The following is a 280106-nucleotide window of genomic DNA, read 5'->3' as shown; positions in this document are numbered from 1 at the left end:
AGAGATGGGGTTTTACCATGTTGGCCAGGCTGGTCTTGAACTCCTGACCTCAGGCAATCCATCTGCCTCGGCCTCCCAAAGTGCTGGGATTACAGGCGTAAGCCACCATGCCTGGCATGTTTTTGTATTTTTAGTAGAGATGGAGTTTCACCATGTTGGCCAGGCTGGTCTCAAACTCCTGGCCTCAAGTAACCCACCCACCTGGGCCTCCCAAAGTGCTAGGATTGATTACAGGTGTGAACCACCACATCCAGCTGTTTTGAGACAGGGTCTCCCCCTGTTGCCCAGGCTGGAGTGTAGTGGCACAATCACAGCTCACTGCAGCCTTGACCTCCCAGGCTTAAGTGATCCTCCCACCTCAACCTTCAAACAACATTTTAGAAGTATTTTCTCCTCTTACAGATGAGGCTAAAGGCTCAGAGGCCAAGTCATGGAATTTAGGAAGCTGGGAATCTTTCTTTGCTGTGACACTTCTTCCATTCAGAAATAGTGATGGTGAGGCCAGGTGCGGTGGCTCACACCTGTAATCCCAGCACTTTCAGAGGCTGAGCCAAGCGGATCACCTGAGGTCAGGAGTTTGACACCATCCTGGCCAACACGGCAAAACCCTGTCTCTACTAAAAATATAAAAATTAGCCAGGCATGGTGGTGGGCACCTGTAATCCCAGCTATTCAGGAGGCTGAGGCAGGAGAATCGCTTGAACCCAGGAGGCAGAGGTTATAGTGAGCCAAAATTGCGCCAGTGCACTCCAGCCTAGGTGACAGTGTGAGACTCTGTTTAAAAAAAAAAAAAAAAAACTTAAGGTAGCGGTGGTGGTATAGAAACCTTCCAAAGCTAAACACATTTTCTGTAGCTTCTTGTGAAGTAAAAGGCTAGGCATTTGAGGAAACAGGTTATTACCTAGTGAGCTCTGTGTTTAGCAGGAGTTTATAAAAACTGGAAACACATGCCTACAGCCAAAAAAAAAGTGAATTTTCTGCACACATAATGGTATGAGGAAGAACAAAATATAGAATGAGCTACAGTGGGCATTCCTCCCTACCCCACCCCCGAACAGAAAAAAATACTAGGAACAACAAAAGTTGTGGTTATTGGAGACACAAGCATTTACCTTTGCTGAGGGCTCACTGGTTGGACAACAAGCGGCTGCGAATGAGCAAAGCTGAGTGGCTCCCGTTGAGAAGCAGCTCTAGTTCAAGTACAGAGCTGATAACCCCCACCTTAAAATATGCTTCATTCTGCTTCTAAGACACTGGTTTTTCCTGGTTATCCTCCACCTATTGGCCGTGCCTTTTTCAATTTCCTTTGTTGACTCTTCCTCATCTCCAAAGCTTCGGAACATAGAATGCCCTAGAGTTCACCCAATCCTTCAGTCCTCAAATCCTTGATGTCATCCACTGTCACAGCGTTAAATACCATCCATTCCACTGACTTTATGCCCAACTCCCAAATGTCCACGTCCAGCCCAAGCCCTCCTCAACTCCAGACTCAGATGCACTTGCCTCAGTATCTTCACCTGCATGACTCACAGGTCTCTCAAATATAACAAATTTAAAAGGAAAAATTCAGCCAGGCGCAGGGGCTCACGCCTGCAATTCCAGCACTTTGGGAGGCTAAGGTGGGTGGATCACATCTGAGGTCAAGAGTTTGAGACCAGCCTGGCCAACATGGTGAAACCTCATCTCCAGTGAAAATACAAAATTAGCCAGGCATGGTGGCGGGAGCTGGTAATTTCAGCTATTCGGGAGACTGAGGTAGAGGTAGAGGTAGCAGTGAGCCGAGATTACACTGCAGCACTCCAGCCTGGACAACAGAGCGAGACTCTGTATCAAAAAAAAAAAAAAAAAAAAATAGGCCAAGCACAGTGGCTCACACCTGTAATCCCAGCACTTTGGGAGGCTGAGGAAGGTGAATCACGAGATCAGAAGTTCAAGACCAGCCTGGCCAACATGGTGAAAAACCCTGTCTCTACTAAAAATACAAAAATTAACCGGGCATGGTGGTGGGCACCTGTAATCCCACTACCCGGGAGCCTAAGATAGGAGAATCACTTGAAATCAAAAGGTGGGCAGGGCGTGGTGGCTCACGCCTGTAATCCCAGCACTTTGGGAGGCTGAGACACGTGGATCACGAGGTGAGGAGATCAAGACTAGCCTGGCTAACACGGTCAAACACCATCTCTACTAAAAATACAAAACAAAACAAAATAGCTGGGTGTGGTGGCACGCACCTGTAGTCCCAGCTACTCAGGAGGATGAGGCAGAAAAATCTCTTGAACCCAGGAGGTGGAGGTTGCGGTGAGCCAAGATCACGCCACTGTGTTGGGAGCAGGTTGGGGAGCAGGCCCTAAGCCTGGCATAAACAGGCCTCAAAGATACTGGCCATAAACAGGGTATCTACAGCACTGTGACATCCTCGTTATGGCAGTGATGCACACTGCTAGAGGTTGTTGGTTTACTGAAGTGAGGGAAAGACATACCTGACCTGCCCTTAGGCAGAAGACAGCTCAGGGCGCTTCTGAACCATAAACAATAGTATGAACGGTATGTGCCTTAACAACATGTTCCAGCTGCAGTAGATAAGCGGGCCAGAGCCTGTATCTTGCCACTAGTAAAGAATGCTTTGTTCCCTTCAAAGAATGTTTTTAGTTAAATGATGATCATCGCTTGCTGTCAATAAATGTGTAGGTCAAACTGTGTTCGAGGCTCTCAGCTGGGAATGCTGAGGGCCCTGTTGTCCCACATCTCTTGGCACTCTATCTGTGTGTCTGTTTCTTAATTCCTTCAGCACTGCCTGGGTTGGGGTCTCCACGACCAAGCTGGTCTCAGCACCACTGGGCAACAGAGCAAGACTCCGTCTCAAAAAAATAAAAAGAAACCAGAAGGCAGAGGTTGCAGTGAGCTGAGATCTCATCACCGCACTCCAGCCTGGGCAACAAGAGTGAAACTCTGTCTCAAAAAATAATAATAAAAATAAAATAAGTAAATAGAAAAATTCTTGATTACCCCTACAAATCCGCTCCTCTCTCAGTGTGCCCCACATCACTAAAGGACAATTCCATTCTTTTTTGTGCAAACAAATCCCTTTTCTCACATCCTACATCTAATCCTCAGCAAGTCTTGTTGCTTCTATCTTTAAATCTATCTAGATTTGTGACTACTTCCCACCACCCTCATCATCCACTAGCACCCAAGCCTCAGCCGCTGTCTATTGGACTACTGGTCTCCTTCCTTCCTCCTAGCTCCTTGCTTTCCATAGTCTTTACACAGCAGCCAAATAGATCCTTTTTTGTTTGTTTGAGACAGTCTTGCTCTACTGCCCAGGCTGGAGTACAGCGGTGCAATTTCGGCTCACTGCAATCTTTACCTGCTGGGCTCACGCATTTCTGACCCCAGACTCCTGAGTGGCTGGGAACACAGATGCATGCCACCACGCCCAGCTAATCTTTGCATTTTTTGTAGAGAAGGGGTTTCATCATGTTACCCAGGCTGGTCTTGAACTCATGGGCTCAAGCGATCCGCCTGCCTCGGCCTCCCAAAGTGCTGGAATTACAGGGATGAGCCACTGCACCCAGCCCAAATGGATCCTTTTAAGACACATCAGCCCAGAGAAATACATAATTTATATAAGAAAATAAATTTTATAAATAAAAAAATAAAAAAGACACATCATACCCCAGCCTGGGCAACAAAGCAAGACCCTATCTCTAAATAAATAATTAATAATCTTTAAAAATTAAAAAATTAGGCGAGGTGCGGTGGCTCACCACACCTGTAATCCCAGCAATTTGGGAGGCTGAGATGGGTGGATCACTTGAGGTCAGTAGTTCAAGACCAGCCTGGCCAACATGGTGAAACCCCGTCTCTACTAAAATCCAAAAACTTAGCTGGGCGTGGTAGTACCCACCTGTAATCCCAGCTACTTTGGAGGCTGAGGCCGGAGAATCCCTTGAACCCGGGAGGTGGAGGTTTCAGTGAGCCGAGATCACCCCACTGCACTTCAGCCTGGGTGACAGAGTGAGACTCCCTCTCAAAATAAATAAATAAAAATAAAAATAATTAGGCTGGGCGTGGTGGCTCACACCTGTAATCCCAACACTTTGGGAGGCCAATGTGGGCAGATCACTTGAGCCCAGGAGTTTGAGACCAGCCTTGGCAACATGGTGAAACCCGCCTGGGCAACATGGTGAAACCCGTCTCTACCAAAAAAAATGCAAAAATTAGCTGGGCATAGTGGTAGGTATCTGTAGTCCTAGCTACTCAGGAGGCTAAGGTGGGAGGATCGTTTGAACCCAGGAGTTTGAGGCTGCAGTGAGCTATGATCATGCCACTACATACCAGCCTGAGCAACAGTGAGAGCCTCTCTCAAAAAAAAAAAAAAAAAAAAAAAAAGATACATCACACAATTTTCTCTCCACTGCTTAAACCTCTCTAATGGCTTTCCATCTTGTTCAGAACAAAACCCGAAGTTATTACTTTATTCCACCTACTAACCTTCTTGCTGTTCCTCAAATATGCCAAAAACTTGTATCAGAGCTTGGCCCTACTGCTGCCTCCACCTGGAGTGCTCTTCCTCCAGATATTCCCCATGACTCACTCCCTCACTTTTTTAAGTCATCGTTTAATTGTTACCTCATTAGAGAGTCCTGCTTTGACTGATATCTAGAAAATGCTCCTTGTCACTCTCTATCCCTTTACCTACTTAATTTTTCTCTGTAGCACTTCTTACCAACTGATACATATCTGAGTTTTGTCTGCAAGCAGGGGTGTCGTTTAACAGAATAGGCTCTCATCATTTATTGATAAATGAATGGAATTAGTTTGTGGTGCATCTGCTGTGGGCTAAGCATCATGCTAGGGCTGGGTGCAGAAACAGATGATCATTAGGATGAAAATTAGTAGAACATGCAATGAAGAGGTTTCTTTTTTTCTTCTTCTTCTTTTTTTTTTTTTTTTGAGATGAGTCTCACTCTCTTTTCCAGGCTGGAGTGCAGTGGCATGATCTCGGCTCATTGCTACCTCCGCCTCCCAGATTCAAGCGATTCTCCTGCCCTAGCCTCCCTAGTAGCTGGGACAGGTGCCCACCACCTCATCAAGCTAATTTTTGTACTTGCAGTAGAGACAGGTTTCACCATGTTGGCCAGGCTGGTCTCTAACTCCTGACCTCAAGTGATCCACCCACCCTGACCTCCCAAAGTGCTGGGATTACAGGTGTGAGCCACCATGCCCAGCCTAATGAAGAGGTTTCTTAAGCCCAGATAGATGAGGCTCTACCAAATGACCAACTTTTTTTTTTTTCTAATATGGAATCTCACTCTGTCAGCCCAGGCTGGAATGCAGTGGCATGATCTCAGCTCACTACAATCTCTACCTCCTAGGTTCAGGGGATTCTCCTGCCTCAGCCTCCTGAGTAGCTGGGATTACAGATGCCTGCCATCACGCCCAGCTAATTTTTGTATTTTTAGTAGAGACAGGGTTTCACCAAGGTGACCAGGATGGTCTTAATCTCTTGACCCCATGATCCACCCACCTCAGCCTCCCAAAGTGCTGGGATTACAGGCATGAGCTACCATGCCTGGCCACAAATGACAAACTATTTTGAGCTAGTTTAAATCTCCAGGCTAACATGCATTAGGAATTGTTGAATCTGACAAAGGGGGACATGGGGGTTCATTATACTATTCTCTCCACTCTTCTTTGAGACAGCGTCTGTCACCCAGGTTGGATGGAGTGCAGTGGCATGAGCATGGCTCACAGCAGCCTCAACTTCCTGGGCTCAAGCAGTCCTCCCACCTTAGCCTCCTGAGTAGCTGGGACTACAGGCATTCACCATCACATCTGGCTAACTTTTTTGATTTTTAGTAGAGACAAGGTCTCCCCTACGTTGCCCAGGCTGGTCTCAAACTCCTAAGCTCAAATGATCTGCCTGCCTCCCTCTCCCAAAGTGAAAATCTTTATATGTTTGAAATGTTCTCTAATAAAGGTCTTCTTTTTTTAATCTTTAGGTAAATCACAGCCCAGTGTCTTGTAACTAAAATAGCTCAACCCTTAGGGGTGCTTTTAGAGATGTTTTGGAGATATGAAGAATCCATGCTGATTTTGGTGGCAATTTGTGAGCACTTGGAAAGGACAGATGTGATCAATGGTAACCAGCACAAGTTCACTAAGCTAGAGTATACCAAGCTGAATTTAATCCATTTTAAATTTTATTTTTAAACTTCTATTTATTTATTTAGAGACCTAGTTTTGAGACTGGCTAATTTTTGTATTTTTTGAGATGGGGTTTCACCATGTTGCCAAGGCTGGCCTTGAACTCCTGGGCTCAAGCGATCCACCAGCCTTGACTTCCCAAAGTGCTGGGATTACAGGTGTGAGCCACCATGCCCAGCCTTATTCCATTTTAATTTAGTCCTGAGAACAAATCCTGATGTGTGTGATGAATTATACTGTTTGCTGAGAGCAACGGCAAGGAAAACCCAGCTGGCCCCCAAAGCAGAAAATTGCTCAGGGCATTCTAAAACAGTAAACAATATGACTATGTCTCACACCAGATGAACTAGTTCTTTGAACTCAAGATATATGACTCTGCCTCCATTGTTCCCTCATAAAGAATGCTTTATAGTGTATCTTTAACCTATAGTGAACATACACTAGCTGCTTGGTTAGTATACCTTTAATCTATGAAAGAACACAGAGTATCCGCTTGTTAAACTTATCACTGGAATCCAAAGAACAAATACGTGGGTCAGAGTCCACTCTGGGCTCTCAGCTGGGAATGCTGTCAGCCCTCTGAGCCCACCTTTGCACTCTATCTCTGTGTCTGTTTCTTAATTCCTTCAGCACTGCCTGGGTTGGGGTCTCCATGACTGAGCTGGTCTCAGCAAGTGGCTCCCCAAACATGGGGCTCGAACCTGGGATGAAGGGTCACCTGAGTGACAGAGAAAGGAGAAGCTAATCTATGCTGAAGGACACCCAAGAACTCTTTGAATAAAAACTCCCAGGTAAATTAGGGGGAGCTCGGAAGCATCAGGGTAACGATGGGACAAGGTTCAAGTAAAGGAGAAGCTTATCTCAGTTTGCTTCAGCATTTACTTAGAAGAGTGGGAGTTAAAGTTAGTATCAGCCAATTCATACAGCTTTTCAATGCCATAGAGAAATATTGTCCTTGGTTCCCTAAGCAGGGAACTATGGACATAGAAGAATGGGAAAAAGTGGGTTCTACTCTAAAAAAGCATACAAAGAAAGAGCTCAGGATATTCCCATTCCAATATGGTCAGTTTGGGCAATGGTGCATTTGCCCTAGAACTTTTTCAAATGGATCATGAGGAGGAAGATTCAGAGGGAGAAGGAGAATGTAAGAATTTGAAGGAGGAAATAGAAGACAGTTCGGATCAGAAAAGTGAAAAATTGGGTGAGGAAAAGGAAAGAGTATATCCGTCTGCTCCTCCCCAGTATTTTACCGAAGAATGACCAGACCTGCCTGATATTCCCCTGTTAGAAGACTTAGAAGTTGTTTCAAAAACAAAACTTGCCACTCGGTGGCTGTATAAGCCTTCCACAGCAGTAATTGGGTCTATTCAGGCTGGGATTCAACAAGCTCGTAAAGACAGATTTAGAGGCATGGCAGTTTCCTGTTATACTGCATCCTCAAAACCAGCAAGGACAGTTTCAGGTAACATTTGAGCCTTTTCCATTTAAACTCCTAAAGGAATGTAAACAAGCAATTAGCCAATATGGCCAGTGGATCTCCGTTTCTTATGGGACTGTTTAGAAATGTGGCCACCTCTCATAAATTAATTCCTGTTGATCGGGACACCTTAACTCAAGCTTGCTCGTCTCCTCAAGTTTTACAATTTAAAACCTGGTGGGCTGACGAGGCTAATATTCAAGCTAATATAAATGCTAATGCTTAACCTCCAATTAATATTTCTATAGAGCAGCTCACAGAAATTAGTGCCTGGGCTCAATTACACCATCAAGCAACCACGGATGATGAGGCCATAGAGCAGATTTTAAAAGTGTGTTTAAGAGCTTGGAAAAAGATTACATCAGGAGGCAAAAAGTTTCCATCCTTTAGTACAGTGAGACAAGGACCAAAGGAGCTGTATGGACATTTTATAGCTAGATTACAAGAAGCAGTAAGAAAGGCAATCGCCCTGTAATCCCAGCACTTTGGGAGGCCGAGGCGGGTGGATCACGAGGTCAAGAGATTGAGACCATCCTGGTCAACATGGTGAAACCCCGTCTCTACTAAAAATACAAAAAATTAGCTGGGCATGGTGGCGCGTGCCTGTAATCCCAGATATACAGGAGGCTGAGGCAGGAGAATTGCCTGAACCCAGGAGGCTGAGGTTGCGGTGAGCCGAGATCGCACCATTGCACTCCAGCCCGGGTAACAAGAGCGAAACTCCGTCTCAAAAAAAAAAAAAAAAAAGGCAATCGCAGATACAGAAGCTCAGGACATAGTGTTGTGCCTACTAGCATTCAATAATGCTAACACAGAATGTCAGGCTGCTATATGGCGGCTTAAAGGAAAGGCTCATTTGATGGAGTATATTAAAGCTTGTGATGGCATTGGAGGAAACTTACATAAAGGCTACTTTATTAGCGCAAGCTCTAGCAGGATTACAGGTAAACAAGGGGGCTGCTGCATTTCCTGGAGCTTGTTTTAATTGTTGCAAAAGGGGACATACAAAAAAGGATTGCAGACAAAAATCTAAGAACAGGACCTCAGCTAAGGGTAAAAACAAAAAATGCTGAACCAGGCATTTGCCCTAAATGTAAAAAGGGAAAACATCGGGCTAATCAATGTCATTCACAATTTGACAAGGAAGGGAATCCGATTTTAGGAAATGGGATGAGGGCCCTTCCTGGGCCCTGATTCCAACCGGGGTCTATCCTGCTCAAGTTACTCCGTCATCCCTGTACAATGCTTGTCCCCCACCATCACCAGAAGTGCAACAGTAGACTTTTGCAGCACTCAAAAAATAAGTATTTTATCTGGGGAGCCTCCACAAAAAATACCAACTGGAGTTTGTGGACCTTTGCCTTCAGGGACAGTAGGTTTGCTTTTAGGGCGATCTAGCCTTAATACTCAAGGAATAAAAGTTCATACTGGAGTTATTCATAGTGATTTTACAGGGGTTCCATTCCTTGGAGTGCTGAGCCTGGAGAACAGATAGCACAACTCTTAATTTTACCTTACATAAAATTAGGTCAAAATGGCCAGGTGTAGTGGCTCACGCCTGTAATCCAAGCACTTTGGAGGCCAAGGCAGGCGGATCACCTGAGGTCGGGAGTTCAAGACCAGCCTGACCAACATGGTGAAACCCTGTCTTAAAAAAAAAAAAAAATATATATATATATATATATATATATTAGGTTAAAGTAAAGACAAAAGAATCAGACGATTTAGAAGCACAAATAAACAGGGCAAAGCAGTGTATTGGGTAAATCAAATTACGAATAAACACCCACCATGTTAAGTCACTATTCAAGGTAAGAAATTTAAAGGTTTAGTTGATACTGGTGCAGATGTTTCAATGATTTCTCTCCAGCACTGACCCTCTTCATGGCCTGTGCAAAATGCTCAGTTTAATGTAGTTGGAGTGAGGCAGCCCTCAGAGGTATATCGAAGCAGTCTTACCTTGCCATGTGAAGAGCCTGAAGGAAAGCCTGGAACTATTCAGCCTATTCCAACTCAGATTCCTATTAACTTGTGAGGAAGAGACTTATTACAGCAGTGGGGAGCCAAAGTCTTAAAACCTGAACAATCTTACAGTTCCCAAAGTCAACAAATGATGCAGGACATGGGCTATGTGCCTAGGATGGGACTAGGAAAAAATTTACAGGGTTTAAAGGAAACTTTAGAAGTAAAAGGACAAAATTCTCAACATGGTTTAGGATATCATTTTTAATGGCAGCCATTGTTAAGCCTCCAGAATCAATAGCTTTAAAATGGTTAAATAATAAACCAATTTCGATAGAACAATGGCCGCTTACAAAGGAAAAACTGCAGGCTTTAGAAAACTTAGTTGCTGAACAATTAGAAAAGGGACATATAGCTCCCACATTTTCACCATGGAACGTTCCTGTTTTTGTAATAAAAAGAAATCTGGAAAATGGAGAATATTAACAGATCTTAGAGCAATTAATGCAGCTCTACAACCAATGGGAGCTCTGCAACCTGGACTACCTTAACCCACTATGATTCCAAAAAATTAGCCATTAATTGTTATTGATTTGAAGGACTGTTTCTTTACAATTCCTTTGGCAGAAAAGGACTGTGAGAGATTTACATTCACTATGAGAGGGGAGACCCCCCTCCCTATCTCCCTTCTCGCAGGCCTCCAACTCCTCCCTCCTGGATGGGAAGGAGGGCAAAAAGAGATAAAATACCAAGGAGCTTGAATCCGTGGTCAGGCAACTTGCTGACACTACTGACCAGGCCACAATGAGGCCCAAGGACTGGGAAGATAACTCCCTTTTTGGTTCCCAGCATCTCTGCTATCTATAAGCCTTGAAAGTGTTACAAAGAATGTTATCACTACTGGCCAGACCCCAGCATTGGGTCACGTCCTCCACGTTTACATGACACAGACCTCCTCCTGGAAATACCTCTGCCAACTAATGATTTACTGCCTTTGTCTTGTCTCTGTAAGCCCCCTCCCTGCCTATTCCTTCACGTGCCACATATGAACTAGCAAATCAATGACACCAAAGACTATGAGGTCAATTGTCCAGCCAATGGACAATGACACAGTTTCACCTCAGTGCGCCTTTAGAGTTATAAGCCTATAAAAATGGAAAGAAGCTGCTTTTCAGGGAGCTCAGTCATTAAGGCATTAGCCTGACACAGCTCCCAGCCAAATAAAAAGCCACTTTCTTTCTCAGTTCAGTGTTCGAGAGGTTTTGTCCGCTGCCGGTCCTGCTACAACTATTCCTTCTATAAATAATCAAAAACCTGCTAAAAAATATAATTGACAAGGGCTTCCCCAAGAGATGTTAAACAGTCCCACAATTTGTCAAACTTACGTGGGCCAAGCTATTGGGCCGACCAGAAAGGAATTTCCTCAGTGTTTTATTATTCATTATATGGATGATATTCTTTGTACTGCACCAAATAGAGAACTACTTATAAAATGCTGTGACCATTTGAGAGGATCCACTCAATGTGCTGGGTTAATTATAGCTCCAGATAAAATTCAAACTACAACTCCTTATTTGTATTTGGGCACATTGGTAGAAGATACTCTATAATACCTCAAAAGGTATCCATCAGGAGGGATAATTTAAAAACTCTAAATGATTTCCAAAAGTTACTTGGAGATATCAGTTGGATATGACCTACTTTAGGCATCCCAACTTATGCTGTGAGTAATTTGTTTCCTATTCTTCGAGGAGAGTCCAGTCTAAATAGCCCTCGAGAGTTAACTAAGGAAACTGAAATGGAATTGCAGGAACTCAAGAAAAAATTCATAAGGTTCAAGTAAATAGAACTGATCCTGATGAGCCTTTAGAATTGTTAATTTTCCCTACTCACACTCTCCTACAGAGGTTATCATTCAAAACCAGGACTTAGTGGAGTGGCTGTTTTTACCTCAGAACAGCACTCACAGTCTTACTCAATATTTGGATCAAATTGCAACTTTGATTAGAATTGGGAGGTCTCAAGTTGTAAAATTACATGCATTTGATCCCAAAAGAATAATAGTACCTCTTACAAAAATTCAAATTCAGCAAGCCTATATTAATAGTGTAACTTGGCAAATCTATTTGGCAAATTTTGTGGGCACTTTAGATAATCATTATCCAAAAAACAAAAATTTTCAATTTTTTTTTTTAAATTGGCCAATTGGATTTTACCCAAAATCACTATATCGAATCCCACTGAAAACACAGAAAATGTTTTTACAGATGGATCGAGTAATGGTAAAGCTTCTTATTCAGGATCTGAAAGCAAAGTTATTCAAACTCCTTATACATCAGCTCAAAAGGCAGAGTTGGCAGCTGTCATTCAGGTATTATCAAATTTCAAAAAACCTATTAACGTAATTTCTAATTCTGCATAAGTTGTACACTCTACTCGGCTGATTATGCTCAACTATGTTTTAATACAGATGATCAACTTACGAAACTATTTACTCAATTACAAACAGAAGAAATAGAATGCATCCCTTTTACATTACTGACATTAGAGGTCACAATATTCTTCCAGGGGCTCTAACAGCAAGCAATCAGTCTGCACATCAGCTAGTGGCTGCAGTCTTATCTGATGCTCAACATTTTCACACACTGACTCATGTAAATGCAGCAGGACTGAGAAGCCGATATAATTTAACCTGGAAAGAAGCTAAAAGGATTATTTAAACCTGTTCAACTTGTCAGTCAATTCTCCCTCCAGTTCAGGAGGTGTAAACCCTCAGGGGTTAGAACCAAACACTTTGTGGCAGATAGATGTTACCCATGTTTGATCTTTTGGAAAGTTAGCATATGTACATGTTTGTATAGATACCTTTTCTCATTTTGTTTGGGCAACGTGTCAAACTGGTGAATCATCAGCTTGTGTCAAACGACATCTAATACAGTGTTTTGCTAATACAGTGTTTTGCGGTTATGGATATTCTGTCTTCCATAAAAACTGATAACACCCCAGGATATGTTAATCATTCCTTAGCAGCATTTTTTTTTTTTTTGAGATGGAGTTTCACTCTTGTTGCCCAGGCTGGAGTGCAATGGCGCGATCTCAGCTCACCACAACCTCCGCCTCCTCGGTTCAAGCTATTCTCCTGCCTCAGCCTCCCAAGTAGCTGGGATTATAGGCATGCGCCACCATGCCCAGCTAATTTTTGTATTTTTAGTAGAGATGGGGTTTCACCATGTTGACCAGGATGGTCTCGATCTCTTGACCTCGTGATTCACCCGCCTCGGCCTCCCAAAGTGCTGGGATTATAGACGTGAGTCACCGTGCCCAGCCCCCTTAGCAGCATTTTTTAAAAAATGAAACATTACTCATATCACAGGTATCCCATATAACTCTCAGGAACAGGTTATTGTCTAATGGATGAACCTTTCCCTTAAACAGCAACTGCAGAAACAGAAAGGGGGAAACTGAATACGGAACCCCACAAATGCAACATAACTTAGCATTACTAACTTTAAATTTTTTTAAGTTTGCCAAGGAGACGACAAATAACACAGCTGAACAATACCTGAATAAACAATCCAAAGAAGAGAACTTAGGGCAATTGATCTGGTAGCGAGACCCATTAACAAACAGTTGGGGAAAAGGCAATGTAGTAACATGGGGTGGAGAATTTGCCTGTGTTTCTCCAAGTCCACATCAACAGCTGGGGTGGGTACCATCCAGATACTTAAAGCCTTATCATGAGCCAGATACAAAAGAACAGGTTTGCATTCTGGGAGGAATCAGAGGACCCCCCCCCCAACAGTCATGGAAACGGCAAGACTAACACTGAGACAAAGTACAGCTCCCACAAGGGGAACATGCCAAATATCACCACCGACTTGGGGTCAGATTAAGAAGCTTTCACAGATGGCTGAGGAAAACCTGAAAAATGCAGGACAGCCTGTTACTATGAGTAACTTGATGGTGGTGATGATGGCAATTATCACCATTGCAGTGAGTATTCCTAGAGTAGGGGCAGAAGTGGGAGGAAATTTCACATACTGGGCATACATTCCTTTCCCTCCTTTATTGCGACATATGACTTGACTAGATCCTGCAAGTTAGTAGATGTATATACTAATAATAGCTCATGGATGCCAGAACCTATAGATAATTGGGGCCTGTCTCACCTTCAAGAGGAGAGAAGAGTTATGAATATCTCCTTGGGATTTGAGCATCTACTTATTTGCTTGGGAAAAGCCAACAGTTGCCTACTTCCCAGCTATCAGTCTAGGCTGGTGATAGTACCTGAATGTAATGACTCTGTGGCACAATTACATATGCTTTCTGGTCTTAGTATTTATTACAATGATTATGCTCCTGTAATCAAAATTTACCACCTCAAAAATCTATCTGTAAAGTGGATTGGACATGGTCAGAAAAAATGAAGGTATTTTCTTGGGAAGACTGTATCTCAGGGCAGGCAGAGGTGTTGCATAATGATTTATATGGAGTCATTATTGACTGGTCCCCTAAAGAGGCATTTATGAGGCCCACCTCTCAGTCTGTAGGTAATGGTCACCCTGCATCTAAACAAAATGATCAGAGGGTGGAAACCATAAGAAGTACAGCAAAAGTTCCTATTATTTGGGTATAATGGTGGTATAGTGGAACCTCAACTTCAAATGATATGGACAGTTGTAGAAGCCAAACATAAGGAGTTATGGAAAATATTAATGGCACTGAAAAAGGTAAAGATTTGGGAAGGAAAATACACTAGGCCAACCCAATATAATTTTGATTACATGTTAGAATTGGTTCACAATTATACAGTCTGGATATAGAGTTGCATCCGCCCCCTCTTTCCTGCTTGTGATGGGTGATTTAAAACTTGATCTCCCTAATAATCATGTGACTTGTCAAGAATGTAGATTGTTTTCTTGTGTGAATTCTTTCTTGTATAATAGTGATTATTCCATTTTAGTGGTAAGAGCCCAAGGAGTATGGATACCTATGAATCTTTCTCATCCTTGGGAGGCCTCTCCTTCTGTGCCTATTATTACTGAAATTCTTCAAAAGATCTTGAGGTACTCTTGGTGCTTCATTGCTACTTTAATCTTAATCATTATGGGACTGATTGCTGTCACAGCTACTGCTGCGGTAGCTGAAGTTGCTTTACATTCAACAGTACAAACAGCAGACCAGCAGACTATGTAAATATATGGCAGAAAATTCTACTCTGCTGTGGAATTCTCAAACTAAAATAGATCAGAACATAGCTAATCAGATTAATGACCTCCGACAAACTGTCGTATGGTTGGGAGATTGAGTAATAAGTTTAGAATATAGAGTACAACTGAAATGTGATTAGAATACTTCTGATTTCTGTGTTACTCCTCACCTTTATAATGAGTCAGAACATGAATGGGAAAGAGTTAAGAGACAGTTAAAGGATGATACTAGAAATTTATCTTTGGATATTGTGAAACTGAAAGAACAAGTTTTTCAAGCCTCTCAAGCACATTTGACTTTAATTCCAGAAGCTGAAGTACTTGAAAGAGCTGCTGATGGAATAGCAGCCTTGAACCCTGCAACTTGAGTAAAAACACTTGGAGGATCTATGGTTGCTGTTGTGATTGCATTATTAATTTGTCTTCTCTCTCTTTGTGTGGTCTGCAGATGCAGATCCCAAATCCTCCGAGAAATAGCCCACCAAGATAAAGCTGTGCTTGCTTACCTAGCTTTGCAGAAAAACAGAGGGGGACATGCTGAGAACAAATCCTGATGTGTGAGATAAATTATACTGTTTGCTGAGAGCAGCGACAAGGAAAATCCAGCTGGCTCCCAAAGCAGAAGACTGCTCAGGGCATTCTAAAACAGTAAACAATATGAATATGTCTCACACCAGATGAACTAGTTTTTTGAACTCAGGATATGTGACTCTGCCTCCATTGTTCCCTCATAAAGAATGCTTTATAGTGTATCTTTAATCTATAGTGAACATACATTAGCTGCCTTTAATCTACGAAAGAACACAGAGCATCTGCTTGTTAAACTTATCACTGGAATGCAAAGAATAAATACATGGGTCAGAGTCTGCTCTGGGCTCTCAGCTGGGAATGCTGTTAGCCCTCTAAGCCCACCTTTGCACTCTATCTCTGTGTCTGTTTCTTAATTCCTTCAGCGCCACCTGGGTTGGGTCACCATGACCAAGCTGGTCTTAGCAATTTAGGGTTAGAAATCTGACTTATCAGTAAAGGTAATATTTACCTCCTAGGGTTACTGGGAGGGAGAATGAGAACTTCCACTAAGTACCCAAACCTAGTGCCTGGGACACTATATTTGCAGGCAAGATAAAGGAGGGCAGGGAAATAATAGGAAACAGCCCAAATCAAGAAACATAATAGTCTCTCTTTACTTAGTGCCAGTGCAGGCCTGTGATTCTGTTGTCTGGGCAAGTTGCAGGAAAGACCCTAGATAGCCTATGTTCTACCATAAGCCTAAGGGAGAAGGACTCCAGGCATGGAGATTACTTATGGTACTTCCTAAGAAGAAACACTACTGACCAGAGAGAGGTCCATCTACGTACTCAGTGTTTGGTGAATTCCTGTCCTGACCTTGCTGCCTCTAGAAGTGTTCAGGTGGAAACTGGGAGGTATATAAGAGGCAAATTGGCAGGACACAGGGGCTCACGTCTGTGAGCCAAAATAGGACCACTTCACTCCAGGAGTTTAAGACCAGCCTGGGCAACATAGTGAGATCCGTCTCTACTAAAAATTTAAAAATTCACCAGGTGTGATGGTGTGCACCTGTAGTCCCAGCTACTCAGGAGGGTGAGAAGATTGCTGGACCCTGGACTTCAAGGTTGCAGTGAGCCATGATCAGGCCACTGTACTCCAGCCTGGGTGATAGAGCAAGACCCTGTCTCAAAAACATAAATAAATAAATAAAATAAAATAAATAGGCCGTGCGTGGTGGCTCACGACTGTAATCCCAGCGTTTTGGAAGGTGGAGGCCAGCGGATCACCTGAGGTCAGAGTTCGAGACCAGCCTGGCCAACATGGTGAAACCCCCAACTCTACTAAAAATATATAAATTAGCCAGGCATGGTGGCGGGGGCCCACTCGGGAGGCTGCGGCAGGAGAATGATTTGAACCCGGGAGGCGGAGGTTGCAGTGAGCCGAGATCGCCTCACTGCACTCCAGCCTGACACTAAAACAAGAGGCAACTTCCCACAGCAGTGGAAGTTTGAGCTGTGTAAACTCTGGATGCCTTTTCAGTTCTAATAATCCAGATCTCCGTGTTGAATAAACACTTCATTTCCCTTCTCCTGCGCAGAGCTCCTGAGTTGTGGCCCTTTTGGAACCTGCCACTTTTTAAAATGTCCAAGGTCGGGACTGTCTCTCCGGGAGCCCTGAGGCTAATGAAACCGAGCGAGAGAGGGGCCCGGGCCATTCGGAGTCTCCTCAAGGCCCCAGGGAGGCCACCAGAGGGCACCCAGGACCGACCGCAAGAGCAACTTCCTTCCTCTTCCGCTAACTTCCCGGCAGCAAGCCGCTCCGGGCAGGGGCCGCCGGCTTCCCCCTGGAGTTCCCCAGCTTCAGAGAAAGCCAAGCTTCAGGCGCAGCGAACGCTGAGCAGGAGCGGAAGCTCCGGCCCGGGGTGGCGCTGGGTCAGCGGGTGCCTTCTCGGGGGTCCCCGGCCGAGCTTGCGCCTGGTGGCCAGTCACCCAGCTCCTCGCCCTGAGTGAGCCCGTCCCCTCCGGGCACGCCCGAGTCGCTCCGGATTGGCTGCGCCAGCTCAGAATTAAACTTTCAGCCAATGAAAAAGGGCATGGGGCGTGACGCACGGAAACGTCATGGGAATTCCCCCTGGGGGTTCGAGTAGGGGCTTTCCCGGCCCCGAGCCCTGCTGGCTGGCGAGGTGTCGTGGCCGGTCCCAGGTGGGTCGGGCGCGGAGAGAAGCCGGAACCGGAGCTGCCGCCGCCACGGTGAGTGGCTGGGTTCAGACCCCTGGGTGGCCGGGACAAGAGAAGAGCGGGAGGAGGGCCTTTAGTGGACAGCGCCGGGGCTGGAGAGCAGCAGCTGCACACATTCACAGAGGGCACGCAGGCGACGACACTCGGATCCACGTCGACATTCTCGTACAAAGACACGCGGACCCGTACGTACACCTGCACCTGTGCCGGCGCACACACATGCACTCAGGCACCTGCACCGGTGCCTGCACCCACACCCTCCACGCACAAACTCAAGATACGCTCACCCGTGCCTGTACATCAAGACGGGCGCTGACCTGCACCCACACTGAGAAGCTCGGGACTCACCTGTGTACACACATGCTCACTTGCACACTCATGTTGACGCCATGCACACACAACATGCACCCAAGCACTACAGCTGAAACTTGCGGAGCTGTGATGGAGACACACGCTCGTATTGGGTGGGGAGCGTGCAGAGGTTTCCCTGTCGCCTGCGCGCCCAGAGCCAGTGCGGTGTGGGACCAGCGGCTGTTGTGAGGTTTGGGAGGGAAAAGAGGAGCCTATCGCAAGGAGACACTTTTCCCGCGGCCCCAGAATCGCGTTTTCGGGGCAGAACCCCACGGCCTCCCACGGGAGAGCCCCCGCCTACAGGCAGTTTGAAGAGGCGGCCGTGCGACCTCAGGAATGTCCCCCCAAAAGCCCCCGGGGTTTATCAACCGTGGCCTCCCTATTGACAGAAATTCCCAAGGTTGCTCCAGACCAGGGGAGGGGAGCGGGAAGCGGACTTGGCCCCAGACTGCCAGCCTCCCCAGGCTGTGAAGGACCTTCCTGTTCCCTGCCCTGGAGGGAGTAGGGGGCTTAACCCCCACCGGAGCTTCCCTGATTCTCCTCGCCCTCTGCCCGCAGCTCTTCAGCGGGCACCCACTGACTGGCGAGGACCTCCAGCCCCTCCCGTCGTGAGGGCGGGGCCAGTGGCGTCATTTCCAGGCCCGCCCCCTCCGGCCCCGCCTCCCCCTGGTATTTTCGGGACTTTCCTAAGCTGCTCTAACTTTCCTGCCCCTTCCCCTGCCAAGCCCAACTCCGGATCTCGCTCTCCACCGGATCTCACCCGCCACACCCGGACAGGCGGCTAGAGGAGATCGGACCGTCCCCCAAATCTGGGCCCCCATCTTCCACCCACCCCCACTGTAGATCTGACCCCCTCCCCTCCACCACTCCTCCCAACTTTAGGCTGGCGCCTAAAATTCTGGGAAGCAGAACCTGGCCGGAGCCACTAGACAGAGCCGGGCCTAGCCCAGAGACATGGAGAGTTGCTACAACCCAGTGAGTCACGCTGCCTGGCCCCGACCCGGCCGGCTGCCCCCCCCCCCCCCGCGTCTGTCCACCTGTCTACTGGAGCCCCCTCTGCTGCCTCACACCTGCATGCTCACAGGTGCTCTTAACCTGCCTGCCTGTCCATCTGTCTGCAACTCTGCTTCCAAAAGGAGCTTTCTCTTATGCCTGAGGAGGAGGGGGAGTGACCACTGAGGACTTGGAGATGGGAGGTGGGGGGTGGGGCACTGAGAGTCAGATGCCACCCCCAGTCTCTCTCCAAACCAGGGTCTGGATGGTATTATTGAATATGATGATTTCAAATTGAACTCCTCCATTGTGGAACCCAAGGAGCCAGCCCCAGAGACAGGTCAGTAAGTTCACTAACCTCCTCTAGTCCTAAAGGGAGGGGGAGGGAGAGCATGTGCCCTCTGCCTGGGGGAGGGGCTTGGAGATCGTGGCTCAGCAAGGTCTCTCTGTCCCCAGCTGATGGCCCCTACCTGGTGATCGTGGAACAGCCTAAGCAGGTGAGTGAGCAAAAGGGAGGGTGTGGAATGCTTTCAGCTTTGTGGACAAATAGGGTAGTTGTAGCTGGCTGTAAGCAGTGACCATCTAATCCCCTGTGGCCTCCTTGGACAAGGACCCCTCCATGTCCTTGTCCAAGGAGGCCACAGGGGATTAGATGGTCACTGCTGCTGATCACAGGGCTGTGGTTGTGGGTCAGGGCAGATATTACCAGGCACTGTGGTCACTGCTGGCCAGGGTATGGCTGGCTGGTGGGGGGGGGGGTCTTCCCTGATCACAATGTCACTCTGCCCTTGGACCTTCAGAGAGGCTTCCGATTTCGATATGGTTGTGAAGGCCCCTCCCATGGAGGGTTGCCTGGTGCCTCCAGTGAGAAGGGCCGGAAGACCTATCCCACTGTCAAGGTGAGCCAGGATGGTGCTGGAGGGTGGGCTAAGTGGACAGCACACCCAAGACCATGACTGACAGTCCCCGCCCCTCCTAGATCTGTAACTACGAGGGGCCAGCCAAGATCGAGGTGGACCTGGTAACACACAGTGACCCACCTCGTGCTCATGCGCACAGTCTGGTGGGCAAGCAGTGCTCAGAGCTGGGGGTCTGCGCCGTTTCTGTAGGGCCCAAGGACATGACTGCCCAGTAAGTGCCCTCTACCCCTGACCCCCATGGGTATGCCCCATCATTGCCTGCCAGTCCTAGGCCCCAGCCCACCTCTGGGAGCTTAGAATCTTACCAAGGGGAGAGCCTTAGGTTGGTCTCCAAACCCAAGGGCCCAAGTAAAATCTACAATGGCTTCCTTGAGGAAGGAGGCTGAGCTGAGCCCTGGCAATGGGGAAGATGCCTCAGGAAGGAGGAGCTGCATGGGCCAAGGCCTCTGATTCCCCCTTCTCAGATTTAACAACTTGGGTGTCCTGCATGTGACCAAGAAGAACATGATGGAGATTATGATACAAAAACTTCAGAGGCAGCGGCTCCGCTCCAGGCCCCAGGGCCTTACAGGTATGGGTGCAGGCGGGTCATGGGAGGTGCTCATGGAAGGAGCAGGGAGAGAGAAGCCCAGGTGTCACACATGTGCCCACTGCCCAGAGGCTGAGCGGCGGGAGCTGGAGCAGGAGGCCAAAGAACTGAAGAAGGTGATGGATCTGAGTATCGTCCGGCTGCGCTTCTCTGCCTTCCTTCGAGCTAGTGATGGCTCCTTCTCTCTGCCTCTGAAGCCAGTCATCTCCCAGCCCATCCATGACAGCAGTGAGTATCCTGACTGCCTAGGGTGCCAGGCCTGGTGGCAGAGGTAGCATGAGGGGTGACCTCAAGCTGTGGAGTCAAATAGGCCTGGGTTTCAGAACCTGGCCCTATCATGTATGAGCCGAGTGATCTTGAGCAAGTCATTTTTCCCCCTGAAGCTTCTGTCTTTAGTAAATGCGTACATTGGGTGGTTCCTGCAGCTCCTGGGGTTGCTGAGATAAGGAATACAAAGCACTCAGCTCCTTAAATGTGGCCATGGCTTTGGCATCATCTCAGCTAATCCATATCCCACCCCATAGAGTCTCCGGGGGCATCAAACCTGAAGATTTCTCGAATGGACAAAACAGCAGGCTCTGTGCGGGGTGGAGATGAAGTTTACCTGCTTTGTGACAAGGTGCAGAAAGGTGAGACTGGAGCCCAGGCTGGGCACCAAGGACATCCAGTGTACAACTGAGGCCAGGGAAGCTCTTGGGTAAATGGCCCCAGAGATTTGCACCAGGAGCTGCGGCCAAGCCTCCATTTTCCTTATAGATGACATTGAGGTTCGGTTCTATGAGGATGATGAGAATGGATGGCAGGCCTTTGGGGACTTCTCTCCCACAGATGTGCACAAACAGGTACTCAGGGCTAGGGACCCGGCTGGGGGCTGAATTAGGCTAAGGACTCACTGATACCCTGTGTCTCCCTGCACCTCCCAGTATGCCATTGTGTTCCGGACACCCCCCTATCACAAGATGAAGATTGAGCGGCCTGTAACTGTGTTCCTGCAACTGAAGCGCAAGCGAGGCGGGGACGTGTCTGATTCCAAACAGTTCACCTATTACCCGCTGGTGGAAGGTGGAGCTGGGCTGAGGACCCCAGGGGGATGGCGGGGGGCCAGGCTGGGCTAGAAGAGGGTCTAGATGTGGGAATGCATGAGCCAAGTCAGGAGTGTGGAGGCTCCCAGGGGGTGCTTCCTAGGAACCAGCCTGAGGGTTTATCTGGGAAGGGCCCCTGAGGCATGACACAATAATTGGGCTCAATCTCATTTTCCTCTGTGCCCAGACAAGGAAGAGGTGCAGCGGAAGCGGAGGAAGGCTTTGCCCACCTTCTCCCAGCCCTTTGGGGGCGGCTCCCACATGGGTGGAGGCTCTGGGGGCTCGGCCGGGGGCTATGGAGGAGCTGGAGGAGGAGGTAAGGGAGTGCTGATGGAGGGAGGGGTAAAGGTAAGAGAAGCTGTGGAGGAAAAAAATCTGGGAGAGACTGGGCTCAGTGGCTCACGCCTGTAATCCCAGCACTTTGGGAGGCCGAGGCAGGTGGATTACCTGAGGTCAGGAGTTTGAGACCAGCCTGGCCAACATGGTGAAACCCCGTCTCTACTAAAAATACAAAAATTAGCCAGACATGGTGGCAGACACCTGTAATCCCAGCTACTCAGGAGGTTGAGGTAGGAGAATCGCTTGAACCCAGGACGCAGAGGTTGCAGAGAGCCGAGACTGCAGCACTGCACTCCAGCCTGGGCAACAAGAGCGAAACTTGGTCTCAAAAAAAAAAAAAAAAAAAAAAAAGGCCAGGCTCGGTGGCTCATGCCTGTAATCTCAGCACTTTGGGAGGCCTAGGAGGGCGGATTATCTGAGGTCGAGAGTTCAAAACCAGCCTGACCAACGTGAAGAAACCCCGTCTCTACTAAAAATACAAAATTAGCAACGTGTGGTAGCGCATGCCTGTAATCCAAGCTGCTCAAGAGGCTGAGGCAGGAGAATCGCCTGAACCTGGGAGGTGAAGGTTGCAGTGAGCTGAGATGGCTCCATTGCACTCCAGCTTGGGCAACAAGAGCAAAACTCTGTCTCAAAAAAAAAAAAAAAAAAAAAAAAAAATCTCCTGGCTGGTGCCCCATTCCCACAGTCCTGCCTGTACCCACAGGTGGCAGCCTTGGCTTCTTCCCCTCCTCCCTGGCCTACAACCCTTACCAGTCCGGCGCAGCCCCCATGGGCTGCTACCCTGGCGGCGGGGGTGGGGCACAGATGGCCGCTTCGGTACCCGGCAAAAACTCTAGGGAGGAAGCCGCAGAGCCAAGGGCCCCCTCCGGGACCTCCCAGTTCGAGCCGCAGGCCCCAGAGATGCTGCAGCGAGGTATGGCCTCCGGGGTCCAGGCGGTTGGGATGCCTGGGACTGAGAACCCAGCCCTGACCCGTGCCCTATGTCGCCCCCAGCCCGAGAGTACAACGCGCGCTTGTTCAGCCTGGCGCAGCGCAGTGCCCAGGCCCTACTTGACTATGGCATCACCGCGGATGCGCGCGCGCTGCTGGCGGGACAGCGCCACCTGCTGACGGCGCAGGACGAGAACGGAGACACGTAGGCAACCGAAAGGGCCAGGCAACTCAGCGCTGGGTGGGGGCAGGAAAGGGACATGCACGGAGCCGGGCCCTGCAGTTTCAAGTCCGGCCTCGCTGTTCACCAGCTCTGTTCAAGGTGCTTGGTCTCTCCAAACTTCAGTTTTTTCGACCGTGCAAGGGGTACAATAATAGCCCTACCTACCTCAAAAGGTGCAGAGAAACGTCAAGTGCAGGCACAGGGATGCCCTGGGCCACATGCTGGGTTCCGCGGGCCCCAGCGAGGGAGACTGTGGGGGCGATGGGGTTTTGAGAGAGAAGGATGCTCTGAGTGGCTAGGCCAGACTCTCTCGCTCCCCAACCCCCAGGCCGCTGCACCTGGCCATCATCCATGAGCAGACCAGTGTCATTGAGCAGATAGCACATGTCATCTACCACGCCCAGCACCTCGGCGTCGTCAACCTCACCAACCACCTGCACCAGGTGCAGGGGCGCCCACTGAGGAGGTGGGAGGGGTTGGAAGGCAGGTGGGTCTCGGGCCTGGCTCAACCTCTCACCTTCTTTCATCCCAGACGCCCCTACACCTGGCGGTGATCACCGGGCAGACGAGGGTGGTGAGCTTTCTGCTGCAGGTGGGTGCAGACCCAGCACTGCTGGATCGGCATGGAGACTCGGCCATGCACCTGGCGCTGCGGGCGGGCGCTGGTGCCTCCGAGCTGCTGCGTGCACTGCTTCGGAGTGGAGCTCCCGCTTTGCCCCAGCTGTTGCACATGCCTGACTTTGAGGGTGAGCTCCCCATCTCACCTGACTAGGGGGCAGGTGGGGACCAGGGAAGGTATCTGGCGAGTGCCCAGAGTGGACTATGAGGTGTCAAGGTTGAATGGTCAGGACTGGTCCGGGGGCTGCCTTAGTGGTCACAGCTGCAGGCTGAGCGTCCCACCTCCCTAGGACTCTATCCAGTGCACCTGGCAGTCCGAGCCCGAAGCCCCGAGTGCCTGGATCTGCTGGTGGACAGTGGGGCTGAAGTGGAGGCCACAGAGCGGCAGGGGGGCCGAACAGCCTTGCATCTAGCCACAGAGATGGAGGAGCTGGGGTTGGTCACCCATCTGGTCACCAAGGTGGGACTGAGAATTGTGGAAGGAGTGGGGTCAAGGGTGGTGGAGGGATCAAAGATGGTGATGAGGCATGTTGGGGGGTGGCCAGAGGACCGCGCTGTGGTGTCAACCCTCACTGCTCACACCCCCAGCTCCGGGCCAATGTGAACGCTCGCACCTTTGCGGGAAACACACCCCTGCACCTGGCAGCTGGACTGGGGTCCCCGACCCTCACCCGCCTCCTTCTGAAGGCTGGTCAGTCTCACCCTCAGGGGCACTTGAACAGGGTGGGGGGAAGGGAAAGAGGTGCCTCCCAGTCCCCCCACTTTGCAGTCCTTAGTGTGGGCTCCCGCCATACCTCCTGACAACGGCCTCCGTCTCCCAGGTGCTGACATTCATGCTGAGAACGAGGAGCCCCTGTGCCCACTGCCCTCACCCCCTACCTCTGATAGCGACTCGGACTCTGAGGTGCCTGAGAAGGACACCCGAAGCAGCTTCCGGGGCCACACGCCTCTTGACCTCACTCGCAGCACCAAGGTGAGGCCAGCCTGGGACTAGACGTGCTCTGACAGGGTCCAGAGGATCTGGACTTAAAGACACAGGCTTAAGGATGGGGCGGGAGGTAGTCAGAGGTGCGGCTGTCTCCCCAGGTGAAGACCTTGCTGCTCAATGCCGCTCAGAACACCCTGGAGCCGCCTCTGACCCCACCCAGCCCCACAGGTGAGGAGCATCAAGCATCCCCAGCCCGACTCCTCACAGAGGTCTCTTCTTCAGGACCTCTGAAGGCGGCCTCGCTTTCTCTACCCCGGCTGAATCCATCACCCCTCGTGGCCCTGTCTGTCTGCTTACCTTGGGAGAAAGGCAGTGTTCAGGTGTCCATGTCCCCACCCAACTCTGGAGGTAACCAACATTTCTCTGTGTGTGTCCCTCTCAGGGCCAGGGCTGTCACTTAGTGACACAGCCCTGCAGAACCTGGAGCAGCTGCTAGATGGGCCAGAAGCCCAAGGCAGCTGGGCAGAACTGGCAGAGCGGCTGGGACTGCGCAGCCTGGTGGACACGTACCGACAGACGGCCTCGCCCAGCGGCAGCCTCCTGCGCAGCTACGAGGTGGGTGCCCTGCGCCCTGCCCCCTCCCCAGCTTCCTTTCGGATCTCAGAAGTCAGATGCCTCCTTGGCCCCAGGGCTCCCAAGCACACACCCTAACCATGACTCAGACCTCATCCCTCTGCCTTCTCAGCTTGCTGGTGGGGATCTGGCAGGCCTGCAGGATGCCCTGTCTGACATGGGCCTAGAAGAGGGAGTGAGGCTCCTGAGAGATCCAGAGACCCGAGACAAGCTGCCCAGCACAGGTAAAGAGGCCTCCCTGGAAGGTGGATCTGGGCCTGGAGGCCTGAAGCCCTGAAGCCCTGACCGTCCCATTCCTGTCCCCATTTTCTCCCAGCAGAGATGAAGGAAGACAGTGCGTACGGGAGCCAGTCAGTGGAGCAGGAGGCAGAGAAGCTGGGCCCACCTCCTGAGCCACCAGGAGGGCTCTGCCACGGGCACCCCCAGCCTCAGGTGCACTGACCTGCTGCCCGCCCCCAGCCACCTTCCCAGACCCCCTGTACAGCGCCCCACCTATGTCAAATCTTATTTAACACCCCACACCCACCCTCAGTTGGGACAAATAAAGGATTCTCATGGGAAGGGGAGGACCCCTCCTTCCCAACTTAATGGCAGCCCCTGATGTGATTCTTGTCCCTGGAACCAGCTACCCACCCTGCCCACACACCAGGCATGGTGAGAAGAGAAGGAGGAGGCCCAGCCAGCAAGTCCAGAGCAGTTTTAATGGGGGTGGAGGCTGTACAAAGGGCAGGGCCCACTGAAGCGGGGAAAGCCAGGCCGTGCTGCTCCCGGCCCAGGTATGGGGCCTTGGCATGGACGCCCTTCCTCCACCTCAGCAAGAGAGAGGGTGAGCCCTTGGGGAGGAAGGAGGGGAAACCAGCTCAGCCCCAAATCCTGGCCTCTGTCCAAGCCAGGCCCCAGAACGGAGGGGACTGCTGGTGTCAGGGTGGGGGTGGTCTCAGCAGAAAGCAGAAATGGCGTCAGGCCTCTCCCACACGAAAAAAAAGCATCAAAAGTTCAGGGGCGCTAGCCCCTCCCATCCCCGCCCACCCTGTACGAAAAAGTGCAAAACATTATCACAAAAAGGGGCTCTCGGAGGTGCCCCTAGCCTAGGCTCCTGAGGCCCAGGCCCCAGCCCTGCCCTGCCCCGGACACCGCGTCCGGCGCGGTTGGGCCCTAGGCCGGGAGGCCCTCGTGGGTGGCCCGAGGCCGGCCCGGGCTCAGGCAGGGCCATGTCATCCTGCAGGTGCCCAGCAGGCACCCCCCACCCGGACCCTCATCTCAGGGCTTCCGTCGCCCACTGCCTGCCCCTGGCCGAGGCTCTGAGCTGTGACGCTGAGCCCGGGGCTGGCTGGAGGGTTTGGGCTGCAGGGAGGGACTGGAGTGAGAAGGAGGGATTCCGTCCTCCGTGCTCCCGGCTTGGGCCAGTGCTGCCTCCACTGCATCCAGCTCCTCGCTGCCTGCCTTCAGCTTGACCCGAAGCAGTGCTGCGTAGGTGCCGTAGCGGGATTTCTAGGCAGAGGGGCAGGGGCCATGAGAGCCTGTTCTCTGCCCTCTGCCCACCCCACCATCTGGAACTGGGAGGGCCGCCAGCAGGGTAGGAGATGGCAGGGTCCCACCCAGGGCTGTGAGATGGTCCCCTGCAGGCTGGTGCCCTCTCTGGCCTCTCTTGGGACCATCGTCTGTAACCGAATGTGTCTGGAGCCTTTACTAGAGCTGGGGAAATGGAGCGCTTGGCACACACACCTCACTTCAGACCCCAGTGGGTGTGGGGTATTATCCTTTTTACACAGAGGAGGAAACTGAGGCTCAGATTAAGCAACCTGACCAAGGACCTCCGCCCGTTCCACTCTTAGAGTCCATGCCCGTCACCCTAGTATGGCCTGTGTGTGTGGACAGAGGTGCAGGCTGGGAGGCTCACCTCAAACTCCAGGTAGGCCTCCTTCTGCCGCTGCTCTTCAGCCTCCTTGCCCCGGCCCTTCTTGCCCAGCTGGGTGGCCCGGTGCTCCCGAAGCTCGTTTGCCATGGCCTTCAGCTTGGCCTCGTGGGTCCGCACCTGCTCCTCCTAGTGGCCAAGGGGAGGCATGGTCAGGGTCACTGCCCTAGACGGTGCCTCTGTGCAGATTTTTAAAAAGATGCCCCTTCCATCTTTGGACGAACAAAACACTCTGTCTGGGTTCCCAGCTGGCAAATGGGACCCAGTGGGGGCTGGATCTCACTCCTGTGGCCAGCATCCTGGTGCAAGGAACATCTCCATGATCATATACAGCAGCCTTGGGTGCAGTGGGCCTGAGCCTAACCCCCAATCCCACTGGCACCAGGTGGATCGAGCTGGGGCTACCTGGGAGAGGCGGGTGGCAGCGCTGGGTAGGAGAGGGCGGCTGAACTTCTTTTGGGAGCTCACAGCAGCTGGGAAGGGGGGTGCAGAGAACATAGCGGCCACCACATTGATGCGGGTGATCCAGGACTGCATCTGCTCCAGGCTCCTGGGGAGACAGCACAGCCCCTTGGGACCTGGGCCCAGGGTTTCTGTCCCAGGATGCCAGTCCTGGCTCAGGTGTAGCCTGAGAAGGAATGAAGAAATCCAGGGACAGGAAGGGGAGTAGGATGGGAGCTGGGGAAGGGGTCCGGGATGAGCAGGAGAAGGGCACTCACGGGGCCTGGAAGAGGAAGACCCGCCAGTCGGCCGTGCGCAGGTAGAAGACGTGGGGCCTCTTGCTGTAGTCACTGGCACGAGTGGCCAGGGCATGGTGGATGCTGATGGCATTCTTGAGCTCCACCTCTGAAAGGGCCTTCCCAGGCTTGTACTCCTCCTGCAGGGGTGCCCATCTTGTCCTGGCTCCAAATGCAGCCTGGCCTAGCCCCTCCTATTCCTACCCACCACCACCTCGACCCACTAGCCAACTCAGTCCCAGCCCCGGCCCCTTGGCCTGGCCCCACACCTTCTGCAGGTAGAGGATCATGCCTTTGAGGATCCCGTGGAAGCTCTTCCAGCCCCGCTTGCCCCGAGGTGCTGCAGGGAAAGACAGGTCAGGGGGCCCTGGAACAGGCCCACTCCCATCCATCCCCCAGACCCCCCCACTGGGCCACATACTCTTCCTGCAGTCAGGGTCTGCGTGCACCTTTCGCACCAGGGCCCCGTGCTTGTAGACGGCAGCCCCGGGCTCGGGAGTCAGATCCAGGAAAGGGCTGGAGCCGCTGCCACTGCCCGCGCTGATCCGCTTGATGACCTTGGGGTTGGGGTCGGCCAACTCAGACAGAGAGCGTCTCAGCTCCTCCTCGTCTCTGCAGGTGTGATCACCTCAGAGGGGGCTGGCCGTGGAGCCACGACCCCCCTTCAGTTCAGGCCTCTGCCCATCCTGGAAAGCTTCCCCAAAGGTTTAGGGGGCTCAACCTGAGGGTCCTGCCACATCTCCCACTTCAGATCAGGCCTCCTCGACATGTAGCTGTGCCCCCTCAGAACAGGGCACTTCGAGACAGCATGTATCTTCCCTCAGAGCGCCCCGGCCTAGAGCCACCACTGTCCCCACCTCCCAGGAATAGGCCAGCACTATACTCTTCATGCTGCACACTGCAGCCCTCACACTCCTCTCTGCCAGGACAACACCGGGGCCGCCTCTGCTGGTTCAACCACATCCAGCCCCGGGCTTTGCTCATGGCTTGTGGCTAAATGGTCACAGATGGAAGAAGTAGCTTCCTAGTGCCCCCTCCCAATCCCATATATCCTGGGGTCTACAGGCTCGGTCAGATACAAAATTGGATTCTATCTTGTCACTCCCTTGCTCAAGAATCTGCAATAGTTCCCTGTTGCCTCCCATATGGAGCTTTCACTGCATCTCCTGCAACACTGTTTTTCTCCGTCTCGGCCAGGCCTGCTTCCATTGGTCCTCCACCCCACACTCATTTCAGCCACCACACCTTTGCCTCACCCCAAATTCCAACTTTGCCTTTTCTCTTCCCAAATGCTGCCCCAAATTCATGACCTGCCTCAGTCTCAACCCTCCAAAAGCTTTCCCTGATCCCCCCGGCACCCTAATCCTGAGCTGCACCTCCCTGATCTCCAATGACTGGGAACTCCCAGCTAACTGGGCAGTGAGGAAGTCTCGGTGGATACCAGCAAATATGAGTGATCTATGAACCATGAAGATAAGGGCTCTAACCTCAGACTGGGGGCCCCAAGGCCCAAACTGGATTTTTTCCCTTAGACTAGGCTCTTCCAAGACTTACTATGAGTCTCTCTGTTTCTATTGGGGGCTGCCAAGAACAGACAGCATGGTTACTTGTTTTGTTCTATGACATCTGGGCTCCCTAGGGCCTGAGAGGGCCTCTTGTGCTGCTGGTCAGGGCCTTGCTTCCAGAGGCTTCTGCTTCCTCACCATAGTTGCCAGGGTAGCCCCCCCTTTGATGTTTCAGCACCTCTCCTCCCACCCCAACCCACTTGTCATAACAACCCAGCTAGAGACAAGATACAGAACCCCAAATCCAGGCAGACATCTCCAAAGAAGGAAGCGAGACAGCCTCACTGCCTCTCATGGCCTCTCACTTCCCTCCTCTGCCCCCGCCAGGGCTCCCTGCAGCTCTCTTGGCCTCCCCAGGCAGTCCCTTCCCCATGCCCCGTCCTAGCCCCACCACGCAGCCCCGGGACTCACATGGCCCACTGCAGTTTCTCATTCTTGATGGAGCTGTACAAGGCCTGGGGGGTGGGGGAACAAATCAGGGGATATGGGTCAGTACCCCAGTGTCAGAGCTTAGAGACGTTCCTTCTAACTTGGGAGATGAGCCAGAATGAAGGGGAAGGGGCAGCAAGATATAGTGACCAAGAACACAGGCTCCGGAATGGAGACCCAGGCCCAGCTGCACCACCTGAGCTGCATGACTTTGGGCAAGTATCCATGGAGAGGAACAAACGTAGTAACACGTGGGCACAGGCAGTTAGCACAGGGCATCCCGGCATAAGGCTGACGCACAGTAAATGGTTGTTGCTATTATTATCTTTATTGTTGTTAAGGGGCTGTCCTGCTCAGATCCTGGGCGGGAGAAGCACAGCCCTGGAGGGAATGGGGAAAAGCAGCCCAAGAATTTCCCCTTCCCCAAACCATGCACTCTGGCCTGTTTCCACAGGATGAGCCCACACATAGTATATGGGGAAACTGAGGCCCCAGAATAGGGGACTTGCCCTCTTAGCACCTTCCTTCACAAATAGAGAACACACTGTCATAGCTCCCACCACCAGACAAGCTGAGGCCTCCCCCTAACCCTGACAGCCCCATCAAGCCAAATGTCAGGGTGGTCCAGCATCCTGCCCACATGCACACTTTGTCACCGGGGAGTGAACACTCATCTAAATGCAGTAGTTTTAGCTTCCAATCCCTGCACAGCCCAAACTCTGTGCAATGTGAACCAGCTACTTCCCCTCTGTGCAGTTGGCCTGAGGACATTTGGGGGTCCTGGAGTGGTCAGAAAAGAGAATAGGCTTCAGGAGTGGCATAGGAAATCCCTCTACCCCAGAATTGCCTGGAACATGGGTCCACGCCAGTACCTCCAGCTGTGGGGGTACTTCCGTCAGCACGTCCGTGAGTGGGTGTGTCCCCAGCATGTGCATATTGGGCTAAGTGTGTGGCGTGTGATGCTGCCTGCATGTGAGCTGGGTGCAGTGGTGACGTCGGCACCTTCCCTGTGATGGGACACAGCCTTCCCTTCACTCCTCCCAACAAACCACAGTCTGACTCTCTCACTGCCCACAGCCATGCTCAGCCACAAGGCAAACCAGGCATCCCACCTGGGCACCCCGTTCACACCCTGTCTGGGGATGGGTGTACCCCACAGCCTCCAACCCTACCCCCACCGCCCCCAGCACAACAAAAGCAAATCAACACATAGACCTTACAGCATACACCCAGCCGAAACCCAGCATGGCTCAGACCCTTAACCCTCACTCCCCAACTGTCTGGCCAGAAGGCTGAAGTGGTCACCAAGATCCAACCTGCAATCCTTGCCTCCAGACTTCCAGTTCATCCCCTGCCCTGTCTCAGGACCCCCTTCAGCCACCACCACACCTCCTTCGAAGGCCCTGAACCCCATCGGTGGGCCCCAAGTCATATTCAATCTAGAAAACGCTCTTCGGTTTGTAAGGCCCACCTTGGTCCCAGGGTCGTGCCCTCCCTGTCCCCCAGCCCTTGCCCACCTCTGGCTACCCATGATCTCTCTCCCTACCAGGCTTCGCCCTCGATTCGCGCCGCCCTCAGTGCCTCCCTCAAGCCGCCCCCTCCGTCGGTCCCCAGCCTGGCGTGGGCCGCGGCCCCAACGCCCTCACCGCCTTTTTCTTCTTGCGGCTCTGCAGGCGGCTGACCACCAGGTCGGTGTAGAGCACGGGCTTGAGGCTGCGCGAGCGCTGCGGCCAGCCGTAGCACAGGGTCTCCGCGCCGCGGTGGGTGCGCCCGTAGCGCACGGAGCACAGCGAGCGCGAGCGCAGCCGCCCGGCGCTGCTGTGGATGCTGTTGACGCCGATCATGCTGGCCCGGCCGGCGCGCCGAGGCCCCCGGCCATGCCCCCGCCCGCCCTCGGCCCCCGGGCCGCCCGGACGGCCCGCGGACAGCTCCCCCGACAGCCAGCGCGAGCGGCGCGGCCCGGCCCTAGCCGGCCCGGCTCTCACGGACGCACGGAGTGCGCGGCGGCGGCGGCGCTGTCTGCTCTGCGGCTCGGCGAGAGCGGGAGCGGGGCGCCGACGGGAAGGGGAGGGCGAGGGCTGGGGGCGGGGACCGCATGAAATGGAGGCTCCCGACCGCGAAGGGGGCCCTCCCCACGCGGCCACGGGGAGGAGCCTGGGGAGGCCAGCGTGGGTGGCAGCTCCAGGGAGGCTGGGAGCGCCAGGAGCCGCTAGGCCCGGGGCTGTGACGTTGGGCGGACCCGGCAGGGTCTGGAACTCCCTTCTGGCTTGTCTGGGTTGGGGTGGTAGAAGGGGAGAGGTCGGACTGCCTCCCTGCGGCCCTTTTCCACTGAGCCAGGAGCCTCGAGAGAGGATGGAGGCAGCCAAGGAACAGCCCCGGCCTCATCCAGCTCACCCGCAGATACCCCCATATATAGATCCTAACTCACATAACACACCCTGGTTCAGACATACACCCCAACCAACCAGAGGTACCAGTTCATAGTCACCCCAACTCAGAGACACTACCCATTCAGATGGCCACTTCAAAACTTACAATCTTTAGCTCACAAACATACACCCCCTACTCACAGGCATATGGCATACCTCAGACACGGCCAATTCGAAGATGTACACCCCACCACACATAAACACCCAGCCTACACCCCAACTCAGACACACGCTCTAAATCGTAAGCCCTAAAGCACAAACACAAAGCCATACAAACCCTTGATTCACAATGCCGGGGCACACAGACACAACTGAACTCAAACACACACCCCGCTCACCATGGATGTTCCCGCTCAGATACACCTCAATTCAGTAGCCCAGCACCCCAGGCTCACAGACACGCCCTGGGACACTCCTGTGCTGTTACATGTATGTAGTGGCACAGAGACACCTTCGTCCAAGCCTGGGGGTTTCTTCTAGTGAGTCCAAGCCTCTCTGGATAAACTACCACCAGATCAGGGAGAGGACTGAACCCACTGGACAAGCCACCCCTTGTCCTCCCACCGGCCCCAGCCCCTGTGGTATCTGGGCCCTCAGATGTGAGCCATGGAGCTGGCTCCTGGGAGCATGGCCTGCTCACAAGGAAGCCACAAAGCAGTTTTCCAGCCCCAGCTTTGCGCTAACTCAAGTCAGACCTTAGAAAAGTTTAGTCCCTCTCAGGCCCCTCTCCCTGTGGGTCCCTCCAGTTCAGCAACACCAGGAGGGTCTTTTTGGCTGTCCATACTGCGGGGCAGCAGTGTGGCGTGTTCCCCACCCAATCCCGGGCCCGTGCAGGGACTCCCGCACCTCCCGCTTTCCACCTCAGCTCACACTGGAGGAGGGGAACTGACGAAGGCAAATACAGGGGGCCGTGCCGCCTGCTTGCGTGTTTTCCCGAGCCGGGTCCCCTCCCCCGCCACGCCAGCCGCGACCGCACGCGTGTGCGCATGTTCCGGGAGAGCCTGAGCGTGGGGCCAGGGAAGGGGGCGGTCCCCAGGCTGAATCACTAGAGCCCAGGCTCCCGCGGCAGGAGCCTGGGCCGACAAGCCACAGCCCTGCCCTCCCTCCGACTCCGGACTCTGTCGCCAACTGGGTACTCCATCCTTCCCCTCCAGCAACTTCTACCCTGCCCCGCCCCCCACCTTGAGCAGCTCCCTGGGGAAGTCGCCGCCATCGTTGAGGCCCTCCAAGTTCCCGATGAAGTCCCCGCAGGTCATGCGCTTCCCGATGTTCTAAGGGAGGGAACAGACGCCTGTGAGTTTGAAGGGCCCTCTGCCTCCCAGGTCCTGCATGTCTAGCCAGGGGTTTTTCGGGCTCCTGCCCGCCCACCTCCCACTCACGTGGCCGTGGAGATCGGTGTTGAGCAGCATGAGCGCACAGGTCAGCGTATGGGCGCCGTCTAAAGGAGAGCTGACTTTCAGCCTTGGCTGCCTCCCCGGGACCCTTCCCACAGTCATCTCTCCCAACCTCCTAGTTCATCCCCACTCACTTTGGCTGGCAACCACACCCTCCTACCTTCTGAATCCCGTTAGTGAACCCTCCCCACAAAGAGCTCCTCTTCCAGCAGATCCCTTGGCAAGGACCTCTTCCTCTTCTCAGGACCTGTCCCTGGCTCCCTCAGGAACTGAGGGCTGCCCCACTACTGCTCCCTTGCCTCTAAGCCTGGACCACAAGGAAGTGAACTGCAGCACAGTCCTGTAGACCATCGCAGCCAAACAGAATCCCCACTCCAGCCAAGCACTAGCCTGCACAGGTATACACACTCCTGCCTCTTCACAACACATTCAACCCTAGCAATACGCCTGCCCACATGTATAGTTCCACATCCATGTAGCCATGCCAGTACTGTCTGTGCACATGCAAGTTCACATGCCTGCACACATGTACATCCATTCCCTGTGCCTATGCACACACAGTGCCCAGACCATTTTGCCATGGCCAGCTAAGGACACCCCTGTTCTCGGAATTCCTCACCCTCTGAGGACAGGGCTTCAGGATTGCACTGGAAGTATCGCTGGGAGAAGTGGGCTAGCACACGTTCTCGTTCCTGGGTCTCACCCATTAGGGCCAGCTCCTTCAGAAACACCCTGGGGAAGGGGCAAGAGAAGGTTGCCTAGTACCAGGAGTTTCTGGCCTGTCTCTGGGGTGACAGGTGGCTTTGTGAGTAGAGCAGCTGGGGTAGGAAGGGGAGGAGAGAAGGGGGATGAGGGTATGCCCCTTGACCCTTCACCTACCACCCCTACCCAAGGTCGCTTTACCAGGCAGCTCTGGCCCTTGGCCATCCCCAGCCAGCTTGGGAAGGGTGATGTCAGAGCAGCTTGGGGGAAACAGAGGGGCTCAGAGGAGGCATCCTGAGGCCCTAACACAAAGCCTGGAGAGTGGGGGCTGTCCTTCAAGGGGTCAATACCCACCTGAGAGCTTGGTCCAGAGTCATGCCCGTGAAGACAAAGAACTTGAGGTACTCCCCAGCCACCAGTTTGCTGAAATCATTGCTGTGGGCAGGACAGAGAGACAGGTAGGGTCTCAGGGGGAAGTGCAGGGGGTCAGGTGGGGATTACCTAGTGACCTGGGGAATTAGATGGAGAGCTGCCTTCAGGATACATTCCCTCTGCCCCTCTCCCCAGTCCCAGCCTGGCTTTACTTCTTGCCCAGGTGCCGGGCTACATCGGCCTTCCTGAAGCCATCTAGTCGATACAGCCTCTTGGCCAGGCGCTGTGCAGCCTCCAGGTCCGCTTTCTGCCCATTGGACAAGGTGTCTGTGCTTCCCAGGGCCAGCCGCTCTGTGCTGTCCAGCTCTGAGTCTGAGTCAGACACCAGCTGGTTCAGGGGTGGTTCACTGCCAGGGTAGAACACCAGCTCAGGCTGGGGCAGGGTCCTTAAGGGCCATCCAGACCCTCCTTCTGCCTCCAGGCCCAGAAGATGGAGAAGGGGCAGGAGTGGAGGGACATGGGGGAAACAGTCCTCTTTTTTCCAGGGAAGATTAGATTCTCTCCATCAGCCTACTCCATCATTACCGACTCTCTATGGAAGTCCTGCCTCAAATCTAACCCATATGCATCTTGCTACTGTGGGAGTTCTGGCTGCTTCCCCAAGCTCCCAGGGGCCTACATTTGCTATAAGATAGATTCTCTGTCCCCACCCTGGCCATACACAGAATATAGTCCTTTGTCTCTGAGACTATGGACAAAGATGGAATAGATAGGCTGCCATGGAGGAACTGTGGAGGGCCAGGGAAAGATTTGAGGGCAGCAGCAGTGACACTGCTCCCAAGGCTTTCCCCCACCTGCCTTTTAGGGAAAGGAGCCTCTCCTTGGTGATCCCCCTCTACCTACACAGAAGCAGGCTCTGGACTTAGGGGGCAAAGGGTCAGGGTGCATACCCCCATCCCTTTCTCTCCTCCCCTTTCCTACCCCAGCTGCTTTACTCGCAAAGCCACCTGTCACCCCAGAGACAGAGGCCGGAAACTCCTGGTTGCTAGGCAACCCTGTCTCCCTGGCCACCCCCTCCTGTTGCCATGGCTTCCATGACTGAGAGGGTAGCTGGCAGAGGGGAGAGCAGAAAGGTTAGACTGTGAAAGGACTTCCTGGAGCTGGGCGAGAGATGCCTGATTGGGCAGGGGCGACATGGGAGGGAGGCAGTGGGAGAGCCTAGTAGCTACATCTTTGGTGAAGCCTCCAGGCTGGGTGGAGGTAAGGTTATAAGAATTCTGAGCAGGCTAAAGACTCTGTCAAGGGAAGAAAGGGTCCTCCAGGAGAGGAAGAAGGGTGTTCTCCAGGGATCCTTCAGTGCTGAATCCTGCTTTCTCAAGCCACCAGACTTGAGACCAAGAGGGGTGCTTTGAGGGACTCCCCCTCACAGCTAATGGCAGTCATCCTCCAAATGGGAAAATAAGATCTTCATCCCCTAACCATCCTACTCCAGGGTCAAGATTATAAACTAATCCTCACACTCAGGATCTGTCCCTTACAGCAACTGTTTCTGGAGCCCTGGGGGCCTCAAGTCTGAGGGACAAAAGAAATTACTTACCTGCCAAGGGGTGCTGCCCCCAGCCCAAGGCTGTCCTCTGAGTGGCAGGGACTAGGGGGCTCCCTCCCTGGGGCCAGCTTGGCTCTGGCCTCTGCCTCCTCCTCCTCCCCTCTCTGTGTCCAAGGACCATCAGCAGCAGAGCTGGTACCAGAATCTGGTTCAACAGGGGCAAGTGGAGCGGGAGCTGGTGGGTCGGGCCGGGGGGCAGGGGGTTGGGGAGGCAGCTCAAAGGTAAAGAAGGGGCTCTGGGTTGGGCCAGGTGAGGCTAGGGCCTCCAGCGAGGCGAGGCTGGTATAGGAGGTGCCTTTGGCCCGGTGTGACTCCAGGATGGCTTCAAACACACAACTGAAAGAGTCAGGCCCATCAGCCGAGGGGCTGGTCCCAGGTAGAAAGGGCACAGGCGACTTGAGAGGCATCCGGCTCCCTGGCCTGCAGGGGCAGGGAGAATCTCTGATTAGGGGCCCAGATCACAGGACTTGGGCAGGATTTCACTGAACTCTCACACTGTCTCTGCTAAGGGATTATCATGCCCTTTCCACTGGCTCCAGCCCACTAACAAAAAAGAGCCTTTAGGGTAGGGGGCCTAAGCTATTCAGTGCCCCCTGGGGCCCACCAGCCCTACCAGTCCTCAGCACCCAGTCCCCTCCCCTCTGCCTCCCTCCCTGCTAATCTCCCTTTCTCCTCCTTTTCCCTGATCCGCTTCCCTCCTGCCATCCCATTTCTATTTCTGGCAACATCTTAGGAGAAGATGAGGCTCCAAGCGACACTGGGGTGTGAGACGGAAAGGAATGTCCCCACACTCCCCACTCTCCCACCAGGATCCGGGATCCAGACTGATGTACTTGTGTTCCTGGGCTTGACTGTGGCCTCTGGCCTCTCACTCCACTCTGCCCCCGCTCTGCTAGAACCCCTGGCCTCTTTGCTCCCCACATTCCCAGTGTTCTGCCAGGTCTCAGGCCTCTGTCTAGAATCTCCTGCTACACACACTGCCCCGTCAGCCCCATCCCCATCTCTATCCCAGGCCCTTTGACCCCAGCTCTGCCTGTGGGCCAGTGGGAAGGAGCAAGTCGCTTTCCTCTCCCACTCCCCCACTCACCGGGCCCCTTCAGAGACCTCAAACACCTCGTCGTCCACATCTTCTTCCCCGCCTGCCTCATCCTCGTCCTCATCCTCATTGCCACTGCCGAGGCTGGGATGAGGGCCAGGGCATGGGCTGGGCCGGGGGGCAGGTGGGTGGGCAGTGCCTGGTGGGCCCTCAGAGCTGGGCTGACTTTCGATGGCCGAGTCGGCCTCCTCCCGCTCAGCCAGCACCTCATCGATGTCAGTCTCGCGGTAGCACCTCAGGGGCACCGTGTCCAGGTCTGTCTCAGAGTACTTGGCCGCTCGCCCCACAGCCACCCCAGAGCCCTGCCTTGAGCCCACCCCAGGTGGAGATGGGGGGGCCTGCTCTGGGGGCTTAGCACCTGTAGTATGTACATAGGCATCCAGGTCAGGAGGTTAGCCATGTCAGCTCCCTGTCCTAATCCCGTTCTAGGAGCTCTGCCCACTGCCTCATATTGGCAGGAAGTTCTCTCACTGTCTCATCACCATTCCTCCTGCTACAAACTTAGCTTGTTCCTGGTGCCAGTGGAGCTCATTTTAAATCAAGTTCTTGTCAAATGGCTTTGAGGAACCAGGGGAGCCAGGCTTTTTCTTTTCTTTTTTTATTATTATTATTATTTTTTGAGACAGGGTCTCACTGTGTCACCCACGCTGAAGTGCAGTGGCGCACTCATAACTTACTGCAGCCTTGACCTCCTGGACTCAAGGGATTGTCCCATCCAACCTCCCCAGTAGCTGGGACTATAGATGTATACCACTACCACCAGCTAATTAAAATTTTTGTAGAGTCTTGCTCTGTTTCCCAGGCTTGTCTTGGACTCCTGGCTTCAAGCAATCCTCCTGCTTTGGCCTCCCAAAATGCTGGGATCACTGAGACTGATGAGCCTCTTTTCTACTCCCTGGAATGCCCCCCAATATCCTGCCATCCCACCCTCCATTTTTCAGCTTCCTCCAGATGCCCCGCCCATTCCCTATCCTCCAACCTCCCGTGATAGCACAAATGGAAAGAATGAGGCCTGGGGAGGCACTGGCTGGCTCAAGAGCCAATTCCAAGGATTGGCGGAATTTTGAAGGAGGGCTCCCTACCAAGCCTCAGCCGCTGTGTGGAAGGCCCTGCCCTGTTCTCTTTGCCTCAGTCCCAGGCCTTACCTGAGCTGGGGGGGTCCAAGGAGCCATAGAAGAATTCCCATTTGGCTCGAGCGATTCTCTGGGCATGAGAGGAAACTTCCCGGGGGGAGGACCAGGTATCCCCCTGAGCCAAGGAGGGAAACATAGGCACCCAGAGATAAAGCCAGACATACAAGGATGCAAGAATATGGGACAGAAACAGAAATTAAAGCATGCAGGGACAGAGATGGAGGTGCAGAAACACAGAGACAAACAGGGCAAGAAAGAGGCAGATTTAGGACAGATTAAAGGATTCAGAGTGACCAGCAGACAAGTCTGTGTCTGACAGGGGGCCAAACCTTGACCCTTCACTGGGGGCTGGGGGAGCCCAGGGGAAGTTGCATACCTGGTTGAGGAATCCAGTGTCAGCAGGTCCTCTGAAGAGTGTGGCCAGGCTCTCAGGGGGGCCCCCCAGCCCATTGGGGAGAGAGGAGTAAAGGCCATCTGCTCCAACCTGGGGTGGGGCTGGCGGCCCATGTATAAGGTTCCGGCTGCCAGCTAGGGTCGAGCCTCCTCTGGCTGGGAGTGGGTCTGATGTGGATGCTTCCAGCCGTAACTTCCGGTTGGAGCCAGGCCCAAGGGCTGGGGTGGGCCTGGGAGGAGAAACCCCACCCAGATCCCAGCTCCGACTCAAGCCCCCGGGAGCAGGTAGCCCATTCAGTGGCCTCACGCTGGCCTTCTCCACAAAGCGGAAGATGACCACAGAGCTCTGGGCCCCGGGTGGGGGCTGCCCAGTGGGTGAAGAGGGTGCCCAGGGTGAGGGAGCAACATGGGGTGAGGGAGGGCCACGCAGAGGTGTACAGGGTGCTGTCACACGTCCCAGGTCCCGGCCTCGAGGACCTGGACCTGCCACTCGCCGTAGCAAGGAGCCTGTGCTGCCATACATGCTGGCTGGGGGACTCTGGGGCACCGGGCCTTCGGGGAGCCAGCGGCGTGGGCATCGTGGTGGGGAGATGGCACAGTCGCCTTCCGAGCAGAAGCGCATGGCACCCTGGGCCATGCTGGGGCCGGGGGTCAGGCTGGGGGGGCAGGGATGGCGAGGCCAGGCGGGGAGTAAGGGGGCTGCATGCTCTTCAGACAGGCCTGTAAGAGAGGAAGGGAAGCATGGGGTGAACTGCCAAGGAGTTAGATGGACAGGACAGCAGAGATAGGGAAGAGAAAGTTGGCTGCAGCCTCTGAGTACCAGGGACCTAGCTCACCCTGGGAATATGGGATCAATGATCCCACGCCTGGGGGCTACTTCCATAGAGGCCTGAGGAGAAAACAGTTATACACCCGGTGGGCCCCTGGCTCCTTTCCTTCTGCCTGGGGCCCTGAGCATCACCCTGGGAGGAGAGAGGAAGCAACTTCAGAAGTTGAATGGGCCTGGAGTTCTTATGGTACTTTGGAGCTACTGCTGGTATGGGGGAAGTTGGTACCCCACCCTCTGGAGCAAGGGTGTCAGCCAGCTGTCACCATCATACAGCCCTGTGACCCCTATAGTCTTTCTTATGGAGGCCCCTCACTCAGGGAAGGGAAACTCAGGCCTTCTGGAAGGAGAGGGAAGAAGACTAGGGGTTATATAGGAATGCTAAAGGGCTGAGAGGCACAGCATGGAGGTAGGGAGAAAGGCCTGAGCAGAGGCTCCTACCCCTGATATATGTATACAGAATGGGAAAGGGACATTCTTTTTTTTTTTTGAGGTAGAGTTTCGCCCCTGCTGCCCAGGCTGGAGTGCAATGGCGCTATCTTAGCTTACTGTAATCTCCACCTCCCGGGTTGAAGTGATTCTCCTGCCTCGGCCTCCTGAATAGCTGGGATTACAGGTATCCGCCACCACACCTGGCTAATTTTTGTATTTTTGGTGGAGATGGAGTTTCACCATGTTGTCCAGGCTGGTTTCAAACTCTTGAACTCAGGGGATCCCCTCGCCTCGGCCTCCCAAAGTGTTGGGATTACAGGCGTGAATCACCACACCCAGTCAGGGACATTCTTTTCTTCATACAGGTACAGACAGGCACACACATACACACACACATGCACACACACATACATAAGGACAACTATATCAGTACACAGTTAAACACATTCATAGGTAACACCCTCTGGCACACACAGACACAGACACACACACACTGCTCAAAGACACACCCTCATGCACTCTCATAGTCATAACAAATTTGTGTGTAATGGAAAGGCACATGCTTGTTTTACACACACACCATCATCAAACAGGAACACACAAAGAGGTACCCAAATATATATCTATAGGCTGTTATTCTCCAGTGCACACAGAGGTCCAGGTGTATCAGACACTCAGAGACCTACTGCTCACAGTCACATACACATACAGAGGTACACTTACACACTCAAGCAGGGACACACACCCTCCCCTCCCCCCACTAGTCACTGGGGTCTCTTGAGGGGAACCTGTACCATATTCCTCATCTCCCTCTCCCCCCAGGGGTATGACAGATCCTGTCCGGGCCAGGAGAGACCATAACCGGGTAAGGGGGCCTCTGGTGGCAGTGCATGGGAGGGACAGAGGTCAGGAGCAGCAACCCTGCCAGGCAGGTTCCGGAAGCTCAATGGGGTCCCAGCGCATACCCGATGCAGCCCCAACTCAACGCCACCTCAGTACTCACCGCTGCTCGCCCAGAGCTGAGACCGAGGAGAGACAGAGGAGAGGCTGGGCCCAGCTCAGCTGTGAAGGAAGCGCGGCTCCCGCTTGCTCCAGGCCCGCCCGCCTCTCAGTCCCTCCCCCTACCCCCTACGCACCGCACAGGCAACGCTAATCCCCCCCAGCCCCCGCCCTCTCCCAGGGCCCGGAGCCCCGGAGGCTGCCAGCCCCCCTTGTCGCTAGGTCCCTGATGGGCTCTCCCGCCAACCTAAGACCCGCCCCAGACCAGGAGGAGGACGCATGAAACCCTTGGTTCTATTCCCCAGACCCTCACGTGCCCCACCCCACTTGTGTCCACGTCTCTCTCGCCCACCGCCCCTCGAGCCACACGTAAGGCCCAGCTGCACACGCGTGTCCCGCCCCGGACCCCACGCGTGTCCCTAGGAGGCTGCCACATGACCTGTTACATGCCACACGCGCTCCCGCCCCCACGAGCACGCGGCCGCGCCAAGCACACGGTATGGGTGTAGACTGGACCCGCCCCCTAAATCCAGGAGACCATCAACTATGGAAAGGAGATCTAGGGAACACCGTCTTGAACCCGCCAGAGGTTTTGAGTCTCGGACCCAGGAGACCCAACCCTAATCACCCTTCCAGGATGCAGCAGAGGAATGTTAAATCAGACTTCAGGAAGAACTTCCTTGCTGCCTGAGTTAGGTGTCGTCACGCCTGCCCAGGTGTAAGAGGTTAGACAGGATGACCTCGGGACTGGAATACGTGAGGGACAGGCAACCCTTGTGCCCTTGGCCAGGGTAGAAGGGGGCCCTGCTATTTTAAGAAAGCGCCGCTGGAGTTACTATGGCAACTACTCTCCTTGGGAGGGCCAGGGCGGGCAGATGGTGACCTCGGAAGGAAGAAGGGGTCTGTTAGGGCAGTCAGGGGGCGCGAGGACGTGAGAGGCGGGGGCGCGCGGGGCTCACCGCGGGGAGGGGCGGCGCGGACTCCGCGTGGTGCTGAAGGGGACAGCGCCAGATTTGTCGAACTGCGCAGGCGCAGAGGTGCGAACAAAGAGGGGAGGGGGACGAGGCGCGCGGCCGGAGGTGATGCGTGCTCTCACGTGGCTCTGTCTTTGCAGGAGTCTGTCCTCCCAGCTATCCCCTCCCCAAGCAGGCTGAGGAAGAGGTAGCAAGCCCTCACCTAACTTGACCCCTTTCTGGTCCTTCCCCCCTGCTAGCTTCTTCCTTCTCGCTGCCTTGCGGGGTGGGGGAACGTGGAATTCTGGGAAAACCAGATGTCTGGATTCTATTCCCGTCTGGCTGGATTCTGGACAAGGCGTTTCCTTTCCAGGGCCTCTGTTTCCCCATCTTTAAAATGGAGTGATAACATAGACCTGTCCACCTTTCAGAGGTGCCCGAAGCCCTGACGAAATAACAGATGAGAAGCAGTTTTCGTTGTGATGAACCACTGAATCGGTTGCACCGAAGGAGCGCCAGACCGTCAGCGGTGCAGTGGCCCTCGCATCCTTCACATTCCCCCACACCCATCCCGTGGATGATGGGGGAAGGCACTACTCTTGGGGTTCCCGTAGCGGATCCTGGGACAGACGTGGGGACGCGGTGAGAGGCAGCCCAGAAGCTGAGTCCAGAGGTCTGGGGCGTCACTGCCCCAGGGTCCGCCCTACAACTAAACCAGACCCTACAACTAAACCCAAGTCCAGCCAAGAAGCACAACCCCTGGCGAGCTGAGCTGAGCTCTCATTCTTCTCAGGACTCTGGACCTTTGGAGGAAATGAAAAGGACCCAGTTGGAAATAATAGTCCTTCTTCGCGCCCCCTACGTCTCTCTCCCGCGGCGGAAACGCAGCCCAAACTGTTCCGAAGTGGAAGAGACTGGATAGCTCTTCACAATTAACCAGGAATGGGAAGTTTGAGCAGGTTTACTTGATGAAGGAAAAATTATAGCCTCGCCCATTCATTCATTATTTCAACAATTACTTATTGAACACCTGCTACGTGGCAGACAGTAAGAGCCTGGATAGTTTCTCCCCATTTTTCAAAGTCGCTAAACGCGACTAGAGGGCAGAGGCGAGGCCGGTAACCTAGGAGTCCTGGCTCCGCCCCCTCCGCCTTTGGCCTTGCCTGCTCCTCCTCCCGTCACCACTTCGCTCAGAGGCGGCTACTGGCCCAAGAGGACGACAGAAGCCAGTCAGTCTCTGATGCCCACCGCATTCTCCAGCTTCGGGCCTGAAGCCCTGTAGCCGAGAAGGCGAGGTCTAATGTTACACCACCGGTCTGTTCCGCCTCCGTTTCGGGGTCCATCCGAAAAGCTTTCAGATCGGATCCTCGGTGAGACGGCACTCGATTGAATCGGTCTGTCTCTACAGGCCAAGGAGGCGGGTTTGGCGCGGCCACTGCAAGGCCAAAGCGAGGAAAGCTTACTGCGCACGCGCAATAGACAGCCGAAGGAGCCACCGATGGAGCCGTCCGGAGGGGAGCAAGAGCCCGGAGCCGTCAGGTACCGAGCACCGGAGGGACCGAAAGAGGGAAGAGGAATCTGAGGGAGGGGAGCCGAGCCGGGGCTGGGGCTGGGGGCCGCTCTTGGGAGCTTGGGCGTAGGGGCATAACGAAGGCGGACTCGCAGGTAATAGTGACCCCGGGACGCCAGTGCCAACGCCCCTTTACTCGCAGGCTCCTGGACCTGCCCTGGGAAGACGTGCTGCTTCCTCACGTCCTGAACCGTGTACCGCTGCGCCAGCTGCTCCGGCTGCAGCGCGTTAGCCGGGCCTTCCGGGCACTGGTACAGCTTCACCTGGCTGGGCTGCGTCGCTTCGACGCCGCGCAGGTGAGCCGGGAGTTGAAGCTCCGCCCCTGCCTGGGTTCCGCCCCGCCTCTAGGCCAGCCCCCAGCCCCACTGTATGCCCTTCCTGACCCCCTTAGGCCGCCGGAGCTGCCCGGGAAGGGATCCACGCAGCAGGGAGTACTCCCAAAGGGCAAATATTGGGTAGCGACTCAGGGAATGTGGGGGTCTCTCCTGGGAGAACAGGCAGCTGCCAGGAAAGAACTCTGGGGCGCATAGGCGGCTGAGGAGTGCGGGACGGGCTGAGAGTTAGGGTGCCTCCCCGCCCGCAGGTGGGTCCGCAGATCCCACGGGCCGCATTGGCCCGGCTGCTGCGGGAAGCCGAGGGGCTGCAGGAGCTGGCGCTGGCGCCATGTCACGAATGGCTGTCAGACGAGGATCTGGTGCCGGTGCTGGCGCGGAACCCGCAGCTGCGGAGTGTGGCGCTGGCCGGCTGCGGGCAACTGAGTCGCCGGGCGCTTGGGGCGCTGGCCGAGGGCTGCCCACGCCTGCAGCGCCTGTCGCTGGCGCACTGTGACTGGGTGGACGGGCTGGCGCTGCGCGGCCTCGCCGACCGCTGCCCGGCCCTGGAGGAGCTGGACCTCACCGCCTGCCGCCAGCTCAAGGACGAGGCCATCGTGTACCTAGCGCAGAGACGCGGCGCTGGCCTTCGCAGCCTCTCGCTGGCCGTCAACGCCAACGTGGGGGACGCCGCGGTTCAAGAGTTGGCTCGGAACTGCCCAGAACTCCAGCACCTTGACCTCACCGGCTGCCTCCGCGTCGGAAGCGACGGTGTCAGGTGCCTGGGCCTGGTGGGGCGGTAGGGTGGGAGGAAGGCAGTCACTTACTTAGCCTCTGAAGGTATGGAGCGGGCTGTAGTTGTTAAAAGGACGGACTGAGGGTTCTGAATCTTCCTGCAAACCACAGAACCCCCATTCTGAACAGAAAAAGCCTCTAGGATTGCCTTCCAGACCCCGTTAGGCCAGAGAGTCCATAGTTTAAAAACTTTTTTGAACCAGTATTTACACATTGGGAGATTTCACACAGAAAGTCGACTTCTGGCTTTTCTTCAACGAGGGGGAAACCTTGCAATCCTAGGCGGAGCTGAGGGGCAGGTTCCCCCTTTAAATGAGACAGGAAGTCTCTGCCTCCCTTGAAGCCAATCCACGCGCCTCCCTTGTGTAGGGACGAAAAAAGTATGCCCCTGCCTCGAGCTGGACGGAGACCGGGATTTTGCCGGAGCTAGTCCGAGGCTGAGTGAGCCCGGGCCCCTACCCTACCCCACCAAGGGTGTGGTGGCCTCGCTAGCCTCACCCTGCTCCTCCTTCAGGACATTGGCCGAGTATTGCCCGGCGCTGCGCTCGCTGCGAGTGCGGCACTGCCACCATGTGGCCGAGTCCAGCCTGAGCCGCTTGCGGAAACGCGGCGTGGACATCGACGTGGAGCCGCCGCTGCACCAGGCCCTGGTGCTGCTGCAGGATATGGCGGGCTTCGCACCTTTTGTCAACCTGCAGGTCTGACCCTGTCAATCGGAGCACAGCTGGACTGTGTGGCTGGGGCCTGACACTGAGCGGTAGGGAAACTGAACTGTGGGGACCTCTGGTGAGAGGCCAGTGACCTGCCCCACCCTGGAGCTTCAAATAAAGAGCTTTTTACCCCCTTTTGCCTGGTGCTGCCCTGTTGAAGATAGAGGATTCAAGGTTTGGGAGGGAAGGTCAGACAGGCCTAGTGTCCCAGTCCTGAGGCAGAAATGACCAGAATGCACTCACACCTTCCTTGGGCCACCTTTACTGAGCCCATGGAGGCAGCTCTGAGAGTAGGTTAACACTATGGAGCAAAGAAGTAGAGAATGGGGACAGGAGTTAGGGGGCCCCTGTGTAGGGCTGTAGGGCTCCTGCATCCCTCTGGGATCTGAGCCTAGAAGGCTCAGGCAGAGTCCGGCGAGTGCCTCAATGGAAACGGTACTTTCTGGCTGGCTTGAGGTTGATGTACGTGGCCTTCATCTCCTCGGCCTCAGGGTTCCGCACATCTTTGAATCGCTCCCCTTTGGTGCTGACTATCTGGTTGTCGATGTATCGGATCAGCTTCTTGGGGGCCTGTCAGGCAATCAGGCAGTGAGTGGCAGAAGCCAGGAGCCAGTCCCACCCATTCCACATCCCAGCAACCCCAACTCTCACCTCCTTGGGAGCCATGGGCCGGTGAATCTTCTGATCCTCTGCACTATCCACCATCATGTACCTGCCAAAAACTGGCTGGATGAAGCTCCTGTCACCCTGGGAAGACCCTCTAGGGCCCAGCCCAGCCCAGCCCAGACTCACTTCTGCAGGATGAAGGACTTTAGCTCATCCTTTTGGGGGCCTCTGAGGCGTCTAGGCAGGTCCTGCAGAGAGGGGAGGCCTGGTCTAGGCCCAAGGGCACCAGCAGGGGAAACAGACGGGGATAGGTAGGGGTCGGGGCTTAACACCGAGGTGGAATGTAGCCGAGGCTACATGGTGGGGGGTGCTGGGAGAAGATACCTGGTTGGAGCCATCCCAGGCTGCAGGCCCCTCTTCCTTCCCCTCTACCAGCATCTGCACAGCTTCCTCCAAGTCCCCCCGAGCTTTGGCCAGCACCCACTGGGCCTGCTCCACTGAACAGGTAGGGAACACCTCCAGGAGTACATCCACCCCTGGCAGAAGCTCCTCCTCAGCACCAGTTGCCTAAGGATACAAACATTAACAAAAGGCAATACTCCCCCTTTCCAGCTCCCTGGGTCCCTCACTGCTACCCTCCTCTACTAGTACCTCGTCTTGGGTGTCCTCAGCAGCAGCAGCAGTAGAAGACCTGGTCTCTTCTTTGAGCATTTCCGGCCGCTGCAGAGGCTCTGGGGAGATGGGCACTTGACCTTGGACACCAGAGCTCTGCGGTTGCAGGTTCTCTTTAAGAGGCAGAGAGAGCATCAGGTTTGCCAGCGCTCTGGGGAGTAGGGAATTGGGAGGGGTTATGAATCACCCAGGTGCCTACAGCCCCAGACTCACCTTTGTTCCTGGCATCGCTCAGCTGCCCTGAGAGCTTCTGCATCATGTCCCCTATTGTGCCCCTGAAAACATAAGGGTGGTGAGAGAAGACAACTCTGCCCACCCCATAATCAGCCAGCCCCTTCCTCCTCTGGCCCCAGCCGGAACCTACCTGGGGATATGGGCAAAGCCAGGCACATAGGCCTCCATCATCTCAGTGAAGGCCTCCATATCGAAGTTCTCCTCTGATGGGCCTGAGGGGCCCAGGTCCTCCAGGACCCCGAGCACATAGGAGAAGATGACCTCATCCAAACCACTGCAGGAAGGGGACAGGACAAGCCCTGGGTAGGACACTGGATACCTCCAGCATCTCCACCTGTCCTGAAACTCCAGCCTTCAGCTTTATGGGGTTCATGAGCTAGACCTTAATCCTTGAGGCCAAAAAGTATAACCCCCTCCCTCAGAGTTATGGTTTCCCATCTGCCCAACAAAGGTAACAGGGACAGGATGAGTGGAAAGGCCTCTCAGCAAATCGTAATCAGCCCTCCCGCCATCTTTTCATCAGCCAGGACTCATAGTACTGCCCGGCAGCTCCAGCTCTGGCACTAACGTGAACCTTCTGGGGGAGCTGTCTACCTGAGGTCGGCCTCCGGGAGGTGCGTCTGGACAAAGGCAAAGAGGGCTGCACTGACGATCCTCTCCAGCTCCATGCTCTCTCCTCTTCTGAAGGGACACAGACAGACAGGATGGCCAGGCCCTCTTCCATCTGCACTCACCCACTGGACCTGGGGGCAGCAGCTCCTCCCTCCTGGCCTGCTGTGGAACCATCTGTTGATGCTGCCCTCTCTGTTCTCCCAAGCAGAACCATGCCCCCTCCCCCGCCCATCTCTTACCTCCTCCAGCCTGAGACAGGACAGGGTACTGTCTCTCGAGACAGCCTCTAGAGGAGTGCCCCCCACCTCTCCCCATCCCCCTACCCCATTCCCTAGCAGCAGCCCCAGCTGGCAAGGTCTTGAGGTCACATGCCTCCTGGCTCAGGAATCCCGTAATTGAGGGGGCCCCTTAGCCTCCAACCACAAGGGACCCCATTGTCCAGCCCCTCAAGGAGCAGCCTCTTGACCAAGCACAGCCCTTCCGCCACCCAGAACAGCCCACCCACCCTCTGCACAAAGGGGCTTTTCTGGCTCTGGGGCCCAGATAGAAGGGGAAGCCTTTTATGGATTCTCCCCTCTCCCCAGTCCCTGCCCTTCCTGCAGCCTGGGGCTATCTGCAGAGCACTTTCCATCCTCCTCCCCAAGGCCTGCGGAGCAGCTCCGGCTCTTTCCTAGCTCACCAGCCTCCCCAGTCCTTCCTGGCTGGCTCGCTCCTGCACCACCTTGCTGTCCCTCAGACTTGCTGAGCTTCCTCCTGTCTCTACCCACATGCTCCTGACTCCCAAACAGACTTTTGGGAGTCAAAATAATGTAGATGGGGATGGAACGTCAACAAGTATGTATTGTGCACCTACCCAGGTCAGGCATTTTGTGTCCTGCAGACATCCATGGCTTGTCCAGTCACTCCTCAGGGCTCCACTCAAATGTTACCTTGTCAGAGAGCCCTTCCCTGACTAACCTACAGCAAAGAAGTCTTCTCTATGCCCCTAACCCTACATAGCACTTACTACCATTAGCATTATTTTGTGCTTATTTGCCTATTGTCTGTCTGCCCCCATAAAATGGAAGCTCCAAAGCAAGGGGGGAGGAGGGGGACACTCTGTCTTGTTCATGCCCTTGCACCTAGAAAAGTGCCCACACTAGGTAGGTGCTCAATACATACTTGTTGACGTTCCATCCCCATCTACATACTTTTGACTCCCAAAGGTCTGTTTGGGAGCATACTCTTGATTTTGCCCTCTTTCACCCCTACCTGCTGCACCCAGTCAACCACCAGGTCCATCAGTTCTACTCCCTTCTTACCGGAATTCTATCCACTTCTCCCTATCTCAAGTCTGGCTTCTGCTCCAATTATCTCCACCAAAAGTTTTTTTTTTTTTTTTTGAGACAGGGTCTGGCTCTGCCACCCAGGCTGGAATGCAGTGGCATGATATGAGCTCACTGCAACCTCCATCTCCCCAGCTCAAGCCATCCTTCTACCTTAGCTTCTGGAGTAGTTGGGAATACAGACCCGCACCACCATGCCCTGCTAGTTTTTTTTGTTGTTGTTGTATTTTTAGTAGAGACGTGGTTTTGTCATGTTTCGAGCTCCAGGTTCGAGACCCAGGCTGGTCTCAAACTCCTGGGTTCAAAGCGATCTACCCACGTTGGCCTCCCAAAGTCCTGGGATTACAGGCATGAGTCACTGTGCCCGGCCCCAAAATTTCTTAGACCACAATTTCCAGGTTTTGGTCTAATTAAGTTGAACCATATGAGCTTGCCAATTTTGTCTTTTTTTTTTTTTTTTTTGAGACGGAGTCTCACTGTGTTGCCCACGCTGCAGTGCAGTGGCGCAATCTCAGCTCACTGCAACCTCTGCCTCAGCCTCCAAAGTAGCTGGGATTACAAGTGCCTGCTGCCACGCCCGGCTAGTTTTTGTATTTTTAGTAGAGACGGGGTTTCACCATCTTGGCCAGGCTCATCTTGAACTCCTAACCTCGTGATCCATCCACCTCAGCCTCACCAAAGTGCTGGGATTACAGGTGTGAACCACCACACCCAGCCCTTTTGTCTAGTTTTGATCTACAAAAAAAGAGGGGGCAATTTCTCATGGTTTCACCTTTATTTGCCCTTTCAGCAGCACCAACTTTGGTTTCTGAGACATCATTCTCTCCTAGCATCCTTCTACCTCTCTGGCCATTTCTTCGAAGGCCCTTTCTCTGTCCTCTTCTCTGTCGCCCTCTAAATGTGGGAGTTCCTCACGTACAAGGCTCCCGCTCCTCCTCACTGCAGCGCTTGTTTTCTCTCAATCTCATCTGGGCCCACCCACGTCTTTATGTATCAACACCATGTCATCAAGTCCCAAATGTCCAGTCCTCTAGTCCAGTCTCCTCTGAGCTATAAACTTGGACATCTACCTCCCTAACACCGCCACATGGATGTTTTACAGGCATCTCATGCTTAGCATGTCCCAAACTGACATTCTCTCAAGTGTTTTACTCCTCCAAGGTCATCCTCAGAAAAATCCATGTCCAGGCAACTGGCTGTTCCTGCCACAAATCTGTGAATTATCCTTGACACCATCCTACCCCTTTCTTTCCTTCATCCAGTCAGTTGCCAAGCCCTAATCATTATCTCTTGCCACATCTACTTCTCTCCATCTCTACTCTCACTCTTCTCCATCTCTTTCCTGCAAGATCTTCTTAACCCTTCTCCACACTCCATCTTTCCCCCAACAACCTATTCTCCACACCACAGCTGTGTGATCGTTACAAAAGTCACATCATCTTCTGCTTAAAATCTATCAGTGGCTCACGCCTGTAATCCTAGCACCTTGGGAAGCTGAGGCACACGGATCACCTGAGGCCTGGAGTTCGAGACAAGCCTGGCCAATATGGAGAAAGCCTGTCTCTACTAAGAATACAAAAAGTAGCCGGGCATGGTGGCACATGCCTGTAATCCCAGCTGAGGCAGGAGAATCACTTAAACCTGGGAGGCAGAGGTTGCAGTGAACTGAGATCGCGCCATATACACTCTAGCCTGGGCAACAAGAGCGAAATTCCATCTCAAAAAAAAAAACAAAAAAAACTATCAGTGCCTTCCCACCACCCTTCAGGGAAGTCCAGAATCTTTTCATGGCTTTCCATTGCAGGCTTTACCCTATCTATATCTCTCTCCAGCTTCACCATGCACTACACCTTGCTGGATCACTTCCCTCCCTCTACCTTGGCTTCCTTTTTTTTTGAGACAGACTCACCCTGTCACCCCGGCTGGAGTGCAGTGGAGCAATCTCAGCTCACTGCAATCTGTGCCTCCTGGGTTCAAGTGATTCTCCTGCCTCAGCCTCCTGAGTAGCTGGGATTACAGGCATGTGCCACCATGCCCAGCTAATTTTCATATTTCTAGTAGAGACCATGTTGGCCAGGCGGGTCTCCTGACCTCAGAAGATCCGCCCCACCTAGGGCTCCTAAAGTGCTGGGATTATAGGCGTGACACCACACCCTGCCCTACCCTGGCTTTCTTTCAGTTTGCCAATACTCAAGCTCTTTCATGGCAAGGTAGTGTGCCCTGTGAGCCTTCTACCCTATCATCTGAGTGAAACAATGAGCTGGCATTTGGACCTACAGGTCTGGAGCCATTCATTAACACCCACATGCTCCTGACACCCAAACAGACTTTTGGAAGTGAAAAGCATGTAGATGGGAATGTAACATGTCAACAAATATGTATTGAGTACCTACCCAGTGTGAGCATTTTTCTAAGTGCTAGGGCCTCACAAACTGTTTCCTCTGCCGGGGCACCCTTCTGCGTCCACCCCTTCACTTACTGTCACTCTCTCTGATCCTTTGGGTCTCATTTTAAAATTCCCTTCCTGGCCAGGCATAGTGGCTGGCTATAATCCCAGGACTTTGGGAGGCTGAGGCAGGTGGATCACGAGGTCAGGTGATCAAGACTATCCTGGCCAACATGGTGAAACCCCATCTCTACTAAAATACAAAAAATTAGCTGGGCGTGGTGGCACGTGCCTGTAGTTGCAGCTGTTGAGGCAGGAGAATCGCTGGAACCTGGGAGGTGGAGGTTGCAGTAAGCTGAGATCACGCCATTGCACTCCGGCCTGGGTGACAGAGTGAAACTGTCCAAAATAAAATAAAATTCCCTTCCTTGGCTGGGCACGGTGCCTCACGCCTATAATTCCAGCAATTTGGAAGGCTGAGGCAGGTAGGTTGTGCTCAGGAGTTTAAGACCAGCCTGGGCAACATAGCAAGACCCCATCTTTCTTTTTGTAGAGAAAAAAATATATATATATATATTATTTTTTTTGAGACAGAGTTTCGCTCTCAAAAAAAAAAAAAAAAAACCAACAACAACAGAGAGTCCATTTCGCACATGGCAAAACCCTGTCTCTACTAAAAATACAAAAATTAGCCAGGCATGGTGGCATGTGCCTGTAATCCCAGTTACTGGGGGGCTGAGGCAGAAGAATCGCTTGAATTTGGGAGGCGAAGGTTGCAATGAGCCGAGATCATCCCACTGCACTCCTGCCTGGGCAATACAGCAAGACTATGTCTCAAAAAATAATTCCCTTCCTCAAGGGACACCACCCCTGACTTTCTAGAACTGGTATGGTCCCTGCCATATTACGCTCTCTAAACAGGCTACATGTTTTCTGACTAGCAGCACCTTTCACAGCCATAATTATTATTTGGACAATGTTTAATGTTTCTTCCAGTTGTCTCATGAGGCAGGGACTACACACCGGGCTGACATTCACCAATGTATACTCAGCATGTCTCATGAAGTGGGCACTCAATAAACAGTTACGCCCCCAATTTACAGATGAAGAAATGGAAGTTGAGTGTGTTTAATGACTTGCCTAGAGTCACCTGGCTTGACTGCGGTAGTCAGCTTTAAATCTAGGTTACCTAGGTCAGTATCTATTCTAGGGGCTACTCTGAGGAAGGGAGGATATCAAGACTTAGAAGTGGGTTGGGATGGAGCTACCATCTATGCTCACGGTTGCCTGGTCCCTTGAGTGGTAACAGAGTTGCTCATAGCACAGGGGTCACTTTGGAAAGCAGGACTGAGAAGCCCCAGCCTACCAGGGGGATGCATACCCCCTGCTCCAGAGCCCTCACCATGGACCCTGGGGAAGAGCAGAATGGCTCAGCTCAGGCATACTAGATCCCATTATGCAGCTCCCTCAAGGGGAGAACCTCCTCCAGGGACCTACCTCGACCCTGGGTTACATCACCCTTGAATCCTGGGGCTCAGTTGCCTGGCAGCCTCTGCTGGGACAAAGGCCCATGGCTGCTGCATGAAAGCCCAGTTTCTTTTTCTTTTTTTTTTTTTTGAGATGGAATTGCCCTCTTGTCGCCCAGGCTGGAGTGCAATGGTGTGAACCTGAGAGGTTCAAGCAATTCTCCTGCCTCAGCCTCCCAAATACCTGGGATTATAGGCACCAGCCACCACACCCGGCTAATTTTTGTATTTTTAGTAGAGACAGGGTTTCACCATTTGGCCAGGCTGGTCTCAAACTCCTGACCTCAGGTGATCTGCCTGCCTCAGCCTCCCAAAGTGCTGGGATTACACTTGTGAGCCACTGTGCCAGGAAAGCCCAGTTTGTTTGTTTGTTTTGAGATGGAGTTTCACTTTTGTTGCCCAGACTGGAGTGCAATGGCATGATCTCAGCTCACCGCAACCTCTGCCTCCTGAGTTCAAGCAATTCTCCTGCCTCAGCCTCCTGAGTAGCTGGGATTACAGGCACGCGCTCTCTTGACCTCGTGATCCACCCGCCTCGGCCTCCCAAAGTGCTGGGATTACAGGCGTGAGCCACCGCGCCCGACCCAAGAATCCTCACTGTTAACCACCACACTACATCACCTCTCGTGATGCAAACTGTGTGGCCCCATCCTATATTCTGAATCTCCTCTCCTGCCTGGCTGGCCATATTGCCTACTTCAAAATCTTTGCTCACACCATTCTCCCAGCTCAGAGTAACTTTCCCTCTGTCTCTCCAAATCTCATTCTGCAAGACTCACTTCCTTTCTGCAGCCAACCCTAACTGCCCTATCCTCACTGCTCCCAGCTGGCCTGGGAGCTTCCCAAGAGCAGCACAGGCCTGGACCCTCCAGATGCTAGATAGAGACCCTGTGGACAAATTTAAGTGAGACTGGGGTAAGAAGTACTATGTTGCTCCCTTGGGGTGGGGAGGTGCTTAAAGTGGAGGGAAAGCAGGCCATATGGGAGGAGGAATCCTGGGAGCCAGCGTAAAAGGAGTCCTAGCGAACTTCTGAGGCAGGCAGCAAGGGGTCTACCATGGAGGTCTTCACTGCTTCTCCCAGCCCCTGTGAAGCCCGGTTCCTGAGGCTCTGCACCCATAACACAGGCTCCAGAGGATATCACTGTCCCCTGATTCCCAAGTCAGACCTTAGAGGCACCAAGGGCATTGAGGGGAACAAGGGATCCCTGCATCCAAAGTCAGGCGGGAGCACAAACAGAGAGGGCGAGCACAGGAAGTGGGACCACGATGATGGCCGACCCCTGAAGCCGCAGCTCCCTAAACCCGCTAGCGGAACACCCGTAAGCGTCCAGAAGAGTGGGCCCGAGAGCATGGGGATGCGGCTGTGGCCTTGGAGGACACATGACGAGGGAGGCCTGAGGAAACTGGAAGTGCCTTGATACAGGCCACGGCGAGAATCAGAGATGGGGGTCCGGCGGGCCCCTAGGGGGTACCGTGGGGGAACACACAGGACGGGTACCCTGGGTCAGAGCTCTCCGCGACTCTCCTAGCCCTGGGCCGGGGGCAGGAGGGGAAATCACCTGCTCCGTCGGGCGCCGCCGGCGACTTGTCCCGCGCGGTGCAGCTCTCATCCCCCAGCCCCACCAACGAGATCAAAAGCGGGGCCCAGAGCGGTTCCCATCCAGAGGCGCAGCGGCGGCCATTTTTGAGAAGGGCAAATTGCCCACAACAGGGCGGGGATTCCGCTCTAATTCTCAAACGTCCCAGGGCTATGGACGGGATCCCGCGGCGGCCAGTTTTGCAGCGTGTAGGGAGGAGTAAGGCGTGAAAGTCTCGCGAGTGGGTGGAGTCGAAGTGGGTAGGACTGCATCCCCGCCTTGTTCCTTCTTATCCACTAGAGACCTGAAATCTTTGTCTTTCTCTCTCTCTCTTTCTCTTTCTTTCTTTTCCTCTCTTTTTCCTTCTTTTCTCTTCTTTCTTTTCTTTCTTTTTCTTTCTTTCCTCCTTTCTTCTTTCCGTCTTTCTTTTCCTTTCCTTCCTTTCTTCTCTTTCTTTCTTTTCTTTTCTGTCTTTTCTTTTTTTTCTTACTGTTACAGCCCCAGGCTGGAGTGCAGATTCACAAGCGAATATGGCTCATTGCAGCCTCGACCTCCTGGGTTCAAGTGATTCTCCCACCTCAGTCTCCGGAGTAACTGGGACCACAAGTGTGCGCCAGCACGCCTAATTTTTATTTTTTATTTTTATTTTTTTTAAGAAACGGGGTTTTTACCACGTGGCCCAGGCTGATCTCTTAGGTGCTGACTTCCCCACCTTGTCTGTTCCTTTTGCATTCCCTTAACAACAATGTCTCCCCCCAGATTGGGGTGGGCTACAGGTCAGGGTCTTCGGAGGTTGGAGCCTGGGATTTTGGACATAGTCTGGGGGAAGTGGGTGGTAGCAGGTGCCAGGGTGAGGATCCACCTGAGCCCTGGTCATGGACAGCCTACAGACCATGCCTGACCCCCGGGGCCTTCTTGCCCATGTTGGCAGGGCTGCTTGCCTAGGACAGGACAGCTGAACTCTAGGGCCCAACAAGACCTCAGCTTCCTCTTTCTGTTCCTGCTGCCACAGATTCCCGGTGCTGCCCTGTGGGGAAGCCCCAAGCCCTCCCCTCTTGGGAACCCTGAAATGGGTCACAAGGGGAAGAGTCCCCTTCAAGGATAAACTTTCCAATCCTCATCAGCAGGCACGAGCCCTTTTCAGTGCTAGTTCCATTATAGGGTGCTGGGAACCCAGAAGCTGTCCCTGCCCTCAGGGAGCTCACAGTCCAAAAAAGAAGTTCCATCTTTCCTCTCCCCTAGGGACTGAGGCAGTGCCAAGATACTGTGCTGCAGTGGCTCACACCTGTAATTCCAGCACTTTGCAAGGCTGAGGTGGGAGGATCACTTGAGCCCAGGAACTTGAGACCAGCTTGGGCAACATGGCGAAACCTCCTCTCTACAAAAAATAAAAAATAAAAATAATTGGGCCAAGCACAGTGGATCACACCTGTAATCCCAGCACTTAGGGAGGCCGAGGTTGGCGGATCACAAGGTCAAGAGATCGAGACCCTCCTGGCCAACATGGTGAAACCCCATCTCTACTAAAAATACAAAAATTATCTGGGTGTGGTGGTGCACACCTATAGTCCCAGCTACTTTGGAGGCTAAGGCAGGAGAATTGCTTGAACTTGGGAGGCAGAGGTTGCAGTGAGCCGAGATCGCACCACTGCACTCCAAGCTGTCGACAGGACAAGACTCTGTCTCAAAAAAATAAAAAAAAATTATCTGGGCATGGTGAGGCATGCCAGTAGTCCCAGCTACTCCAGAGGTGGAGGTGGGAAGATCATTTGAGCCCCAGAGGTCAAGGCTGCAGCAAACCGTGATTGTGCTACTGCACTCCAGCCTGAGTGACAAAGCAAGACCCCGTCTCAAAAAAAAGAAGAAGATACTATGGAGAAAATGGGATGACTGCTTATTGCTTTCTCTTCCACCTCTGCTCCTCACAACAGGCTTCTTCCTCCTCTGGCCTCAGAGACAGCAAGATGTTGGCTCCTTGGGGGAGGTAGCAGGCAAGGGAGGGGCACGTTTAGCGTTGCTTTGCCCATAAAAACACTGCCACTCCAGCCTGGTGATACTAGGGTTAATGATGGGTGGGGTGACAGCCACTTTGAACTCTGGCCGGGCAGGTCCCTGGGAAGGGGGTGAGGGGCAGCCCATCAGCCCCACGCCTGTGTGAGTCCTCTAGAGACCAGCCATCCCTTTCCTCCCTCATCTCCTTTCCTGCTTCCCGCTGTCCGTTGCACAATACTGATGACTCTTCTACCACCCTCCATTCCCGGAACTTTCAAGTTTCCTCAGTAGAGCTGCCCGAGTTCTGGCCCAAGACCCCTGCAGCCATTTCTGACTGTGTGCCTTCCCCTCTCCCCTATCCCCCCATTTGTTGTTTGGCAGTTGCCTGTGACTAGGTATCAGAACTTCCTGGGTTTTCACGGGAGGATGATGGAAAAGACCTCTTAGGGGGAGTCCCTCCTTTCCCACCTCAGACTCTGGGGAGTCCCAGCTCTGTGCAGCAGGAGTCAAGTTCTGGAGGGTGCGAGGACAGAAGGTGGGCTGAGGAGAGGGACCCCCACGGACACAAGCACATACACACTGTAAGGTAGGGGCTCCCGGGATCCCTGCCCTGCTCGGGATTCTGAAGCTGGTGGGACCTTCAACCCCTGATTTTCTTTCCCCTCAGGTCTCAGTCTCTCCCTCCCCAAAATGGGAACAGACTCCCCCCTGCCCTTTGGGTGCTGCTTGAAGCCACACAGAGCCAAAGGAGACAGAGGGATGCCTCTTCCCCGTCATTCCTTCCAGTGAATTTTGCAGCTGGTGTTTGGGTGCCTGGATCGCCTTAGCTGGTGGGAAGAGCTAAACCTACGCTGAAGCTTCCCCTAGCACCTCCATTCCCCATCATCCTGCTTCAAAATGAGAAACTGGGCTTGAATTTGGCATAAAGGGCAGATTTTTCAGGCAGAGTAGAGAGAGAACCCAGCGGGCTGGTCTCAAGGTGTGGGAGGAACCCAGTTAGAGACCAAGGTGAGGAAGGGGAGTCTTCAAAGAATGGCGGGGGCGGGGTCCCGCTCTGGCTTGAGGTCAGAAAGGGCTCTCTGGGCAGGGTTCCTGGCCCTCCCACACCTTCCTCCTTTCTCAGAAGAGCCAGCATGGGGCGGGGGCGGGAGGCGGCTGGGGCGGGGGGTGGGGGCCCTATTTAAGGAGCACCAGCTGAGAACATCGTTGCAGATCCAGCCCCAGGAGCGCGAGAGAGGAGGTTTCGTGGGTAAGTGGTGACCCCTTTCTCTGGATTCAACCAGGGGTGGGGGTGGGGTGCCCCTGAGGCGCGGGCTTGGCTTTCCCTCTGCGGGATAGGCGGCAGCTCTGCCAAGTGAGTGAGGGGAGCACCCAGCCCTCAACTGAACTCTCCAGAAAATGAAAGTGTGCTTCAGGGAACTCTTTCTCCTCCACTCCTCTATCCCAGTTACTCAAACCTTTGTTCAAGGTTTTGGGGAGATTTCTGGGGAGCTAGGACTCCTAGGCTGGGCTCCTATCTTTGGGATCCGTATCTTGGGGATTCCCTTTAGCTCAGAAGGCCCCTCGGTTTGCAGAGAGATGCCCTTCTCTGTATACGTGTTCTGGCTCTCTCTCCAGCCCCTCACCCTTTCAGCCCCACATCAGGCCCCTCCAGGAACACATCTGGGCAGGAAGGACAGGACTGTGTATGCAGTACCCAGGCCTGGGGACGGATCCCTGCCATGGCCCTGAGCCCCCTCCCCTCATAACCTACTCCAATTCTTGTTGGAATGTATGGAGCTCTTGTCCCTTTCCTTAGCTGTGAGCCCCCATTTTCAGCTCCAAACTCAGATTCCCTGGAATAGATATCTTGGTATCGCAGGTTCCTTATGTGACTCATCCTGGGCCTCAACTTACTCATCCTGGGAAAGGGAGAAAATTCACAGAAGAGAGCATGTGAGGGCAGTGTCCAGGCTGAAAGAACTTTGGCCACCTGGCACTGAGAACTGAATTCCATAGGCTGTGAGCTCTAGCGAATGCCCTATGGACTCAGTTCTGGTGCCCGGTGGTGCCGCACCATCCATGCCAAGGCTGTGGTTCAGGCTCCCAACTTCCCAGCCAGGCACTCCTGCAGGCCCACTTTCTATCCACTGGAAGAACCTTTAAATAACTTTCACCCGGCCTACTCTTCTGCTCACAGATGTCAGGGGCTCTCCCAAATCTCTTTACCCTGCTGTAAAGTCTTCCACAGTATGGCCTCCGCTTAGCTCTGAAGTCTGATCTTCCATCACCTCCTGCTCATAACCTGCCACCAGTGAACCCCTGCTGCTTCAGCTCTATGCTTCCCTCCTCGGTGCTTCTGGGGACACCTCTTGCCCGTCACTGTCTGTTGGAATCCTAGACATTCTTCAAAGCCTCCCTCAGATGTCCGGATGCCTCTTCTTTTTTCTTTTCCTTTTTCTTTTCTTTTCTTTTTTTTTTTTTTTGAGATAGAGTCTTGCTCTGTTGCCCAGGCTGGAGTGCAATCGCACAATCTCAGCTCACTGCGACCTCTGCCTCCGAGGTTTAAGTGATTCTCCCGCCTCAGCCTCTGAGAGTAGCTGAGACTACAGGCGAGCACCACTATGCCCCACTAATTTTTGTTTTTTGAGAGGGAGTCTTGCTTTGTTGCCCAGGCTGGAGTGCAGTGGCACCATCTTGGTTCACTGCAACCTCTGCCTCCTGGGTTCAAGCCATTCTCCTGTCTCAGCCTCTTGAGTAGCTGGGATTATAGGCACAGACCACCATGCCCAGCTAATTTTTTTATTTTTAGTAGAGATGAAGTTTTACCATGTTGGCCAGGCTGGTCTTGAATTCCTGACCTCAGGTGATCCACCTGCCTTGGCCTCCCAAAGTGCTGAGATTACAGGCATGAGCCACTGTGCCTGGCCTAGTTTTTGTATTTTAGTAGATATGGGGTTTCACCATGTTGGCCAGGCTGGTCTCAAATCCACCTGCCTCGGCCTGCCAAAATACTGGGATTACAGGTGTGAGCCACCACGCCCAGCCAGATGCCTTTTCCAAGAAGCCTCTCTCAACTCTCCAACAGTGTATGTGATCTCTTACAAATCCTCCACACCCCTCTTCATGAACCCTGTAGGGTCTAGTCCAGTGTCCAGCATGTAGTAGCTGTTCAATAAATACTCCTTGCATTTTTGTTGAGTGTGTCTCATGTATGAAGAGGCAGTTTGACCTATGGGTTAAGACTGCAATCAGTTAGCCAGGCATGATGGCTGTGTCCTGAAATGGGAGGATGGCTTGAGCCTGGGAGGCAGAAGTGACAGTGAGCCAAGATCATACCAGATCATACCACTCCACTCCAGTCTGGGCCATAGAACGAGACCTTGTCTTTCTCTAAAAAAATAAAAAAAATTACCATCAAACTTCCCAGGGACATTCTTGGGGTATAGCCTTGGGTAAGTTATTAACCTCGATGGCCCTCAGTTTTCTCATCTGCAAATAGGAACAATAATTACATCCATGGGATATAATTATATCCACATCAAGGTTTTGTGAAGATTAAATTAAATGTGTTGAGAGTTTCTGTTCAGGGCTTTAGCCCAGTGCCTGGCATAGATCAAGTTCTCATAAGTGTGTGAGGTTCTTATGATTCTTATTTTATTCCCTTGAGTAGAATGTGAGCCAGACAAAGGTAAGATCATTTTGGGGTGGAGGAGGGCTTGAAATTGGTCAGTCAGGGCTTATTCAGTGGGGGGCTCCTGACAAAATGGATTGGGTGACAGGTGAGGCTGGGGCTTAAACCCAGGAAGTGAAGGTTGCAGTGAGCCAAGATGACACCACTGTACTCCAGCCTGGGCAACAAGCAAGACTCCCTCTCAAAAAAAACAAAAACAAAAATTAGCCATGCGTGTTGGCACACGCCTGTAGTCCCAACTGCTAGGGGAGGCTGAGGCAGGAGGAGGAGGCCATCAGGTCAGGGCTTGGTGTCCCAGCTTCTGTTGGGAGCTGAGAGTCCTGGATTCCTGCCTACAGTGTGAGCTCAGCTGACACTCCTTCTCGATGTCTCTGGTTTCCCAGCACAATGTAAACTGAAGAGATCAAACCAAATGAACAGCAAGGTCCCAGGAAGCCCAGATGTTTTATGAGTTCTGAGCTTCTGAGTTAACTTCAAAGGAAAGATCAAACAAGGAAGCATCTGTGCTCCCTCCAGGGCTCATGTCAACGGGCCTGGAGTGAAATGGGATGCTGGACTCAGTGAGTGGCAGCACCTCCTTCAAAAAGCCTGCAGTCAGGGGCCCTTCTCCATCACTGGGGCTGGGGTTAGGGGTAAACTGTGTGCAGTCCAGGGGAACTTCCAGGGAATGCCCCAGGAAGGAATGGCTAAGAGAATGCAGACCCCCAGAGATGGGGGACATTGAGAGACTTCAAGACCCAAGAGGACAAGACTCAAGAGACTTCAAGACCCATGACTTCTGGACCCAAGAGAACAGAGAGGGAAGTGAATACACAGCATACCTTACGCTGGAGTGGGACTCATCATTTATTTGAAACCTGCATTGTTTCAAAAAAGGATTTGAGAATGCTTACCAGCATGCACACAATTCTCCAACATTAAAAAGTAAAATCTGGCCGGGCGCGGTGGCTCAAGCCTGTAATCCCAGCACTTTGGGAGGCCGAGGCGGGTGGATCACGAGGTCAAGAGATCAAGACCATCCTGGTCAACATGGTGAAACCCCATCTCTACTAATACAAAAAAAAATTAGCTGGGCATGGTGGCGCGTGCCTGTAATCCCAGCTACTCAGGAGGCTGAGGCAGGAGAATTGCCTGAACCCAGGAGGCAGAGGTTGCGGTGAGCCGAGATCGCGCCATTGCACTCCAGCCTGGGTAACAAGCGAAACTCCGTCTCAAAAAAAAAAAAAAAAAAAGTAAAATCTGGCTGGGTAAGCCCAGCACCTTGGGAGGCTGAGGTGGGTGGTCACCTGAGGTCAGGAGTTCGAGACCAGCCTGGCCAACATGGTGAAACCCCATCTCTACTAAAAATACAAATACAAAAATTCACAGCTGTGGTGGCAGGTGCCTGTAATCCCAGCTACTTGGGAGGCTGAGGCAAGAGAGTTGCTTGAACCTGGGAGGCGGAGGTTGTAGTGAGCCAAGATCATGCCACTGCACTCCAGTTTGGGCAACAGAATGAGGCTCTGTCTCAAAAAAAAAAAAAAAAAAAGGGAAAACCAAAGCCAGGTACAGGGCTTGTATTCCAGCTACTCAGGAGCCTGAGGCAGAAGGACTGCTTGAGCCCAAGAGTGTGAGGCTGCAGGGAGCAGTAATTGCACCACTGCACTTGAGTCTGGGCGACAGAGCAAGTCCCTGTCTCAAAATAAATAAATAATAATAAATAAATTATTTTGAAAAGGTAAATAGATACTGCCTAATGCTAGCACTATGTAAAAAAGAGATTTAAAAAATAAGCTCACTGGCCAGGTGCAGTGGCTCACGATTGTAATCCCAGCACTTTGGGGGACCAAAGTGAGTGGATCACTTGAGTCCAGGAGTTCCTTTGAGACCCGCCTGGGCAACATGGCGAAACCCTGTCTCTACTAAAAATATAAAAACTTAGCTGGGTGTAATGGCACATGCCTGTAGTCCCAGCTGCTAGGGAAGCTGAGGTGGAGGATTGATTAAGCCCAAAAGATCAAGACTGCAGTGAGCCATGAGTCTGTCACTGCACTCCAGCCCTGGGCAACAGAGCAAGACCCTGTCTCAAGGGGATTAAAAAAAAAAAAGCTCATTGGCTGAGTACGGGTACCGTGACTCATACCTGTTATCCCAGTGCTTTAAGAGGCTGAAGTGGGAGGATCTTTTAAGACCAGACTGGGTAACATCTCCCAGATCCTGTTTCTACAAAAAAATTAAAAACAAGGCTGGGTACAGTGGCTCATACCTGTAATCCCAGCACTTTGGGAGGCCAAGGCGGGCAGATCACTTGAGGTCAAGAACTCAAGACTAGCCTCCCCAACGTGGTGAAACCCCATCTCTACTAAAAATACAAAGACTAGCTGGGCGTGGTGACATGCACGTGTAATCCCTGCTACTAGGGAGGCTGAGGCAGGAGAATCACTTGAACCCAGGAGGCAGAGGTTGCAGGGAGCCGAGTTCGTGCCATTGCACTCCAGCTTGGGTGACAGAGCTACACCCCATCTCCAACAACAAAAATATGTATATAAATTAGCCAGTTATGGTGGTGCACACCTATAATCCCAGCTACTCAGGAGTTTGCGGCATGAGAATTGTTTCAACCTGGGAGGTGGAGGTTGCCGTGAGCCAAGATTGTACCACTGCACTCCTGCCTGGGCAACAAAGACTCTGTCTCAAAAAAAATAGGCCAGACTCAGTGGCTCACACCTGTAATCCAGCACCTTGGGAGGCCAAGATAAGTGGATCACTGGAGATCAGGTGTTCAAAACCAGCCTGGCCAACATGGTGAAGCCCCGTCTACTGAAAATATAAAAATTAGCCCAGCGTGGTGGCGGGCACCTGTAATCCCAGCTACTTGGGAGGCTGACGTGGGAGAATTGCTTGAAGACAGGAGGCAGAGGTTGCAGTGAACCAAGATGGTACCACTGAACTCCAGCCTGGGCAAGAGAGTAAGACTCCGTGTCAATAAAATATGTAAGTAAATACATAAATTAGCTGGGCATGGTGGTACACACCTGTGATCCCAGCTACTCAGGAGTCTGAGGTGGGAGGATCACTTGAGCCCAAGAAGTTGAGGCTGAAGAGCTATATTACATCACTGCATTCTAGCCTGGGCAGCAGAGCAAGACCCAGTCTTTTTTTTTTTTTTTTCAAGACCCAGTCTCTTTAAAAAAAAAAGGCCGGGCACAGTGGCTCATGCCTGTAATCCCAGCACTTTGGGAGGCCGAGGCGGGTGGATCATGAGGTCAGGAGTTTGAGACCAGCCTGAGCAACGTGGTGAAATCCCATCTCTACTAAAAATACAAAAATTAGCCAGGTGTAGTGGTGCACACCTGTAATCCTAGCTACTAGCAGGCTGAGGCAGGAGAATCACTTGAACCTGGGAGGTGGAGGTTGCAGTGAGCCAAGATGGCACCACTGCACTCCAGCCTGGGTGACAGGGTGAGACCCTGTCTCAAAAACAAACAAACAAAAATGTACTACATATCTATATCACTATGTCACTGATGTTATTTATTTATTTAGAGAGATGATAGAGTTTTGCTATGTTGTCCAGGCTTGGCCTCCTGGCTAAAGGGGTCCTCCCACCTCAGCCTCACAGTAGCTGGGGTACATGCGAGCACCACCGTGCTTGGTATCTATTTATTTTTACAGTGAAAGATAAGAAAGGGCTGGGGCAAGATCTTATCCCCATGGCTGAGCATAATCTATAGTTCTTATTTAAATCTTGTTCTAGTAATGTCCTTTGTAACAGGTTTTATTTTGGTCCAGGATCCAATCCAGGATTATGCATTGCATTTAGTTTTCATGTCTTTTTAGCATCCTTTGAATCATCCTTTGAATCTGAAACATTTTCTCAAGTTCCCATAGTTGTTTTTTTGAGACAGGGTCTCACTTTGTCACTCAGGCTGGAGTGCAGTGGCATGATCACAGCTCACTGCGGCTTGTACTTGCCAGGCTCAAGCAATCCTCTCACCTCAGCCTCCTGAGTAGCCAGGACCACAGGTGCGCACCACTGTGCCTGGCTAATTTTTCCATCTTTTGTAGAGATGAGGTTTTTCTGTGCTGCCTAGGCTCTCCTTGAACTCTGGGGTTCAGGTGATCCACCCACCTAGGCCTCCCAAAGTGATGGGATTACAGGTTTAAGCCACCTCACTGGGCCTGTGTCCACTTTTTAACAATACAGACAGATGGGATCATCTCTCCATTGAAGTTTATCTGAGGTTTCCTCATTACTATGCATTACTGCTGAACTGATATTGTGTTTTTTCATTTTAACATATCAGAAAGTTTATGATGTTGATTTGTCCCCTTTAATGATAATGTTAACTTGTTTCATCCTGCTGAACCCACAGCTGGAATCATCCCAAAAACCATAGCAGGGGAGTTCCCACAAGGGTGTGCCCCAAATATCTTCCAGATGGGGCCTGTTGGGATTCCAAAGAAAGTAGCACTTAGCACTAAATAAACACCAGGGTGATCACTCCAAAGCATTTATTTATCTATTTAGACAGGGTTTTGCTCGCTTTGTTGCCAAGGTTGGAGTGCAGTGACACAATCATAGCTCACTGCAGCCTCAATCTCTTGGGCTCAAGCAGTCCTTCCACCTCAGTCTCCCAAGTAGCTGAGACTACAGGCATACACCCCCATGCCCAACCAATTTTTTTTTTTTTTTTTTTTTTTTGAGACGGAGTTTCACTCTTGTTACCCAGGCTGGAGTGCAATGGCGCGACCTCGGCTCACCGCAACCTCCGCCTCCTGGATTCAGGCAATTCTCCTGCCTCAGCCTCCTGAGTAGCTGGGATTACAGGCACGCGTCACCATGCCCAGCTAATTTTTTGTATTTTTAAGTAGAGACGGGGTTTCACCAGGTTGACCAGGATGGTCTCGATCTCTTGACCTCATGATCCACCCGCCTCGGCCTCCCAAAGTGCTGGGATTACAGGCGTGAGCCACCGTGCCCTGCCCTTTTTTTTTTTTTTTTTTAAGTAGAGATAGGTCTTGATATGTTGCCCAGGCTGGTCTCGAACTACTGAACTCATGCCATCCTCCTGCCTCAGCCTCCCAAAGTACTAGGATCACAAATGTGAGCTGCCGTGCTTGGGCAGTCCAAAGTATTTATTAGGGGAACCTTACGTACAGAATGCTGCAGCAATCCTCACGACAGACAGAGAAAAGGGGTGATCCCCCTAGGTATAGCCAAGCAAAGTGGTCAGGGGTAGAGTTTACCTGAGAGTTTAAGGCATTTGGCTCAGGGCTGGGGCCCATTTCTTTCAGTGTTTTGGGCAACAACCTAGATACCTTTATCAGTGCCAGGGAATGTTCAAGACCCCAGTGTGGGTTCAAGCCTTCAGGGTAAAACATGTTGGGTCACAGAGTAGTCAAAGCACTCTGTGATTTTTGAGTCAAGGCACAGAAATAGGGGACAGACACTGGGGGACCCTACAGCTTTGATAACTTAATTAAGGTGGTTTACATCAGTTTTCCCTATTACACTACTAGCTTACTCGTTTTCACTTTGTAATTAATAAATATCGTATCGGAACATATTTTGAAACTAAATATTCTGTTTTTATTCAAATTTGTAGCCATTAGTTTTATTATCCATGAGTGACCTGAATCAATTTAGTATCACCTGAATCAGTTATTACTATGATGGCTAGGAATGGCAATTTTCTAATTTTATTATTCCTTCTACTGTTAGGATTAGTTTTTCCTTCATATTTATTTATTTAGTGATTATTAGTATGGACTTGTGGATTCTTATTTTTTTCAATGAGTTATGATGAATTACTATCATTATTTGTTTTGATGCTTAAATGGTCCCTGATTTGGCCAGTGGAAGTCCCTTGAAGCTGGCTTCTTTGTCCTTTTGACATTTTTGAGCAGTCCTTTATTTTTTGGAATAAGTTATTCTAGGCTCATCATGTACCTTCACTGCCCCAGACCTAGAATCAGCCATTTTCCCAAGGACTCTGGTTCCTTTTAGTTGAGAATGGAATTTAGAACTAAAGACCTGAATTTTGGTTGTTCTTGCTGCTACTAGCCGTCATTGTTCAGCGATTCAATTTCCATCTTGAAGACCTTACATTCTACAATTTAACACTTGTATATGTGAACAAAGATACATATTCAAGGACATTTATTTTCTCATCATGATGGGGATACATTCTGAGAAATGCATCATTAGGCCATTCTGTCATTGTCTGAACATTCTAGAGTGTACTTACACAAACCTAGATGGTATAGCCACCTACACACCTAGGCCATATGGTAGAGCCTATTGCTCCTAAGCCACAAACCTGTACAGCATGAGGCTGTACTGAATACTGAAGACAACTGTAACACAATGGTAAGTATTTGTGTATCTAAACATAGAAAAGGTACAGTAAAAATACAGCATTACAGTCTTAGGGGACCACCATCATATATGTGCTCTGTTGTCAACTGAACCATCATTACAGGGTGCCTGACTATACTTCAAAGCCTTCTAACTGCTAACTGCCTCCCATTTCCATGACCCCTTATAGTCTCTTTTCCACACAGCAGCCAGAATAATAATAATTTTTAAATCTGATAACATTACTCCTATGCTCATAACTCCCCACCCATTAAGAATAAAATGCAAAATTCTTGGGGCCAGGAGTGGTAGCTCACGCCTGTAATCCCAGCACTTTGGGAGGCCGAGGTGGGTGGATCAGGAGGTCAGGAGTTCAAGACCAGCCTGAAACAAAATCCCCGTCTTTACTAAAAATACAACAATTGGCCGGGCATGGTAGTGCGTGCCTATAATCCCAGTTACTTGGGAGGCTGAGGCAGAAGAATCGCTTGAACCCAGGAGGCGGAGGTTGCTGTGAGCTGAGATTGCACCATTGCACTCCAGCCTGGGTGACAAAGTGAGACTCTGTCTCAAAAAAATTAAAAAAAAAAAAATCCAAAATTCTCAATACAGCTTCATGGCACCACAGGATCTGGTTCACCTCTTACCACACGTGCTTGGTAACAGGAAAAAGACACTTAGCCACATGGTGGTCATACCTGGCTTTCTCAAATGACTTGCAAAGGTCTTTATCATGGCTACACTCAAGTCACCTCTGTGGAGAAGGCTTCTCAATCCCATTTAAAACAGTACCCATCAAGTATCACTATTTGATACTATATCATAGACCTATTTGCTTGTCAGTCTCTCCTCCTCTGTTACACCTCTAATGTAAGCTCCAAGAGGGCAGAAACTTACTTGGTTTTGTGCTGTAGCCCCAGTACCTAGAATTATGACTGGCATATTGTGGGCCCTCAATGCTTGTTGAGTGAATGAAGATAACTTTCACTCCGTAGTGCTTTTGCACCCACCATGACCTCTGCCTGGCTTTCCCCTCACCCTTCTCTGCATGGTTAGCTTTGCATTCTTTTTTTTTGAGACAGAGTCTCACTCCGTCACCAGGTGCCAGGCTGGAGTGCAGTGGTGTGACCTCAGCTCACTGCAACCTCCGCCTCCCGGGTTCAAGCAATTCTCCTGCCTCAGCCTCTCTGGTAGCTGGGACTACAGTCGCGCGCCACCACACCCAGCTAATTTTTTTGTATTTTTAGTAAAGACGGGGTTTCACCATGTTGGCCAGGATGGTCTCAATCTCTTGACCTCGTGATCTGCCCGCCTCGGCCTCCCAAAGTGCTGGGATTACAGGCGTGAGCCACCGCGCCCGGCCCTAGCTTTGCATTCTTAAGATCTCAAATTAAATATCACCTCCTCAGATAAGCCATCCATAATTACCTTATTCTAAAGTAAGTTCTGACACTTATTTTTTAAATCAAAAATAAAGGCCGGCACAGTGGCTCACACCTGTAATCCCAGCACTTTGGGAGGCCAAGGCGGTGGATGATGAGGACAGGAATTTGAGACCAGCTTGGCCAACATGGTGAAACCCCATCTCTACTAAAAATACAAAGATTAGCCTGGCGTGGTGGTGGGTGCCTGTAATCCTAGCTACTTGGGAGGCTGAGGCAGGAGAATTGCTTGAACCTGAGAGGCAGAGGTTGCAGTCAGCCAAGATCACACCATTGCACTCCAGAAGCCTGGGTGACGAGAGTCAAACTCAGTCTAAAAAAGTCGGCCGGGCGCGGTGGCTCAAGCCTGTAATCCCAGCACTTTGGGAGGCCGAGGTGGGTGGATCACGAGGTCAAGAGATCGAGACCATCCTGGTCAACATGGTGAAACCCCGTCTCTACTAATACAAAAAATTAGCTGGGCACGGTGGCGCGTGCCTGTAATCCCAGCTACTCAGGAGGCTGAGGCAGGAGAATTGCCTGAACCCAGGAGGCGGAGGTTGCGGTGAGCCGAGATCGCGCCATTGCACTCCAGCCTGGGTATCAAGAGCGAAACTCCGCCTCAAAAAAAAAAAAAAAAAAAAAAAGTATACACACACACACACACACACACACACACATATACATATATGTATAAATACTATGTGCATAGAAAAATGGATTGGACCCCAATGATCATTAAGGGGTGAGGAAAATCAGAAAAGACTTTAACTTCCTGTATCACATATTTCTGTATTGCAAACTTTTTTTTTTTTTTTAGACTGAGTCTTGCTCTGTCGCCCAGGCTGGAGTGCAGTGGTGCGATCTTGGCTCACTACAACCTCCCCCTCTCATGTTCAAGCAATTCTTCTGCCTCCGCCTCCCAAGTAGCTGGGGCTACAGGTGCATGCCACCATGCCAGGCTAATTTTTGTATTTTTTTTTTTTTAGTAGAGACGGGGTTTCACCATATTGGTCAGGCTCGTCTAACTCCTGACCTCATGATCCACCTGCCTTCGCCTGCCTCAGCCTCCCAAAGCGCTGGGATTACACGTGTGAGCCACTGCGCCCTGCCAGTGTTTGTTTTATACATAGTTTGCTGGCTGGGTGCAAATGCCATGTAATCCCAGCACTTAAGGAAGCCAAGGTGGGCAGATTACTTGAGGCCAGGAGTTCAACACTACCCTGGCCATCATGGCGAAACCCCTTCTCTACTAAAGATACAAAAATTAGATGGGCGTGGTGGCACACACCTGTAATCCCAGCTGCTTAGGAGGTTGAGGCAGGAGAATCGCTTGAACCAGGAGGCAGAGGTTGCAGTGAGCTGAGATCATGCCACTGCACTGCAGCCTGGGCAACAGACCGAGACTCTGTTTCCCAAAAAAAAAAAGACACTAAGCAAATTTGGCTCAGCTCCCTGGAAACCAGGGCCAAAAGAAAAATATGATCAGTAATGAGATCCTTATTGCTTAAAAGATAAAAGTAAACCACTGATTAGGAGAAACACCTTTTCCAAGGGCTGAGATTTGAGAGAACTTATCCAAGAAGCTCATAAATACAGTAGTGCCCAATCAGCAGGCCTACAATAACTCACCTGCGTATACCCAGGTAACTCTTGGTCAGCTACAAATGGAAGTTCGGTAAAAGCAATTCCACAAGGGGCCAAATTTCTACAGCTGGGCCTCAGATCTGGCTAGATCCTACTTAAAACTGGCTACGTGGCCTAACACTTCAGCAAACTCCTAGAATATTGCAAACCTCAGCCTATTAAGAATTAACGATTAAGGCCAGGTGCGATGGCTCAAGCCTGTAATCCCAGCACTTTGGGAGGCTGAGGCGGGCAGATCACGAGGTCAAGAGATTGAGCCCATCCTGGCCAATATGGTTAAACCCCCGTCTCTACTAAAAATACAAAAAAATTAACTGGGCGTGGTGGCATACGCCTGTAGTCCCAGCTACCTGGCAGGCTGAGGCAGGAGAATTGCTTGAACCCGGGAGGCGGAGGTTGCAGTTAGCCGAGATCGCGCCACTGCACTCCAGCCTGGCGCCTGGCGACAGAGCGAGACTGTCTTAAAAAAAAGGAATTAACGATTATTAGCAAGAATTAGGAGACAAGAAGACACATCCATCTTAATGTCCAGGTAGGCTGGGTTACTTTATGCCTCTTTTACTGATGAAGAAACTGAGTCAGAGAGCCTTAAGTTACATAGGTAGAAAATGTCAGAGCCAGCCCTAACACCAGGTCTCAGCCATCCCTTACCTAATCATGCCTACCACACTTCAAAAGTCACCTCTGTGGAGAAGCCTTCTCAATCCCATTTAAAACAGTACCCATCAAGTATCACTATTTGATACTATATCACATACTCACCTATTTGCTTGTCAGTCTCTCCTCCTCTGCATCTCTGCGGGTGGTGGGCCACAGGACCAAGGAGGCTTAGAAGGTGCTGGCCTGCACACTTGGAGGGAGATGGTGAAGACGTGAGCTGGGCCCAGCGAGCAGGCACGTGCTTTCTCCAGAGGACCAGTTTAACGTCACGCCCCTCCACCCTACCTTCTTGTACCCAGGGTGGGAGGTAAGACTCCCGTTAAACAGATAAACAGATGGGGAAACACCACCCCAAAACATAACAATGATCTCGCAGTGTATACTTGACTTTGCTCATTTATTTACTGTTTTTTTTGTGGGGGGGGGGACACCCAGTTTCGGTCACCCAGTCTGAAGTGCAGTGGCGCATTCATGACTCCTTGCAGCCTCGATTTCCCGGCCTCAGGTGATCCTCCCACCTCAGCCTCGCGAGTAGCTAGGACTACAGGCGCATGCAATCACATCCGGCTAATTTTTGTATTTTTATTTTTATTTTTTTGTAGAGTCGAGGTTTCGCCACATTGCCCAAGCTGGTCTCCAACTCCTGGGCTCAAGCGATACGCCTCCCACAGTGCTGGGATTCCAAGCGCGAGCCACCGGGCCTAGCCTATTTACTTTTCTCACTAAGCCGAGGATCACGGTGGCCCCTCGGCTTGGCAGGAAGGCTGGGGTAGGGGAACGGTGAGAACAGGGGGTGGGCGATGACTCTGATGGAGGGAAAAGAAGAGAAAGTTGGGGCTTACTGCAGGGCAGGCTCCTTAGGCGAAGATGGGGAAGAGGAAGGAGGGAGGCCCAGGCTCTTCTTCCATCCCAAGTCCTCCACTTCCTAAGCTGCAAGAGGGGAAGAGGTACAGAACACCCAGAGGTGTCCTTGATTCCATCTTGCCCTCGCCCTTTCCCTACCGTCCAGCAATAAGGCAAGAGAAACCAGTGCAGGAAGGGGGCGGGCAGTCTTGGGAAAAGCCAAAAAGGCAGGTGAGCGGCGCGCCCAGCTCCCGCGCGCAGGTGAGGGCTCCCTTGGAGGGAAGGAGCAGCGCGCATATGCACGCGGGCCGGTCGCTAGGCTTTGCGGTGCCTTCACCTCAGGCCCTTGCTCTTCCTGGGGCGGCCGCGCTCCGCGGCTTCCTGACCTGGGCCGCTGTCGTCGCTATCGCCGCTGTCGCCGCTGTCGTGCCGGCGCCGCACGCGGCACTCCACGCGACGTTCGGGCTCGCGCACGCGCGGAGTCGCCTGAAGCAGGAACTGGCCGCGGCGCTGGGTGACGCGCACGTTGGCGCGCGGGTAGGTGCCATACGCGCGCCGCAGCTCCCGGCGCACGAAGTCTGGCAGCTGCAGAGGCGGGCCCCGCGCGCGCTCCACGCGTCCCCAGCGTAACTCGGTTTGCAGGCTGCTGCCCTCGGGCCACGGCGTCCAGCTTTCCGCCGCCGCCGCTGGCGCCTGTAGCGACAGTCCCGAGATTCCGGCTGCGGGGCAGCGGGGGCGCAGGGCCGCGGCGTAGGCCGGAGGGCAGGCCCACCAGGGCTGTGCGGCCTCGGGCGGCGCGGTGGGGCCGTAGAAGCGGTGGTATTCTCGCGGGGCCGCCCACTCGCCCGTGTGCAGGCTCCCGGGCCGGCTGCGGAAGCTATGGGCCTGGATGGGGGGCAGGAGCAGAGGGGAGGCCAGGTAGGCGCAGGTGAGCGACTGCGGCGACGGCCAGACGCCCTCCCTCGGCGACAGCCAGCTGTACGCGTACATGGTGGGTACCCCGGGCCGCTGCCGTTCTTACTGGGGGCTCCTCCGGATCCAGACCTGCGGTGGAGGGAGGGGGTGTGCAGACGGCGTTTCTACTTAACCACCTCCCGTCCCCGCGACCCGGTTCCCCAGGACGCCGGTTCATGGCTTTGGGGGAACTCATCCCAAATCCGACATTCAGCTCCCCACCTCGCCTTTTGTCCCAAGGTCGGGCAGAGCCCCAAGCTCCAGGCAGACAGTAAGGATCTAGAGCCTTTTCAAGCCCTCGGCCCGGCCTATTCTTCCCAGTAACTGCCCATTCACTTGCCTCCTTCAGTCTAGGGGAGCCGGCGGAATCCAGAGCGGACACTTTTTAGCTGTGTTGCTCCGCTCCATGCCCTTCCTCAGCCACTCCTCCTGGTTACCAAGCAAAAGGAAACACTTTGAACTGGCCAGGAGCCACCAGCCTCTATCTACACCTGGATGAGCTTGCCGGTCGGTCGTAGTGGCCCCAACCTAGAGGCAGAGGCCTGAGGTCAAGGATGTCCTCCCTACAGTATCACTGATGGCTTTCCAATCCAGTTAGCTCCCAGTCCCTACACACCAACCTCCCAGCGCCTGTAGGTGGATTAGGTTACTCTAACATTTAAGTGAAACTCCTGCACACCAGACACTAAATCGAGTTGCCTGAGAGCATCTAACTGCAAGTTGTATCAACCCGAGGAAAGGGGGTACTGATATTATCCTCGCTTTCCATAGCAAGAAGCTGCTTGCCTCAGAGTTGGTGTCCAGTGTATTCAGTGACTGGGGCTTATGTGGGTTAAATAACTCACCCCAACTCACACAGCTGGCTATAGTAAGGGCAAAATTCAGCCCCGTGTCTATTTCAAGACTCATGCTCACAATGCTGGTCTTACTGCCCACCCATGCTGGGGCTTCTCACAGACTGTCTCAAAGTCCTCCCACTCTAGAATGTTACATAAGCACTTTAGATTTTTTTTTTTTGAGACGGAGTCTCACTCTGTTGCCTCGGCTGGAGTGCAGTGGTGCGACCTCGGCTCACTGCAACCTCCCAGGTTCAAACAATTCTCCCACTTTAGCCTCCTGAGTAGCTGGGATTACAGGCGCACTAAAAAAGTAGCACACCCGGCTAATTTTTGTATTTTTAGCAGAGATGGAGTTTCACCATGTTGGCCAGGCTGGTCCCAAACTCGTGACCTCCTTGGCCTCACAAAAGGCTGAGATGAGAGGCGCGATTCACGGCGCCTGGCCACTTTTAATTTTTTTCTTTTTCTTTTCTTTTTTCTTTCTTTCTTTTTTTTTTTTTGAGGTGGAGTCTCACTCTGTTGCCCAGGCTGGAGTGCAGTGGTGCGATCTCGGCTTACTGCAACCTCCACGTCCCGGGTTCAAGCGATTCTTCTGCCTCAGCCTCCCAAGTAGCTGAGACTACAGGTGTGCACCATCACACCCAGCTAGTTTTTGTATTTAGTAGAGACGAGGTTCTACCATATTGGCCAGGCTGGTCTTGAACCCCCAAACCGGGCTAATTTTCCACCATAATCCACTTGTCTTGGCCTCCCAAAGTGCTGGGATTACAGGCATGAGCCACTGCTTTAAATTCTTAATAGCTTACAGGCGTGAGCCACTGCTTTAAATTCTTAATAGCTTACAGGCATGAGCCACTGCTTTAAATTCTTAATAGCTTACAGGCATGAACCACTGCTTTAAATTCTTAATAGCTATGTGAAGTGCATAGTGATGCCATTCTCTTAAGGAACTAAAATCTCAGAGAAGTTAGACCACTGTCCGGGGTTCACACAGCCTGTAAGTACCACAGTGGGATTTGAACCCAGCCCAACTGATGTCAAAGCCCAGAAGCTATTTGAATGAAGCCAAGAAGATTGCTTCATCCAGATGGGGTGAGCCCTGTATGAAGCCAAGAAGATTGCTTCATCCAGATGAGGTGAGCCCTGTCTGAGTTCCAGTCCCTTCTGGTGTGGGTTACAACCCCTGCACCTCTTCCTTCTCCAGTGTGGAGAGTGGTAGTTATGGATGATTAAAAGTGAAACCCTCTCCCAGTTACAGACCGCCACATTGCCACACTTTCCTTCTCCGTCTCCTGTTGACTCAAGCAGCATCACCAGCAGCCCTGACAGAAAGGTTCTCCTGGGTTCTCAGTATCCCTCAAAACCCAGCCACCCTCTGGTGGTGGCCACCATTTGGTGACTCACCCTGGTGATGTCATGCTGTTTGTGACTGAGCCACTGCTCCAAGTCTAATTTGGGCCAGTCTTTTTGAGAGCAGGTGCTGGAGCTGGGCTGTGGATGGAGAAAAGTGGCCTGGTTAGGGTTTCATTTGGAATCTAACACTGTCATAGAACCCCAAGTTCAGGCTGGTGTACCTGATGTACAGGTAAGGCCAAACAGTAGGACACCAGTGCTTGGAGGTAGAGAAAGGTTTATTTGATTTGGCCAAAGTGAGAAGGCAGGGGAACAAATCTCTCAAATCCCTCTTAACAGAAAGAAGCAGCAGGGTGGCTTACATCTGTAATCCCAGCACTTTTGGAGCCTGAGGCATGTGGATCACTTGAGCTCAGGAGTTCAAGATCAGCCTGGGCAACATGGTGAAACCTTGTCTCTACAAAAAAAATAAATAACCAGGCATGGTGGCATGTGCCCGTAGTTGCAGCTACTTGGGGCACTGAGACAGAAGGATTGCTTGAGCCCAGGAGGTCAAGCCTTCAGTGAGCTGTGTTCACACCACTGCACTCCGGCCTGGGTTACAGAGTAAGAGCCTGTCTCAAAAAGCAGCAGGGAGTTTTATGCAACTAAGGAGTGAGGGAGGGGGCCTTTCAGGGAACACAGACTATGTTTCCTCGGTCTCAGATAACCCCTTGAGCCACCAGACTTCTGGGCATCAGCAGCTAGTCACAACGTCCTTCAAGGTGTTCATTCCTTCTGCAACTTTTTTTCCGTGACCCTGAAGTTATCTCTTCCTGCTTGCAAAGAAACAGCACATCAGCAGTTTATATTGTGGGAACAATGAATACTGGGCAAAAAATGAGTGGTTAGCATGTGCAAGCAAGCATGGGCCTGGTCAGAATTTTTTTTCTTTTTGACAAGATCTCATTCTGTTACCAGGCTGGAGTGTGGTGGCATGACCAGGGCTCACTGCAACCTCAACCTCCTGGGCTCAAGTGATCTTCCTACCTTGGCTTCCTGAGTAGCTGAGACCACAGGTGTGCACCACCACACCTGACTAATTTTTGCAATTTCTGTAGTGATGAGATCCCACTATGTTGCCAGGCTGGTCTTGAACTCCTGGGGTCAAGTGGTCATCCTGCCTTGGCATCCTGAAGTACTGGGATTATAGGCTTGAGCCACCACGCCTGGTCTGTGATCAGAATTTTCTTTTTTTTTGAGTCAGAGTTTTGCTCTTGTTGCCCAGGCTGGAGTGCAATGGCACAATCTCAGCTCATGGCAACCTCCACTTCCTGGTTCAAGCGATTCTCCTGCCTCAGCCTCTCAAGTAGCTGGGATTACAGGCATGCACCACCATGCCCGGCTAATTTTGTATTTTTAGTAGAGATGGGGTTTCACTAGGTTGGCCAGGCCGGCCTTGAACTCTTGACCTCGTGATCCACCCACCTCAGCCTCCCAAAGTTCTGGGATTACAGGCATGATCCACCATGCCTGGTCAGAATTTTCATTTTTTAGTCACTAAAAATGTTGGGGAGTACCCCATTCTCCATTATGTGATTAGTTCACATTGCATGCCTAAATGAAAACATCACATGTACCTTACAAATATATACAAAAAACTTTAAAAATCTAAGTATTGATTGCTGAGGAAAAAAATTAAAATGCTGGGGTGCTGAAATCTCAAGGGGCCCATTTCAACACTCCTTAGTGTGGGTAACCCCCTACATGGGCACCGAGGCAGGAGAACTGTGCAAACCGCAGGCTATTTCCTTTATATAATCCTTTATATATAATCATATGTTAGTTTATAGAATTAGTGCCTGAAGTATAACTTACTGCTTACATATATCTAGCTTATATAATCATACTTAGTACTTATATCTGGCATACTTAGTTCCATATACTCTTTCTATATAATCATATAGATGTTGTAGTTGGAGCTGTACTGACATGTTTAGTGCTGATTTATATAATCCTTCTATATAACCATATAGTAGTTTGTAGTAGGAGGAATGCCTAGAGCAGTCACAAAGCGGAAGTAGTACATGGGAAAACAGCCAGACCAGGACAAGAACCAAAGACCAGGCAGTGGCGTCCCTGCCTGAAAGGGCGTACACTGTATGGCAGGCTTGGAGCAAGATCCTTGTAGTACCTTGCATCTAGTTCCGGTGGAAGGTAGGCCTCAGGCCTGAGATTCCGCAAATAATTGAGGGAGAACCCCTCTGATGTGACTGGGTCACAGCGGCTGTAAACCTTGTCAGCCTTTTCTCGCGTCTGTGCTATCTCAGATCATCCTCCCATAAATGTGTTAGACAAGAGCACAAGTCTGTCAGCTCCCACTGCATTGACTTACAGTATCTTTCTATTAGAAATCCTTTGAAGTCTCCAGATAAGAAGTGTTGCGCACCACACCTGTTGCATACAGCCCACCTCCTTGCCTTGGTGACCTAATGGAGATGGACCCCTTTTCTGTACACTACCCTCTACTACTGCACGTGGCACAGCCCCCTACTGCGCATGGCCCACCTCTTTCCCCAGGTGACATAATGGGGTGGCCCCCTCGCTTGTTACTCACGTGATTGTGTATGCCCTATCACTAAGTTTATAGATGATGACCTCACTTACGACCCTTCCCCCTGCTTGTACCTAATAAATACAGACGCTTCTGGACGTGTGGGCGGGCCAGTCTCTGCTCATAGGTGGCATGGCCACCCCCAAGTCCAGCTGCTCTTCTTCAGTTCTTCAGTGTCCTGTCTCTTCTCAGATCCTGCTTCTCAGCACAGCGTAAGGGATACCCCACGACCCTTTGGGACCAACAGCCCCTTAGGAGCCTTGCCCTCTGTCTGCTCTAAGGACTGGTCCCAGAGTGAGAAAATTTTAGACAGTCCCCCAAAACATGTTCATAATGTCACCCCGGAAAACCTGCGAATATGTTATATTACATGACAAGGGAGAATTAAGTTTGCACGTGGCAGTAAGGTTGCTAATGAGCTGACCTTAGGATAAGGAGATGATCCTAGATTATCCGGTGGACCCAATGTAATCAGAAGGGTCTTTAAATGTGGAAGAGTCAGGTGGTGTGTGAAAGACTTGACCAGCTATTGCTGGCTTTGAATACAGAAGTGGGTCATGAGCCAGGGACTGCAGGAAGCCTCTGGGTGCTGCAAAAAGCAAGGAAATGGATTCTCCTCTGGAGCCTCCAAAAGGAGTTCAGTCCTGCCGACCCCAGACTTCTGTCCTCCAGGACTGTAAGAAAATAAATTTGTCTTGTTTTCAGCCCCAAGTGATTAGTTACAGCACCAGTAGGAAACTAATAAATCTCCCTGCTCCTGTTTATAACTTTGTCTCTATCCTAAAATCCCAGCACCTGGGAGTATTCACAGCTATCCATGGACTGACCTCACCCCAGCCGGGAGTTCAGTAGTGGACCCATGGCAGTGGCCAGGCTTTCCATCTCTTCTGGGTGGAGGCCAGGCTGTGAGTTTCTCAACATTTGTTCACTCTGATTCCAGTACCAGCCCCCAGTATTTTGGAGTCCCACACCTTATCTATTCTCAGTAAAGTGGTTCTGGTGGAGTGGAATCTATTCTATCCTTAGGTTTGGGTGATTTAGGGCTAAGCCTTTCAGCACAGTCATCCATCTGGCGATAGTGATTGACTTGGGCTAGCCCTGTGACGTGATATGGGCCAACGCAAGGCAAGCCTAGGACTTTATTTTCTTGTTGGGTGGAGGGAATTTTTTGCTTTTCGCAGGACAGAAATCGGAAAGGGTCCTGGACTTATGTTACACAGGCCATAAATTCCTTCTTTATTTAAGCTAGTTTGAATAGTCTTCTATTACGTGTATCATATTCCCCACCCTCCAGCACTTTGTTATGAAAATTTTTTTTTTTTTCTTTTCCTGAGACAGAGAGTCTCAGTCTGTCACCCAGGCTGGAGAGCAGTGGTGTGATCGTGGCTTACTGCAGCCTCAACCTCCTGGGCTCGAGCAATCCTCCCACCTCAGCCTTCTGAGTAGTTGGAACTACAGGTGTGCCTCACCACATCCCACAGATTTTTAATTTAATTAATTATTTTTTTTTTTTTTTTTTTTTTTTTTGAGATGGAGTTTCGCTTTTGTTACCCAGGCTGGAGTGTAATGGCGCGATCTCGGCTCACCGCAACCTCCGCCTCCTGGGTTCAGGCAATTCTCCTGCCTCAGCCTCCTGAGTAGCTGGGATTACAGGCACGCGCCACCATGCCCAGCTAATTTTTTGTATTTTTAGTAGAGACGGGGTTTCACCATGTTGACCAGGATGGTCTCGATCTCTTGACCTCGTGATCCACCCGCCTCGGCCTCCCAAAGTGCTGGGATTACAGGCGTGAGCCACCGCGCCCGGCCCTAATTAATTAATTTTTTTGAGACTGAGTCTTGCACTGTCACCCAGGCTGTAGTGCAGTGGCGCTATCTCAGCTCACTGCAATCTCCACCTCCTGGGTTCAAGCAATTCTCCTGCCTCAGCCTCCTGAGTATCTGGTACTATAGGCATGTGCTACCACATCCAGAAATTTTTTTTGTATTTTTAGTAGAGACATGGTTTCACCATGTTGGCCAGGATGATCTCGATCTCGTGACCTCGTGATCTGCCCACCTTGGCCTTCTATTTATTTTTTTTGAGATGGAGTCTCGCTCTGTTGCCCAGGCTGGAGTGCAATAGTGCAATCTTGGCTCACTGCAACCTCCGCCTCCTGGGTTCAAGTGATTCTCCTGCCTCAGCCTCCAGAGTAGCTGGGATTACAGGCACCTGCCACCACATCCAGCTAGTTTTTTTTGTATTTTTAGTAGAGACAGGGTTTCACCATGTTGGCCAGGCTGGCCTCGAACTCCTGACCTCAGGTGATCCACCTGCCTTGGCCTCCCAAAGTGTTGGGATTACAGGTGTGAGCCACCACACCCAGCCAATTTTTTTATTTTTAAAAATGTTTTGTAGTGATGGAGTCTCACTATTGTTTCCCAGGCTGGTGTCCAACTCCTGGGCTCAAGCGGTCCTCCTGCCTCAGCCTCCTAAAGTGCTGAGATTACAGGTGTGAGCCACTGCATCAGCCATGAAAAATTTCAATATATAGCAACCTGAGAAACCGTGGCTCAGGGACCTTGTGATCAGAAGCTCACTTGAGGGCAAAATGGAAGACAGATTAGAGAGCGAGGGGATGGAAGCCAGTCATGGAGGAGGTTCTCGTGTTAGTTCAGGAAAGCTGACAACCAAACAGCAGCAAGGGATGGAATAGAGAGATGGGAGTGGGATTCACCTGGACTTGATCCAAGACGGTGGTTTTGATGAAGTGAAGCAGGTAGGATGGAGGGTGGATGCTGGATGCACATGTTTCTGGCTTGGCCACCTGGATGGGCAGTTGAGGCAGTCCTGGAGGTAGAAAACGCTGGAGGGAGATTGGAAGTTTAAGGAATGTTGAGTTCAGGTGGGCCATTCTGGACATTCTGTTCAGGCTGGACATGGGAGGTGTGGAAGTAGTCATGAAGGAAAAGGTAGAAGGCGAAATTACTGTAACAGCTGATGGAGACGACCTGAGCTTGTCTCTACCTGGTTCCTATCACACTCTTGACATCATGGCTGCTGGCTTTTTGGGACCCCACTCACGCCTCTTGTGGGTACCAATCTTGTTTTTGAAATCCCCTTTACTCTATAGCCTGTGGCCTGGAATGGACTAAAAGTTTGAGTGAATATATGAGTATTAAAGATGGAAATGTGGAGCACCCTCCCTTTACTTTTAGAGGCTCTGGGAGAAAGTGCCAAAGTGAAGGGGACTGAGGAGAAATTAGTAGATCAGAAGAGAACATGACGGAACCTAGATCAGAGAGGCGGGAAGTGAAGGGAGGAGAGAATTTAAAAGACAGAGTGCGCATAATCTATCTGTCCCATGGTCCGGGGACTCCAGTATGGCTCAAGGAGTTAGGCAGGTGATACGGCCCTGTCCTGGTGCTGACATAAAAGGTAACTGGCTACATTGTCTCTATAATCAGAGGGCTGAGGGGCCTCAGTGTAACTGTGGGGCATTAAGTGCAACGTGAGGGACCAAAGGTCTTTTCTACTAGGTCACATCCAGCTCTGGCCCCTGTCAGCTTTCCCTATTTCCATTTCCCCGCTGAACACCCAGTGAGGGCTAAGTAAAGACTTGGAGTTTGCTTTGAAATACAGGCACATGCGGCCAGGCGTGGTGGCTCATGCCTGTAATCCCACACTTTGGGAGGCCGAGGCAAGTGGATCACGAGGTCAGGAGTTTGAGACCAGCCTGGCCAAGATGGTGAAACCACGTCTCTACTGAAAATACAAAAATTAGCTGGGTGTAGTGGCACGCGCCTGTAATCCCAGCTACTTGGGAAGCTGAGGCAGGAGAATTGCTTGAACCCGGGAGGCGGTGGTTGCAGTGAGCTGAGATTGCACCATTGCACTCCAGCCTGGGTGGCAGAGTGAGACTTCATCTCAAAAAAAAATAAAAAAGAAGGAAGAAAGGAAGGAAGGAAAGAAGGAGGGGAGGGAGGGAAGGAAAGAACGACTAAAGAAAGGAAGGAAAGAAAGAAAGAAAGGCAGGCACATGCTGGCCAGAGATAGAAAGGCAGGGAAACTCTTTTAGCAAATGTATGGAGGTCCCAGTGTGCCTACCGGACTCCAGGCTGAATACTGAGTTTTCTGTTCTCACAGCCAGGTAAGCACAGATGGAGGTAACAGGTGAGGAGAGGGGCAAAATGACCACCTGTCTTCTAGTCACAAGGCTTTCTGGATCAGGAGGGATTTCAGAAATTGTCTAAATCTAGAAGAGATGGGTGTGGGGTGGGGTGGGGGGTGGCTTGGGTGACATGGGAAGTGTGAAGAGTGTCTGAAGGAGAGAGATTGGGAAGGAGGGACAGGTGAGTGGGAGATGGATTCTTGGGGCAAGGTTTATGGCATCCCTAGGGGCTCCCCAGGAACTGGTTGAATAGGCTCTAGCCCCTGGGCATCAGGCCTTTACATTGGACCATTTGCTGTGGTTGTTAGGAGGAGGAGGACAATATTCCTGTTGCAGGCAGTTAGCTTACAACCATCAATGAAGTTCATAAAGATGAGCAGAGCAGTTCACAAAGCTCCTATACCCTTGTTTCTCATTTAATGCCTGCAAAATCCCTGTAAAACATACAACAGGCTCACAAAAGGAGGGTCCCAGCTAAGAGCAGTGGCTCACACTTATCATTCCAGCACTTTGGGAGGCTGAAACAGGAGGGTCCCTTGAGCCCTGGTTCAAGACCAGTCTGGATAACATAGTGAGACTCCATCTCTACAAATAATTTTAAAAATTAGCCAGGCATGGTGGCATGAACCAGTGATCCCAGCAACTTGGGAGGCTGAGCCAGGGAGGTGGAGGTTGCAGTGAGCTGAGATCATGCCACACCACTACACTCTGACCTGAGCAACAGAGCAAGACCGTGTTTCAAATAATGATAAAGGAGTCCCTTAGCAAGGAAGTGGTGGAGCTAGGAGATGAGTTCCAGGTCCTACAGAAGCCAAAGGCCACAGGCTCTTTGCCCTGTGTCCCAAGGTAGGGGAATCAGGCAAAGCTGGAATGTGTGCTGTCTGGTTGCCCAAAAACGTATCCAGGCTTACAGCCCAGTTGGGAGAAATCATAAAACATCCTCCACAGCCTACATTGACCAAAACAAAACTTGATTTTGAGGGATTGTGCAAGAGTGGGAAGAGGAAAGACTGTTGTGGGAGTCAGGATAGCCAGGTTCCACCTCAACTGGGTCCTTATGTGGGGATCGCTCTAGCATAGAGACCCCTAAGTGTCCCCACCATAATGGAGTTTGAGCCCAGACACATTTCTCCCCCCCTGGAGGCAGTTGAGCTAAGGGGAAGAAAGAATTGAAAGAAGCTTGAGTTTGCAGAAGTTTATCTCTGGTCCACTGACCTAAGGACTGGGTGAAGGCTGTGTGGTTTTACTAGGATTGAAGTACCTGCTCTGGGCTAGTTTTATAACTTTGTTTACCCTCTATTGATGGGTCCCATGCTTGTTCCTGTGACTGCTATTTGCAAAGTTAATAGGTCTATTGCCTCTCTGGTGCCTTGCATAGATCATTAACATTTTAACTATAGGTTTCCCCACCCTGATAATGAGACCCATCTGCATGACTTGATTGTACCCAATTGTGCGTTTTCCACTGCCTAAGCTTGTAGCCCAATGGCTTTCTCTTCCCTTTCATAAGATAATGGCATCTGTTCCGGTAAATGAGATGGGACAAAGAATGCTCATGTAAATGAGGTGGGGCAAAGAATGTTCCTGTAAATGAGGTAGGACAAAGATATATACTAACTATGTGCACAATAAAGTTGCTGTTTTAGGCATTGCTAAATTGGGCAATTGCCTAGCCAGCCCTCCAGACTCCAGCTTTCTGTCTCTCTTTTCTTCCGGGCACTCTCTCTTCCAGGTATTGGGACCCTCTTGCAGGTCAAGAGACCCCGGCAGACGTGCCGTTCTCACAGACCCCAACACTCTTGCCTCTTGTGTGTTATTGAATCTCTCTGAACCACAGTTTTCTCACGTATAAAATGGGGATAGAAGCGCCTAACTCCTAGGAATGATGTGTGGACTCAACAAGAGAATGCACTGTTGTTCTGAATGCAGTACAGGGCACATAGCAAGCGCTCAGTATTCCTTGTGTGTTGTACTGGCCCCAGCATAGAAAGTCAACACCAAGACAAAAGTATGCCAAATTGCAGGGTCTTTATTGCCGGTGGCCACGGAGGACTCGCGTCTCTCCAACCTGTGGCCCCGAAAGGAGGGTGTCAAGACCTTTTATACCCGTAAAACCACCTCGGGAGTGAGAGTGAGGGGCAGGGGTGGGGGTGAGGGGCATCAGAGGTTCTGAGGGCTAGTGGATTTTGTAAATCACCTGCCTGGCGGAGATGAGGATGAGGGACTCCAGACATTCCAGTGGATTCCTGGGCGAAGATGAGGGTGAGGGGCTCCGGACATTCCAAGGGCCAGGGGACTTGACATTCTGATTGTTACTTAAGTGGTTCACAAAAGTCAAGATAAGCATTTGTTTACACGTTGTCTGGGTAGGGTGGAAATCACAGACCTTAATTACTTATTACAAGTCGCAGGGGCCAAGATGACATGGGTTTGGACTGCTTGCCTGTCACAGGGTTACAGAGAGCAGTTTCAAGAGAAAGCCGAGGTATGGTTGAGGTATGCAGTTTTATGAGGCTTTTACCATATCACATGTGTTTTATTATTACCGTTGTTAATAAAATGAGGTTGGGCTGCATAGTTGCTCATTCAGGCCCTGGTTGCTGTGGCTAGAGCCCTGCTGCCCACAGCTTAAGCTGGGCCTGTCCACCCTTGAAGGGCTCATGATGCAGCATCAGGGAGTCCCGGGTCGTGCCTCTGCCACCTCCAAGTCGGCAGCAGCAGTGCATCCGCTCAGACCACAAGGCTGGAGTGTGCTGACTTCTGCTCTCCCAACGAGTACTAGGCTAGGAGACGAAGGAAGGTGAGCGCTTAAAAAGAAAAAACGTGTTAGTTTGAACAGAAATGACATTAAGCTATCGTGGAGGTAAAGGAGAGGGGTTGAGCCGATCAGGAATCCAGGCAACCTGGCCCTATTTGCCAGTGTCCACTTTCTCCTTTTGGTCGCTAAGGGCAAGCACCCGTGACAAACATGGCGGCGGCAGCCTCAGGCGCGGTCACCTGCCAGAGCTGCGGTCCCAGGGCCCTCGCGGGGCCAATCGCTGGGCCCCGGCGAAGGGAGAAGCTGGGGAAGCCCTAGAAGCACGCGCAGGCGCACCGGCTCGCACCTGGCTCCCGCCAGACGCGGGATTAGGATTCGCCTACTACAATTGCGGTGAGAGGCTGGCTAGGGGCCGGGGCGCGCGGGCTGGAGAGGGCTGGGCTGGGGCAGATCTGGCACAAACGACAGGCCGAAGCGAGAGGGGAATGCTTTGCGCTCTGGAAGTCATGGGGTTTGTCTGCGGGGGTTTTTGGGGTGATCATATTGTGGATTGGGAGAGTTCTGTGGTCGGGGCGGAAGAAGCGGGGTTCAAGCGGGCAAGGGTGGAATCCTCCCAGAAGGGCTCTCCGGGGGCGTGAAGAAAGGGATGCAATGGATCAGATAGCTCCCTGGCGGTCTGGGATCGAGGAATGCACTGGTCAGGCCGGGATCCGTTCCATTAGCATAAAGGCATTTAACCCTGGCGGCACTTAAGGAGCTTTAAAAAAAAAACACCGATGCTGGGCCCGCCCCGAGAGATTCTGACTTAACTGTTCTAGGTGAGGCCTGGGCCTCGGTATTATTGCACAGCTCCGCAGGTGATTTTAACGTGCAGGCGGTGGGGAGTATGTGTTTCAGCACCAGCTATTGAGTGAAAGCTCCTGGGTTGATCCCAAACTCCTCAGTGGCTTGGGAGGGGCAGGTGGTCCTGAGGTGAAGCTGTCGCTGCTCTAGGGACCTGAGGGGAAGCGGGAGGGAGAAGTCTCCATCTCAACAAGTTGAAAGCTCATTTCCAGCCGAAGAGGAGGATGGACCCCCATCCCCCAACCCTGCGGCTAGACCCTACTGTTCGGAGACTGGGCAGGGAGACAAGACCCTGAGAGTAAAGCAGGAAGCACAGCAGACAATTCAGAGGTCAGCTACTTGTTAAGAAAAGGGCACATTGGGTAGTATACCTTTAATGTTCGTTTGGTATTCCTGAGGACAGGCAGAGAATGGAATTGTTTTCTCTGCTTCACAGATGTGGGAACAGACTCAGAGAGTAAGTTAAGGAAAATATTCACACCTGACCCAGGGCTCCAGACTCCAAATTATGCCTATTCGTAGCTTTTCCCTCTGCACTAATGCCTCTTGTACAGTCTGATGTCCCTCGCTCCAGGGGCCCAGTCTGGTATTCTTGGTTTCCTCCACTAAATTCGTCAGCCTCCCCAACCCACCATAGGTTGGTTCAGAAATCAAGGAGATGCTGCTGTTTCCATCCCTTTCTAGTCTTACCTCCCAGGGGCCTGATAGGGTGGAGGGGAAGAGTTTTGACATCTGCCAGAGGGCTCCTTCCAAACAGATCTGATTCTGTCACTTTCCCACCCCCAGTGCCCCACTTGTCCTCAGCATAGAATCTTGTGCAAGGTTTACAAAACCCTTCCTGATGGGCCCCTTTCTCCCGCGCTGCTCTGAGCTCTCTTCCCAGATTGTTTCTGTGTCTCTTGGCACAGTGCTGTGCACCCGGCGAAAGCTTAATAAATGTTCCTCTGTTATGATCACTATTCTTCTTTGTATCTGTTGTCTTGCTTTCGTGTCTTACTCGGAGAGGCACATCAAGCCTCCCAGGCTGCCCCTTCTCTCTGACTCCCATAGTCAAGCAGAACACAGAGCTAGGGGCACAGTGGGGTCTGGGGATGACAGTTTTCCTGTGACTGCTGCTACTGTTCCCTAGGGCTGAGGATGCTCATATTGACCTTTTAGGGGCAAATCGACCCAGCAGGGATTGACTGAATACCTACTGCATGGTGAGGGAGCCTGGTGGAGGCAAAGGGCAGGGATCAAGGGTGGGACTAACCCAGCCCTGCTTTTAAGAAGCCTGTGGGCTGGAGGAGGAACAGGGAGGCATATGGATGGCTGATAAGAAGGACTCAGGGCCTGAAAACGGGAGAGAACATCTGATTGGGTGTTCTTGGGAAAACCGTGACACTGGACAAGCAGGATTTGATAAGATGGGGAGGAATGTGGGGGCATAATGAAGTGAGAATGCTGTGGTTTTAGTCAAAACCTGTTTTGAATCTTCACTCCAGCACCTTCTAACTCTGTGACTTGGGCCAGTGATTTAATCTTCAGAGCCTTGGTTTCTTCATGTATAAAATGTGAATGGAGATAGTAACAGAGCTGTAAGGGGTCATAATATGGATGCAAAAGCTAAGCATACCTTGTATGGCTACAATTGTGGTGAGAGGCTGGTCAGAGGCCGAGGGTGCTTGCAGCCAGGAGAGGGCTGGGCTAGGCTGATCTGGCACAAATGACAGGCCCACAGGGGAGGAATAGTAGATAGTTATCCTAGGGTATCTTAGATGGCAGGAACAGCATGAACAAAAGTGTAGAGGTGGCATTTAAAAAGGAATTTGAGGCCGAGTGCAGTGTCTCACGCCTGTAATCCCAGCACTTTGGGAGGTTGAGGCGGGTGAATCACAAGGTCAGGTGTTCGAGACCAGTCTGCTCAACATGGTGAAACCCCCGTCTCTACTAAAAATATAAAAAATTAGCTGGGCATAGTGGTAAGCGCCTGTAGTCCCAGCTACTCAGAAGGCTGAGTCAGGAGAATCACTTGAACCTGGGAGGCGGAGGTTGCAGTGAGCCGAGATATTGCCACTGCACTCCAGCCCTGGCAATAGAATGAGACTCAGTCTCAAAAAAAAAAAAAAGGGAATTTGAGGGATGGCAGACAAGAGGGACTAGGGTATTTCAGGTGGCAAAAGGCATAAATATTGGTTGCTGGAAAGACAATTTCAGTCATGGATGTGGCAGAGAGGTCAATGATTTTTACTTTTGATTGATGTTGCCCCAGCTGGTCTCTAACTCCTGGCCTCAAGTGATCCTTCTGCCTTGGCCTTCCAAAGTGCTAAAATTATAGGCATAAGCCACCGCACCCTGCCTAATGATTGATCTTTAAAGATCCTGAAACTGCATGCTGGCTCATACGTGTAATTCCAACATTTCAGAAGGTCAAGGTAGGCAGATCGCTTGAGGTCAGGAGTTGCCAGCCTGGCCAACATGGCAAAACCCGACAAAAAATACAAAAATTAGCCAGGTATGGTGGCACATGCCTGTGATCCAAGCTACTCAGGAAGCTGAGGGAGAAAAATTTCTTGAACCTGGCAGGTGGAGGTTGCAGTGAACCAAGATCCTACCACTGCACTGTAGCCTGGGTGACAGAGTGAGACTCCATCTAAAAATAAAAATAAAAACAAACAAACAAACAAACATTATGAAACCAAACTTCAGAGACATGGAAGTAAAATAGCTACTGTGGGCCAGGCGTGGTGGCTCACGCCTGTAATCTCAGCACATTTGGAGGCTGATGCAGGCAGATCACTTAAGGTCAGTAATTCGAGACCAGCCTGGCCAATATGGTGAAACCCTGTCTCTACTAAAAATACGAAAATTGGCTGGACATGGTGACTCACACCTGTAATCCCAGCACTTTGGGAGGCCGAGGCAGGCAGATCACGAGGTCAAGAGATTGAAATCATCCTGGCTAACACAGTGAAACCCCATCTCTACTAAAAATACAAAAAATTAGCCGAGTGTGGTGGCACATTCCTGTAGTCCCAGGTACTCTGGAGGCTGAGGCAGGAGAATCACTTGAACCCGGGAAACGGAGGTTGTGGTGAGTTGAGATTGCACCACTGCACTTCAGCCTGGGTGACAGAGCAAGACTCTGTTTAAAAAAAAAACAAAAAACAAACAACAAAATTAGCCAGATGTGGTGGCAGGCACCTGTAATTTCAGTTACTCGGGAGACTGAGGAAGGAGAATCACTTGAACCAGGGAAGCAGAGGTTGCAGTGAGCCGAGATTGAGCCACTGCACTCCAGCATGGGCAACAGAGCGAGACTCCATCTTAAAAAAAATAGCTTCTCTATATTGAGGGTCTTCTATGTAGCAGGCCCTTGGTGCTTTATATTCCTTTTGCATTTCAGCCCACAGCCACCTTAGAGGTTGACATTAACATCCCCACTTTGTGGGCGGGGAGACTGAGGATCAGGGAGAGGGAGTGGCTGGCTCAAGGCCACCAGCTGATACCATGAGGGTAGGTCTTGGAAGGTGCCAAGGAGGTGGGTGGAGCTGGTTGCAGGTTACAGGATTTCTCACCAGCTTATGCAAGGAGGCTGGTACAGGCTCCAAGCTGTTCTTCCCTGGGAGCGGTGGGGCTGCTGTTCTCTGCTGAGGCGGATTGAGGGTGGGGAGGGCAAGTGGGGGAAGGCTCTTTCTTGATGGAGGAGTGGAATCTGGAAGAGAAACCACGAAAAGAGTAACCCTGCACACTCCTCCCTCAGCTTCCTTTCCAGGGTGGCTGTTCACCTGGACAAGTTGTTTTGCCTCCAGCACAGGTTGAGATGGAGACTCGCTCTGTCGCCAGGACTGGAGTGCAGTGGCGTGATCTGGGCTCGCTGTAACCTCCGCCTCCCGGATTCAAGCAATTCTCTTGCCTCAGCCTCCCAAGTAGCTGGGATTACAGGCATGTGCCACCACGCTGGCTAATTTTTGCATTTTTAGTAGAGATGGGGCTTTGCCATATTGGCCAGGCTGGTCTCAAATTCCTGGCTTCAAGTGATCTGCCCACCTTGGCCTCCCCAAGTGCTGGGATTACAGGTGTGAGCCTCCTCACCCAGCCCCACTTATGTCTTTTTTCCATGTTACTCAGAAAAGCAGTGCCGAGGGAATGTAGGATGTTGGATGTGTTCATTATCTTGTTTGTGGTGATGATGTCACAGGTACATGCATATGGTGAAACTTATCAGACTGCATGCTTTGAAAACATGAAGTTTAGTGTTTGTCAATTAGATCTGAATAAAGCTTTGAGGAAAAACAGAAATGCATTTTCTTCAGGGGCCTCAAGGGCTCCAGGGAAAGGCCATCCTCCTGTCTTGGGGCAAAGTAGGATTACTATGGCCCATGGGTGTGGTGGGTGTGGTGGTAGGGGACTCATGGGCTTAGAGAGCTTCTTTTTGCTCTTCTTGCCCAGGCTGGAGTGCAATAGAGTGATCTCAGCTCACCTCAACCTCTGCCTCCTGGGTTCAAGCAATTCTCCTGCCTCAGCTTCCCCAGTAGTTGGGATTACAGGCATGTGCCACCCCACTGTGCCCTGCCAAGTCTCAGGGTTTTTTTTTTTTTTGAGACGGAGTTTCGCTCTTGTTACCCAGGCTGGAGTGCAATGGCGCGATCTTGGCTCACCGCAACCTCCGCCTTCTGGGTTCAGGCAATTCTCCTGCCTCAGCCTCCGTCTCAGGGTTTTTATAAGCACAGGATGGGGGCTTGGTGGGCCAGGGTGGTCTTGGGAAATACAACATTTGGGCAGGAAAACAAAAATACCTGTCCTCACCTAGGTCCATGGGCAGAGGCCTAGGGGTGGAGCCCTAGCCAGGGACCTTGCCCACCTCTACTCAGCACTTCCCTTCCCCCTTTCCATATCATTTAAAGGGACCACAACCGTCTCTTTCCGGCACTTCCCTTCCCATCTTCCATGTCAATACCAACAGTGTGTGCTTTCTGTGAGTCACATGGTTTAATCCTTATGATCCTTTGCAAAATAGGCATAGTGGTCTCCTTTTACATTTTACAGAAGAGGAAGCTAAGGCCTGGGTTAGGTAGCTGCCTGACATTTTACTGTAAGTGCACTGTGTGCTCAAGCCCAGGGTTATCTCATCTAGACCATTAAAGTCACATAGTGCTATGTAAGAAGACACTGAGCATCCAGCCCCAGCTCGCGACCTGGCTCAGCACTTGCCGGGTGTCTGCCTTCTCTTCCCACAGGCTCTGAGTTTCCTCGAGTCAATCCCTGATTAGTGGTATCAAGCTCAGCACTGTTTCCATTGTACTTCATTCTTAATTCCCGGCGCTGTTGTAAGTACAAACTCTCTACTGTGGGAAATGATTAAATGATTCAGAGGTCTGAGGTTAAAGCAGAGCTGGCTCTGATCCCTGTTGCTCACTGGTTCCTTTTTCCCCAGGGAGGAGGATGGCAAGACAGCTTGTGGCCATGAGCTCTCCCCGGTGCTCCTGGGGCTAAGGCTGGGGCTGCAGCCATGGGACTAGGTTGGCCCCAGGCCTGGCTGCTGGGTCTGCCCACGGCTGTGGTCTATGGCTCCCTGGCCCTCTTCACCACCATCCTGCACAATGTCTTCCTGCTCTACTATGTGGACACCTTTGTCTCAGTGTACAAGATCAACAAAGCGGCCTTCTGGGTTGGAGAGGTAGGGCCAGGGTTGGTGGCCAACACGGGGGAGGGGGTGGGGTGGAGACTAGAGGGTACCCAGGCTGCCAGGCAGATTGCAGGTACCAGGTACCATCCAGTCGGGTATGGGCAGTCCAGGTTGTTCACCAAGACTCAGCAAGAAAAGCTGTGGAGGTCTTTTTTTTGATATGGAGTTTTGCTCTTGTTGCCCAGGCTGGAGTGCAGTGGCACGATCTCGGCTCAATGCAACCTCCGTCTCCTGGCTTCAAGCCATTCTCCTGCCTCAGCCTCCTGAGTAGCTGGGATTACAGGCATGTGCCATTACGCCTGGCTAAATTTGTATTTTTAGTAGAAACAGGGTTTCTCCATGTTGGTCAGGCTGGTCTCAAACTCATGACCTCAGGTGATCTGCCCGCCTCCGCCTTCCAAATTGCTGAGATTACAGGCCTGAGCCACCACACCCCGAAAAACTGTGGAGGTCTCAATGACTCCTCCTTGGTGAGGACTAGCTCAGCTTTCCTGGCCACTGTCTTACATAGTCTAGGTTCTATATACTCATATATATAATATGTTCACATATATAAATTTATCAGCTGCACACATTTACCAGCTGGACTCTGGATGGGTGGGAGTTTGAGGGGGGCAGTGGCTTGACTGGCAGAATAGGTTTTTTTGTCATTTTTTGAGACAGAGTTTCGTTCTTGTCGCTCAGGCTGGAGTGCAGTGGCACAATCTCAGCTCACTGCAACCTCTGCCTTCCTGGTTCAAGCAATTCTCCTGCCTCAGCCTCCTGAGTAGCTGGGATTACAGGCATGTGCCACCATGCCCAGCTAATTTTTGTATTTTAGTTTCGCCAGGTTGGCCAGGCTGGTCTTGAACTCCTGACCTCAGGTGATCCACCCACCTTGGCCTCCCAAAGTGTTGGGATTACATGTGTGAGCCACCATGCCTGGCCAGAGTGGGTTTTAGCAGAGGAACTGACAAGAGCAAAGGTTTGCAGGTAGAAAAGCTGGTGCCATCTTTGACGGGTGGTGAGCAGGCTGGGGTGGGGGATCCCTGGAGAAGAGGCTGCCTAGAGCCCACCTGCCCATCTCCCCTCTGCCTGCAGACGGTGTTTCTCCTCTGGAATAGCCTCAATGACCCCCTCTTCGGCTGGCTCAGCGACCGGCAGTTCCTCAGCTCCCAGCCCCGGTTGGTGTATTGGGAATAGCTCGTAATTGGTTCAGTCCCACGCTACTGCTACCGTGTTTTGGGTGGGGAAGGAAGGGGAGACTATTTCAGTATTGCCCATGCCCCTTCCCTTCCTGGGGTCCAGGTTCGGGTTGGAGAGGTGGCCTTGGATACACCCTTGCCTGGCTCGGCAGGGGAAGAGACCTACCCTGGCTTGGCTTGGCTGGCCCCTCTGGACTCTAGATTGCAAACACCCTCTGCTGCTTCTGGAAGATTCCTTTGCCCCATCCTTGCTGGAGTCTATCATCACCCCCAACCTTGATAAGTGGGCATCCCATACACTTTGGCCATCAGCCTGACAGGCTGAAATTGGGGCAGAGGAGGGAGTATACCCAGTGATGGTTGTGCTTCCTAAATTGTAGGCTGGGGGCTGGGGGGATAGTGGAACCACCCTGTTGTGAGTCCCACCCTGGGCCTCCATCCCTCCCCTGGGGCCTGGGCAAGGGGAACTGCGGCCTGCCAAGGCTGACGGAGCATGTCTCAACAGCCCTCCTTTCCTTGGCAGGTCAGGCGCCGGGCTCTCCTCAAGGGCCGTGGTGCTGGCCCGGGTGCGGGCCCTGGGCTGGCATGGGCCGCTGCTGGCGCTGGCGTTCCTGGCGTTCTGGGTGCCCTGGGCCCCAGCTGGCCTGCAGTTCTTGCTGTGCCTGTGCCTCTATGACGGCTTCCTGACGCTCGTGGACCTGCACCACCACGCCTTGCTGGCCGACCTGGCCCTCTCAGCCCACGACCGCACCCACCTCAACTTCTACTGCTCCCTCTTCAGCGCGGCTGGCTCCCTCTCTGTCTTTGCCTCCTATGCCTTTTGGAACAAGGAGGATTTCTCCTCCTTCCGTGCTTTCTGCGTGACACTGGCTGTCAGCTCTGGGCTGGGCTTTCTGGGGGCCACACAGCTGCTGAGGTGGCGGGTTGAGGCGGCCCGAAGGGACCCAGGGTGCTCAGGCCTGACTGTGGATAGCGGGTGAGTGGCCAGCCTCGGCTCTTCAGGTCCTGACCAGCAACCTTCTAAGTCTGATTTTGGTGCTGGGTCCCTGGCCGATGGGGGCTGCCCTTGGCTGTGTTGGGGGATAACTGGCCAGCCCCAGGCAGTTCTCCACTCCTTTCTGCCCCACAGCCTGTGTGGAGAGGAGCTGCTTGTGGGCAGTGAGGAGGTGGACGGCATCACCTTGGGCCAATATCTCCGGCAGCTGGCACGCCATCGGAACTTCCTATGGTTCGTGAGCATGGACCTAGTGCAGGTATGGGGAGCAGCTCCTGGCCCCTCCTCAGCTGGCTATGCTTCACTCAAGGGGACAGACTCCTCAAGAGCTGGGAACTCTGCCAGGCGTGGTGGCTTATGCCTGTGGTCCCAGTACTTTGGGAGGCTAAGGTGGGTGGATCACAAGGTCAGGAGTTCAAGACCAGCCTGGCCAACATAGTGAAACCCTGTCTCTACTAAATATACAAAAATGAGCCAGGCGTGGTGATACACATCTGTAATCCCAGCTACTTGGGAGGCTGAGGCAGGAAAATCACTTGAATCCCTAAGGCGGAGGTTGCCATGAGCTGAGATGGCACCACTGCACTCCAGCCTGGGCAACAGAGTCAGACTCCTCAAAAAAAGAAAAAAAAGCTGGGAACTGAGTTCCAGGCCACCCAGGAGGTCTGCCGGGCTAGTCAATGGCAGGAACGCAGGTTGGGTAGTCAGGAGGCCTGGATTCTAGCTCCCTCTGAGCTATTCCCTCCTTGTGTGATCTTAGGCAGGTCCCGCGCCGTCCTCTCCTGTAAAGTGAGGATATGAGACAGAGATGCCCCTTTGGGGACTCTGTAACAATCTTTTTAAGACACCAAGGGCTGTCAGTTGCAGTGGCTCATATCTGTAATCCCAGCACTTTGGGACACCAAGGTGGGAAGATTGCTTGAGCCCAGGAGTTCGAGGCTGCAGTGAGCTATGATTGTACCACTGCACTCCAGCCTGGGTGGCACAGCAAGATTCTATCTCTAAAAAAAGAAAAGCCAAGTGCTGTACCTGAAGCATGTAGTATATAAACTAGCTGAATTTAGAAATAAATTGTTCTCATGTTATAAAATTTGTTTCACTAATGGTTTTCTTTTTCTTTTTCTTTCTTTCTTTTTTTTTTTTTTTGAGACAGGGTCTCACTCTGTTGCCCAGGCTGGAGTGCAGTGGCAGCGATCCTGGCTCACTGCAACCTCTGCCTCCTGCATTCAAGTGATTCTCCCACCTCAGCCTCCCGAGTAGCTGGGATTACAGGCACACACCACCACGTCTGACTAATTTTTTGTATTTTTAGTAGAGACGGGTTTCACCACGTTGGCCAGGCTGGTCTCAAACTCCTGGCCTTAAGTGATCTGCCTGCCTTGGCCTCCCAAAGTGTTAGGTGCTAGGATTACATACGCGATTCACCGTGCCCAGCTTCACTAATGTGTTTTCAACTAAAAAGAAAAAACTTTTAATTGCTCCAATACTAATTTGTCTTGCCTTCTAACTTTTTAGCAAAGTCAGATAGCACCAGGAATGTGGTTTTAGATTGTGTTCTGGCATGTTCTGTGTTAGGGAGATGGGGAAAAAGGCCTGCTCTCACTCTTGCTGCTCTGATGATAGGGGCTGGGGGTAGGGGGAATGTGTGCTCCCCTGTTGACTTCCAGCCTTGTCAGCTCCCCCTCGCCCCCCAAAGCCTCCTCACTGTCTCTGTCGGGTTGCAGGTCTTCCACTGCCACTTCAACAGCAACTTCTTCCCCCTCTTCCTGGAGCATCTGTTGTCTGACCATATCTCCCTTTCCACGGGCTCCATCCTGTTGGGTGAGTGGGAGCCTCAGGTGCTTCATGCAGGCTGGAAGGACAGAGGCTTGCACCCCAGAAACCCTAGCCCAGCTGTGGGCATGGCCACCTCACCTGCTGGGACCCTGGTGGCAGAGGGTGGGGAGGAATCTGTTGTGGGAGTTGCACCTCCTAGCCCCCAGCTGTTCTCCGCAGGAAGGGGTGGACAATCTTTTTAAGACACCAAGTGCAGGCCGGTGCAGTGGCTTAAGCCTGTAATCCCAGCACTTTGGGAGGCTGAGGCAGGTGGATCATGTCAGGAGATGGAGACCATCCTGGCCAACATGGTGAAACCCTGTCTCTACTAAAAATACAAAAATTAGCTGGGTGTGGTGGTGAGAGCCTATAATAATCCCAGGTACTCGGGAGGCTGAGGCAGGAGAATCACTCCAGGAGGTGGAGGTTGCAGTGAGACAAGATCGCGCCACTCCAGCCTGGCGACAGAGCAAGACTCCGTCTCAAAAAAAAAATAAAAGACACCAAGTGCTGCTGGGTGCAGTGGGCATGGGGGGGCAGGGTGTAGTGGCGGTTGGTGGGGGGTGAGGTGGGGAGGCTGCATTGGTGTTGGTCCTCTTGGAGATGGTATTGCCCGAGGGGATGTGGTGCAGTGGCTGGTTAACAGCAAGGAGTATCGTCTGATGGGCATGGGTGTGAGTCTTGACTCTGCTTATCTGGTGGGTGGCCTCGGGTGGGTTAGTTCATCTTTTTGGGCCTCTCTCATCTGTAAAGTGGGGATGATATTAGTACTCACCTTAAGGGGCTGTGAGGATGAACTAAGACCGTGAAGCCCTTAGCACAAAGCCCAGTGTATTGCTAGTATACAGGAATGCAGTTGGCTGTGAAGCTGATGGCTCTCATTGGCACTGTGGCAGTGCCCTTGACAAGGCCGGGCCCCGTCTCCCTCCCCAGGTCTCTCCTATGTCGCTCCTCATCTCAACAACCTCTACTTCCTGTCCCTGTGCCGGCGCTGGGGCGTCTACGCGGTGGTGCGGGGGCTCTTCCTGCTCAAGCTGGGCCTTAGCCTGCTCATGTTGTTGGCTGGCCCGGACCACCTCAGCCTGCTGTGCCTCTTCATTGCCAGGTACACCCCTGCCCACCCTCCCCTCAACACCTCCCTCCCACACCTTCATTCCTGCCTCTCTCTGCCTCCACTGCAGCAACCGTGTCTTCACTGAGGGCACCTGTAAGCTGCTGACCTTGGTGGTCACCGACCTGGTGGACGAGGACCTGGTGCTGAACCACCGCAAGCAGGCAGCCTCGGCACTCCTCTTTGGCATGGTTGCCCTGGTGACCAAGCCAGGCCAGACCTTTGCCCCACTGCTGGGCACCTGGCTGCTCTGTTTCTATACAGGTGAGGGCAGGCAAAGGGCTCTTAAGGCTCCAGGGGGCACAGCTGACCTGGCACACTGACTGGCAAGCCTGGGCTCTGGGTGCAGTGAGGGAGGGCGGCAACCAGTGCCCCCCCACATGGCTAGAGTCACTGGGTCACAGATTCCTCCATGCTTTCTTAGTTTATTCATTTATTCATTCATTCAACAAATATGTACGGAATCCCTTCTCTGTAGGCCCTGGTCTAGGTGCCAGGGAGCTAACCATGAATAAGACAGACAAGGTCTTTGCCACCGTGGAGCTTGCATTCTAGTCAGGGGTGGGGTGGGGTTGGGAATAAACAGCCAAACAAGACATTATCAGGCAATGATAGTGTTATGCTGAAATTGGGGTGATGTAAGGTGGCATGAATGAGAAGCTATGTCATGTCATCAGGGAAGGCCTCACCGAGAAGGTGACCCTCGAATGTGAGCTGAATGGCAAGGATTTGTCTAGAAGAGGTCTCAGTGAGAGGCAGAGGGAACAGCAGGTGCAAAGGCCCAGGGTATCAGGGGTGATCGATTAGCAGATGCAGCAGGAAAAGTAAAGAGGGCTTTGTTGATCAAGGCAGTGCTAGAAGCAAGCTGTTGGGAGGGTTTTATTTTAATTTATTTTTTGAGATAGCGTCTCCCTGTCACCCAGGTTGGAGTGCAGCGGTACGATCTTGGCTCACTGCAGCCTCGACCTCCCAGGTTCAAGTGAGCCTGACACCTCAGCCTCCCAAGTAGTTGGGACCACAAGCACATGTCACCATACCCAGCTAACTTTTTGTATTTTATGTAGAGACGGGGTTTTGCCAGGTTGCCCAGGCTGGTCTCGAACTCCTGAGCTCAGGTGATCTGCCCACCTCAGCCTCCCAAAGTGCTGGGATTACAGGTGTGAGCCACCATGCCTGGCTAGGGAGGGTTTTAAACAGGGAAGTGACATGGTATGATTGACTTTTTAACAAAATTCTCTCTGGGCTCGGTGAGGTGGCCCATGCCTGTAATTCCAGCACTTTAGGAGGGTGAGGCGGGCAGATCACTTGAGGTCAGGTATTCGAGACCAGCCTGGCCAACATACCGTGGAACCCCCATCTCTACTAAAAAATTGCAAAAATTTTTTAGCTGGGCGTGGTGGTGCATACTTGGGAAGCTGAGGCAGGAGAATCTATTGAACTCAGGAGGTGGAAGTTGCAGTGAGCTGAGATTGTGCCACTGCACTCCAGCCTGGGCAATAGAGTGAGACTCTGCCTCAAAAAAAAAAATTCACTCTGGCTGCCATATGGACAGCAGATCATAGGGAGGCCAGAATGGAGACAGCAGGGAGATCTTTGGGAGACTGTGGCAGAGGCCATGGAGACTTGGACCAGGGTGGTGGCAGGTGGGATATGTTTTGGAGTTGGAGGGGAGATGAAGGATTGGGTGTTGGAGAGAGATGGTGTGAACTGAATCAGGGAACTGAGGAGGACTTTGAGGTTTTGGGCCTGAGTTATTGGGTGGATGGTGGTGCCTGTCACTGAGACAGGAAGAGTAGGAGAGGAGCAGGTTTGGGGGAATCAGGAGTTGTGATCTGGACACATCCATGTGGCGTCTGAGATGTCACACCATGGACTTGGAGGGCACCAAGGCTTGGAGGGCAGTGGGCTGATCATGGCTTTCTGTACTCTTTTGTCCTAGGTCATGACCTCTTCCAGCAGTCCCTGATAACCCCTGTGGGGAGTGCCCATCCCTGGCCAGAGCCCCCAGCTTCAGCCCCTGCACGGGCCCCAACGCTCCGCCAGGGCTGCTTCTACCTGCTGGTGCTGGTGCCCATCACCTGTGCTCTGCTTCAGCTCTTCACCTGGTCCCAGTTCACACTGCATGGGAGACGCCTGCACATGGTCAAGGCCCAGCGCCAGAACCTGTCACAGGCCCAAACCCAGGATGTTAAGATGGTGTGAGAGGTGTGGCAAGGCCAAGGCCACCCCACTGAGGATGGTGCTGGCAGCCGGGGGCAGGAGCCATTTTTTTTTTTTTTAAGGATTTCATTGTTTTGTTTTGTTTTGAGATGAAGTCTCAATCTATTGCCCAGGCTGGAGTGCAGTGGTGCAATCTGGGCTCACTGCAACCTCTGCCTCCCAGGTTCAAGCGATTCTCCTGCCTCAGCCTCCTGAGCAGCTGGGATTATAGGGCGTGCCACCACACCCAATTAGTTTTTGTATTTTCAGTAGAGACAGGGTTTCATCACGTTGGCCAGGCTAGTCTTGAACCCCTGACCTCAAGTGATCCGCCCAATTCCAAACTGCTGGGATTACAGGCATAAGCCACTGCGCCTGGCCTAATTTTTGTATTTTTTAGTAGAGATGGGGTTTCACCATGTTGGTCAGGCTGGTCTTGAACTCCTGACCTCAAGTGATCTGCCTGCCTCTGTCTCCCAAAATGCTGGGAATACAGGTGTGAGCCACTGCGCCTGGCCAGGAGCCAGTTTTACCAGCATCCTGCTCCACCACTTTCCTCCAGTGCAGCCTGGAAGACACGGCAGCGGGGAGCTCCTGGATCTGAGTCAGGAGCATCACTGCAGTCTAAGTCCCTGCTTAGCTGTCTGGCTCAGCTTGGGCAAGGGCTGGGCTGTACGTGCTCAGGGATGTGATTCTCTAGCGGGGCAGGAGGAAAGAAGAGGACCAAGAAGGGATGGGGCTGCCCTGTGGTACACACGGGTCTGCCATGGGGCATGGAAGGCCACCCCGCTGCCTGGCTGGAGCTGGCCGCTGTGGTGGGCTCACTTTTGATACTGCAACTGCTCCCTTTTTCCGAGTCAGGGAAAGCTGACTGTAAGTCTCACCTCCCCCTTGGTCCAACCTTCTAGTGGTTTCTCTCAGAAGGTTCTCTGCTTCAACTGTGCTTGAAGTGGCATTGCTCCTCTGTTGTAAGCCTCCCCACCCCCACATGGCCTCTAAAGATGTTTATTTCCTTACAGACTGATTAAAGTCAGCCATTCTTTTTCCTCATGTCTGTACTGTGTGAGTGAGTGGTGGACTGCTGGGATTGAGAACCAGGATTCCTTACTGACTAGAAAAAGCCTCCGAGAGCATTTTTTTCTGAATAAGAGTGGTAGGTAGGCTGGGCACGGTGGCTCAAGCCTGTAATCCCAGCTTGAGCCACCTTTCACTTTGGGAGGCTGAGGTGGGTGAATCACCTGAGGTCTGGAGTTTGAGACCAGCCTGGCCAACATGGCAAAACCCCATCTCTACTAAAAATACAAAAAGTAACTGGGCATGGCGGCATGCGCCTGTAATCCCAACTACTTGGGAGGCTGAGGCAGGAGAATCGCTTGAACTCAGAAGGAGGAGGTTGCATTGAGCTGACATTGTGCCACTTCGTCCACTCTAACCTGGGTGACAGAGCAAGACTCTGTCACACACACACACACACAAAGAATGGTGGGTTACCAAGGTACCAGGGAGAAAAAGATTGGTTAACTGCATAGGCACTGGGCCCAAAATGACCATCGGGCCTGGAGCCAGCAGCCTCAGTGCCTTTCCCACGTACCACTGCTGGGCATGGTAGTCAAAGAGGAGCCTCTTTCAGGCCCAAGGTTCTCAGCCTTAGGGTAACCTTTGGAGCTTAAAACATACTGACATCTGAATTCTGTTCCTTGGGATTCTGATTTAATGGGTGTGGGGTATGGCCTGGGCAGTGGGATTTTGAACATCTCTGTAGGTGATTTTGTCATGCAGCTGGGGCTGAAAACCATGGCTCTCAGAAACCATTTCTCAAACTTGGCACTAGAGATTATTTGGGGCCAGGTATTTCTCTGTTGTAGACATTTAGCCCCCCTCCCCACCACTAGTTGGAACAACCAAATATATCTCCAGGCATTGCCAGATGTGTCCTGGGAGGCAAAATTGGTCCCAGTGGGGAACCACTGCTCTAGGCCAATGTTTTTTTACAGTCTGCATAGTGATTAAAAATGTAGGCTTAGGCTGTATGGCTTGGGCTTACATACTAGATTAATAAAAGCTAGTGCTAGGTACAGTGGCTCACACATGTAATCCCAGCACTTTAGGAGGCCAAAGAGGGCAGATCACCTGAGGTCAGAAGTTCAAGACCAGCCTGGCCAACATGGTGAAACCCTGTCTCTATTAAAAATACAAAAATTAGCTGGGCCTGGTGGCAGGCACCTGTAATCCCAGCTACTTGGGAGGCTGAGGCAGGAGAATCGCTTGAACTCGGGGCGCAGAGGTTGCAGTGAGCGGAAATCAAGATCGCACCACTGCATTCCAGCCTGGGCAACAAAGCGAGACTTCTCAAAAAAAAAAAAAAAAAAACAGGGAGGGGACATAGAGCTTTGGGAAATTGTTTAATCTTTCTGTGGCTCCAAATCCTTATCTGTAAAATGGACAATAAAAGCACATATACTTTGTAAGGCTATCGGGAAGACTAAAATAGGTTACCATTTGTCAAGCACCTGGCAATTTTCCTCCCAAGTGAAGGTTTTAAGTGGAGAAGTGATTAATCAGGATATCTCAGCGTGGGCCCTGGAAACTGCACTGTAATAAGCTCCCAGACTTCTGGTTTTTTTGTTTGTTTGTTTTGAGATGGAGTCTCACTCTGTCGCCCAGGCTGGAGTGCAATGGCATGATCTTGGCTCACCACAACCTCCGCCTCCCGGATTCAAACGATTTTCCTGCCTCAGCCTCCTGAGTAGCTGGGATTACAGGCATATGGCACCATACCTGGCTAATTTTTTTGTATTTTTAGTAGGTACGGGGTTTTACCATGTTGGTCAGGCCAGTCTTGAACCTCTGACCTCATAATCCACCCGCCTCAGCCTCCCAAAGTGCTGGGATTACAGGTGTGAGCCACTGCATACATCCAAGCTCCTGGCCTTCTTATACACGACAGTTTTGAGAATCTCTGATTTCAGGGATGTTGAGAGCTGCTCCTATCATCTGGAGTTGAGTCTCACCCATGGGCTTGAGTGTACACAGGAGTGGGACCCTCTGTTCTTGAACTTGGGCTGCATCCACTGGATAGGCTGGGACTTGGGCTATGCCCTGAACAAGGCTGGCTGGTGCAACGATGCCCTCTAGAGGATGGATCAGGCCCAGTCACCACCTCAGATTCAGGGCCGATCACTCTTCTCTCTTCCCACTTGGCCTTGGTGACTGACAGACAGATAGAGGCCCAGCTGATGTGTCTATCGGAACGACTTTATTTCAGTACACTGGGCCCCACCAGGCAATGTGGTTTGTGCGAGGCTGTGCGAGGGACAGGCTTGGGCTAAGAGAAGGGAGGTGAGTTGGTTAAGCGCACTGCAGTCCGCGGGGCGCTATATCACTTTCACACACACCTGCTGCTGCGGCCCACACCTGGCAGGGGCCTTTGGTCATAGGATGGCGTGGGGGAGAACACTGCATGGAGTCTGGGATTGGGGTGGGTCTTGGTGTCAGAGGTGAAGGTGCCGGTGAAGACAGGCTGGCCCCAGCTTTGCACCATCTGGGCTGAAGGCCTTTGGACCACTCCTAGGAGTCAGGCCTGGCTCCATTAGCTCCTGGCACTCTGGTCTGGCCCTCTCCCTCCTTAACCAACCAGGTCCAAGGTCAAGAATGGCACAAGATCAGCCCAGAGGAGGCCTTCCAACCTCTACAACCTAATCCCCTGGTCAGCTACAGTGGCAAAAGGCAACTCGGTTAATTGCAGCTTTCTCCAGTCCTAAGGGCATGGGCTCTCCAACACCCCTCCCTTGCTTAGGGGCCTCTGCCAAAGAAAAATTCTACCTCCTGTTTCAGAAAATCTAACCAGCAACCAGCCTGTTGATTCCAGGGCAGTGAGCAAAAGGAAGAGGGAGAAAGGCTGGTGGGCATGTCTTTGAGTGTAGCTTCCAATCTCAAATGGTCCTGCAGCCTGTGGACACTGTCATCTCACCATCAGCAGGGAGAGGCGGGGCCCTGGAGGCTAGGCTAAGCTTAGGTGCTGTAAACATTAGTGAGGCAAGGCAGGAGGCAGCAAGTTCCCTCTCTCCAGCCCCTTACTGAACAAACACTTCAATAAATAAAACTGTCTGAAGATGGCATTGCAATAAGAACAGATGGAAAGCGAGGACCTGGAACCAGCAGGCACCTTAAACTCTCCCAAGGCCCCCAGAAAGGGACTGGACTGGGAACATTAACTCTGCAGCCACTCAGAGGGAGGACTGTTCCTGCTCTCCTCCAGTGGCTGGTGTGGTCTTGTTCTCTGGTGAACATGAAGGCCTCCTGCTCTCTCCTAACTCCAGTCTCTGTAATAGCTCTTGGGGTCCTTTTCTAGCCTTCCAAACGAAAATGGCAACAAAATCAGACAGAACTCAACCCCAGCCCCAGTCTTCAATGTGCGGTCAGGAGGCATCGATAGCAGAGTGACCAGCAAGCGGAGGCAGTAGCTGCCTGGGGCCTCAGGGCATCCTGGGGGGTGGGGGTGGGGGTGAGGGTAGGGCCAGCCCAGCCTAGGATAAGCAGCAGCAAGGTCTCCCAGGGGGTGGCTTACCTCCCTCTCTCTCCCTGTGGTAGTAAACGGAGTCCCCCATAGCCAACCAGAGGCCCACCTGAGGAGGGAGTGCAGCCTCTGCCAGCGCTCTTCCCTGTCAGGAGCCAGTTAGTGGTCAACCCCAGGCCTCAGGCTGTCACCATCGCAGGTAGTTCATCGTCCTTTCTGGGCCCGGGGTCCCTGGGCCACACGGCACTCACATGCGCGCACACACTCGTACCCACACACGTACTCACACACACAGGCAGTTCCTCGCAAACACTCCGACTCAAGAAAGCGAGTTTTAAAGTGGAGTTAACTTCAGAGAGAGGTGAAGATGATGTCCCAACATTAGAAGGTTTTCCTGTGGATGGATCGGGCACCGTCTTCCTCATATTCCTTCTTGGAGACCCACATCTTCTTAAAGGTGTCCAGGGAGGCAAGGATGGAGCCCCTGGAGGAAGGAAACCCAGAGGAACAGTGTGAGAGAGAAGTGGGTGTGTGTGTGGAGCCTGCCCGTCCCCTAGGGCCAAATCAAATCAGGGTTTTCTTTAGAGGGACAGGGTGCTGAGGAGTTATCAGTGCCATCACTTCCTGTTCTGTTCTCACTCCCAGAAGAACTACTCACCCAATCCACGTGGAATACAGTCTCTCCTGAGGTGCAGATATCTGCAAAGGTGGGGGGAAAGAGGAATCTAAGACTTCCAGCCCTTCTGCTCCCTTTCCCTACAATGCTCCTCTCTCTGCCCAAGGCAGAGGATGCATTTCACATGACAAGCCTGAAGCTCTGGCCTCTCTGGAGGGCACTGTGGCCAGCCTGCCACTCATCTGGGAAAGCAGGTTTCCAGTGCCCACAGGTCCCAGGGAAGCTGAGACTATCTGGGGCCAGGGAGAGGCAGACTCCGTGGCAGGAACTGCACTCCTTCCTTTAGGATCCCCCCTCTCCTCAGATAGCCAACCCCCTTCGCCCGTCACTAAGGCATCAGACTGTGATAGGGAGCCACCTGGGTAGGGGCACAGCAGCAGTAAAAGTCAGTCTCCTCTCAAGATCATAGTTTCCCTGAAAGATCACATGAGGGGCCCTCTATCTAGTACCCTGCCTCATCTGGGTATTAGAACTGCTTTCCTTTGGAGTGAAGAGGGAGAATAAGAACTCAGCCTCCCTGTGGCTGACCTAGACCTCAGGGTCAGTGTACAGGCTGGGAACCTGGTGCTGCTCATAGAGCCATGGCTGCTTGAAGAGCTTGGGCAAAGCCAGAGTGAAGCTACACCAGATGGCGCTCTGTCCATGGAGGCCCAGTTCCACCCAGGCCAGGCCCCACCGAGCTCCTACCCTGATCTTCACGTCTTTTGGAGCTAGTTTCTTCACTTCACTCAGTAGTCTGTCACCAAAACCTGAATAGGCAGAAGAGGAGAACTTCAAGTCAATTCACTGGGTGTCTGGAACCACGAGGAGCTGAAAGTTTCCAGGGGGAGGGTTCCAAGAGCCAAGACCAACCTTTGAACAGGGTAGAGCCTCCCGACAAGACGATGTTGGAGAAAAGCGTGCGTCGCAGGTCCATGTCTGACTTCTGGATGGCGAACACCAGGACCTCGTGGATGCCTTCACTCTCCTCCCCAATCAAGTCTGGCCTGAAGAGCAGCTCAGGGGCCCGGAATCGGGAAGGACCAATCTGCAGGTAGGAGGGCTAGCTGAAGAGGTTGGAGCTGGGACCAAGGTCCCTTTGGGAGTGGGAATGGAAGAGGCCCCTCTGCACATCACTTAGTAACTAGGTGGCTATGAAGGCCAGGTTCAAGACAGACTCTACATGTCAAAGGCTTAAAGGAACAAAGATAGGGCTCCTAGAAACTAGAGAGGGGAGGCTCCTATGTTTCATTCTTGCTCTGGCATTTTCCAGCCAAGAGATCTTTGGCATCAGTACCTGGATTTATTTGCTCATGGAAACGTCCTATCAATGGAGGTTCAAGCGAGTGGCAACTCGCCCTACACTGTGCCCAGGTATGCAAGTGTGGTGAAGGATGGCACTAACCATTACACTTCCAAATCGCATACTGATGTGGGAAAATCCCTTAGGAGCTTCCTCCCCTCTAGTGGGAGGGAGCAAAGTCCCTGCTGCCTCCTCTGCAGGAGACAGGGCCACTCATTCTCAGGAGCTCTGCTGCTCCAGACAGAGGTATAAAGCAGGGGTATCCAGTTCCAGTGTGGCCCCGGCTTCTCCAGGCCACACTGGAAGAATTGTCTTGGGCCACACATAAAATACACTAACACTAATGATAGCTGCTAAGCTAAAAAAAAAAAAATCATGAAAAAAATCTCATAATGTTTTAAGAAAGTTTATGAATTTGTGTTGGGCCTCACTGAAAGTCATCCTGGGCCATGGGCAGCTGGTGGGACAAGCTTGGTGTAAAGGGACTGGCTTGCTGGACTCCAGCCCCTCATGGGGAATGCTGGTTGGGCCCAGAGCTTTTGTGGACCTGAGGGAACCAAAGGAAGAAGGCCGGCCACCTACCTCAATGGTGCTGCCATCAGGCAGGTAGTACTGAGCCTTCTCTGTCTCTAGCGTCTCATCCTTCTGGGGGTTTATGGATAGGTAGCAGGCTCTCTGCAGAACCAAGCATGACAGTCAGGCTGGCAGGAAGCTTGGTGCATACCCAGTCAAAAGCCCAGGGGAGGAATGTGCTGCTGCAGAAGCATATCTAAACGCTGTGATTGCTCCAGTGGTCACTACAGCTGCTGCCCAGAAGCAGGGGCCGGCAGGTCTCTGTTGGCCTTCACTGGGTGGCATTTGGCATATGAGTTCTTACCTGCTCCACCTTCCTGGAAGCAAGCTTGGAAACCTGGCCTCTGGATCCTAGGTCTGAGACCACAACCTAAGTTCAGCCCAGGTCCAGGCATCTTTCTCCTACCCCTCATATGGTTCTGGTCCTACCCAGCTCAGTGGTTTCCCTATAGCCACAGGTGGCAGGAGGGTTCAGTTTACTTACATTACAAAGACAAATGTATTAAATGTATTATGACTTCTTCAAGGATGTTAAAAAATAAAAAAACCAGGACCGGATGTGGTAGCTCATGCCTGTAATCCCAGCACTTTGGGAGGCTGAGGCGGGCAGATCACTTATGGTCAGGAGTTTGAGATCAGCCTGATCAACATGGTGAAACCTCCTCTCTGTGAAAAATACAAAAATTAGTGGGGTGTGGTGGTGGGCGCCTGTAATCCCAGCTACTTGGGAGGCTGAGACAGAAGAACCTGGGAGGCTTGAACCCAGGAGGCGGAGATTACAGCTGAGATCGCACCACTGCACTACAGCCTGGGCGAAAGAGACTCCATCTCAAAAACAAACAAAACGAAACCCTATTTAATTTGCATATAAGGTATAAGAAACATAGAGAGCCCCTATGTAGCCATCACCCAATTGAAGAAATGGAAGCAGTTCCCTTTCCCCCAACAAGATGGCAGCACATCAGGAAGGCAAATCTGTCAGTGTGAAGTCGGGGAGACCTGGCTGGGAAGAACAGGGCATCGACAGGGACCCCAGGCAGGTCACCAGGGTTCTGGCTGCTCTGCTCCAAACCCCCACTCCATCCCTAGGCCCAGGGGCAGCACTTACTTCCTTTATGGCCTTGACAATCTCAAACTCAGAGGATGAGTGGAAATCGTAGCCCTCCTTACGCAGGTAGAGGCGCAGGAAGCGAGAGACATCCCGGCCCGCGATGTCGATGCGCATGATGGAGTGGGGCATGGCAAAGCCCTCATAGATGGGCACAGCATGGGTTACGCCATCCCCAGAATCCAGCACCACCCCCGTGGTCCTGCCTGTGGCATAACTGAAGCAAAAGGGCAAACTGTCACTAAGCACTGCCTCCTCAAGTTTGAAAGAAATATACTTCTTTTGAGTGTTCAATGTTGGCTAAACTAAAGCTTAGGACTGCCTATCTCCAGGGGCCTTAGAAGGGACTGGGTATTGGAGTGTTGGAGCAAGCCATGAAACACCTGAACAGAAGGTGCTGAGCTTCTTCAAGTTCCCTCCCCATGCCCAGAAGAGCAGGCCTTCCTGTCTGAGATGGCCTGGCCTTCAGCTACTTCAGACACCCAGCCTAGGGGCCAGTTTTAAGTCTCTAGACAAAAGGCAAAATCCCTCAAATGCCTACAGGGGCCAGGCAGGAAAAGAGTAAAGGAAAATAAGAATATTTTTCACTTTCATAAAAAATGAAGGCAGGAGGCCAGGCGTGGTGGCTCACGCCTGTAATCCCAGCACTTTGGGAGGCTGAGGTGGGCAGATCATGAGGTCAGGTGTTTGAGACCGCCTGACCAACATGGTAAAACCCATCTTAACTAAAAATATAAAAAACTTAGCCAGGTAAGTAATGGTGCATGCCTGTAATCCCGCTATTCAGGAAGCTGAGGCAAGAGAATTGCTTGAACCCGGGAGGCAGAGGTTGCAGTGAGCCGAGATCATGCCACTGTACTCTAGCCTGGGTGACAGAGCAAGACTCCATCTCAAAAAAAAAAAAAAAAAAAAGGCAGGCTCTCCTGCCTTGCTGGTTTGAAAGCCCGGAGACCTTTGTCAGCCTCCCTCCAAAAAAAGGCAAGTAAAGCAACTGACACCCTGCTGAGTTGGGGGAGGCCAACAGAGCATGGGCAGGTCAGAGGGCGTGCTTTCCAGCTCCATCTCAAGTGGCAGCCACTCTTCAGCTCCAGCTGATTTCTGCCCTGTGGGAATATGTGCCAGCAGTCCCATTTTTTCAGAGAAGCCAACAATTTGGATTTTGATGGGATAGCTCTTGATTTTTAAACGCTAGCTCACAATTAGTTAATGGGGCCAAATAAATCCCATTGTAGGTCACCGTGGATGATCTCTGCAGTAGGCCTCACCCTGGTGTGAGGTGGGGAAGGCGTGTGAGAGGAACCACGGGGCATAAGAACAAGGAATGTGATGGCATTTGGATCATGGTTGTCTCAGGGGCCTGGCAGAGCAGCCAGCCACAGTTAGCGCTAAATAATAAGTGGACACATTACAGGGGTCTCCAAGAAGAGCTGCTGCAGCATGTGGCTGCCTCAGCAGGTGGAGCCAAGGCCTTGGGGACCAAACCTGCTAGGAGTCCTGACACTGGGATATGGTCAATAGCAGCCACATATCCTCCTCTGCTTTCAACTACAAAGCCTCAGTGCTCAGTTTCAGCAAAAGCCTCTCTCTCTTTCCCACTGTCTTTAACCCTTCCCTAGCAGAGGGGGCTCAAGTTACTCTGAACCAGCCCAGAGGAGAGCCAGCCTCAGCTGTGCCAAAGGACTGCTTTCCCCACAGGGGCCAGGCTAGCCAGCTGCTACTCACAGGCTTAGCACAGCTTGCATGGAGATGAAAAGAGCGGGCACGTTGAAGGTCTCAAAGAAAACTTCAGCAGCTCGTTCCCGGTTTTTTCGTGGGTTTAAAGGTGCCTCAGTCAGGAGCACAGGATGCTGGTGAAAGAAGCCGGGGAGACAATAAGGGCAAGGCCAGATTTCCACCCTCATTAGTCTTGGGGGAGAAGACCCTGACTTGCTGGTTTGAGACCCTGGGAACTTTTCTCAGCCTCCCTCCAAAAAAAGGCAACCCGTGCCTGTCACCTATCCCTGCCCAAGTAGGTTTCTTAACTTTTCAAGTTAATGCCCTCTTTAAAATCTCATTCTGGGCCGGGCGCGGTGGCTCACACCTATAATCCCAGCACTTTGGGAGGCCGAGGCAGGTGGATCACGAGGTCAAGAGATCGAGACCATCCTGGTCAACATGGTGAAACCCCGTCTCTACTAAAAATACAAAAATTAGCTGGGCGTGGTGGCACGTGCCTGTAGTCCCAGCTACTCGGGAGGCTGAGGCAGTAGAATTGCTTGAACCCAGGAGGCGGAGGTTGCGGTGATCCGAGATCGCGCCATTGCACTCCAGCCTGGGTAACAAGAGCGAAACTCCATCTCAAAAAAAAAGAAAAAATAAAATCTCATTCTGTTCTCAGCTGTGCCCCCAACTCCCCTCCCTGTCCTCCAAGATTGTTATACAGGCCCCTGTGTCTACTATGTATCTCCAATGGTTAAGCTGTGAAACTCTAAATTCTTCCCCCACTCTACTGCCTGCCACAGACCAGTACCAGTCTGTGGCCTGTTAGGAACCAGGCCGCACAGCAGGAGGTGAGTGGCAGGTAAGTAAGCATTACCGTCTGAGCTCCACCTCCTGTCAGATCATCCAAGGCACTAGATTCTCATAGGAGTGTGAACTCTACTGTGAACTGTGCATATGAGGGATCTAGGTTGTGTACTCATGAGAATCAAATACCTGATGATCAGAGGTGGAACAGTTTCATCCCGACACTATCCCCACACCCCAAGCCCCAAACCCCGTAGAAAAATTGTCTTCCAAGAAACTAGTCCCTGGAGCCAAAAAGTTTGGGGGCCACTGCTTTAAAAATAAATGAAAACATCCCATCTGCACCTGGAAATTGATACACCTGGTTTGCACCTCTCTTTTTTTTTTGAGACAGGGTCTCGCTCTGTCACCCAGGCTGGGAGTTGAGTGGTGCGATCTTGGCTCACTGCAACCTCAGCCTCCCAGGCTCAAGCAATCCTCCCACCTCAGCCTCTCAAGTAGCTGGGACTAAAGCTCGCACCACCAGACCTGAGCTACTTTTTCTTTTGCATATTGTTAGTAGAGATGGTGTTTCACCATGCCGCCCAGGTTGATCTCAAACTCCTGAGCTCAAAGAGCCACCCAAATTTCTGGGATTACAGGTGTGAGCCACAGCACCCAGCCTCCCTCTGCATTTTTGAATGGAGGGTTACTTCCTCAGAAGTTAATAAGCACAGGCTGCATACAGTGGCTCATGCTTGTAATCCCAGCACTTTGAGAGGTGGAGGTGGACGGACTGCTTGAACGCAGGAGTTTGAGACCAGCCTGGGAAACATGGCAAATCCTTATCTCTACAAAAAATACAAAAATTGGCCAGGCACCATAGCCCATGCTATAATCCCAGCTACTTGGGAGGCTGAGGCAGGAGAATCATTTGAATCCAGGAGGTGGAGGTTGCAGTTAGCCTAGAACATGCCATTGCACTCCAGCCTGGGCAACAAGAGTAAAACTCCACTGCCGAAAAAAAAAAAAAAAAAAAATTTAGCTGGGCATGGTGGGGGATGGTGCTGAGATGGGAGGATTACTTGAGCCCAAGAGGTTGAGGCTGCAGTGAGCTATTGCACTCCAGTCTGGGCGAGAAGTTAATGAGCATAGGCTCTGAATTCTTAAAGACGTAGGTTTGAGTCCCATCTCTACCCTTTATGCACTAAGTGACCTTGGAAATATGAGCTGGCTTTTCTGAAGTTGTTCTCTTGTTTGTAAAATGAGATAATACTACCTATATCTCATAGAAATGGTGTTAAGATTAAATTTGAATATGCCTGAAAAGCAAATGGCTCCAACACTCTTGGCAGTTATCATCATCCTCCTCATCATCTCTAGGGTAGGAGTTTGACCCAGCTTTGCATAACCCACAGGTGTGCCCTACACATGGGACCCTCACCTCCTCTGAGAAAGTCTGCAGCTGGTCCTTAGAATAGACATATTGCCAGATGCGTTCCATATCATTCCAGTCCTTGACGATGCCATGCTCCATGGGATAGCGGATCGAGAGCAGCCCTCGGTGCTCCTGGGAAAAGAGAATGGGGCTTGTAGCAGCAGTCAGGCTCTGCCCAGGACCCTGCTCTCCCAAGACTGAGCAGTGCAAGCTGAATCACTTGCAAAAAAGCCTCAGCTTCCTGAGCTCCCACCCTGCTATCCTTACCCAGGGCTAAGGGTGAGCACTTATTCTCCAAGTCTATATACTGTTTGCTGCAAACTGCTCTCATTCCTGAGGAGCTGGCAAAGCAGGGGGCTTCTGCATTTCCATGGGCCCTCAGGTGCCTCCAGGGCAAGTGACAGGAGGCACCTTCCTCAGTGCCTGGTTTCAGGACACAATCTCCTGGCTTCCACTTCTGGGCCTCAGCACTTGAGGCCAAGGATGGCAACAGTGATTCTGCTGTTCCGCTTACAAGAGGCTGCATGAGGGCTCTGCCAAAGCTGTGCTAATTAACTCATCCCTAGGGTACACCAGCCAGGATCTCCCCACTGAATTTTTTTTTGCCAAAAAAATAACAAACACAGTTAATTTGATCACTGTTAAGGCAGTGACAGAATACAGAAGGTTAAAGCCATGTTTTCTAAACTGGTCTCAGTGTTTCCCAAAGTGGGGTTCCAGATATTTCTTCTCCAAGACCCCAGGCTGTTTCTGGGAAAAATAAACCAAAAAGGGAGATTTTCAGAGAAAGTTGTTCCTTTTACTTATGGGTGTGTCCAAATGTTGGGACGTGTCCCATGTGTGAATAATGAAGGTCCTCTGCTGGCTTGAGGCTTGTTCTGAAGGCCTGGGAATTACCTCGGCTTTGGGGCCAATGAAGATGTCACCTTCGAGGGCTCCTGCCATGACACGAACATGCTTGGGTCGGCCCACACTAGAAAAAGAGAGTGAGGAGGACCATCATTTTTCATTTCATGACAGAACACGGGAAGGATGTATAGATGCACATACACACTCAAATTCTACTGAGATTATCTTCAAGGAGTGAGGTGATTGTTGATTTTGATTTTCTTTCTACTTTTCTGTATTTTCCACAATTTATAAAATGAACATGTATTATTTATATATTATTTCATATTTTATTATATTTATTATAAATTATGAAAACAAATTTTTATTCAATACCTTTAGTTCTCCTCTTTCCCCAGTGTATGTACAGACCAAGAAAGATAAGAAAATGAGAATTTCTAAATGAGTGATTAACTCAAAAAATGTTAGTGTCCTTAGTCCCCTTCCCAAGACCTCTAAGTAAAACTGATGCTGGGCTAGGCTCAGTAGCTCATGCCTATAATCCCAGCACTTTGGGAGGCCAAGGCAGGTGGATCATTTGAGGTCAGGAGTTTGAGGCCAGCCTGGGCAACATGGTGAAACCCTGTCTCTACTAAAAATACAAAAATTAGCTGGGCATGGTGGCACATGCCTGTAATCTCAGCTACTTGGGAGGCTGAGGCATGAGAATCGCTTGAACCCAGAAGGCAGAGGTTGCAGTAAGCCGAGACTGCACCACTGCACTCCAGCCTGGGCTACAGAATAAAACTCTGTCTTAAAAAAACAAAACCAAAATAAACTGTGATGCTATAGATCAGACAGATAGCCTCTTCCTTTCCCTCCTCCTTTAAGCCCTTCCTCTAACCGCTATGCTCTTTTCCTGCTTGCCATCTCTGAGCCTTAGGAAAGCTCTGAGAAACTCCTTCTCATTAAGATGGTACGTGGGTTAGGCCAGGCGCGGTGGCTCATGCCTGTAATCCCAGCACTTTGGGAAGCTGAGGCAGGTGGATCATGAGGTCAGGAGATTGAGATCATCCTGGCCAACATGGTGAAACCCAGTCTCTACCCTAAAATACAAAAAAATCAGCAGTGCGTGGTGACACGTGCCTGTAGTCCCAGCTATTCAGGAGGCTGAGGTAGGGGAATCGCTTGCACCCAGGCAGCAGAGGATGCCATGAGCCGAGATCGTGCCACTGTACTACAGCCTGGGTGATAGAGCAAGACTCTGTCTCAAAAAAAAGAAAAAAAGAAAAAAAAAAGATGGTAGGTGGCTGGGTGTGGTGGCTCACGCCTGTAATCCAAGCACTTTGGAGGCCAAGGTGGGTGGATCACCTGAGGTTGGGAGTTCAAGACCAGCCTGACCAATGTGGTGAAACCCCGTCTTTAAAAAAAAAAAAAGATGGTAGGTGGATTAAGTGTTAATCCCTAGCCTGGGTGATAGGAGAATTTTTAAAAAAGGGCTCCACAAAGAAGCAATCATCCAAAGCAATAAGTTACCAATCATACAATTTTTAGCATCAGATAAAATCAGATTTTTAAAAAGAGGCTTCTTGTCTGTGCCTCTCAAATTGTACCATGTAGACAACTGTTTTCCTTTGTTGACGCCAACCCAGCTTCTGTCCCTTATAGGGCTGGCCCTATAACAAAGCTGACAAACCTCCCAAACGTCTAAGCTACAGAATGACTTACTAGTTTGGAAAGCAGTATTTGGGGATCTGATCACCAGCAAAACCAGCTTTAATCACACCGGATCCCTGAGGAAAGAAGAGAGAGAATGAGGAGTCAGAACTATTAAAAAAGCAAGAGAAATACATTATTACATGGTACTATTTGTATTTAAGAAAAAGAAAGTGGCCGGGTGCAGTGGCTCACACCTGTAATCCCAGCACTTTGGGAGGCAGAGGTGGGCAGATCACTTGAGGTCAGGAGTTCGAGACCAGCCTGACCATCATGGCGAAACCTTGTCTCTACTAAAAATACAAAAATTAGCCGGGTGTGTTGGCATGCGCCTGTAGTTCCAGTTAGTCAGGAGGCTGAGGTGAGAGAATTACTTAACCCGGGAGGCAGAGATTGAAGTGAGCCAAGATTGTGCCAGTACACTCAGCCTGGGTGACAGAGGGAGACTCTGTCTCACAGAAATTTTTTTTAAAAAGGCCTAATATTTGTATATAATATATACATTTATTTGAACCTAGAAAAAGGTGAATGCACACCAAAGGGAGGGAAGTGGAAATGGGATGGTGATGAGGATTTTCACTGTATACTCAACGTTGTGTGATTTTTCTGGAGTCTTTGACTTTTCTACATTGAACATGTTTTGCTTTGGGAATTCAAAATACTAGTAATAAAGGAAAGAAAAAGACAGAAAACCTGAGGAAAGAAGAAAGTACCTAGAAGCATCAAAGCAGCCAAGTTCAGGAACATAAGGTGGGAAAAGCACATGATTCCTTGTTATACCACCCTGGGTGCTTTTAACCTACTTTCCCGGCTTAGGCTGAACTCTCCCGGCCTCTGTGACAGACACCGCCTTGAGCACTATCGTGCTTGAAATGGACTTCCATGGAACACGTGATGTCTGGTTCTTATTGCAGGGGCAAGAGCACTATGCTTTGGAAGATTTTTGTTGTTTTGTTTTTTACTATGCTTTCCTTTTACTCCTTGGTCTCCTGATGGTAAAGAGCAGCGAAGCCCCAAAGCTTCATCTGAGAATAGGAGAAGAGAACCATAGTCCTGCTGCTCCAATACTTGGTATGTTGAGTAAGAACTCCAGAAAAGAATCTGAGTTCTCCCTGCATCTTACGTGCCACCCAGGGCCCAATCAATGTAAATATTGACTCTAGACACAGAGACCAACCCTGTGCAGGACAGATGTCCAGGCTTAATATTGCTTGTAGATATATCCTGTCCTCTTTCTTCTTAGCTCTTCTACCACCACATCTGATATCCTCACCTTTCTAACCCACCATGGTTTGCAGCTGCACCCATAGCTGGGGTAAGCCTTTTCCTGCTGCCTGTTGACCACTCTCCTGGGGTGGAGTGTGGTATTTCCAGACCCCACTCTGCAAGCAGTAAACACACCAGTAGACACTAAGTAGCCAAGGTTATCTGCACCAAAGGCTTCCCTGCAACATGCCTGCTTCCCTCCTTGTCTCTCTTATTCCTGCTCTTCTGCAGGAGAGCGGGAGTGAGACTGGCCATCCTGGTGTCTGCCTCTGGCAAGACAGAGGTTAGTGGAGGAAGCAAGTGATTGAAGGAGTCAGGCACGGCGGCTCATGCCTGTAATCCCAGCACTTTGGGAGGCCAAGGCAGGCAGATCACATGAGGCCAGGGAGTTCAAGACCAGCCTGGCCAACATGGCGAAACCCTGTCTCTACTAAAAATACAAAAATTACCCGGGTGTGGTGCTATACATCTATAATTCCAGCTACTCAGGGAGGCTGAGGCAAGAGAATCACTTGAACCTGGCAGGCGGAGGTTGCAGTGAGCCGAGATCACACCACTGCATTCCAGCCTGGGAGATACAGTGAGACTCCATCTCAGAAAAAAAAAAAAAAAAAAGAAGTGGTTGAAGGGCAAAGAAAGTGGTATGAGAGGAGAGCAGGGCAGCCAGTTCTTTAAGAGAACAGGAACCTTTGCCAACAGAAGACAATGTGCAAACTCATTGGTCTGGGCAGTACAACATGGAGCCTGAAAGAGGTGCAGCTGTCGAGTGAGCTGAACGACTGGAAAGGAGGAGGAACCTGCCTACAAACCCAAGGGCTCTGAGAGCAAGGCACCGACAGGCAAGAAGGGAGCTCCTAGAACCTGTTTGCTCAGGCTTCCAATGATTGCTCATTGCCTTCATCTGGGTGTGGTGAGGCCAACAGACTAATTGGGTCTCCCGGCAGAGGTTAAAAACAAGAGAGGATGAGATCTGTCCTTCAGACCCTGGATATTTTTAAGAGATGATTTTCCTGGGTATTTGATTTTTAGTTTACTAGCAAAAGGACTAGAGTCTGGGTAAACAGGCAGATTATGATGTCAGATTCATTTTTTCTTCTCTGTCGTTCCCAGCAAGAGTTCAAATATCACTGTCTTCCTCCTGAAGAAAAATCCCCAGTTGGAATTAATGATCCTCTTCCTATTATTTCACAGCAAATCACCATTACCTGCACCACGAGGTGGCATGCACTTCCTTCTGCTTTCTATTACAATGTAAAGTTTCCACTTTTGTCTCTTTTCAGTCGAAGTTCCTTAAGGCCAGAGAGTACACTTCAGCAGTATCTGGCATTTGCTGGGTACTCAACAGATTCTGGCTGAGTAAAATTACAATCATGTGCAAGTGACTGGCAGATAGAACCTAAAGTATGGAACCTGAATGACCAGCTGAAATGCCAGAAGCCCCAGGCAGAGGCAGTTCAGAAAAGGGGAAAGCGGCACTGGGAGTGATGCACAAGGTGGAACCAGACCCAGCATGTCCCTGCATCCCCCAGGCAGGCCTGCCAGGCTAGTCATAGTGTGAAGAATCAGTGGAGAATGAGGAGCAGCTGAGCTGCCTTAATTTCACTCAAGCCATACAAATTCTGCTCAAGAGCATACAAAAGGGTTATATCCATTGCTTTAACAGTATTTACAACTACGAACTGTACACTTGGCAAATGAGCTGCCACAGTCTTTGTTATTTACCCTGGCAAAGCCAAATGAAAAAATGCCTGGTGGAGGCTTCTTGAGTACTCTCGGCCAGGTGCAGTGACTCATGCCTGTAATCCAAGCACTTAGGGAGGCCAAGGCAGGCAGATCACTTTGAGGCCAGGAGTTTGAGACCAGCCTGGCCAAAATAGAGAAACCCCATTTCTACAAAAAATACCACAAAGTTAACCAGGCATAGTGGTGCATCCCTGTACTCCTAGCTACTTGGGAGGCTGAGCTGGGAAGATTGCTTGAGCCCGGAAGATTGAGACCAGGCTGCACAAAATGGTGAAACCCCATCTCTACAAAAAAATACAAAAATTAGCTGGGCATGGTGGTACGTGCCTGTGATCCCAGCTAATCAGGAGGCTGAGGTCAGAGGATCACTTGAGTCTGGGAGGTCAAGGCTGCAGCAACCTGTAATTGCACTCCTGTACTACAGCCTGGATGCCAGAGTAGGATCTTGTCTCAAAACAAACAAACCAAACAAAAATTATGGCCGGGTGCGGGGGCCCACGCCTGTCATCCCAAAACTTTGAAAGGCAGATACAGGTCGCTTGAGCCCAGAAGTTCGAGAGACCAGCCTGGACAACATTGATGGATTGATTGATTGACTGAGATGGAGTCTGGCTCTGTCACAAAGGCTAAAGTGCAGTGCCGCCATCTTGGCTCCCTCCGCTTCCTGGATTCAAGCGATTCTCCTGTATCGGCCTCACGAGTAGCTGGGATTACAGGTGTGCACCACCATGCCAGGCTAATTTTTGTATTTTTAGTGTAGACGGGGTTACCATGTTGGCTAGGCTAGTCTCAAACTCCTGATCTCAAGTGATCCACCCGCCTTGGCCTCCCAAAGTGCTAGGATTACCTGGCCACCACACCCGGCCTACAAAACATTTAAAAATTACCCAGGCATGGTGGCGGGGTTCTGTAGTTCCTGCTACTTGATAGAGTGAGCCTCTGCCTCAAAAAATATATATAAAAAATTCACCAGATCTCATGAGACTTAGAAAATTATTTAAAAAGAAAAAAAAGAAAAAGAAAAAAATTCAAAATATATAATCAATTTTTAAAAAATCAGAGTATCTGGCAACACTAGGCCCATATTCCTGCATGGGGACAATTGGATAGAAATGAGAAGCAGTTAGCACTTTGGTCAGGCATGCTCAATTCAATGCACCTTTCAGATTTCCCACCCTGGAAAAGGTGCCTTTCAGCCTATTCTCTCTCATCTCTTTTCCTATATTTCCATTCCTGCCTGGCTTCTGCAGGCATTCAGTTTAAGATCCCTATTCTAGGAATTTCTAGCCACTAATTAGTGATGTTTCTTCTTCCACATGGTATTTGATTTCTTTTTTACCCTCAGAGGACGTAGCTCAGTGTGAAGCACATCCTTGGCTTGCAAAATATACATAATTAAACAGTGAAAATATCTTTTTTTTTTTATTTTTTGACACAGAGTCTCACTCTGTTGCCCAGGCTGGAGTACAATGGTGAGATCTTGGCTCACTGCAACCTCTGCCTCCCAGGTTCAAGCGATTCTCCTGCCTCAGCCTCCTGAGTAGCTGGGACTACAGGTGCCCGCCACCACACCTGGCTAATTTTTGTATTTTTAGTAGAGACGGGGTTTCACCATGTTGGCCAGGATGGTCTCCATCTCTTGACCTCGTGATCTAGCCACCTCGGCTTCCCAAAGTGCTAGAATTACAGGCATGAGCCACCACGCTCGGCTGAAAATATCTTTGTAAGGCACCTCTTCTTCACCTTTTCTGTCAAGCTAGGGATGGATTCTTGCAGAAGCTGTACAACAGCCTGAATGTCACACTGCAAGTGACAGTGTTACATAAACACATTGACTTCATTTCCTCAGCTAATTCTAGTGTTCCTAAAACTTAAGTGAATCAGCATTAGTAGAATCAGAAGAGCTGGTGACAAATTGTAAAAAAAAATTTCAGACAATTAGTGAAATCTGAACATTGACTAGATAACTGATAAGATTAAGAGATTCTTGTTAATTTGATTAGGTGTGATAATAGTATATTATGTTTTTAAATGAGTATGGGGCTGGGCACAGTGACTCACACTTATAATGCCAGCACTTTGGGAGGCCGAGGCAGGCAGATCCCTTGAGGCCAGGAGTTCGAGACCAGACTGGCCAACATGGCAAAACCCTGTCTCTACTAAAAATACAAAAATTAGCTGGGCACGGTGGCATGTGCCTGTAGTCCCAGCTACCTGGGAGGCTGAGGCAGGAGAATCGGTTGAGCCCAGAAAGCATCACTGCACTCCAGCCTGGGTGACAGATCGAGATTCTATCTCAGGAAAAAAAAAAATGTGGGAGAGGGAAGTGGGCAGGAATGTAGTTCAGACAATTGGACAAGAGTTTATAACTGTTACAGCTAGGTGACAGGATATATGGATATTCCTTACACTATTCTTTCTCCTTTTATGTTTGAAATTGCTATAATAAAAAGAGATAGCAGTAGATGATAGCACTTAAGTAAACTTTCAAAACACAAACAGCACACTCCCTCCCCCACACAAACTTAAAATACACATGTACATAAAATCATGGGTGAATCCAGGCATGGTGGTTTGCTCTGGTACTCCCAGCAACTTGGGAGGCTGAGACAGGAGGATTGCTTGAGCTCAGGAGTTTGAGGCTGCAGTGAGCTATGACTGCAGCACTGCAATCTAATCTGGGTGGCAGAGTGAGACCTCATCTCTAAAAAAAAAAAAATTAAAAACAAATAATCAAAAATTAAAAAAAAATCATGGGTGGAAAGGAGCATACTTTTTTTTTGTTTTTTTTTTAAAGAGAAGGGGTCTTGCTGTATTGCCCTGGCTGGTCTTGAACTCCTGAGCTCAAACAATTCTCCTGACTTATCTTCCTGAGTAGAAAAGGAGCACAATTTTATGATGATGGTTGTTTTGGGGGTTATTTGTGAAACTGAAAGGATAGGGTTGCCAGTTGCAGTGGCTCATGCCTGTAATCCCAGCACTTTGGGAAGCTGAAGTGGGAGGATTGCTTCAGCCCAGGAGTTCTAGACCTGCCTGGGCAACACAGGGAGACCCCATTTCTACAAATTAAGAAAAAAAAAAAAACGCTGAGCAGAGTGGTACATGTCTGTAGTCCCAGCTACTTGGGAGGCTGAGGTGGGAGGACTGCTTAAGCCTGGCAGGTTGAGGCTGCAGGGAGCTGTGATTATGCCACTGAACTCCAACCTGGGCAACAGAGTGAGACTCTGTCTCAAAAAAAAAAAAAAAAAAAAAAAAAAGAGGGTTGTGGAGGAGTACAAAGAGTCTTCAATTATTTCTGTAATGTTTTATTTCCTTAAAACATGAAGGTGGATGAGTATACTGAAGCAAAAAAATACCGAAGCAAATATGGCAACATGTCAATATTTATTAAATCTGGGTAGTAGACAAATGCTACCTGGGTGCTTGTTATATTCCACACTGAATTTTTCTGTATGTTTAAAGCATCTGTCTATTTTTGTTTGTTTGTTTGTTTTTAAAAAGGGGGCTGAAGCAGCACAACATCCAAAGCAAAATAAACAAATATTTAGCTTATTGTTAAATTTCCGAAGATCAACATGTTCCTGCATTTAGGTCCAAACAGTCACAAAGACAGTTTTAAGTTTGACAAGAATGTTGATCCATTTTAGGTTTAGGGCAAAACTGTAATCTTAGAGTTTTTTGTTTGTTTGTTTGTTTGTTTTTTTAAACAGTCTGGAGTGAAGTGCACCATCTCACTTCAGCCTCAAACTCCTGGACTCAAGTGGCCCTCTCGCCTCAGCCTCCTACAGGTCATCCCTCCAAGCCTGGCTAATTTTTTTTTTTTTTTTAAGTATAGATGAAGTCTCACTATGTTGCTCAGGCTGGTCTCCAATTCCTGGGCTCAAATGATCTTCCAGTCTTGGCTTTCCAAAATGCTGGAATTACAGTAGTGAGCCTCCATGTATAGCCTGGATGTTAGCAGATTTGAGTTTCAGAATAAACATGGAATTATGATCAAAGTGTAGTCCTCAAAATGTGGTCTAGGAGCTGCTCTTATCTTACACTATTATCTATGATATGCCTTTGGAAAGAAATGACTTATATTTGTTTTTAAAAAATACCTATCATTATAAAGCTTCTTAGGTGATTTTTTAAAATACCTATCATTTTTTTATTGTCATTAAAACACACACCTAGGCCGGGCACGGTGGCTCAAGCCTGTAATCCCAGCACTTTGGGAGGCCGAGGCGGGTGGATCACGAGGTCAAGAGATCGAGACCATCCTGGTCAACATGGTGAAACCCCGTCTCTACTAAAATACAAAAAATTAGCTGGGCATGGTGGCGCGTGCCTGTAATCCCAGCTACTCGGGAGGCTGAGGCAGGAGAATTCCTGAACCCAGGAGGCGGAGGTTGCGGTGAGCCGAGATCGCACCATTGCACTCCAGCCTGGGTAACAAGAGCGAAACTCCGTCTCAAAAACAAAAAACAAACAAAAAAAAACCACACACCTACCCACCCCTCCATTTTCCTCATTAAATTCTGATGAACTGACTTGATATTAGAGTAGGATGAAAGGAATGGTCACAATTGTCTTATGATTGGGAAAGGCTGTGAACCTAATGGGACTCTCCCTGCTTTCTCTCTCCTGCATTCTTTTAATCACACTCTCCTTAGTCCGTAAATAAAGTTAGCAACGTGTTAAGCTATAGAGTTAATAAAGCTAGCGACACATTTGAAATAATGTTTCCTATACATCTACCATCTTGAAAATAATAAAAACAAAAAGGCCCCCACCCCAAATGTTAAACAGCAAGAACTACCTGAGACCCAGATCTAAAAATGCGGCTGATATTCAGCAAATACTATTAGGAAAATGACTTAAGTTTCTCCTACGTCACCTTTTGGCAGGATTATTGCCATAATAAAGGACATGTTTTCCCAGAGGAAAAAAAAAAAAGGCAAGTCAATTCTTTAAATCTTGAAACTAAAAATGCATCACTCCTGTAATGCATTTCCAAACATACTACCAGGAAAGAGAAAGAAAAAAACTAAGAAGCATTAGTGTAAGTGATATGAAAGAAAATGGCAAGAGATGGAACTCCTGCCCAGCAATTCAAGAAGCAAAGGAGCTGGTGGGATGGGCAGATTGTTCCTTCTGCATTGCTGATGAAAACAGGAAATTGAATTTCTATATATGTTTCTTTTTTACAACTAAAAATGAGGCAGAAGCAGCACAAAGAGACTGGCTAAAGACAGAAATCACAGTGCTCTCCGGAAATCAGCATCAAGAACAAAGGGTCCTACTCAATCCTCTGCAGTAATGTACTAATTAACTAGAGGAAACTCCCCATCTTTTCTTTATTTAGGAATATCTTTGTTACTGTGATAGAGATACTGAGTCATTCATCCAATCACCCATCAATCCAACGAAAAAACATTTATTGAGCACACAGAAGTGCCAGACCCTAGGTACTGTGTGTGTGTGGAGAGAAATGGGTGAAGTGAGAAGAATTTCAACTTTTTAAAAATTTTTCTTTTCCAACACCACTAAACCTGTGGGGGAATACCCACAAGGATTTAATAGTCTAGTGAGGGAGATGAGAAAATCCTCTCAAAAATGAGATATCTGGGCTGGGTGCGGTGGCTCATGCCTGTAATCTCAGCACTTCGGGAGGCTGAGAGGGGTGGATCATTTGAGGTTAGGAGTTAGAGACCAGCCTGGCCAACATGGTGAAACCCCCTCTCTACTAAAAATACAAAAATGAGCTGGTGTGGTGGAGCACATTTGTAATCCCAGTTACTTGGGAGGCTGTGGCAGGAGGATCGCTTGAACTGGGAAGTGGAGGCTGCAATGAGCTGAGATTGCGCCACTGCACTCCACCCTGGGCAACAAAGTGAGACCCTGTCCCCTCCACCCCCCGACCAAAAAAAAAAAAAAAGGTGTCGCTAGGCACGGTGGCTCAGGCCTGTAATCCCAGCACTTTGGGAGGCCAAGGTGGGAGAATCGCAACAGCCTGGCCAACATGGTGATACGCCGTCTACAAAAAATTACAAAAATTAGCTGAGCATGGTGGTGCATGCCTGTAGTCCCAGCTACTTGGGAGGCTGAAGGGGGAGGATCACTTGAACCCAGGAAGTTGAGGCTGCAGTGAGCTGTGATTGCACCACTGCATTTCAGACTCAGCAACAGAGTGAGACCCTGTCTCCTAAAAAAACAAAGAAAAGAAAAAAACTAAGTGTCGCATTGAGCTCAATTCTGCGCCTTTGGAGGAGGAAGCCATACCCCTGGAGAGAAGGAGAAGGTAACAAAAACAACAACAAAAACATCTTACTTGGAAAAAGCGAGCAACTTGGAACTGGATGTCAGTCTGATGACTGGCTCCTCAATTCCTAAGCTGGGTGGGTGGCTTGAATACTGTTATTTAACATTCCTGCATACACGGGATAGTAATTCCTATCTACCTAACAGAGCTGAAGCTTAAACGGGAAAGAATATTGTAATATGCCTAAGGTCCGAAGAGCTGAATCAACAAAGAGAATCTGACAGAGTCAGCTTACGACAGAGGGAACTGTTGGTTTTGCCTCAATGGAGGGACCTACAAGGGACACAGAAAAGGATCAGTCAGTCAGAGTGGGACCAAAGCTTTGAATCAAAGGCAGAAATGCAGTCGTTTTACAATTTTCTCCTTTCCCCTCAACATAAGAGCAGTATTTAGATTCTTTCTATTGGTCATTATTGATGCTTCTGCGTGGGGGTGCTGGCAAAAGGAATGACGAATAAAACACTGTATTTAGGGCACCTCTGCTGTGTGACCTTGGGCTCACGTTACGTCTTCGCGCTTCAGTTTTCTCATTGGTAACACGAGGATCAAAATTCCTTTTAAACTATGCGTCCAGTTTTTGTGAAAATCCAACTCGAATGTATGTGAAAACGCCCTGGAAGCGCTAGAGCGCCAGGCAAGTATTAAGTTTGGTAATTTTTTTCTCCCTAAGAACTAGGCGTTCCGAAGAGGAAGACAACCTCTCTGCTTGCTTTGTCACCCTCCTTTCTTCTCGACCTTTATCAACTTTGTAATTTACAATCACAGTAATAGCTGACATCCTACAGCAGTTTCTGGCACCAGATTCTCGGGCCCCACCCAGATCCACACCACCAAGTCGCCGTGCCGGCTGAGACAGAAGGAAAACTTAGCCGTTCTCCACCCGCGGGCGGGACCTCGCCTTTAGGCCCCACCACCCGGAGTCCCAGAAGCCAATCCCCAAAACCCGGGAGCACTACCCCGCCCCTTCGAGAGGGAAAACAATATGGCGGCCAGAAAGAACGACAGGGGCGCAAGCCAATCACCGCAGAGGCCTAGCCTCATCCGGCTAGGCCCAGAGGCGGGATCATCGGTCAAGATGGACAGCCAGAGCAGCCAATAGAGCGATCGGGAGAGGGCGGGCGACAGGCTCTCACACAGCGGTTAAGGCCCCTACAGCCAAGGGCCCAAGGACCGGCTTCGACTATAACCCTTTCCTTTATTCACTCCAGAGTTCTCCATCCCACTTTTGCTGGCTGGTCGCCTTGCTTGCAGACTATGATGAGGGGAGGAAGGAGGCGGCCGTGGCTGAACCCGCCTGACAGGCCGGGGCCAGTGACAAAGAGCCGGAGGCTCAGGGTGAACCCCGGGAAGCGATCCTTTCGAGGAGAGCCCAAGTCCCCCTATAGATAGGAAAGACGCAACTCACGTTGTCGATCACGACAGGCTGGTTGGCGATCACATCGTAGGACTCCATGGCAGAGGAATCTCTCCTTCTGGGGAAGGAACTGCCAGCCGGGTCCGCCGCTAGCGCCACTGACACGCATGCGCAGTCTAGCCGCCGGTTCAGGGCGGCGAGGGAGTGGCCGGACCTCGCCTCTGAAGAACTACAATCCCCGGCACGCTTTGCGCCTGCGTTAGCGGTCTCGCTTGCTTTGGTGACCGCCTAGTTTAAGACTGGGAGTCGCATTTCCGATGCACAGTACCCTGGGGTTTGTGGTCTCCCTAGATTAAATAGACAGAGACACAGGTTGATGGTCACGTTGCTTCCCCTGATCTGTAGTTACTTTGAAGAAGTTCGCAGTGCATGCTGAGGTATGTAGTCTTCTCGAGTACTTGTCTGTAGTTCGGTTTGGATTGGTCATAATAAATGGATGTTTCGATTTTGCAGATCAGTCCTGCCACTCCCCCCAGTTTTCCCTTAGACAATATGAGGTTCTTATGTTTTTATTTGGGTCTATAAGACTCGAATAAACATCTCCTAGCACCTCACACTCAAACAACAAGGAGATGTTACACACGCGAGAGGACATATTCCTACAACAAAGGAAAACAATTTGAGTTGCATAAAATTAGCTTTAATGAAAAAACCTGTACATTGTCGTTGCTTTTTTGCATTTTCTTTTTTTCTGCATAGGTGTAAACTTTGTAACAGGCTACATTGATCCGAAGATTGGCAATTGGAACTACTAGAATAGGTACTCTTTTGGTCATTAAAACATTATCTAAGGGTTTCAGGAACTGTTCTCGTATCTCTTTGATTTTCTTGAGGAGCCAGAATTGACATTGATGGCTGAGAAAATGGAGGTGAAGAGAGGTTATGTGTCACTGCTCTCAAATGAGCGCAGTGCATTTTTTTCTCCAGATTTTTTTCTCCCCCTGCCTCCTTCAAATTGCAGGGACCTTTTTGTCAATAGCCCTAGAAAACATTAGATTTATTATAATCTGTTAAAACTAACGCCCTATGGATGAATGAATGAATCCATTGTCAGATTTATGTTTAAATCCTGGTTAGCAGAGCGTCAGCAAAACAGTAACAAACCCTTTGTTGGCGCACTTCTCGGTGCTTTCGTGGGACCCTAGCACCTCAGAGGGATGCCTCAACATCTCTAAACTTGGGTTCCTCCTAACACTAGGGGGAGACCAAGAGCCTTGGAATGATCTCAACACAGGGAGGGAAGGCGGGGCCTATTGTCAACTCACGCCTTCCCCGCCTGTGACTGGCACAGACATTAGCCAATGGGTGCTTGGATAGGGCGCGCCGGCGCCCCGCCTCCCTGAGCACCCCACCGCCCCGAGGCACCCTCTGGCAGACTAAGCGGCGGCGACAGCCTGGGCGGACAGTGCGCCGTGCGCAGGCGCGGAGCTAGACCTCGCTGCAGCCCCCATCGCCTCGGGGAGTCTCACCCACCGAGTCCACCCGCTGGCCCGTCAGTGCTCTCCCCCTTATCTGCCCTCCCTAGTTCCTCCAGTGCCTGCCCTACTTGCCCGGATGGCGGAGCTGCGGCCTAGCGGCGCCCCCGGCCCCACCGCGCCCCCGGCCCCTGGCCCGACTGCACCCCCGGCCTTCGCCTCGCTCTTCCCCCCGGGACTGCACGCCATCTACGGAGAGTGCCGCCGCCTTTACCCTGACCAGCCGAACCCGCTTCAGGTTACCGCTATCGTGAAGTACTGGTACGTCCTGGGCCGCTGGGAGACGGACAGGCGCGGGCTGGGAAGGGTTAAAGCGCCGAGGGCGAAGTAATTTGTGGGAGGCAGGGAGGAGGGGAGGAGAACGGTTAAAGCGCCTGGAAGGAGGGCTTCCTGCTGCGAGGGAAGGAGTTAAAGCTGAAGTTGGGAATGGGGACAAAGGGGTTAACGGAGCCGTGAGTAGTGAAGGGTTAACCGGGATTAGGAGAATAGAGGACTGGGGGTGTTTGTAGGAGCAGAGGGGGGAATGGCTTGAGCGAGGGAACTGTAAACGTGGTGAAAAGAGGGGGCGCCTGTAGGGGGTCATTAGTGGGCGAGGGGAAGCCAAGGAGGGGGTAGCTGAAGTGGGATGGAGGAGGCGAGGCGGGGCCTGGGGAGCATTTGAGAGGGCTTTGGAGGAGCGAGGCCGGAGAAGCCCAGAGGGCACGAGACTGCTTAGGATAGGGGCGGCTGGGAGCCCGGGGCTCTCCTGTGGGGTTAGGAGGGCCAAAGATGAGGGCCTGGTGCTTGTGGAGAGATGAGGAAGAGGTCTCCTTTTGATACCTTCCCGATGAGCTCAAGACGTCGCATCAGGGCAAAGCTTTTGCTTTTGAAGTTTGACGGAGCAGCTTTTCCTGATAAACTTTTTGCTTATTCTACACTGTTCTTCTCCTTGCAGAGCTTCCTCCTAGCTCTGCAGCTGCTTTGCTTTAGGGCATTAGGCAGAGAGAAGTATGGTTTGGCTTAGGATTGAAGGGGACCACAGCTTCCCACCTCCAGTGGGAAATAAATGATGGAGACCCTGGGATCCCAGCAGGGAGGAATTGTGCTGTGGGACATTAAGAGGAGCTTCCTGGCCATGGCCTGCAGTTCTTCTAGGGAGTTGAGAATAACCCTCAAGTAGCTTTAGGGTAGGAATGGTCTTTTCTGGTTTCCCATTCCTGTTTGCAACCTGTTTCTTCCTGAAGCCTTTGGGGAAAACAGATGTTATGGGGACTCTAGAAAAGAACCTGTCCTCATGGTCTTGCTGGACCAAAAACTGAGATATTGGTTGAAACTGTTCAGGACCACGTTCATGCAGGCATTCATTGTATTAGATGATCTCCTTCAATGAGTCCTGAAACATGGTTCGGCAGCTGCTTGGGGTGTAGCCAAAGGGTAGACCGAAGGGGCAAGTGGATGTCTTTGCTGGTTCCCTCTCCCTTTAGGACCAAGTCTCCCTCCTCATGAAAATCTCTTACTTCCCCTGGACATGGTTGTCAGTAGGCTGTGCAGGGCTGAGGCCAGCTGCCTGCGTCAAACGTAGGATGCCAAAAGGCCAACAGCGTGGAGGGCCTGGGGACCAGCCACATGCTGTCTAGGGAGGGTCGTAGGGAGCAGGCTTCTCTGTCCAAGTAGCCAGGAGGAGGTGGGACTGGTGTCATAGTCCTCTCTGGCCCTCGAACTGTTCTTTGGTTGAGAGGAGTTGTTGAAGAGCACTTCTGAGTGGAAAGCAGCTCTTGCTAGCTTAATGACCCATTCTCATTGTGCCTCTATGTTTAACTATGTGTTGTGATGACCTTGTTGTCATGTGTCATGAGAAAAGTGGGCCTGGGCTGGGTGAGGTGGCTCATGCCGTATTCCCACCATTTTGGAAGACCTTGAGGATCCCTTGACATTCAAGACCAGCGTGGGTAACATAGCTAGACTCTGTCTCTGTTATTTGAAAAAAAAGAGAAGTGGGCCTGGCTCTGCTATGCTGTTTGTTCAGGCCTCATTTGAGTGTAAGGAGAAATCCCTACACTGATTCAGGCAACTTTTTATGTCACCCAAATTGCCATAAAGGATAGAATTGTATGTAAAAGGTGTGAAAGCATGTACAAAGGATTAAGGGCAATTTTTTTTTCTTCTTGCTGCAAGCTTGTTAATCAGGCCATATCTTCAGAGATGGGCCAAGACATGATAATGAAGAAAAGGGATTGTACAGCACTTTGTGAAAGCCCTGCCTAGATGCAGAGAAATATAAAGAGAAACAGCACAGTGACTGGTACTTTCTTTTTTTTCTTTTTTTTGAGATGGGATTTTGCTCTGTCGCCCAGGCTGGAGTGCAGTGGCATAATCTTGGCTCACTGCAACCTCTGTCTCCTGGTTTCAAGCAATTCTTGTGCCTCAGCCTCCCAAGTAGCTGTTATTACAGGCACACACCACCATGCTTAGTTAATTTTTGTATTTTTAGTAGAGGCAGGGTTTCAACATGTTGGCCAGGATGGTCTCAAACTCCTGACCTCAAGTGATCCACCCACCTCGGCCTATCAGAGTGTTGGGATTACAGGCGTGAACCACTGCACCCAGCCATCAGTGACTGGTACTTCTTTTTTTTTTTTTTTTTGAGATGGCATCTCACTCTATCACCAGGCTGGAGTGCAGTGGCATGATTTCAGCTGGCTGCAACCTCCGCCTCCTGGGTTCAAGTGATTCTTGTGCCTCAGCCTCCCAAGTAGCTGGGATTACAGGCATGTGTCACCACACCCAGCTAATTTTTGTATTTTTTAGTAGAGACGGGTTTCTCCATGTTGGCCAGGATTGTCTTGATCTCCTGACCTTGTAATCTGCCTGCCTTGGCCTCCTAAAGTGCTGGGATTACAGGTGTGGCCACTGTGCCTGGCCTCAGCATAATAGTGACTGGTACTTTCTAAGATCCAGAGGAGTTTGCAAAAGTGAGATCCTGAAATTCATTTATATTCCTCACATTTGGGATCCCACGAGTTTTCTAGCAGGATGACTGGCCTAGGCTGTCTGAGTCTGTCTGTGGCCCAAGGTAGCTTGGGATTCATTTTGCAATAGTAGGGTAGCTCTTTGGCTAGTGATCCCTGAGTAGTGGGACATTCTGACAGAAAGGTGAGACTTTGGTGAGCAAGAATCAAAGCAGAGAGGCAGAACCTGTAGTCAAGGCCCACTTCAGTCCTGCAACTGCCCTGCAGAGGGAAGTTGGGTGTTCAAGGAATTAAGTTGAGGGATGCCCTGGGACTTTGGATAACATTGTTTGCTAAGTGTAAAATATGATTTTTTTCCACATACTCATCTGGCCTCTGAGTAGTAGAACAGAATACTCTGCTTGGGGACAAGGTTAATTTTGTCTGACTCTTGGTAGTTCCTTGCAGTTGAAGTTTTAATGCAAAGCTTCTCTCCTTGATCTGACACCTCGTGGGAGACGTGGTGAGAAGGAGGGCTGCAGGGATGCGGCCGATGGAGCAGGGAATGGTCAACACAGTTTTGCAGCTCGGTGGGAGTTGGACCTAGGCTATAGGGGGACAGGTTTGGAAATTTGCAGCAGGAAATTGGAGCAGGTATGGGACCTGTAGTGGCTCCCATCTGCTCTGGAGTTCCGTAGCTCTAATGGGGTCTTTCCAGGGATCTCTAGTCTTTCCTTTCTTCCTTTGCCCCACAAACTTTTCTAAACCCAACTGGTTGTAGAATTAGTCAAATGATTTGGTGAAATCAGAGTTAAGGCAGACACGGAGATTTGTCCCTTTTCCTCTGTTGAGATTCTAAGCTATTTGTAGCAACTTTCTTACAAGTTCTATAAATAACTTAACATTTCCTAGCAGAGAGCAGGGATTTCTACAAAGGCAAATAATATTCTGGTAAAAGAGGCTGAAACAAGACCTACTGGTTTTAAGTAGTGTTTAAATTGCCTGGTGCTGGCACCATTTGCTGGGATCACTTGTAACATGTCTTTTACTTGGTTGCATACTATCCCAGTTGCAAAGTGTACTCCATTGATGTCTCAGGGGCTGATGAAGATCTTGCAGTCTGTGGAATTGTCAGATGTTTGAGGCATCTGAGCTCAAATGCCATGTTGTGGGCTAAATGCAGACTTCCTTCCACTGATGGTTTCTATTTAGTCTATTTCTCTAGCTACCAAATTTTCCTATCCATTCTAAAGGAAAACAGAATTTTTTTTTTCTTCTTTTTTTGAGACAGAGTCTTGCTCTGTCACCTAGGCTGGAGTGCAGTGGTGTGATCTCGGCTCCCTGCAACCTCTGCCTCCCGGGTTCAAGTGATTTTCCTGTCTCAACCTCTGGAGTAGCTGGGATTACAGGCACCTGTCACCACACCCGGCTAATTTTTTGTATCTTTAGCAGAGATGGGGTTTCACCATTTTGGCCAGGCTGGTCTCGAACTCCTGATCTCAAGTGATCCACCTGCTTCAGCCTCCCAAAGTGCAGAGATTACAGGTGTGAGCCACTGTGGCTGGCCAAAACAGGATTTTTTTTTAAAAGCACTAATTACTAAAGGGAACTCTTATTGTGTTAAATCCTCAGAGTGATATAATAACTGAATTTCTTCTGCAACTCCTTCTCACTTGAATGGTGGGAGAAATTTAATGTGGTCCTCAGAGGCCCCAAATCATTTGCTGTCCTAGCTCTACCTTTGAGGTGGCAGTCTCTCCTGGGATCATTTTCTGGGTGCAGATGCTCACAGGGCTCAGTTTGGCTCCTGCTGCAGTTCTCTGTCTAGAACTGAGCTAAGCCTAAGAACTGGCCTTTGTCACTTGCAATGATAAAAGACCAGCTTTGGTCTATGGGGTGCAGGCTGGTGTCTGCATGGACTAGAGGTTTGGGTTTGTTTAGAACAAACTGTAATTAACATAGGGCACAATATAGTCTTTCAGGAATTAGCTGTCTAAGAGGCTGGAGTGGAGCAGAGCCTCTACTTCCAGGAACAATGCCCATTGGGGATGCTCGGGATGGTCTTTCAACAGAGGCCAATTGATTGACTGATGCATCTCTTGCCTTGAAGCTTGGCATGTACAGGCACCACAGAATAGAGATAATCCCTGCCGATCTCATTTGGGATCGGTAATTTGAAACAGGAAAAAGCAAAATGGACAACCACCCAGTCTGTTTCATTTCTAAAAGAGGCCCAGTCTTCTACGGGTAGGAGAAGGGAGCCTCTTTTGCTTGTAAAGTTGAGCAGCCTCAGCTGTGCAGCCCTTGGTCTCATCCTGGAGAGGTGTGGCCTGTTTTTAAGTTACCTTTCACCCTCCGGGATGGGACCTTTAGGTTTACGAAGTAGAGTGCCTTAGCTTGACATTTTCTGATTTCCAGGCTCACACTGACACCCCTGTGTTTTGTTTTTTGCAGGTTGGGCGGCCCAGACCCCTTGGACTATGTTAGCATGTACAGGAATGTGGGGAGCCCTTCTGCCAACATCCCCGAGCACTGGCACTACATCAGCTTTGGCCTGAGTGATCTCTATGGTGACAACAGAGTCCATGAGTGAGTGTATGCCACCTGTTCTTTATCCAGAGCCTTATTTCTGAGGATTTCCTGAGCAGGGGTGACAATGTCATAGTGCTGTGAACTTGGTACTTCTCAGTGGACCCTCTACATTTTTGCCCTCTGAGTATAGCTACTCATGCCAAGGTGGTCCTCATTAGCACCTGATTCCTATTTGTCTGGTGCAGGAAAGTGTTGATGAACAGGAGTTCCCAAATCAGGTTTTTCTAAGCTTGCCCTGAAGTTTGGGCTCAAAGGACAGGTAACATGGTTGTGATTCAGAACTTGGGCTGATGCCTCTATGTCTACTTCCTTGTACTCCACCCCCCACCCCCAAGCTTCCTATGAAACATTTTAAACATACAGCAAAGTTGGAAGGATTTTACAGTGAACACTCATATACCCACAACCCAGATTCTACTATTAACTTTATACTTTATCACAAATCTGTCATCTCTCATCCCTTTATCCATCTTACTTACTTCCTTTTAACCTTATTTATTTTTTTTATCCTATTCTGCTTTCATCTGTTGCCCTGTATGCTTTTTTTTTCTTTTTTTTGAGATAGGGTCTCACTCTGTCATTGAGGCTGGAGTACAGTGGTGTGTCATGGCTCACTGTAGCCTCGACCTCCCTAGGCTCAAGTGATCCTCCAACTTCAGCCTCCCAAGTACCTGGGATAACAGGCAAGCACCACCATGCCCAGCTAATTTTTGTATTTTTTTGGTAGAGACAGGGTTTTACTATGTTACCCAGGCTGATCTCAAACTCCTAGGCTCAAGCAATTCTCCCACCTCAGCCTCCCAAAGTGTCAGGATTATGGGTGTGAACCACCATGCCCAACTCAGAGTTCATACTCTTAATGACTGTATTCTCTTGCTTCTTGAGCAATTATGTCATGTACTCCAATAAGCTACCATTTATGCTTTAAAAAGGTTTTTTTGGCTGGGCGCAGTGCCTCACGCCTGTAATCCTAGCAGGAGGCTGAGCAGGTGGATCACTTGAGGTCAGATGTTCAAGACCAGCCTGACCAACGTGGTGAAACTCTCTCTATATACTAAAAATACAAAAAATTAGTCAGGCATGGTGGCATGCACCTGTAATCCCAATTACTCTGGAGGCTGAGGCATAAGAATCACTTGAACCCAGGAGGCGGAGATTGTAGTGAGCTGAGATCGTGCCATTGCGCTCCAGCTTGGGCAACAGAGTGAAACTGTGTCTCAAATAACAATAATAATAATAAATAAATAATAAAAATAATTTTTTCTATTTATATCTTTTGATGGAGAGTTTCTTTTCTTCAATTTAAATGTTATCTATGTTCTTATTCTTCTGTCAATTAAAAATAAAATAAATGTAGTCTTCCCTCCCCCTCATTAGCATGGTAATTAAGAGCCTATTTTGTCATATCCTCTTCTGGTTTTTGCTTTTTATACTTTTTTTGCCTCTTATACCATGTCTTTTCTATCTTGGTGGTAGCTGTTTAACCTGGGCAGGTTGAAAGAGTAGCAGGACTCCTCCTGTCCTGCCTTAGCATAGAGACCGATTCTGGAGATGATGATGGTATCATGAAGAAGATGATGATAACCTTTATTCCCTTTGTTTAGTACTTAGTCTCTTTGTGTCATTGTGTTAAATGCTTTACAATCTTATCAGGTTCTCATTGTTTCTATTTTATAGATAAGAAAAGCGAGTCTTTTGAGGGGTTAAATGAATTGCTAAAAGATGCTTTTTTACATCTAGGCGTAAAAGAGCTGGGATTGGATTGGGCTGTTTGAGTCCAAAGTTTGAGCTTTTTTTTTGAGATGGAGTCTTGCTCTATCGCCAGGCTGGAGAGCAGTGGCTCGATCTCAGCTCACTGTCACCTCCACCTCTTGGGTTCAAGTGATTCTCCTGCCTCAGCCTCCTGAGTAGCTGGGACTACAGACATACCACTATGCCCAGCTAATTTTTTTGTATTTTTAGTAGAGACGAGGTTTCACCATGTTGGCCAGGATGGTCTCGATCTCTTGACCTTGTGATCTGCCCCCCTCGGCCTCCCAAAGTGCTGAGATTACAGGAACAAGCCACCACGCCCAGCCTTTTGTTTTGTGTTTTGAGACAGGGTCATGCTGTGCCACCCAGGCAGGAGTGTAGTGGCACAGTCATGGCTCACTGCAGTCTCAACCTCTGGACTCAAGCAGTTCTCCCACTTCAACCTCCCAAGTAGCCAGGACTACAGGCATGCACCACCACACCTGGCTAATTTTTCAAATTTTCTGTAGAGATGAGGTCTCACTATGTTGCTCAGGCTGGTCTCAGATGCCTGGACTGAAGTGATCCTCCTGCCTTGGGCCTCCCAGAGTGTTGGGATTACAGCTGTGAACCACTGCATTCAGCCTCAGAGTTTGAGCTTTTAATCACTGGGCTATTCTACCTCTCTGAACACAGGCCTAACCCAACTTCCTCTTCTCTCTTTTTAAGCTCTGAGGCCCAGGTTTCATCTCCTCACTGGTCACGTGTTGGGAGCAATGTCTATGGCTGCCTTTACAACCTTCCAAATGGATTCATTGCAGTGTCAGCAGAAGGCTTTGGGATCAGGGAATTAATCTTGCCTGAATGGGGACCCTGCATTACAATATTAATAATGGAGATAGAATAGCAAACAGATGTAGGCAGTAAAGGGACTATGCTGGAATTTAATTTATATTTTAATAAGAACCTGCAGAGAGTATTTAGTGCAGCTAGTCTGTACCTTTTTGTTGACAGATTTATTCTGGTTAAAAGAATATCATTTCCTTTGTGGCTTAAGGATTCTTCTAGTCTACCTGCTTATCAGGTATAGGCCCAAGGCTCAAAATAACATGAAGACTGTAATTGAGCAAGCCTCCTATTTCAGAAGGGGCAACCTCTTAATTTGAAATAGGAACTTTCTTACTGTTTTTTTCTGGCTTAATACTACCCTCTTACATGTGTTTCATTTCTACATGATACAGTACTTTGTATTTATATGTCATTTATAACAAGAGTGAAACGTCTGTTTGGGTTTTCATGTCACCAATCAAGCCTAGTATTTTCCAATATTACATCCTGCTACCAGAAGGATATGGAAGGAATGTTCTTAGATATTTACCCAGTTCTGATCTATGTTGCAGAAGTCAAAAAGAGTCACGGTGCCTCATGCCTATACTCCCAGCACTTTGGGAGGTTGAGGCAGAAGGATTGCTTGAGCCCAGGAGTTTGACACTAGTCTGGGCAACATACTGAGACCCCCCGCATCTCTACAAAAAATACAGAAATTAGCCAGACACAGTGCTGTGCATCTGTAGCTCTAGCTACTTGGGGGGGCGGAGGTGGGAGGATCACTGGAGCCTGGGAGTTCGAGGCTGCAGTGAGCTGTGATTGTGCTACTGCACTCCAGTTTGGGTGACAGAGCGAGACCCTATCTCAAAAAATAAAAAAAAATAATAAAATTCAAATAGATACCTGTATATGTAGTCTTATACTGGCATGACTGGTTTCTTTTTGATCCTGTTAAGTTTCTTGAAGAAAAATGTGATTTTTCCCAATATTTCATATGGTGAAGCCTCTTTAAAATGACTTAATGAATCCTCATTTAACTAGTATTCAAAGGTGAGGTCAGAAAGGTGAGTGTCCTGCCATCCAGCTCAAGTGCTAAGAGGTGCTGGGTGTTGGAATGATGGCCATTGGATCTCTGGCAACAATTCTTCTTCCACTGTCTTGTGTCTTCTCTTCAGCAAGAAAGGAGCAGAAATATTGGTTCATTTTTTCAGCACACATTCATCAAGCACCTACTTTGTATCACACACAGAACATAATAGTCAATGTCTTGGGGATAGAATAGCAAGACATAATTGCTGTCTGAAGGTACTCATGTTCTAGAAGGGAGATAAACATAAAAGATTGTTATAGTATTGAGTAATAAATGCTACAGTCCATGGGTGGAGAACATGATCTGGGAGCAGAGCAGAGGGAGTAACTTCTAGTCAGGCTGCTGGATTGCTAGAAGCTACAGGGAGGAGGTAAAGTTTGAGAGGAACCCTAAAGGAAAGGGCCTGGAATGCCATCTGCAGCCTCACGCTCCATGGTACCAACATTGCTTTTAGGAGTGAGAGGGACTTGAAAAACCTTCTAGCTCACAGTTTCCAAAACTTCTAGTGCCACTTTCATAATTGTTGCCTCTTGTGGTATTATTTACTTCATGTTATTTTTAAGTGATCCTCTCCTTTTTTAAACTGATAGGAATTTATTTTTATTTTTGAGACAGTCTCGCTCTGTTTCCCAGGCTGGAGGGCAGTGGCACGGTTATGGCTCACTGCAGTCTCAACTGCCCTGGCTCAAGCGATCCTCCCACCTCAGCCTCCCAAGTAGCTGGGACCACAGGCATGCACCACCACACCCTGCTAATTTTTTTTTTTTTTTTTTTTTTTTTTTAACACGAGGTCTCACTATTTTGTCCATGTTGGTCTCAAACTACTGGACTCAAACAATCCTCCTGCCTTGTCCTCCCAAAGTGCTGGGATTACGGGTGATAGCCATTGCTTCTGGCAACAACATTTATTAAACGCCTGCTGTGAACCTCTTCCTATGAGGATCTTTCCTTCTCCTCATAGCCTGTTGAAGGTAGGGAGAGGCAGAAGCGAGGGGTCCTTTGCATTTCTTCTTGCTCCTGGCAGGTATGCTTCAGGGGCAGAAGGGACACCCACCCTGGTAACCCTAAAAGGGGTGAAGAGTATGCTGCTTAGATAAGCCCTGGGATGGCCATTTTCACTCAGGTTCTTTCCTTATTCACATTCACTAAAGGAAACTGGGCAAGAGAGCACTTGTTTCGGTCAAAAGGTTCTTAAGAGGTCATTTCTGAAGTTGGAGAGGTGGAACAAGTTCCAGGTCTGGGCAGCCACAGGAGAGAATGGAGTGCTTTTCTAGGAACCCCAAGGCTGCTTTTAACTGACTTCAGTGGAGAGGCTGTCTTGTGGGGCTCTTCCTGGGACTTGGGAGGTGTCAGACAGCTGAGCCTCAGCTGCCAAGTGCTGTTGGAACTTGCAGCTCTGGCCTTTCCCTTTATGGCCAGGCAGCTGTGGACTGGAATGTGGGGATCCGTGGGGCTGTGGAGATCTATGGGGCTGTGGAAGAGGTGGTTTCAGCATTGTTCTCTGTGAGGATTTTCTGGCTGCCCCTGGTACCACCAACAGCTGTGGCTGGACAGAGCCTGCGGGGCCCTAACTGAGGCTGGAGAGGCTGGCTAGTTGGAGGGTGCGTTTGAGAACTCAAACAGACTTCCCTGTTGGGGTTTTTCCAGGGCAGGTCATTTGCTATATATGTCGGGCTGGTTCTAGAGATAGCCTTTGTGTGGAGTTGGCCCAAAAGCTGGCGGTCCCATGGGTCATACCCACGCCTCACCACCATGGGAGATATAGGCTCTGTCCCACAAATGTGACTTCTTTGCGGGCATGTCCAGTGGAGTTTGGAGCTGTTCTGTACCCACTGTGGGGGTTGGAACTGCCGCTGACTGGCTTTCTGGGGCTGCCTCCACCTGATTGGTAGAGAGCCTCCCTTTCCCTCATTTTTTTAGCTGGTCTCTGCACCCGCATGAGTTATTTATTAAGACGCTGGATACAGATTAACTTTTTTACTTGTTGTTTAGTGTGGCCTTAGTCTCCTGCAGTTGAGAAATGCTAGTTTTTCCTCCTCAAAGCTTAGTTTATAGGAACTTTTTTTTTTTTTTGAGATGGAGTCTCATTGTGTTGCCCAACTGTAGTACAATGGCATGATCTTGGCTCCCTGCAACCTCCACCTCCCAGGTTCAAGCAATTCTCCTGCCTCAGCCTCCCAAGTAGCTGGGACTATAGATGCCCTGGCTAACTTTTGTATTTTTAGTAGAAGCAGGGTTTCACCATGTTGGCTGGGCTGGTCTCAAACTCCTGACCTCAGGTGATCCACCCACTTAGGCCTCCCAAAGTGCTGGGATGTACAGGTGTGAGACACTGCACTGGCCTAAACTCACTTTTAAAATGTCTGTAGCTGGGCACAGTGGCTCACACCTATAATCCCAGCATTTTGGGAGCTGAGGTGGGCAGATCACCTGAGGTCAGGAGTTTGAGACCAGCCTGGCCAACATGGCAAAACCCATTTCTACTAAAAATACAAAAATTAGCTGGGCATGGTGGCAGGCACCTGTAATCCCAGCTACTCAGGAGGCTGAAACAGGAGAATCGCTTGAACCTGGGAGGCACAGGTTGCAGTGAGCCAAGACCATGCCATTGCACTCCAGCCTGGGCAACAAGAGTGAAACTGCATCTCAAAAAAAAAAAAAAAAATAGCTGGGCATGGTGGCGTGCACCTGTAATCCCAGCTACTTGGGAGGCTGAGGCAGGAGAATCGCTTGGATCCTGGAGGCAGAGATTGCAGTGAGCCGAGATTGCGCCACTGCACTCCAGCCTAGGTTGCAGAATGAGACTCTGTTCCCCCCTGCCCACAAAAAAAACAAACTGAGTGGTGTGGTATTGTAAGTGACTACCAGACAAGAGTAGTGCCAGGTAGGTCAGCACTGGGAGAGTTCCTTCTCTTCTTCAAGAGACTTGGAAGCCTTTATGGGTTTGATGCAATCTGGTCTCTCAGTCCCAGGATTTATCCCTGTTCAGCCCACCCTTTTGGGCTCTCCTCTTCCAGGCTGTGCCATTTTCTATTTCAAATGCTATTCCCCATATCTCTCATGTCCTGGGTCTGGGTTTGCTAGCCTCTCCCTTATCCAGCTTTCTGATTCAGGAATCCCAACTCTGGTCTTTGGGCTTTGACTCTTAAATTCATTCATGTATCTTCCCTCTGAGGTATTCAACTCAGCTACATTTTTTGTTTCAGTAGCTCAGTTCTGATGTTTGATCCTGAGATGTGTCTGGTGGGATCTTATCCTCTATGACCTTAGCCCTGAGAAATGGTCTCCTCACCCCTCCAACTAACTTTGCAGCTTGCTATCCTGCCTACCAACCTCTCAACACAGAGGCCCAGGCTGTGCAGCACACCTACCAGCTGAGCTATGTAGAGTCCCCTGTACAGGCAGAACCTTGGACAAGATGATGTGTTTGAGTGTGGAGACAGTGAAGAATATGATCAAGCCCCTGCCCTTAAAAACACATCTTATGTTTGATAAGAGATGGTGAGGTCCCTGAGAAAGAAGACGACAGTGAGGATTGGGACTGGGAGCAGCTTTTGTCATTACCTGTCTGCCTGTGACTTTGAGGTTCTCTCCCCTCAACCTGTGATCTTGTGTTCCAAGAAACTTTAAACATGTAATAATAATTACAAACAGTTAGGGCCGGGCATGGTGGTTCATGCCTGTAATCCAAGCACTTTGGAGGCCAAGGTGGGCGGGTCGCCTGAGGTTGGGAGTTCAAGACCAGCCTGACCAACATGGTGAAACCCCGTCTTTAAAATAATAATAATAATAATAATAATAATAATTACAAACAGTTATAGCCCTTACTCTGTGTAAGGCACTATTCTAAGTGCTTTATATAAACTCATTTAATTCTCAGAACAACTCTATGGTGTAGGACTTATTATCCTTATTTTATACATAAGGAAACTGAGATGCAGAAATGTTAAGGAACTCATCCACCTAGCCAGTGAATGCTGGAGCTGGGATATAAACCTAGGCGGTCTGGATCCAGTAGTCACCACCCCCTTTTTCTACCTCCTGTAGAGAGAGAGCTGGAGAATTCTGTTAAAATTATGCTGTTGAATTCAAAGTTATCTTGGATTAGTGGAATGATCGTGACTGAATAGAGTTAACCAGGAAGTGTTTTGTAGGGGAAATGTTGAGCTGGATGTAGAAGCAATTTTTTTTTTTTTTTTTTTTTTTTGAGACGGAGTTTCACTCTTGTTGCCCAGACTGGAGTGCAATGGCACGATCCAGCTCACCACAACCTCTTGCCTCCAGGGTTCAAGTGATCGGCCTGGTTCTGTCGCCCAGTCTGGAGTGCAGGGGCACTGTCTTGGCTCACTATAACCTCTGCTTTCCTGGGCTCAAGTTATTCTCCCACCTCAGCCTCCTGAGTAGCTGGGACTACAGGCATGCACCACCATGCCTGACTAGTTTTTATATTTTTTGTAGAGATTGGGTTTCGCCATGTTGCCCAGGCTGGTCTCAAACTCATGAGTTCAAGCTGTCTACCCGCCTCCACCTCCCAAAGTGCTGAGATTATAGGTTTGAGTCACCGTGCCTGGCCTGGAGGCAACTTTTAAAGAAAAGATCTTTCTAGGTAATGGCAGGAGGGTAAAACTGGACAGTAGGTGACAGGTGTCCTCTCGCAAGTCAAGACTTTTGCAACCAGGCAGGGCATGGTGGCTCACTCCTGTAATTCCAGCACTTTGGGAGGCTGGGGTGAGTGGATCACCTGAGGTCAGGAGTTCAAGACCGGCCTGACCAACATGGTGAAACCCTGTACTACTAAAAAACACAAAAAGTAGCTGGATGTGGTGGCAGGCATCTGTAATTCCAGCTACTCAGGAGGCTGAGGCTGGAGAATCACTTGAACCCAGGAAGCAGAGGTTGTAGTGAGGCGATATCATGCCATTGCACTCCAGCCTGGGCAACAAGAAAGAATCTGTGTCTCCAAAAAAAAAAAAAAGCCTTCTGCAGTCTGCAACTCTTAAAAAGACAAAAGTTCCTGGCTTAGATGACAAGTTCCCATGGTCATGCTGTTGCTTCTGTGGTCAGGGATGTGCCCAGAATCTCAATAGTCCTTGTATTAATGCAGATAGTTATTTAAAAATTTTTAAATTCCTTTAATGCTTTATTTTTTTAACAATAGAGGTTGTTCTTTTTGTTTGTTTTTTGTTTTTTGTTGTTTTTTGAGACAGAGTCTTGCTCTGTCGCTCAGGCTGGAATGCAGTGGCACGATCTCAGCTCACTGCAACCTCTGTCTCCTGGATTTAAGCGATTCTCCTGCCTCAGCTTCCCGGGTAGCTGGGATTACAGATGCCCACCACCATGCCCAGCTAGTTTTTGTATTTGTAATAGAGAGGGGGTTTCCCCATGTTGGCCAGACTGGTCTTGAACTCCTGACCTCAGGTGATCTGCCCACCTCAGCCTCCCAGAGTGTTTGGATTACAAGTGTGAGCCATTGCACCCGGCCGACTTTATGTTTTAGAGTAGTTTTTGGCCCAGAAAATTGAGCCGATAGTACAAAGAGTTCCTCTATGTCCCCCTCTCTCTTTGTTTATGGTTTCCCCTATTATTAACACTTTGCGTTAGTGTGGTATATTTGTTAAAGTTGAGGAACCAGTATTGATACTTAATACTACCTTAAGTCCATAGTTTACCTTAGAGTTCACTCTTTGTGTTGTACAGTTCTTTGTTTTTTTTTGTTTTTGTTTTTGTTTTTGTTTTTTGAGACAGCGTTTCACTCTCATTGTCCAGGCTGGAGTGCAATGATGCAATCTCAGCTCACTGCACCCTCCACCTTCCGGGTTCATGTGATTCTCCTGCCTCAGCCTCCCAAATAGCTGAGACTACGCCCAGCTAATTTCTTTGTATTTTTGGTAGAGATGGGGTTCTACGATGTTGGCCAGGCTGGTCTCAAACTCCTGACCTCAGATAATCTGTCTGCCTCGGCCTCCCAAAGTGCTGGGTTACAGGTGTAAGCCACCGCACCTGGCCTTTGGATAATAGTATGTAACCTTTGCAGACTAACTTCTTTCACTGAGCAATATGCACTTAAGTTTTCTCCATGCCCTTTGGTGGCTTGATAGCTCATTTCCTTTTATCACTTGATAATATTCCATTGTTTGTTATGTAACACAGTTTATCCTTTCATCTACTGAAGAATGTCTTGATTGATTCCAGTAGTTTTTGGTGATTTTTAATTAAGCTGCTATAAACATTTCTATGCAGGTTTTTGTGTGGACATACATTTTCACTGATTTGGGTAAATACCTGGGAGCATAATTCCTAGATCATGTGGTAAGACTATGTTAGCTTTGTAAGAAGCTGCCAAACCATTTTCCAAAGTGGCTGTACCATTTTTCACTCCCACTGGCAATGAATGAGAGTTCCTGTTGTCCTCACCAGAATTTGGTATTGTCTATTTTTTGGATTTTAACCATTCTAAAAGATGTGGAAAGGTATCTAATTGTTTTAATTTGCAGTTCCCTCATGACATATGCCATTGAGCATCTTTTCATATGCTTGTGTGCCATCTGTGTATCTTCTTTGGTGACAAATCTTTTTTTTTCTTCCTATCCTCCAGCCACTCCCCATTCTACCCCTGCGCATACATACCTTTTTCTCAAATAATGTGTTCAGACCGTGGGGCTAATTATGTTTTATGGCATATTTTCCTTTTGGTCACTTCTCAAACCATTAAATGAGTTAGATCCCCTGAGTAGGTGCTGGGCCTATCTCTGAATTCCTCAGTCACTGTTGGTTTTAACGGGGCTGGCTCATGAGTTCTCTACCTTATATTCTTCAATGATGGTGTCTTCTATAAAGTGTAGCTGGTATTGAGATCTGCAACCTCAATCCCAAGGTTTGAGATTGATTCTGCCCTTCAGTACAGACTATAGAAAGACTGGTGTGCAAACATGTCCATTCCATACCCTACTGGGCTTAATCTTGCCTTTGATGCGTACACCATACTCCTTTGAAGGCCCAGCCAGATCTCAAACTCCCATAGTTGAACCAGCATCAAGAAGACAAAATCTAAAACTTTCCTGCCTGGCCTTTAGCTGTTAAATTCATTATTGTTATCCAACTTCTTAGTTATAAATTTGCTTTTTTCACTTATAAAGACAGTTGAATCATTTTACTAAAAATGTTGGGAATTAGAAATAGGAGACAACAATTATAATCCTATCACCTTTTGTTTGCAATTCTATATCTGTTCTTATGATTATTTCTATAAACAGTTCTGAGTGATGCTGTCCTAGTTGTGTGCAGGGCTTTTGCGTTGCATGCATCTGGTCTTCTTAGTGTGACTTAACATCTTCTGAGGCTTCCCTGCTACTGGGTTAACACTGTGGTCTGAATTCAGCTTGCCCACTGCTGCTAGGGTTTCTAGATTCTGAAAACAGCACATTTGCTTGGGAAGATGGCTCTTACCCACTGCCATGCTACATTAACGATATTCCCGTTTTTCCTCCTTGATGTCTCACAGCAGTCAAGAGGGCTTTAGGTAGTATATGTACTAACTGTGCTGTTTGCCTACTTCTCAGATCACAACTTAACCATCACACATGGTGGTAGTTGTCCTGAGGGGTTGTGTTGTTCCTGATGTTGCTTTTATTGTTATTTTCCCCTTAGAACAGTCAAGATTTGGTGATCAGTGTCACCTGGAAATAAATACCATGAGCCTCCTCCTTGCTCCCTTTCTTGGGTACATGGGTACAGAAGACTGAGACTGGCTTACAGAGTACCCCAGGATCCTCATACTTGAGGGACACAGAAGGTTCACAGGCATAAGCACAAATTCCCAGAGTTCCTTTTCAGGTAATTGCTGAAACAAATGGGCTACCATTTAGGGCTTATGAGAGACCTTCTGTCACACAGGAAGTCAAATAACTTAATAATACTGTATGTTTGCAGCAGAACTAGATCACTGGGTCATGGGTAGGCAGACACACTTAGTTCCCATCCATCGTTAATCACTGGCCTCTCTTCTTTGGAAGGCCATATCTTCATCTGCTACCTAGATTGTCATTGTTGGGACACAGTTCTGGGCATGAGGTTTGTAGTAACGAGCAACATAAACTTGTCCTGGTCCTCATGGGGCTGAAGGGTCTTTGAGCTGGAAGACATTGTAGGGAGGTGGGCCTGATAGCTTTAGAGCTTTACCTTATCACCTGGAACCTCCTTGTCTCCTTTCTGCAGTTCATGGCTTGAGGCTTAGTGGAGGGCTCTTGGCAAGTAGGAGTCCTGAGGCTCAGAATTGTGGCCAGGTCTGAGTTTGAGACTGGGACAGTTGCCCATTTGTCAGTGAGATCATGGCTTCACAGCAGCTTCTCAGAGAGGAATGGTTCATTGGACTCTAGGCCCTGTACCAGCATGTTAGTAAAAGATAGTGACCCTCAAAGATCCCTTTCCTTTCTACTCCCTCCTGTGTTACTCAGGGTCCTGGAGACCCTGGTCATAGAATCTGCTTAGCCCCAGTAAGGCCAATCAAAGAGATGTTTTTGTTTTTCTAGTACTAACCCTCATATGATACCTGGGGCCTCCTGGAGCCCCGCCTCTGACCATGGTTTCCCTTACTCTATCCTCAGGCCTTTCAATATGATGTCAGGCCGCTTGGGGCCATGGCTGTGGGGAGGAGTAACTGCTGGAGAATGGGGCCTGGTCCCCGCTCCCAGTCCCAGGGGGTTGAACTAGCTGGCTGTCCTTTCGGCCTGTGATGGATTTGACTCTCAAAGGCTTCTGAAAAAACTTGGTTGGTTAGAGAAAAAACGTAATGAAAACCGACAGGCAACACCATGGCTTGCCCTAACTCTCTCATCTTTTTGCTGTAGCTTTTCCTATATATCAGGTTGCAGACATGTGGGATTCCCACCCTCCTTGAGCCAAGCTGATAATTTCTTATTCCTGTAACCAGGGTTTTTACATAGATAGAAGGCCCAGAAGAAAGGCGGTAGCTGAGCAGGGAGCCTTCGGAGTTAGAACTTCTTCAGCTGGGGGCAGTGGACACTCATCTCATGAGTCACTGTTCAGAACCATCCAATGGCTTCCTGTCTCACTTGAGTAAAGGCCAGAGGCCATCACCTTTAAGGTCCTTTGCACTCTACTTCAATTGGCCTTATCTCCTGCTGCTCTGCTCTTCCTACTCTGCCCCCCTTGCTTTTCCTTTGAAGTGCCAAGCATTCTTCCACCTCAGGGCCTTTGCACTTACCCTCCCTATGCCTGCAAAGTTCTGCCTGCAGATAGCTTCATACTTTACGGCCTCACTTCCTTAGACCCTTCCTTAAATATCTCCTCTCAATCAGGCCTTCTCTGACCTCCTTATTTAAAAAGGAAATCCTGTACCCCTCCACCCCATCACAAAGCAGTATCCCACTCTCCTGCCTAATTCTTCTTTTTAAAAATTTATATATATTTGTATTATAGTCAGGGTCTCACTATGTTACCCAGGCTGGTCTTGAACTCCTGTACTCAAGCGATCCTCTTGTCTTGCCTCCTAAAGTGGCGAGATTATAGACATAAGTTACCACACCCAGTCTAATTCTTCTTTTTCTTTTTCTTTTCTTTTTTTTTTTTTTAGAGACCAAGTCTCGTTCTGTTGCCCAGGCTGGAGTGCAGTGGCGCAATCTTGGCTCTTCGTAATCGCTGCCTCCTAGATTCAAGCGATTCTCCTGCCTCAGCTTCCCAATTAGCTGGGATTACAGGCATGTGCCACCATGCCTGGCTAATTTTTGTACTTTTTGTAGAGACGGGGGGGTTCACCATATTGGCCAGGCTGGTCTCAAACTCCTGACCTCAAGTGATCTGCCTGCCTCAGCCTCCCAAAGTACTAGAATTACAGCATGAGCTACTGCACTTGGCTCCTCCTCCTTCTCCTCCCTCCTTCCTCCTTTCTTCTTCTCCTCCTTCCTCCTCCTTCCTCTTCTTCCTCTTTTTTTTTTTTTGTGAGGGAGTCCGACTGTCACCCAGGCTGGAGTGCAGTGGCACAATCTCGGCTTACTGCAGCTTCCACCTCACGGGTTCAACTAATTTTCCTATTTTAGCATCCTGAGTAGCTGAACTACAGGTGCACACCACCACAACCGACTAATTTTTGTATTTTTAGTAGATACAGGGTTTCACCATATTGGTCAGACTGGTCTCAAACTCTTGACCTCAGGTGATCCACCTGCCTTGGCCTCCCAAAGTGCTGGGATTACAGGCATGAGCCAGCGCGCCTAGCCTATTTTTTTTTTTAAACACTTATCATCTCTATGATGTCTATTATGCTTCAAGAAAATTAAAAGAAATCACTGGCCAGGCGCGGTGGCTGTAATCTCAGCATTTTGGGAGGCTGAGGTGGGCAGATCATGAGGTCAGGAGTTTGAGACTAGCCACCCCCATCTCTACTGAAAATACAAAAAATAGCCAGGTATGGTGGCGTGCGCCTGTAGTTCCAACTACTCAGGAGGCTGAGGCAGAGGAATTGGTTGAACCTGGGAGGCAGAGGTTGCAATGAGCTGAGATTGCTCCACTGCACTCCAGCCTGGGCAAAGAGTGAGACTCCGTCTCAAAAAAAAAGAAAAAAATCACCATCTTACTTACTTATTTGGCTTGTTTATTGTCTGTCTCCCTTCTCTCCCACTAGAACATAAGCTCCCTGAAGATAGGGATGGAAATCTGCTTTATCCATTGATGTTTCTCTAGTACATCAGCAAATATTTGTTGAATAGATGAATAAAATATAGGAAGCTCTTGTTTTGGGGTTTTTCCGACTGTTGGGAAAATATTCTCACTACTAGAGACATAGAGACAGAGAATTCTGGAAAAAAAAAAAAAAAAAAAAAAGAATTCTCCTGGCTCAGTACCAAGCCCAAGTTTTTAGCTCATTCAAGAGCACTTCTTCAGTTTGGACCCTTATTCCCATGAGAGGGGAGACATTCCAAGGGCATTTTCATAGGAGTCAGAGCCTTTCTGTGGGAGGAGGTATGTGATTTTGGAAAAATTGTCTGAACCTTGCTTTATTTTATTTTATTTCATTTTTGAGACAGGTCTCACTCTCTCACCCAGGCTGGAATGCAGTTGCACAATCTTGGCTCACTGCAACCTCCACCTCCTGGGTTCAAGTGATCCTCCTGCCTCAGTCTCCCAAGTAGCTAGGATTACAGGGCATACCACCACACCTGGCTTATTCTTGTATTTTTAGTAGAGATGGAGTTTTGCCATGTTGGTCAGCCTGGTCTCAAACTCCTGTCCTTAAGTGATCTGCCCACCTTGACCTCCCAAAGTGCTGGGATTACAAGTATGAGCCACTGTGACCAGCCTGAACCTTGCTTTATGAGGTGAGGGAGTACCTCCATCCCAGCAACTGACACAGTGCTTGGTATGTGGCAAGCACGTAACTTCTTTTCTTTTTTTTTGGTTTTGAGATGGAGTCTCACTCTGTTGCCCACGCTGGAGTGTAGTGGCACAATCTCAGTTCACTGAAACCTCTGCCTCCTAGGTTCCAGCGATTCTCCTGCCTCAGTCTCCTGAGTAGCTGGGATTACAAGTGTGCACCACCATACCTGACTAACTTTTTGTATTTTTAGTAGAAATAGGGTTTTCGCCATGTTGGCCAGGCTAGTCTTGAACTCCTGACCTCAGGTGATCCACCTGCCTCAGCCTCCCAAAGTGCTGGGATTATAGGCATGAGCCACCGCACCTGGCCTATTTTCGTAAGTTTTTAGAGCACATTACCTAAATATCTGGTGCTCTCTTAGTGCTGGGGGTACCATGCAGAGCAAAGCAGGCAAGGTTTCTGCTCTCATTAATCTTACATTCTTACTGGAGAATCATGTAAAAAAATTTTTTTTTGAGATGAAGTCTCACTCTGTCACCCAGGCTGCAGTGAATGGCACGATGTTGGCTCACTGCAACCTCTGCTTCTTGGGTTCAAGCAATTCTGCCTCAGCCTCCCAAGTAGCTGAGACTACAGGTGTGTGCCACCACGCCTGGCTAAGGTTTTGTAATTTTAGTAGAGACGGGGTTTCACCATGTTAGCCAGGATGGTCTCGATCTCCTGATCTCATGATCTGCCTGCCTTGGCCTCCCAAAGTGCTGGGATTACGGGCGTGAGCCACTGCGCCTGGCCACATATAAAAAATTTATATAATTTTAGATAGTACAAGTGTTGTATTAAAATATAGCTACTCAGAAGGTCCTAGCTACTTGGCAGGCTGAGGTGGGAGGATCACTTGAGCTCAGGAGTTCTGGGCTATCATGCACTATGCCAGTCAGGTGTCTGTACTAAGTTCAGCATCAATATGGTGACCTTCCAGGAGCAGGGGACTACCAGGTTGCCTAAGGAGGGGTGAACTGGCTTAGTAGGTCAAAACTCCCATGCTGATCAGTAGTGTGATTGTGCCTGTGAATAGCCACTGCACTGCAGCCTGGGCAACATAGCAAGACCCTGTCTCTTAAAAAAATGAAAATAAGGCTGGGTGTGATGGCTCACACCTGTAATCCCAGCACTTTGGGAGGCTGAGGCGGGTAGATCATGAGATCAGAAGTTCAAGACCAGCCTGGCCAAGATGGTGAAACCCCGTCTCTAGTAAAAATACAAAAAAATTAGCCAGGTGTGGTGGCGTATGCCTGTAATCCCAGCTACTCAGAAGGCTGAGGCAGAAGAATCGCTTGAACCCGGGAGGCCGAGGTTGCAGTGAGCCGAGATCGTGCCACTGCACTGCAGCCTGGGCAACAGAGCAAGACTCCATCTCAAAAAAAACAAAATGAAAATAAAGCAGGGGGCCAGGTGCGGTGGCTCATGCCTCTAATCTCAGCACTTTGGGAGGCCATGATGGGTGGATCACTTGAGCCAGGAGTTCAAGACTGGCCTGGGCAATGTGGCAAAACCCCATCTCTACAAAAAAATACAGAAATTAGTCAGGCGTGGTGGTGCATGCCTGTAGTCCCAGCTACTCAAGAGACTGAGGTGGGAGAATCGCTGGGGCCCAGGAGGCAGAGGCTGCAGTGAGCCGAGATTGTGCCACTACACTCCAGCCTGGGTGACAGAGTGAGACCCTGTCCTTTTTTTTTTTTTTTTTGAGACGGAGTCTCACTGTACCACCCAGGCTGGAGTGCAGTGGTATGATCTCGGCTCACTGCAGCCTCCACCTCCTGGGTTCAAGTAGTTCTGTGCCTCAGCCTCCCTAGTTGCTGGGATTATAGGCACCTGCCACCATGCCCAGCTAATCTTTGTTTTTTTAGTAGAGATGGGATTTCACCATCTTGGCCAGGATGGTCTTGAACTCCTGACCTCGTGATCCACCCGCCTTGGCCTCCCAAAGTGCTGGGATTACAAGTGTAAGCCACCACACCCAGTAGACCCTGTCTTAAAAAATGAAATAAATCAATAAATAATAATAAAGCAGGGATGGTAGTCTGGAGCTTACCTGTATAGAATTAGAGGTCAAGGTGGGTGGGGAGGATGCTGTTACCAGTAATCAGTAATGGCTTCCTTGAAGATTTGAACTGAGACCTCAAAGACAAGGTGTCAGCCATGGCTGTCACATTGTACAACTCGAGGGCCACTGTTCACATTATTCTGTGCAGTTGGTGCTCCCTGGAGTTGTACAATGCTGGGAGTCCTGGAAGGTCCTAGGCAGTGAAACAGCTAGTATAAAGGCCCTGAGGGGAGCAGGGACCTTGAGGTGTTCAAGGAAAAGAAAGAAGGCCAGTGTGTCTGAGTTTGGTAAGAGAGGAAAGCAGTGGAACAAGATGAGGTTGCAGAGTTTGAAGGCAGTGTAAAGAATGTGATATTCAATAAATTACTTGTTGACTAATGAGAAAAGAAAAATGATGTGATAGAGGCAGGAGTGGGGTTTGAGGAAGCCATTCCAGTATGGGATCTCGGCTCTACTACAAAGACAGGAGAACTGAGTTGAGTGATGGTTTTATTTCCCCAAAAGGGAAATAGTAGCAAAAGTGGCTCAAAGGAAATGCCATTAAGATATATGTATATATTTATAGTGCCTCATGACATTCAAAGCTATGAAGATATTTGAATCTGACTTTGATAGTGACTAAGAGGGAGGCTCATTGCTTTTTAATACTGTCTTATCTTGTTGAATGTCTCAGCTTGATTATCTCTTTGGGTTGGCAGTGGGAATATTATTACCGTTTAGCATTGCTCAGCTATGACATGATGTGTTCATGTACAGAACACACAAAAAGTACAATCCTTGCCCTCAGGGAACTGAAATGCTAAAAAGATTTGTTTCTGGCAGGGCGTGGTGGCTCACGCCTGTAATCCAAGCACTTTGGAGGCCAAGGCGGGTGGATCACCTGAGGTCGGGAGTTCAAGACTAGCCTGACCAACATGGTGAAACCCTGTCTTTAAAAAAAAAAAAAGATTAGTTTCTTTCCACTGCCATGTTTCAGGTTTCTTGATCTTCTGGGATGGCTGACTTCCCAGAGTTCTGGAGGAGAGTGGGTGGACAAAGGGCCCTTGGGCAGATGCCTTGCCTCTTGGATCAGTAAGAAGTCCCTAAGCTGCACACTTAGGCATAGAGAGCACCTCACTTCCCAAATCAGGCTGTGATCTTATCACCATTGGCTTAGCCTGTGTTTTTTTATTTTTAAGAAGACCTTTGTAAAGGTGTTGCTTTAAGCCAAAGCCAAGAATGGGAGCCACCATACTGATGCCAAGAAACCCAAGCACCAGGCTTCTTCCTTGGCCCAGAATTCCTGTAGCGCTCCAGGCTGGCTTGGGATTCCCCTGAGGGGTGACCTTTGAGTTATTTGGGGGTAGCTGGGAGTAGATGGAAGAGGTGTAACAGATGTCCAGCAGAGGATGGTTGACTGTGAGCTTTTATCACCCTGCAAGAAAGGGTCTGCTGCCGTTGGCTTGGAATTTCTAAAATTCGGTATCTTGGCTGGTATAGTGGCTCACGCCTGTAATCCTAACACTTTGGGAGGCTGAGGTTGGAGGATTGCTTGAGGCCAGGAGTTCAAGACCAGCCTGGGCAACATCGTGAGGCCTCATCTCTACAAATAATAAAAAAATTAGCCAGGCACGGTGGCATGCATCTGTAGTCTCAGCTACTTGGTAGGCTGAGATGGGAGGATTACTTGAGCCCAGGAGATCAAGGCTGTAGTGAGCTGTGATCACAGCACTACACTCTAGCCTGGGCATCAGAGTGAGACTCTATCTCAAAAAAAAACAAATAAAAATAAAATTCAGTGTCTTATTCCAGGAAACCCTTTGCTCACTGAAAGCCCAGGACAGAGTTAAGCCGCCTGAAATGATAGAAGCCGGAAGAGTTTGTTTGGCTGGATTCTCAGCCGAATCAGTGCTGGGAGCCACTGTTTTTGAATTTGAGGAATGCTGTGGGAACATGGTCTTTGGCTCCCAGCAAGAGGTCTCAGGAACCATCTACTTGAGTGAGGCAAATGCATTCCATGAATCTGGTTGGATGGGGTATAGGTCAAGGAGAGCATCTATAACCCAGAGTTGTAACTCAAAGGTGGCTGCTGCACTGTAGTTTTATTGGACTCCCAGCTTGAGGTATGAGACTGCAGTCTTGGCTGATGTGGTTTTTTCTTGTCTCTTTTTTTTCTCTCTTTTTTTTTTAAGATTATATAAAATTAATATAACTAGAGGTTTTAAAAAAGCTTAGCTATGTCAGAATATTACCATATAAACATATTTCAAAAGTTATTTTTACAAAGTTTTGCTACCTACAGTAGTACTTGTGTTGTTACCAAACACTATCTTTTTTCTTTTCTTTTTGAGACACAGTCTTGCTCTGTCGCCCAGGCTGGAGGGCTGTGCTGCAATCTTGGCTCACTGCAACCTCCACCTCCTGGGTTCAAGTGATTCTCCTGCCTCAGCCTCCCAAGTAGCTGGGACTACAGGTGTGTGCCATCATGCCTGGCTAATTTTTTGTATTTTTTTTTTTTTAGTAGAGATGGAGTTCACCATGTTAGCCAGGATGGTCTCAATCTCCTAACCTTGATGATCTGCCCTCCTTGGCCTCCCAAAGTACTGGGAGTATAGGTGTGAGCCACTGTGCCCGGCTGCAAACACCACTTTCAAATGTCTAATAAAGTATCAGTAATTGTGAATTATAAATAAAAAATCACCTCTGCAGTTTTTTATTTAATAATTTTGACTGAATTCTGTTGTAATGACTGTGACTCAAAGCATCACACAAAGGAATTCTCAGGCCTGATTAGGAGGTTCTGGGAGGGACCCAGGGTCAGGAAATTGGGCAAAGCCGAAAGACTTGGGCAGCTCTTGAAGAACAGGGCTGATTAAGATCCAGAGCCCAGAAGTTAGGGAAGCTGGAGGCATCTGCTGATATTTTAAAGGATAAACGATGAGCAGAGATTGCTTTGAGTGAGTACTAAGAAAAGGAAAGTTGCTGCCGGGCGCAGTGGCTCTCGCCTGTAATCCCAGCACTTTGGGAGGCTGAGGTGGGTGGATCACGAGGTCAGGAGTTCGAGAGACCAGCCTGGCCAACATGGTGAAACCCCGTTTCTACTAAAAATGCAAAAATTAGCCAGGCATGATGGTGCATGCCTGTAATCCCAGCAACTTGGGAGGCTGAGGCAGGAGAATTGCTTGAACCCAGGAGGTGGGGTTGCAGTGAGCCAAGATCGCATCACTGCGCTCTAGCCTGGGCAATAGAGCAAGACTCTATCTCAAAAAAAGAAAGAAAGAAAAGGAAAGTTGCACACTAGCTGCCCTGGAAGGGTACTTGCTGGGTGCCAGACACTATACAGTCCCTCTAAAGCCTCCCACCCTATGAGATGAGTGTTCTTCTCCCAGTTTTACAGATGAGGAGCTGGGTGCACATGCAAGTTAACTTGCCCACCAGTCAGCTGGAGAAAGGTGGAACTGGATTTGATCAGCTCAGTCAGCTTCCACAGCCTGTATTCTTGTCCACTTCACTGGGCTCCTCTCTGGCATCTTATTGGGATGCTGGAGTAATATGTTAATAATTTCATGTAATTTCCACCTAAGTCCACCTGGAGACCTCCAAAGGGTCCAAGGGTCATGAGACTAAGAATCTCTGACATCTACCTTCCTCACTTCCCGACTTCCCTGTCTCTAAGGCAGGCTCACCACTCTGCCTAAGTCCTTCAGCCCATAACCTTGGACTGGCATTTAGTTTCTCTTTACCCTTGTCCACTAATTTAAATATCTTGCTCTCTCTTTTTTTTTTTTAATGGAGTCAGGGACTTGCTCTGTTTCCCAGCCTGAGTGACAGCAGTGACACAGCAGTGACACAGTCATAGCTCACTACAGCCTCAAACTCCTGGGCTCAAGTGGTCCTCATGCCTTAGCCTCCTGAATAGATAAGACTTCAGGTGTGTGCCACCATCCTTGGCTAATTTTTAAATTTTTTATAGAGATAGGGTCTCATGAGCCGGGCATGGTGGCTGACACCTATAATTCCAGCACTTTGGGAGGCCAAGGCAAGCAGATCATCTGAGGTCAGGAGTTTGAGATCAGCCTGACCAACATGGAGAAACCCTGGGTGTGGTGGCATATGCCTGTATTCCCAGCTACTTGAGAGGCTGAGGCAGGAGAATCACTTGAACCCGGGAGGTGGGGAAGGTTGCAGTGAGCTGAGGTCACATCATTGCACTCCAGCCTGGGCAACAAGAACGAAACTCTGTCTCAAAAAAAAAAAAAGAGAGATGGGGTCTTGCTGTGTAGCCCAGGCTGGTCAAGCCATCATGCCACAGCCTCCCAAAGTGCTGGGATTACAGGTATGAGCCACCATGTCTGGCCTTTTGTGACTCTTGATCCCAAGGAAATAACCCAGATATGGGAAGGAAAAGAAAAAGAGGTAATATACACAAAAGTATTTTCCAAGGCACAGCTTTGGAACCAATCTTATGTCCAACAAGAAAGCAGTGGTCAAATAAAGGACTATATGTGGTTTTCCTGGTTTTGTAATAAATGTTAATAGTAATTATCAAGAAAATTGTAGTTTCTTGGCTGGGCATGGTGGTTGACACCTATAATCCCAGCACTTTGGGAGGCTGAGACAGGAGGATTGCTTGAGCCCAGAAGTTTGAGACCAACCCAGGCAACATAGCAATACCCCTTTTCTACCTAAAAAAAAAAAAAAGTTTAATCAGGTGGGGTGGTGCACACCTATAGGCCCAGCTACTCAGGAGACTAAGGCAGGAGGATCACTTGAGCCTGGAAGGCTGAGGCAGCAGTGAGCCATGATCATGCCACTGTACTCCAGCCTGGGCAACAGAGTAAGACTTTATCTATAAAAGAATAAAAAATAAAAATAGTAATTTCTTAATTGTGTAAACTGACAGATCAAAAACTGAAGAGCCTTAGAGTCTTAACCAATGTGCCAGGCACCCCAGAGTCAGTGTCAGAAGCTCAAAATTGCAGGACTGGTTCAGGCTTATTTCCCCCATCTCCCAGCCTTTGTAGTCCCAACTGGCTTTGCTGGACAGATCACCCTACTTGTTGAGCCTGATGCCCATTCTGTTGTTCAGGTGCTTTTGCTGACACTCCTGTGCCAGTCAGTGGGGGTATACAAAGGGATAAATCCTATCCTGATGGGAGAGATAGGCAGGCAGCTGCAATACAGCAAGGAGAGTCCTGTGATGGAGGTTTGCACAGGGGTAAGAGGTGATAGGTGCCCTCTCTTGGTCAGGGTCCCAGCAAAAGATTGGTGCCTTCAAACTAGGATATTGGAGGAAGGTATATTTATAAAGGAATAGCACCATAGGGGATAATGAGGTTACCTAGGGCTAGTAGTTGGCCTGGTTGCCACTCTCCTAAGGCTGAAGGGACCAGAGGAGGGAGTGGGATTCTAGCATCTAGAGGAGAAAGTTGTGTTGAGTGTTCTTAAGAGTGGCTATCAACAGTGACTGTCAATCAAGGGGCATAGCCCACCTCAGCCAATCTCAAAGGGAGGGAACTCTAGCCTCGAACTCCTCCCTTCCACCGATTTCCTGTCAGCACTTTTTTTCCATTTTTTTTGAGATGGAGTGTTGCTCTGTCACCCAGGCTGGAGTGCAGTGGCATAGTGGCATGATCTTGGCTCACTGCATCCTCTGCCTCCCAAGTTCAAGTGATTCTCCTGCCTCAGCCTCCTCAGTAGTTGGGACTACGGGCGCATGCCACCACGCTTGGCTAATTTTTTTGTATTTTTGGTAGAAATGGGGTTTCACCATGTTGGCCAGGCTGGTCTCAAACTCCTGATCCTCTAGTGATTCTCCCACCTCAGCCTCCCAAAGTGCTGGGATTACAGGCATGAGCCACCATGCTACTATCAGAACTTTCACTGGCTGAACCCAGTTACATGCCAGAGGGCTCAGGAGCCCCACACAGGCCAGCCCTTCAAGGAAGAGAGCAGGGTAGACATACTGGTTTTCTGTTGCTGCATATCAGCAGCTTACAACACACATTTGTTCTCTCACATCTGAATAGCTCATCTGAATGCTATGCTTAGGGCCTCCCAAGGCTGCAGTCAGAGTGTCAGTTGGGCTGCATTCTCATCTGGGGCTCCAGTGGGGAAGGATCTGCTTCCCAACTCCTGCAGGTTGTTGGAAGAATTGCTTTCCTTGAAGCTCTCAGGGATCTGTCTTCCACTCTGAGGAGTAGAAGGGCAGACAGAGGATACTCAGAGAAGGCACCACCTGAGCTTTCCTGAAGATGAGCAGAGGGCAAAGAAAAGAGAACACCTGCACAGAGTTTCAGAGGCAAATAAGTCCTCAGTGTGTCCACAGATCTGCCAATCCATTCATTTGGCCTGGAGTATAAGGCAGAGGAGGTGCAGGACCTGGTTCACAGTGGTCTTGTGAGCCTTACTGAGAAGTCTGGACTTTATCCTACAGATTGGGGATGTGGATGGGCTTTGGAGGATTTTTAAGCAGGAAAAAGGTGTATCATTTCCATTTGGGGAATAACACTAAACAGCAGGAAGCAGGAGATCAGTGAGGTAGAGGTTGTTGGCCACCCAAGTGAAGGATGCAGAAGGCTAACCCATGGTGTGGCAGTTGAGATGGAGCGAAGAGGACAGATTGAGAGTCAATGAGAAGGGAGGGGACAGAGTTGCCAGAACTCACTGACTGTCTGACTGGCTGCACATGGGAAGAGGGAGGACTGGAGGATAACTCTTGGGATTCTGGCTTGTTGGTTTTTTTAGTTCCTATTGCTGCCATAAAAAAATTACCACAAAATTAGTGTCTTAGAACAATGTACATTTATTATCTTACAATTCTGGAGGTCAAAAAATCTATCTCACTGGGTCAAAATCAAGGTGCTAGGTGGGGTGTGGTGGCTCACACCTGTAATCTCAGCACTTTGGGAAGCTGAGGCAGGAGGATGGCTTGAGCCTCAGGAGTTTGGGACCAGTCTGGGCAACATGGTGGTACCCCATCTCTACAAAAAAAAAAAAAATTAGCCAGGCATGGTGGCCTGTGCTTGTGGTCCCAGCTACTTGGGAGGTTGAGGTGAGAGGATCACCTGAGCCCAAGAGGCTGAAGCAACAGTGAGCCATGATCATGCCACACACTGAAGCCTGGGTGACACAGGAAGACCCTGTCTCCAAAAAAAAAAAAAAAAAATCAAAGTGCCTGAGGGAGAATTCATTTCCTTGCTGTTTACAGCTTCTAGATGCCATGTTCTTTCCTTAGCTCATGGCCGCTCCCTTCATCTTCAAAGTGAGCAATGACAGATAAGTTATGTCACATCTCTGATCTTTTACCTCTCTCTTTCAATAAAGGCTCATGGACTAGATGGAGCCCATCCAGATAATTCACTGTAAGATCATCTTCATCTTGAGATCCTTAACTGAATTACATTTGCAAAGTCTCTTTTGCCATTTAAGGTATCATATCACAAGTTCTAGAGATTCGAATGTGGGCATTAGGCAACATTTATTCAGGCTACCACAGTTGTGCTCTTCTTCAAGCTGGGTAAAGATGGAGAAGGATCAGGTTTGGTAAGATACTGAGTTTGGATTTGCATAGACTGAGGTAGAATTATCTAGGTCTGGTTCTTTGCTTGGGGATAGATTTGGGAATCCTCAACAGAGGTGTGTTGGCTGAAGCCATTTCATGAGGTTACCAAAGGAGACTGTGTGGTGAGGAGATGGCAGGGACTGAGTCCTGGAGAAAGTGGAACTCTGACTTTGTCCCTCTTTCCCCACATAGAAAGTCCCCTAGGAGACAGGCGGAGGCCACCCAAGGGGAAATGCTCACATTCTGCTTTCCTAGTGAAGAGGTTTCCAATGATGCCCTCCCTTTGCCAGGCTATCGTTCATTCTCTGCATAGGTGTAAAGGCCAGAACAGTGGCTAGTCTCGGACCATCATGGGACTTGGGCCAGTACTGAGGGTCTTAGAGCAGATTGACAGGAAGCGGTGCAAATAGGAGAGGCAGCTGGTGCCCCAAGCATGTGCTGGAGTTTGGGTGAGTGGTTCTTGGACTTGTGTGGCATTGCCCTGGGATACAGAGAGATTGTAGAGAAGCTGCAGGCAGCCTCTGTGCAGAGCTCTAGAGCAACTGGAGGTCTGCAGTTCAGGTTTCTCTATAGTCTCTGGGTCTAGCTGGGCCTAAGGCTAGGCTTGTCCCTACACCTGTTGGAGACATGCATGGGAGATATGTGTGTGTGTGCAATTAGGAGGCCATTGAAGGAAAACGTCTGCGGGTCTATACCCCTGATGCCCACCTCTACCTCTATCCCCTGTACAGGATCTAGAAGGTCTATTCTGGAGAGAATATCTAGCCCAGTAAGGTGAGAACTCAGCCTAATTCCAAAGGAGAAGGGCTAGTTGGAAAGGAGGACCAACCCCAGGATAAAGGATGGGTCTGCCTAGTTCTCCATCCAGCCTGGGACCAGAAGCAAGGGGAAGAGGAAGAGGGGAAGAAAGAGACAAGAAGAGCTTTTGTAGGGGAAGAAGTGACATCACCCCTGGTTCTAGAGTTGGACTGGGCTGGCCTCCTATGCCATGTGTTTCCAGAGGCATATGGTCCCCCTTCTTTTTCTTCTGACACCATCACTGGGCTTGAGACTGAGCCATAATGCCTAACCCTGATAGCTTTGCAGGGTTAGCAGCCACCGTAGCTGGCCTGGCATTCTTTGCTTCAGAGACCAATGGAAGCATCCAGGCCACCCTTAGAGAAAGAGGTCTGAGCTTGGGCCTCTCTTGCCATGCCCTTGTTGTATCCATAGGAACACTTACCAACAGACTATGAGAAGCCTTGCACACTAGACCTGCAGATACAGTAGTGGCCAAGATACAACCCTGCCTTTGTGGGTTTTATAGTCTAAGCTGGAGATGATGATGTTGATGATGATGATGATTTAAGACAGATCTCCCTCTGTCTCAACCAAGCTGGAGTGCAGTGGTGCCATCTCAGCTCACTGCAGCCTCCACCTCCTGGGTTCAGACGATTCTCCTGTCTCACCCTCCTGAGTAGCTGGGACTACAGGCGCATGCCACCACACCCAGCTAATGTTGTGTTTTTAGTGGAGATGGGGTTTCACCATTTTGGTTGGGTTGGTTTCAAACTCCTGACTTCAGGTGATCTACCCGCCTCGGCCTCCCAACGTGCTGGATTACAGGCATGAGCCACTGTGCCTGGCCAGGAGATTATAAATGGTAGAAAATTTGGAAAATAGAAGTTTGAAAAAGAAAAATTATACTGTAATAGCCACTATAATAATTTTATTGCATTTTCTTTTTCCCATATATATTTTACTCATTTTAAATTGTGTATACACATAAATATTTTGAATCATACTTTATGTTGAATTGTGTTTCACATTTTTTTCATAACCATTTATTTGTGGCATAATGTATATAATTTATCTTCTTCTTAAATTATTATTATTTTTTGACGGAGTCTCATTCTGTTGCCCAGGCTGAAATGCAGTGGCGTGATCTCAACTCACGGCAACCTCTGCCTCCTGGGACCAAGCAATCCTCCTGCCTCAGCCTCCTGAGTAGCTGAGACTACAGGCATGTGCCACCATTCATGGCTAATTTTTTGTATTTTTAATAGAGACAGGGTTTCACCATGTTGGCCAGGCTGGTCTTAAACTCCTGACCTCAAGTGATCTGCCTGCCTCGGTCTCCCAAAGCGCTGGGATTACAGACATGAGACACTGTGCCCGGCCTACATAATTTAAATTTACCTTTTCCTTTCTTTTGGAACAAGGTCTTGCTCTGTCACTCAGGCTAGAGTGCAGTGGTGCAGTTACAGCTTACTGCACACTGGACCTCCCAGGCTCAGTGGTCCTCCTGCCTTAGACTCCTGAGTAGCTGAGACCACAGGTGCATACCACCATGCCCAGCTAATTTTTTAAGTACTTGTAGAGATGGGGTGTCCTTATGTTGCCCAGGCTGGTCTCAAACTCCTGGACTCAAGCAATCTTCTTACCTTGGCCTCCCATAGTGCTGGAATTATAGGCATGATCCACTGCACCCAGCCCCAAATTTACCATTTTAACCATTTTTAGGTTTACAGTTCAGTGGAATTAAGTACATTTACATTGTTGTGCAACCATAACCACCTTCCATTTCCAGAAACACTCTGCCTATTAAACAATAACTCCCCCTTCTCACTTCCTCCAGCCCCTGGCAACCACCATCTTATTTCTGTCTCTATGAATTTGACTACTCTGGGTACCTCATATAAGTGGAATCATGATATTTTCCCTTTATGCCTCGCTTATTTCACCTAGCATAATGTCTTCAGGGTTCATCCATGTTGTAGCATGTGTCAGAATTTTCTTCCTTTTTTAAAGGCTGACCTGATACTCCATTATATGTATATACCAAATTTGGCTTATCCATCATCCATTGACTGACTCTTGGGTTGCTTCTTCTACCTTTTAACTATTGCTGATAATCCTACTCTGAACATCAGCATACAAGTTTCTGTTCAAGACCCTGCTTTCAGTTCTTTTAAATATAAACCTAGAAGTAGAATTGCTGGATCATGTGGAAATTCTGTTTAACTTTTTAGTAACCGCCATACTGTTTTCCATAGCAGCTGTATCATCTTATATTTCCACCAGCAATGTACAAGGGTCCTAATTTCTTGACCATTTTGAAAGGAGTTATTTTTATGCTATAGTGAATAATAGGTGAACAGAAAACAGTAGTGGCCATAGTGTGGGTTCCGATGTAAAGTTTCTGTTCCTCTTTACCAGTTAGAGGTGGAAAGAGAACCTCTTACCTCTCAAAGGTTAGTCCTCCTGCTTTCAGAACCATTGTTTTTAGTGACTTGTAACGTCCTACCATGTAATGTGCCAGAACTCATATAATACCGCTACTTGTAGAACACTTAGATTGTTTCTAGATTTTTTATTGTAAATACTACTGAACATATTTATGCAAGAGGCTTTTTTTTCCTAGATGTAAGATTATTTTCTTAGGTAAATGAGCAGAACTGGAAACTGCTACAGTAAGTAATTGCTGCCACAAAGATCTACTGTGTTCTAGGTGCTGTTCTAAGTGTTTTCTATATTATATGCTAACTCATTTTAGTAGCTACTATATGGAAGCTACTAATATATTCATTTTTTAGAGCAGTTTTAGGTTCTCAGCAAAATTGAGCAGAAAGTACAGAGAGTTGTCACACACCCTCTGCTTACCACACACGTGCATGCACACAAACACGTACATGTAGCCTCTCCCACTATCAACATCCTTCCCCAGAATGGTACATTTGTTACAGTCAGTGAACTTACATTGACACATCATCACCACCCATAGTTCATAGTTTACATTAGAAATGAAAAAGGGAAGTAAACTCTTCTTATCTACATTTTACAGATAAAGAAACCAAGGCACAGCGAGGCTAAGTGATTTGTCCAGGGTCACATAGCCAGGAAGAGTGGCAGAGCCAGGATTTGAGCATAGGCAGCCTGACTTCAAAGACTGTGCTCTGGCACTGCTGACATTTTGGTGGCTCTTGATGCATATTTGGTGCTTTTTAAGTGTGGCAGTGTTTTGCTTTGTGTGGGGTCTGGTGGACACTTCAGGATCAGTTGACTAACTGTCCCCATTTGCCTGGGCTTTTCCTGGTATGTGGGGCTTCCAGTTCTAAAGCCGGAAAAGTCCTGGAAAAACAAGACAAGTTGGTCACCTTACTTCAGCTACTCCAGAGTCTTTTTTAGTAACTTAATTGTCATGTCTCTTAGATGCCTTCAAATGGTTCCACAATCTTTCTGTTTTTCATGACCTTTTGAAGAGTACAGGTCAGTTATTTTATAGAATGTCCTTCTATTTGGATTTGTCTGATGTTTCCTCATGCATAAGATCAACATATGCATTTCTCTGTAGGAATATCACAGACATGGGTGTCCTTCTCATTGATCATATCAGGAGGCACTTGATGTTGATTTGTCTAATTACTGTTGATGATGTCTAACTAGTTTGATTGCTTGGTTAAGGTGGTGTCTGCTAGGTTTCTCTTCTTTATAGTTACTGCTTTTCCATTAATAATTAATAAGTAACTTGTGGGAAGGCATTTTGAGTTTACATCAGTATCTTGTTTCTCATCAGATTTTTTACCCACTATATATTTTTTTCTTTTTTTTCTAAAGATGGGGTTTCACCATGATGGCCAGGCTGGTCTTGAACTCCTGACCTCAGGTGATCCACCCACCTCGGCCTCCCAAAGTGCTAGGATTACAGGCGTGCGCCACCACGCCTGGCCTTTTTACCCACTATTTTTAGCATCCATTGATGATTCTTGCCTGAGTTATTAATGCAATAGTTGTCAAATAGTGACTTCTCATTTGATGATTGCTTCTACATTTATTCATTGATATTGAGATTTTACTATAAGGAAGAGTCTTCTCCATATTTACTTATTTATTCATTTATTTATATCAATGTATTAGGGCTCTCTAGGGAAAACAATTGGAGATGCACACTTACATATCTATATCTATATTATCTATATACATAATATAGATACAAATGTAGTAAGAGACTTAGAAAGAATTGGCTCTTGCAGTTATGGAGGCTGGCAAGTCCAAAATCTTTAGAGCCAGTGTCACTAGGTCCATTACAGTCAGTGTGGACTCATAGATTTTTATTTTAATTGATTGATTATGATTTGTTAGAATCCTTTAATTTGATACTCAGATTGTCATCAGTTTGGCCAGTGAGAACCTTGAGTTTGGCTTCTCTCTATTTTTGGCATGTTCCCATCATTTTTTGAACCACTTCCTTACTTTCTGGCACAATAGGAAGTTCAAGAATTATTTTGTACTTTGTCAGCCCTGGAATCAGCCATTTATCCAGGAAAACCTGTTTCTATTTAGTGGAGAATGGTATATAGAAGCCATGATCCAGGGATAGGTATTATCATTGCTATTGGGGTGTCACTGCTCCCAGTGGCGAGAACTAGGAAACACACACGCACATATACACATACCACTCTATTTCTATGTCGGGTTCTCTATTAAATACCATGAATTCTACTGATACCTCCAGTTCTGGTGCAGTGGCTCACACCTGTAATCCTAGCACTTTGGGAGGCCCAAATGGGTGGATCACCTGAGGTCAGGAGTTCAAGACTAGCCTGGCCAACATGGTGAAACCCCGTCTCTACCAAAAATACAAAAATTAGCCTGGTGTGTTGGTGCACACCTGTAGTCCCAGCTACTTGGGAGGCTGAGGCAGGAGAATCTCTTGAATCTGGGAGGTGGAGGTTGCAGTGAATCGAGATTACACCACTGCACTCCAGCCTGGGTGATAGAGTAAGACTCTGTCTTAAAATAAATAAATAAGTAAATACCATACCTATGGGGTTCATTTTTGCCTGCCTTTAAAAAAATATTTATTTCAAACCAGGTGCAGTGACTCACACCTATAATCCTAGCGCTCTGGGAGGCCAAGGCGGGTGGATCACTTCAGGTCAGGAGTTCAAGACCAGCCTGGCCAACATGGTGGAAACCCACATCTACTAAAAATATACAAAAATTAGCTGGGCATGGTGGTGCACACCTGTCATCCCAGCTACTTGGGAGGCTGAAGCAGGAGAATCGCTTGAACCCGGGTGGTGGAGGTTGCAGTGAGCCTAGATCGAGCCATTGCACTCCAGCATGGGCGACAGAGAAAAAAAAAAAGTTATTTGGGTTATGTCTTGTCTGTCTGTTTTTCTTTCTTTCTTTCCTCTCTCCTCTCTCTTTTTTTTTTTTTTGAAATGGAGTCTCACTGTTGTCACCTGGGCTGTAGTGCAATGGTGCGATCTCTGCTCACTGCAATCTCCGCCTCCCAGGTTCCAGCAATTCTCCTGCCTCAGCCTCCTGACTAGCTGAGATTACAAGCACCTGCCACCACGCCTCGCTAATTTTTCTATTTTTAGTAGAGATGGGGTTTCACCATGTTGGCCAGACTGGTCTCAAACTCCTGACCTCAGGTGATCCACCCACCTTGTCCTCCCAAAGTGCTGGGATTACAGGTGTGAGCCACCACGCCCAGATGTATATCTTTTCTTCTTTTCCCTCATTCAATGTGGTTATATGGTTCATTTCTAATAATGTTTCATTAATTTCTGTTTGTATTATATTTTAGCATTTTTCTCCTCCTCATTGATTCTATTTCATTTGAGTATGTGAAAGCATTATCATAGATCCAAAACCAAAAGTGAAAACAATACAAAAAGGAATATTCAAAGAAATGTTACCCACCCTCACACCCCTCTCCTTCCCACCTACTGCATGTGAGAATCCATCTCATTCGTTTTTGGTTTATCCTTCCCACATGGGTTTCTGCAGAAATGAGTAGGTAATGTATATTTTCCTATCTTCCTTTCTTTTCTTTTCTTTTTTTTTTTTGAGATGGAGTTTCGCTCTTGTTGCCCAGGCTGGAGTGCAATGGCATGATCTCGGCTCATTGCAACCTCCACCTTCTGGGTTCAAGTGATTCTCCTGCCTCAGCCTCCTGAGTAGCTGGGATTAAAGTCATGTGCCACCACGCCCAGCTAATTTTGTATTTTTAGTAGAGACAGGGTTTCTCCATGTGGGTCAGGCGGGGCTTGAACTCCTGACCTTAGGTGATCTGCCCACCTCGGCTTTTTTTTTTTTTTTTTTAAACTGGAGTCTCACTCTGTTCCCCAGGCTGGAGTGCAGTGATGTGATCTTGGCTCACTGCAACCTCTGCCTCCTGGATTCAAGTGATTCTCCTGCCTCAGCCTCCTGAGTAGCTGGGATTACAGGCGCATACCACCACACCTGGCTAATTTTTGTATTTTTAGTAGAGACGAACTTTCACCATGTTGATCAGGCTGGTCTTGAACTCCTGACCTTGTGATCAACCTACCTCCGCCTCCCAAAGTGCTGGGATTACAGCATGAGCCACCACACCCGGCCTGTATTTTTTTTTTTAAGTATAGATGGGGTTTCATCATGTTGGCCAGGCTGGTCAAACTCCTGACCTCAGGTAATCCACCTGCCTCAGCCTCCTAAAGTGCTGGTATTACAGATGTGAGCCATCGCGCTCGGCTCCTGTCTGTAATATCCTTTGCTCTTTTTTTTTCTTGACTGAGTTTTACTCTGTCTCTCAGGCTGGAGTGCAGTGGCATAATCACAGCTCACTGAACCTTTTACTTACTGAACTCAAGTGATCCTCCTGCCTTAGTCTCCTGAGTAGCTGGGACTATAGACGACATGTGCCACCATGCCCAGCTAATTTTTGTGTTTTTTGTGGAGACAAGGCTTTGCCATGTTTCCCAGGCTGGTGTCGAATTCCTGCGCTCAGGCAATCTGCCTGCTTTGGCCTCCCAAAGTGCTAAGATTATAGGCGTGAGCCACTGTGCCTGACCGCCTCTTTTGCTTTTTTCACCTAACCATGTTTATACCAGTTTATAGAGTTCTTCATTCTTTCTTATAGCAGCATACTAGTCTTTGAGCCATTCTCCTATGAACGGGCATTTAGGTGGTTGTCAGTAATTTACAATTACAAATTCTTAGAAGTGGGATTGCTGGATCTAAAGGTATAAACCTATATGTAGTTTTATTAGGTATTATCTAATTATCCTCCATGAAAGTTGTATTAATTTATATCCCTACTAGCAACATATGAGAGTGCCTCTTTCCCCACAACCTCAGCAACAGAATATGATATCATACTCACTAATTTTTGCCAGTCTGATAGGTGAGAATGGTATTTCATTGTTTTCATTTGCATTCTCTTATTATGTGTGAGGTCAAACATCTTGTCTTATGCTTAAGGGATATATATACCTATATCTATCTATGTCTAGTTTGCAAATTTTTTCTATCAGATTTTTTAGTTTTTTCCAAATTAAAAAATAAATGAATAAAACGTGTTGAGATATAATTCACAAGGCATACAAAGTATACACCCATTTAAACTGTACACTTTGGTGGTTTTTTGCATATTTATAGTTATGTAACCTTCACTACAATCTAATTTTAGAGCTTTTTCATTACCCGAAAAAGAAACTCCATCCATATTCATTAGCAATCACTCCCCATTTGTCCCCACTACCCCAGTCCTAGGCAACCATTAATCCACTTTCTCCATGGATTTATCTATTCTGAACATTTGATATAAGTATAATTTATATTATTTATTACAAATTATACTATTTATCCTGTAATGTAAATAAAATATAGTCTTCTGTGACTGGCTTTCTTCACTTCAAGTAAGTGATGTAATGCTTATAGTGTTCCAAGTTCTGTTTCTAAATGTTTAATCCCCATAACCACTCTATGGAATATTGTTATCCCCATTTTATAGAGGAGGAAACTGAGGCACAGAGAGATTAAATAGCTTGCCTCTGGTCACACAGCAATAAGAGGGCTTAAATAGGTGAAAGCAGATGAATTAGGCACACACTTATAATCCCAGCTACTCAGGAGGCTGAGGTGAGAGGATCTCTTGAGCCCAGGAGGTCGTGGCCACGATGAGCCCTGGTCATGCCACTGCACTCCAGCCTGGGCAGCAAAGTGAAATCCTATCTCAAATAAGGAGATGAGCTTTGGAGTTACACAGACTTCAAGTTCTAGTTGTATCACTTACTCTGTGATTTATGGACTGTTACATAAACTCTATCAGTGTTTCTCATTTGTTTGTTAAATGAATATAACAAACAATGAGTCCTAGAGTTATAGAGAGTTAAATGATATGACATAGGAAAGACATAGTCCAAGGCCTCAAATATAAGTGTTTAGTTAATTGTAGTAGATATTAACAGGTAGAGCCAGATAAAGACCTGGCTCAACTGGTGTGTTTAACTCTGCCTCCCTTAGCATTTAGGTGTACCTGAGATGACAGCTTTTTAAAAATAAATCATATACCATGAAATTCACCCTTTTAAAGTGTGTAATTCAGTGTTTTTTAAGTATATTTACAAGGTTACACAACCATTACATTATCTAATTCCAGAACATTTCCATTTCCCAGGCTGGGTACAGTGGATTACACCTATAATCCCAGCACTTTGGGGCCGAGGCAAGTGGATCACTTGAGGTCAGGAGTTTGATACCAACCTGACCAACATGGTAAAACCCTGTTTCTAGTAAAAATAAATACAAAAATTAACCGAGTATGGTGGCACATGCCTGTACTCTTGACTACTTATGAGGCTGAGGCAGGAGAATCACTTGAACCCAGGAGGCAGAGGTTGCAGTGAGGCAAGATTGTACCAGTGTGCTCCAGCAGCCCCAGCAACAGTGAGACTCTGTCTCAAAAAAAAAAAGAACATTTCCATCGTCATCCAAAAAAGGAATTCTGTACCCATTGACTTTCCCCATTCCCTCCTCACCCCAGTTTCTGGCAACCAGCAACCTATTTGCTTTCTCTATGGGTTTGTCTATTATGGACATTTCATAAAAATAGAATCATACAATAGGTGGTCTTTTGTATCTGGCTTCTTTCGCTTAGCATGATGTTTTCAAGGTCATCCATGTTATCGCGTACCTATACTTCATTCCTTTTTATCGCCAAGTAATATTCCATTGTACAGATATACTGCATTTTATCCATTCCTCAATTGATGGACATTGGATTGTTTATATTTTTTAGCTACTATGAATAATGCTACTATGAACATTGGTATATACGTTTTTATGTGAACAGGTTTTCTTTTTTCTTTTCTTCTTTGTTTTCAGACAGAGCCTTACTCTGTTGCCCAGGCTGGAGTGGTACCATCCAAGGCTCACTGCTGCCTTGACATCCCTGGGCTCAGGTGATTTTCCCGCTGCCTCCACACCCCCACCTGAGTAGCTGGGACTACAGGTGTGAACCACCACCCCCTGGCTAATTTTTGTATCTTTTTTTAATAGAGACAGGGTTTGGCCTTGTTGCCTAGGCTGGTCTCAAACTCCTCAGCTCAAGTCAACCATCCACCTCACCACCGCTCAAAGTGCTGGGATTATAGGTATGAGCTATCACGCCCAGCCAGGTTTTCAGTTCTCTTGGGCATATACCTAGGAGTGGAACTGCTGGGTCATATGGTGACTCTGTTTAACTTTTTTAGGAACTGCCAAACTGTTTTTCCAAAGTAGCTCCATCATTTTATATTCCCCCCAATGATGTGTGAATATTCCTGTTTCTCCAGATCCTCTCTCATACTTATTATCTGTCTCTTAGTTGTGCTAGAGGGTGTGGAGTGGTGGTAGCTCACTGTGGTTTTGATTTGCATTTCCTTATAATAATAAATAATGGGCTGGGAGCAGTGTCTTACACCTGTAATCCCAGCACTTTGGGAGGTAGAGGCGGGCAGATCACTTGAGGTCAGAAGTTTGAGACCAGCTTGGGCAACATAATGAAACCCTGTCTCTTACTAAAAATACAAAAATTAGCTGGGCGTGGTGGTGCACAGCTGTAATCCCAGCTACTCAGGAGGCTGAGGCAGGAGAATTGCTTGAACCCAGAAGGCAGAGGCTGCAGCGAGCCGAGTGACAGAGTAAGACTCCGTCTCATAGATAAATAAATAAATAATGGTGTTGAGCATGAGATGCTGACTTTTGGGTCAGCTCTTTCTGCACCCCAGCTGCGTTTCCTGTAGAAAGTCTCTCCTCAGTTTCTCTTCATCTCCTGCCTAGACTCAGCGGTCATTTTGGGCTCTTGGATGCTGATTGTTGCCTTCTTAGTGAGGTACTTTGGGGGAGCCCTCTGGGTAAGTTCCGATGGTCAGACTGCTATATGTCTAGGATTCAAGGTGTGTGTTCTGCAGGTTTGATGTTACTCTTGAGGCTGCCACAGCCATCAGGCAGACTTGCCAAACTGCTGGGACAAAGCCAGCCTTCCCCTAGACACCCTGTGAACAGGATCCAGGGTTCTTGATCCGGAAACAGTCTTGAGAGTCTATCTCATTCATCCTTTTGGAATAAGACAGTTAGGACTCCTTACCCTACTCTACCAGACTGGGGAGAATCTTTCATTTATTATTTTTTTAAATTTCTGTAGGAAGAAATTCCACTGGCCCCATTTACTACCAGCCAGTATTTTAGTAGACTTCTGTGTTAGAAAAATGCTTTGCTCTTACCCAGATCCCACCTCCTGCAGCACATGCCAATTTCCTCTCATGCTTTGCTTTCTTGGAAGATGTGAGAGACAGCTGCTCCCTAGGAGGGGCTTCATTCTCTGTTCAGACAAAACCACTTTGGCTAGAGAAGCCCTAACGTGAGGAAGTCCAGAGCAAGCCAAGCCCCTCCAGGAGACTAAAGATGGAATGACCTTGTCACTTGGCGATTGCTTGGGCAGCCTGCTTTGAAAAAGAGAACTTCTGACAGGCTTCAGGTCGTGTGTTTATCCTGAGGCTGGGCCATTCCAAATTCATGTTTCAGAGTTTAGAGGTTGCGTCCAGCCAGGCTGTGGGTGGTAATCAAATGCAGGTGGAAACCATCTGGCCAGGCCTGTTCCTCCCACCCAGCCAAGTGAGGGCTGGCCTGCCCACCACCGAGGTGGCCCAGAAAGCACCCCGTGTGGAGGCAGATGGTGGACATGTGTGTGTGCGCACATGCACGGCTCTAGGTACGTGTGCACACAGCCCCTCCTTAGTGAGGTGGTGCTGTGTGGATGCATCTGATCCAGTGATTTTTCTCTCTCTGATTTGAGGGTTCTCTCCATTGTACAGCTGAAAAGGAACAAATTTCTTTTAGCCTGTTTCTCAAGTTTTTGTGGTTAGAAATCATGTATTTTTCTTGGCCCAAGATGAAAGCCTTGGAGTAATGGTTTAATACATTTAACAAAGCTGCCTCTAATTGGTGGCTGCTTAAAATCTTCCCTTTGCCCTAATGACCCATCTTCCTTTGCAGAGTTTTAACTCTAGTCGATCTTGGCATTACCCCAGGTTTTCACACCCCTCCCAAACCTGCAGCTCCAGAGAGGTAGCTCTTCCAACTTATTTTTGGTGGCTCTTCCCTTAGCCTCCCTGCACTGAATTGACCCCAAACAAGGTAATTCAGCAAGGAAATAAAGTAGCTTACATTGTGTTGTCCAAGCATCTTCTGCTGGCCTGGTCTCCAAAATTCCACGTTTGTGCCCTCAAAATGGATTCTGTTTCCCCTATTGCTACATATACCTGGAGAAAATGCAAACTGTGGATACTTCCTTTAAATATAATTGGGCCAGGTGCTGTGGCTCATGCCTGTGTTCCTAGCACTTTGGGAGGCCGAGACATGAGCCTGGGAGTTCAAGACTAGCTAGACAATGTGTTGAGATCCTGTCTGTACAAAATTTTTAAAAATTAGCTGGGCATGGTGGTGCATACCTGTGGTTCCAGCTACTCAGGAGGCTGAGGTGGGAGGATTGCTTGAGCCCGGGAGGTCAAGGCTACAGTGAGCCATGTTCACACCTCTGTATAGAGCAAGATACTGTCTCAAAAATAAATAAATAGGCTGGGCACGGTGGCTCATATCTGTAATCCCAATACTTTGAGAGGCCAAGGCCAGAGGATTGCTTGAGCCCAGGAATTCGAAACCAGTCTGGGCAACATAGGGAGACCTTACCTCTACTAAAAAAAAAAAAAAAAAAAAAAATTGGGAGACTGAGGCAAGAGGATCACTTGAGCCCGGGATTCACAGCTGCAGTGAGCTGAAGATCACACCACTGCACTCCAGCCTGAGTAACAGAGTGAGACCCTGTCTCAAAAAAATTGATAGATGATAGATAGATAGATAGATAGATAGCTATAGATACATACATATATACATACATACATAGGGCTTGATCATGATAACTTCTAATGATTCCTTTTTAATCCATTAGAGAACTTAGCTTCTCAGAGGTGATCTTTCCCTGCAAAGTGCAAGAGGGCTGGGTTCACCCAGGCACAGAAAACTAGGCTTCTGAGACTTGGGAATCTCTTTATTCCATCTCCTGGCCTTGCCTCTCAGGGGTGATGATGATGATGAAGGAAAGATGCCATGTGGAATTCCAGGGTTGGGCATTGACTGCATCATCAGCCCTTGCTAATTCTCACCTATGATCGCCTGTTCCAGGAGCTTGGTTGGCTGTCATCTTAGTTTATGGTTTGTATTTGTATGCTGATGAGTTTACATGTGTATAATCATTGTGGCTCATGTTTGTACAAGTTATAATTACTGAAAATTATATCATGAATGTATTTTAATTTTAACCTTCCCATGCTGGCAAGCATCGTGTAGTTCTCCCTGGATGCTTCCCTTCCTGAGGTGTGGCACTGTGCCACCCGGGCCCTGCTCTCCGATCCACATAATTGCCCTCTCTGATGAAGTCCCTTTCAGGGACTTCCCTGAGACTTGGGGCTCCTGAGTGTTTCCTGCAAACAAGGAGGCAGGGACTCCTGCCTTCTCTCATTGTCACTTTAATGAGTTGTGGCCACAGAAGCAGTCATCCTCATCATTCTGGGTCACTGAGAGATGGGAAGGGAGGGCAACCCATGCTTCTCTAGGGTTCTAGCAATTGAAGAGTGCATGTGGAATGCCAGGTTTCAGGAAAAGCATGTGGTAATTGAGGAGTGTGTGTTGGGTGCTGAGTTTCAGGAAGAATATGGTCCCACCCAGTATTTGGAATCTGCCTTGGGACCTGTCCACAAATGCTGAGTTTGGAGGCCAGCTAGTGCCACCCAAGGTTGTACCCTTATGGGGCAAAGTGGAGGTGGGAGTAGAGAAAGGGTCTCATCCTCACAGAGTCTATTAGTCTCTTCTCACACTGCTATAAAGACATACCTGAGATTGGGTAATTTATAAAGAAAAGAGGTTTAATTGACTCACAGTTCCACATGGCTGGGGAGGCCTCAGGAAACTTACAATCATGATGGAAGGGGAAGAGGGCTGCAGGCAAAAGAGAGTGGGCAAGAGCAGGGAAAACTGCCTTATAAACCTATCAGATCTTGTGAGAATTCACTCATTATACAAGAACAGCATCCCCACGATCCAGTCATCTCCCACCTGGTTCCTCCCTTGGCACGTGGGAACTATGGGGATTACAATTTGAGATGAGATTTGGGTGGGAACGCAGAGCCAAACCATATCACAGAGCATATAGCCTTGTGGCTCATAGGACATGTTTCCTTAGCAAACAAAGTAGATGCCTATTAACAGCTTGAAGGAATACGGAGCATGAACAAGGGAGATTTTCAGCAGTGTTGCCTCAATCATCCAGAAAGGAATGTTCCAGAGCCACAAAATTTGGAACCCTTAATTCAGAGTGCCAGCAGTAGAACTTGGCCAGGCCAAGGTCACATCCATATACCCAGAGCTGGCAGGAGGACAAGGCAAGAGTTCTGGTTCCTTATGGACTTTTGATGTTCCTTCTCAACAAAGCTTACATCCTGGGATACTCCTCTGAATGGAGGGTTTGGATACTGAGGTTACCATAAAAAGGGGGAGAACTTTAGACTTTCAAGACAGTGTTTTTCCTAAGGTAACAGAGCTTAAAACATTTGCTTTTTATGTCTTTCAGGTTTACAGGAACAGATGGGCCTAGTGGTTTTGGCTTTGAGTTGACCTTTCGTCTGAAGAGAGAAACTGGGGAGTCTGCCCCACCAACATGGCCCGCAGAGTTAATGCAGGGCTTGGCGCGATATGTGTTCCAGTCAGGTAGGAGCCCAGGGTTGGCTACTGTGCTGGTCCTTTTGCTATGAGCTTGGTCGACTTTGAGTACTAGCAGGTATATTTTCATGTCTGTGGAGTGGCCTTTCCTGGGAGTGGCCCTAATTCTGCCACGAGGGTGGCTTGTTTTCCCTGGTGTTTCCTGTGTGGAAAGCCAACTGGGCCATGGCAGAGAGGGGTACTCCCCTGTGCCCTCCAGCAGCAAGTTCTGTGTTATGTTCTGCCACCCTGCGCCCTTGTGTTTCATGGAGGATTTCTTTCATATCATCTGATATGATATGTTTCTGTGTGGCTAATTGCTCAGAAGCATTTCCCATCTGACCTCAGATTTTGTTTCTTTGGTTTTGTAAGTAGACTTCAAATGAAGGCCAAGATACTTTTCCCCAACTCTTTTGCTCTTGGACTATGATGGATAAAGTGCGGAGCAAGCCTGGGTCTCTGAGCATGGTCCTTCTACCACCTGCCTCAACTACCTGGAGAGCTTGTTGCAAACACTTATTCTTAGGCCCCCATTGCAGATGTCTGACTCAGAATCTTTGGGAGTGGTGTTCCTTGGTGCTTCTGGTAGAGACTAAATTTAGAGAACCATAGATCTGGTAGCTTCTCTAGTTACAGTGACTTCTTTTTTTAAACCTTGAGTAGGTTATACATTTGGGGTACAATAGACCTGTCTAGGTTGAACCCCTCTGCCTGCATTTCACACCTGTGGGAGTCAGTTGTTGGCACATGGGGCAGATCCATAACTACCACCTACCATTGTGTGCCCTGTGGGATGGTCCCTTCGTGGAGGCTATGGTGGGTCTTCTCTAAGCAGGATTTCCTAAATCTGGCTGCCCATCGACCCCCAAGAGGAGCTTGTCAACATACTGATTTCCAAACCTTCCTGCAGGGCTCCAGTTGAGGTAGCCAGAAGTGAGACTAGGGCAGACCAAGCACAGTGGCTCACACCTGTAATCCCAGCACTTTGGGAGGCCGAGGCAGGCAGATCACCTGAGGACAGAAGTTCAAGACCAGCCTGGCCAACATGGTGAAACCATGTCTCTACTGAAAATACAAAAATTAGCCTGGGAAAAAAAAAGTCCGGGCATAGTGGCTCACGCCTGTAATCCAAGCACTTTGGAGGCCAAGGCGGGCAGATCACCTGAGGTCGGGAGTTCAAGACCAACCTGACCAACATGATGAAACCCTGTCTTTAAAAAAAAAAAAAAATTAGCCTGGGAGGCGGAGGTTGCTATGAACCAAGATTGCACTGCTGCACTCTAGCCTGGGCGACAGAGTGAGCCTCCATCTCAAAATTATATCTATATAAATAATAGTTCACAATAGTTGTGAAACATAACATTAATAATGGAACAAATTATTATTATGTACCTTCTTATGTGTTGCAATATAAGGTATGTAATATCAGCTATATAGCATTTCCCAAAAATGTTTAACCTGAATCAAATTATAAACAGACAAATCCAGATTGTGAGGCACTTTACAAGACAAATGCCTATATTCTTGAAAAATGTCAATGCTATAATCCCAGCACTTTGAAAGGCTGAACCAGGAGGCTCTCTTGAGTTCAGGAGTTTGAAACCAGCCTGGGCAATGAAGCAGGACCCTGTAAATTAAAGATTAGCCAGGCAGGGTGGCATGCCTATAGTCCCAGCTGCTTGGGAGGCTGAGGTAGGAAGACCACTTGATCCTAGGAGGTTGAGGCTGCAGTGAGCCATGATTACGCCACCACATTCCAAGCTGGGCAACACAGTGAGACCCTACCTAAAAAAAAACAAAAAAAAAAGAAATACACACACACATACACTCCAATGCCATGAAAGACATAAAGAGACAAGGGGCAGGGGCTATTCTACATTTAAGGAAACATAGCAGTTTAAATGCACTGTTGATCCTTGATTAGATCCTGAATTGGGGGAAAAAAAGGTCATTTTTTAAGAACAATTGGAAAAATATGAGCTTTAAGGTCATTTTTAAGGACAATTGGAAAAATATGAGCTTTTAAGGACAATTGGAAAAATACTGTGTATTACTTAATAGTACTGTACTACTGTGCAATTCCCTGGATGTGATTATGGTATTATGGTTATACAGGATAATGTCCCTGTTGCTAGGAGATAAAGGCTAAAGTATTAATGGATAAAATGACCTGATGTCTTTAACTTAATTGTCAAATGATTCAATTGATTTAGTTGTCAAAAAACAAAACATCTGTGTGTGAAGAGAAGATAAAGCAAATGTGGTGAAATGTAACAACTTGCGAAACTAGGTGAATGGCATTTAGGTATTTATTGCATCGTTCTTTTACCTTTTCTATAGGATTGGAAATTTTCAAAATAAAATAAAAGTTGTGGCTGTTTGTTGAGTATATGTTGACTAGTATGTGCTCTGCAGGCCCTTTCTGTACCTGATGGCCCCGCTTATGGTGGTTATAATGTGCCTGCTGTAGTTTGTGTCTGCAGATCACTTTAGGCACATCAGAACGAGACAGGGTGACTACACTCTTAAAAGTGTAATACTTGACTTTCTATTTTCCAGATTTTCTGTAACATGATTATAGTATTTAAATAACAGGTAAGCTTTTCACATGTCGCGAGGTCCGGACCGCAGGCCTCACCTTGTGGCGGTGTGCCAGAGCAGAGTACAGAGTACGAGTCTGAGGTGTAGGGAGTCATGGCAGGACAAGCTTTTAAAAGTTTCTTCCACTCTTTGACCGAGTATTGGTTGAAAGAAGTGCTGCTGAAACTATAACCAAAGGAGGCATTATGCTTCCAGAAAAATCTCAAGAAAAAGTATTGTAAACAACAGTAGTCGCTGTTGGATCAGCTTCTAAAGGAAAGGGTGGAGAGATTCAACCAGTTAGCGTGAAAGTTGGAGATACAGTTCTTCTCCCAGAATATGGAGGCACTAAAGTAGTTCTAGATGACAAGGATTATTTCCTATTTAGAGATGGTGACATTCTTGGAAAGTACGTAGACTGAAATAAATCACTCTTGAAATGGCATCAACGTGAAGCTGCCCATTCCACTGAAGTTCTAAAATCTTTCATCATATAAATAATTTCCATATCTCTCTTTTAATAATAAATCAATGATAACTAATGACAAAAAAAAAGACAGGTAAAACAAATCTACTTTAAATTTTTTTTAGAATATGGCAGGAAATAATAATAAATTATTTAAATAATGGGAAAATGATAAAGAATAGTAAATGGTAACTGATTTAAGATAGGAGACCAGGGCTATGAACCTAAATGATGATGAGAATAAGACTAACATTTGGGCTTGTGCTCTACATGCCAGTTCAAGTGATCATGGAATATGTGGACAAGCCTATGAATTAGGCACTGTGATATGCCAGCTTTTCAGTTGCAGAAAGCAAGACAACACAGACAGGTTGAGCTGCATGTTCAAGATCATACCTCTAGTGAGTATAAAGGCAAATTTGAACCCAGACAGTATAGCTCTGAATGGCAGCTCTTGGCCAGACATAATCGCTTATGCCTGTAATCCAGCACTTTAGGAGGCCAAGGTGGGAGGCTGGCTTAAGCCTAGGAGTTCAAGACTAGCCTAGGCAACATAAGGAGACTCTGTCTCTACAAAAAAATTTAAAACTTAGCCATTGTGGTGATGTGTGCTTGTGGTCCCAGCTACTCTAGGGAGGCTTAGATGGGAGGATTGTGCATAAGCCTGGAAGGTGCAGGCAGCAGTGAGTAATAATGGCACCATTGCACTCCAGCCTGGATGACAGAGTGAGACCCTGTCTCAAAAGAAAAAGAAAACAAAAAAAAGACCAGGCATGGTGGTTCACACCCATAATCCTAGCACTTTGGGAGGCCGAGGTGGGCGGATCACGAGGTCAGGAGTTTGAGATCAGCCTGGCCAACATGGTGAATCTGTCTCTACTAAAAATATAAAAATTAGCTGGGTGTGCTGGTGGTGGGTACCTGTAATGCCAGCTACTCAGGAGGCTGAGGCAGGAGAGTCACTTGAACCCAGGAGGCGGAGGTTGCAGTGAGCTGAGATCACGCCATTGCACACCAGCCTGGGCAGCAAGAGTGAAACTTCGTCTCAAAATGAAACAAAAAAAAATACACATAACTGTACAGCTTGATGAGTTTTCACAAACTGTATACACCCATGTAACTAGCACCTAAACTGTGAAACAAACCAGTTCTCCAGAAACGTCTTTTATGTCTCCTTTTAGTCAATACTCTTACCCTCTCCTGACTTCCAACAACACCACTCTTTTTTTTCCTTTTGTTTGATTTCACTGCATAGTTAGGTCCTTAGCACTGTGTGCCTGAACTCATTGCTAATAGCCTAAGTAGGCCCCCATCTCCATTCCTCTCACCTGAACTGTTCTCCATCTGCCTGCTACTGCCAGATCAAGGCAGCAGCATGGTGTGGTGGTTTAAGAGCATGGCCTCCTGACCCAGACAGCCTGCATTCATATTGGCTCTGTCAGTTACTGCCTCCTTGGGCAACACGTATGTCCATTTGCTCAGCTATGAAGCAGGGATAATAGTTACCACATGAAGTTATTGAGAGGATGAAGTGAGTTAATACCTGTAAAACACTTAGAACATGCCTAGTATGCAGTAAGTACTATATAAGTTTTACAGTGACTCATACCTGTAATCCCAGCACTTTGGGAGGCCTAGACAGGCAGATCACTTGAGGTTAGGAGTTCAAGATCAGCCTGGCCAACATGGTGAAACCCCATTATCATTATCATTATTCAGTCTTTTAAAACTTTATATGGATCAAGAAGGTGGGTACCTTAGTCTTTTTTTTTCAATGACAGTAATGACCCTATTTAACAGCAAAACTATTAGGAAATGTCTTGCTTGTCCCTGAATCAGATGTGTGGCCTCAGCTGATGTGATGACATTTGGAGGCATTATCTTACACAGAAAATTGGTGATATTGGTACAAATAAAATTGCCTTATTTTGTACATCGTATTATATAGCCAAAAACATTAAGTTCAGATGTGGCTCCTTGTTTTTTTGTAGTTAATTTACATAGTTGTCTGTGAAGTCTTATGCAAATCAAACCCTATTCTAAGTCCATTAGAGCTCATTCAGTTTAGTGGGACCTTGTAGTAAATCTCTTAATAAGGTGAAGAATCTTTTTTTTTGATACGGAGTCTTGCTCTCTTGCCAGCCTGGAGTGCAGTGGTACAATCTCGTCTCTCACTGCAACCTACGCCTCCTGGGTTCAAGTGATTCTCCTGCCTCAGCTTCCTGAGTAGCTGGGACTATAGGCGCATGCCACCAAACCCAGCTAATTTTTGTATTTTTAGTAGAGACAGGGTTTCACTATGTTGGCCAGGATGGTCTCAATCTCTTGACCTGTGATCCGCCCACCTCGGCCTCCCAAAGTGCTGGGATTACAGGCATGAGCCACCGTACCCGGCCAAGAATCTTTTTATAGTGTGAGTAATTGCCCCTTATTGTAAATATTTTATAAGATTGGGTATAGGCCTATTAGGTTTTCTCAGAGCAGAGCCTCAGCTGCTGCTGCAGAGCCCCTCCTTTGTGACTTGTAGGCATTACTCTACCCCGTGTGATTACACGCTACAAGAGTTACACGTATACATACTGTACAGAACATGTGTCGTTTATGTTTGATGTGTACGCAGATATACCCGCCTATGTATATAGCATAATTCTGTTTGATGGTCTTGCCTCACTTGTGTTGTCCACCTTAAACTTAGTGAGTTTATGGGGAGCATTCCACCCTTCCATTTGCATGTGAGAACATGCTGAGCAGTATAATTAAGTAAGTGGACTGTTTAAACCTGCTTTTCCAGATCTAAGTGACATCCACAGTCCTACAACCCAGCCTTGGAAATAGCATCAAGGCAGTGGGAGGCGAATGAAAGGGGAATGATGAGGCTCTGGTGCGTGTGGGGCCGGGGTGGACAGGCTCACGCCCAGCCATGGAGCTGTATGAGGCAGCCTTGGAGGCCTGCTCTGAAGCATGACTCAGATGACTTCTGTAACAGCCCTGACCTGCTGGTGGACAGCTACCCTCTGGTAGGTTTGCGCAGAGGTGGAAGCTGAGCTGGAGAGAAAAGGAAGTTGAAATGAGAGAGATCTGAGAATGAGGAGCACCCAGAGGCAGTGAAGGTTTCTAGATGTGGCTAGATGTGGATAGATTAGGGTGATTTTAGTTAGGATTCTTCTAGTTATAAGAAAGTAGGTGGGGCACAGTGGCTCATGACTGTAATCCCAGCACTTTGAGAGGCCTAGACAGGCAGATCACTTGAGGTTAGGAGTTCAAGATCAGCCTGGCCAACATGGTGAAACCCCATCTCTACTAAAAATACAAAAAGTTAGCTGGGCATGGTGGCGCACGCCAGTAATTCCAGCTACTTGGGAGGCTAAGGCATGAGAATGGAGAATTACTTGAACCCAGGAGGCAGAGGTTACACCACTGCACTTCAATGTGGGTGACAGAGTGAGACTCCATCTCAAAAAAAAAAAAAAAAAATTAGCTGGGTGTGGTAGTATGCACTTATGATCCCAGCTACTTGGGAGGCTGAGTCGGGAAGATCATTTGAGCCCAGGAGGTCAAGGCTACAGTTAGCTGTGATCATGCCGCTACAGTCAGCCTGGCTGATAGATCAAGACCCTGTCTCTTTAAAAAAAAAAAAAAAAGGAAAAAGAAAATGGCAGAAACCCAACTCAAACTACTTTAAACAATAACAGGGCCAGGCATGGTGGCTCACACCTGTAATCCCAGTACTTTCGGAAGCTGAGGCAGTGAGGCAGGCAGATTGCTTGAGCCCAGGAGTTTGAGACCAGCCTGGGCAACATGGTGAAACCCCACAGGGGTAGAGTAAAAATACTGAAAAATTAGCCAAGCAGGGCCGGGCGCGGTGGCTCATTCCTGTAATCCCAGCAATTTGGGAGGCCAAGGCGGGTGGATCACGAGGTCAGGAGATCGAGACCATCCTGGCCAACACGGTGAGACCCTGTCTTTTGGAAAAAAAAAAAAATTAGCCAAGCATGGTGACATGCATATGTAGTCCCAGCTATTCGGGAGGTTGAGGTAAGAGGATCACTTGAGCCAGGGAGGTCAAGGCTGCAGTGAGCCACAATCGTACAACTGCACTCCACTTTGGACAACAAAGCAAGACCCTGTCTTAAATAAAAAACAAACAAACAAACAAACAAACAAAAAACAGACTTTATTGCCTCAGGTGACTGGGACAACAAGGTTTCAGGTGTAGCTTGATCTGTATGTTCAATGGGGTCCTCTGGGCTATGACGATAGCTGTGACTCTCTGTATGTTGATCTTGTTCCATAGACTCTCCCCACGTGCCACCATTGGGGAGATGAGCACCATCATTCCTAGTTTCAGTTGATCTCAGTTTGTAGTCCCAGCAAACACGGGGCTTTTAACTTTGGTTTTTTTGTTTGTTTACTGATTTTTTCTTTTGAGGTGGAGTCTTGCTCTGTTGCCTAGGTTGGAATGGTGGTGCAATCTCGGCTCACTGCACCTCCAACTCCCAAGTGGTTCTCCTGCCTCAGCCTCTGGAGTAGCTGGGACCACAGATGTGCGCAACCACACCCCACTAACTTTTGTATTTTTAGTAGAGACAGGGTTTTACCATGTTGTCCAGGCTGTTCTCAAACTCCTGGCCTCAGGTGATCCACCCACTATGGCCTTCTAAAGTGCTGGGATTACAGGTGTGAGCCCCACACCTGACCTGTTTTTTTATTTGATTGTTGAGACAGGGATCTTGCTTTGTCACCCAGGCTAGAGTACAGTGGCACCTTCTTAGTTCACTGCAGCCTTGAATTTCTGGGCTCAAATGATCTTCCCATTTCAGCCTCCTGAGCAGCTACAACTACAGGTGCACACCACCACACTCAGCTAGTTTTTAAATTTTTTCTAGAGACAAGGTCTCGCTGTTGCCCAGGTTTTAGTCTTGAACTCCTAGGCTCAAGTGATCTACCCAGTTCGGCCACCCAAAGTGCTAGGATTACATGTGTGAGCCACTGTGCCCATCCAAGGCTTTACACTTTGAACATTTCTGCATCAGTTCTGGGATAGGACACAGATTCATTCTATCTGGGACATGTGAGCGCCTGGTTGGTGGCAGTGGTCCAGATGGAGCACCAGGATTCACATTGAAAGTCTTCCCTCTGCTCTTTACTTCCAAGTACATGGAGTGGGAGGGAAGTCCTCTAAAGCAAAGACTAAGCACTGGCAGAAGGAGAGCCTAGGTTTGCACAGCAAAATCAGTTGCTGCCACAGGGCTGTAGGGACATCTCTTACCTCAGTAATCATGGTGTGCAGTTAAGCATGGAAGTCAGTTTATTAGAGAAGGTGTCGATGGAGCAGGCCCCTTCTGTTCTGTCTTGTATGTGTTGGGATGGTTTTGACTACAAGTAATAGAACACCCTGACCAGAGTGGCCTAACACTAACGGCACTTACCTTTTGCTGCAAGCCATCTGGAGGAGGGGCAGTTCCAGGGTTGGCTGTCATCTATTCAGCGATATTGTCAGGACCTGAATGGTTCTTAACTTCTCTGCCCTCCTTAGCACTTTGGCTTGTCTTTTTAAACTGGTTTCATCATATTCCAGAGATGGCTGCCGTGATCCTAGCATCCTGATCATCCTTGACAGAGTCTACAGGCAGTAAGAGATATTTCTGTCCTGTGTCCTTTAAAGATGAACCAAAACCTCCACAGAATCACCCTCTTTGGTGTCCTCTTTGCATCTCATTGGCTAGAGTTAGGTCAAGGATGATATTGGCTGGGAATGGGCCTAGCTCCATGAATGACCAGGGAATGACCAGGAAAAGGCAGAAAAACAAAATTGGGTTTCTGTTCGTTAGGAGGGGAATGGCAAAACACTCCCACCCGAGAAGCCCCAGCCCTGCCTGAGATCAGAGGAACCTTTCATATTGGTCAAGACACTGGGAAGAGAATGTTCCAGTCATGAGGACAGAATGGCTGTCATTTCACCTGCTATGGCAGATTTACAAACAAATCTAGCCTGTGGCATGAGTCGTTTGGAAAGTTTTACAGTAAATGTATCAGTAACTTCACCAGTAGACACTTCTGTGTCTGTCTGTCCTACTTTGCAGCCAGTTTTTCTTACTTCCCTGTTCCCCTTTCATTTTACGATCAGCTTATTCTTCTCAGATTGCCAGTGCCTGTTTCCCTGCCCCCTATCCTCTGGGTTTCATTAGAAAGAAACCATTCCCCAACTCAGCAGAGCTTGATTTCTGAGCTGTGCTTTAGAATTCTGCTGGAGAGGCTGTCAGCTCTCAGTTCTGCCATTGGTAGGCCTTAACCACAAATTCCAAGGCAATTTCATTTGCGTTTTTAGGAAAAACATATCACCCAACCTTGTAACTGACACTGGAAATTGAAGTGCCTTCCCTTGCTGCTGTTTAATGGCAACCTCATGACATGTGCTGAGTCAGCTCAATTTGTGATTTGGGCCCAGGTGGGAGCTGGGATGGCGCTGCATGAGTAGGGATCTCTCCCAGGCCATCGGAGCTCATGGCTGATCCAATCCTGGGGTACTGACAGACTCTAATGCTAACAGAGGTTTTTGTTTGTTTGTTTTAACATTTTCTTCCCTTTCCCCTGTTTATAAAAGAAATACTTGCTCATTATAAAATTGAAACTTAGAAATATAAAATCTGACATAGAAGGTGAAAATCCTTCATAATTCATTCCCTCACAGAGAAAACTTTGGTTGTTCCTCTTTCCAGGTTTTCTTTACCATGCATATGTCTGGATAGAATTAGCAGTATTTTGGCCAGACATGGTGGCTCATGCCTATAATCCCAGCACTTTGAGAGGCTGAGGTGGGCAGATAACTTGAGGTCAGGAGTTCAAGACCAGCCTGGCCAACATGGTGAAACCCCATCTCTACTAAAAAAAAAAAAAATACAAAAATTAGCCGGGCATGGTGGCTCATGCCTGTAATCCCAGCTATTTGGGAAGCTGAGGCATAAGAATTGCTGGAACCCAGGAGGCGGAGGTTGCAGTAAGCTGGGAGCACACCACTGCACTCCAGCCTGGACAAGAGAGCGAGACTTGTCTCAAAAAACAAAGAATTTGCGGTATTTTGTAAAAATGGGCTATGCTTTTCATACTGTTTTTCACTTTACTTTTTAAACTTACTATCATTTGGATGTCTTTCCATGTCAGTGTGTTCTTTTTAATGCGACACTTTTTTAGTGCCTATATATAAGGTACTTTATTTAACCATTCTTCTATTGTTAGGCATTTGGGTCATTTCTAATTTTTTCCTTTCACAAAGCTGCAGTGAGCATCCTTGTATATGTACATCTTTGTACTCTTGCCGAAGTATTTCTGCAGGATAAATTCCTTGAAGTGGGATCACTGGGTTAGGAGAAGTGAAGCTTTTACATGTTAATAACCATTGCTAAAGGATTTTTAAAATCAGGGGGAATTAGATGAATGAATATGATATTAAAATAATACTGTTGGGACCATCCAGTAAATTGTTATTATTTTCCACAAACAATAGAAGGATTGTTATATAAAAGTGGTTGTTTTTGTTTGTGTGTTTTGTTTGAGACAGAGTCTTGCTTTGTCACCCAGGCTGGAATGCAGTGATGAGATCTTGGCTCACTGCAAGCTCTGCCGCCCAGGTTCAAGTGATTTTCCTGCCTCAGCCTCCTGAGTAGCTGGGATTAGAGGCATGAGTCACCACACCTGTCTAATTTTTGTATTTTTAGTAGAGACAAGGTTTCACCATGTTGGCCAGACTGGTCTCGAACTCCTAACCTCAAGTGCTCTGCCCACCTCAGCCTCCCAAAGTGCTGGGATTACAGGCATGAGCCAACATACCCAGCCTATTAGTGTTTTTATAGCAACAAAATATTTACTGAGACCTTTAGAATAGGTCACCCTTCTTAGGTTCCTTGGCCAGAGAGATTGGTTCATAATACGCTATGTGGCATGCATTTGGGGTTAGGAAAGATCAGCAAGCATTTTTTTTTTTTGAGATGGGGTCTCGCTCTGTTGTTCAGGCTGGAGTCCAGTGGTGCGATCACAGCTCACTGCAGTCTTGATCTCCCAGGCTCAGTTGATCCTACTACCTCAGCCTCCCAAGTAGCTGGGACTACAGGTACATGCCACCATGCCCGGCTAATTTTTATATTTTTTGTGAAACAGGATTTTGCTGTGTTGCCTGAGCTGGTCTTGAGCTCCTGGGCTTAAGTGATCTGCCCACCTTGGCCTCCCAAAATAGAGGGATTATAGGTTAGCCACTGCGCCCAGCCAGCAAGCCTTATACAGTGTGTTGCATAGTTTAGAGTTGCCCTGGAATCCATCCATCATGCTTCCTGTCTCTGAAGTTCAAAGTGCTGAGGGACACAGCCTGCCTCCGTAACTCAGAGGGACTTGCAGATATTGACAGCAGGTCATGTTTTACATAAGGAACCTCAATGAATTGTAGAGTTTTCTTGGGCTTTGCCTCCTCCTGCCTTTCCAAAAGTTAACAGATGTGGTTCAGTCTTTTCCTGTTGAAGCCATTTTTTAAAACTTGCTTTTCTATGGTTAAAAATAAGTAAATAAAACAGTAGGTATTGGCCAGGTATGGTGGCTCATGCCTGTAATCCCAACACTTTAGGAGGCCGAAGCGGATGGATCACTTGAGGTCAGGAGTTCAAGACCAGGCCAGGCAACATGGTGAAATCCTGTCTCTACTGGAAATACAAAAATTAGCCAGCATGGTGGCACATATCTGTAATCCCAGCTACTCAGGAGGCTGAGGCATGAGATTGCTTGAACCCAGGAGGCGGAGGTTATAGTGAGCCGAGGTCACGCCATTGCACTCCAGCCTGGGTGACAGAGCAAGACTCCAGACTCATCTCAAAAAAACAAAACAGTAGATACTGAGCACCAAACTATCTTAGGCATTTACCTTCTCTTATTTATCCTGTGTAGTGGGTAGCCTGGTGAGGAAGGTACTGGTTGATATTGCCCATTTTCATATGAGGCAGTAGGAAGGCGATGGGCCCTGGAGAACTTTCTGCAGCTGCCAAGTGGAAAGAATGAACCTCCAGGGACAGCCTAACCAGCCTGCCCTGCGTGCTTCAGCCTGTCAGCTGCCAAGGGTTCATTTTAGATGAAGAGAGAGGACTTGGGGAAAAGGAGCCTTATCAGTTATAGTTATTTTATTTAAGTGCCTGCTTCATACCCGAGGCTCTGTCAAATGCTAGGTAAGCTGTGTGGAACAAACTTTCCACTGCCTTTAGCCAGTGGAGACAGACATTGAAAAAATAAGCAAATAAATATTTGATTCCATAAGATTACTAAAAGGGAAGGATGAGGAACTAAAAAAAGACTTATGTAGCTGGAGGGAGGTGAGGGAGAGGCGAGGGCTCAGGAAAAGCTGGAGGCCTGGCAGGGATGGGAAAGTGCTGGGCTTGAGGCAAGTTGTGGTGCATTTGCCTCAAGAGAGCCTGGATTTGATTATTAGGGCAATAGAAAGCTGTGAAAGCATGTTAAGCATGTTAAACTACTTGGGAGGCTGAGAGGAGAGGATAGATTGAGTCCAGGAGGTTGAGGCTGCAGTGAACCAGGATCTTGCCACTGCACTCCTGGGCGACAGAGCTAGACCCTGGCTCAAAAAAAGAAAAAAGAAAAGAAAATGAACACATGTTAAGGAGGAAGGCGAAATAGCTAGTTTAGAGAGTGAAATCCTTTTTTTTTTTTTTTTCTTAAGTTAAGATGTACTTGGATTTGAAGTGTTTGAGACTTTAGCTGCATTTTAAGAGTGGCTCATTTGCAGAAGGGACAGGGGCTGCTGCAGCAGTCCGAGCACAGCCCTCAGGGTCATGGATACTTCTTAGCTCTGCCATTCCAGTTCCTGGGGTCTTGAAGTCAGCAGAATCCTGCCTCAAGCCCTGCTGTATCCTGAGACTCTCTAGCCTAAGAAGGGGACCCTTCTCTTTTGAGGGTGTTAGCAGCCTCAGCATTGCTATGCTCAGCAGCACACCACAGGGCTTTCTTCTCAGATCCAAGAGGGAGATCAGGCTTTGCCTCCTCTGCCCTGCAGATGAGTGAAGAAAGTCAGGAAAGTTGGGTGAGGAGCTCAGAGCACGTCCCCAGGAAAGATGTTACTAGGCTGCAGGCAGCTTCTCATCTACAGCTCAACTGGCTTTCTTCTCTCGTGTCCCAAATGTATGTGGTCTTAATACTTTTTCCTCAAGTAAAGCTTTCTGGAAAGAGGTGCTCCATCATTACCAATGAGAGCTGTCGAGCTGTCTCTCTTTTTTTTTGGAGACAGAATCTCACTCTGTCGCCCAAGCTGGAGGGCAGTGGTGCAATCTCGGCTCACTGCAGCCTCCAACTCCTGGGTTAATACTATCTTCATGCCTCAAGACTCCTGGGTAGCTGGGATTACAGATTTTTGTATTTTTACACCCAGCTAATTTTTGTATTTTTAGTAGAGATGGGGTTTCACCATGTTGGCCACACTGGTCTCAAACTCCTGGGTTGAAGTGATCTGCCCACCTTTGCCTCCCAAAATACTGGAGTTACAGGCATGAGCCACTGGGCCCAGCCTCAAGCTCTCTTGTTTCCTGGTTTCACTAAGCTGTCTATTGCCCCAGTCAGCTAACTAAAGCCAAATGGAGCCGCCTGCTTATATTCGTATCCTTTTTCTCCCTCACACTCTTTAATTTTCCTGAGATTTTCTTTGCCTTAACCTGATTCATCCTGTTTTCTGGTTGCTGTGGATCTGTGAAATATTTTCACTTCCATCTGTTAGTAATACTGACCGACTATAAGACAAAACAAGCCCTGATTTCTCTGCACTTTCCCAAGATTTTAGGTTAATAGTTGAAAGATTGTGTTCCTGCTGCACTGAAGGAAAACAAGTCAGTCCCTCATAAATGAGTTTGTGCCCTAAAACTTAAGTGATTTAGCCAATATATAAATCTGGGTGTTTTTAGGGAAAACTGAAACCCTAAGAGCAGAGGTTGGCAAGTTCAGCCTGCAAGCCAAATCCTGATAGCCACCTGTTTTTATAAGTAAAATCATATTGGAACACAGCCATACCCGTCATGGATTACCTGGGCTTCTTTTGTGCTACAGCAGTGGGGTTGAGTAGTTGTAACAAGAATGATATGACCCTCAAAGCCTGAAATATTTGATCTCTGGCTATTCACTGCAAAAGTCGGCCAACACCTGACTTAAGAGAATGTTTTCCACTTCTGAATAACAACTCAGGTGGAGAGGTAGACATCTCTGTGAGATTTTAGAGGCCCTGAGAAATGACTTGCCTTAGCTGGGTCCTATGCTGTGGCTCATGGTAGAGGAATCAATTACAGTACCTAGAGGGTTTGTTGGGGTAGGGGGTATGCATCTCCTGCTGTGTTGCTGAAGGATTTGAAGCAAATTCCTTTAGCTTCCATGGGTCTGTTTGGAGAAGTACATTAAATGCTTTGAAACTCTTAGTAGAGTCTATTTGATACAGGCATTCAACTAGGAAAATTCACCCTCAGACTAGGTCACTGGCTCTTTCAGCAGAATGTGGCCCTTTTGTCTCTAGCACCTGCAATTCAGGGATGCCTTCTGCAGGGGTCAGTGAAGTGCACTGGCAAGCAAAGAGAGCAGCTAGAGAGTTAGGACAGGAGACTTGGCCCTCTGCAGAAGGTAAAGCCCTTTGGTGACTGGAAACTGCTCACGATAAGTGTTCAGTGAAGAGGGCTGTAGAAGAATGTGGCTGAGAGCAGGCATCCAAATGGCAGGTTGCCTGGCTTCAAATCCTAGTTGGGCCATGTGGGACCAAAATTGAACATTTCCAAGACTTGGTTACTTCATCTGTGAAACAGAGGTAATAGTAATATCTACTTCATGATATAGGTAGTCCTCCTAATGCAGAGCCTAGCATTATACATGGAAACAATATTATTTATGTTGCTATTTAAGAAGCATATTGCAAAATAAAAGGAAACAGGTTTTTTTTTTTTTTTTTTTTTTTTTTAAGCAGTATAGGCCAGGTGCTATGGCTCACGCCTGTAACCTCAGTGCTTTGGAAGGCTGAGGCTGGAGAATCCCTTGAGCCCAGGAGTTTGAGACCAAGCTCATGAGACCCTGTCCCTACAAAAATAAAATAAAGTTAGCTGGGTGTGGTTATGTGCTCCTGTAGTCCCAGCTAGTCGGGAGGCTGAGGTGGGTTGATCACTTGAGCCCAGGAGTCCAAGACCAGTCTGGGCAACATGGTGAAACCCTATCTCTACAAAAAATACAAAACTTAGCCAGGCATGGTGGTTTGCATCTGTAGTCCTAGCCACTCAGGAAGCTGAGGCGAGAGGATCACCTGACCCCCATCTGGGGAGTTAGAAGTTGCATGAGTCAAGATTATGCCACTGCATTCCAGCCTGGGTGGCAGAGCGAGACCCTATCTCTAAAAAGAAACAAAGAAAAAGAAAAAAATATATTGCAACACTTTATACAGTTGGGTTCCAATTCTGGTAACAATATGTACATGTCCACATACATCACTGGCAGACACATGTGAAAATATTCACCAAAGGCCATCTTAGGGTGACGGGGTTATATGTCATTGATATTTTCCTTTTTGTACTTTCTTGCCATTTTGAATTATTTATTTATTTATTTATTTATTTAAAAAAAAAATTTTTTTTTTTCAAGATGGGGTTTCACCATGATGGCCAGAGCTGGTCTTGAACTCCTGACCTCAGGTGATCCACCCACCTCAGCCTCCCAAAGTGCTAGGATTACAGGCGTGAGCCACTGCACCCAGCACCCATTTTGAATTTTTTTTGCATAGAGCATGGGTTTCATTATCAGAAAAGAAAAAACTGAAAGGATAACTATGACTGATTTTTTTTTTTCCAGACAGAGTCTTGCTCTTTGTCATCCATGCTGGAGTGCAAGGGCGTGATCTTGGCTCACTGCAACCTCTGCCTCCTGGGTTCAAGCGATTCTCCTACCTTGGCCTCCCAAGTATCTGGGATTACAGGTGCCTGCCACCATGCCTGGCTAATTTTTGTATTTTTAGTAGAGACAGGGTTTCACCATGTTGGCCAGGCTGGTCTTGAACTCATGACTTCAAGTGATCCCCCTGCCTTGGCCTCCCGAAGTACTGGAATTTACAGGTGTGAGCCACTGGGCCCAGCCAAATCTTTCTTTTTCTTTTCTTTTATTTTCCTTTTTTTTTTTTTTTTTGAGACAGGGTCTCATTCTGTTACCCAGGCTGGAGTGCAGAGTTTCAGTCACGGCTCACTGCAGCCTCATCCTCCCTGGGCTTAGGTGATTCTCCCACCTCAGCCTCCCGAGTAGTTGGGACTACAGGTGCACGCCACCATGCCTGGCTAATTTTTCTATTTTTTGTACAGCTTGGGTTTCCCCATGTTGCTTAGGCTGGTCTCAAACTCCTGGACTCAAGCCATCTGCCTACCTCAGCCTCCCAAATCTCTGGGATTACAGGCTTGAGCCACCATGCCTGGCTACATGACTGAATTTTTAAAAGAACTTCTCAGAGGCTAGGGACAGTGAGCCCTGAGAAGTAACCGTAGGCCTCAAGTGCAGGTGTGAACAGGTTACCACTTCAAGGCATGCTCTCTGGTACTGAAGAGAATGTGTTTATTGGAACAGCTTTGGATAAGATAACAGTGATCTGCTTTCTTTCTTTCTCCCTTTTTTTTTTTTTTTTTTTTTGAGGCAGAGTCTTGCTCTGTCGCCAGGCTGGAGTACAATGGTGCGATCTTGGCTCACTGCATCCTCTGCCTCCTGGGTTCAAGCGATTCTCCTGCCTCTCAGCCTCCCGAGTAGCTGGGACTACAGGCGTACGTTACCACGCCCAGCTAATTTTTATATTTTTAGTAGAGATGGGGTTTCACCATGTTGGCAAGAATGGTCTCTATCTTTCAACCTCATGATTCGCCCACCTTGGCCTCCCAAGGTGCTAGGATTACAGGTGTGAGCCACCGCGCCCAGTCATAGACTGCTTTCTTACTCAGTTTCTTCATAGCTTTCTCAGGGGAAAATGACTGGCATCCCTAAGCCAGACACAGCACTGCTTGGGCTTCCCTGGGAGTGGTTCTCCACCACCAGGCCTGTCTTCTTGCCTTGCAGGGCAGACATGAGGACAAGCTTGTTGTTGAGGTTCTTTCCAGGACTCAAGTACCAGGAGACAGAATGGCCCTCCCTCGAGCGTTCTGATGAGGTTCAAGCAGCATTTCTGACTCCTTACAGAGCCCTCTCTCCAGGAGAATGACAATTGGAACTCAAGCCAGGGGAGGAAAAGGAAAGGGAGGGAATTCGGGTGCTTTTAAAGAGGGATTGCAGCACACCCAAGCAGTGGATTGTTGTTTTGCTGGCATGCAGCCAGTAGACTCCAAAACAGCAGTGGGGGGCTTTCTCTGCCTTATCCTGCTTGGCCCAGGGGAAGCTGCATACCTGGGGCACTGTGCCGGGCAGGGGATGCATCTCCAGGGGAGGCTGCAGCAATATTCCCTAGCCCCAGGCCTAACTCCGGTAGCCTGTATTTGAAGATTTAGGGAGAACAGGACGCTATCAACCTCCGGGGTCAACCGGGCATGTCTAGATCCTCCTGTACTGAGCACCATGGTGACCTGAACACAGGAAAACCTTTGTCCTTTGCTTCTCTTCACTGGGCCACTCACATCACACATTCATTGTCTTCTGTCCTTGGCTGGTACACTTTTATTCCTCCAAACAAATATAGCTTTATTGTTTTTCTAATTACAAAAAGGACATTTTAAAAATCCAGACAATACTGAAAATATGAAGAAACCAAGTTGCAGAACAATGTGTAGAGTAAAGTTTCATTTTTACTTTAAAAAAAGAAAAAAGTAGCTTTGCGCAGTGGCAGTATCGTAGCCAATGAGGTTTATCCGAGGCGCAATTATTGCTAATTGAAAACTTCCCAGTACCCCGCTATGACGACTTGAAATATAGTCAGCATTGGCAATGTTTGACAGTCTCTACGGAGACTGAATTAAATAAAAAAAAGAAAAAAGTATGACTTTGATTATACATGCTCAAAAGAAAGTCTTAAAGAGCGTATCAAATGTTAACAGAAAATGTTAATAGCTGAGAAATGGGATTGATGGGAAAAGAGATTTCTGTTTTTTGCTTTATACATTTCTTTGTTGTTTGACTTTCTTATAGTAAGACTATATTTGTAACTTAAATAAATATATATTGAAAACAAAAAATAAAAATATACTTTTGAGACAGCCATTTTTATTTGGTTATCATCCTTCTAGATATGTCTCTATACATAAAATAGGCAGTTTTACTAAATACTGTAAATACTGACATGCTTTCTTCATACAGCGTCATGTCATGGAAGTCTTTATAACTAAGTAAATGTAGCTTGGCTGGGCACAGTGGCTCACACCTGTAATCCCAGCACTTTGGGAGGCCGAGGCAGGTGGATCACCTGAGGTCAGGAGTTCAAGACCAGCCTGGCCAACGTGGTGAAACCCCGTCTCTACTAAAAATACAAAAATTAGCCAGGCAAGGTAGCAGGCACCTGTAATCCCAGCTATTTGGGAGGCTAAGGCAGGAGACTCACTTGAACCCAGGAGGTGGAGGTTGCAGTGAGCCGAGATCGCACTATTGCACTCCAGCCTGGACAACAAAAGCAAAATTCTGTCTTAAAAAAAGAAATATATATATATATATAGATATATATATATATGTGTGTGTGTGTGTGTGTGTGTGTATACCCACACATATATATATATGCACATATGTATATATGCACACATATACATATATATGCATAGCAGTGCTTATAATGGTTGTATGGCATTTCATTGTATGATACTAACATAACAAACCCCTCTAGTATAAATAGACTCCTCTCAATGAACTTTCAGATAGTTTCCAGTTTTCCCTATTTTAAACAACACTATAAGGTTGTTGCTCATATATGAACATCTTGGCAACTGTGTCCAATTATCTCAGAGTCAGTTCCTAAAGTGGGATTGGAGGTCACAAGGTCTGCACATTTTATAGTTTGGCACATGTGCCCAACTGTCCTCCTAGAAGGTGATTCCTCAAGGCAGGGTGGCCCCTGCCACAGTTGCCACTGTGTTCTCACCTGTGGTCATGGCCATTTGGCAGCCTAGGCACTAAAGAAGCACTGTGTAGTCTTTCAAGTCCATAAAATAAGACACAGGACTCTTCCCACCTTTGGTAGCTTTAAGGTTGGCTGCATTCCAATATTAAGGAAGTGCTTTGAGGCTGGAGGCCTACAGGCTACTCAGACTCTGTGGCCCTCGGAAAGCCCTGCACTACCTGAGTTCACCCTCACAACTCAGTCCCTTCTCCATCTCTTCAAGCAGGAAGAAATTTCCTGGAAGAGTCTGGCCTGAACACCAAAAGGTTTCACTCATGATTTATTACTACCTCTTCCTATAATCAAATCACCCAAAATTGGTTATTTGTAACCCCCTTCCTGTATCTGATTGGTAGGTAAACTTTGGAATTTGGGCAGATACATAGACAGCTGGGGGTCTGGTCTATACACAGATACTCAGAGGTAAGTACCTGCCTCATGTCCTGTCTCTGATTCAACAGCCCCTTCTGGGAGCACATTCAACAAGGGACTTAGACCAATCAGAGTGTGTCCAGAGAATGGTGGCTTTCAAACTGGCAAAACCTTTCAAAACTGTCCATCTATGAGGAATGGCTATAAAAGTGAAATAACTGGAAACATTCCAGTTTAAAGAAGGAAAGACTTTGAAATGGAGTATGTAGGGAGTTGAACTATGACCCACAACAGGTGTTTAAAAATATTTGACGTCTTGCCATATGGAAAAGGGATTTGACTTTTTCTTTGTTACTCAGAATAGAGAACTAGAAAGCTGTTAACTATTCATTGGGATGTAGAAGCAGTTTCTAATGTGGATAGGCACTGGGAGTCAGTAAACTCACCATCACTGAAGTTTTCCTAGTAGTCTGGGCAGTAGCTGGCACAGGCCCTTGTAGAGGGGATTTAAGCGATGGGTGTGGAGTTGGTGATTCGGGAATCTAGTCTGTCACACCCAGAGACCATTTATTTATTTATTTATTTAATTTATGTATTTGATTAATTAATTTATTTTTTGAGACAGAGTCTTGCTCTGTCGTCCAGGCTGGAGTGCAGTGGCACAATCTCAGCTCACTGCAGCCTCTGCCTCCTGGGTTCAAGCAATTCCCCTGCCTCAGCCTCCTGAGTAGCTGGAATTACAGGCACATGCCACTGTACCTGGCTAATTTTTGTATTTTTAGTAGAGATGGGGTTTCACCATGTTGGCCAAGTTGGTCTCGAACTCCTGACCTTGTGATCCACCCACCTTGGTCTCCCAAAGGAGACCATTTATTAATGCTGGTTTTTGTTTTTTGTTTTTTTTTCTAATCAGTATTTTTGTGATCCCTTGTTCTGTGCTCCAGTCTAGTTTCTTGCAAACAAGTCCTTCCTCCTTCTTCTTGATGCTCCCCAGGTCCTCCAGGTCTGACCCAGCTGGTGACTTCTGAGAACACCCATAAGTACCATAGCTGTGCTTCTTGGTATAAATTAATGCAGGAAGAAGGGGATTAGTTTCCTAAGCTGAAAATTAGAATCCTGGCTCCTCGAGGAAATATCTGCTCTGCCACTGTGGGTGGATTCTATGTCTGTGTCTCAGTTCTGCTGGATCCTTCTGTCTTCGTTCCTTTTTGTGTGAATAGTGACAGTGTTTTCCAGTGGTTGAATCTTTCAAATGAATAGCAGCTGCTTAATTTGTACAGTATTTTCAGTATACAAGGCAATTTTTATGTATTTTCTTTTCTTGGATTCTTAAAAAAAAACCTTCAAGGTAGACAGGATATCATCACATCTGTTTTGGTATGTGAAAAAATGGATGCAGAGAAGTTAAGTGACTTCTTCAAGGTTACACAGTAAGAAAATTATATCAGAGAATACAGCTAAGAGAGAAGACTCTTAAGTAATGCTTTTACCTTACCCTAAGTTGGCGAGTGACTGAGCTAAAGAGAAATTAATGTGTTTCATTTATCTTTTTTGGGGTTGCTGAGGATGAGGCCAACCAAAATTCTCTCTGGATTAAAAGTTGATGTTCAAGCAGGCAGAGTGCAGTGGCTCATGCCTATAATCCCTGCACTTTGGAAGGCCGAGGTAGGTGGATCACCTGAGGACAGATCAAGACCAGTCACAGGTAAGAACACAGTGGCAACTGTGGCAGGGGCCACCTTGCCTTGAGGAATCACCTTCTAGGAGGACAATTGGGCATATGTGCCAAACTGTAAAATGTACAGACCTTGTGACCTCCAATCCCACTTTGGGAACTGACACTGAGATAATTGGACACAGTTGCCAAGATGTTCATATATGAGCAACAACCTTATAGTGTTGTTTAAAATAGGGAAAATTGGAAACTATCTGAAAGTTCATTGAGAGGATTCTGTTTATACTAGAGGGGTCTGTTATGTTAGTAACATAACAGACCCCTCTAGTATGAATAGACTCCCATCTGATGAAGGCCTTCTTGCTGGTGAGGACTCCCTGCAGAGTCCCAGGGCGGTGCAGGACATGAATGGCAAAGGGGCTGAACTTGCTAGCTCAGGTCTCTTCTTATAAAGCCACCAGTTCCCACCCCTGCCACTCGCCCACCTCTGTGATAATCCATTAACTTATTCGTCTATATATGAAGGCAGAGCCCTCATGACCCAATCACCTCTTAAAGGCCCCACGTCTCAATACTGCCAGTTTGGAGATTGAGTTTCAACATGCATTTTGAAGGTGCAGACATTCAAATCATACCACCTAACTTCCTTGAATGTCCAGATTAGTGCCATTGCATTCGGAGTGATGCCACAGTAGCTGGCTGCTGGTACCACATAGCAGAGGGGTCAAGGAGGAGGATCATCTTTCTGACATTAAGTATATAGATAATACATAAATAAATTTCAGATTTTTTTTTTTTTTTTTTTTTTGAGACAGGATTTCTGTCTCCCAGGCTAGAGTGCAGTGGTGTGATCTTGGCTCACTGCAGCCCCAACCTCCCGGGCTCAAGTGATCCTCCCACCTCAGCCTCCTTCAGATCCTCCCACCTGAGCACACGCCACCACACCCTGCTAATTTTTGTTTTGTGTTTTTGTAGAGTTGGTGTCTTGCTATGTTGCTCAGACTGGTCTCAAACTTCTGGACTGTAGTGATCCACTTACCTCAGCCTCCCAAAGTGCTGGGATTACAGGCATGAGGTACCACATCTGACCTCAGATGTTAAAAACTTAAACTATACAGATAAACTCAAAGTCCTCTGTGACCATCCCACCCAATCTCAGGGACCTCCCTAAAGGAACCCACTTTATCCATTTGGTGTGAGTCCTTGCAGCTGGCCAGATTTTTTTTCCATGTATTCACCTTCTTCTAGGTACCTATGAAATGATTTGGGTTTCTATGGTTTTTTTTTTCTTTCTTTAATGTAAGTGAAACTGTACTGCCCTTCACAATTGGATTTTTTCAGTTGACAGTATGTTTTGAAGATGTTTATTTAATTTTTTTTACTGTTGCCTTTGATTTTATTGTGTGAATAAACCATAGTGTAACTATTCCCCTGGTCATGCACCTTTAGGTTGTTGCCATTTTTCCAGTATCACAAACAGTGCACAGATGCAGTGACCATCCGTGTTCATTCTTCCCTGTGACATGTTTTGCTCTAGGGTAGATACTTAGAAGTAGAATGATTGGGTCAAAGGGAAGGTACCTTTTGTATTAATAGATTCTGCTATTTGGTCCTCCAAAATGATCATACTAGTTTATAGGTCCCTGGCAACTAAATGTTTTCATTTGTTTTGTTTTACAGTGACAGGGTCTTGCTCTGTTTCCCAGGCTGGAGTGCAATGGTATGATTATAGCTCACTGTAACCTCAAACACCTGGGCTCAAACGATCCTCCAGCCTCCGCCTCCTGAGTAGCTGTGGGACTACAAGTGTGCACCACCATGCCTGGCAATTTTTAAATTTTTTTGTAGAGACAGGGTCTCACTGTGTTGCCCAGGCTGGTCTTGAACTCCTGGTCTCAAGTGACCTTCCTGCCTCAGCCTCCCAAAGCTGTGGGATTGCGGGTGTCAATCACTGCACCCAGTCTAAGTAGATTTAACTGGTCTCTTCAGAAAGAAGATGGAAGGGGTAGAAGCATGTGCTGGATTTTAAAGCTTCAAAGGATTTTTCTGTGATTTTTTTTTTTTTGTAATGGGGTCTTACATCTCACTATGTCACCCAGGCAGGAGTGCACTGGTGTGATCATGGCTCACTGTAGCCTCCACGTTCCAGGGCTTAGGTGATCCTCCCACCCACTTCAGCTTCCCGAGTAGCTGGGACCACAGGCATGTGCCACCACACCTAAGTTTTTTATTTTTTGCAGAGACAGGGTTTTGCCATGTTGCTGAGGCTGGTCTCAAACTCCTGTGCTCAAGTGATCCACCCACCTCAGCCTCCCAAAGTGCCAGGATTACAGGCATGAGCCACTGTACCTGGCCCTCCTGGCATTCTTTGGTTGAAATGTATATAGGACTACAAGTTTAAAACCTTAGTCCCTTTGGCTTTAAAAACAAAGAAGCCTGGGACCGAGCTCCGTGGCTCATGCTTGTAATCCCAGCACTTTGGGAGGCCGAGGTGGGTGGATCATTTGAGGTGACGAGTTTGAGACCAGCCTGGCCAATATGGTGAAACCTCGTCTCTACTAAAAATACAAAAATTAGCCAGATGTGATGATGTGGGCCTGTAATCCCAGCTATTCAGGAGGCTGAGGCATGAGATTTGCAGTGAGCTGAGATCGCTCCACTGCACTCCAATTTGTGTGAGACTGTCTCAAAGGAAAAAAAAGAACAAAGAGGCTTAGGCTCTGCCTTGTGTAGGTGGCAGGGCCTCATGCTGGTGAAGGAGAGAGAGGAATGAGGGCAGGTCTTGCCCAGTTACAAGTTTGTGGGGAGAAGATTCTTCCTTCTTGCACTGACAGGTGTCTAAACAGATGGAGCTGCTTAAAAAGAAATGTGAAAGCATCTGCTAGATTAGGACTCCAGGCTCTCTCTAAGGGGTAAGCACGGACCTGTGTTCTTTACAGGTGGGCATAGCACATATGGGTGAGTAAATGATAGTGACAGCTACCATAGGCCAGGTGAACCCTCCTGAGCTCTATGGGCAGTCAGGGTCCTTGCCCTCACTGTGGGGAGAATTAGGTTGTCCACTGTGTGCCCTGCCCATGTGGGCACAGGTGAGTGTTGGGTCCACAGTCTTTCTCTAGGGGAGCCATATCAGTCCAGTTCTGAAAGGTCTGTAGCCCCCTAGACTCGCTTTGGGGTGAGAGCCTACAGGGCGTCCGGCAGCCCGCCAGCCTCCCACCTCCCCTGCTGTGACCTGTATTCCAGTTTGCTGAGCTTCTCTGCTTATAAAGGGATTTTCCTTACACTTCACTGTTTGCCTTTATGATTGTGGCTTTGAGGGAGAAGAAGGAAGCTGAAAAGCGGGAGATTCTGGAGAAAATGCATAGGGAAGCAGTTTTGAGTCTCCTTTGGCTAGCTGTGCAATTCCTTTGATTCCAGGCAAAACCTGGAAGGAATAGCCTTTACATTTCCTTTCAGTTTTGCAAGAGCAAATATATCTTCTCTCAGTCTTCTTTATTTAATCATGTGGGACTGTGTATTCATTTCCCGTCTTCATGTCTTGCAACCACATTTAGCCAAATTAATATCAGACAGAGCTAGCTGAGGGAAGCTCTCTAACCAAACACTCAGTTGAACTTTTCAAGTGATCAAACTGCATCCAAAACTTTGAAAACGTAGGTGGGTGGGTGGAGGGGTTCTTGCTTCTACCCATGGGCATATTGGGAACTCTACAACTGGTCACCATCTGCACCATTTGTCCAGTTATGAAGAACTTTACCTTCTAACCCCAAGAGCTCCTCAATCACACGTACAGAGAATCTGTTTTGGGTTCCCCTCACCCCAGTTTGTTTGTTTTGTTGTTGTTTCTCTCTTAAAGAGAGTTTCTGGCTGGGTGCCATGGCTCACACCTGTAATCCCAGCACTTTGGGAGGCCGAGGCAGGTGGATCAACTGAGGTCAGGAGTTCAAGACCAGCCTGGTCAACAAATTTTGTATATTTAGTAATGAAACCCTGTCTCTACTAAATATACAAAAATTAGCTGAGCGTGGTGGCGGGCACCTGTAATCTCAGCTACTTGGGAGACTGAGGCAGAAGAATTGCTTAAACCCAGGAGGGGGAGTTTGCAGTGAGCCAAGATCGCGCCATTGCACTCCACCCTGGGCGACAGAGCAAAACTCCATCTAAATAAATAAATAATGGAGTTTCTGTCTTGGCTCTTCTTTGAAGTTTGATTGGAAGCCCTGCCGAGGGGCTGCTGTGCAGTCCTGGGATTATCCTTCCTCAGGAGCATCTGTCTGCTGTGCACTATGTGGGGAGAAAGGCAGGGGTGCCAAATTCTGTTGGTTTGTAACAAATTGTAGCTTCCGAGCTGGGTAGTATCCCATCTTTTCTTCTCCTTGCAGGAGTTCCACTGTTAAAGGGGAATTGCCCAGAATGTGTTTGTTTGTTTATTTATTTTTTTGCTCCTACGCTATTTATACATCATTGCATTCAACTTCTGTCCCAGTTCCTAGTGTGGCCCTTGCCTCACGACTCTGCTGCAGGGTTCTTTGGCTTGGGCTTGAGGAGGGGGTGTGGAGCCATGTAGGCAGGGAAGTGGAGGGAGGTGCTCACTCTCAGCTTTATTTGGATTCCTGGAGGAAGGAGAGTTGCTGTTCCCAGGAAGAGGTGAGTGTTGACCAGACAAGAAGAGGATCTGCGGCCTTCCTTTGGTGGGTGGCTGCTGTTAGGTCGAGGAAGGATTTGCCTGGATGAGGCTCTGGGTGTTCGTGCCAGCAGTGCCCTCTGTACAGTGCCTGGGGTTGCTCCTCCCTAAAATGAGGGTAGCATTGTGTGGGTGTGCTTAGGGCTCCAGAAATGTCATTTGTGGCTGTGCTATACCCCGTGGCCTCCTAAAACTTAGTAGGCTCTTCATTTCTGGCAGTAGACTAGGCACATGCATCCCCATTCTCCTCACTGGTTGGTCTAGAAATAAGGCTTGGGCCGGACGGGTGGCTCATGCCTGTAATCCCAGCACTTTGGGAAGCTGAGGCAGGTGGCTTACTTGAGGTCAGGAGTTAGCCTGGCCAACATGGCAAAACTCTATCTCTACTAAATACAGAAATTAGCTTGACATGGTGGCATGCACCTGTGGTCCCAGCTACTTGGGAGGCTGAGGCACAAGAATTACTTGAACCCAGTAGATGGAGGTTGCAGTGAGCCAAGGTTGTATTATTGCACTCCAGCCTGGGTGACAGAGAGAGACTCTGTCAGAAGAAGAAGAAGAAGAAGAAGAAGAAGGAGAGGGAGGGGGAGGGGGAGGGGGAGGGGGAGGGGGAGGAAAAAATTAGGCATGGGTTTTAGAAATTATGGTGGGCTTACAGAGAGATCCAGTGGGGGCAGTGGGCAGACTGAGTGCCCCCCATTAGAAGCACCTGGGCTAGGCAGAGGCCAACAGGACTGGCTTTGAACTTCACATCCTTCACTGCCTCAGCCAGAGATATTTCATTCAGCAAAACCCCCAGATTTTCTCCTCCTCTCAATGAGGAGTCATGAAGCTTCCAGGCCTGTACAGACCTGTAGTTCTGCCCCCATAAATATATATCTGCTCGTGGGCCTCTGTTGACTTGAGAAGGGGCTGTCTTCCAATTTCAGAGGAAGCTGAGCAGCCCACCGTGGCTGCAGCAGTAGAAGCTTGAGCCTTCTCAGGACGGAGGGTGGGTTAAGCAATGACCAGAGCCTCCCTACGAGTGTTGGCTTCATCCTGGAACTTCCAGAGCTGGGGCATAGGCTAACTGAACCTTTCCTCCTCAGCAGTCTGTGTCAGTGGGGACATGTCTGGCACATCTAGCATTTTGGGAAAGAACTGCTAAGCCCCCCTAGGACCTGCTCTGGATATTCACAGAGGACACTTAGGCCCTGGTAGTCGGAATGATTTGTGAACACCAAAAAGGCAAGAGGAGTGGAGCTTTTTCTTGACAGACTGTAATGGTTGTGCATTGTCAAATATTTGACCTCCAAAGTGACAGACCTGAGTCTGCCAGCCCACTTTGGGTCACCTTCCATTTTCCTGCTCTCTCAAAAAACACCTCTTGCAGACCAGCCACTCCTGTGACACCTGGCATAGTCCAGCTGCATTTCCTACCCTTGTTCTCTGTCCCTGGAAAGCACGGAATCATCTCAGAGCATACAGAAGAGCACCTGGAGAAAAGGGGCATTTGGCTTCACAGCGCCAAGCTTCACGTTCCTGGCTCCAAAAGGGAACCCTATTACCCTTCTCTCCACAGACCAAGCATGTTATTTCTGACCTTGGGGTGGGGCGTTAGTTTCCAGGCTACTGTGTAGAACATCCCGGGGCCTGTCCTTTTGCACAGAAGGGAGGCAGGCTGGCACTGTCCAGAGTTAGGATGAATTAAGAACTCCTGAAGACTACAACCATCTGATCTTTGACAAACCTGACAAAAACAAGCAATGGGGAAAGGATTCCCTGTTTAATAAGTGGTGTTGGGAAAACTGGCTAGCCATGTGCAGAAAGCAGAAACTGGACCCCTTCCTGACACCTTACACTAAAATTAACTCCAGATGGATTAAAGACTTAAACATAAGACCTAACACCATAAAAACCTTAGAAGAAAATATAGGCAAGACCATTCAGGACATAGGCACAGGCAAGGACTTTATGACCAAAACACCAAAAACATTGGCAACAAAAGCCAAAATAGACAAATGGGACCTAATCAAACTCCAGAGCTTCTGCACAGCAAAAGAAACAATCTTTCGAGTGAATCGGCAACCAACAGAATGGGAAAAAATTTTTGCAATCTACCCATCTGACAAAGGGCTAATGTCCAGAATCTACAAAGAACTAAAACAGATTTACAAGAAGAAAACAAACAAACCCATTCAAAAGTGGGCGAAGGATATGAACAGACACTTTACAAAAGAAGACATACATGAAGCCAACAAACATATGAACAAATGCTCATGATCACTGGTCATTAGAGAAATGCAAATCAAAACTACATTGAGATGCCATCTCACACCAGTTAGAATGGCGATCATTAAAAAATCTGGAGACAACAGATGCTGGAGAGGATGTGGAGTAACAGGAACACTTTTACACTGTTGGTGGGAGTGTAAATTAGTTCAACCATTGTGGAAGACAGTGTGGCTATTCCTCAAGGACCTAGAAATAGAAATTCCATTTGACCCAGCAATCCCATTACTGGGTATATATCCAAAGGATTATAAATCGTTCTACTATAAAGACACATGCACACGAATGTTCATTGCAGTACTGTACAATAGCAAAGACCTGGAACCAACCCAAATGCCCATCGATGATAGACTGGACAAGGAAAATGTGGCACGTATACACCATGGAATACTATGCAGCCATCAAAAACGATGAGTTTGTGTCCTTTGTAGGGACATGGATGAACCTGGAAACCATCATTCTCAGCAAACTGACACAAGAACAGAAAATCAAACACCACATGTTCTCACTCATAGGTGGGTGTTGAACAATGAGAACACATGGACACAGGGAGGGGAGCATCACACACTGGGGTCTGTTCGGGGGGAAATAGGGAAGGGACAGTCGGGGGTGGGGAGTTGGGGAGAGATAGCATGGGGAGAAATGCCAGATACAGGTGATGGGGAGGAAGGCAGCAAATCACACTGCCATGTGTGTACCTATGCAACAGTCTTGCATGTTCTTCACATGTACCCCAAAACCTAAAATGCAATTAAAAAAAAGAAGAACTCTTGAAGAATATATTTGTAAGAACTCTTGAAGAATTTGTTTCTCAGTGTTTCAAAGGCAGCACTATTTTACAAACAATAGCTGTTTTCTTCTGCATCCCCTCTCCTTAAATTTTGCTAACTTATTATATCCAGGACAGTCCAACTTCAAACCACCATGACTGGAGCTGGATGTCAGGGAGGTGGGGATGGGGTGATGGCCAATTGGAGGAGCCAGTTAGATTCTGTGTGCCTGTTCAGTGCCCCCCAAGTTTTCAGAGTTCTTGCTGGGAATTATTTGTTAATGGGGAATGAGACATGGAGGAATGAAATCTTTCTCCCAAGAGAGCAAGATGTAGAACTGTAACTAGCATTTTTTGTGGGGAAGGGGAGGGAGAGACTCCTTTTGCTACCCTGGAGTGGTATTTCCCTTCCAGTGAATGTGCCAACCAACATAGAAGTCTGAGGTAGCTGAGGGAGGTTTCTCCTGGTACTTGGGGGAAAGCTCCAAGGAGGGAAGAAAACAGAGATTGTCTACCCAGCCCTTACCTGGAACGGCGTTCTTTCGGACACTGGGTGGGGGAACCTCTGCTGTGTGGTTTGAGTGGAGGTCTCTGCGATTTTTGTCCTGACTTTTCAATGAAGTTACCTTGGGGAGTCAGAGAGAGGAAGCCAGCTCCTGTAACTGCTGGAACGAACAGCTGGGCCTCCAACTAAGGCATTATTAGCATTTGAAAACCCCTCTGAAGGGGCCCAGAGCTTCCCGGGGTGGGCGCTGGGGACTGAGTGCTGAGACCTCACAGTGGCTCCAACAGAATGGGGCCGAGTTTCCAGGGCATAAAGACCAGACCGGACTCAAGAATGAACCCATTGTGGCTTTGTCCCAGGCTTGAGAACTGTGACCAAGGCTCTTTCATTGTTAAGAAAGACCGTTTCTTGGCCACAGAAGAGCTCATAAGTCTGGTTCCTTCACAGGCAGAGCTGCGGAAGACCCTGCCCCTTGCTAGAAGGTTCTGTTAGTGTCCTGCTCTCCAGGCATTTCTGATGGAAGTTGTACTTTCTGCTTCCTGCTTTAACTCAAGAGTACCTTTGGCCAAAGCCAAATCACACATGCTCATGATCACACATGCTCAGGGTGGAACATGTTGGTCCTAGAGCAGCACCAACTCCCTCTTCTTGCCTTAGAGTCCCCCTCTCCCAGCTGCCTAAATTAAGCCCCTTCCCAAGTTATGAAGCCTGCACAAAGTGCTTTTTGGTCATTCTGGTTTAAACAGTTTGGGTTTGCACAATATTTTTAAAGCATGTTAATTCTGGTTAAAATGTCAAAGGTCATGGCTCCAAATCTTTCCAGTCTTTTCCCTGTTTCTAGCCTAAATAAATCCCCACCCAGTTTGGGGTATGTTTCCAGACATCAGATAGGGATGCAAAGGTCCAGGCAACTGGCCCATCTGTTTCTTAAACCAGGAGCAATGGTGCCACCTACTGGGCACTTGCTGGTAGCTACAGGCTCTGTGGCCAGTTCTGTTTTCTGGTGACTTGGGTGGGAGTGTATCTGTACTGTATTCCAGTACACGAGTAATAACACACTGTAGTAGAAAGCACACTGAGTAGGCACGCTATTTCTGCTAACAGGCTTGGATATTGTGTTTGGGAAAGCTGCCCAGGGTCACAACTAGTTAGGGATGGAGCCAAATAGAAACAGGGCCTCCCAACTCCAAAGTTCACCACTATGCCAGGGTTTGCCAAAACCAGCAGGCGAGTTCAGCTGGTAACTGCACAAGAGTGGTAACTGGTAGCATGAATAGTGAGGCCACTTTTCTCTCTTCAGTTCTCTCTTTTTTTTTTCTTTTTTCTTTTTTAAAAGATGGGGACTTACTATGTTGCCCAGGCTGGTTTCGAACTCCTGGGCTCAAGCAATCCTCTCGCTGGGCCTCCCAAAGTGCTAGGATTACAGGCATGAGCCACCATGCCTGGCCCAGTTTGTTTTCTCTCAGTCTTGGTGATTTTGTCTTAGCTCGATATGACTCTTTAAATCTTGAACAGCTCTTTGACTCTTGTTTATTTCAGTTTTTAAATAATATTAAATGGGCAACAATATCAGCTAGAAATTAATAACATTTTATTATCATATTATCCTGAAGGTATCAAATTGTCTTCCACTTAATGGTAAGCAACACTAGTTTTCCATTTATTTTTCTTATTTAGTATAGTGATATGAAGTTACCTTTTCAGAGTAAGTTTGTTTAAGTTAAAAAGTTAATTTTAGGAGAAAAATACAGGTAGGTAATGGTACAGATGGTACACAGATATGGCAAACATCCTGATGGGTGTTGTGGATAACCCCAAAGTCTGGGAGGTGTTGGGCCATGCCCATCATCACTGATGTACTGTGAGACCTTGTGCAATCTCAAGCATCCTTTTCTCATTTGTAGAAAAGAACATGCTGATAGGTGATTGTTCAGGTCATGTAGACATATACAGTGCTGTGATGTGTCAGCATTATGGGTCAGGTTTCTCCCAGGCCAGGCTGCTGAGCTTGGGGTGGTGGGAACAAGGAATTTAGAGGCTTGGCCTTGCTTCCCTTACTTTGTCTCTGCCCCAAGATTCCTTCCTTTTGCCTGCTATATACTGTTTTTTAATAACAGATTTATTGAGATACGATTCACATACCATGTAACTGACAGTTGTGAAACTGTCACCATAAATAAAAAGAACCCCCTATTGGTCACTCCCTATTCCCTCCAAACATCACAGCCTTAGACAACCACTAATCTCTCTGTTTCCATAGATTTGCCTATTCTGGACATTCCATATGGATGGAATCATATAACATAAGGTGTTTTATGACTGGCTTTTTTCACTTAGCATAATGTCTTTAAGGTTCATGTTATAGTATATATTAGTATTGATTACTTTTTATTGCCAGATAATACTTGTAATTGCTATCATTTTTATTTTAAACATTCTAGTGGGTATGACGTGGTGGTGTCTCATTGTGGGTTTTTTCTTTTCTTTTGTTTTTTGAGACAGGGTCTCACTCTGTCACCCAGGCTGGAGTATAATGGTGTGACCAGAGCTCACTGCAGCCTCCAGATCCTGGGCTCAAACAATCCTCCCACCTCAACCTCCTGAGTAGCTGGGACTACAGGTGTGGGCCACCACATCCAGCTAATTTTTTTTTGTTGTTTGTATTTTTTTGTAGAGATGGGGTTTTGCCATATTTGCCCAGGCTGGTCTCGAACTCCTGGCCTCAAGCAATCCTCCCACCTTGGGAGGCCACTGGACTGGCCTCATTGTGGTTTTGATTTGCATTCCCCTGATGGTCACATTGAGGGCCTTTTTATGTGCTTATTAGCCATTTGTATATCTTTGGTTTTTTTTCCAACCGAGTCTTGCTCTGTCTGCAGGCTGGAGTGCAGTGGCACAATCTTGGCTCACTGCAACCTCTGCCTCCTGGGTTCAAGCAATTCTCTTGCCTCAGCCCCCCTAGTAGCTGGGATTACAGGCTCATGCCACCACGCCTGGCTAGTTTTTGTATTTTTAGTAGAGATAGGGTTTCACCATGTTGCCCAGGCTGGTCTTGAACTCCTGACCTCAGGTGATCTGCCTGCCTTGGCCTCCTAAAGTGTTGGGATTACAGGCATGAGCCACCACACCTGGCCTTTTATTTCTTTTTTCTTGCCTAATTGTCCTGGCTTGCAACTCTAATACAGTGTTGAATAGAAGTGGTGAGAGTAGGGATCTCTGTCATGTTCCTGATCTTAGAGGGAATTAGTTCAGTCACTCACCATCAATCAAGTATGATGTTAGCTGTGGGGTTTTTTTGTTAATGCCCTTTATCAAGATGAGGAAATTCTATCTATTACAAGTCTGAGTATTTTTATCATGAAAAAGATCTTGTCAAATGGTTTTTCTGTGTCTACTGACATAATCATATAGTGTTTTTTTTTATAACCTCTATTCTGTTGATATATTACATTGATTTCCTTATGCATAACTAACCTTGCATTTCTAGGATAAATTCTACTTGGTCATTGTGTATAACCCTTTCTATATGTTGCTGGGTTCTGTTTGCTGGTATTTTGTTGAGGATTTTGTTTTTATATGCATAAAGTATATTGGTCTGTAGGGTTTTTTTTCCCCTTGTCTTACCTTTGCTTTTGATATCAGAGTAGTATTGTTTTCATACAATGAATTAGAAAGTATTTCTTCTTTTATTTTTTGGAAGAGTTTGCAAAAAGTTGATATTAATTCTTCTCTAAATGTTTAGCAGAATTTACCAGTGGAGTCATCTGGTGGTCCTGGACTGTTAGTATGTGTGTATGTTGTTAGGGGGGTTAATTACTTATTCAGTCCTTTCACCTGTTGCATTGTTTCTTGCTTGTAGAACATGCAGGCTACTTGTAGAAACACACTTACATAAAAGGAGAGGAATTCTGGGAAGAGTGGGCCTAGCAGGAATTTGGAAATTTAGGAGTTTCCAGTTGGCTCTACCTGGAGCTGTGCCTTCTCCTCTCCCCTGTATTATCACATCTCAGAGGAAATAGTCTTCCTTCTCTTGCCTGAATGAACACCATTAAGGTTAGAATCAATAACCTGAGCTGTATCTTGGATGGAAAAGATTTGTGTGTGTGTGTGTGTGTGTGTGTGCGCGCGCGTGTGTGTGTGTGTTCTGCGTTATCTTAAATATTGATAAAAAGTGAAGGTACCTCAACTGTTGAGATTCCCAGATCATGAATGACAGACCACAGTGAACTCTGGAATAGCCATTTAAAGAATGAGACAGCTCTCTATGTGCTGGTGAGAAGTGAGGTCATGCTCGCTTCAGCAGCACATATACTAAAATTGGAACAATACAAAGATTAGCATGGCCCTTGCACAAGGATGACATGCAAATTCGTGAAGCATTCCATATTTTTTTAAAAAAAGAAGTGATCTCTAAGATATGTAATTAAGTGAAATCTGCAGATTAGTGTGCTTCCATTTGTGTAAGGACAAAACATGGATGGCAGTCTGTGGACACATAGGCTGGTAACGCAGAGCACCTTGGCACCCACAATGAGAGTCAGAGCTGGTGGGAGACTTAATACCCGTGGGGTTGTTTTCCCTTGTGGTTATGTGGCCTTAAACAAAACGCTTTCTAAAGTAATGGGCATGTGTGACATGCAGTGGTGTGCCTGTGAGTAGGCTGTGCCCTCATGCCAATAGCTACCCCTTGGCAGAATCTGAACATCTCAGAGACATGGCCTGAGGACCCTCGCGAGTTGTCTTGGCCACGGTGTGGGAGGCACTATCTGGACCTCCATTTACTTGAAGCCTAGTGTTCCTCAGGAATTCCTACGTCTACCTGTGGGAAACTGGTGAGAGACCTCGAAGGTCCTCCAAGGTTGGATGTTTCCTTCTGAGCGCGGTTTCAGCAACACAGAAATCCTGGTCTGTTTCTCCAAGGCAAAGGGCTTTCATTACCCTGTTGCCTCCCTGTGGACTTCTGGTCAGGTTCCCCCACAGAAAAGCACTTTATTCTTTCTTGGCAGATCCAACCATGGCTCCTGCCTCCCACCATGAGTCAGGGTGTTGGGGAAGTAAAGCAGATGCCAGAAGTCTTTTGGGCTTCCCAGGCCAAGGGAGCTTCCACACTAATAACCTGTCCTTTTCCGTTTAAGGCTGACAGAATTGGCAAGCAGGAACAATTTGGGTTTTTGGAAATATCCACAAACTCTTTGCTTCCATCCACCTGGAGTGAATGCTTCTCTTCCTTCACAGGGGCTACCCTAAGAGTCTGGGAAACCTCCCAGCTTGGGCTAGTGAGATCCCAGGCCACATTCCAGGCCTGGATCTGGGGCCTCCAACACTGAGGATCCTTGTGTCTCTCCCACAGAGAACACCTTCTGCAGTGGGGACCACGTGTCCTGGCACAGCCCTTTGGATAACAGTGAGTCAAGAATTCAGCACATGCTGCTGACAGAGGACCCACAGATGCAGCCCGTGCAGACACCCTTTGGGGTAGTTACCTTCCTCCAGGTAAGGCACAGGTTGGACGTTGGCTCAAGCCTTCCCGTGGGAAAGGTCCTGGCAGGACAGGGATGCTTGAAGAGGGGGAGTGAAGGGAGGGGAGGTTTCCTTTGGCCTCCTCCTGATTTCTGTTTCCTCTGATGGTTTATCAGGTAGATTTAGATGGTCCGATTTAACCTGCTGAGATGGGAGAAGGGGGGAGGGGAGGAAGCCATTTGGGTGGAAGAGAATGGCTGTAGCTGAGGGAGTAACGGGGGTGGGAGGTATTCTGTGAACAGGGAAGACCCAGTCTCGGGAACAGGACTTTACAGCAGGAAGCCAGCTCTGGGTCATACTTGCTGTTTCTCAGAAGCTGTGGGAACCTGCCCAGCTTTGACCAGTGCTTCTTTTTGGTCACAATGAAGTCTGCGTGAAGTTTCCACTGATTCCCTTGATATTTACACCAAGGCCTAACCCCTAAGAAGGAAGGGAGGAGTTTCTCTGCAAGTGCTAGAACCTGTTGGTGATGGTTCCAAGACTAATAGGTCTCAAAGTCTCTTGTTTACATTTCCCATGATACCAGACTGGGTAGGAACAGCTCCCTGAACCTCCCCTACTTCCAGAGACATGGCCTGAGGACCCATCTTGAGTTGCTCAGGCCTTGGTTTTCTCTGCAGCCGAGAGCTAGACTTGGTGTCACCCAGACACAGCAAGGGCAAGGGTCAGGCCTCAGGGCCGGCCTGTGGACCCAGCCATTTCTCAGCCAGGGAGCCACTCCCTCCTAAGGGAACCATCCCATCTTGGATGCACCAACTTCTGAGCACAGATCCTGTGTGTGGTCTCCCAATTAGAGGTGACTCAGAGAACCTGGGTAGCTGACCCTTCTTGGGATGGGGGCCAGCCATTAACACACAGTGGCTTTCTATCCTGGGCCTTAGATCGTTGGTGTCTGCACTGAGGAGCTACACTCAGCCCAGCAGTGGAACGGGCAGGGCATCCTGGAGCTGCTGCGGACAGTACCTGTGTGAGTACTCATGCAAGGTGGGAGCCTGGCTCCCTGGGCCTGGGGGTGAGAGTCCCTCTGTCACCCTCCATGTGGGGCTCCCTTTTGCATTGTTACTTCAGGCCCTGGTTTTTCATATCAGGGCTTTCTGACGACTCACTCCCTGACAGTCCCTTACCACAAACTAGTCCCCTGTGTCCTGGGCCTAAGGCAGCAAACAGGTCAGGCTGTAGGCCCAGCCCATCAGCCCCAGACCCTCAGTTACCATCGTATCCCCTTTCCTTGTCCACAGCGCTGGAGGCCCCTGGCTGATAACTGACATGCGGAGGGGAGAGACCATATTTGAAATCGATCCACACCTGCAAGTATGTCTTGAGTGAGGAAAACCTTTCTAGCACCCTGTGCCTAGGCCTCTTCCAAATAACACTGGCTTTCATCCTGGGAAAATGGAGGAGCTTTATGTGTGAGTGAGTAGAAATATGGCATCATTTGGAACTTGTCCCCTGAATTCTGTGGAGCACATAGGGAGCAGAAATTTCAGCCTAGGAAAGCTAGTCCTCAGACATATATGTATTTTTGCATTTTAAAAGGATGATTCTATTGTATGTAAAATATATATTGGCTTGAAAAATTAGATTACCAGCAATAAAAGATAAATATAGTGGATATTGCTTGCTTGCCCAGTATTCATTCACCTGCCTCCCAGACTCTCAGGGAGCCACCATGGCCACCACCGCTCTGTACCAGACAGTAGTGTAGGTGATACTGACTCCATGGCCCACCTGCAGGAGTGAGCGCTAATTGGTTAACGATCTCATCCCCCTTTTCGCTGCATTTTCTGTCTTGGACAGTCAGATGCAGAGCTCCTACCCTGAAAAGGTTGGAACCCTAGACAGACAGTCTGGCAACTGCCCATTCCCTGTGGCCTACCTGGACAGTGTTTCAGTGTCATCTTTGCTGTTTTAGAAGCATTTCTTTAGCATGCAGGTGAATTTTGAAAGCCACAAGAATGTAACTACCTTTCTTTGTCTTTTTTTTTTTTTTTTTTTTTTGAGATGGAGTTTCACTCACTCCAGTCTGTTGCCCAGACTGGAGTGCAATGGCACAGTCTCGGCTCACTGTAACCTCTGCCTTCTGGGTTCAAGCAATTCTCCTGCCTCAGCCTCCTGAGTAGCTGGGATTACAAGTGCCTGCCACCATGCCCAGCTAGTTTTTGTATTTTTAGTAGAAATGGAGTTTCACCATGTTGGCCAGACTGGTCTTGAACTCCTGACCTCAGATGATCCGCCTGCCTCGGCCCCCTAAAGTGCTGGGATTGCTGGTATGAGCCACCATGCCTGGCCCATAACTGCCTTTTTTTATGGGCTTCTCCTGAAGCAGGAGCCACAGACAGCTAATGATGTGCCTGCCATGTGTCTGGCTCCATCTACTCCCCTGACAAAATGCAGGTCATTGCCATCTCTAAACCTTTCATTCTTCTGTTAAAAAATCTGGTAGGCCACAGGCAGCTGCCAGGAGTTCCATGTGTTAAAAGCAAGAGAGAGGTGGCAGATGGACATGTAACCAGCAGCCCCTGAGTTCTTCACTGTAGACTTGTGAGTTCTTGGGCATAAATCCTCTTCATTCACAGATGATGCTCCTCTGTTTTCCTAGTGCCTTTAACACTGAACATTTCAAACTGCTGCCAGGATCCTCTGTTCTCTCTACTTTAAACTTGATTTCCTTGTATCTTCTGCATATTCAAGAACCAAGAATGCTGTGTTTCCCTAGGCCCTTGTCCTGTAGCTGCACTGGGATCCGTCATGGGGCACTGTGAGCCATTGTTTGGTCTCTGTCATAAGTACCAAGTACTTAAAAAGAACCTGGTTCTTGCACTAGTAGGGTAAGCAGCCGTCCTTCCATGCCAAGAGCTGTTCTCCTTCCTAGTCAGCAGACTCCCTTGAGAGTAGCTGGCAGAACCCGGAGCACCTAGTGGTCTTTAAAAAGCAAGCTGAGATCCCATAGGGAGAAAGGACAGCTTTCTTTCCTGGTGGTGCTGTGCACCAAGTGTAAACTCCTCTGTATTCACTGTGCCTTTCTGGGGCCTGCTTGCTATCAGTCCACTTAGAGCTGGCATATGTTCCTGTGATCTGAGCCCTACACTAACAAGCTGTGTGCCCAAACAAGTCCCTCACCTTTCTGAGTCTTAGCTTTTTCTTTTTACTTATAAAGTAAGTGGGCTGGACAAGTTGAGCCAAGAATTGTCAATCTGCAACTCTTTACCTAAGTGAGGGACCCCAGGGCAGCCAGTGGAGAGGAAAAAGCTCAGGTTATCCCCTGAGCATACTAGGGTATACATGCTTCCCACCCAGAGTACACAGAGCATTTCCCTGCTTAGCCTCTTCCTGCTTGGAACCTCCAGCTTTGCCCAGGCCAGCGTTAGCACTTGGAAGGAGGAGATAACTGATGGGAAGGAGGCGTCTGGGGCAGAGCCACTTGCTGAGTGGTCCCAGAAAATAAGGACAGTATCTGTGCTTTCCCCAGATGGGCTCCCAGGCTGACCAACAGGCCAGTGGAGCCGGGAAGCACAGATTCTTGTTGAGGTGCTCAGTCACAAGCTTTATTTGGTCTACATGGGCATAGAGCCTTCCAGATGACTTTTAATTCAAGGCCCAGCATCACAGAACTGATTAACCAGAAAATCCAGGAATGTTTTGAGTACAACTCTTCTTTGAGGTCATTTGGAGAGTGTTTGGACTCAGCAATACCAAGGCCTGCACAAAGGCAGGGTCTCGGTGTGGAAAGGGCATCTGCAGATAGTCACTGCACTCCAGGCCCCCATTTCAGTCTAAGAAATAGGAAGCAATCTCCATCCGGAGTCCTTTGCCAAACAAGGGAACCAATGCAGCTGGGGGAAGAGTCCGGCCTTCTGCTCTCTGGTGGCTCTTCCTTGTGTGACCACACCCTCTAGCTGTTAGAAGGAGAAACTGCAGGTGCGGCCTCTTGCCTGTGGCAGGCTTCCACCCTGTCTTCTACAGCAGTGACTGGGAGGTTCTGGCTGGAAGATTGGGAGGAGAGGAAGGATCACACCTCTCCTCAGAGGAGTAGGTTCTCTCATGGCCACATCAGCTCGACCAGTCAGTCCGACGGGGACAGGTTTGGGGCTCTGAAACAGGTAGAGGCCATTGTACTGGAAGGTTGATTGTAGAGATGCTTCACTTGGGATTTGGATTCCTCCTGGTTTCCCCAATCCCTCATTCCCCTGGAGGAGTCTAAGAGCTGGCAGAGACTATCATGCATTGGTAACCAGGGCAGAACAAGGTCAGAGACCCTGCTCTTCCAGCATCTGTCCTGTGCTCAGCACCATAAGGGCTCAGTAAATACTGAGTGGTGGCTGAAAGGATGGTGACCTTGGGCCACTAGTTCTCTGAAAGAACTCTGGCTCTTTGGCTCTTTTCAAGCAGGAGAGAGTTGACAAAGGCATTGAGACAGACGGCTCCAACCTGAGTGGTGTCAGTGCCAAATGTGCCTGGGATGATCTGAGCCGGCCCCCCGAGGATGACGAGGACAGCCGGAGCATCTGCATCGGCACACAGCCCCGGCGGCTCTCTGGCAAAGGTGGGAGCCATCACCCAGCCTTCTCCCAGCCTTTCTCCTTCCTTTTCCCCAGGCCTGTTTTCCAGGCTCTCTAGGATGGGTCTCTAACAAAAACAACCCATTCAATGGTTTATTTCCTGGCATGATTTAAACAGCAAGTGAAGTCTTCCAGCAGGGTGGAATTAAGGGAGCTTTATTGGCCCATTTCTAGCTGTGTTTCCTGTGTGTATTTCAAATGCATCACCAGCAGGCAGCATTGTGTTTTAGATTTGCCCCTTGCAATCTGAGGTCGTGGAGGTGAGTGGAAGCCTTAGAACAGTTACAGGAAAAGTCCATAGTCCACCCAAGAGCAAGAGAACAAGTGTCGGCCACCCACGGAATTGACACAGGGCCCAGCTCTGGCCTGAAGGACATGCCAGATCCAAGGCTCACTCTGGCCTCAAGCCCTCCCAGGCCTTTGACAAGAGGGGCCTGAGTATGAGGCCAGCTTGCAAATTGCCCCACCTCCTGTCATACAGATACAGGGTTAGGCGCTGTGGGCAGGGCCTCTGCACTGTGTTCCGGATGGGGTCTTGGGGAAGGAGGACATGGCTGTCCTGTTGGAATCTCCCTATGCTGACCTTGGCTACAGAAACAGTTGTGGTTTTTAGCAGAGGGCGTCCCCAACTAACTGCAAAGGAAAAGCAGCCACTTACATATACATGTGTTGACAGCTTCTTTGTCTACTTCCTTTCTTCACTCTTCCATCTTTTATTTTTTGAAGAGTGTCTACAGCCCTGAATAAAATACACATATGATAATACTTATAAAAGGTTTTTGTTCGTTCTGTAAAGGACAAACTTAAACCCCTAGTGCAAATATTTGAGCCCTTTTTTTTTTTTCTTTTTTTCTTTGAGACGGGTCTCTTGCTCAGGCTGGAGTACAGTGGCTTGATCTTGGCTCACTGCAACCTCCGCTTCGCAGACTGAAGCGATTCTCCAGCCTCAGTGTCCCAAGTAGCTGGGACTACAGATGTACGCCACCGACACCCAGTTAATGTTTGTATTTTTTGTAGAGTTGGGGTTTTGCCATGTTGCCCAGGCTGGTCTTAAACTCCTGAGCTCTAAACAATCCACCCGCCTTAGCCTCCCAAAGTGCTAGGATTACAGATGTGAGCCACCACACCCGGCCGAGCCCTTTCTTTCCTTCCTGTTTGTTCTAATGGTATGCCAAGCCTATTGGAGGCTCAAAGAGGGGGTATACAGTTATTAGAATCATTTGGTTGCTTTTGACCAAAGAGGTGATTTAAAAAGGCAGTCATAGTCTTGTCTAAAATTTCAATTATTATTGGCTTCTATAAAAATTATAGAAGTAATCCATCTTACTGTAACAAGTTAAATACTTAGAAAAGTTAGTAATCATCCCTTCCCAATCTGAGGCCACTCTTTGAGCAACTAATTTTAATTTGCTTTTTTGTACGTGTTTACAATTTGCAGAGATAAATCTTAGATCCAAATCTCAGTATAGGCGACCAGACTAGTAAGCTTTACCCCAAAGACCAGCAAAGCACCTTGCAAAGAAATAATGCCCTCTCCATGGAGAGGCAGAGTTTCCTGGGTTAGGCCAAGGTGAGAGATGATCTCAGCATCTCACTGACTTGAGTACAAGGGGAAGGGGTGGCAGGGTCAGATGCTAATTGACCACCCAGAACCCAGAAAGGTGTGTGAGAGGCAGCTGCCCATTCGTGGCAAGGCGCTTGCGGCCTTAACGCGCATCCATTCTCCACACAGAGACTGACCACTGGGGATTGACCGTGTTAAGGGTAAACCTCGGGCCTGTGACACAGGAAGGAAAAGGATGGGAGAGACCACCCTTCTGAACTCTAGAGGCTACCTCTGACTTCTACAAGAATGGCACTCTTCCAACCCAGAGCTTCTTAAGAACACGATTGTCCCCTCACAGTCTGTACTCACTCAGTACATCTGGATGCCTAGAGAGGACCAGCGTGGTAGTTTTTCTTAGCACCTCTGCTAAGCCAGGTTTCAAGAGCAGGGTGGGAGTTGCTGGGAGCCTGCTGGGCCACTGGGCAACTTAGTGGTGTTGTTGCAGACACAGAGCAGATCCGGGAGACCTTGAGGAGAGGACTCGAGATCAACAGCAAACCTGTCCTTCCACCAATCAACCCTCAGCGGCAGAACGGCCTTGCCCACGACCGGGCCCCGTAAGTTCCCCAGTGTCCCAGGGCTGGAACAAGAGGACAGTTTTGTTCTGAAGGGCCTGTCCCTGTGGATTGCATGAGAGAGAACAAGGTACATAGCCCTTGCTAGATGGGCCCAGGGTCTCTAGGCTTAAGAGCAGGCATGGTCTGGGGCACACAGATCTATCTGCGGGTCATAAGAGAGGGCCTCAGAGGGGACCCAGCAGACCGTGAATATAAACATCAGTAAATATTTACATGAGCCGTGTGAACAGACGGGAGGCCAGGTTGAGGTGAAATCTGACTTGGGGCCTCCCAGCCTTGTGGGAGCCCATTGTGCTGAGCACGGTTCCCTCCTTATCTCAGTCTCGGCTAGAGTTGCCCTTCCTTCCTTCCTGGAGCCTGGTCTCTGGCTGATAGCTACAACCCTGGGGGCCTCCCTCTCTGGCCAGCCCCATACTGGATGCCTGCGTTTGAGGCCCTTCTTCCTGCCTCTCTTCCCTGGGGCCCAGGGAAGGGAAAGGAAGTCCTTTGCAGGCCTCTGCTGCCTGTCCAGGGGCTCCTGTAGCCCTTAGGAGAGACTGTGGCCACCCCAGAGGTCAGATCCGCTTCCTGCCAACCTCTCTTCCTCTGATAGAGGGGATGAGTGATGGACAGGGCTGGACCTGGGCACCCCCCTCTGCCATTAGTCCCAGGGAAACTCTAGGGAATAGCTGCTGGCAGGAGATACCTGGGGGCTGGCAGCCCAAAGCAGGAACCTTGCCTGCCAGGGAGGAAATTGCTGTGCCTTGGGCTGAAAGGGGGGGTCAGTCATCCTGCAAGACCAGGGTGATCTAGCCTTCTTGTAAGAAGTCTTTATTACACACTTGCTATCTGACAAGCTCAGGACCCAGGGGGCCATCTGGGGTGCGCAGGCTCTTCCTTTTAATGGCATGCGTCTGGCTGTAGATGTGATTTGTTGGAAATGGCTGCTTCTCTGGATTCTAGCTCCAGTTACTGATTGTGGTTCCCAGAAATAGTAACGCTTCAGTGCGTTACAGAAAAGATAGGTCCACAGGATCTAGGGTAGTTAGGGAGGGCGTCTTGGAGGAGGAAGAACATGGCATGGACCCTGAGAGCGCCTTAGAATTTTAATAAGCAGGGAAAGGAACTCAAGAGGATAGCATAGGGGAGACCTGGCTGGTTAAAGTTGAGGCTGCCTCCTGGGACCTGACTGGAACAGAGTTACTCTGGGAACAGGGCTGTCCTGAGAGTTGAGCTCTTTGGCAAGAGCCTGGAGAAGGCTTCACCGCCACCACAGCTTTTAACTCTGGCCTGTGGGTTTCTCCAGCCAGCTGACCTGAAGTAGCTGGCTTGAGGCATCCTGATTGTCCCCTGGCAGCAGCAGATGGCCACACTAGGTCATAGGACATATGGAAGCTCTCTACCTGTGAGTCTGGACCCTTCCCAGGGCTATATTCCTTCCCATTCCCTAAGCTTGGCTTCTCGCTTTGGACCTTGTTGGCACTGTTGGGAAGCCAGAGGTACTGGAAGGCCTATAATTTGGAGACAGTCTCAGTCCAGATGGCTCTCTGCCTCTAGAAGCCTGGGGTTTCTAGGCAGAAGGGCACAGACTTCTGCAGAGATACACCCTTCTTGCCTCTCTTGTGTATCTGGGACAGGCCTGAGATCTCACTCACTGGCTTGGGGGCACTTCCAGCTACTGCACCCCCAGACATTGCAAGGGGGCACACGGCTCTGGGCTCCTAGACATACATGTAAGTCCAGACTCAGCCCACACCCTGACTGGGCTGTAGGGTATTGGTTCTGGTCCAAAGTCTCTGTAGACATAAGGCTAAGAGGTGCAGCTTATACCCTTTGGCTTGAGTTGGCTGAGATACAGAGAGAGGGGTGGGAATAGATTCGAGATGCCAGGGGTTGTCTCCCCTTGCTGTAGGTTTAATGCCTGGTCAGGACTCTAAAGTGCCAGGATCTGCAGTCCAAGGGGTTTAGAATGTTTCCTCTGAGGCTCTTGGTGCTGGTTACCAATTTGTCAGCAATTGGTTGAGAAATGGTTTCTCCTCCTTCTTTGCCAAGAACATTTTCCAACACACCCCTCGAGCCTGTCAGACTCAAGCTTCCTGTTATCTCAGGATCGATGATGATGGACTCAGTTCAGATCAGTGAGCTCGATGGTAATATCTGTGCTGCCCACTCTGGGACCTGACCCCGTTTAAGATACACCACATGGATTGCAACTGAGAAAGCTGACCCAAAATGTGCTGGCACCAGTGTTTGCGCCTCTCCCTGTGAGGGGTGCAGCCAGCATGGGCCATATTTTGTCTGCACATCTCATTTCCCCTTAGTCAGGACTTCTGGACCGGAGAGCTCTGATGCATAGGTCTTTGCGGGTTTGTCTGTGGTCTGAGGAAGATACAGAGCTAGATCAGAGGCTCCGAGCAGCTGATGAAGCCTGGGCATTAGCAGCTGGGTGCTGGCCTACTTGGGGGCGTCAAACACTTGCTCTTTTCACACCTCAACAGCAGCTAACACTTTATTAGTACTTGTTCTGTGCTAGGTAATGTGCCAGCTACTATCTACCGCCATTCATTTAACTCATCCTCATAGCCACCCTGTGGCCGATAATCTTACATATCCCCCTTTAATGGTGAGGTGCAGAGAGGCTAATAAGTATCTTGTCCACAGTTAGAAAGGGGTAGAGCTTACAGCCATCTATCAGCCATTAAAACGGGTGTAATCTTCCTTATCCCATTCTCAGAGACCCCATGTGGGACACATCAGACTGTATCTCTGAGAAAATAATGACCCTTACTGGTGGAATTCATCTAACTAGTTGCAGCATGAATCGGGACCTCTCACATGGCACCAAGGGCAAGGCCAAAGCTTCATATTAGAAGCATATTGGGCTTATTTAACTCTAGGGGAGTTAAATAACTCCTAGGAGATGCCATGAGCCTCGGTGATTCCAAATCCCAGAAATAACAAGCTATGTCATAATTGGCTCATTTGTACCAAAATTATTTTGTGACACAAGGCCTTATTTCCTTCATGTGCAGAAACAAAAACAACCCTATCTTTAACCTCTCTACCACCTCAGGGCTAGGGGATTTCTTTCCATTTTGAGGGTCTATTTCTTCCTTTCCAGAAAGGCAGTCTTCCTGGGTAACCTGCTCCTCTCCCGCTCTTTGTTGCCAGCCCTCCTCCCACTGCCTTCCCGGAGGGAGAGTCCTTGGCCCTCTTTGGGGCTTCTTTAGCATTTCACAACCCTTGCATTCCAGCCATGAAATCTGTATCTAGCTTTTCCCAAGATGATCAGTTGAGAAAAGCCTCCTTCAGCTTGCTGGCGCCTCCCTTCCCACTGCCTGCTCGGGTGAGTTTGGGAAGGATGAGAAGCAGCTCCTTTGTGCTGAACAAGGATAGCCTGGTTTAAAGACTGCCTGCCGACATCTGTAGGGATTTGAGGAGGGAAAAGTTCCTGGGCATCCTCTCTGTCTGAGATCACCTGGTCAGACGTGGACTACGGAGTTTGGTCTCTCTACAGTGCACAGAAGATACGTGTGGTCAGGTGAATTGTGTGGAGAGGTTTGCTTTTCTTTCTTTCTTTTCTTTTCTTTCTTTTTTTTTTTTAAGACACAGGGTCTCCTTCTGTCACCTAGGCTGGAATGTGGTGGCAAGATGATAACTCACTGCAGCCTCAAACTCCTGGCCTCAAGTGATCATCCCACCTTGGCCTCCCAAAATGCTGGGACCATAGGCATGAGCCACCATACCTGGCCTGTATCTCTCTAAACTGTTGATTAGATGCTGGAAACCCACATCAGTATTCTAGGACCACCTCCTCCCTCAGCCAGTGACTTACCACCTGAGGTTGGAGACCCTTAGGAAGCTCTCTGAGTTGTGCGCCCTCCCAGAGAGGGACAGGACACATGCATATGTGCACACTTGTGTTGGAGGGGAAAAGTTCCTAACTGTGGGAGAAGTACTTTGTAGTTGAGGCACCTCTAAAAAGTGAACTCACCATCACTGCTGAGTTTCTCAGTCTTTTGGAATCACACCAGCAGCTCTTAAGACCTTTTAAAAAAAGTTTTTTGCCTTAATTTCCTGGAGAATTAAGATTCTGTACCATAAATTCCTCTGCTGTAACATTCTCATTTGCAACACCTCCCCAGCACACACGCACATACATACACATACATTTCTCTCTACTCTTGTGATTGTCTCTGCTCCTATCTGTTTGGCCTTTGATTAGGGTGACTTTGCTGCCTCTAATTCCCATTTTGAACAGCTTGTAACCTGGCCAGGGAGTCATCCTTTAGAGAAAATTGTGTTTTGTTTTGCTCAGCCTATGAGGTCCATGAAGATTAATTAGAAGAAAATATCTCGTTTGCATCCAACCTACTAGTGAATTGGGGTGAAGGAAGGTGAGTTTCCACCTGGGGAAACAGCTGGGCTGTGGCTGGTGGCGCTCGCATGAAGGGCAGTGTTGGGTAACCCTGCTTCAGGGGTCTGATGTGCCAGTGCAGCGGCCAAGCTGGAGCCCTCTCTGTCACGTTGGCTTTCCTCACACTCCCACGATGGGGAAGTACAGTTGTTTGCACTGGAGAAAAAAAAAAGCCCAGAAAGAAACAGCCCTGCTTTTAGGGCCCCAGCCAGACTCTGCAGGGCTGATGAGAGGAACAGCCCAGGCCTCTCTGCTCCCTGCTTCCTGGACAGCAGGCTCCCTTTTGCCTCCCTCACTGTGATCCATGTTGTCACACCAAATGCCTTTACAGGCCTTTCTCAGAAATACACATTTGAAAGGGCAGAGCAAGGGGCTCCACAGCAAGTCTGGCCTGGGTAAATTTCTGTTTTAACTCCATTCTTTGCTCCACTTCCCCAAAGAGATGAAGCCATGGCCATTGTTAACACCCCAACTTCAGAATTCTCACTGGTGCTTGAATTCTCAGCCCAAATGCTGCATCCCCCTCCCAAGAGTTGCACAATCAGGAGTATTTTTATCGCCCATCCTTGATCCTTGTGTCACCCAACACTTCAGCAATGAGTCACTTCTCCAGGGAAGGGAAAAGGAAGGCTCAAAGGTAAGAGCTAGAGAAAGGAAATGACTCAGTGTCTCAGAAAAAGGAAAGCTGGGGTTCTGGCTAGAGCAAGCTCATTCAGGAGAGCAGGGTTCCTAATCTCCCACCCAAGTCAGAGGGCAGGGCTGGGAATGGAGGCCCCTGGTGCCCAGAGGAGTTAATAGTTGTCTAGGAAATCCCCTAATGCAGATTTCACTCATCCTGACTTCTTTAGCCATACTCTGCCCCACCATTTTGTGATCACATTTTACCTTTGGGATATTCACAATGAAAATACTGCATTTTTAAACTGAGTGTGGTGGCTCATACCTGTAATCCCAGCACTCTGGGAGGCTGAGGTAGAAAGATCTCTTGAATCCAGGAATTCGAGACCAGCCTGGGCAACATGGCAAAACCCCAGCTCTATAAAAAATACAAAAAATTAGCCAGGTGTGGTGGCACGTGCCTGTAATCCCAGCTACTCTGGAGGCTGAAGTGGGAGGATCACCTGGTTCCGGAAGTTGAGGCTACAGTGAACCATGATCTCACCACTGCACTCCAGCCTGAGACCCTGTCTCAAAACAAAAAAACAAAATACTGCATTATATTATTTGGGTATTGGTGTTTACCATTCACCTTTTGTGGCTTTTTACTCCTGGTATTGTCCTTATGAGAAAATTTCTCAGAATAACCAGGTTATACAGTCTTGTTCTTAACAAGAACTTAAGAAGTGAGCTGGTCCCCTCTCCCTCTATCCCACACCCACACCCTTTTCCAGTTCTGCCCTAAAGACCTGCAGGTGGTTCTTTCTCTGGAAAGTTCAGAGCTTTCATCAGCAATCAGAAAGCAAAAGGAAGAATCTCCCAGGTGAGGGGGCAGAAGGCAGAGGTTGGTCTGGGCCCAGCAGGCCAAATCCACTTCACTTCTGAATAGTTGCCAAGCTCAATGCCCTGGTTCCTGTTCCCAGGCGTCCCCAAGGAGAAGGCCCCAAGTCGTGTGGCCAGTACAGACGTCATGACTGTCACAGGACTGGGATTGTGGCTAAAAGAAGTCTCAATAGTTCAACTCCTCTCCTTTCCACCCCTGCTGCCACTGACTGAATGGGACCAATACCCCTTTGGTCCCATTGTGGAAAAACTAAGACTTTTTCATTCAGAGAGACCAGGGTGGAAAGGAAGCATGGTTGAGACTCTTTCAGTCTGTTACATGTAGCTAGGGTGATCAAGGTGTGTACTATGAACTGTACAGTACTAGAAATCAGGGATCTACCTTGACACCAGAAGGAGAGGGTATATTACAATCTATAAAAAGTCACCTTATGCAGTGAGAAGAACAAATATAGAAGGTGTTATATAGACAGGTGGTAAAGACGAAATAGATCAATTTAGATCAATTGCACCTCTAAGCCATCCCATAAGCCACCCATTGGTGTGGTTCTCTCAATACAGAAGGAATCCTGGGCCAGTCTTTGTGGCTGAGTGGGCAGTTTTTATTGTATGTCACTGTGTGCCTGGCCCTGCATCGTGGGATGCCCTTGTTCCTCTCTCGTGACTTAGAACACTGAGACTCAGCCAGGTTGTAGAACTTATCTAGCATCAGACTGCAGGGATTATCAGTCAGGATTTGAATCTTCGGTGGTGTGACTCCAGATCTGAGCTTCTTCACCAAGTATTGCCTGTAAAAGAGGATAAAGGTGGAGAGGGATACATGCCAGAAAACATAACTGGAAACAGGGCCTTGGACACCTGCATGTTGGTGCACAGAGGAAAGCTGGTATTTTAGTTTGCCTGGAAACCCCTGAAGGTGGCAGTTCAGAAGAGATCATTTAGCTGAGAGAGGCATACTAAAAAATAGAGTGAAATCAGCTAGAGGACACTCTCCATCCGAATGAATGAGGAACACATATGGGAGTAGGAAATGAATCCAACATGAGAAAGAGGCAAGGAGAATCCAGGGCGGAGGGGAGAGTGATCCCAGATGACAGTGGTGTAGCAGGAACGGAAGGCAGCCAACTCAGGCGGGAGCATGTTGGAAGGATCCCCTGGAGAAATATCTTCAAGAAGATAAAATTGATAAATACTTGAAGTATTTGAATGTCATGGGAGGAGGATCTGTGTACCATTGGTAAGAGTAAATCATTTCTTTTTTTTTTTTTTTGAGATGGGGTTTCACTCTGTTGCCCGGCTAAAGTGCAGTGGTGTGATCTCAACTTCTGCCTCCTGAACTCAGGTGATCTTCCCTCCTCAGCCTCCTGAGTAGCTGGGACCACAGGCACATGCCACCATGCCCAGCTAAATTTTATACTTTTGGTAGAGATGAGGTTTTACTATGTTGCCTGAGTTAACCTTGAACTCCTGAGCTCAAGCAATCTTCCCACCCCAGCCTCCCAAAGTGCCAGAATTTCAGGCGTGGCCTGCCACACCCAGCCAATAATAGTAATTCTAATTTAATTGGTGATAAGCACATAGAAAACTAAGACAGGTATTAAAAGCAAGGAAAATAGAAAATTATGGCAGAAAGGAAAAGTATATTAATATAATACATGGCTCAGCCATAAACAGCATTGATATAGTCATAATAATGTAAACACTTAATACCAATCCACACAAACTGATGGTGCAGTTATTCTGGGAAGGCAGGAAGGCAGCATGGAAGAGAGCTAAAAGCTTATCTTCCATAGTGGGGAGTCAGTAGGTAAAGCATGAAAAGGAAATATTAGGCCAGGCACAGTGGCTCACGCCTATAATCCCAGCACTTTGAGAGGCTGAGGCTGGCAGATCACTTGAGGTCAGGAGTTTGAGACCGGCCTGGCCAACCTGATGAAACCCTGTCTCTACTAAAATACAAAAATGAGCTGGGCACAGTCACATGCCTGTAATCCCAGCTACCCAGGAAGCTGAGGCAAGAGAATCGCTGGAACCTGGGAGGTAGAGGTTGCAGTGAGCTGAGATTGTGCCACTGCACTCCAGCCTGGGCAACAGAGCGAGACTCTGTCTCAAAAAAAAAAAAAAAAAAAAGGAAAGAAAAGTACCAGGAACTAGAAATAAAATATATTGAAAATATCAAGGAAAATACTGAAAGAATCATCTACACAGGTGACAGTTGTCTCGGGCGGGGGGGGTCATGGGAAGACAGTGACAGTTATAATGAGCCTTATGGAACTGTTTGACTCTTTAAACTCTAAAAAAGAAAAGTTAAAAAAATATATATTGTATGAATGGTTATAGTTTGCCCTGCCCAGTGAAAAGAAAGGATGATGGATGCCAGGTAAAAAGCACACAGTAATTGCCAGGGCAAGCCTCGGGGAACTTCAGCTTCCCCAGCCTCAGGCAGAGAGTTGAGAGTGAGCAGTGGAGAATCATTGACAACCCCCTGGAAAACATCCGTCTCAGAGGCACAGAAGATAATGGGGCGAACTCGGCTGTGGACCCAATTCTGGCCAGCAGGGAGTGTGAGCCCTGTGAGAAAGTAGCTTGGGCAGGCAGAGTTCAGGAGGGAAAACCCTGGGCCAGTAGTCCCCAAAGGAGGTCCCCGCAGCATTTTAGGGGATTTTGTTGGGTGTTCAGTGAAAAGAGGGTTCTCTGGCTACAGCTGGAAAATGCTGGCTTACACAAAATGAAACTAGTTCATTTTCCCTCTATCATCCTCCTCAGAGTCCAAAATGCCAACATTTTGTGAATCTCTAATCTGAGATGTGGCATATTGCATCCAGCCCTTGCCACACCTGTTTTTCTAGAGGCTCCTCTTAAATTAAAATTCCATCAAATACCCTTTGGGAAGTCCTGCCCTGTCTTCCAGGAAGGCAGTTCTTTTAAGAATTCAGGGAAAAGATAGATGTATCTTCATGGCCCCGAAACCCCTTTTGAGAAAAGACCACTCAAAAGAGATGAGAGTTTCTTAAGGAGAAATATTATAGTTACATTTTTGCTGGTATCAAGGAGACCTGGGACTTTGTCTCAGCTCTTTACTCATTGTGTGACCTTGGGCTAGTTACTTAAGTCTCTGAGTTTCAGTGTCTTTAATCTGTAAAATGGGGAAAATAATGCCCCTTTATAGAGTTCTGATGGAAATGAAAGGAAGCAAAGTATATAAAGGATTTAGCATGGGACCCAGTACAGTAGTCTGTGCTCAATAAAAGATGTCTCTTGTTATTGTGACTAGTCCCCTGAAAACCAAAAGGAGGTCTGATTCCTCCAGGGACCAGTATCAGTATAGGTCTGTAGAGAATACTTCATACAACTCAAATTTTTAAGAAGAATTTGAACAAATGCTGGAAGGAGAGAGATGTTATGTTCAACATAGACTTTAAAGAACAGGGTCAAGAAAAGCTGAAATTCAAGAACTGAGTCTTGCAAAAAAGTGCAATGACCAGCAAAAAGGACACTATTTTTGTACTTCTCTTTGGAGCAAGGAGAAGAAAACCTAGGTCCAGTTGTATGGACAGAGTAAAGTTAATCAGTGGCAGAGAGAAAGCAAAATTTGCTCAAGTTCTGTTATGGTTCCATATTAAAACAAATGGTTATCATATCAGGAAGGGTCCCATAGGCATTGACAAGGGGGTTGAATCCATTATTTCAGATCTGGCTCACGTGTATTGTGCCCCCAGAACACCAGGAGAATTGGCAGGCGAGAGTCATGAAGCTGGTGTCAGCAATCTTTGAGGGAATGGGAGAGAGGTGTTGGCAGACTAGAAGTACTCAGAAGTTTCAGGATGCAAAAAGCATCTTACACTCTCTAGACTAGTGAGCTTGGTGTCACTCTCAGCGAAAATTCTGGACTAGATTATTCAGCAAGTAGGTTATGAACACTCCAAGGGAAAGAGTGAGCCCCGAAAGCCAGAAAGAGCCAGGCTTGGCAGACCATCCTCGTTGCCTTTTTATTTATTTATTTATTTTATTTTATTTTATATTTTTTTGCGTTTTAGGTTTTGGGGTACATGTGAAGAACATGCAGGATTGTTGCATAGGTACATACATGGCAATGTGGTTTGCTGCCTTCCTCCCCATCACCTGTATCTGGCATTTCTCCCCATGTTATCCCTCCCCACCCATGCAATGAGAACAGGCATGTGTTATTGTTCAACACCCACCTATGAGTGAGAACATGTGGTGTTTGATTTTCTGTTCTTCTGTCAGTTTGCTGAGAATGATGGTTTCCAGGTTCATCCATGTCCTTACAAAGGGCACGAACTCATCGTTTTTGATGGCGGCATAGTATTCCATGGTGTATACGTGCCACATTTTCCTTGTCCAGTCTATCATCGATGGGCATTTGGGTTGGTTCCAGGTCTTTCCTATTGTAAACAGTGCTGCAATGAACATTCGTGTGCATGTGTCTTTATCGTAGAATGATTTATAATCCTTTGGATATATACCCAGTAATGGGATTGCTGGGTCAAATGGAATTTCTGTTTCTAGGTCCTTGAGGAATAGCCACACTGTCTTCCACAATGGTTGAACTAATTTACACTCCCACCAACAGTGTAAAAGTGTTCCTATTACTCCACATCCTCTCCAGCATCTGTTGTCTCCAGATTTTTTAATGATCGCCATTCTAACTGGTGTGAGATGGTATCTCAGTGTAGTTTTGAGTTGCATTTTTCTAACGACCAGTGATGATGAGCATTTGTTCATGTTTGTTGGCCTCATGTATGTCTTCTTTTGTAAAGTGTCTGTTCATGTCCTTCACCCACTTTTGAATGGGTTTGTTTGTTTTTTTCTTGTAAATCTGTTTTAGTTCTTTGTAGATTCTGGACATTAGCCCTTTGTCAGATGGGTAGATTGCAAAAATTTTTTCCCATTCTGTTGGTTGCCGGTTCACTCTAATGATTGTTTCTTTTGCTGTGCAGAAGCTCTGGAGTTTGATTAGGTCCCATTTGTCTATTTTGGTTTTTGTTGCCAATGTTTTTGGTGTTTTGGTCATAAAGTCCTTGCCTGTGCCTATGTCCTGAATGGTCTTGCCTATATTTTCTTCTAAGGTTTTTATGGTGTTAGGTCTTATGTTTAAGTCTTTAATCCATCTGGAGTTAATTTTAGTGTAAGGTGTCAGGAAGGGGTCCAGTTTCTGCTTTCTGCACATGGCTAGCCAGTTTTCCCAACACCATTTATTAAACAGGGAATCCTTTCCTCATTGCTTGTTTTTGTCAGGTTTGTCAAAGATCAGATGGTTGTAGATGTGTGGCGTTGCCTCCAAAGCCTCTGTTCTGTTCCATTGGTCTGTATCTCTGTTTTGGTACCAGTAACATGATGTTTTGATTACTGTAGCCTTGTAGTATAGTTTTAATTTTTTCCAAAGACCCCTAAATAGACTCAATCGTCATTGCCTTTTTAGAAATGCTTACCTGGCCGGGCGCAGTGGCTCACACCTGTAATCCCAGCACTTTGGGAGGCTGAGGCGGGCGGATCACTTGTGGTGAGGAGTTCAAGACCAGCCTGGCCAATATGGTGAAACCCTGTCTCCATGAAAAATACAAAAATTAGCTGGGTGTGGTGGCCATCACCTATAATCCCAGGCTGAGGCAGGAGAATTGTTTGAACCTGGGAGGCAGAGGTTGTTGCAGTGAGCCAAGATGGCCCCATTGCACTCCAGCCTGGGTGTACGGGGGGGAAAAAATAAGAAAGAAAAGAAAAAAGAAATGCTTACCTGCCCAAGTAGACAAAGGAAGTGCTGTAGATTTATATAGGTGGAGTTTAGCGAGATATTTTGAGAACATTCTGATAGCATCATAGGCAAGACAGAAATGTCCAGAGCTCATCCAGGTTGGGTTGGTTTATAACCGGTTGGATGAGCATACCCAAAAAGTAATGATGTCAGCCTGTCAGCCTAGCCCTGTCCTGTTTACTGTTTAATCAAAGCCTGGGATGAGAACATCGATGACAAATTTATCAGTTTTGTCAGTGATGTGAAGTCAGGAAACAATGCCAATATGATGGATGCCAGATTCAGGTTTCAGAAATACCCAAACTGCTGAAACACTAGCCAGATAGTGCAGAGTTCTGCTCTTAGTGCCATGTAATCAACCAGGCATACTAGATGGGGGAGAACAGGTCCAAGGGTAGCCTGTGGGAGAAAGCCTGAGGGAGATTTCATTGACAGAGAGAGTGCAGTGTGAGCTGGTAGTATGAGGAGGTTACAAAGAATAGATAATTTGATGACAGTTTTAATAGAAATAAAATGTCCCAAACGAGAGATTATAGTCCCTTTGTGATCTGCACTGGTTAGGTCACATACTATGTTTATTGCCACACACAACACTTCACTTCTAAATGGGACACTCAAACTATGACAAGTTAGAATGAGCCCAGGGTCCCAGGGGAGGTGACTTGAATGGATGGAGGATTTCAGAACCTTGTCAAGAATCCAGTTAAAAGTTAGGGCCACAGATAGTAGAAAAAGAAACTTGGGGCCTGGTGTGGTGGCTCACACCTGTAATCCCAGCACTTTGGAAGGCCAAGGCAGGTGGATCGCTTGAGGTCAGGAGTTTGAGACCAGCCTGGCCAACATTGCAAAACTCAGTAACTACTAAAAATACAAAAATTAGCTGGGTGTGGTGGTGGGCGCCTGTAATCTCAGCAACTCGGGAGGCTGATTCAGGACAATCTCTTGAACCCAGGAGGCAGAAGTTACAGTGAGCCAAGATCATACCACTGCACTCCAGCCTGGGTAACAGTGAAATTCCATCTCAAAAAAAAAAAAAAAGCCGGGTGCGGTGACTCATGCCTGTAATCCCAGCATTTTGGGAGGCCGAGGCAAGAGGACCATGAGGTCAGGAGTTAAAGACCAGCCTGGCCAAGATGGCGAAACCCTTTCTCTACTAAAAATACAAAAATTAGCCAGGCATGGTGGCAGGTGCCTCTAATCCCAGTTACTCGGGAGGCTGAGGCAGAGAATTGCTTGAACCCAGCAGGTGGAGGTTGCAGTGAGCTAAGATCACACCACTGCACTCCAGCCTGGGAGACAGAGTGAGACTCTGTCTCAAAAAAAAAAAAAAAAAAAAAAAAAAAAATTGGTGGGATGTGAGAGCAGCCTTAGGGATTGGAAAGGCTGTTATGTGAAGATGAATTCATCTCACTCTGGGCAACTTGAAGAACAAGGGTTTGAAAACTGCAGGAAGGCAGCTTGTGCTCTGTAGAAGGAAGAGAGCCCTGGCAGCACCTCCATCAGTGGAGCAAAGGCCTCAGGGTTTTTGCTGGGCTATAGGAGGGCCTTCCCAGAGCACCAGTGGTTGAACAAAGCCTGCAAGGGTCCACTCAAGGAGTCAGGAGACCTTTCAAGCCCCATCTCAGAAGTACCATCTCCCAAACTCCGGGCAACAACTTTTGTTCAGCAGAGAACTGACCTGGACAGAGGCAGTTGGATTCTGGGCCCAGGATAAACGCAAACAAGTTTTGGTTAGGCCATTGACATTCCTGCAGGAGGGGCAGGTAGACTTTTAGAGGCAGCCAGCTAATGTCAACACATTATTGCACTTGTCAGATATATTATGAGCACCTACTACATCCCAGGCACTATGATATGCCTCATCTCAGTCATCCCATTTAGTTCTAATGACCTATTGTTATTTATTCTTGTTAAGAGGATACCAAAGCTTAGAAGTTAAGCCCAATGTCATGTAAGACTAGAACAGAACTTAAGCTGTTAGCCACTCTGTCTCCTGGAGCACAGCTTTGGCCCCATGCCCTTGGCAGTCCCCAGCAGGTATGAGCTGTGGCTTGCCGAGAGCCCCTCTCCCTTCCTGCCCCCAAAGCCATGGCTTACCCTCCGCTGGGAACTCAGGGAGAAAACAGCCCAGCTGAAAAATTAGGCCATGCTGCCGAGCACACTACTTATTTTTTTATGACTAAGATTAAGCTGACAACCATGCAAAACGTTGCAAACCTGTGTTGGCTGCAGATTTAATACCTCGCCCAGCCCACACAAATAATTCATGCTTCTGCATTGATGTCCAGAAAAAACAAATCAGCAAAAAGCTGGGGTGTGTGTGTGTGTGTGTGTGTGTGTGTGTGTGTGTGTGTGTGTGTGTGTGTGTAACAGCAGCCGTGTTTCCAGTGAAGCAGCATGCCGGAAATACCCAAGCTCCAGGACTGCAGATGTAGCATTTTGCAATTTTTTTTTTCTCTTAAAAGATTAAAGTACGGTTTCAAATGATTGAAGGTTGGTGGGAGGTGTAAATGTGGGCACTTGTCACATTAATTCTTCAGATGATTAAGTTCTTTTCCATTTCTTTAAAGCTGTTTGCAGTTGGGTTTGATGTCCTGGTTCTGGGTGAGTGTGTTGTGGCAGTTACCAAGGTGACTTTAGCTGACTTTCAACAATTTATTTTCCCCTCCAACTTGAGATGTCTCTAGCCCTGTGTGCTGTTGATTCTTCTCCGCAAGCCCCCACCCCACCTCCCATGCTATTCATCAGCATTTTTGCCGGCACCATAGAGGCTGGGATCCTCTAACAGGCCCCACCTGGCCAAGCCAGACCTCAGGACCTTTCAGGAGAATGGTGGTGTGTCTGGAAGCAGGAGCGGTTGGTCAGAGATGGCACAGGGAAGTGCTTATGAGAGTCACCCCCTGGTTCTTTCCCTTAAACTCACTCTGAGCCCTTGGGCTTGTCCCCTCACCTCCGTGAGCCTCAGTTACTTCGTCTGTGAAAGAAGGCTTGACAACAGAGCCTACCTTGTGCTTTCTGGGAGAAATCAACGAGCGAACCTGTGGCCTGAGCAGAGGGTTAGCACAGAGTAAGGGCTCAGGAAACATGGCTCAGGAAACACTGCTTCCTGAGTTCTGCTCTTTTTTGGGCCCTGAGGGCACCCCCTGTCTCCACTGAGCCCTCACCTGTTGCTGGTGCTTCCTTCAGAAGGGAGGGAGGTACAGCAGCCCTTGTGAAGGGAAGGGAAAGAGAGTTGGTTGGAAGTCTGAGACTCCCATTCTGGCCCACCACAGACCTGCCCTGTGGTCTTGGATGTGTCACCCACTCTCTTTTGTAAAGAAAAGAGCTAGATTAAACAACCTCAGAGTTTCCTTCCAGTCCTGAATACTGTGACCCTCTTGGCCATTGCATTTGTCTCCTTAACAGGTCTTATGCAAGGGCGAAGCCAGGGGAAAAGGCAGTTTCAGAGCTGGCTTTAGGAAACCAGAGGAAGGGAACTCTTTGTGAAGGAACAGTCAGATCCGGGGGTGAGTCCCCACAAGGAGAAGACCAGCAGGCAAGGATGGCCCGTGACCTCAGGGGCACATTTAACCCACGGCCGCCACAGGGCCCTTGCTGGCCAGGGCCATCCTGTCTTTTGCCTGCTGATCCTACACCTTCCCCTGCAGAGGTGCCCTGCCTTTTGGGGTGCTACCCTGCCGGAGGGAGCTACCCGGCACCCAGACTCGCAGCGTGTGAGGAGGTTGGGCCTGCCCCTCAGTGGCTGTCCGGCTGTCATCCTGGGTGGCTCCTGCCTGCCACTTGAATGATAAATAACTAGAGCTTCTCACCCAGTTTTTGATGGACACTTGGGGAATTGTTCTGAGACTCGCAGCCCAAACCAGGATCCGGCCTTTTGAATGAGATCAGTGGGTAACTCTTATTTCTGGACGAGGCAGATTTGAGAGGTTGTCAGTGGGGGCAGCTGAATTTGAAAGAGCAAATCTTAGAATGCAAAGGGACCCCGTGGCCAAGCTGTGGGCCACACTGTTGGTGGGGAGCAGGCTGGAGGGAGTGTGGGGCAGCAGTGACAGCTCATGGTGCCAAGGCCACAGGAGGAATCTGGTACAGGCTCCTGGGGCCTTGAAGCCCGGTTCTGCTTTCCAGCCAAGCCCACTGGTCTGAATCCTAAGAGCCCGGCTTGTACTCAGCAGTGCAGATTGTATTATTGTTTGGTTAGATGAAGGGTGTGAATGTCCCTGCAGCTCCTAGCCATTGGTGGAATGTTCATCCTCAGAGCCTTCAGGGTCACCTGGACAGAAACTCTTGGAGCCATATCTCATGGTGCTCAGAGTTAGAGCTCTGAGGCTCCAGGGCAGGAGAGGAAGGGCTCCCAAAAGCTCCTGCTGATCACAGGGAAAGACAAGCCACTGTGCCATAAATTTTAATGTAGAATGTTGGGGCTGGGCGCGGTGGCTCACGCCTGTAATCCCAGCACTTTGGGAGACCAAGGCAGGCAGATCACCTGAGGTCAAGGGTTCGAAACCAGCCTGGCCAATATGGCGAAACCCCATCTCTACTAAAAATACAAAAATTAGCCAGGCATGATGGCGGTCGCCTGTAATCCCAGCTACTCAGGAAGCTAAGGCAGGAGAATGGCTTGAACCTGGGATGTGGAGATTACAGTAAGCTGAGATTGCACCACTGCACTACAGCCTGGGTAACAGAGCGAGACACCATCTTAAAAAAAAAAATGTTGGCCAAAGATGCAGCCTTTATAGAACCAGACCTACCTGAGACCAGATCTCACCTCCACTCACTCTCTGGCTGTGCAACCTGTGCAAATTACTAAGCCTCCGTATTCCCAGTTCCACCTCTGTAAAAAAGGAAAGAATGGTGGCAGCTACCTCTTGGGGGCATTGTGAGGAGTAGCCAGTCAGTGAGAAGTGCTTGGTGCAGTGGCTGGCGCTTGCCAGGCATATACAAAATGGTTGCTGTCACCATCATTATCATCAGTCACCATTATTGTCTTTATTACTCAGGAGCCCAGACAGAGATTCCCATCCTGCTCCTCCCTGGGCTTTTCACTTTGTGCTAAACCTTTTCCTGTGCTTGCTTCACAGGAGCCGTAAAGACAGCCTGGAAAGTGACAGCTCCACAGCCATCATTCCCCATGAGCTCATTCGCACACGGCAGCTCGAGAGTGTACATCTGAAATTCAACCAGGAGTCCGGAGCCCTCATTCCTCTCTGCCTAAGGTGAGAGAGACAGCCCTGCCACACAGTTCACCCCACAGCACCCAGCTCAGCCTCCAGGGGACACTTCAGAACCTTCCCAGCCCCCTCCCCTAGCAGACATCCTCGAGGCTCCAGAGAGCCACCAGGCCCGTGCTTGCTGTCTCCCGGTGAGGCTGAGGTGCCTGTTGGCAGCCCACACACCTAAGCAGGCTGGGGCTCAGGGAGGGAGAAGAGCTACTCCACTTGGGGCCTGTTTTGGAGCCCGAGGGCTGTGAACTGGCCAGTCACCCCTGTGTCACTGGGCCATGAAGTGTTCTCCCTGCCCAAGCCTCTGGCGGGCCTAGGTGGTGAGAAGTCAACCATCCTTCCTAGAGAGGAGCTCTCTTCTCTACATCTCCTAGCCCACAGCAGCGACAGTCCCCAGTGGGCCCAGCAATGTAGCCAGAGAGCCCCACTGATCTCTGACTGCTTGCTTGACAGACCTTCCTCGTTTGCAAGTTCTGGAGTCAGAATCCACAGGGAATAGGTGCTAAAGAACTCTCCTTTGTCCAGAGAAGTGTTCCTTGGCCCTATTCCCCTGAAGAAGGCTTTGTGACCTAGGGAATCTCAGGTGCCCCCAGCCACCCACAAGTCCAGGGTCAGGGATGGCAGGGTCCCCAGAAGCACTGGTTTGTCAGGGCAGGGTTGGGTGGATTGGGCTCTATTTTCTCCTGCTTGCTGCTTTTCCCATGGAAAACACTCAGTTCTAAAACCCAGTGGCCAGCCCAGCAAACTCCTTGAGGGACCAGGAAGCCCAGCTGTGTCCCTTCTGCTTCTGTCCACAGTGCCAGAGCCCAGCCCTCTGGCCAGAACTCAGCTCTGTGCTCAGGGCGGCTGCACGGCTGCATCTGCTACAGCTGGCTCCCCAACAGCCACAGGGCTCCACCCACACTCTGAGCAGCAGAGGCTCTTAGAGTAACTCTAAACTCGCAGAACAGTGACAGGGAAGAAGACTTGCACAGTTGGGACTCTCCCCACTGTCCCCAGCACCTGGGTGTGAGTTTGAAGGGTAACCAGCCTTGGCCAGCCACCCTGGGCAGCAGACAGAGAGCAAGTGGCCAGAATGAACAGGACCTCGCGGGGCCCACCACCACCCCACAGCCACATCCTCCCCAGCCACTTATCTGGCCCAGGCCCAGGGCCTTTCGACTGGTGAAGGGTTAATTGGAGGCAGCCTGAGAAGGCAGCGGGCAGGTTCCGCTTCCTTCGCTGATGGGTGGCTCTGCCCATTGGCTGCCCCTGCTTGCCCCTCCCCCAGGTGTATTTCCAGACTAGGGATTAACAGTAACTTCTGTGGCTCCCTGAGTGACCCCACATGGCTTCAGTTTGCTTACTTGCTTTTTTTTTTAAGATGTGCTATGGCCTTTGGGCCAGCCACTTAAATGTTATGGGAAAACCCAGAAGCAGGTGGAAGATTCTTCCCTGGTCACTGAAGTGTCCCACTGGAGAGGCACTATCCCATCATCCCAGGGAAACTTGTCTAGACACTACTTCAGCTCCATCCCCAATAGGGGATGTGACCCCCTGTTACCTCTGGGCATGACGTTTGGCACACTGCTACCTTTTATCTCTGGCCTCAGTTTTCCTTAGGGAGGTGAACCCCACGACCTCTGGAGGGCTTTTGAACTCTGATCTAGAGTGTTTTCTTCTAGCTTTGAGCACTTTGAAAGGATGACCTTAGAGAACTTGTGAGGGGGGCTTCTCTTTGAAATGAACATGTTTGGATACAGTCCTCTGTTAGTGGGCAGGTGGGCAGCCAGGAGGGCATTTACCAGGCACCCTGTCCCGTGGAGCATAGTCCCCACTGTCCCAGAGCCTTGGCCAGGCCTGCTGCGCTTGGAATTGTTTCCAGGCCCAGCTCCTCACTGTTTCTATGTTCCCACCCCCAGGGGCAGGCTCCTGCATGGACGGCACTTTACATATAAAAGTATCACAGGGGACATGGCCATCACGTTTGTCTCCACGGGAGTAGAAGGCGCCTTTGCCACAGAGGAGCATCCTTACGCGGCTCATGGACCCTGGTTACAAGTGAGAAGGCCCTTCTTCTACTCCCTTCCTTCCTTCCATAGGCTCTTCCTTGCCCACCCCTCCTCTTCTCCCTTGGCAACTCTTGGTGGCGCCCCTTCCGGGGGCGCTGGTCATGAATGCCTCTTGGATTCAGGGCCTGAGGTCTGTGTGTGGATGTGGAGTATAGATGCCATTGCCCACTGCAGCAGCTCCAGGAGCACTTCCTGGCCTTTTCCCCCTGTCACCTGAGACACAAGTGTTAACTCTCCAGGCCCTGGCTATTGGTAATTCTGTTTCCCGTGGAAATCCAGGTTGGAAGGCTGTAAGACTTTTTGAACCCTGGGTAAACCAAGGTACAAGAAATCAAGGGTAAAGCAAGATGGGAGGATATGTGGAGGCCAGTCTCCAGTGGCTACATGGAAATCCCACCAGAATTCAGACAGTGGCATGGGTGCCTGGACCGAGGGCTGGGCAGGCCTCAGTGGGATGAGCCTCCCCTTCCTGCCCTTTCTGATGGCCCTCCCATTCCTCCTGAGCGTGTGTGACCAGAGACCTGCTGGCTTGTCCAGAGCACTTTGTGCTTCCTTTGCTCTTCTGGCTTTAGCAAGCTTCAGAGCTGATGCCAAGCAGGGTACCGAGGCCTCAGAGCCATAGGCCTCCTTCCAGCCCCACCCCCCGTCCCGGGTCTCTAATGGGTGCTCAGCCTGCTTGACCACACACCCAAGTGTCTTGGAGGGACAACATCTTTTTTTGGCATTTGTTTGTTTGTTAAGGGTGGAGAGAGGATTGAACACTTTACCTCACCTCGCTCACAAGTATCAAGAAAGGGAACCTGACCCTAAGCCTAAAGGTGGCCGTACCTGGTTTGCGATGTATTGGAGAGGCATGCAGCATTACGGTAGAAGGGAAGAGAATGATGCTGGGTTTGTGGGTTTCACCCAGTCTGGGGAGTCTGTAAAGCACATGTACTCAATACAGAAACACTTTTTATCGCTGCATGTCTACAGAATTTCTCCTCCTTCAGGCCAGGCCCCTCTTCTCCCCCACCACCAAAATACTAACCCTTAATTAAAACAAACAGCAAACAAAGGACACCAACCACACTCCCCAGACTAAGCTGAGTTAGAAATGGAAGCTAGTGCTTTAGGGATATTGTGTTCCATAAATTATCTTGCCTTTTTCCACTGTTGTTATTATATCGTTTCATAACAAAATTACTTTGAACCATAAAGTTATAAATACATTTTAAAAGTCCCACTTGGTAACATTAGATTTCTGTCCATGTGGTGTTGGTAGTTACTGTAACAAAAGCTCTGAAGTGTAATATTTGAAATTAGCCCAGCACAAGTGGAAAGGGCCTCCCCCCATTCCCCACCCCCAGCCATGTCCTGGGCTGCTACCCCTGCCCCTGTGGAGAACAGGGAGGGAGGAGGCCTGTCTCCTGGGCAGAGCTGCTGGGGAGGCTGAAGGTAAGGACCAGCCCCTGAGAGTTCACAGGTCATCATTCCCAAATGTCCCCAGGTAGCGCACGTGTGTGTGTGTGCGCGCGTGCATATGTGTGTATGTGTGTTTATTAAAGGTTCAAGCACGTTTTCCTGGGACAGTAGGGACTGGGGCCTTCCCAAACTGCAGAATACATTCTACCCAGTTAGGTTTCACTTCCTCAGCTCTGACCCTATCCTTGGAGCTCTCTCCTCCCCTCCTGGAACGTCTTCCTGCCCTGAGGGAGGGTAGTCAGTGTCTCTGATTTTCAGCAGCTCAGGAAGCTTGGCCCCCACAGGACTCAGCAGATGTCACGTTGCCCCTCAGTCCGCTGAAAGTCCTTTGGACCCAACCCCATTTCCCCAAGCCCCTGACCTCGTAGCTGCTGGGGTTCCCACTCCCAGTGCCACAACGCCCTCACCTCCCTGGCAGCCCCTCAGTGAGATTGAGGCTCAGCACCCGCTGGCTCCCCAGCACATGGTCCCCTCCCATGGGCTGTTGCCCAGGGAACCGGGGCGCGGTGGGAACGAGCTGCTGGCCTCGGCATGTTTCAATAAAGTTGCTGTGCTGGGAGCTGCTCAATCAAAGGCCTGTGTTATGGGCTCATTATTGTGGTCCACCACGGGGCCCGGCTCACAGGAGAGCTCCCGGGAAGGCTGGCAGAGGCCCCACTCCCCAAGCACCCACCCTTGATCACCAAGGGGTTTCTCAGGCCCTTTCCAAGGAGCCCTGGGAAACCCTCTGACCCTGCCCCCAGCCGGATTCTCAACAGTGGAGCCAACACCCACACCAGCCCTCCTCCCCCTGCCAGGCAGTCAGCACTTTCTGCCTCTGACTGCCAGCCAGCCTCCCCCGTTAGGGTCTTGCCACTGTGGTCACAGGCAGCTCCCTCACTTGTGGGAACCTGGGCTTATAATTACTTGTGGGCCTCTAGGTCTCGCTCTGGGGCTGGCTGTCTCCCTGGGAGTCTGCAGGACCTCCTAGAGGCCTGGGGTTAGACTTGCAGTCGCCAGTGAGGGCCACTCCACTGGGCCAAGGAGGGCCATAGGCTCCTCAGGAGGGGACCTCAGCACAGAGAGGTCTGCCTTTGCTCCCTGCAGGCCTCTCTTGCTCACACCTCCAGGGTTCCGGGGTGTCTCCTGGGGCCTTGTGTGCCCAGGCCTGTTGGGGGCAGAGGAGTAGGAAGGAGCAGAATCCAGGAGATGCAGGACATGAAGAGACCCAGTCTTCTGTTCTCTTGACTGCTGCCAGAACTCTCCCGTTGGTCCCAGCTGAAACGGAGGGGCTGGGATGACTTTGTTACAGCAACCTTGGCACCTTGTTCTGGCCACCAGCCCAGACTCGTTATCTCTTGGGAGAAAGCGTGGCAGAGACACCCTGCATGAGGGAAGAGTGACAAAAGAGAGGCCAAGAGGAAAAGGCAGAAGGTTCGGGAACCCGAGCCCCTTTCCAGAGCCTGTGGAATGGCCCCAGACAGGCCTCCACACCCACCTACTCCACCACTTCCCCATCAGTCCAGACCCAGGAGAGTCCGGACCCCAGCATGTGGCAGAGCAGGGCCATCTGCAGCCCCAGGTGGAGCACAGTGGACACTCCCTACTTCATGGAGGATCTGGAGGTGCAGGAAGCCAGCTCCAGTTCCACAGGCTTTCACTTTCCAGGGAACGACGCCTTGGTCTGCCCTGCCATTTGCTGTTTTCATCCTTGCTGAGACTGTAAAGCTTATCAGCCAACTCCAGAACTGTGCAGGAGGCTCTTCAGACCCTGGGAGGGGGCCTGCCAAGGTCTGCTCCTGCACCTCCTTCCCCCAGCATTCCCTCATCCTAGTGGCTTTAACAAGCCTCTCTCCCTTGAGCCTGTCAACACTGGGCTGTTAGTCTTCTGAGCGGGAGCCTGGCCCAGAGCTGAGGCGTTCATCCGTCCCCAGCCAGGGTTGATCTGAAGTCTCAGCCCCAGCGGTCACATAGGGGTCACATCACCAAATATGAGAATATTGTTTTAGGCCCCGCAATGCTTTCTCAGCTGTGTGGTGTCTGACAGCTCACCCAGGTGTCGCCCCCAGTCCCAGCCATTCTCTGCCAGCCCTGATGGAGAGCCCCAGGCTGAGGAGAAAACGCCCAGCAGCTGTTCCAAGTGGGCTCTGCTGCTCCAGGCCAGGATTGGGGAGCTGCTGCCGAGCTCTCCTCTGGACAAGCCCTGCCTTCTGCCACCCATTTGGATATTGTACAGAAGATGACTTGGGAATTCCCAGTCCATTCCCTGGGTATCTCCTCTTTGGTGCCTCTTCTGTTCCTCCTCCTGGTGAACCCAGCCATACCTGTTCTCCCTGGAGTCCTTTCCTTGGACTGCCCCAGAGACCTTGTTGTCCAGGGGGATGCCCATTCAGATTTAGAGCCCAGCAATGTGCCTGGGGAAGTGCCCTTCCTTGTAGGAAAGGACTATGATGCCCCACTGTGTTCTTGGCAGCCCACAGCCAGAGCAGGAGTCTGAGCCTGCTTCTGGCCACCAAAGCCAACTTTTCACCACCCACTGAGAAAAAATGAGCGAGATCTGTGCCCCCACTGCAGCCCGATACCTGCCGCACCACATACCTCTGCCCTTGATCTGGGTGGGGGGTGTTCTCCAAGCTGTTTTCTGGCTTTTGTCTGGCCTGTGGAGGGGGTTGGGAGGGAAGGGACGAAGACAGGACTTCTCCCTTGTCCCTACCTCCTCCACTGCCATTGGGTGCCAGAGCAGCTCCTTGGCAGGCTCTTCCACTGTAAACAACACATTTCCTTCCCTGAGAGAAGGAAAGGGAGGGAAAAGAAAGCCAAACTTGTTGGGAAGCAAGAACAACATGTCAACATGATGAACAAACAAGGCCCTGGACAAAGTGTGGGTTGTCACACCAAGGGGAAGGAGTGGGCATTGTCAGCCACTCTTTGCAGACTCAGAAATATCATTGACCACAGACATTTGAATTGGCGTCAGATCTGCAGCAGCTGGGCTCCTGCCTGCACACAGCCTGGCCTGCCCAGGGCAGGCACTGACACAAGATCACTTTTCGGGTTCCTTTCTGGAACTTGCTAGGGCCTAGGGAATTGGGAGGTTGTCGACAATCCTCCCTCACCATCACCAGGCAAGCTGGTTAAGGCAGCTGGTGTGAGCCCATTAGAATAGCTGCTGGCCTAGATTCCAAGCCCCCTCCCTGGCCAAAGGTGGGAATTAGGGGTGACCAGGGTCCATTGCTCCCCTGGCAGCTCAGCCAGTTTGATGGTGGTGGAGCTAGAGCCACCAAGTCACCCTTGTTGGTTTAAGCCTATGCCCAAACCCCCTTTTCCTGTGGGCCTGAGTATTTCTCCAGCAGCCCTACCATGATCTCGTGGGGCACCTCTTAAAAATACAAGTGCCTTGGCTTTGCCCCAGTGTATTCTGATTCAGGAGGTGTGAATGGGGCCTAGCATCCCCATATTTTCAAAAGCTTCCCAGGGGAGTGTGCTGCTCAGATTGGTTGGGGGGTCTTCCTCTCTAGATGGACTCCTCCCTCTGAGAGCTGTTTGTGCACAAACGTAAGTGTTTTCTGCCTGGCTCTTGGTAAGTGCAAGTGTTAGTGAGTGCTGTTATCAATCTTTATACTGCTACCTCCTGGGCTAGAGAACTGTCAAGTTGTATGTATTCACTAGGCTGGCCTTGGAATTTGCCCCACTGTCCCCACTTGGGAACCATCTCTGGGCATGACGTGCCTTCCTTTCCAGTTGGCCAGTCTGGTGTTTTAGCGCTCTCCGGCCTCCAGCCCTCTTTTTTTTTTTTTTTTTTTTTTGAGACAGAGTCTCACTCTGTCACCCAGGCTGGAGTGCAGTGGCGCAATCTCAGCTCACTGCAACCTCCGCCTTCTGGGTTCAAGCAATTCTCCTGCCTTAGCTTCTTGAGTAGCTGGGACTACAGGCATGTGCCACCACGCCCGGCTAATTTTTTTGTATTTTTAGTAGAGACAGGGTTTCACCGTGTTAGCCAGGATGGTCTCGATCTCCTGACTTCAAGAACCGCCCTCATCAGCCTCCCAAAGGGCTGAGATTACAGGCATGAGCCACCTCGCCCAGCCTTCCAGCCTTTTTAAGTTGAGCAGGAAACCAGGAGATGTGTGGCTGGTGGAGGTTGGGACTGCTGATTTTCCAGGTCATTGGTAAAAAACAAAGCTATGTTCACCTCCTTCATCAGCAGACAGAGAAGTCATCCCCAAATATACAGGCTTCTAGGGTTGGGGTGTCTTCCCCAGACAGGAAAAGAAGCATCCTCTACCACCATGAGGTCAGATAGCTGTTCCTCTAAAGCCCAGAGGCTTGAGCCAGGCACAGTGGCTCACGCCTGTAATCCCAGCACTTTGGGAGGCCAAGTCGGGTGGATGATTTGAAGTCAGGAGTTCGAGACCGGCCAGGCCAACATAGCAAAACCCTGTCTCTACTAAAAATGGAAAAATTGATGGAGACCATCCTGGCCAAGATGGTGAAACCCTGTCTCTACTAAAAATACAAAAATTAGTCAGGCGTTTGGCACCTGCCTATATTCCCAGCTACTTGGGAGGCTGAGGTGGAAGAATTGCTTGAACCTGGGAGGCAGAGGTTGCAGTGTGCCAAGACTCTGCCACTGTGCTCCAGCCTGGTGACAGAGCAAGACTCTGTCTCAGAAAAGGAAAAATTAGGCTGGGTGCAGTGGCTTACGCCTGTAATCCCAGCACTTTGGGAGGCCAAGGCAGGTGGATCACAAGGTCAGGAGTTCAAGACCAGCCTGACCAACATGGTGAAACCCCATCTCTACTAATATTAGCCAGGCATGGTGGCATATGCCTATAGTCCCAGCTACTGGGGAGGCTGAGACAGGAGAATCGCTTGATCCTGGGAGGCAGAGGTTGCAGTTTGCCCAGATCTCACCATTGCACTCCAGCCTGGGCAACAAAGAGAGAGACTCTGACTCAAAAAAAAAAAAAAAAAAAATTAGTGAGATGTGGTGACAGTCGCCTGTAATCCCAGCTACTCAGAGGCTGAGGCAGGATAATCACTTGAACCCAGGAGGTGGAGGTTGCAGTGAGCCGAGATTGTGCCACTGCACTCTAGCCTGGGCGACAGAGCAAGACTCCATTTAAAAAATAAAAGTCCAGCGCCTTGTCTCCTCTGGATACCTACCCTTGGGCAAAGTGGGGATGATAGTCACCTCCCTAGCAGGACTGCCACAAGGATTCAACTAAATGACACCAATCAAGCTTTTAGCACAGCACCTGGCACATGGGGGAGGTACTGATTCTGCTATTGGCCATTTTTACTGTCATTTTTATCATCACCATTCCCATTATTATTTGTGACAAAGCCAAGCAGCTCCATAGGGACCCAGTGAGCTTCAGGAGTGCCAAGCCCCAGAACTGCACAGGCTTTTCCCACAGTTGCATCACAAGGGCGAGTCTGTTACTCAGGAGAGCTCCCAGGAGCTGCCCCATCTTAGCTGTCTATCTCCAGTGTCCTGTTGATAAGATCTGTTAACATTCTCAGCTCCAGGTTTGAAATATACAAAGAACAGGGCCTGTTTGTTCAATCCAAGCTTCTAAGGTTTAACTCCCAAAGGAAATTAAATTAGGTGCCTGGAGCTATGACAGTCTGTCGTGTTTCTTTGCAGAGAATGTCACCCTTAATATCATGCAGATCTCATGTATAATTTTTCCCTTTAATTCTTTTAAAATAACGTGAAGTTGCCAGCAGGAACCAGCAAATCACCAAAAGCGAAAATGGAGGAGCAACTAGGGTTTGTCCTTGTTTTTGATCTGGCCAACCCCTCCCCAACTGAGCCCAAAATAAGTCCACACACAGATGGTGCCACGCATAGTGGTTGCTCTACTAAAAGCCACTATAACTCACCCTCTCCCTAGCATCAGTTCGAGACCTTTGTCAGAGGAGCCAGCTGAGAATAAACTCAGTGTTGGTGGCATTACGTTTCCTTGAAGAGTAACTCTGGTGTCTAACTGGGTGGCCACAGCCCCTGTGAACCCTCGCCCCTCTTCCTGTCCTCCTTCCTACCCCATCTCACCCCCAGCACTTGTTATAATCCTAGATCTATTTACTGATCTGGCAGAAAGGCCCTCCCTCAAAGTTATTTGTGAGTTAGAAATTAGCCCGGCCCAGACTGGAGTCATTGTAATATAATTGGGTTTTAGGTATGCTTGTGTTTGTGCTAGCATTTGCAGAGATGGCAGTGAGCCCCAGAAATGCCAAAAATATGAATGGGACTTTTGTATTACTTGAGCAGACTGGTGATAACTGGTGGGGAAACTCTGAACTTTTGGGGAGGACACCCCTGGGATAAGACAGTAGGAGGAGCAAGGGCTTGGGCTGTGGGAGAGGTATGTGTAAGTCTGGAGTCTGGGCAGAGTCGGCCAGCCCCACTTGGGGAATTAGAACTGTAGGGGTGCACCTCCCCCAACTTTGCCAACTTTGCCTCTCCTATTCTGTCTCTAAGCCTTGTCTCTGTCCTCAGTCAGGGCCCTAGCTCCTAGAACAGAGAGTTTGGTGAGGAGGTGTGGACTGATGGTCAGAGCTATTCTGTACCTGCTGTGAGCTTGGAGCCTGGGAAGGCTGGGTCTCTTGTCTCCTTGCCAGCCAAGGGAGGGTGCCTGTCCTGGTGGGAAATGGGTTGCCTTCATGCCTGTGTCCCTGGAAGAATGAAGAGAGGAGTCAGTGTCCTGGGGGTGAGAGTTCAGCATTCTGGAGCAGTACTCCAGGCACTAACTTGAGAGTCCAGACATGACCAGGGTATGGTCTTAGCCACTCATAAGCTGTGTGACACTGAGCAAATTACATAACCTGCCTGTGTCTCAGTTTCCTCCAATGTAAGACAGGGAGATGAGCCGTTTTTTTGCTCACTTGGGAGTAGTGTTCTTATTCCTCGTTCCCTCCTCTACCCTGTCCACTTCTGTTTTGGAGACCTCCATCCTTCGAGGTCCCGAGCCGTCCTGCTTGCTCACTTTCCTTGTTATCTCACAGTGTGGAAACTTTTGTTCTTGGCAGCTGACAATTCCCAGGGGAAACCTGGTGGGTATTTTTCAAGTTCTCAATTCTCCTCCTCCTCACAGGGAGGGTTTCCCCTCAGAAGAGCCCCTCGTCTGGATCTTCACCCCATCATCTTTCTTCCTTTGTGCCCTACCCGGGTGCTCAGAGTGTGCGGGAGGAGACAGGTAGAGCTGTGGCCTGGGGGTACAGAAGGGTCTGCGGCTGGGGGAGGCCGGGAGGCCCTGGGGACAAGGACAGAGAGAGGGAGGGGTGAAGGAAGGGGTCAAGGTTGGAAGAGGAAAGATCCTCAGCCAGGGCCTGGTGGGGTGCAGACCTCAGGTCGGTTTGGCCTGGCTCTGCATAGCAGTCTGACCAGAGGGCTGGGTGGGGAAAATGACTCATCAGATTGAGGAAGACCTGGTTTTAGAGGCCCTGAGAGTCCTTGGACATTGGTATTGGCTGTGAAAACTTCTTTAGCAGATGAAGGTGGTAGCTGTGCTAGCCAAATAGTGGGGCCAGACTCAGCATCAAAGCGAGAGGCAATGAGGCATCAGACTAGAACAGCAGTGTGGAACACTGGGAGGTGACCTCGAGAAGAGGAATCTCAAAGAAGCCTGGAGGAACTCAGTGGCTGATCGAGCCCAGCAGGGCAGCGACTTGGGAGCTTCCATCCTGGGAGGACGTAGCTACCGTGAATGGGAATGGAAGCGGGGAGTCCCTTTGTCATCTGTAAAATGAGAGACGTTGGTCCACAGTCTCCAGATTCTCCAGCTCAGACATTCTTGGATGTACCTTCCGGGGCATTTGCAGATTCCAGGCAGGGCTTGTATTCCAAATTCAGACAGATTCCTTTTGTCCTGCCACGGAGTGGGGGCAGAGGCAGACACGAGAGCCTGACTGGGCAGCAGCTTCCCTGCCCTCGGCCCTGCTCTTCCCTGCGATTGCACCGCACTGTGCAGGAGGCCTGGGCAACTACAACAGGGGCTTTTTCCCCCACCAATATATTTTTAATTGAAATGTTTTTTCCTTTTAATTTTTCTTTTTTTGTTCCTTTTTTTCCCTGATGTAACCTTTTTACCAGCCCCACCAGTGTTCATCTCCCTTCCAGGAGCAGCATTCCCAGACCTCCCAATGTCCTCCCTCCCCTCCCCATTGTCCCCTGACCCCTTTCCTTCTCTGTCCCTGTCTGATATTGTAGGGAGGTGGGAGGAATGGGGGGAATGACAGTTGGGGACAGGCCTCAAACACTTCTCTCTGTCCCTTAAACAAATCACAGTGAGCTCATCTCTCCTTCATGGTCAGAAGAGAGGTCTAAAGCTTTTGGTGCTTGGCAAAAGATCATATATTTAAAAAATAATAATAAAAGCCTGCCTTGTATCTTCACAGATTCTGTTGACCGAAGAGTTTGTAGAGAAAATGTTGGAGGATTTAGAAGATTTGACTTCTCCAGAGGAAGTAAGCTCATTTGACTTTCCCTGACAGTGGGTCCCGTCTCTGGGACCATGTGTGTGCATACATGTGTGTGCATGTGTACACGTGTGTGCACGTGTGCTTGCATGTATTTGTGTGGCTACATCTGTGGGCTCCTCTCCAAGGTGCAGGGATAGGCTGACGAGGAGACTGTAGGTTCCTCTTCTATTTCTATGCAACCCCACCATTCCCTGTCCTACCCCTAGCCCTTGTAAGGACACCCAGCAAATTGTCCAAATTGCCAACTCCTAAGAACCTCATTGAAGAGGAAGCCAGAGCCTTCAGGCTAGTTCAAGTTCTCCCCAGCCCCTGCTGTTCCCTGGCAGGTTCTGAACAGAAAGCCCATGTCTGTTGCCAGAGAACATTCCACTGGGGAGTTCTGGTGGGCAGCAAGGGACTCCTGCCCTCTCTTCGGGCCACCCAGGAGCCACTCTCCCTTCTTCCTTCTCCAGCCATGAGCTGTCCCCTCTTAGTCCCCCTCTTCCAGCCCTGGCTCAGAGCCGGAGGAGCTGGCAGGCCAGCTGTGGTTGTGCCTTCTCCAGCTACTCCTCTGGGGTAGAGGAATGGAGTCCATAATCCCCTTTGTTTTTTCTCCCTTGTTCCCAGCATCCTCATTTGCAGGGACTTACCTCATCCTGGAAAGTCCCTTCCCCTCCCCCTGCTCCTGCCCCCAGCACCCCAGCAGGATGGGAGCCTTTCTGTCCTCAGTGCCCCGTGGGTTAGTGAACATTAGTAGGTTGGCTGGGCCTCTGGAGAGCCCTTCTGGGCCCTGCCCTGCCTGTGGCAGAGACAGACCCTTCCCTTGCCCTGTCTGCCAGGAAATGTGCTTGGGGGAGAACTCCTCTGCCTCCCAGGGGCCAGGCTTTCTAGCCAGAGGGAGGCCAAGCAGGAGCTAGATTCCAGCCAGGGCTGGAGCTTCCAGCTGCCAGGGCTCCCCAGGCTACACCAGCCAGGACAGAGGACTCTGACGTTCAGGAAGTTTAGGGGAGTGCACAGGGTGGGACCGTCCAGGCCAGGTCTCCAGGTGGACAGGAACTCCCCAGAGCCAGGGGTCACCAGAGCAGAGCAGAGCAGAGCAGTGTCTCTTCTGTCTTCTGGGATGCAGCTTGAGAAATTAGTTCATTTATACATTCCAAAGTCATCAAGCACCCAGTCCGTGCCAGCCAATCAACCCCCACAAGTCACTGGTCCCTGAGTCCCAGCTCCCCATTCAGTCAGACCAGAGCCAGCTGCCCTGAAGTGCTTCCGGAGAGGCCTTGTTGCACTAGGATGGCACTGTGCCAGGCTGCTGCTTTGAGCTTGGGTGTCGAGGGGGTAGGAGGGGAACAGTCCAGGCAAGAGGGATAGAAGCCAGGGGGAGCAGAGGAAAGTAGGTCACTAAAAATGACTTTTTTCTTTTTTACCTTTTCTGTCCAGAGGCTGTCCCCACACCCTGCCCCACTCGCCACTTTGGTCCTGGCAGAGATAGTCCCCCAGCAGAGAGAGGGAAGAGGGAGGTAGCCATGAAAGGTCAGGCTTGTCTGCCTCCAGCCCCAGCCCCAGGCAGGTCGAAAGCACTGTTCTCTCCTTTCTACCCTGCCCTGACTTCCAGTCTAGCCAAATTAGAAAAGACAGACCCTGTGTCTAAGTTCCAGCATCAGTCCCAGGCAGTGAGCATTTATTGAGCACCAACTGTGTGCCAGACTGCATCAAAGTCCTACTGTAAAGAGGGAATCCCTTCCCCAGCCAGAGGCTCCCAGATGAGCAGGAGAAACAGAACTGTAGGCCAATCAGTGATTCCTGGGGCAGGGTGGGAGACATGTGGCTCTCCTTGCCCACTGCTGGGACCACTCTGAGGCTGGTAACCCTGGGAAGCGGTGTGAATGAACATGGGGAACAGGGTGGGGACTGGCCCCTCTTGAGGCTCCGCCAGGCCCAAGGGATCACCTCAAGCCCACTCTTCTGTACCCGCCAAGGCTGCAAGTGTAGTTCCGACTTTGGGGCCGAACTAGGGCCTCCTTCCCTTTAGAGCCTTTGGCCAAGGTTACAAAGAACAGGTTCCAGGGTTCTTCCTGCACTAGCCTCTGAAAGAGAGGCCATGGCAATGACAGAGCTCAGGCCACTTCCCCACAGCCTCCAGACCCTCCCCCAGCCCCCTTCTTCCAGCCCTAGGGCCTCAGGGAGCAGATTCCTTACATGCCTGTGGCCAGAGGCAGAACGAAGGAAGTGAGCAAGAGGGAGGTCAGCTTAGTGGAAAAAGGAGGAGAAAACGCCCTCCTCCAACCTGGCTAATTATTGGCAGGCCTTGGGGAAAGAAGAGGTCACCCACTGCAGCCATTTGAGCCCAGCCTCCCACCTGGGTCGGGCGTTTGAGAATGAAGCCAGGCATCCCGCGGCCTGTCGTATCCCTGGCTCCCCGGACAGGCCTGGCGGTCTGGAAAGAGCACGGTGGATTCCGCTAATCACTCGTACTCCTGGTCTGTGCTTGCTCCCTCCACAGTTCAAACTTCCCAAAGAGTACAGCTGGCCTGAAAAGAAGCTGAAGGTCTCCATCCTGCCTGACGTGGTATTCGACAGTCCGCTACACTAGCCTGGGCTGGGCCCTGCAGGGGCCAGCAGGGAGCCCAGCTGCTCCCCAGTGACTTCCAGTGTAACAGTTGTGTCAACGAGATCCCCACAAATAAAAGGACAAGTGTGAGGAAGACTGCGCAGCACCACCCCGTAGCCCAGTGGGGTGCAATGCACAAGCCACGGGCCCCCCATCTCACCTCCAGCTCAGGGGCTGCACCCCCTACCCCCCATGGCTAAGTCCTGTGACCCATCAGGCCAGTAAGCGGGCAAATGCAGACCCTCCCTGACTGCTGCCTGAACAGATTTTGGTTTGAGGTTTGACTCTGGACGCTGGCTGTGCCCTTAGGTGGAGACAGGCCTCATTCTCACCTACCCTCTGCTGCACAGCAGGAGGTGGGCGGACAGCCCAGGTGCAGAGCAGAGCATGTGGATGCACCGCCCAGCTCAGCTCTGGAAGCCTTTGCTACTCAAGCTCCTCTGGCCATGGAACAATTCCTCTGATCGTGTTTGGTTTTCTTCTTCCTTATTTTATTTTGTAGAAACCGGATGGTATTTTATTGCTCTGCAAAGATGTCCAGAAGCCATGTATATAATGTTTTTTAAACAGAACTTTATTCCCCGTTGAACTTTCCCATTCTCTGACAGAGGCCTAGGGCTGTATCTCTCCCTGGACTGCCACCAGAGAAGGTGCTTGGTGTTCGCCTGCCAGCCCCAGAGCCCTGGAGGAGCCGGCTGCAAAGAGAGGCTTTTCTTCTCAGCTGGGCCTGGCGGAGCCTGGGGCAGGGAGAGAGTGGAGACACCAACTTGTGCAGCTTTGAGCCTAGTTTAGCTGGGGCCAGGGAGGGGTGCTACTGTTTTCCAAGTGAATGGGTCTCAAAGACTTGGTGACCCCAGCCTCATCTTCTAGGCCTCTTCCACCCAACCAGGCCTGCCTGGGAGAGGGTGAGGTTCAGCATGTCACACACCACCCCCACTGCCACTCAGGGCCTGGGTCTCCAGCTCTGTAACCAGTCCTGTCCCATTTCCCCAGTCCCTGGGCCTACCAGTCTCAGGCTGTAGGACTGGCTTACTAAAACTGAAAACTCCACCTCTCAACATCTCTTTCACTTTGGTTTTGCTAACACTGCTCTCTGCCGCCCTCCCATCCTCCCTGTATCCATCCATGCCCTGCCCTGTCTTTCATTCTCCACTCCTCATCCTGTCTCCTTTCTGGCATCCTGGCCTCTCATGGTCCTCAGCCCCTCACCCCCAGTGCTGCAGATCTCACAATCTGCCTTCTGGAAGCCAGCCTATCTCTAGCCCATGGATTTGGAGTTCCTCTCGGCTTATCTCCTACTCCTGACCTGGAACCAGCAAGCCCCTTTCCCACCTTCTAACCCCAAATCTAGGGACTGCTGCAATACTTCAGGATCACTTTCCTCCTCTTCAAAGCAAAGTCATGACTATGCAGGGCTCCTCATGGCTCCCATCTGCCTCTGCTACACACACGGGCACCACCAGGGATGCCACAGGAGCGCCCACAGGGTGCAGGACTCTGTTGATGAGAGATCTAGCCAAAGAGCTGCCCCCAGGGGTATGAGGGCACCAGCTGGGTTCTCCAGGGACAGGAGTTGGACCTCCCTGGAGCCACTAGGCCTGGCCTCCTCTGCACATCCTCAGGGCTATCCGGTTAACTAACTCCATCAAGCTCAGAGCTACAAGGCACATCAGCCTGGAGTATTTGGGAGAGACTGGCTCCAGGTCCCCACCAGCCAAGATGCAAGCCACTCGGAACCTCATGTCGGCAGCTGTGCCTCTACTGCCCTGAGGACTTTCCAGAGGGAGCCCTACTGGCCTTCACCCACCACAGCAGCCCTTCCTCTGAAGCTGTTGTCTTCTGACATGTCACAGGCAGAGAGGTGCCATCAGTTTGCCTCCATTCCTTGCCACCTGACCAGCCTCTCCCTGTACTCTCTCTTGCTGGAGACTGGCCCAAGGGTCCCCCGCTGCAGTTCGCCCTGCTTCCATTTGTGGTTGGGTGGGGAGGGGCATTTTCTGAGCTAAGCTTTGTCATCAGCTTGTGAAGCACCTGGTCAACAACTTGCCCCAGGCCTGGAGGGCCTTTGCAGACTGAAGGTAGGCACCAGCCAGCATGTGGCCCTGTTCTGGGGGAGCAGGGAAAGGCAGGAGGAAGTGGGTGAGCTCCGAGATGATGAGCACATGAAGCCTGTGGCCCCTTGGTACCCATGCTATGTCAGGAGCCTCGTGCACATCCAAGATCCTGCAGGGGCCAGGCTTTGTCTCACTGGCTCTGGGGACTGGGCAGGGCATCACGCATCTCTGACCAGGCCTCCTTTCCCATGGGCATTGGTGCCTCCCAGAGGTGTCTCAGGCTGCTGGCTTGGTGACAGAGGACCCTCAAAGATCAAGACAGGCTGACCTTGGACCCTGCCCAGCACAGCTTCTGGCCAAGGATGCTAGGTGAATGTACCCTGTCTTTCCCTCCCTGCAGCTCTGTGAGAGCCCCTGACCTTGTAGTGGGTGGAAGAGGTAAGGGGCCTCCCTCCCTAAATCTGCCTCCTCTGCAAGCTACTTGGAGATTTGCCTAGTCCTACCCAGCCCTCCAGGTCCCTGGTGCTAGAGCTTCTGAGAAGGGCCTTTCCCTTGCTGTTTCCTGCTGTATAAGGCAGGCTCCTGTGGCTCCGCTGGCCCAGAGTGGGCTGCGGGAGGACTGCAGACCCAGCTGCCATTCTGAGAGGGTTTTGGGAGGCTTGTGCGAAGTCTCAGGCCTGGCTGGGGAGCTCATGCCTCTTCCTGCCCATATCTTCCTCTTCCAAGGGCAGTGCTCCAGGGCAGGGACTGGGGAAGCCGAAGGGAGAGTCTAAAAGGGCTAGAGCATTTTTAAAAATAGATACAGGGTCTTGGGACTGGGGTTTCGGATTGAGTTGCAAGCAGGGAGAAAACCTGAAGGTCGGTGCCCCTATGGGGCAGACCAGTAGAGAATTTCCTTTACTGTATTTTTTTATCTGGTCTTCCCTCTCTGGCTTCTAGGATGTCCACGCCAGATGAGGTGCCTGGGTCCCTGTTACAAGTCAGGAGCCCTGTAGAGAGACCCCCTCCCCCCGCCTTTTGTACAAGTACCTGAATGCTGCAACGAGCAGATTTTTGTAAATTTTATATTAGTTTTTAATGTCAGTGGCGACTCGGTTCCTGGGGCTGCAGCCAGCCTGGGACTTTTGTAAGAATTTTTGGGTGACTCACTTAGATGTTTCCTTCTTGCCCCCTCTTCCTCTGTATAATCTAAGTGCATTAAACATCTTTGCAGAAGTGCCTGGGTTGTGTGTTCATTTCTGGCTGCCTGGAGTAGCAGAGCAGGAAGCCCGGGGCCCTGGCAGAGGGAGTGGGTTGGAGGCCCCCTGGCATTGTTGTCGGGAGTGGAGGAGGTGCCAAGGAGTGGGATCGCACAGCTGGTGGCTCTTCAGTCATGCAGAAATGACTTTCCAGGGACAGGCTCTCCCTCACTGCTCCTGAATTCCTCTAAGGTCAAGGGGGTAGGATCGAGGAGCAGTCTGGGGAGACGAGTGGGTGGGTGAAGACCATCCCTCTTCTACCCTTCTCTCACCAAAACCCCTTTCACTCTAGGAAGAGGGGCCCAGACAGGTGAGGAAGGCAGGCCCTTCTCATCTCCTTTGGAGTCCTTGCTCCAGCTTCCTCTCACATGACATCTAAATTCCACTTCCTAATCCAGGGCCTGGGGGCAGGATCCAGATAGAAGGGCCATTCAGAAGCAGCCCACCCGCCCTAGCAACTCCACTGGGCTGGGAGCGGAGGGAGGTAGCGGGTATATCTTCCTTCCAGCCCAGCTCCTGCCTCTCCATGGCTGGGAGGCAGCAAAACAGCCCAATGCCCGGTGCAGGGAGGCGCTGTGCTGGGGGAGAAGGCACTAGCCTGGCAGGTAGGATGAGGGCTGCACCCAGAAAGAGTTCTTGGAACCTGTGAGCACCCAGGCCCTCATATATTCATTCCCTTCTGGTTTTCTGTCCTAGGGTGTGGCAGGGGATTCTGCTGGGGCTGGGGCCTAGGACATCATAAGCAACAGAGAGGGGGTGTCAGATCCTATGAGGGGGCTTTTACCTACTGTCCCTTCTGTGAGACCTAGCCATGTGGGGGGCCTTTGCTGAGGGGTCCACACTCCTTCCCCTGCAGCCTCACTAAACTCTTGAACTGAGCAGTGCAGTAGGTCTTGTCTGGGGTCCTCAGTCCCTCTGGTGGTCAGAACAAGGAGGTGGGGAGGGTATGAAGTCAGGCTAACAACCCCAGGGTGACCTAGGCCACGCTGTTCCCTTTTCTCCCTGGAGACTGGGGATTGGAGGAGGTATCCTCCTCCTAATCTGACTTTAGCCTACAAGGACTCAGAGTCAGGGTGAAGTGCTTGCCCCAGAGAATGCAGAATAGCAAGATCCTCTGCTTAGGTGGTTCTGCGAGACAACACCAGGCTGAGGCTGTTTCTGGAAAGAGAAGGGCTCCTGGGCCTAGAGCAGAGACCCCAGCCCTAGAATTGGGGAGGAGAGAGATCGGCCGTACCATCTGTAATGTCTCCTCCAGAAAGTCCTGTGGACTTTCCTCCCAGGCGCCTGCTTTGCCTCATCTGGGGATGCTGGGGGCCCTGGGGAGGGAGTCACTCAGGCTTCAGGGGGGCTGGGGAGCCTGAGAGATTTGCCAAACTGGCCTGACCAGAAGAAGAATGCAAGCTACAAGTGACTCAACCCAGCCTGCCAGGCACTGAGGCCAAGGCAGGCTTCAAGGGGGTAGGTGGTGGGGAGGCCAGGGTGGGTGATTTGCTGGGCAGGAGAACGGGGAAGCCAGCCTGCAGGGGCAGGTCTGGATGTGGCCTGAGAGGGGCAGACATCTCCAGGCCCCCTCCACAGGGCATGGTGGGACTGACCCGTCCCCTCCTTTCCTCCTTATTGCCAGGAAGTCTGGGAGAGAGCTGAGGGCAGCTTGGGGAAGGAGCAGCTGACTGCTGGTGGGTGTCCATGGCTTGAATGGGCATGGCTCTCCAAGCAACCTGCAGGGCGAGGGAGACTTTGAGGGAGCTATGATGAAAGTAGCGGTCTTATTGGGGCTAGAGAACTGAGGACAGAGACCCTGTTCCTTGTTTTTCCAATTTCACCCACCCAGCCCCACACCCCATTTCAGTACCATGAGAGCCCTGGAAGGATACAGAATGGAGCTTTTGGGTCTCAACCTTTACAAGACAGAGGAAGGCCAACCATGCATTGTCGAGCTTCTACAATAACACTGTGGGAACCGAGAAAATGTTCCATTGTTCTTTCAACAAGTGTGTGCAGGCACTCTGTTCTATCCTGGGATGCTGGACACAGGCCCTGCCTTAAGAGGCTCAAAGTGCAGTGAGGGGAAGTAGACAAGGAAACAGATACTTATGAGGAAGAACCATCAAAGAGGAAGGCAGTAAGCTGCTTCCTGTCCTACCCCAGCTCCACCACTTATCAGGGTGACTTCAGACAGGTGCCTAACCCAATCTGGGGAGATAAAAAAAGGCTCCCTGAAGAAGTAACATCTAAGCTACAACCTAAAGGACGCTTAAGGATGAGTTGAGGCTGGGCGCAGTGGCTCACGCCTGTAATCCCAACACTTTGGGAGGCCAAGGCAGGTGGATCATGAGGTCAAGAGATCGAGACCATTCTGGTCAACATGGTGAAACCCTGTCTCTACTAAAAATACGAAACTTAGTTGGGCATGGTGGCATGCACCTGTAGTCCCAAGTACTGGGGAGGCTGAGGCAGGAGAATTGCTTGAACCCAGGAGGCGGAGGTTGCGGTGAGCCGAGATTGTGCCATTGCACTCTAGCCTGGGTAACAAGAGTGAAACTCCCTCTCAAAAAAAAAAAAAAAGGATGAGTTGAGTAGAACAAGAGGAAGCTTTATTTTCATAAGCTCTCCAGGCAGTCAGAACAACAAGGGTAGAAGCCTTAAAACTGTGCTTGGGAACTAGAGTGCAAATTGCCTGCAATATATGGTTTAAGGCATCAAGCTTTCATTTTAGGACCATCTCCTTGACTGCTGGATGGAAAATGTTTTGAAAGGGAGGAAGAATGAAGGTGACCAGTGATGCCTTCATCAGGGTAGAACCAGTAGGGATGGAGAGAATGGGATCCATTTATTGAGTCAACAAACATTTATTGGGCATCGACTGTGTGCTAGGTCCCATTCTAGGCACCAGGGATATAGCATTAAAGAAAATACCTCCTTTCACATATCTTATATTTTAATGATGGGCGACAGATAATAATTTTCTTTTTGTTGTTGTTGTTTTTGAGATAGAGTTTCGCTCTTGTTGCCCAGGTTGGAGTGCAATGACGTGATCTCAGCTCACCGCAACCTCCACCTCTCAGGTTCAAGCCATTCTCCTGCCTCAGCCTCCTGAGTAGCTGGGATTACAGGCATGCACCACTACGCCCAGCTAATTTTGTATTTTTAATAGAGATGGGGTTTCTCCATGTTGGTCAAGCTGGTCTCAAACTCCTGACCTCAGGTGATCCACCTGCCTCGGCCTCCCAAAGTGCTGGGATTACAGGTGTCAGCCACCACACCTGGCAATCTTTTTTTTTTTTTGAGACAGAGATTCACTCTTGTTGCCTAGGTTGGAGTAGGCGACACTGCAACCTCCACCTCTCGGGTTCAAGCAATTCTCCTGCCCCAGCCTCCTGAGTAGCTGGGATTACAGGCGCCTACCACCATGCCCAGCTAATTTTTGTATTTTTAGTAGAGATGGGGTTTCACCATATTGGCTAAGCTGGTCTTGGACTCCTGACCTCAGGTGATCCGCCCACCTCAGCTTCCCAAAGTGCTGGGATTATAGGCGTGACCCACCGCGCCCCGCCAGATAATAATTTTCAAAAGGAGGATATATCATACATAGAGACCCATGCTATGAAGAAACAGAGAAGAAGGGATAGTGGGGCTGGAGGAAAGGTGCATTTTTAAATAGAGAAGTCAGGGAAGTCCTCACAGCATAGGTGACATTTGAACAAAGAATCTCAACTACAGGAAGAAGTGTGCCATAGGGCTATCTTGGGGAAGATGGGCCAGGCAAACTGAAGAGCGCCTGCAAAGGGTAGGGGAGTTAAGGAGAAACACACCAGGCATCTTTGAGGAGCACCAGGGAAGCCATGTGGGTGCAGCCAAGTGGGAGAAGAAGAGGCTAGAAAATTATACAGAGGCCAAACTTTGCAGGGCCTCGGAGGGAATTCTAAAACTTTCAACTCTGGTTGAATTGAGAAGGCATTGGAAGATTTTGAGCAGAGGAGTGACATTTTCTGACTTATATTTTTTAAAAACTGGCTGGGGCCCAGTGCAGTGGCTCACACCTGTAATGCCAGCACTCTGGGAGGCCAAGGGGGGCAGATCACTTGAGGCCAGGAGTTTGAGAACAGCCTGGCCAACATGGCAAAACCCAGTCTCTACTAAAGATACAAAAATCAGCTGGGTGTGGTGGCACACACCTGTAATCCCAGCTACTAGGGAGACTGAGGCAAGAGAATCCCTTGAACCTGGGAGACAGAGGATACAAAGAGCTAAGATCATGCCCCAAAAAAGATTACCCTGGGCTGGGCATGGTGGCTCACGCCTGTAATCCCAGCACTTTGGGAGGCCGAGGCGGGCAGATCACGAGGTCAAGATATCGAGACCATCCTGGCCAACATGGTGAAACCCCGTCTCTATTTAAAAAAAAAAAAAAAAAAAAAAAAAAAAGATTACCCTGGCTACTATGTTGAGAATTGACTCCAGGAGGTAAAGGCAGAAGGACGGAAATCAGGAGCTACTGAAATAATCCAGGCAAGAGATTATGGTGAAGTAATGGAGAGGTTAAGAAGTAGTCAAGATTTGCTGGCTGGACAGTGGCTCACACCTATAATCTCAGCACTTTGGGAGGCCTAGGCAGATGGACCACTTGAGCTCAGTAGTTCAAGACCAGCCTGGGCAACATAGCAAGACTCTGTCTCTACAAAAAGTACAAAAATTAGCTGGTGTGGTGGCACACACCTGTAGGTAGTCCCAGCTATTCTGGAGGCTGAGGCAGGAAGATCACTTGAGACCAGGAGGTAGATATTGCAGTGAGCCATGATCACACCATTGCACTCCAGCCTGGGTACTACAGAGAGACCCAGTCTCAAAAATAAAAATAAAAAAAGATCTGCTGAAGGGTTGGTTCACTGAGAAGCAGAAGACAGCAGCAGGAATAGGTTTAAGAGGCAGCAGAAATTAGTATTCTTTTGGACATGTTGAGTTTGAGATGTTTGCTGTAACTCCACGTGGGGATGTCATGTGAGCAACAGATATACAAGTGGATGATCTGAGAGATTTAAGAGAAGGATCTATAAGATCTGATTGAATATATAACGGGAGGGTGAGGGCAGTAAGGGACAGAGAGCTGTCAAGGTTGTCTTCTTCATCCTCAGCTTGGTAATAAGTTGTTGAAGGCCAGGTGCAGTGGCTCACATCAATAATCCCAGCACTTTGGGAGGCTGAGGTGGGCAGATCACATGAGGTCAGGAGTTTGAGACTAGCCTGGCTAACATGGGCAAAACCCCATCTTTACTAAAAACACAAAATAAGCCTGGCTTGATGGTATGCACCTGTATTCCCAGCTACTTGGGAGGCTGAGGCAGGAGAATCGCTTGAACTTACGAACTTATGAGGCAGAGGTTGCACTGCACCACTAGCACTCCGGCCTGGATGACAAAGCAAATAATAATAATAATAAGTTGTTGATAGGTCCAGTGACTGAGTTGGGGAGTGCAGGAGGAAGAACAGGCTGGAATGTGAAGATGATGAGTTTGGCTTCCAATACATTGAATTCAAGGTGCCTGTGGGACATCTGTGCAGACAGCATAGTTAGTTCTATGGATCTGCAACCAGGAGATGAGGATTTAGCCTGGAGATACTGACTGGGGAGTCATCAGCATATACATGGTAATAAAGCTCAGGAGTAAATGAGATAGCCCCAGGGTGTAGATTGGTAAGAGAAGAGGATGGAAAGCAGAACTCTGAGGACTGCCAACATGTATGATATAGAAATTGGAGACTTCTATGATTAGAAGATAAGAAGAAAATGAGAAGCATATGATGTCTTACAAGTCAAGGGGAATATTCTAAAAAGACAAGCAGTGAGGAATTCTTTAGATTGCTTATCCTGGAGGTCATTGGTGAGGAGGCCAGAAAGGACCCTACAACTGCTCCAAGCTAGACCTTCTTTCTTAGCACCATCCTAACAGCATGAACTGGAGGATTAGGGTTTAGAAGCCACTTTTTCTCCTTGTTTGCTCATTCAGACATTCATTCACATATTCACTTGCCCCACATATGACCCCCCATGTGAAGAGATGCAAAGTCCTAAAGACAGGCTCTGTCATCAGAGGATCAGGGACCCAGAGGTCATACTGAACTGGATTTCAATCTCAGTTCTACTATTTAGAACATAATCTTTGATGACTCCAAAATCCCTATCTCCAGGACAAACATCCCCACTGGGCCTGTATATACAATTGTCTCCTCAACATTTCTACTGGGATATGAGCCATCTCAACTTGGAAAATCCCATTACTCACCAGTCTGGGCAACATGGTAAAACCCTGACTACAAAAAAAATACAAAAATTTAGAAATTTAGCTGGGTATAACTTGGGAGGCTGAGGCAGGAGCATTGCTTGAACCCGGGAGGCAGAGGCTGCAGTGAGTCGAGCTCACGCCACTGCACTCCAGCCTGGCACCTGGCGACACAGCAAGACTCTGTCTCAAAAAAAAAAAAAAAAAAGAAAGTTAGCTGGGTATGTTGGTGTGTGCTTGTAGTCCTAGCTACTCAGGAGGCTGAGGAAGGAAGATCACCTGAGCCTGGGAGTTTGAGGCTGCAGTGAGCCATGATCGTGCCACTGCACTCAAGCCAGGGCAACAAAGTGAAACCCTGTCTCAAAAAAAAAAACAGAAAGAATAGAAAAAAAAATCCCCTTACTCAAATCATCTAATCTTGTTCAATTTTCCCTTTCTTAGTAAATGGTGCTACCATCAGCCTTTTGTTGACATCTAAATCCTAGGAATCATTTTTAAAACATCTTTGGAGGATAGAAGGGAAATATATATATATATATATATATATATATATATATACTATAAACATTATAGTATAGCCAGGTGCAGTGGCTCACACCTGTAATCCCAGCAGTTTGGGAGGCCAAGGCAGGTGGATCTTGAGGTCAGGAGTTTGAGACCAGCCTAACCAACATGGTTAAACCCCATCTCTACTAAAAATACAAAATTAACTGGGCATGGTGGCACATGCCTGTAATTCCAGCTACTTGGGAGGCTGAGGCAGGAGAATCGTTTGAACCCAAGAGGCGGAGGTTGCAGTGAGCTGAGATCAGGCCATTGTACTCCAGCTGGGCGACAAGAGTGAAACTCGTCTCAAAAAATAATTATTATAATGTATATAATATATGGTATATTATAATACATATAGTACATATAGTATATTTATACTATATACTTACCATATACAGTATATCTGATGCTAGATATAATACATTATATAATAGTATGCTATACTTATATGGTGTATTTATAACAACATATAGTATCTTTTAATAAGATACTATACTATTTTTTTTGAGGCGGAGTCTCGCTCTGTCACCCAGGCTGGAGTACAATGGCGTGCTCTCGGCTCACTGCAACCTCCGCCTCCTGGGTTCAAGCGATTCTTCTGCTTCGGCCTCCTGAGTAGCTGGGATTACAGTTGCCTGCCACCATGCCTGGCTAATTTTTTTATTTTTGGCAGAGATGGGGTTTCACCATGTTGGCCAGGCTAGTCTCAAACTCCTGACCTCATGATCCACCCGTCTCGGCCTCCCAAAGAATTGGGATTACAGGCATAAGCCACCGTGTCCGGCTAATATACTATACTTATATAGTATACTTACAGTAATGTAGTATAGTATACTATAATATATATATCTAGTATAGGATATGCTCTATATGGTGATAAGTACATCCTGATCCCATTTCTACCCCCCTCCTATTATTGTACTGATTCCTCTCCACCCGATATTTAATCAACCTGATATTTAATCCAAAATACATACCAAATCTGACAGCTTGTACAACCAGCTTAAAGTCCAAACTTCTCACCATGACCTGCAAGGAAGACCCTGTGTGTTCTGGCCCCTACTTTTTTTTTCCTGGACACATGGCCTTCTTTCTGTCCTGGAACCTCCCTGTTCTATTTCTTTTCCGTTTGTTTTTCTCTTCTGACTGGATCGCTGTTCCCCCAGGTTGTCACCTGTCTGACTCTTCGTGTGCATTCAGGTCTCAGCTCAAATGTCACTTTTTCTGAAAGCTTTTGTGTTAACCTGTTATTCTGTATCACGAAAATTGTCCTACGTAGATTTACATTAAAATTTTTTTGGGCCGGGCGCGGTGGCTCAAGCCTGTAATCCCAGCACTTTGGGAGGCCGAGGCGGGTGGATCACGAGGTCAAGAGATCGAGACCATCCTGGTCAACATGGTGAAACCCCGTCTCTACTAATACAAAAAATTAGCTGGGCATGGTGGCGCGTGCCTGTAATCCCAGCTACTCAGGAGGCTGAGGCAGGAGAATTGCCTGAACCCAGGAGGCGGAGGTTGCGGTGAGCCGAGATCGCGCCATTGCACTCCAGCCTGGGTAACGAGCGAAACTCCGGCTCAAAAAAAAAAAAAAAAAAAAAAAAAAAAAATTTTTTTGTACGTTTTTCAGAGAATTGCCAGGGCCTAGAAAAATCTTTTGTTAAAGATTTATTGACAAACCATTGACCTTGGCAGATTTCTGCAGTTCTTTAAGCCTTGGTTTCCTTATCAATAGAGAGATAAATGCCTATTTTGCTTGGTAGTTTAAAGCTCCGGGGATAAAGGTAAAAGTATTTGAGGACATAGGGAAATCGCCCCACACTGAACCTTTGCATTTCCCTGCTCAGCTCCACCGGACTGCTGAGCAGACGGACAAACGCTCCTTTCCCTCTCGGTAAAAAGAGCTAAGGGTCTTCACTTCAGGCCCAGGAAGAGGTGGTCCCACTACGCAGTGGCATCATTGCTTTTTAAGAAACACGGAACCACCCCCCACCGCCATCCCAATGTTTAATGTACCGAAGTTTGTGAGTCACGTGAGACTCTCAGGTCTGCCCCGCCTTAAAGAGGTGGAGCCTCAGCTTGTGGACCAATAGCAAGAGCAGCCTCCGGAACGGCCCCAACGCGACAGGGAAATGGGGAGGAGCCAGGCGCCGGGCAGCTGTAACACCACTTCCGGAAAACACGCCCCGCCCCTTCCCCTCCCCCGCGCCGGTTTCCTTAGCCAGTGCCGGGTGGGCCGAACCTGCGGGTGCTGATTGAAGGCGCCGCCTGCCGCTTTCTCCTCGCCTCCCCCCTCCGCGGCTCCCCGCCCCCTTCCCGAGTAGCGGGACCGGCCTTGATGTAGGAACACCACCCCCCCGCCTCCTTCCGCCCCAGCATGGTAGCCCAGCTCGCCGCAGCCCCTGGCTCGCCCGCGTCCCCACCCTGCCGGCCCAGCTCTGCTCCTAACCCATTGTATACGGCCGGGTGCTGACTCCCAGGCCGGGCCGTGGCGGGGGCGCCTGGACCCCTGAGTGCCTCTCCGGCGGGCCCCGCAGGCCGCGGCCTCTCCCCCGCCCGCTTTCCTCGCGGCGGCGGTGGGGGCGCCCTTTCCTCCCGGCGCGGGCGGCGGGGACGCACCCCCACCTCGCGGCGCCCCTTCCCGAGGGGAGAGCCGGGCCCGAGCAAGTCGAGGCAGGAAAAGGCCGCCGCGGACTGCCCGGCTAGCCGATCATTTTTATTATCGACATTATTATTAAAAGGGGGCGGGGACCCCAGGACGCTGGGGAGGGGCTGGAGACGCAGGTATTTTTATTAAACAGATTATTCCTGAAATAATAATAATACGCGCAAGATGGCTGAAGGTGGCTGTGATGAGTGTTGGGGTTGGGATTTTTTCTTCCTTTTTTTTTTTTGATCTGAGGATAAAGCTCTGAGGCGACAGCGGCTGCGGAGACCCTGCCTGGAGCGCCCTCCCCTCCCTTGAGAAGCAGCGGGCGGACAGACGGACCTCGGATCGAGCGACGGGCGCGGGCCCGCCCCGGACGCGTCGCCTGGGCAGCAGCCGGGGACCGCGGGCGCTCGCCTTTCTGCCGACTTCTTCCAATTCTCATCTTTTTTTATTTTTTGGACAGGACCGGGGTGGGTGGAGCAGAGGTGGAGAGAAATCGGGACTTGGCATTTTCTCCCCTCTCTCTCTCCTAATTTGTTGGAGGCCGCCAGCCCTCCCCTTGGAAAAAAAAAAAATCCCACTTAGGGAAAAAAAAAAAAAAAAAAAAAAAACAAGAGAGAGAGGACGCCGCGGGCCCCTCAGCGAGCGCGCTCAGACCCCGGCCGCTGCCGCGGAGCCCAAGATGGCTGGGCGCTGAGGGAGGCGGCTCGGCCTGGCCCCGCCGCCGCAGGCTGGCTCCGACTGCAGCCCCGAGCCTTCCAGGCCAGAGCAGAGGCCGAGAAGAAAAGAAAGTGGGGGGAAGGAGGCCGGGGGGGCGAAGGGGGAGGGCCGGGGGAGGGGAGGGGAGGGCCGGGAGCCGAGCCTCCTGTTCATTAGCAGTTGAGAAAAATTCCTTTCTAGTTTGATCAATCCTTGTTTTCCTCGGCAGAGCCCGGGCGCCCGCCCAGTGCGGAGACAGCGCGCGGGGTCTCTCCGCTGCGGGGGCGCCGGGCCTCAGGGGAGCGCAGAAGTAGCCGCCCGGGGGTCAGGCCGGAGCGCCGCCGGGGCTTCTTCCTCCCTCCCTCGCCGGTTGCCTTTTTTTCCACTTCTCTCCCTCCCCCTTCCGTTTCTATTTGTGAAGGGAGGAGGAAGGCAGAGGCGGGCTGGTGTCTCTGGCCGGGGACTGGAATTTCATCTGAATGACTGCCCCTGAGCGCACGCAGCGCCCCGGAGTCGGCCCACCCGCGCCCCTCAGCCCGCGCCCGGCCGGCCAGCCAGGGGACGCCCGCACCTTGGCCCGGGGACCACCGGTCCGCCCCTCCCGCTCCGTCCGGATCTAGCAGCCTCGGCGCGGCCGCGCTCGCCTACCGGCCCCACGGACCCCGGCCCCTGCGAGGGAGGCGCGGCGCCGACGAGCCGGGCGGGAGCTGCCGCCGCCGGAGGAAGTGTGCTGCTCCCAAGCTCCGTCCACCGCGGGGCGCGCCCCAATGTCAGCCGCGGGGCCGAGCGCAGGCCGCGGGCCGCCGCTGCCCTAGCCGCGCCGACGGGGAGGCGGCCTCTTATATGGAATTTGGACCCCGGCTCTCCCTTCCAAGGCTGGAGTCCCAGCCGCGGCCCTGGCGCAGTCCGCCGCCTCCCGCTAGGCGCTCGGGAGGAGGAGGAGACGCAGCGGGCTGCGCGCGCGGCGTGAGGACCGAGGCTCCCTCCTCCGGGGGGCGGGCACGCGGAAGGCGCTGCTGACTGAGCGACCGTCGGGGCCGGCTGGGGCCGAAGCTCGGGGCTCGGTGGGCCTACAGCGGCTCCGGACGGACCCCCGGGGCTGGGGAGTCGGGGAGGCCTGCCCCGGCCCGCGGTCCGCGGCCGCCATGGCGGAGAATTGGAAAAACTGCTTCGAGGAGGAGCTCATCTGCCCCATCTGCCTGCACGTCTTCGTGGAGCCGGTGCAGCTGCCGTGCAAACACAACTTCTGCCGGGGCTGCATCGGCGAGGCGTGGGCCAAGGACAGCGGCCTCGTGCGCTGCCCAGAGTGCAACCAGGCCTACAACCAGAAGCCGGGCCTGGAGAAGAACCTGAAGCTCACCAACATCGTGGAGAAGTTCAACGCCCTGCACGTGGAGAAGCCGCCGGCGGCGCTGCACTGCGTGTTCTGCCGCCGCGGCCCCCCGCTGCCCGCGCAGAAGGTCTGCCTGCGCTGCGAGGCGCCCTGCTGCCAGTCCCACGTGCAGACGCACCTGCAGCAGCCCTCCACCGCCCGCGGGCACCTCCTGGTGGAGGCGGACGACGTGCGGGCCTGGAGCTGCCCGCAGCACAACGCCTACCGCCTCTACCACTGCGAGGCCGAGCAGGTGGCAGTTTGCCAGTACTGCTGCTACTACAGCGGCGCGCATCAGGGACACTCGGTGTGCGACGTGGAGATCCGAAGGAATGAAATCCGGGCAAGTACCCTACACGCGCGCGCGCGCACACACACAGTCCCTCCCGCCCGCCCGGGACCACCCTTCCCGACAGGCTGAGTCTTGTGACATCAGGCCAGTAGCCCCTGGCCAAACTCTTCTATGAAAGTTTGGGGACAGGGTCCTGGGAAGAAGGGTCCCGGGTCGCTACTTGGTACATTCCCGCACCTGTGCGCACAGGGTCCGTCTTCTGAGTGCTTTATGGGATTGGGTGTGGGACCGTCAGGGGTAGAGTTTGGGTGTCGCTTTTCTGTGGTGCGCAGCTCCCTCCCCCAGCGTTGCTGCTGTAGGCCCTATGGGAAGTCACCGAGGCAGTGACCCCGGTCCTGCCTCTCCAGCTGCTGTTTATGTAATGAGTGTCCCGGTGCCGCTGCTGTGGCTGACATGATCCATGATGCTGGCATACCAATGAGGAAGTAAACAAAAGCAGCCATGTTAGTTTTCAGCGCTATTGGAAACACATTGGGGGGGCGGGGGAAGCTTCCGGAGGGAGAGCAGAACTCCGGCCATCTCTCTGGACAGGGTCTGGGCAGCCAGCGAGGCCCCAACAGCGACTCCGCTATTTGGATTCCTCCTGAAAGCCGGCTCTCCCTGTGTGAGAATCACTGCCCTGTGTGCCTGTGTGTCGCACGGGCTGCATGAACAAACCTTGAAGTATGTGTCTTCATCCTCCCGGCCCTCTCGCCCAGCCCAGCCCTCTGGCCGCCCTCCCACATTTGGGGAGGGGAAGTTGAAGACGGAAAAAGAATCCTGTGGGTTTAAGGTTGAGCCGCCTTGAAATCTGGTTTTAGGCAGCTGGCTCCCCTGGGCAGCCGGCTGGGTGATTACGGAACCGCGTCCCCTCCCATTGTATACACCCTGTGGCCGCGGCCAATGTCAAAACCGCCTCCCCACCTCAGGCCTCTGGGCCTGGTTTTGGAGCTGGACTGAGGCAATACTTCCGTCCCCTTCAGTGGAGGGGGTTCCTCCTAGGTCCCTCCCCAGTCCTCTGGCTTTCAGGGTTGAGTCATACCAGAAGGAAGGGGTTGGCCTGACACCTTGGAGTCCTCTCTGAAGCTCCAACTTGGGGCCTGGGGCCTGGGGCCTGGGTGTGATATGTGGAGGCGAGGCTGCGCCGGTGGGACTGGGAGTGTCTCTGGGTGGGGGCCCCTGGAGGTTAGTGGAGGCCAGTGTCGAGGCTGGGTATGAGGAAGCTCTGCTCAAGGCATGATTGGAGATGGGGCTGTTTCCTGTGGAGGGGGGGACCAGTCAGAATGAGTCACTGTTTAGCAATTAAAAACACACACACATACAACCAACAAAAGGCAGGAGGGCCACCACAGGCTGGGGCGGGGACAGCAAATACAATTTACTGTATAATTAGTTTCCAATCGGATAGGCTAGCTCTGGGTTTGTGTGCCAGGATAGGCCTCTGGTTTCTTAAAGGAAGTGTGTCCTCCACACCCTGTGTCCTCCACCCCCGTTCAGGGCAGGCACAGCCCACACTTTCCCCAGTATTGGGAAGCTGCTGCTATTAATAAAGATGGAAGGGCTGGGGGAGGAGGCCGGGAAAAGTGCAGAGGCAGGAGAAAGGAGGGCTGTCCAGTTCTCTGTCCTGGGATTGGCAGTGGAAAATGAGAGGAGGGGAAAGAGATGTAGCTGAAAGGAACAGGGGAGGGGCAGCAACCTGGGCGATGCTCCGATGCCTGCCTGCACCCACAGTGCTGCTGTAGCTGGTCTGAGTGCTAGGGATGTCTTTAACTGAGGTGGGGGAGAAAACGTAATTCACCTGACCTGGTGTAGGAGGATAGCTTTAGGTGTCTGTCTGTGTTTTTGAGCTTCTTTGACTTCTTTGAGACTTCTTCTTCTTTCCCCCTTCCAATGCACCTGTCTCCCGTCTGTAGAGTTCGGGGTGCAGGTAGGGGTGGGTGGATGGTGTGTGCAGCAGAGTATTCCCTGGAATGCCCCCAGCAGGCCCCTCATCTCCAGACTGGTGGATTGGATGGAAGCAGGCACTGAACTTTGTCGGCAACTCTGCAGGGTGTGTGTGCGCACGAGTGCTTTCCTGTGCCTGGTGTGGGCAGGCTCAGAAGGAGTGCGTTGCATCAGGGCCAGATGTGCAATTCTGTGTGTTCAGCAGCTGTGCCCTGCAGTGGCAGCCTGAGTCTCATCCTCTATTTCCCCTTGCCAGGCCCCCGATTCTTCCTGGTGCTCCAGGGCACTGGGGTTGGAAACCTTCAATAGCCAGTGTCACTCAAGTGTGAGTTTGACTTATTGAATGTGGAGGGATAGGGGCCTTACCTGCCCTCCCAGGAGGGAAAGGAGGGGGTGAGCCATAGGAACCTGAATGGGAAAACCCTTTGTACACTCTGTATGTCATACAGGGGGAGTGGGTGGAGTGCCCTTCCTTGACCCCTTTTCCCTTGCTGGAGGGAGTCTGCCTTAAAGGGCCTTTGCTGGTGTTGTGGGCTAGAGCAACAGAAATTCCCCAGGATATAGGATCAGAAGCACAGAGAACTGGCACCTGCCTTAAAATCTAGGCTCTGCTTCTTGTGCATCCTCTTCTGCCCTCCCAGGGGGATTGCTGACATGCCTGTCAATTGGCTGGAAATAGGAAGCCCTGATTAACTCCTCCCTGGTGGCCTTGCCCTCACATACAGCATCCACAGGTGCACATGGGTCATGGCCTAGAGCAGGGACCAGCAGGAGGGCAAGCAGGGCCTCCATCCAGCCTGGGAGACTACAAGGGGTAATCTCAGAGTCAGACCCAAGCAGGTTGTTGCCCTAATCTCCCCTTGAGAAGCCAGTGTGTCAGCTACATTGCCCTGAGGCCTGGATACCCACTGGATGGTCCTGAGACCACTCTCTGGGATGTGCCTAGACCCTAAATGTGCTCTCCCATGAGGCTGTGGGGAAGCTAAGAGCCCAAGATTTGGACATCCAGGTGGGCTCAGGCCTGGCAGCCCTGAGTGGTCAGACCCCTCCCAGTCCCCAGGTTCAGGGGTTCATCTAAGCAATGAGGGACTGGTGGGAGCTGGGGGAGTCCTTATCTCATGACTGCCCACAACTTGGAAAGAAGACCCAAGAGCCGGCCTGGTTGCATATGTGAGGGGCCTGTAGGTGTGTGGTTCGTGCGTCTATGCAGGTGTGTGGTAACGTGTGTCTATGCAGGTGTGTGGTGCGTATGTGTCTGTGCAGGTGTGTGGTACGTGTGTGTGCAGATATGTGGTGTGTGTGTATGCAGGTGTGTGGTGTGTGTGTCTATGCAGGTGTGTGGTGCATGTTTCTATGCATGTGTGGTGTGTGTGTGTCTATGCAGGTGTGTGGTGTGTGTATGTCTATGCAGGTGTGTGGTGCATGTTTCTATGCAGGTGTGGTGCGTGTGTGTCTATGCAGGTGTGTGGTGTATGTGTGTTTATGCAGGTGTGTGGTGCCTGTGTCTGTGCAGGTGTGTGGTGCGTGTGTGTCTATGTAGGTATATGATGTGTGTCTATGCAGGTGTATCTGTTTGAGTCTGTGCAGTTACAGTTGTGTTTCTGCATCATCCCAGGCGTCCCAGAGCAAGGCTGGACATGTTGCTAGGACCCTGTTTCTTGCATTCTCAGAGGTTCAGAGGCGAGATGTGTTCTCTGGGGGAGGAGATCCCACTGCTTAGGCCAGTGTGGAGTTTGTTCCTGCTTGGAGTAAAGGTATCCTGTGCACATTGCTGGTGGCTGGAGAGGCCACCCTGAGACCCTGGAGAGAATCCTGGGTTTTGTCTCCATTTGTCTGTCTCTGAGTGCACAATGAGAGTGAGGGCTGGCCCGGCTCTACTGGGGCTGGGGTTGTAGCCTGACTCCAGCAGCGCAGACCTACCTCACTGCTCCTTCTCCTCACAGCAGACCATACTCCTGAAGGTGTGTGTGTGCGCGTGTGTGTGCACGCACGCGTGCAAGCATGTGTGGCCACCCTGAGTCTTCATGGAAGGGGGCCCTGGCTTGGCCTTCCTCCCTCGCCCCTGAAAGAGAGCCTCAGGCAGAAGCCCAAGAGGCCTAGCCACCAAGCCCCACCGCAGGATCCTGCTGACATGGCCGGGCTCCTGTCATGCCCGCGATATTGATTACTCTGCCTCCTGCAGCCCTGGGTGGCCATGCATCCGTGTCTGTCTGCAAGTGTGTGTGCGCGTATGTGTAGCCAGCACATCTGGGTTGTGTATCTCGGAGGTGACTTGAGTTTTTGCATCTCATGTGGGTGTCTCTGAGAAGGCGCAAGTGCCTGACTTAGGTCCCTAGTTGTGCAGCCGTGTCTGCCTGCCTGCGAATTGAAGTTGAGTGTGCCTTCCTGACTGTTGGCAGCACTAGTGTGCCTCTGTGTGAGTGCCTGCTCAGGTGATCCTTGCTTGATGGCTGTGAATTTGTCAGGGGTCCTGGGACTTCCCCCACCGTGGGGGTGTTGGGGAAAGGATGGAAAGATGGGCTTCCCCATGGGGTGAGCCTGTGGCGGGTATTGGAGGTAGGAGCTAAAAGGGTCCTGTGCTGTTCTGCTGGGCGGTCTGTAGAGGCGGAGCAAGCCTGGCTTGGGCCCCTGCCCTGGGCTGAGCAGGCTGGCCTGGCTGGCCTCCTCCCTGGCTCTGGGAAAGCCTTCCTTCCCGGCTGGCCTGGCATTCAGAACCAGACAAAGGGGGGCTTTCTCTCTCGCCTCTTTGTTCTGCTGCCCCAGAGCGCTGCTCTCTGCATGGCAAAAGCTAATTCCACTCTGCAGCTGGGAAGCCCTCTCTGGGGTCTGCCTGGCTCGCATCTGAGGTGCTGCCTCTCTCCTTGCCCTGGCGCCTGCCCTGGAGCCCCTTCCCTCTGCTGCCTGTGGTCTCCCCAGCCTGGGGTTCACATGGTAGCCCATGTCAGAGGCTTGACGCATGGAACGGGGGTTTAGGGTAGGCATTAGCTTCTCTGAGGGAAGGGGAGAGTGCTGTGGGCCCAGGGAGAGACGGGGACAGGGACCAGGTGGAGGAGTAGGGGGAGGGTTAGGATGGGGTGACTCTGAGGAAGGGGTTGGAGCCAGAGCTGTAGCTGGCCCTGAGCAGGAAGAAGCTACCCAGCCTCCTCTTCTTGCCCCTCCCTGCCCCGCCCCTCCCACCACCACAGGGGCTGCTGGAGCCTGCCCTGGTCTTGTCTGAAAACCTAGGGACTGCCTCTGTCCCAGTCCCTGGGGCCCTGTTTCCTCCTGACCTTATTTCTCTTCAAGGTTGACTTGAGGATTTTATTATTATTATTTATTAACTTTTATACAGCCCAGAGTCCCCAAGCCTCACCCGTCTGCCCAGTCTAGTCTGGTATCAGAAAATGCCAGCTGGCCTGGCCAGTCAGGCCCCAGAGGGACATGAGGCTTTCCTGGGGCAGGAATGTAGGGGCTCAGGGTTCCCGCTCCAGGCTGGGAGGGGAGTCAGAGGGAGCAGCAGCAGAGCTGAGGAGGGGGCCCCAGGTGGTGGAGGGTGGGAATGGCGGCTCCCTCCATTCCTCCTGAGTCTTCATGGGCCCAGGCCAACCACCGAAGGCCTGAGGCCTGACAGGCAGGGCTGGGCTGCGCAGGCTCTCCCTAGGCCCACCTAGTCCCTGTCTCCCTGGAGGCCTGGTGCCTCCAGAGCTTCTAGCCCAGGCCACGTTCCACCCTGCTCTGCTCCTGCGTGCTCCAGTGTGCGAAGTCCAGGCCATAAACCTTGGGGGGGGGTGCTTGTAAGGTCCCCCCAGCCCCACCTGCCTGTGTGGACAGTACTTGCTCTGAACTAAGCTGGGAAATCCAGTCCAGTCTCAACTATGGGTTTTTCCCAGGTGGGAAATGGGGCCCTGGCTCTTAGCCATTCCCTGGGGAGGCAGATAGGGGTTGCAATGGAAAGGAGGCTGCTGGTGGCAGGGGTCTGGGCCTTGCTTCCTCTGCTCCCTGTCTTCCGGCGTCTTGGCAACCTGATTTGCTCCTTCGGTGAACTGGGGTGGGGTCGCAAAGGGACAGCAGGTGGGGATTTCTCATCTTCCTTCCAATTTCCCAGGCGATATCTGTAGCAAGAGCTGGCCCCGAGGGAGGGTGGGCCAGGCCAGTTCGTCTCCTCCCAGTCCTCCCTGGCTGGCATCCCCTGGCCAGCCTCCTTCCCCTTCCTGTTCTCACCCCAACCCCTGCAGCAGAGACAGGAGCCTGCTGCAGCAGGGGGTGGAAATGAAACCCTCCCACCTGCTAGCTCCCCCCCCACCCCCGCCTCTGTGTGGCCTGGGCTGGTGTCCCACCCAGAGTGCCTGGGGAAGACCCTGCAGGCTCCCAGGGTAGAAGTGTTGCTGGGGGAGACTGAGGAAAGCCCAAAAGAAGAGGAAAGGGGCTGAGCACCACCCCCTAAGACTGGACAGGAGGGCCCTTCCTCTGCTGTGCCCTGAGGGGTCACTCCTGGGAGGCCTCCGGAAGGATGGGGCAAAGGGGCACCCACCAGCCTGTGGGGTGGGTGTGGACAGCTCCGCTCCTGTCCTTAGGAAGCTGCGCTGGGACCTTGGAGCTGTCTCTTTCCTACCCCTCCCTGGGACTCCCCTGGGTCCGCCCCAAACCAGCTCCTGGTGGGTTTGGTCGAGGAAGCCCGCGGTGCAAGATATGTGAGGCCAGCAGAGCCTTTCAGATGTCCTGGGCACTGGATGGAGGGAGCGGCCTGGACTCTGAGGAGCACTTGGGGGGCCCTCCTTGTCCTCCTGAGGGTGGGCATGGGGCAGCCATAGGCAAGAATTTGATGGGACAAGTGTTCCAGGGGAGGTCAGTGGCCTGATGTTCCCAGGGTGTCCTGGCCACCTCGCCATCATGCCAGGCCTCTCACAATTGTCTGGGGCCTCCAGAGGTCCAGCCTTCCCTGTGAGGGGGTTGGGTCAAGGGTGTTTGCAGCTGTGGCTGTACCTGCCAGCGTGCCTGAGGTGGGCCTGGGGCTCAGGTGGCAAGGTATTCCCACATGCGTGTGCAGCCGTGTGCCAGGCGGCCCTGCGCATGCTGTGTGTGCTGTCGGGCTCCAACCCTCGGGCTGGCAGCAGATTCCTGTGCCTCTTGGTGCTGCTGGGGGTAGAGCAAGGTCTCTGGTTCTGGTTCTTAGAGGGCTTGTCCTGGGTCACTGAGAGGTTAAGTTGTGTGTGGGCCTCTGGCACCCCAGCTCAGAAGATGAAAGGCTCACCCCCACACCTCCTTCTGCTCCCAGGGTCTTGGTTATTTCCAGAGTAGCCCAACACGAAGTGAGGCCTGGCCGAAGTGTCTGGTGATCCTTGGTTTGCCCATATGTAAAATGGGCTGGCGGGATGAGGAAGGGCTTGACAGCAGCTTGTCTTGTTGTGGGGGGCGCAGCTGGTGTGGCAGGGTGGGGGTCATGGAGTTGAACTGGAGGGTTACTCTGAGGCCCCCACAGAGGAAGAATGAGAAAACGAGAACCACTCCTTGTTGCGTGGACACTTACGGGACTGTCTGTGGTTACACAGAGCTACTTTGCGAATTTTATTTTGTATGTGGAACCCGCGGCTTATTGAGTGAATTTGTTATGCATCTCAGGCCGCCCAGGCCTTTGTGTGGCCTGGCTCTGAAGGGAGGTGGAGAAAGACTCAGCAAATCCCCGTTCTTAGGAGGCCTTGAGTCTTATAGGGAGATGAGACCATGGTTTGTGAGACAATTGGAAGACTCCAGAATAATGCTGTCTAATAGAATTTCTGCGATGATGGGAACATTTTGTAGCTTTAGTATCTGGGACCAGTGATATGTAGGTACTGGGCACTTGAAATGAAGCTGGTGCATGAGGAACTGATATTTAACTTATTTTATTTATTTATTTTTTGAGATGGAGTCTCACTCTGTCACCCAGGCTGGAGCGAAATGGTGATCTTGGCTCACTGCAACCTCCACCTCCAGGGTTCAAGCAGTTTTCCTGCCTCAGCCTCCTGAGTAGCTGGGATTACAGGCATGCACCGCCACGCCTGGCTAATTTTGTTATTTTCAGTAGAGATGGGGTTTCTCCATGTTGCTCAGGCTGGTCTCAAACACCCGACCTCATGTGATCCACCCACTTTGGCCTCCAAAAGTGCTAGTATTACAGGCATGAGCCACCTCGCCTGGCCTTATTTTTGATTTTTCGTTAACTTGGATTTAAATCGCCACATATGACCAGTGGCTACCATATTGGACAGCACAGCCTGAGAGGAAGGGCAGAATGGGTCAGCCAGGACAGGGAGGGACCTGCATAGCCTCAGAGCAGCGGTCATGGAAAGTTTCCTAGAGGAGTGGGGACTTAAGTTGGGCCTTGAAGGATAGACAAGGGGAGGGAGGGGGCACTGTGGGCTGCAGAAGAATGTACCTAGAGCTGCAGGCAGTTACCATGTGCAGTGTCGGGGACAGGATACCAACCCAGCCAGCTGGAAGAGTCAGGGTGCAAAAGAGCCTTCATTTTCATGCTAAAGTAGTTGACAGGAGGGAGTCATTGAGAGATTCTTAGCAGGGGAGAAAGCCTGTCTGAAGAGGCATATCTGGTGAGAGGAGGGCAGGAGAGTTGGGGTGGCTGGGAGGCAAGGTGTTGTAGGGACAGGAGATTATGAGCTGAGAAGAGCAGCTTGGTCCAGCACCTTCCAGCAGCCTGGCCTCAGGTTTTAGGAGAGCCCAAATCTCCTTTCTGCCTGGGTCCCACTGAGGGGCTGAGGGAGCTAGCCAGGACTCCAGAGTCCTAGTGCTCGGTCTTTAGAACAAGGGAGCAGGTGGCTGGCTTGATGCCCCCTAATGTAAGGCAAGTATTAAGGTGAGATCTTTGGACCAGGCCAGAGGCTCATGCAGCTTTGGAAGGGAATTTGACCCCCTGCATCTTAGGGTACTCATCTCTCTCTCTCTCTTTTTTTAATTCACCTGGGTGCAGGTGGGCTAAGGCCGAAAAGGGTGTTAGCAGGGTACTCATCTCTCAGACGATGTGCTCCATGACTCAGAGGCAGCAGGGACTGGGTCAGAACAGACCCTGCTGCCAGATCACCTGGGTTTGTGCCCCAGCTCTGCTGTTTGCAAGCTGTGTGACCATGGACAAATGACTTAACCTTTCTAGGCTTCAGTTACCTTTTCTGTGAAATGAGAATAATGATAGTACTTACCTCATATCATTACTGGGATGATTAGATAAATCTGTACAGGAAAAGTACTTAGAACAGAAGTTGGTCTAACCCTGCTCTCAGAAAGCTCAGCATTTAAATATGCATGGGGGCTGGGCATGGTGGCTCACACCTATAATCCCTGCACTTTGGGAGGCCGAGGCAGGCAGATCATTTGAGGTCAGGAGTTTGAGACAAGCCTGGCCAACATAGTGAAACCCCATCTCTACTAAATATACAAAAAAATGAGTTGGGCATGGTGGCACATGTCTGTAATCCCAGCTACCTGGGAGGCTAAGGCAGGAGAATCCTGCCTTAAACCCAGGAGGTGGAGGTTGCAGTGAGCTGAGATCGCGCTACTGCACTCCAGCCTGGGCAAGAGTGAGACTCTATCTAAAAAAATAGTATAAATAAATATATATGCATTGGAAGCTATTCTGAGGAGAGCTAGGAACAGGCCCCTGGGATTGCAGGGGCCAGAGGGGCTGGGTGGCAGAGGCTTGGTGCCATCCGGGTCAAAGGATCCATAGGATGTGTGTAGAGGGAAGCATGGGTCAGGGTTGGGGCCACAGCCCCTCTGATACCCCCACCCAACTGTCCCTGCAGAAGATGCTCATGAAGCAGCAGGACCGGCTGGAGGAGCGAGAGCAAGACATTGAGGACCAGCTGTACAAACTCGAGTCAGACAAGCGCCTGGTGGAGGTAGCTAAGCCCAAGGCTGTGCTGCGGGGTGGGTGGGGGTGGCTTGGGTACAGGGCTTTGGGTGAGTTCCTTACTAAGGTTTGACTGTGTGGCTCTGTGCCAGACCCCTCTGTCAGTCATTCAGTGAACTGTTCTGGATGCCCACTGGTGCCAGGAGATGCTGGCCCAGAGCCCTGTGCTAGCAGTGGGGACAGGCAGGTCAGACCTTGCCCCTGGGAACCTGGGGCAGCCTGGCAACTTGGGATTCTAGGATGTGAGATGGGTAAGGGGGGCCACCAAAGGTCTCCAGGGCTCACCTGCCCAGCCACTCCTGTCCCTGTACTCACAGGAGAAAGTGAACCAACTGAAGGAGGAAGTTCGGCTGCAGTACGAGAAGCTGCACCAGCTGCTAGATGAGGACCTGCGGCAGACAGTGGAGGTCCTGGACAAGGCCCAGGCCAAGTTCTGCAGCGAGAACGCAGCGCAGGCGCTGCACCTCGGGGAGCGCATGCAGGAGGCCAAGAAGCTGCTGGGCTCCCTGCAGCTGCTGTTTGATAAGACAGAGGATGTCAGCTTCATGAAGGTGGGCTGGGCCCAGGACCAGGCTGGCAGCACCCAGAGGGCTGTTCCCAAATTGGGGTCTGCAATTTCCCCCACCGGTAGCTCACATGCCCTTCCCTGTGGGGCCAGCCTGCATGGGTTCAAATCCACCTGCCTGTTCTTTCTAGCTCTTTGACCTTGGGCAAGTCATAGGTACGTCGCGGGCCTTGCTTACACACCTACAAAGTGGTATTGACGATACAGGTCTACTCTTCTTTATCCACAATTCCATATTTTAAAAACATCTCTGAAAACTGACAGAAACAAATCTGTCATGTAGTTTAACAGCGAAAATGGACCTGAACTGATGTTAGGCAGTTTATTGTTTTTATCTCACGTGGTATGAAAATGCAAACATTTTGCTGCAGAAATGTTGACAGATTGGATTGTGGTGTCTTGCTGGGGATGGTATGTAATATATGATACAGGCACTATATTCTCCTAAAATCCAAAAAATTCCAAATTCTAAAACACATCTGGCCCCAAAAACTTGAGCTAAAACAGTGTGGTGGGCTGCAGCACCCCTCTCCTTGGGCAGCTGTGTGGATGAAGTTATGAACGCACAGAAAATACCGACAACGCCTGGGTCACGTGGCAAGAGCTCAGTAAATGTTAGCTCTTCTTCCACAAATGGCGACCCCCACCTCTCCACCTTCTGTCCAGAATGAGAAGATCCACCCGGCTTGGGGGAGGTTGGGCGGGCAGCTTCTGTCTTCCCCTCTCCCCGGGCTGCCTTTTCCACTGACTGACTCTTTTCTTTCCCCAACAGAACACCAAGTCTGTGAAAATCCTGATGGACAGGTGAGCTGACAGCCCCAGCCCTCCCGGGGGCACATCCTGGGGAGGACAGGGGGGCCAGGCCCATGGCGGGGAGGTAGGGCGGGCTCACCGGTGATGCCTCCTCACAGCAGAGGCCCCGTCCACTGCCCCCAGGACCCAGACCTGCACAGGCAGCAGCCTTTCCCCTCCTAAGATCGGCCACCTGAACTCCAAGCTCTTCCTGAACGAGGTGGCCAAGAAGGAGAAGCAGCTGCGGAAGATGCTAGAAGGTGAGGGTGGGGTGTTCCACCAAAGGGAGAGAGGGCCCTTTGGGCAGGGGTTCAGCGCCAGAGCCTCCCCCGACCCCCACCCACACGAGGCAGTGTGGCCCAGTCCGGGAGACCTGTCCTCACATCCTGGCTTTGCCACTTGTAGCTGTGGGACTGTGGGTAAGCCACACGACCCCTCAAAGCCTCTGTTTCTTCAGCTTAAAGTGGGCATATAACTATTTTCTCCCTCCTAATGGTAGAGGAGCAAGCATCACCTGAGATGTGACATGCTTGGGCCTCTAGGTGTCAAAGGTCCCCAGGTCCAACCCAGGGGAGAGGAAACCTGGGTTGCTTGGGGTGGGAGCTTTGGCGACTTTTGCCCCAATTCTCCACAGGCCCCTTCAGCACGCCGGTGCCCTTCCTGCAGAGCGTCCCCCTGTACCCTTGCGGCGTCAGCAACTCTGGGGCGGAAAAGCGCAAGCACTCAACGGCCTTCCCGGAGGCCAGTTTCCTAGAGACGTCGTCGGGCCCTGTGGGCGGCCAGTACGGGGCGGCGGGCACAGCCAGCGGTGAGGGCCAGTCTGGGCAGCCCCTGGGGCCCTGCAGCTCCACGCAGCACTTGGTGGCCCTGCCGGGCGGCGCCCAACCAGTGCACTCAAGCCCCGTGTTCCCCCCATCGCAGTATCCCAATGGCTCTGCCGCCCAGCAGCCCATGCTCCCCCAGTATGGCGGCCGCAAGATTCTCGTCTGTTCTGTGGACAACTGTTACTGTTCTTCCGTGGCCAACCATGGCGGCCACCAGCCCTACCCCCGCTCCGGCCACTTTCCCTGGACAGTGCCCTCGCAGGAGTACTCACACCCGCTCCCGCCCACACCCTCCGTCCCCCAGTCCCTTCCCAGCCTGGCGGTCAGAGACTGGCTCGACGCCTCCCAGCAGCCCGGCCACCAGGATTTCTACAGGGTGTATGGGCAGCCGTCCACCAAACACTACGTGACGAGCTAACGCCACGCAGGCGGCGGGGCGCTGGGGAACCTTCCCCCCTCCCACCCCGGCCCCCGGGCTCGGGAGTTATGCATCCAGAGACCTGCCCTTCTACCTTCCTCTCCTCCCCTCTTCCTCATTCCATGTCCTAGGTCTTTTCCTTTTGGATTTTGTTTTTTTGGCTTTGTTTTTGATTTTTTTTTTTTTTATTACGAATCTCCTGGACGCAGAGGTGACAGAGGGAGCTGGCCTGGGCCGGGACCGCAGGTGGCCCTGGAGATGGGAAAGTGTCTGTGTGGAGGCGCTGAGCTCTCTCTCCGTCTCCTTTTTTCCTCTACTCCTTCCTCTTCACACCCCTGTGGCTGGAAGGAGCCTCAGCTTCCCTGAAAGCTCAGGGGTCCCACCCTTCTTACCCGCCCAGGAGGAACGCCCAGGGCCTCCGGCTTGTTTCTCTTGTTTTTCTTTTGGGCAGTTTGATCAGTGATCGAGCAAGGAATGACCTTTAGATTGTGGGACTTTTGTTTTTGTTTTTTTTTTAATTTTGTTAAACCAAGAATGATTTCTCCTGCTTCCTTCTCCTCACCATCGTCCCAGACGGAGTTCAAAGGCCACTTCTCAAGCAGCTTTTGGCACCTTCAGCCTCAGAGTGGAATCTTTTAAAGACAGGAACCCTATGTCCAGGAAAGGGGAAAGGAACTTTGCCAATGATAGTGACCACAGCAAAAGCAAATAATAATATTAATAATAATAAAGAGAAATAAAAGAAATAATAAAATAAAAAAACAATAGCACAGCCCTTGTTGAGGTCAGCAGGGAGGAGGGGCTGCCCGGAGTTGGGTCCTTGCCTGGATTTTGACACAGCAACTTCCTGTAGTGAGCACTTTGTATGAATCGTGGACTTCCTGTGCTCAAGGCACAGGTATTTATTCTGTAATCTGTCTAGAGCACACACCGAAATCCAACCTTCTAATAAACATGATGGCGCAGTCCCACTCCCTGCCTCGCCTATTCCCCCGACCCCCGCAGGCCTGGGATCTTCAGGCATCGGTGTGAGGAGGGGCCCTGCTCTCGTTGCCTTGGTTGTGCCCTCCTGGGTCCAGCTGGTACCAGGCCAGTGAATGTCAGATCATCAGGCACTGACTATCTGCTGTTGGCCTTGGGTTCATTTGACAAATATTTGCCCAGGGCCTTCTAGGCCCAGCCCCATGCCACCCAGGCCCTGGCATCTCTTTGAGGTTCTGCCAGTGTGCTCTTAGCTGAGACAGACAAAGGAGAAACACCTTTCTATGAGTCTTGCAAAGTTTACCTCCTTCAGGCCACAAATATTTGAGAGCACACTACCCGCCAGGCAGTAGTGCAAGGCTGCGGGCGTAGAGACGGAACAAACCCCGTCCTCTTGGAATGGGCTCGAGCTGGGCCTTGGCCCCCATGGGGAGAGGGGACCACTCGGGTCCATACTTCCTTTGGACTTGGGGCTTTGGTCTTGGGAGGGGTGGAGGTGGGGCGGCAAGATGAAAAAGACATCCTGCCCCATCCACTGTGGCAGAGCTGCTTAGTCTCAAGCACATCTTGGGAGCTTGTTAAAAGGGCTAATTTCTTGCTGTGGCTCAAGCCTGTAATCCTGATACTTTGGGAGACCAAGGCAGGCAAATTGCTTGAGCTCAGGGGTTTGAGACCAGCCTGGGCAACGTGTTGAAACCCTGTTTCTACAAAAAATACAAAAATTAGTCGGACACGATGGTGCACACCACACCTGTGGTCCCAGCTACTTGGGAAGCTGAGGTGGGAGGATTGAACCTGGGAGGCAGAAGTTACAGTGAGCCTAGATCAAGTTACTGCACTCCAGCCTGTAATGTTACAAAGCGACAGAGAGATCCTGTCTCAAAAAAAGTAGGGACGCTGGTTCCTGAGACCTAGCTTAGAGTCAGTGGGAATCTCTGAGAGCCTAGGAATTTGCATGTTTAATTAACTCTTGGCAATTCTGATACATCCTGGGGTTGGAGAAGTGCTGCCGGGAGGGGTTGGCCAGGGTCCTCCCTGTTGCTTGTCACAGACACCACTTGGGGGAGAGGAAGCTGGGACACCCCAAGGGCCTTCTCTGGAGAGGGGCCTCATCTTCAAAAGGGCTCTGGTTGTTGCCTGATGTTCTGCACGAGCTGTACGTCCGCAGCCCATGCACTCCTTCCTTACTCTGCTGGGTGCCTAGCCTTCTTTAATCTTGTCTGGGCAGAATCAGGACCTGAATGCCACCCCACTCCAGGAAGCCCAGGACAAGGCAGAGAGCTTTATAAAGTCCCATGCTGGCCAGGCGCGGTGTGTCAAGCCTGTAATCCCAGTACTTTGGGAGGCCAAGGCAGGTGGATCACCTGAGGTCAGAAGTTCAAGACCAGCCTGGTCAACATAATGAAATTTCATCTCTACTAAAAATACAAAAATTTGGTGGGCGCCTGTAGTACCATCTATTGGGGAGGCTGAGGCAGGAAATCACTTGAACCAGGGAGGTGGAAGTTGTAGTGAGCTGAGATGATGCCACTACACTCCAGCCTGGGCGACAGAGCCAGACTCCATCTAAAAAAAAAAAAAAGTCCCATGCCAGTGGTCCAAGCCTTACTGACCCCTAGCCACCCCTCCCCTCAGAAAAATAAAGGCTTGCTGAGCACATTGGCTCACACCTGTAATCCCAGCACTTTGAGAGGCTAAGGTGGATGGATCACTTGAGTCCAGGAGTTCGAAACCAGCCTGGGCAACATGGCAAAACCCCATCTCTATTAAAAATACAAAAATTAGCCGGGTGTGGTGCTGCATGCCTGTGGTCCTAGCTACTCCGGAGGCTGTAGTGGGAGGATTGCTTGATTGGGGCTGGGAGGTGGAGGTTGCAATGAGCTGAGATTGTGCCACTGCACTCCAGCCTGGGCAACAGAAAAAAAAGAGAAAGAAAGAAAAATAAAGACTTTGGGGCTGGCCAGACCAAACCATAGTCTTGGTCTTGCTAACTGCCTCCGCCTTCCTGCCCTGTGGGAGTAGAGGTTGACTTGGATGGGGTGCTGGACCTGTGCTTCACTGTTTCCCTCCCCCTGTACCTGTTCGGGGCTGAAGGGAGCGGGGTGATGCCTGGGGGCAGGTGCCAGTGGACAGTCACTTCACTCCACTGACATCTGCTTCTGTCTTACTGTCCCTTTCTCTAGTTTTCAGGAGCCCTGGGACATCCCCATGCCAAGGGTGGGGAGCCAAGACAGAAAGCTGCTCAATTTCTTTCCCACTTGGCCTAGTTTTGTGTCAGCTGAGGGGAGAGCCCCTTTCTCCAGGTGCATCAATCCACTGAGATCTGGAGGGGACATTCTGATGGGGGTGGGATGGGCTTGAGCCCCCCTTGTCCCAGCTTTGAAGCCCACCCCAGAGAATGACGTGCTCAGGCACACATCTGTAGGTGAAGCAGCAGCTGCCCAGAGTTGGCTTGGGGTGTCCCTAGGCAGCCAGGGAAGCAGGGAGACGCTAACCCACCCAGCTGTCCCCAGCCACCCAGCTGTCCCTGGCTTTGTAGGAGCAGCTGTCACCCAGCTCCCAAAAGGGTCAGGGGCAGGAGGAGGCCCAGAAAGAGCTGAAGCTGCCCCAGGGAACAGGCCCATTCAGAAGGCATCAGAGGGGCCTTCTCTGCCCTGAACTGGTGGCCCCTTGGAGCGCTGGCTGCAGCCACAGGTGCCCCAGTACCCGGCCCTCCCCTCCTGCCTTCCCCCAGAGGCCATCACGCCTCCCCTTTCCGGGAAGGGCTGGGGATCCAACCGCGTCTCCCCACGCCACAGACCGGGGCGGCTCCTGTGGCCCAGATGTGCTGAGCCCGCAGGGAGGCCACCGCGCGGGAGGGGGCGGGGTGGTTTCCTCTGCCACCCCCATCCCCCGCCGGCCCCAGCTCTTTCATGTCACCGTCCTCCACCACGCAGCCCAGAGCCGAGCAGCTGGGCCGCTCCTGCCCCCTCCCTCGGCCTTGCTCCCAGCTGTCTTCGGGGTGGGGCAGGGCAGCTGGGGAACAGCTGCAAGGCAGGGGCCTGGGGGGTGTCGGGTGCCCCCAGCAATTGCCGGAAACGGTCTCCAGGCCAAGAAGGGGGTCCAAAGGGTGGGGGTGGGGAGGGTGAGGCCTGAGGGATGATCAACTTCACCACCTCTCCCAGCGCATCTGGCCATGGAGACTCTGGCTCAAAGCCCCCTCCCAGCTTCAAAGGGCACCCTGGGGTGGGAGGCGGGAGATGAGGGTGGGTGTTCTGACCCACTGAGTCAGCACCCCAGGGCCTCTCCAAGCTGAGACTCCACATTCTGACCTCACCTCAGGGTTCTTACAGGTCCTGCTCACACTCCCCACTAAGATCCTGTCATTGTCACCACAGCCTTCCTCAGACACCCTCATCTCCCATCCGAGGATCATGGAGAACCAATTCCACTCACAACTTCAGGACCCAGGACCCATCTAGCCTCCTGGGGGGTTCCCTACCCTACCTCTGCAGCCTGTAAATTCTGGGGGAGGAGGGCCTGGATGGAGGATCAGAGGCCTGTCCTTCCCCGACCTCCCACTCTGGCCCACTAAGAAATGGGAGCAGAGCTGACCCTACGGAAGTGTCGGGGGTGAAGGAGCTGGAGCTGTGATCCCGGGGTATCCCCAGAGAGACATCACCACACTGCAGCCCCTCTTCTAAGGTGATCCCAGCATTTTAGAGGCTGAGGCAGGAAGATCCCTTGAGCTCAGTAGTTTGAGACCAGCCTGGGCAATATAGGGAGATCCTGTCTCTACAAAAAAATTAAAATATTAGGCTGGGCAAAGTGGCTCATGCCTGTAATCCCAGCACTTTGGGAGGCCAAGGTGGGTGGATCACTTGAGGTCAGGAGTTCAAGACGAGCCTGGCCACATGGTGAAACCCCAACTCTACTAAATTAAAAAATTATCTGGGTGCAGTGGCGGGTGCCTGTAATCCCATCTACTAGGAAGCCTTAGGCAGGAGAATCGCTTGAACCCAGTAGGTAGAGTTTGCAGTCAGCCAAGATCATGCCACTGCACTCCAGCCTGGGTAACAGAGTGATACTCCACATCAAAAGAAAAAAAAATTTTAAATTTAGCTTGGCATGGTGGCACGTGCCTTTGGTCCCAGCTACTCAGAGGATGAGGCAGGGGATAACTTGAGTGCTGGAGGATCCCTTGAGCCCGGGAGATCAAGGCTGCAGTGAGTTGTGATTGCACCACTGAACTCCAGCCTGGGTGACAGAGCGAGACCCTGTCTCAAGTAAAAACAAAATAAAATGCAGTAATAAAATAAAATGAAATATAAAGTAATAGTCTCCCTGCATGTTTCTGGAAAATTCTTCCTTGGAGGAACTTTAGAAACAGTGGTCTCCAGAACCCAGATTCTGGTACTGGTTCTAGAATCCTTTGAGTCCTGTTTCTTGAGTTAAGAGGGCAAGGAGTGAAATTGAGAGCACTCTTAGATTGCTTCTGTCCTATACTCTGTGCAGAAGTGCTGGAGCAGGGCCTGAGGTTCAGGCTCTTCCAGGGCTGAGATTCAGAATCTTCTTTGGAGGCTGGGAGGAATGGGAAATACTTCAGAGTATGGGGCAGAGGCTGCCAGGGTTGAGGGGCTCATGGTGAGTCGGGGTCCACCTGGACCGGGAAGGGGCTGGCCCCAAGACCATGAGCTTCTTCCTTCAGCTTCTGTCTTCTTTCCCAACACTCTCCCCTCCCACCTGAATCCCAAGTCTCTTCCCTGCCAGGGTAGCATGTGTTCCATCCCTGCTGGAATTCCTGCACAACTCACAACATCAGGATGTCACTGTCACAGTGAAAGTTCTCAACATAACCAATAGAAAGCCAAGGGATAGAGCTCTGGTCTTTATATCTATTCTCTCTTTTTTTATTGAGATAGAGTCTTGCTCTGTCATCCAGGCTGGAGTGCAGTGGCCTGGACTCAGCCCAGAGCTCTGCACTAGTGGGGTCTTCAGATCTTTCCTTCACAAGGGACCAGTGTTCTTTCATTGTTCTGTGGTTAATGCCTCTCAACTGTAGCACACTGGGATATTTATGACTTCTCCTTGCACTAGATCTTCAATAATTGGCTCTTTCTTGAGAGAGAAACCCATCTGCTCTGTGATATAGATTACTTTTTTATTATTTACACTGAGGCAAGCAGGGGCGATAGGTAAGGTGGTGTGCAGCTTGTAGCATGGGGGCTTAGAGATGGCACAGAATGGCTGGGTGCGGTGGCTCACGCCTGTAATCCCAACACTTCAGGAAGCCAAGGTGGGAGAATCACCTGAGGTCAAGAGTTCGAGACCAGCCTGACCAACATGGTGATACCCCGACTTTACTAAAAGTATAAAAATTCGCTGGGCGTGGTGGTATGCGCCTGTAATCCCAGCTACTCAGGAGGCGGAGGCAGGAGAATTGCTTGAACCTGGGAGGCGGAGGTTGCAGTGAACCGAGATCTCACCACTGCACTCCAGCCTGGGCGACAAGAGCAAGACTCTGTCTCAAAAAAAAAAAAGAGATGGCATAGAATTCCAGCTCAGAAGTAGAATTCGGGGTGGGGTGTTCCAAGAACTGAGTATAAGGGAGGTGTGGACTTCTGGTCCACCAGCAGAGAGTCATTTGACATAAATGTCCTGGGCCTGGCGCGGTGGCTCACGCCTGTAATCCCAGCACTTTGGGAGGCCAAGGCAGGTGGATCACCTGAGGTCAGGCGTTCAAGACCAGCCTGGCCAACATACTGAAACCCCATCGCTACTAAAAATTTAAAAATTAACTGGGCATGGTGGCAGGGGCCTATAATCCCAGTTACTCAGGAGGCTGAGGCAGGAGAATTACTTGAACCCAGGAGGCAGAGGTTACGGTGAGCCGAGATCACACCATTGCTCTCCAGCCTGCATGATAAGAGCAATACTCCACCTAAAAATATATATATAAATAAAAATAAATGTCCTGGCTGCCTGGTTGTGAATTGGGTGTTGCCATCAGACACTATCCATGTGCACGCCTGCTGCAGGGCACTGAGCTGGGAGGGGGCATGGATGCAAACAGGCAGCTGGTGGCCTAAGAGGGATTTACCAGCCACACCAAATGCCAGCCCTGCCCGCTGCGGCTCCCCAGGCTCCACCCAGCACAACGTATGCTGAAAGTTGGGCCTCCCAGCCTGTGTGCTTCCATGCCCCGCTGGCTTCAGACTTGCTGACCCTTCTGCCTGGACTGACTCCCTAGCCTCAAAGTCTCACCTCTGTGTAGCCCTTCCGGCCCCCACCCCCTCTGCAGAGAGTGGCTGAGGGGTAATGAGACAATGCATGTGAGCGCCAGGTCTGGTGCTGGCATGGCCGGCTTTCAGGTGTCAGTAGCTATCACAATGTTTGTGTTCCTTTGGCCCAACCATATACTACCATGCGCTTTGCTTCCTTGCTTGGGATTGTAACTAATGTGGTTCACAGGTTAGGTTGCAAGCTGCCTGGCTTCATGTCCAACTAGCCTGTGAGTGCCTAGAGGACATGAATGTGAGTCGGCTCTGATTTTTTTCCAGAGCCTAGCACAGTGCCTGTTTGTTTGTTTGACTGATTCATTCATTCATCCAACAAGTCACTATTGAGCTCCTTCTTGTGCCAGCCATTGCTCCAACGTCAGGGATATAGCAGTGAACAAAATCCACTCTGCCCTCTTGGAGCTGATCATCTGTGGGGAAGAGCTAGATGAGCAACACTAAAGAAGTCACTGTGAGAGGCCAGGTGCAGTGGCTTACGCCTGTAATTTCAGCACTTTGGGAAGCTGAGGTCGGCGGATTGCCTGAGCTCAGGAGTTCGAGACCAGCCTAGGCAACACAGTGAAACCCTATCTCTACTAAAAATACAAAAAAATTAGCCAGGTGTGGTGGGTGCCTGTAGTCCCAGCTACGCAGGAAGCTGAGGCAGAAGAATCACTTGAACGCAGGAGGCAGAGGTTGCAGTGAGCTGCAATCGCACCACTGCACTCCAGCCTGAGTGACAGAGCGGGACTTCATCTCAAACCAAAACAAAAAAAAGAAGTCAGCATGAGTTGGTGATAAGTACGATCCAGGAAGCCGAAGCAGGTGGGGGCACGGGATGCCAGGAGGGGAGGGGGTGTGGAAGTGTTTATAGGGAAGGCTGGGTGAAGTCTGGCTGAGGAGGTGGCATTAAGCAGACACCTCAAGAATGCGAGGGGGCAAGATCTGGGGGGTATTTGGAGCAAGAGTGTTCCTGGCAGAGAGAACCAGCACAAAGGCCTCAGGCAGAAAATGTTGTTTCAGGAACAGTCAGGGGGTGAGGGCAGTTGGAAAGAGCGGGGAGTGGGACAGAGTAGTGAGTGATGAGGTCAGACAGGCAGTGAGGGGACAGGGCAGGGCACAGGTCATGGGAGGGGTTTTGCCTCTGCTCAAGAGGTACTTGCAGGCTGAAGAGTTTCACAGGGAGAGGGTTGGAGGGTACAAGTTGGAAGGTAGGACTTGAATCATGCTTTAAAGGAAGGGAAAGCTCAAAAGGGGCAGATATCCCAGGGAGGAGGTTGCTGTGAACACAAGTGGGAAAATGAAATTGTGGGGATTATGCTCGGGGGAGTAGTGAGGAGAGATATGGGCACAAGGGCTGTGTGCAGTCCATGGCTGATAAGTCCATTAAAAGGTTTGGGGAGGCCAGGCGCAGTGGCTCACACCTGTAATCCCAGCACTTTGGGAGGCTGAGGTGGGTGGATCACCTGAGGTCAGGAGTTTGAAACCAGCCTGGCCAACACAGTGAAACGCCGTCTCTACTAAAAATACAAAAATTAGCCTGGTGTGGTGTGGTGGCATGCACCTGCAGTCCCAGCTACTCAGGAGGCTGAGGCCGGAGAATCACCTGAATCCTGGAGGCAGAGGTTGCAGTGAGCTGAGATTGTGCCACTGCACTCCAGCCTGGGTGACAGAGCAAGACTCTGCCTCCAAAAAAAAAAAAAACAGGGGTTTGGGTCAGATCAGCCGGGCCTTGGATAACAGGATAAATGGTTTGGCTTGAGGGATTCACGGCAGCAGGGCCTCTGAAGGCATCTGAGCAGGGGACTGCATTTTAACAACTGCGCTACTCCTCGAGGGAGGAACAGCCAGGCAGTGGAGTCCAGACCAGGCTGGGAGACGGTGGGAGGACCAAGGGAGAGACAGGTGGGGTGCAGGGTGTACCTTTAACCCAGTCTAAGGAGTAGGAAGAGGGGTGGCTGGGTGTCTAGGTCCTGCTTCTCAGCTAAGGGATGAAAGCCTGGATCAGGCCTTCCTCTTGCCTGCCAGCTAGCCATGGGCCCCAGAGTCAGCAGAAAATCCCGGCTCCAGGGAGGAGGCGGCGTGGAGCCAGGAGCTGCTGAGGGAGCACTGGCAGCAAGATGCCATTGTACATCCGCAATCAAGATGCTTCAGAGGAAATCAAAAGCACCAACTGGGGAAATGATGTGTGCACTCTCTCTCTCTCAAACACACATACAAACTTCTGCCTCCAAAATGGGTCAAGTGAAGGCTGTGGGCGTGGGTTGGGGAGGGAGGGCTGGGAGAAGTGGGGGCCCAGGGAGCCCAGGAGCAGGCTAGGGCCTGGTGCCCACTCACCCTCCTGGCATAGGGGATGGCAGCAGCTGCAGGGTGGGGCGGGATGTGAGGATAAATATACACCTCCCATGCATATGGATCATGCTCACAGCTGCCCTGCTTGCTTAGTGTTCATTAGGACCAACTGTTTCAGGAGCAGTGGCAGGCGGGCAGGAGAGGGTGACGGGCCCATTCACAGACTGGGGGTAGGGGGGCTGCCTGCAGCTGTGCAG

The 280106-nt window shown here is 49.9% G+C and overlaps 9 protein-coding genes and 2 non-coding genes across 20 annotated transcripts; 7 read left to right on the top strand and 4 right to left on the bottom strand.

The window, feature by feature from the left end:
* Positions 1-17545: 17545 nt before the first annotated feature.
* On the top strand, positions 17546-25803 carry NFKB2 (nuclear factor kappa B subunit 2). Of its 3 annotated transcripts, none has more exons than XM_012439623.2 (23): positions 17546-17618; positions 18840-18932; positions 19209-19290; positions 19407-19447; positions 19751-19849; positions 19930-20081; positions 20335-20441; positions 20529-20687; positions 20984-21088; positions 21216-21301; positions 21383-21521; positions 21729-21857; positions 22587-22796; positions 22877-23018; positions 23365-23479; positions 23569-23782; positions 23945-24114; positions 24243-24345; positions 24476-24627; positions 24741-24810; positions 25025-25197; positions 25328-25439; positions 25535-25803. In XM_012439623.2, the coding sequence occupies exons 2-23, from the start codon at positions 18912-18914 to the stop codon at positions 25654-25656; spliced, it is 2703 nt and encodes a 900-aa protein (XP_012295046.2). In that variant the 5' UTR covers positions 17546-17618; positions 18840-18911; the 3' UTR covers positions 25657-25803. The 3 variants fall into 3 exon arrangements, with proteins under 3 accessions (XP_012295046.2, XP_012295045.2, XP_064230000.1); XM_012439622.2 differs by having other exon boundaries at positions 25532-25803; XM_064373930.1 differs by lacking the exon at positions 17546-17618 and having other exon boundaries at positions 18646-18932; positions 25532-25803.
* A 94-nt stretch (positions 25804-25897) lies between these two features.
* On the bottom strand, positions 25898-41397 carry PSD (pleckstrin and Sec7 domain containing). Its single transcript, XM_012439556.2, has 17 exons — positions 41248-41397; positions 38970-39706; positions 38606-38708; positions 37452-37818; positions 36356-36784; positions 34971-35165; positions 34741-34821; positions 34304-34416; positions 33670-33728; positions 33472-33561; positions 29844-29887; positions 28289-28479; positions 28137-28207; positions 27850-28007; positions 27536-27680; positions 27116-27259; positions 25898-26706 (listed from the first exon to the last, which is right to left on the bottom strand). The coding sequence occupies exons 2-17, from the start codon at positions 39621-39623 to the stop codon at positions 26476-26478; spliced, it is 3075 nt and encodes a 1024-aa protein (XP_012294979.2). The 5' UTR covers positions 39624-39706; positions 41248-41397; the 3' UTR covers positions 25898-26475.
* Positions 41398-42313: 916 nt separating this feature from the next.
* Positions 42314-45716, top strand: FBXL15 (F-box and leucine rich repeat protein 15). Of its 2 annotated transcripts, XM_012439557.3 has the most exons (5): positions 42314-43510; positions 43605-43735; positions 43909-44062; positions 44350-44855; positions 45387-45716. In XM_012439557.3, the coding sequence occupies exons 2-5, from the start codon at positions 43695-43697 to the stop codon at positions 45574-45576; spliced, it is 891 nt and encodes a 296-aa protein (XP_012294980.1). In that variant the 5' UTR covers positions 42314-43510; positions 43605-43694; the 3' UTR covers positions 45577-45716. The 2 variants fall into 2 exon arrangements, with proteins under 2 accessions (XP_012294980.1, XP_021528661.1); XM_021672986.2 differs by having other exon boundaries at positions 42314-43735.
* A 112-nt stretch (positions 45717-45828) lies between these two features.
* Positions 45829-54640, bottom strand: CUEDC2 (CUE domain containing 2). Of its 3 annotated transcripts, none has more exons than XM_012439559.3 (9): positions 54504-54640; positions 47689-47775; positions 47225-47368; positions 47074-47135; positions 46840-46973; positions 46573-46755; positions 46375-46436; positions 46234-46294; positions 45829-46152 (listed from the first exon to the last, which is right to left on the bottom strand). In XM_012439559.3, exons 2-9 carry the CDS (start codon positions 47760-47762, stop codon positions 46006-46008), a joined length of 867 nt encoding a protein of 288 aa, XP_012294982.1. In that variant the 5' UTR covers positions 47763-47775; positions 54504-54640; the 3' UTR covers positions 45829-46005. The 3 variants fall into 3 exon arrangements, with proteins under 3 accessions (XP_012294982.1, XP_012294983.1, XP_012294984.1); XM_012439560.2 differs by having other exon boundaries at positions 47689-47772; XM_012439561.3 differs by lacking the exon at positions 54504-54640 and adding an exon at positions 48560-50598.
* Positions 54641-71111: 16471 nt separating this feature from the next.
* CUNH10orf95 (chromosome unknown C10orf95 homolog) lies at positions 71112-72132 on the bottom strand. Its single transcript, XM_064373629.1, has 2 exons — positions 71435-72132; positions 71112-71184 (listed from the first exon to the last, which is right to left on the bottom strand). The coding sequence occupies exons 1-2, from the start codon at positions 72085-72087 to the stop codon at positions 71112-71114; spliced, it is 726 nt and encodes a 241-aa protein (XP_064229699.1). The 5' UTR covers positions 72088-72132.
* Positions 72133-89329: 17197 nt separating this feature from the next.
* MFSD13A (major facilitator superfamily domain containing 13A) lies at positions 89330-98605 on the top strand. The gene is made up of 9 exons (XM_012439544.2): positions 89330-89897; positions 90005-90247; positions 91337-91419; positions 91964-92416; positions 92570-92693; positions 94159-94255; positions 95183-95354; positions 95431-95624; positions 97300-98605. Exons 2-9 carry the CDS (start codon positions 90080-90082, stop codon positions 97560-97562), a joined length of 1554 nt encoding a protein of 517 aa, XP_012294967.2. The 5' UTR covers positions 89330-89897; positions 90005-90079; the 3' UTR covers positions 97563-98605.
* Positions 98606-100793: 2188 nt separating this feature from the next.
* Positions 100794-123015, bottom strand: ACTR1A (actin related protein 1A). The gene is made up of 11 exons (XM_064373928.1): positions 122899-123015; positions 112193-112257; positions 110534-110609; positions 109643-109768; positions 107437-107561; positions 105715-105931; positions 104616-104708; positions 103604-103778; positions 103439-103500; positions 102734-102774; positions 100794-102559 (listed from the first exon to the last, which is right to left on the bottom strand). Exons 1-11 carry the CDS (start codon positions 122944-122946, stop codon positions 102457-102459), a joined length of 1131 nt encoding a protein of 376 aa, XP_064229998.1. The 5' UTR covers positions 122947-123015; the 3' UTR covers positions 100794-102456.
* Positions 123016-124280: 1265 nt separating this feature from the next.
* Positions 124281-246001, top strand: SUFU (SUFU negative regulator of hedgehog signaling). 5 transcript variants are annotated; one of them, XM_012439579.2, is made up of 12 exons: positions 124281-124643; positions 129764-129898; positions 169450-169586; positions 204358-204500; positions 205409-205494; positions 205766-205838; positions 208917-209070; positions 211138-211249; positions 228021-228155; positions 230063-230201; positions 240059-240127; positions 242622-246001. In XM_012439579.2, exons 1-12 carry the CDS (start codon positions 124462-124464, stop codon positions 242709-242711), a joined length of 1455 nt encoding a protein of 484 aa, XP_012295002.1. In that variant the 5' UTR covers positions 124281-124461; the 3' UTR covers positions 242712-246001. The 5 variants fall into 5 exon arrangements, with proteins under 5 accessions (XP_012295002.1, XP_012295000.1, XP_012295001.1 ...); XM_012439578.3 differs by having other exon boundaries at positions 124462-124643; positions 208914-209070; XM_012439580.3 differs by lacking the exons at positions 240059-240127; positions 242622-246001 and adding an exon at positions 230954-232475 and having other exon boundaries at positions 124462-124643; positions 208914-209070.
* Positions 187457-187595, top strand: LOC135274130 (U4 spliceosomal RNA). Its single transcript, XR_010341924.1, has one exon. It is a non-coding gene; the product is annotated as a U4 spliceosomal RNA (small nuclear RNA).
* On the top strand, positions 203295-203398 carry LOC135274045 (U6 spliceosomal RNA). Its single transcript, XR_010341861.1, has one exon. It is a non-coding gene; the product is annotated as a U6 spliceosomal RNA (small nuclear RNA).
* Positions 246002-257200: 11199 nt separating the features above from the next.
* On the top strand, positions 257201-271290 carry TRIM8 (tripartite motif containing 8). Its single transcript, XM_012439609.2, has 6 exons — positions 257201-257909; positions 267614-267709; positions 268038-268271; positions 269058-269089; positions 269222-269337; positions 269712-271290. The coding sequence occupies exons 1-6, from the start codon at positions 257340-257342 to the stop codon at positions 270317-270319; spliced, it is 1656 nt and encodes a 551-aa protein (XP_012295032.1). The 5' UTR covers positions 257201-257339; the 3' UTR covers positions 270320-271290.
* The last annotated feature ends 8816 nt before the right edge of the window (positions 271291-280106 follow it).

The sequence above is a fragment of the Aotus nancymaae genome, unplaced genomic scaffold, assembly GCF_030222135.1.
Source record: "Aotus nancymaae isolate 86718 unplaced genomic scaffold, 86718_ANA_hifiasm-v0.15.2.pri h1tg000010l, whole genome shotgun sequence".
NCBI lineage: Eukaryota > Metazoa > Chordata > Mammalia > Primates > Aotidae > Aotus > Aotus nancymaae.
Note: the sequence above shows the minus strand (reverse complement) of the source record. Positions and strands in the feature narration are given on the sequence as shown.

Excerpts from the sequence above, each read along its gene's own strand:
- NFKB2 (XM_012439622.2), top strand. The coding sequence starts at position 18,912 with ATGGAGAGTTGCTACAACCCA. Across the intron at positions 19,291-19,406 it reads GGAGCCAGCCCCAGAGACAG|CTGATGGCCCCTACCTGGTG; the intron begins GTCAGTAAGTTC and ends CTCTGTCCCCAG. Across the intron at positions 23,480-23,568 it reads TCACCAACCACCTGCACCAG|ACGCCCCTACACCTGGCGGT; the intron begins GTGCAGGGGCGC and ends CTTTCATCCCAG.
- PSD (XM_012439556.2), bottom strand. The coding sequence starts at position 39,623 with ATGGCCCAGGGTGCCATGCGCTTCTGCTCGGAAGGCGACTGTGCCATC. Across the intron at positions 29,888-33,471 it reads TCCCCAGGGAGCTGCTCAAG|GCCTTGTACAGCTCCATCAA; the intron begins GTGGGGGGCGGG and ends CCCACCCCCCAG. Across the intron at positions 27,260-27,535 it reads CTGCCACCCGCCTCTCCCAG|GAGGAGCAGGTGCGGACCCA; the intron begins GTAGCCCCAGCT and ends CTTGGCCACTAG.
- FBXL15 (XM_012439557.3), top strand. The coding sequence starts at position 43,695 with ATGGAGCCGTCCGGAGGGGAGCAAGAGCCCGGAGCCGTCAG. Across the intron at positions 43,736-43,908 it reads CAAGAGCCCGGAGCCGTCAG|GCTCCTGGACCTGCCCTGGG; the intron begins GTACCGAGCACC and ends CTTTACTCGCAG. Across the intron at positions 44,856-45,386 it reads GTCGGAAGCGACGGTGTCAG|GACATTGGCCGAGTATTGCC; the intron begins GTGCCTGGGCCT and ends CTCCTCCTTCAG.
- CUEDC2 (XM_012439559.3), bottom strand. The coding sequence starts at position 47,762 with ATGGAGCTGGAGAGGATCGTCAGTGCAGCCCTCTTTGCCTTTGTCCAG. Across the intron at positions 46,756-46,839 it reads CTGAGGACACCCAAGACGAG|GCAACTGGTGCTGAGGAGGA; the intron begins GTACTAGTAGAG and ends TTGTATCCTTAG. Across the intron at positions 46,295-46,374 it reads AAGTCCTTCATCCTGCAGAA|GTACATGATGGTGGATAGTG; the intron begins GTGAGTCTGGGC and ends AGTTTTTGGCAG.
- CUNH10orf95 (XM_064373629.1), bottom strand. The coding sequence starts at position 72,087 with ATGTACGCGTACAGCTGGCTGTCGCCGAGGGAGGGCGTCTGGCCGTCG. Across the intron at positions 71,185-71,434 it reads AGGAAGAGCAAGGGCCTGAG|CTTAGGAAGTGGAGGACTTG; the intron begins GTGAAGGCACCG and ends CCCCTCTTGCAG.
- MFSD13A (XM_012439544.2), top strand. The coding sequence starts at position 90,080 with ATGGGACTAGGTTGGCCCCAGGCCTGGCTGCTGGGTCTGCCCACGGCT. Across the intron at positions 92,694-94,158 it reads TGAGCATGGACCTAGTGCAG|GTCTTCCACTGCCACTTCAA; the intron begins GTATGGGGAGCA and ends GTCGGGTTGCAG. Across the intron at positions 94,256-95,182 it reads CACGGGCTCCATCCTGTTGG|GTCTCTCCTATGTCGCTCCT; the intron begins GTGAGTGGGAGC and ends CTCCCTCCCCAG.
- ACTR1A (XM_064373928.1), bottom strand. The coding sequence starts at position 122,946 with ATGGAGTCCTACGATGTGATCGCCAACCAGCCTGTCGTGATCGACAAC. Across the intron at positions 112,258-122,898 it reads AGCCTGTCGTGATCGACAAC|GGATCCGGTGTGATTAAAGC; the intron begins GTGAGTTGCGTC and ends TTCTTTCCTCAG. Across the intron at positions 109,769-110,533 it reads TCATTGGCCCCAAAGCCGAG|GAGCACCGAGGGCTGCTCTC; the intron begins GTAATTCCCAGG and ends CTCTTTTCCCAG.
- SUFU (XM_012439576.3), top strand. The coding sequence starts at position 124,462 with ATGGCGGAGCTGCGGCCTAGCGGCGCCCCCGGCCCCACCGCGCCCCCG. Across the intron at positions 124,644-129,763 it reads ACCGCTATCGTGAAGTACTG|GTTGGGCGGCCCAGACCCCT; the intron begins GTACGTCCTGGG and ends TGTTTTTTGCAG. Across the intron at positions 204,501-205,408 it reads GGGTAGTTACCTTCCTCCAG|ATCGTTGGTGTCTGCACTGA; the intron begins GTAAGGCACAGG and ends CCTGGGCCTTAG.
- TRIM8 (XM_012439609.2), top strand. The coding sequence starts at position 257,340 with ATGGCGGAGAATTGGAAAAACTGCTTCGAGGAGGAGCTCATCTGCCCC. Across the intron at positions 268,272-269,057 it reads AGGATGTCAGCTTCATGAAG|AACACCAAGTCTGTGAAAAT; the intron begins GTGGGCTGGGCC and ends TTTCCCCAACAG. Across the intron at positions 269,090-269,221 it reads GTGAAAATCCTGATGGACAG|GACCCAGACCTGCACAGGCA; the intron begins GTGAGCTGACAG and ends CACTGCCCCCAG.